At 49.7% G+C, this 229,636-nt stretch overlaps 7 protein-coding genes and 1 pseudogene across 12 annotated transcripts; 3 read left to right on the top strand and 5 right to left on the bottom strand.

Moving 5' to 3' along the window:
- Positions 1–4,787: 4,787 nt before the first annotated feature.
- On the bottom strand, positions 4,788–4,975 carry TMA7B (translation machinery associated 7 homolog B). Its single transcript, XM_063074619.1, is given in 2 exon segments — positions 4,788–4,879; positions 4,882–4,975. Coding segments are annotated over 2 exon segments (186 nt in total).
- Positions 4,976–28,888: 23,913 nt separating this feature from the next.
- LOC134361304 (ribosomal protein eL22-like 1) lies at positions 28,889–29,334 on the bottom strand (annotated as a pseudogene).
- Positions 29,335–38,525: 9,191 nt separating this feature from the next.
- Positions 38,526–58,417, top strand: L3MBTL2 (L3MBTL histone methyl-lysine binding protein 2). Its single transcript, XM_063075605.1, has 17 exons — positions 38,526–38,611; positions 40,966–41,206; positions 42,699–42,832; positions 44,898–45,021; positions 46,021–46,100; positions 47,710–47,827; positions 48,273–48,407; positions 48,935–49,023; positions 52,531–52,762; positions 53,229–53,305; positions 53,432–53,536; positions 54,271–54,418; positions 54,981–55,063; positions 55,418–55,652; positions 56,128–56,193; positions 57,187–57,300; positions 57,830–58,417. The coding sequence occupies exons 1-17, from the start codon at positions 38,588–38,590 to the stop codon at positions 57,940–57,942; spliced, it is 2,118 nt and encodes a 705-aa protein (XP_062931675.1). The 5' UTR covers positions 38,526–38,587; the 3' UTR covers positions 57,943–58,417.
- Positions 57,247–70,091, bottom strand: CHADL (chondroadherin like). The gene is made up of 6 exons (XM_063075604.1): positions 70,084–70,091; positions 68,176–68,353; positions 64,926–66,638; positions 64,259–64,425; positions 63,421–63,619; positions 57,247–57,374 (listed from the first exon to the last, which is right to left on the bottom strand). The coding sequence occupies exons 1-6, from the start codon at positions 70,089–70,091 to the stop codon at positions 57,348–57,350; spliced, it is 2,292 nt and encodes a 763-aa protein (XP_062931674.1). The 3' UTR covers positions 57,247–57,347.
- A 5,313-nt stretch (positions 70,092–75,404) lies between these two features.
- RANGAP1 (Ran GTPase activating protein 1) lies at positions 75,405–104,178 on the bottom strand. 2 transcript variants are annotated; one of them, XM_063074749.1, is made up of 16 exons: positions 103,925–104,177; positions 101,298–101,447; positions 96,642–96,769; positions 93,158–93,217; positions 90,674–90,853; positions 87,629–87,763; positions 85,170–85,328; positions 83,650–83,763; positions 83,122–83,221; positions 82,955–83,039; positions 81,918–82,089; positions 80,792–80,911; positions 79,513–79,615; positions 78,205–78,293; positions 77,805–77,926; positions 75,405–76,429 (listed from the first exon to the last, which is right to left on the bottom strand). In XM_063074749.1, the coding sequence occupies exons 2-16, from the start codon at positions 101,407–101,409 to the stop codon at positions 76,360–76,362; spliced, it is 1,749 nt and encodes a 582-aa protein (XP_062930819.1). In that variant the 5' UTR covers positions 101,410–101,447; positions 103,925–104,177; the 3' UTR covers positions 75,405–76,359. The 2 variants fall into 2 exon arrangements, with proteins under 2 accessions (XP_062930819.1, XP_062930820.1); XM_063074750.1 differs by lacking the exon at positions 77,805–77,926 and having other exon boundaries at positions 103,925–104,178.
- An 8,883-nt stretch (positions 104,179–113,061) lies between these two features.
- Positions 113,062–164,358, top strand: ZC3H7B (zinc finger CCCH-type containing 7B). Its single transcript, XM_063075307.1, has 23 exons — positions 113,062–113,305; positions 133,462–133,520; positions 135,524–135,557; positions 135,692–135,889; positions 136,767–136,925; positions 139,485–139,565; positions 140,389–140,445; positions 144,978–145,020; positions 145,645–145,838; positions 146,156–146,477; positions 147,439–147,497; positions 148,244–148,343; positions 148,802–148,963; positions 150,675–150,880; positions 152,522–152,622; positions 153,659–153,840; positions 156,137–156,222; positions 159,625–159,758; positions 159,923–160,028; positions 160,132–160,240; positions 160,530–160,663; positions 160,808–160,971; positions 161,379–164,358. The coding sequence occupies exons 2-23, from the start codon at positions 133,468–133,470 to the stop codon at positions 161,623–161,625; spliced, it is 2,931 nt and encodes a 976-aa protein (XP_062931377.1). The 5' UTR covers positions 113,062–113,305; positions 133,462–133,467; the 3' UTR covers positions 161,626–164,358.
- A 3,368-nt stretch (positions 164,359–167,726) lies between these two features.
- Positions 167,727–192,055, top strand: TEF (TEF transcription factor, PAR bZIP family member). 4 transcript variants are annotated; one of them, XM_063075347.1, is made up of 4 exons: positions 167,727–167,855; positions 181,707–182,024; positions 186,882–187,102; positions 188,440–192,055. In XM_063075347.1, exons 1-4 carry the CDS (start codon positions 167,753–167,755, stop codon positions 188,653–188,655), a joined length of 858 nt encoding a protein of 285 aa, XP_062931417.1. In that variant the 5' UTR covers positions 167,727–167,752; the 3' UTR covers positions 188,656–192,055. The 4 variants fall into 4 exon arrangements, with proteins under 4 accessions (XP_062931417.1, XP_062931419.1, XP_062931418.1 ...); XM_063075349.1 differs by lacking the exon at positions 167,727–167,855 and adding an exon at positions 177,669–177,744; XM_063075348.1 differs by lacking the exon at positions 167,727–167,855 and adding an exon at positions 177,767–177,831.
- A 21,720-nt stretch (positions 192,056–213,775) lies between these two features.
- TOB2 (transducer of ERBB2, 2) lies at positions 213,776–224,967 on the bottom strand. 2 transcript variants are annotated; one of them, XM_063075066.1, is made up of 2 exons: positions 223,823–224,967; positions 213,776–217,780 (listed from the first exon to the last, which is right to left on the bottom strand). In XM_063075066.1, exon 2 carries the CDS (start codon positions 217,682–217,684, stop codon positions 216,647–216,649), a length of 1,038 nt encoding a protein of 345 aa, XP_062931136.1. In that variant the 5' UTR covers positions 217,685–217,780; positions 223,823–224,967; the 3' UTR covers positions 213,776–216,646. The 2 variants fall into 2 exon arrangements, with proteins under 2 accessions (XP_062931136.1, XP_062931135.1); XM_063075065.1 differs by having other exon boundaries at positions 223,827–224,967.
- Between the last annotated feature and the right edge of the window lie 4,669 nt (positions 224,968–229,636).

Below are 229,636 nucleotides of genomic sequence, written 5' to 3'. Positions count from 1 at the left end.
TACAAAGTTAGGAAAATTAAACTACAGGTAGAGATTGTGCCTGGCACTGAGCATGCACTCAGCGAGTGTTTATTAACTTACTGTTATTTTGCTATGGGGATGGGTGGGAATCATTTAAAAATGGAAGAATTCTAACGTAGATGACAACTCTTCTACTTGGGATCAGACCTAATATGTCAGATGGTTGGCTTTCTATCTTACAAGTCCAAGCTACCTTTGGAAAGGTCACCCCAAGCGTAAGCTGAGCACTACTCCTCAACATATTTTGTTTGTTTTTTGGTAGCTGGCTGCTGGGGAGATCCGAACCACTGACCCTGGTGTTACAAGGCGGCACTCTAACCCTGGGCTAACCAGTCAGCCCTCAGCAACATATTTTGCAGTAGGTGTGTTCATACCAGCATCACCACAAACACAATGCAGTAATGCACTGCACTACGACCTTACAACAGCTATGATGTCACAAAGCGATAGGAAGTTTTCAGCTCCATTATAATCTAATGGGACCACTCATAATGTCATATATGTGGACTGTCACTGACCAAAACGATGTTGTGTAGCACATGACTGTACTTAGCTTATTGAATCCTCAGTAACAGCCGCACCTAACGAATGAAAAAAATAGGCTCAGGTGAAATAACTTTCTCATGATCACACAGCCAGCAAAAGGTTTACCAGGAAGTCCAAAGCCCTTCCTCAATATCTTTTAACTCCCTTACTGTAGAGAAGTCCTGGTGATGACTGCAAACTAATACATAGGACAGAGGCCCTGTTTCAAGCAAATTCAAAATACAGACCAAAAACAAAGTGGGGGGTGAGGGTGGCAAACAACTAAGGAACCATAAAAATAAGTTCCCCAGTCTTCTCATTTTACAGCCAAGGAAACTAAACAGTTCTCCAGGCAGATCATTTCCTGCAGTGTTGTTATATTCATGATGAGGTCACTATTCAAAGAGGACATGAGAGAGGGCTGAGGGGCCAGCCCATGGCTTACTTGAGGTTGTGGTGCTGATAACACCAAGTCAAGGGTTAAGATCCCCTTAACCAGTCATCTTTTAAAAAAATAAAGACACGAAAGTACCGGAAAGTACCGGCCAGTTAGCTGAGTTGGTTAGAGCATGGTATAACACTAAGGTCAAGCGTTTGGGTCCCTGTGCAGGCAAGCCACAAAAAAAAAAAAAAAAAAAAAAAAGATATACGCCAGCATCAAAACAAAATTTAACAAAAGTGTGCAAAAGACGTGTACATGGAAAGCTACAATACATTGTTGGAAGAAATTAAAGACCTAAATACGGGAGGGAGAGGGTGGAGAGGAACAGATAAAGGGGTATGAAAATCAACTACAATTTATATTGAGAAGTAAAATTTTAAAAATAAGAAAAAAAAAAAAGCATGAATAAAATAAGTCATAAAGACCTAAGTAAATGGAAAGACATTCTTATTCATGGATTAGAAAACCTAACATTGTTACCACAGCAATACTCCTAAACTGACCTAGAGATTCAATGCAATCCCTATCAAACTATCTGCTGGCTTTTTTTTTTTCTTTTTTTTTTTCTTTTTTTAGTAAAAATTGATAGGCTGGCCCTAAAATGTATATGGAAATGTGAAGGTACCAGAATAGCCAAAACAATCTTTAAAAAGAACAAATTTGGAGCACTCACACTTCCCAATTTCAAAACTTACTATGAAGCTACAGTAATCAATACTGTATGGTACTGGCATATGGACAGACATTTAGATCAATGGAATAGAATTGACAGTCCAGAAATAAACCTATTTATTTATGGTCAATTGATTGCTGGTAAGTTTGCCAAGACAACTCAATTTTTAAATGGGCAAAGGATTTGAGTAGACATTCCTCCAAAGAAGATATACAAATAGCTAATTAGCATATGAAAAAATGCTCAAGATCATTAGTCATTAGGGAACTGCAAGTCAAAACTACAATGAGATACCACTTAACACCCACTAGGATGGTTATAATAACAAAGACAATTGTGTTTCCTAGGATGTGGAGAAATTGGAACCCTCATACACTGCTGGTGGTTATGTAAAATAGAAAAGAGTGTAGCAGCTCCTCTAAAAAGTTTGAGTTACCATATGATCCAACAATTCCACTCCTCAATATAGTCAAGAGAATTGAAAACGTGTTCACACAAAAATTTGTACCTGAATGTTCACAGCAGCATTGTTCATAATAATTGAAAGTTTAAGCAACTCAAATGTCCATCAACTGATGAGTGGAAATTCATACAACAGAATAATATTCTTATTCTTTGAACTTTGAGCAAAATTAAAGATGCCAGACACAAAAGGCCATATTTTATGATTTTACCTATATGAAATGTTCAGAATCAGCACATCCAGAGACAGAAAGTAGGTTAGTGGTTGCCAGGGATTGGATGAAGGCGAAGATGAGGAGTGACTTCTTATAGGAAATGAGATTTCTTTTTGGGGTGATGAAAATGTAGAAGTAGACAGCCATGATGGTTGCACAACTCTGTGAATATACTAAAAACAACTGAACAGTATGCTTTAAAGAGTGACTTTTACGGTATGCCCTTTATATCCTGTACCAAATGAAAGCGAAAAAGGAGGACACAGACCAGCTGTCCAGCCAGCCAGGGTAGTGCTAAATTTAAGATTCCCTGTACTGGCCAGCCACCAGAAAGAAAGAGAAAGAAAGAAAGTTATCTCACAGGAGCTGCTGAGGGTCTAGGGATGTTTGGCCTGCAGATGGGAAACCTGGGAAGTCAAAACAGATGGGTCTGAAGGACCATCAAGAAGAGGAAGGAAGACTTGTTCTTAATTGTAGGCTTCAGTGAAATTTCTCCCAGGATAAGTAAAGTTGGCTTGGGATGTAGTGAGTTTCTACTGAGAGTGGAAGAAACTCACAGACTTCTAAGATCACCTTCAATCTTTTTTCTTTTTTTTTTTTAAAGATGACCGGTAAGGGGATCCCAACCCTTGGCTTGGTGTTACCAGCACTGCACTCTCCCGGGTGAGCCACGGGCTGGCCCCTTTGCTGGGGTTTTGATCAGAATTGTGTTAAACCTGTACATGAGGGCCGGCCTGTGGCTCGCTTGGGAGAGCGTGGTGCTGACAACACCAAGTCAAGGGTTAAGATCCCCTTACCGGTCATCTTTAAAAAACAACAGCAACAAAAACCTGTACATGGATTTGGACAAAACTGACATCTTTACAATGTTGCATCTTCCAGTCTCTTAACACAGAATCTCTCTTCATTTATTCAGATCTACTTTGATTTCTTTCATCAGTGTTTTGTGTTTTCAGCTACAAGTCCTGTACGTGTTTTGTCACATTTAAACATAAGATTTTCTTTCTTTCCTTCCTCTTTTTCTTTCTTCCTCTATTTCTCCCTTTCTCTCTCTCTTTCTTTTTAGCAATTGTAGATGTTTTTTAATTTTGGTTTTGGGGTCTTTTTAAGGTTGATTTCAGTCTCATTGATAGCATATAGAAATACAACTGATTTTTTTGTATGTTTATTCTGTATCCTGTAGCCTTACTGAACTCACTTATTAGTTCTAGGAGGAGTATTATTGTTGCTGATTCCATGGTATTTTCTATATAGACCATCGTGTCATCTGCTAAAAGAAGTAAGTTTTATTTCTTCCTTTCAGATCTGTATTACTTCTATTTCTTTCTCTTGCCTTGTGCTGATGAGAACCGCCATTACCATGTTGACTGGCAGGGGTGAGGGTCAACATCCTTGCCTTGTTCCTGAAATTATAGGAAAAGCATTCAGTATTTTACCATTAAGTATGATGTTAGCTGTAAGATTTTTGATGTTCTTCATAAAGTTGAAAGTTCCCTCCTCCTGAGAGTTTTTTTTTTAAATCATAAATGCTTTTTCTATATCATTTAATATGATCATATAATTTCTTCTTTCACCTATTCATTTGGAGGACATTACATTGATTTTCAAATATTGAGACAGTCTCGAATCTCTGGAATAATTTCCATTTGGTCATGGTTATATAATTCTTCTTATATTTTTCTGAATCCTATTTTCTAATATTTTAAGAGTTTTTGAATCTATATTCATGAAGGATATTGATCTATAATTTCCTTCTTTCCTTTGTTTTTTCATACTGTCTTTGGTTTTGGTATCAGGGTAATACTGACCTTATAGAATGAGCTGGGCAATGTTCCTCCTGTTGTGCAGAATTGGTGTTAATTCTTCTTTAAACATTTGGCACAGGAAGTTCTTGAACACAGGGAGCAATTTCCAATGAACCCGTCTGGACCTAGAGATTTCTTTGTCAGATTTTAAATTATGAAATCAATTTCCTTAATACTTATAGAGCTATTCAAATTATCTATTTTATATTTGGTGAGGTGAGGTAGTTTGTTCTTTTTGAGGAATTGGTTCATTTAACATAAGTTGTCAAATCTGTGTGTATAGGGCTGTCTGTAACGTGAATCCTTACTATCTTTTTGACGTCTGTAGGGTCTGTAGTGACAGTCCCTATTTCATTCCTATTTCTTTCCTGATATTTGTAATTTACGTATTCTTTTTTATTTGTCAATCTGGCTACAAGTTTGTAAGTTTTATTCATTTTTTCAAGAACCAGGTTTTTCTTTCATCAAGTTTTTTTTTGACTGCTTTCTTTCTTTTTTACGAAAGTTTATTCTTAAATGTACAACAGGCTCCGTGACAACGTTTCATTCTAGCTATAGGTGGCAAAAGATGTTATGGCAGGGAATCTAGATGTTTAAACAGGAATGGAATCAAGGGTCACCATTGCCTCAGCACAAGGAACAGCTTACTTTTTGCCAGGTTTCTTAATTCCGCCCATGGCCAGGGGGCCCTTCCCCGCGGCCTTTGCTTTCAGTTTCAGTTTCTTCTGATCCTCTGTTTCGGCTTGAAAGCCTTACCTTCCTCATCCGTCTCCTTGGCCTGCGTCTTGGGCTGTTTCAGGGCCTTCTTCTCGCCACCTTTGCAGCCGGACATGGCACCTGCCAACCCTTCCCACCCTCTATTGTTTTTCTGTTTTCAATTTCACTGGTTTCTGTTCTTATCTGTATTATTCCCTCCCTTGTATTTGCTTTGGGTTTATTCTGATCTGGTTCTAGTTTCTTGAGGTGGGAACTTCGATTACGAGACTTCTTTTCCATTGTAAACATTTAATGCTATAAATCTCCCTCTCCGCTCTGCTTCAGCTGCATCCTACAAATTTTGACATGTTGTATGTATTTATTTCATTTACATTCAGTTCAATGTATTTTTTTTTTTATTTCCCTTGAGACTTTATCTTTCACCCATGGATCATCTGGAAGTATGTTTTTAATTTCCAAGTGTTTGGATATTTTCCTGGTATCTTCTTGTGATTGATTTCTAGTTTGATTCCATTGTGGTCAAGGAACTCTATGATTTTAATTATTTTAAGTTTGAAAATACTCTATAATTTCAATTATTTTAAATTTGTAAAGATTAGTTTTATGGCCCAAGATACAGCCTATCTTGGTATGTGTTCCATGGACACTTAAAAAAGAATGTAGTTTGGACAAAAATGAAGAAATCTGAATAAAGTATGGACTCTGGTTAAAAAAAAAAAAGTGTATTCTGTTGTCGTTGGGTAAACTGTTCTGTAAGGTATATGATGTCCAATAGATCCCATTGGGTGACAGTGTTATTGAGTTCTATATTCTTGCTGATGTTATATCTAGTTGTTCTATCAATTGTTGAGAAAAGGATATTAAAGTGTTCAACTATAATCGTGCAGATGTCTACTTCTACTTTCAGGTCTGTCAGTTTTTGCTTTGCATGTTTTTGCAGCTCTGTTGTTTGGTGCATATACAGTTAGGATTCTATGTCTTCTTGGTGGATTGACCCTTTTATCATTATATGATATCCCTCTCTGTCTCTGGTAATTTTCTTTGTTCTACAGTCTACTTTACTAATATTAATATAGCTACTCCTGCTTTTTTTAATGTTCCCATGTATATCTTTTTCTGTCATTTTACTTTCAATCTACAATTAATATATTCTCATACACTGCTGCAGGCATGTAAAATGCCAAACTTCAGGAAACAGTTTGGCAGTTTTTTATAAAGTTAAAACATACCCTACCATATGATTCCTCCCTCCTGTTCACTCCCCACATCCACTGTAAGGCCTGTCTATTCTACCTCCTAAGTTTCTCATGAAATTGTCCCTTTCCATCCATCCCTACTGGCCGGGGTCAGGCCTTCAGAGACTCTGTTTCCTACTCTATTTCAGTAGCTTCCAAAGTAGCCTTGGTCTCTCCCTCCAGTGCATACTCCCAACCCCAGGCAGTCTACATTGTCATTCTCTGGAATACAGCTTACCTATAGGTCACATTCCAAACTCCCTAGCATGGCCTTCAAGGATAGTCACAGTCCAGCCTTGCTTCCTTCTCCACCAGCCCCTCTGTCCTTCAATACCATCTTGCAATATTTCCAACCCACAGAAGCTCACACTATTTCTCATTAAAACATGTTGTGGATGTGTTTTCACTTCCCTGGGCTCATGATATTCCCTTTTTCTGGAATGCCCTTGACTACTATTGCCTGTTGAACAACTCCCACTAATCCTACAAGACCCAGCTCTGTATTCCGGCTCCATGAGCATTCCCTGGCCTTCCCTCAGCACTCCTAGAGCAGTCCCCATCTACACATAGCACAGCATGTGTGCAGACAGCACAATGTATTAGCACTTTCTACATTTACTGTGTCTCTCACTGGACTGTGACTCCTAGAGAGTCTCATTCATCTCTGTCTCTCCACAGCCTAGAGTACACAGCATGGTGCTCGGCACAGAGTAGGGCTCAATAAATGGAGAAATAAACAGATGAATGAATTAATGAATGAATGACTAAATAAATTAAGGAAGGAAAAAGGAAGCTCTTGGGTCCCGTGCCCATATACACATATTCACACCCATCATCAATTCATTCCTTATGACTATTCCTGTGATTTTTTTTCCTGTTGTATTTTATAAACTGAAAATTCTTGTGCGAGCCATCTCGAAGGGTTAACCTGGACAAGCAGTTGTCATGGAAACAGGAGACTGTTGCACAAACAGCTCTAGAGAACCTCTCATGCTCTTTATTTTTTTTTTATTTTTATTATTATTATTTTTTTAAAGATGACTGGTAAGGGGATCTTAACCCTTGACTTGGTGTTGTTAGCACCACACTCAGCCAGTGAGCGAACCGGCCATCCGTATATGGGATCCGAACCCGGGCCCTTGGTGTTATCAGCACCGCACTCTCCCGAGTGAGCCACGGGCCGGCCCTGGTAAGGGGATCTTAACCCTTGACTTGGTGTTGTTAGCACCACGCTCTCCCAAGTGAGCCACGGGCCGGCCCTCTCTGATGCTCTTTAGATTAACTCTGTTTCTTCTTCCTTCCCTGGTTAGTAGGAGTGCAGAGAATCTCCATGGGCAGCCAAAGGGATTCAGAACTTTGGGCCTGAATTTTCCCTTGCAACTGCTGGATTCCAGGAAAAATCCTAAGTTGGAAGGAGCAACAAGGGGAGAGGAGTAGGTGCAAGGAGAAGTCTGCATCACTTCCTTCTCAGAGGAGTAAAGCAAGGCCCAACTCAAGGTTCAGTCTCCACACAATGCCGGCTTCTACCCCGCCATTCAGAACATGTTCTAGTTCCTTCTCTGCCTTCCTCATGCTTCAGCAAGGCTAGAAGGAAGATTTCAACTCATACAGGCCCCTCCAATCTGCTATGACCTTATTGTGCGTTGATTCATAATGACATGGATCAACTTATCTCAACTAGACAAACCTCCTGGCCAGAGGCTGCACCTTCTCCAGCCTCCCTCTCCCGCCTCCATCACCACCAAGCCCAGCAACTGTTTGCTGAACTTGACACTAGGCACTGTGCTTGATGCACATCATCCCATTTAACTCTCTAGATAGGACTTTCTGTGACAGAGGAAGTGTTCTCGGTCTGCACAATCCAGTATGTAGACACTGACTGCATGTGGCTGATGGGCACCTGCAAGGTGGCTGAGGAACTGAATTTTTGTTTAATTCTAATTAGTTTAAACTTAAATAGTCAAATGGAGCTAGTGGTTACAGCACAGCTCTAGCTCTCCCCAAAGGAAGGTTGGTGATTCTCACTTTACATGTGAGTAAACTGGGGCGCTTGTGAGGTCTCCATATGTTGGTATACAGGGAAAACATGAAGGCTCTCCCAACTGCTCAGGGGGAAAAATGGAAAAAGGGGAAATTGAATGTCTCTAAAGGGTTAGCTCAAAGATAGAAAGTTACCACAAAGAAACTGAGCAGTTCCCAAGTCTATACTGACATTCACCCAACTGATGTTGTTAACACATGGGAAGGTCCAGTCAACAGTGGCAACCAGAAAAAGCACGGTTGGAGACACCCAGACCGCTCCAACAGAAAAGACAGTGCCGGCTCAGCACACATGCCCCAGCCCCAGCAGACAGTCAGCCAGGACATGCCAGTGAGTGAGTGGGCTCTCAGAGCTTAATGACGCTAACTGGCCAACCAATCCCATTGCCAGGACCCCTGGATCTCCCATCGTGGTGCAGTGATAATCTGGCATTGCATGTGGCCTGCCTCCTGGGAGGGTGTGTGACTGTCATCTCTCTCTCCATGTGAACTTGTGAACTGGCATGTTTTCCATCAGCTTCTGCACCCCTGTTGATGGTCTGCAGCCCTGAGGACAGGAAGTGCTCTCTCAGTGCTAATTGGGACTTCTGAGCCTTGAAGGTGGAATTCCAGGCCAAGGACTACAGCTGGCCTGCTAAGTGATGCATGTCCCCTGGTGGGAATCCCAGACTTTTTCCAGCTTTTCTGCAAGTCCTCTTTCCAGTTCAAACTGCAACCATGCATGGTGCTTAGCACAGGGCCAGGGCACACAGGAAATAGTCACTCAATGGTGGCTCAAGGCCCTCCTCTGCCAGAAAGCTGCCCTGATCACCAGCCCACAAAGACTCCTTTCCTTCCAACTTGCAGGGCACTGGCCTACCAGCTCATTTGGGCTCCTGATTATATGCTGTCTCTCCTTCATGTGGCACCACCTTCCTGATCACCCAGCACCCCACATCCATGCTGGCCAGGCTCTGGGCCTATGTCCAGCCCACTCATGCCACCTTCATGCTTGTGCACTCTAGCCAACTCAGCCCCACTCCTGACCATCGTGTGACAAGCTCCTAATGATCCTGCAGCTCTCACCTCCTCCAAGACCTCCAACTCAGGGTAAAGGAGCCACCTCGCTGCTCTCTAGCATGAGGCCATGTTTAATGCTCTCCAGAACCCTTGGCAATAACTGGTATTTTTCCTGTGTATTTACCATTTGTTTCAATTCTGTTGACAGAACTTACACCCTGGTTCCACCAACCATGCAAGGCCTGCTAGGTTCTTTGCATGCCCCACCACCACCACCAAAAAAAAGCGTAAAACCAAAATAGACTGCATCCAAACATAACAAGGATTACAAAACAGAAAAATAAAAATGGGGGCTGGCCCACTCGGGAGAGTGGCTCACTTGGGAGAGTGTGGTGCTGATAACACCAAGGCCCCGGGTTCGGATCCCATATAGGGATGGCCGGTTAGCTCACTGGGTGAGCGTGGTGCTGACAACACCAAGTCAAGGGTTAAGATCCCCTTACCGGTCATCTTTAAAAAAAAAAAGAAAAAAGAAAAAAAAGAAAAAGAAAAATGGACTGCCTTAACAAATCCTAAAAGGAAGCCACCACAAGATCAAAGTGATCCAACAGTAACTTAACCACCCACGAACACATAACTCAACCCATCAAGAGTCACTACAGGGCTGGCCCGTGGCTCACTTAGGAGAGCGTGGTGCTGACAACACCAAGTCAAGGGTTGAGATCCCCTTACCGGTCATCTTTTAATAAAAAAATAATAATAAAATAACTATGATATATATATTTTTTAAATTAATATCCGAACCCGTGGCCTTGGTGTTATCGGCACCGCACTCTACCGAGTGAGCCACGGGCCAGCCTTAACTATGATATTTTTTGAAGTACCATTTACAATATCTTAAGAAGAAGAAAGAAGAGGGGGAGGAGGAGGAAGAGGAGGAATATTTAGGTATAAATCTAACAAAACCTATGCAGGATCTTTATGCTGCCAAGTACAAAATGCTAATTAAGTAACCAAAGAAAGACTAAATAAATGTCAAGAAATCCCATATTCATGGATTCATCAGTGTCAATGAACTTTTTTTTTTTCAAAAAGACGACGGGCAAGGGGATCTTAACCCTTGACTTGGTGTTGTCAGCTCCACGCTCTCCCAAGTGAGCCACAGGCTGGCCCTACAGTGTCAATGAACTTAATGGCACAGAATTGTATAGATTAAAATGGTTAAAGTGGTAAATTTTATGTTATATATAGTTTACAACAATTTTTTTAATATAAGAAAAAACAAAATACGAACATTTTCAGACAAGCAAACATTGGAATAATTTGTATTCAGCAGACACTTACTCCAAGAAATGCTAAAGGAAATTCTTCAGGTTGGAAGGAAAGATAAAAATTCAGATCTATAGAAAAGAAATAAGCACACTGAAAATGGCAGAAGTGTGGGTAGATATAAAATACTATTGCTATTAATTTTTTAAAAGTCAATTGACTGTTTAAAGTAAAAATAAGCTGGTGGGTTAGCTCAGTTGGTTAAGAGCATGGTGCTGATAAAGTAAAAATAATAATATTTTGTAAAGTGCATGACATTTGTAGAAACAAAATAAGTGACAATAGCACAAAAGACAGTAGGTATGTAAATAGACAATAGTGTTGCAAGGTTTTTCATTAAATGTGAATTAGCTATGATAAGGATCCATACTATAATCCCTAAAGTAACCATTTAAAAAATGATCCAAAGAAATGGCTAAACAAACAGCCAGTGAGAGAAAAAGAATGAAATACTTAAAAAATACTCTATTAACCCAAACAATTTAAGAAAGAAGGAATAAAAGACCAAATAACAGAGGTGACAGACAACAAAAAGCAACACAGGAGACATAAAACCAATCATATTTTTAAAAAATAAAATAAAAAATAGGGCCGGCCCATGGCTCACTTGGGAAAGTGCGGTGCTGATAACACCAAGGCCACGGGTTCGGACCCTATATAGGGATGGCCGGTTCACTCACTGGGAGAGTGTGGTGTTGACAACACCAAGTCAAGGGTTAAGATCCCCTTACTGGTCATCTTTTAAAAAAATAATAAAAATAAAATAAAATAAAAAATTAAAAAACTATATCAATAATTACATTAAATGTAAATGGAATAAGCATTCCAATTAAAAGGTAAAGAAAAACATTTACCCACAGATGTGTACAATTAAGTTTCTTTTTTTTTTGTCTTTTTCGTGACCGGCACTCAGCCAGTGAGCGCACCAGCCATTCCTATACAGGATCCGAACCCACGGCGGGAGCGTTGCTGTGCTCCCAGCGCCGCACTCTCCCTAGTGCACCACGGGCTTGGCCCTACAATTAAGTTTCAATAAAAAAAATTTGAATCCAATAATCTAACTAAGTATAAAGGAGGAAACAGTGAAGAGTGGATATTAAGTACAAAACAGACAATAAAGAAACTCAAGAATGCCAAAAATTTTATTTCATTAATAGTCAAAAGATTAATTGATAAGAAAAGATTAACTGATAAACCTCTTGATTAATTAAGGAGAAAAAACAAAAATTACCAACATCAAGGAATGAAAGAGAGGACATTTCTACAGAAACTACAGGATAACAAGATAAAATTTTGAATAGCTTTATGTCAATACACTTAACAACTTAGATGAAATGGACAAATTTCTTCAAAAACACAATTTATCAAAACACAAAAATACATAAAATATATGAACAGTCCCCTACCTATAAAAAAGTTAAATTCAAAATTAACAACCTTCCCACTAGAATACCCTAGACCCAGATGGCTTTATTAGTAAATTATATCAAATACTTAAGGAAAATATAACACTAGGGCTGGCCCGTGGATCACTCAGGAGAGTGTGGTGCTGATAACACCAAGGTCACAGGTTCGGATCCTATATAGGGATGGCCGGTTAGCTCACTGGCTGAGCGTGGTGCTAACAACACCAAGCCAAGGGTTGAGATCCCCTTACTGGTCATCTTAAAAAAAAAAAAAAAAAAGGAAAATATAACACTAATCTTATACAAACTCCTTCACAGAAAGTAAAGAAGGCAATACTTCCCAGCTTGTTTTATGAAGCCAGCATAACTGTTCCCAAAACCTGACACTGCATAAAAAGAAAATTGTAGATCAATATCATTCATGAACACAGGCACAAAAAATTAGCAAATTGCAAAATATTATTGAGTTGTAGTAAAATAAAATATTAGCAAATTGAATCCAACAATATAAAAAAATGATAATTATATATGTATTGAGTTTACACCAGTAATACAAGTTAACTTAACATTCAAAAATCAATCAGTGTAATCCACCACATTAATGTAATAAAGGAAAAAAATAAGATACCATTCTTGATAGATGCAGAAAAAGGGTTCGGATCCCCAAACCAGCCAGTGTAAAAAAAAAAAAAGGAAAAGGAAAGAAAACAAAGAAGGACTGGCCAGTTTGCTCAGTTGGTTAGAGTGCAGTGTTGATAACCAAAGCCAAAGGTTCAGATCCCTGTACCAGCCAGCTTGCCAAAAATAAAAAGAAAAGAAAATAGATGCATAAAAAAATTTGACAAAATTCAAGATAAAAATCCTCAGTATGAAAAAATATATAAGTAAATAAAAATAAAAAAAGCAAACAAAATCCTCAGCATGGGAACACCAAGGTCGGGGGTTCAGATCCCCATACCTGCCAGCCACAAAAAAAAAAAAAAAAAAAATCCTCAGCAAATTAGGGAAGGGAATTACCTCAAACTAATAAAGGGCATCTATGAAAAACATACAGGTGACAACATCATATTTATTAATGAAACTGTGAGTGTTTTCCCCCTTAGACTGAGAACATTGCAAGGATGTCTGCTTCAAACACTTCTATTAAACATTGTGCTGATGGTTCCAGCCAGTATAATGTACAAAAAAGAAATAAAAGGCATAAGGATTGGATATAGGGTAGTAAAAATGTCTTTATTTGCAGATTACATGATTGCCTAAGTAGAAAATTCTAAGGAATCTACAAATAAGCTACTAGAATAAGTGAATTTAGCAAAGTCACAGGATACGAGGTCAATATTCAAGACAGTGTAGTACTGGTATGAAGTTAAACAAATCAATGGAGTAGAAGAGAGAGGTCAAAATAGACTCACATATATACAATCCATTGATTTTCAACAAAAGCACCAAAAGAATTCAATGGGGAAAGGACACTCTTTTCTTTTTTTTTCTATTGGGACCCGAACCCGTGGCCTTGGTGTTATCAGCACCACACTCTCCTGAGTGAGCTACAGGCTGGCCCAAAAGGAACACTCTTTTCAATATATAGTGTTCGAACAACTGGATATCTACATGATAAAGAATTCACTTTGATACCTACCTTATACCAAATATAAAAATTATTTTGAGGTGCTGGCCAGTTAGCTCAGTTGGTTAGAGTGTGGCGCTGGTAACACCAAGGTCCAGGGTTCAATCCCTGTACCAGCCACCAAAAAAAAAAAAAAAAAAAAAAAACCCACAAAATTATTTTGAGATGGACCATACATCAAAGTGTAAAATCTAAAACCATATTGGTTCTTAGGGGCTGACCAGTTAGTCAGCATGTTTACAGTGTGGTACTGATAACACCATGGTTAAGGGTTGGGATCTCTGTACCGGCCAGCCTCCAAAAAATAAATTAAAAAATTTTTTAAATTAAAATTTCTTAGAACACAAAAAGCACTAACCATAGGAGAGAAATAAACTGGACTTCATCAAAGTTAAAATTTTCTGTTCAACAAAAAAAAATTACTTTTTTTATTTTTTGGGCAGTTGACCAGTATGGGGATCCAAACCTGTGACCTTGGAGTTACAAGGCTGTGCTCTAACCAAATGAGCTAATCAGCCAACCCCTCGTCAAAAAATAAAATAAAATAAAAAGACAAGTCTCATACTGGGAGAAAATATTCACAATACATATATATGACAAAGGACTTGTATTCAGATTATACATGTATTTTTAAAAACTCCTACAACTCAATAATTAAAAAGACAACAACTCGGTTTATAAAAATGGGCAAAAGACTGCGACACTTCACAAAAGAAGGTATATAACCGGCCGATGAGTACATAGACAGATACTCAACTTTATTAGTAATTGTGGAAATGCAAATTAAAACCACTATGAGATTTCACTACATGCCTATTAGAATGGCCAAAATTTAAAAGACTGACAAGACTGAGAACTACAAAAGTAATTCTCATAAACCACTGTGGCAGTTTCTTTAAAAGTAAAAATACACTTACCATACCACTCAGAAATCCCACTTGTAGGTATTCTCCAAGAGAAATAAAAACCTATGTCCACACAAAGACCTGCATGTGAATGTTGGTGGCTTTATTCACAATTGCCAAACAATGGAAACAACCCAAATGCCCAGCAACTGGTAGATGAATAAACGATTGTTACGTATCCGAACAATGCATTATTTTATATACTTAGCAATCAAAAGGAACAAATTACTGATCAACACAACATGGACGAATGTCAAAGGCATTATGCGAAGCGAAAGAAGTCACAGGCAAAAGACTAAACACTGCGTGGATTTCTAGAAAAGACAATGATATAGTGACAGAAGGGAGATCAGTTGTTGCCAGGGAGAAAAGGCTAGGGAAGGGCAAGGGGCACAAAGGAGCTTTTTGGGGTGATAGAAGTGGTTCTCGTATTGATTACACAACTGTATACATCTGTCAAAACTCATCAAATTGTAGACTTAAAATTGACAAGTTTTACTGTCTATAAATTACATCCCAATAAAGTTTATTTTAAAAATGCCTCGATGAGACACCAGTTTGCACCCCCTAGAAAATCTAAAATGAAGAGGCTGACAATACCAAATGTTAACAAGAATATAAAACAATTGAAACTCTCATATAATGCTGGTAGAACATAAAATAGTAAAACCATCTTGGAAAAGGCTTGGCCATTTCTTATAAAATTAATCACATACTTTCCCTATGACCTAGCAACTCTAATTCTCTATTTTCTCTTTTTGGCGCAGCTGGCCGGTGTGGGGATCCAGATCACTGACTTTGGTGTTACAAGGCTTCACTCTAACCAGCCGAGCTAACCAGCCAGCCCTGCAACTCTACTTCTGCCATCTATTTAAGAAAATAAAAATATTTGTCCATAAAAAGAATGTCCACAGTAGTTTTATTCGTAGTAGCCAAAAACTGGAAACAACTCAAATGTCCATCAAAAGGTGGATAAACAAATTGATACAATGGAACAGTACACAGCGATAAAAGTGAATAAACTATGGATACACGCAGTGGCGTGGCTAAATCTGATAAGCATTATGCTGTGCGAGAGAAAACTCAAAGTGTACATACTTCATGATTCTATTTATATTAAATTTTAAAACAGGCAGAACTAAGTTATAGAAATCTTTATAATGGTGGAGGGTGGAATACAAATATGACATAATTATGCCTTGATTTTTTAAAAAGTATATTGAAACAGGATTAAGTCAGTATTTAAAATACACACCATCAGATCCAGTACACTTGCAAAAAGAGGGGAGTGTACAGATTTGACTTTTAGCTCTTTAGCCATGGAAGGAAAGAATGGAAAACAGTCAGTCACACAATTGTTTCCAAAAGTATCCAAAAGACTTTTTTTTTTAAAATCAGGTGGTAACTATTTTCACAACAATTTCTGGAACTGAGATAAGACAGAAATTCCCACACTGAGCCGCTCTTTGAGGTGGTGGACAAGACTCACCACAGGACCCTTGGTTTACGCACACAGTTTCACTTGGCTGTTGTTTAGAAGGCCTCGTGATGTAATGGCAAAGAAAAGTTTCAGTTCTAGCAATTCTAAGAGGTCATGACACAGCCCTCTGACGGTCCAGATCACTCTAAGATTTTTGTTTTTTTTTTAAATATGACCAGTAAGGGGATCTTAACCCTTGACTTGGTGTTATCAGCACCACGCTCTCCCAAGTGAGCCACGGGTTGGCCTTTCTAAGAAAATCTTTTATATCCAGAGACAATCTCAAGCCAGAGCTATCACCTCCACACAGAGCTATCACCTCCACACAGAGCTATCACCTCCACACAGAGCTCTTCCAGTCCCTAAAGCTACATATTCCAAGGCTCTGTCACAGTATCCTTTTTATTTTCTTCACAGCACTTACCTCTAGTTGGTGTTATTTGCTTACATGTTTACTGTCTAATTGTACTGACTAGAATAGTTGCTCAATGTGGGTAATGACTTTAACTTGTCTTTTTCGTCAAAGTATGCCTAACACAAACTGGGTGCTCGATAAATACTTTTTTTTTTTTTTATACCATTTATTCTTTCTTTCTTTATTGTTTTTTTTTTTTTCAGGGTTTTATTTGTTTTAAACCTTTTTTTATTTTTTTTATTTTTATTTTTTTATTTTTTATTTTTTCTTAATTTTATTTTGTCGATATACAATGTGGTTGATTATTGTGGCCCATTACCGAAACCTCCCTCCCTCCTCCCTCTCCCCCCTCCCTCCCAACAATGTCCTTTCTGTTTGCTTGTCGTATCAACTTCAAGGAATTATAGTTGTTATGTCTCCCCCCCCCCCCGTTTTTGTGTGTGTGTGTGTGTGTGTGAATTTATTTATTTATTATTAGCTCCCACCAATAAGTGAGAACGTGTGGTATTTCTCTTTCTGTGCCTGACTTGTTTCACTTAATATAATTCTCTCAAGGTCCATCCATGTTGTTGCAAATGGCAGTATTTCATTCGTTTTTATAGCTGAGTAGTATTCCATTGTGTAGATATACCACATTTTCCGTATCCACTCATCCAATGATGGACATTTGGGCTGGTTCCAACTCTTGGCTATTGTAAAGAGTGCTGCGATGAACATTGGGGAACAGGTATACCTTTGACTTGATGATTTCCATTCCTCTGGGTATATTCCCAGCAGTGGGATAGCTGGGTCATATGGCAGATCTATCTACAATTGTTTGAGGAACCTCCATACCATTTTCCATAGAGGCTGCACCATTTTGCAGTCCCACCAGCAATGTATGAGAGTTCCTTTTTCTCCGCAACATTGCCAGCATTTATCGTTCAGAGTCTTTTGGATTTTAGCCATCCTAACTGGGGTTAGATGGTATCTCATTGTAGTTTTGATTTGCATTTCCCGGATGCTGAGTGATGTTGAGCATTTTTTCATATGTCTGTTGGCCATTTGTATATCTTCCTTAGAGAAATGCCTACTTAGCTCTTTTGCCCATTTTTTAATTGGGTTGCTTGTTTTCTTCTTCTAAAGTTGTTTGAGTTCCTTATATATTCTGGATATTAATCCTTTGTCAGATGTATATTTTGCAAATATTTTCTCCCACTCTGTTGGTTGTCTTTTAACTCTGTTAATTGTTTCTTTTGCTGTGCAGAAGCTCTTTAGTTTGATATAATCCCATTTGTTTATTTTTCCTTTGGTTGCCCGTGCTTTTAGGGTCGTATTCATGAAGTCTGTGTCCAGTCCTATTTCCTGAAGTGTCTCTCCTATGTTTTCTTTAAGAAGTTTTATTGTTTCAGGGTGTATATTTAATTCTTTAATCCATTTTGAGTTGATTTTAGTATATGGTGAGAGGGATGGGTCTAGTTTCATTCTCCTGCATATTGATATCCAGTTCTCCCAGCACCATTTGCTAAAGAGGCAGTCTCTTCCCCAGTGTATAGGCTTGGTGCCTTTGTCAAAGATCAGATAGCTGTAGGTGTGTGGGTTGATTTCTGGATTCTCTATCCTATTCCATTGATCAGTGTGTCTGTTTTTATGCCAGTACCATACTGTTTTGGTTATTATAGCTTTGTAGTATAGTTTAAAGTCAGGTAGTGTTATGCCTCCAGCTTTATTTTTTTTGCTCAGCGTTGCTTTGGGTATGCATGGTCTTTTGTTATTCCATATAAATGTCTGGATAGTTCTTTCCATTTCTGAGAAAAATGTCTTGGGAATTTTGATGGGGATTGCATTAAATTTGTATATCACTTTGGGTAGTATGGACATTTTTACTATGTTGATTCTTCCAATCGAAGAGCATGGGATATCTTTCCATCTTCTCGTATCCTCTCTAATTTCTCTCAGCAGTGGTTTGTAGTTCTCATTATAGAGATTTTTCACATTCTTGGTTAATTCAATTCCTAAGTATTTTATTTTTTTGGTGGCTATTGTAAATGGGCAGGCTTTCTTGATTTCTCTTTCTGCATGTTCACTATTGGAGAATAGAAATGCTACTGATTTTTGTGTGTTGATTTTGTATCCTGCTAACTGTGCTGAAGTCATTTATCACCTCCAAGAGTTTTTTTGTAGAGGCTTTAGGCTGTTCGATATATAGGATCATGTCATCTGCAAACAGGGACAGTTTGACTTCATCTTTTCCAATCTGGATGCCCTTTATTTCCTTCCCTTCTTTGATTGCTCTGGCTAGTACTTCCAACACTATGTTGAATAGGAGTGGTGAGAGTGGGCATCCTTGTCTAGTTCCTGTTCTTAAAGGAAAAGCTTTCAGCTTTTCCCCATTCAGGATGATATTGGGAGTGGGTTTATCATATATGGCTTTAATTATGTTGAGATACATTCCGTCTATACCTAACTTATAGAGGGTCTTTGTCATGAATGAGTGTTGAATTTTATCAAATGCTTTCTCAGCATCTATAATCATATGGTCCTTGTGTTTGATTTTATTAATATGGTGTATCACATTTATTGATTTGCATATGTTGAACCAACCTTGCATCCCTGGGATGAATCCCACTTGATTGTGGTGAATAATTTTACATATGTGTTGCTGTATTCTGTTTGCTAGTATTTTAGTGAGGATTTTTGCATCTATATTCATCAAGGATATCGGCCTGTAGTTTTCTTTTTTGGTTATATCTTTACCTGGTTTGGGTATCAGGATGATGTTTGCTTCATAGAAAGAGTTCGGGAGACTTGCGTTTGTTTCATTCTTTTGGAATAGTTTGTAAAGAATCGGTGTCAATTCCTCTTTGAATGTTTGGTAAAATTCTGCTGTGAATCCATCTGGTCCTGGGCTTTTCTTTGTTGGGAGCTTTCTGATAACAGCTTCAATCTCCTTTATTGTTATTGGTCTGTTCAGATTTTCTACATCTTCATGGCTCAGTTTTGGGAGCTTGTGTGTGTCCAGAAATTTATCCATTTCCTCCAGATTTTCAAACTTGTTGGCGTATAGTTGTTTATAGTAGTCTCGAATGATTCCTTGTATTTCAGATACATCAGTTGTAATATCGCCTTTTTCATTTCTAATTTTTGTTATTTGAATCTTCTCTCTTCTTTTTTTTGTTAGCCATGCTAACGGTTTGTCAATTTTATTTATCTTTTCAATAAACTAACTTTTTGATTCACTGATCTTTTGTATTGCTTTTTGGGTTTCAATTTCATTAAGTTCTGCTCTGATCTTAATGATTTCTTTCCATCTGCTAACTTTAGGTTTGGATTGTTCTTGTTTTTCTAGATCTTTAAGGTGATGTGTTAGGTTGTTCACTTGCCATCTTTCCATTCTTCTGAGGTGAGCATTTAATGCAATAAATTTCCCCCTTAATACTGCTTTTGCAATATCCCACAGGTTTTGGTATGATGTATCATTATTTTCATTAGTTTCAATAAATTTTTTGATTTCCTGCTTGATTTCTTCTTGGACCCATATGTCATTAAGTAGACTGCTGTTTAATTTCCATGTGTTTGTATAGTTTCCAGAATTTCATTTGTTATTGATTTCTAGTTTTAATCCATTATGGTCTGAGGAAATACATGGTATAATTCCAATTTTTTTGAATTTGTTGAGACTTGATTTATGACCTAATATGTGATCTATCCTGGAGAATGATCCATGTGCTGACAAGAAGAATGAATATTCTGAGGTTGTTGGATGGAATGTTCTGTAGATATCTGCCAAGTCCAATTGGTCTAGAGTATTGTTTAGATCTTGTGTTTCTCTGCTGATTCTTTGCCTAGATGATCTGTCCAATATTGACAGTGGGGTGTTCAGGTCCCCTGCTATTATGGTATTAGTGTCTATTTCCTTCTTTAGGTCTAATAGAGTTTGTGTTATAAATCTGGCTGCTCCAACGTTGGGTGCGTACATATTTATGATTGTTATGTCTTCTTGATGGATCAGTCCTTTTATCATTATGTAGTGTCCCTCATTGTCTCTTTTTATGGTTTTTAGTTTAAAGTCTACTTTGTCAGATATAAGAATAGCTACTCCAGCTCGTTTTTCTTTTCTGTTTGCATGGTAAATCTTTTTCCATCCTCTCACTCTTAGTCTATGTGAGTCTTTATGGGTGAGGTGGGTCTCTTGTAAGCAGCATATAGTTGGGTCCTCCTTTTTAATCCAGTCAGCCAGTCTGTGTCTTTTGATTGGGGAATTTAAGCCTTTTACATTAAGAGTTGTTATTGAATAGTGTTGATTTATTCATAGCATTTTGTTGATTGTTGTTTGGTTGTCTTAGGTGTCTTTTGTTCCTTGCTTTCTGATTTACTGTTTGTTTTCTGTGTTTGTTGGTTCCTTAGGTTGTAGATAGCCTTTTTGTTTGTTTGTTTTCTCTTCATGAATGCCATTTTTATTATACTAGTGGGTTTAGATTTTTCTTGGCTTTTTCAGGAACCAAACCCAGTACTCCCTTGAGGATTTCTTGTAAGGGTGGTCGTGTGGTGGTGAACTCCCGCAGTTTTTGTTTGTCTGAGAAATATACTATTTGCACTTCATTTCGGAAGGATAGCCTTGCAGGGTAGAGTATTCTTGGCTGACAATCTCTGTCTTTTAGTATTTTGAATATATCATCCAATTCCTTTCTAGCTTTTAGGGTTTGTGATGAAAAGTCTGATGTTAGCCTGATTGGGGCTCCGTTATAGGTGATTTGATGCTTCTCTCTTGCAGCTTTTAAGATTCTCTCTTTGAGTTTGAGTTTTGCCAATTTGACTATAACATGTCTTGGAAAAGACCTTTTTGGGTTGAATACGTTTGGAGATCGTTGAGCTTCCTGGATCTGAAGATCTGTGATTTTTCCTATACCTGGGAAGTTTTCTGCCACTATTTTGTTGAATATGTTTTCAATGCAATCTCCTTTTTCTTCCCTTTCTGGAATACCCATGACTCGGATATTTGAGCGCTTAAGGTTGTCTGATATCTCTCTCAGATTTTCTTCAATGCCTTTGATTCTTTTTTCTTTTTTTTTGTCTGCTTGTGTTATTTCAAACAGCCCATCTTCAAGTTCAGAGGTTCTCTCTTCAACTTCCTCAAGCCTGTTGGTTAAGCTCTCCGTTGTGTTTTTTATTTTGCTGAATAACTTCTTCAGTTCGGCAAGTTCTGCTACACTTTTTTTCAAGGCATTGATTTCCTTGTACATTTCCTCTTTCAGGTCCTGTATACTTTTCCTCATTTCATCATGAGGTCTAGGTGAGTTTTCTGGTATCTCATTCAGTTTCCTTAGAATTATCACTCGAAATTCCTTGTCAGTCATTTCAAGGGCTTCTTGTTCTATAGGATCTAGAGCTTGAGATTTATTATCTTTTGGTGGTGTACTTTCTTGATTTTTCATATTTCTGGTATCTTTTCTTTGATGTTTATTCATTGTGGCAGGGGGTTTCACAGTCCACAGGTTTGACACTATTGACTGACTAAGATGTTGCTGTGGTTGCCAATTTGGTATCGCTACCTCAGTGACTCCCTGTTCCCTGCGATCTGTTCCGAGCTGCTGAGATGCACCAAGGCACCGCAGAGTGTGTGGTCTCTGCAGAGCTTCCCCTTCCCCTGCAGGATGTCTCCCCGCTCTGTGTGCACTGGGCTGGGCTGGGAATGAAGCTGAGTGGTGGCAGTGAAGCCTACCTGTTGGATCACGCAGTCGCAGCCCCGCAGGGCGTGTGGTCTCTGTGGAGCTTCTGCCTCTCCCACTGGACATCTCCCTGTCTCGGTGGCGGGTTGATTCGCTTCCAGCTCCAGGGATGGGTGGGTGGGGGCGGGGGTCAGAAGCTGTGGTCACTGCTGCAGCCTGGGGTGACACACACAGGCTCAGGCCTCCATGTTTCCACGTCTGTGGCTGCGACTGGGACGCAGGCTGCGGGCGCACCAGCGGGTCGCGCGTGCGGGTTGGGGGAAGATTCCCTGTTCTCGGCAGGGTAAAGACACCCTTTCGAAGCCGTTCCTTTGCGTCGATTCTGCTACAGCTGCATCTGGCGCAGGCCTCAGGCTGCTTCTACTCGTGGCAGAAAAGCAGCAGGCAGCTCTCCTCTTCCGCCATCTTGACCTGATCAGGCGCCGAAGCTTTCTCCCACAGACCGCAAGCCCTCTGCTTCCCACCACCTCTGCTCGGGAGCTCCGGGGCTGCAGCAACTCCAAAACTCTAGTTAGGCCCCAAAGTCTCAGGTCCGGACTCGGTGGCACAGCAGAAACTTCCACTCACTCCTGTTTTAAACCTTTTTAATGCTGAAACTTGTAAACACCAACCAAAAGAAAGCTGATATGTAGTTTCAGAGGTTGGAAGTCCAAAGTCTAGGGAACACAGATGGTGAAGGTCTTGGTGGTGGCAACAGCGATGGCAGGTGTCACACTGGTGCTCTTAACAACCCCAGCGGCTGTGAAGGTAGATGGGATCTCTGCTTGGATCCACGCCTCGCACGTAAAACCTGCGCCGCCAGAGGACAAAGGACCGGGAGACGCCGCCTGGAGAGTCCAGAGTTCCAAGGAACACCCCTTAAGACTGAAAATTGTTTGGACACCCTAAATGTTGTAAGATGAAAACTCTCTTGCTCCTCTTATGCCTAACAATTCTCTTCCAGGGCCCAAGAGCTAGCAGCCCACATATCCCCAGAAATTTCACTTGGTATGTTGTAAATGGGGTGGGAGATACAATCTGGAGTCAATCCAAGGTCATTCTTTCTCAAGCAGCGGCCCTTGATAAATACTTTTAAAAAATGAATGAATATTGCCTCTCCACAAGGCAGTCCTTTAATTCTAACAACCAATTGATGGCAACCACATCCTTCCAATTGTTCTGGCCAAACAACACAGCATTAAAGTCCTTGAGTGGTGCTTTGTTATGGCAGCCCTAGCAAACTAATACACTGTGTTTCCCTTAAGATTTTAAAATACCCTCAACACCCCTGTGAGTTCCTTGCCATGCTTAAGAGCGTCTCAGCCCAGATTTGGGGAACCAGAAACCTAGGGTGTTCTCTAGCTAATATCTATTCCATGAGGCTGGCCCTACTCAAACCAGTAATGGATATAAATGGACATACTCTAAGGATATGTCAGCTGGCAAATTTTTCTTGTTTTTTGAGGGTGTGTGTGTGCATGTGTGTGTGTGCGTGTGTGTGTGTGTGTGTACGTGTGCGTGCGTGTGCGTGTGTGTTGCCTCCTCTCCTGCAGGTTTGAAGCAGAGGCCAGGAAGCCAGCAAATTTTCATTCAGAATAACTAGACATTACTGCCCTTGTAACACCCAATTCTTTGCTTTAGCCTAATAAGAAAAGCTGATATCAAATAAGTTAGAAGAGTTGCCCTAGGCCAATGATTCGGGAACTGTTGGGAGGTAGTGGTCTAGGAGAAAGCCACTCATGAGCTGGACAAGGATGTAGCAGTGGGGATACAGAAGGTGAACATATTTGGGATATATTTTGTGGTGAGAAGTACTTCAGATTCAAAACTTTTTTTTTTTTTTTTTTTTGTCCTTTTCGTGACCGGCACTCAGCCAGTGAGTGCACCGGCCAGTCCTATATAGGATCCGAACCCGCAGCGGGAGCGTCATAGCGCTCCCAGCGCCGCACTCTACCCAGTGCGCCACGGGCTCGGCCCCAGATTCAAAACTTACTGACAATTCAGATTCCCATACAAGCCAGCCACCAGGAAAAAAAAAAAAAAAAAAAGACAGATTTGCAAGTGGGAGAGAGTGAAATCAAGGCTAATTCCTAGGTTTTTGTTTATAATTTAGTTATATTTCTCTTGTGACTATATTTTTTCATTCCACAATTTTTATTGAGAGTCTGCTGAGTGCCATGCTATGTTCAAAGTACCTGATCACAGAGGTGGGAAAGATGGGTCTCTGCTTTCACTTGATTAAGAGAGTGGATGCTGAGGATGGACTGCCTGGGTTCAAATCTCAGCTCTGCCACTTATTAGCTGTGTGACCCTGGGCGAGTTACTTAACCTACCTAAGACTCAGTCTCCTCATCTGTAAAATGGGCATAGTAAAAATATCCACCTCCTAGAGTTGTTATAAGGATTAAATAAGTAAATATATTAAAGCACTTAGAATAGTGCCTAACAAGAGTAAGAATTCAGTAAGTTATAGCTATTACAATTTGAGGAGCTACTGGAGGGAGGCAGAAAATACACAAACACTAAACATTAGGTTGTGATAAGTACAATGAATAAAATTAAAAAGTGACTTGACAGAGAGCTTCATGAACTACTAGATGCTTAGAAAAGGCCTTTTTGAGGAGATGACATTTAAACTAAGACCTAAATAGCAAGGAGCCAGACATGAGAACATCTAGAAAAGAATCTTCTAGAGAGAAACAACAAATGCAAACTCCCCAAGGCAAGAACAAACTTAGCACATTCCAGGGACAGAAAGAAGGGCAATAGGCTGGAATTCAATGACAGAGGGACAGGATGATGCAAAATGAAGTTGTCAGGGCAAGCAGTTGACAGATCACGTAGGTTCTTACAGGTCAGGGTAAGGAATCAGATTTTCTTTTAAGTGCAATGAGGAGCTAGGAGAGCACTTTAAGAGGAGGATGGCATGAGTTGACTTAAATTTGAATAGATCAGTCAGGCTGTTATGTGAAGAATAGGTTTTGGGGTAGTAAGAGAGGAAGCAGGGAAACTAGGAAGCTACTGTAGGATTGCAGGCAAGAAATGACAGCGACTTTGTCTGGGGTAGTAGGGGACAGACAGATCTGGGATGTGTCTAAGACAGAATCAACAAGGCTTACATTTATATGCAAGTTCTGCTGTACAAAGAATTGCATATTCTGCCTAGTAATCGTCACAGCACAAACATAGATGTAGTGCACCAGGCTTTAGACTTGGACAGACATGGATTTGAATTCTGGCTTGATCACTTCGTCACCATGTGTAGTGGATTGAATTATGTCCCCCCAAAACTCACTGAGGCTTGAATTGTCTCCCAAGTTTTATGTATTAGAAACTTAGCCCCCACTGAAACTGTAAAGAGGCGGGAAATCCTATTATGGTAATTGAAAGGTGGAGCCCTGAAGAGATGATTGGATTGTAGGACCATGCAATAGTGAATGGATTAAAAATGGTGGCCAGGGGCATGGTTCTGAGGACTTTAAAATAAGAGGAGAGTCTGTCTTTCTCTCTCTGTCTGCTCTCTCTGCTTCCACCATCTTGCAATGTGAGACCCCTGGGTCACTGTCACCACCACCAGATGGACTTTGGACTTCTCAACCTCAGAAACTGTAAGCAATAAATTTCATTTTCTTTATAAATCACCCAGTTTCAAGTATTTTGTTGTAAGCAACAAAAACGGATTAATACACCATATGACCTTATACAAATTATCTTTACAGCTTACTCAGCTGTAAAATGAGGATAACAATACTTAGCTCAAAGGGCAGTTGTGAAGAAAAAAAAGGTGGGGGGCAGTTGTGAAAGTTAAATAATATGTGAAAAGCACTTGACACAGAATCTGGCCACTCTGTAAGAGCTCAGTGCATGTTAGCTGCTATCATTCTGACAAGTCACTGGACATTTCCACATTCATTCCAATGGACTAACTGCAATAGTTCTCTTCCTAGCCTCCCTGCCTCCAGTTCCCACCTGCTCTGATCTGTCCTCTACTCTGCTGTAGGACTTTACCTACAACTTTTCTGAAGTAATTTTAAATTTTACAAAAATAATCTGGCTTTCCAGTTTCATAAAGCAATCATGGCACTCCCGTTTCATAAACACTGCAATGGCTCCAATGCCTAAAGATTAAAACCCAGATGTCCTAAAATATCACGCAAGGCCCTTCATACTCAGGAGCCTACCAGCCCACTTATCCAGCCCCTTCCCACTTCCTAGCCATGCTAAATTATGTTCAGTGCCCTGAATAAACTATTGTTCCATTCTGCCATGCTTTTGCTGAAGTTGTTTCCTCTGCCTGAAGTATTCTTTCCCCTGGTGTACATAGTGAACATTTACTCTCCTGTCAAGACACCCTCTGGACCACCCGAGCAGTGTTTTTCCTTTCTGTTATATACACTATCCATAATTCCAGTAACGCAAGTATCTGGTTAGCGTCTGTCATCTCCGTCTGTGAACTCCCTGGGGGCAGGCACTGTGATCATAGATGTATGCTGCCCAAACCCCTGCAGAGTAGACAGCCACTCAGGAAACATTTGATAAGTGAATGGAGGACAAGGCAGAAGCAGGAGACTTTATGAATACACCTCTTCAGGGGAGTATCTGTAGTTTCCTAGTCAGTGGTCTCATAGAGGTTTTGCCCTGTGATGGTTAGAAGAAAGGGCTTTGGAATCAGAAGAAATGCACTGGAACACGGGCTCCACAACATACTCCCTGTGTGACCCTGAACATGTTACTTAACCTAAGACTCAGTTTTTCCATCTGTAAAATAGGAATGATAATAAACTTACAGGATCATTGCAAGGATCAAAAGAGATAATTTATGTAAAGTATTCAGCTAAGTGCCTGGCACACATCAAGTGCTCAATGACTGGAGCTTTTAAAAAGTGCAAAAAATATAGCAGATCGTTAATAGTTGTTATAGGGTAGGAGTGGGGGATACATTTTGAGGGAGTTTAAATTTTTACATATTGTTTGAAAATCAGAAAAATAAAGATATATTAAAATGAATGATAAAAATTAAAAACAGATCCAAGGTCTTCTAATTCATATCCTATTTGTTACATGCTCCCAAAACCTGGATAGGAGGATCAAATTTATGAATAAGCATGGACCTTGGCAGGTGCAGGGATTGAACCAGAAGAAGGAAACGGTTTCTCAGGATTCCTTTGCCCTGGACTGTCTAAATCACCAAGTAAGGAGACAGGTATCCAGCACGATAGCTCTGTTCAGTAATGAACACTATACAGATAAGAGCTTCTTTCTAACCAGCAGTCACACACTGAAATGCTTTCAGCGGCCAGAGGTGAGTATGAACACATCCATGTTGTAAAAGTGAGGGCGGGCAAACCAAAGAGGCCATATGCCCTGTAAAGGAAGCACAGCTGTCCACGTCACCAATGCTTCCCATCATGTCGGCACATCCTGAGACGTCTGGGTTTTAATCTGCAGGCAGTGGAACCATTGCAGTGTTTATGAAAGGGCAGCGCCATGATTGCTTCATGAAGCTGGAACCCAGAAAACTCTTGCAAAATGTAAACATTACTTCAAAAAGGTTTATAACCACTGTCCTGGCCAAACAAAATACTTTTGCAGGCTGAACTCAGCATACAAGTCTTCATTTTAGGCCACTTTTTAAAAGGATTTCTTAGGAAATTGAGAATGGGACAATCCATAAAAGTGAATACCTCCAACAAGGTAATAGGCCTTAATGTTTGTCTCTGTGTGCACAATGATTTAACCCCATCTGTCCTCATATCTTCCCTAGTCAATAATAAGGCTGATCCTCTTTTTGCAGCGTAAGTGAAACTGTACTCAGCATGCTTTGGTGCAAACAGAAGAGAGTAATTTCTGCTTACTCTTCATAACTCAGCTCAGGTGGTACCTTCTCTGGTGATGTTTCCCCTGATCCTTTATCCTAACACTCACCATGCACTATAGTACTAACAAACTCTTACTAAGCACATGCTCTCTGTCAGCCCCTGTTTTAAGTGTTTTACCTGTAAAAACCCATCTAATCCTCACAACATACCTATGAGGTAGGTACTACTACCATCCCCATCTTACATAAGATTAAGCGACCTGCCAGAGATCACACAGTTAAGACAGAGCAGGGCCAGAACTTAGCACTGTTTGTCTCCTGCACTAGGTGGGGAGCTCCTTAAAGACTAGCTTTTTTTTTTTTTTTTTTTCTAAAAGATGACCAGTAAGGGGATCTTAACCCTTGACTTGGTGTTGTCAGCACCACACTCAGCCAGTGAGCGAACCGGCCATCCCTATATGGGATCCGAACCCGTGGCCTTGGTGTTATCAGCACCACACTCTCCCGAGTGAGCCACGGGCCGGCCCAAGGACTAGCTTCTTGTCTTAAGCATTTTTTTTTTTTTTTTTTTAAAGATGACCGGTGGGCCGGCCCGTGGCTCACTCAGGAGAGTGCGGTGCTGATAACACCAAGGCCACGGGTTCGGATCCCACGTAGGGATGGCTGGTTTGCTCACTTGGGAGAGCGTGGTGCTGACAACACCAAGCCAAGGGTTAAGATCCCCTTACTGGTCATCTTATTTAAAAAATAAAATAAAATAAAATAAAATAAGATTTCAATCACCCCAAAAAGATCCCTCCTGCTCTTATTTAAAATAAATAAATTAACACAGCAGAGTTGCGCAGCGGAAGCGTGCTGGGCCCATAAAATAAATAAATTAATTAAATTAAATAAGATTTCAATCACCCCAAAAAGATCCCTCCTGCCCCAGGCAACAACTGATCTGCTTCCTGTCTCTACAAATGTACCCTTCCACTAAAGGCAGAAACAAAAAAAAATGACCTGATCAGTTATATTTTTAAGAAGTCACTCAGAGTTGTGGAGGTCATTTGGAGGGGGGTTAAGACTGAAGAATGCCTCTGTCACATTGAGGAAAACCTCGATGCTCAGATTTAAGTATCTGAAGGCCTTTCAATTAATCACCTTTCTTACTTGCCATCATGAGGCAATGAGCTAATTTTCTGATCCATCTTCATCTTGACTAATCTGGAAATAACAAAGTTCATAAGTCTTCTCATCAGATGCAACAACACGAAGCCAATCACGAAGACTGTTCTTCAGGTATTTCTTGGTAAGGTATTTTAAATATCCTTTAGAGAACTGTATGTCAAAAACAACTGTGTTTTTTATTCTTGAAGTGTTCAATGTGAACAACACTCCCGAGATTTCCAGTTTTTCCATTGACTTTAACCTTCTCCCTTAAAAACTGTTCAAAATGTCCAGAATCAAAAATTCCATCTTCTACTGGATGAGGTGATCCAAATTAAACTTCCAGGTTGACTTCTTAGGCTTCTTGTCTTTCTGCGGCACCATCTTGAAAGCCGGCCATGCGATCAGAGAGCTAGCTAATTTTTTTTAATGCTTGTTAATTGATTGCAAGGTGATCAGCTGAAATAAGCAAAAGGCATGGTGGGTCATCATGAGGATTAAAAAAAATTCAAGGCTGGCTGGCTAGATCACTTGGTTAGAACGCAGTGGTGATACCACCAAGGTCAAGGGTTCACATCCCTACATTGGCCAGCCACCAAAAAAAATTCAAGAGCACCAGACACAAGTAGATGTTTATTAAATATTTTTTGACTCCAAACCTGGATCAACAATGGGAAAACAGTGTGGTGTAATGGAAAGCCTGAGTTTTTTTGGCACCTACAGAACTGGTTTCCTTAACTCTCCTGACCTTTAGTCTCATTTCTTTTTTTGTCTTTTTTTCTTTTCTTTTTTTTTTTTTGTCTTTTTCGTGACCGGCACTCAGCCAGTGAGTGCACCGGCCATGGGATCCGAACCCACGGCGGGAGGGTCGCCGCGCTCCCAGCGCCGCACTCTCCCGAGTGCGCCACGGGCTCGGCCCTCATTTCTAAAAAGGGTAAGACCTCCTCCTGTCTTTTAAGTTTGTTGTGAGGATAAACAAGGCCATAGGATAAGTGAAAACACAGCCCAGCACCTCACACACATCACAGACATTAAGATAACAGTTTGAGGCCCCCCTGTGGCTCACTTGAGAGAGTGCGGTGCTGATAACACCAAGGCCACGGGTTCGGATCCTATAGGGATGGCTGGTTCGCTCACTGGCTGAGCGTGGTGCTGACAACACCAAGTCAAGGGTTAAGATCCCCTTACAAACAGCATCTCTTGGTGTATGTCAGTGTTTGTGGTTGTCAGACTGCCACCTGTGTAGACCTCTCTGCATGTATTAAGAAATTCATTCCTCAAAAATGGGCATTTGATAAGCACCTGCCCATGAACTTTATACATCCAGAAACGATGCCACCAACTTAACTGCCATTACTCTATAAATAAGCAATTTGGTTCTTTTAACTGATACATCAAAATCCCTACTTACTTTTCTCATGTTCCTTCCAATAATTTGCTAGAAGGAGACCTGTCAATAGGAAGGACAAAAACAAATATTATTTATCACCAATACCCTCAAAATAATTCACTTAGAAAATCCAAAACACTCAGTTGGAATTTTCAAAATTCAATCAACCCCATCCAAACTACCTCCCAGTTTTGACTCTGCCTAAAGGACTCCTCACAGTTGGTCCAGCCCAAACCATTAGGAAACATTTAAAAAAATAAGCACTAAAACTGCTGTCCCATGGTGATGCGGGTTGCTGGGATATAGTTGTTGGTAGTTGGGAGGGGCAAGCAGATCAAGCAAAGTACTGTGTCTTAAACCAGGAACTCAGATGATGAAATCACAGGGTGTTTGAATTTGGGAGCTTTATGCTCATCCAAGGCAGTTTGGTATCCTGAAACCAAACATTTGATTCATTCGATAGTAAGGTTCTGTCACTTCTTCCTGCCTCCTAATCTTTTATTTTTATCTATCTATCTATCTATCTATCTATCTATCTATTTATTTATCTATTTATCTATTTATTTGGTAGCTGGCCGGTAGGGGGATCCGAACCCTTGACCTTGGTATGACCAACACCGCGCTCCAACCGAGTAACCGGCCAGTCCTCCCTGATCTAATAATCCTGTCTAGGGCACCATTTCTTCACCTGTAAAAGGGGCAAACAAAAACACTTATTTGGTGAGTTATTTATGAGGAATTACCTACGACACCGTAATGGAAAGTGCTCTCTACATTGCAAAGCACTCCTTACATATTAGTTATTAGTTTTCCTAGGTCCAGCCATTTTTACGGAGGAGGGAATGGTGGCCTCTAAATATCAAACGTCTTCCCAAGGTCTTACCAGCTAATGAGGGCAAAGCGCGCTCAGTCATCTCCACCCATCGAAGTCTGCCCCATTTTCAAAGACTGGTTCAAGATTTTTTCCTCAGCCTGGCGCAGTGGGCCAAGGGCGAAACATCCCAGGTTCGTCTCCCAGCTCTGCCTGGTAATTATTACACACTCCTGGGACAGATGCTTGTCCCCTGTGTGCCTGGGACAGAGGCTGTGTCCCCTGTGTGCCTGGGACAGAGGCTGTGTCCCCTGTGTGCCTGGGACAGATGCTTGTCCCCTGTGTGCCTGGGACAGAGGCTGTGTCCCCTGTGTGCCTGGGACAGAGGCTGTGTCCCCTGTGTGCCTGGGACAGATGCTTGTCCCCTGTGTGCCTGGGACAGAGGCTGTGTCCCCTGTGTGCCTGGGACAGAGGCTGTGTCCCCTGTGTGGGGGATGAGGGGGTGGTATCCGCCCCTGGCGGCTTCGGTGCTTAACAACGGCAGTTACCCTCCGTCAGCCCGGTCCCCTGTCACTCCCTTGCCTGTTTTCTCCCGCACTGTGGTTGCAAGCCCGGCCATGATACCCCGAAGGCTCGCTCCGTGCCGGGCGCTGTGCTCATCGCTCTGGCCGGGCGCAGCCCCCTCACCTCAGTGTGACTGAGACCACGGAGCGTCTCGCCTTCTCCCAGTCCCCACCGTGGGGCGCAAGCCCGGGGCAGGAGTCCCACCTCCGGCTGTCCCAGCTCAGAAGTCGTCTGGGGTGTCGGCCTCCAGCGCCTCCCTCCTCCACGGCCGTCACTGACCCCGCACACTGGACCCCGGCTGCCCAGTGGTCCGGACCAGCCCGCGCCGCGATCCTGCCCGCTCCGGCCGGGCGCGCACCCGCGGCAGCCTTCCAGCGGGGCCGCGCGCCGGGGGCGGGACGCGGGGGCGGGCGGGGCGGGGCGGCCGGCGGTTGACACTCGGAACCCGCGCGCGCGCGCCGGCCACGTGACCGCAGGCCCCGCCCTCACCCGGAGGCGGGCGGGGATGGGGCGGGGCGACCACCTCAGCTCGGCCTTCCTCCCACGTGCTCCTGAGGGAGCTCCAGGGCGAGGCGCTTCCCGCTACCATCCCATTCAGCGGGGAAGGCGACCTGAGCCCTGCCTAGACACGCGTGGCAAGCCAGGCGCCGCAGCCGTTAGCACCGTGCCTAGCCGCGTGTCGGTGCCGGCTAGCGTCGGTCTCCTTTCCTTCAGAACGGCAGCGACGTGGGGGCAGGAACTGTACAGTCCTCGCCTTCGCTGTTGTACCCACAGTGCCCGGAGCGCAGTGGGGAGCGGTCAGTAATTTAAAGGAATTACTGTTATTGTTTTTTGGCGACTGGAGGGTGCTGAGATTCGAACCCTTGTGAATGAATAAGTCTTACCTTGGCTCTTCCCTTAAAAGCTCTGTAACCTCAACTTGGGTCACCCCGCTCTCTCCTCAAGGATCTAATAAAAATAATGGGGGGAAGGCGAGACGGAAGTGTGTGATGCAGGAAAGAGCAGCCAGCCTGCAGATCACTGATAAGCGGAGTTCGTCAATTTAACTTACATTTTTAAAAAGATTGCTAGGTAGAGAGTTAACAGGATAGGGTAAGAGGGGAGCACAGCGGGGGGCTACAGTGTGATCCACAAATGGGATGATGGTAGTCTGGATTTAAGTGGTGGCAGCAGGGATAGAAAGAAGTGAAAACATTTAAGGTAGATTTGGGAGAATTAAAGGGATTTACTGATGAATCGTTAGGGATGGAGAAGGAGAAATCTAGAGGAAGTTCCTGCGTGGTTGGTAGTGCTATGTACTAAAACAGGAAAAACTACCAGAGAAATAGGTTTAGGGTAAGAGTAAAGAGTTCTGTTTGGGATTTATGATGCAATGTCAAATTGTTACCTAGGCAAATGGATACATGAGTCTGGAGCTCAGAGGACAAACATACAAGCTGCAGGTGTGAATTTGGGGCATATAAATGGTATTTACAGCACTAAGAATGAAAGGCATCACTTAAGGTGAGAAATAAAGAGAAAAAACGAGGACCCAGGACAGTCCCAGAGGATGCCAATACTTAGAGTTCAAGTGGAAGAGGAAAGGCCTGCAAAGGAGGGAGGACTGGCCAGAGACGTAGGAGGAAAACCAAGGGGAACCCAAGAAAGGACAATATTTCAGGAAAGATGGAGTCGTCTAGTTGTATCAAATGCTGCTGAGAAGAGAGGTGTGGCCTGACGTCACAGAAGCTGTTCGAACTTGACCAAAGCAGTTTGGATGGAGCAGATGGAGGCGCAAGAAGAAGCAGTAGTGGAGGTAGTATGTGTAGACACATTTTTCAAGAGGTTCTAGTGGTGAAATAGCACAGTGGCAGGAGATAGAGGAGGTGAGTTCCAGGGAGTTATCTGTATAGTACAAAGACAGAAGAGCGTGTTTGTGTTGCTATTGGGAATGACCCAGGGTGAGAGGGTGAGAGGTCAATGATCCCAGAGAGAGGGACCTTGTCCCACAGAGGGAAGGCTCTGAAAAGAGAGGAAGAAAGGTCACACTGTTCCACGGTTGCCACTGTTGCTTAGCAACCTGTGTTTAATAAGATGTTTCAACTGAATTCCTAACTAATGGCCATTTCAACTTATGGTGACAGTTCCTGCTACTGGGTTCCCGCTCTGCTTCTGTTCCTCCCCCAAAGTCTGGTACTTTCCAAGTATGAAACTAGAAAGCTCGGGTTTACACTTTCTTGTGCTGTTGATGATATATGCATTGAGATGTGAAAAATAATACATCACAGTGAAGATGGATTTTAGGGACTCTCACTCAGTCTTAAAGGAATGATGCCAAAAATTGCACAATTTACTGACGCCAGCGCCATGGAGGAGTATGTTCAGGAGACTTGCCCGTTGTGGATGATTGCCCCTGCTGGAATTCAGAACCGGTTGAAAGGTAGTGTCAACACTGGGAGGATCCGAACCCCCCAGATTGTAGGTATCTTCATGGTATGAGGGGGCCTGTTCTCTGCCATTGACTACAGCCTGGTGTAGCTGTAGGGCAAGGAAGATCCCTGGAACTCCGTCACCAGCGAGGCACTGACCAGGGCTTTGCTGGCTGCCCGCAGTGGCCCATTGGCCATGGTGGGCTTGGCAACGATGGGGGGCATCCCACTGGCCCTCACAGAGGGTGTCGGCATCCTTCTGACTCGCTACACCGCCCAGCAGTTTTGCAATGCTCCCCGTTTCCTACAGGACCCCAGCCAGCTGCCCCCTAAGGAGCGTACCCTGGCCCCAGGCTATCCCAGCTATCAACAGTACCACTGAGTAAGTGACTGCCTAATACTGCCACCATGGGAGTTTCTCCTCAGTTCCCTCCACAGTGATCTACCTCCAAGGGAGGGCTGGCTCCCAGTTAGCCCTGGGACCCTATAGAAAACCCCTCTACTCTTCTCCCTTGTCCCAGGGCGGGGGTGGAGCATCCTAGCTGCCCTGATAGATGGGTCACCTTTTCCTCAGAGCACCCCAGGCCTGTACTCACACATAACAAGCTCTCACCCCAGCTCCTTCATGTAGGAGCACTCTGATGAGTATTTAAAGACAGTTTAAAGATGAAAAAAATTTTTTGCAGGATTTGTATCTCCATTTCAGGGCTCTCTGAGCTCCACTACCTTCTGTTCCTCTTCTCTGCTGTCTCACAGGCATCTCAGACAAAGCAAAACTCTTAATTCCCTCCATTCAGCTACCCAAACTCATTCTTCCTACAGGTTGTAATGTTATAGAACGTGGCGTCACCATCTACCCATCTGAAATTTACCTGAGTCAATTTGAATTCCTCTCTCTTCCAAACCCACAACGTACAGTATTAATACTTACTGCCTCCAACATAATTCTCCAATCCTGCTTTTCTGCATGTGCTCGACCTTTGTTTGTCTTTTTTTTTTTTTTTTTTTTTGGCAGCTGGCCAGCACAGGCATCCAAACTCCTGAGCACCACGTTCTACCGAGTGAGCTAACCAGTGAACCCTGCCACCAAGGTGGTCTCAGCCACCATATCCTTCACCTGTATCATTACAAAAATCTTTTAGCTGGTATCCCTGCTTCTTCTCTTGACCCACCTCCAATCCATTCTCCACACAGCAACCAGAATTGATTCAATTCACTCCCCTGCTTAAAACCTTCAAAGGCTTCCTATTTACATTCTCCTGCTGATTGGAGCTGTTTTCCACCTCACTCCCTAAATCCTGGGTCTCTGCCTGGAATGCCCTTCCCCCAACTACCCCCTTCCCTTAAATGGCTCCTTCGCTTCCTGCAAGTCAAGGTATTCATCCTGCATAGCAGGCCCTTCTTCCCTCCATATCCCATCCAGGAGCTCCCTTCCCCATTCTCCATCACAACATCCTGCCAAATTCCTTCTGAGTTGGAACTAGCTGTTTGTTGATCAAGTTTTCACTGTCTCCCTATAGTAGGCAGTAAGCTTCTCAAGGACAGAGATGTTCACCAATGTCTCCCCAGAGTCTAGCACAGTGCCTGGCACACAGTAGGCACTAAGTAAATATTTGATGAATAAGGTTGTCTTTATTAGCAGATTGTCTTTATGTGAAATTCATGATTGTGCTTTTTAAATATTAATAAAAGATTGTATTAGCCTTTTTGCATTGCTTACAACAAAATACCTGAAACTGGATGATTTATGAAGAAAACAACATTTATTGCTTACAGTTTCTTTTTTTTTTTTTTTTTTTTGTGACCGGCACTCAGCCAGTGAGTGCACCGGTCATTCCTATATAGGATCCGAACCCGCGGCGGGAGCGTTGCTGCGCTCCCAGCGCCGCACTCTCCCGAGTGCGCCACGGGCTCGGCCCCTTACAGTTTCTGAGGCTGGGAAGTCCAAAGTCCATCTGGTGGTGGCAACAGTGACCCAGGGGTTTCACCTTGCAATATGGTGGAAGCAGGAAGAGCAGAGAGAACGAGAGACAGATGCTTCTCTCTTTTTTTAAAGCCCTCAGAACCATGCCCCTGACCACCATTTTTAATCATTCACTACTGCATGGTCCTACAATCCAATCGCCTCTTCAAGGTTCCACCTATCAATTACCATAATAGGATTTCCCACCCTCTTAACAGTCACAGTGGGGGCTAAGTTTCTAATACAAAAAACTTGGGAACACAGTTCAAGTTTCAGTGAGTTTGGGGGGACATAATTCAATCCACTACAAAGATTAAGCAACTCATAAAGGTTCTTCTTGGCTGGTTGCTGTCATCCTACTGTCTAATAGGATGGTGATAACTACCACCACCTGTGCCCACTACTGCACATTTATTAATTCTCATAACAATCCAATGATGTAGTCCTGTTATTCCTATTCTATGGATTAAAACCTAGACTCCATCTGCTTATCATATTTGATTTTGAATCTTGAGTTGTTTATTGCACGCTGAAACCATTTAATTTTTCAAATTGAATGAGATTAACTTAATGCAAATTGTTTGATGAGGAAGGCGATGCCCAGAGAAGGAATGCCTGAGCCTCCTTGTGGAGGAACTGTGCCTGGAACCCTATTGGTGGAGACAAAACAGTAAAACAAAAACTGAAGAGTTCACAATGGTCAGAATAGCAAGTGACCCAGTTCAGTGCTCTGCCTTCAAGAAGTAGCCTGTTGTACTTCTTGAAGTCTTATTATCTAGCTATTTGGTCATTGAAAACCTACTCTATGCTAGGCTCTGTTCTTGGCTCTGGAAATACAGTAGATATCAAGATGGACTAAGACCCTGCCATCATGGAACTTACATTCTAGTGGTAGGAGATAGACAATAAACAAGGAAGCAAATAAACAAGATAATTTCAAAAAGAAATAAGTACAATGAAGGATGAAAAATGGGTGAAGGGATACAGAGTGAAGGGAGATATTTTGGATAAAAAGCCCCCTGAGGAAGTGACTTTGATCTGAAAGCTGAAAAATGAAAACCCAGCCATAAGAAGAGCCATGGAAAGACTGGCTCAGGAAGTGCAAAGGCCCTGAGGCCAACTCAAGCTTGGAATTCAAGAAACAGAAAGAAAGGGAGAGTGAATGGATAGAGCGAAAGATGAAGACGACAGTACAAGAGGAGGTTGGAGAGAAAGCTGGAGTCAATCAGGGTCTTGTGGAGTGTATGGATTTTACTCTCAGTGCAAAGGGAAGCCATTAGGGGTTTAAGCAAGAGAATGACCATGATCTAGTTTATAATCTTAAAAGATCACTTGTGTGAAATTAAAGAAGGTGAAGATTCAAACAAGGAGACAAGGTGAAGGGCTGTTGCAATGGACAAGTGGCTTGTATAAGGGTGGTGGAGGGATACAGGATATATTTTGGAGGTTGAACCAACACTGACAGCATGGATATGGGGGTTTACAGTAGAAGGGGTTGTAGGAAAGAAAGAAATCAAGGAAGATTTAGACATCTGTGTGGCGGACCTCAAATTTCGGAATATATTATACATATATTCAGCCTCTACTTATTACATTTAGATTCTCAATTAATTGGAACACAGCATAGCATAGGGAAAGAATTTAGACTAAATCTTAAATTCCAATCCTGTGTGATCTTGGAAAGCGTCTAAACCTGAAGAGCCACCGTTTTCTCATCCGAACGGGAATTGAGTGTCCACGGATTTGAGAAGATATCTGTAAAGCTTCACAAAAGCGCCTAGAACACGGGGATGAGGCGGAGAGCCTCATATTCGAGGTTTTATTCACGAGATAGTGATGGAGGGGGGGTGTGCGGTAGGATCTTGAGCGTGCGGGACACTTACAGCGTCGGGCATGAGAGTATTCCAGTTTCTGCCTGAATTGGAAACGAGTCCCTCCGCATTCGGCACAAGGGTATCTTAAACTTCTTTCTTTCTTTCTTTTTTTTTTTTTTTTTTTTTGGCGGCTGGCTGGTTCGGGGATCCGGTGTCATAACACCGCACTCTAAGCAACTGAGGTAACCAGCCTGCTCTGCACCTTAAATTTCTAACCCGGGAGAGTGCGAGGTTATTCCCGGAGCCCGTAACAGTACCTGACCACCAGAGGTGTTCCATAACCGTTTAATGAAGAAGAGGTTCGCGGTGAGGGGAAAAGGTCATAACAATGAGAATAGTCAGCACGAGGCGCGGAAGGGTCAGCGCTCCGGGATTACCGCGTCGCTGTGGCAACGCTCACGCCACGCGCACCCGGGGAAGAACTACAAGTCCCACAACCGCCCGCGACTTTCCCGCCCCTCAGTGGGGATGGGAACGCGGGGGGGCGCGGAACCGGCTTTTCCTCTTTCCCGCAAAGTGATTGGCCCGCGGCTGAGGAAGGCGGCCAATGAGTGCTCTCGGAGCGAGCGGCGAGGCCAACATGGCTTCCCGCACCTTGTGACGGTCGAAGAAACTGAGCTAGGTCTCATGGAGAAGCCTCGGGGCGTTGAGGTGAGAGGGAGAGGACTGGGACAGGGAACCCCGGGAGGCTTTTCGCGACGCCTTGAGGGTGGAGGGTAGAAAGATGGATAAACTGAGGTAGTTAAGCTGAACCAGGACCAGAGGCGATTGGCGTCACTTTTTGCTCCCATCCTGCGGGGGCCCGCGTCCCATGAGTTCAGGGGACAGTGTCCCCGGCTGGGTTCAGGACCAGCGAGCTCCTGAACCTTTTTTGTCTTCCTTGTCTCGTGGTCGTGTTCGTTAGGAGTTGCGAGGCCTGTCACATCCAGGTGGGAGGTGAAGGGAGATTAAAGCTTAGTGGACGTTGTTCCGTGCCTGGAGTGTTCGCACGCATTGTCTCCCGCACACTCACAGCAATTCTGTGCTGTTGTTTCCTCTGTGTGGTTAAAATAGCTGAGGTTCAGAGAGGTGGTGCGACTCCCCAGGAAGTTCACTCAGCTAGAAAATGAAGTCTGTCAGCCTCCAAAACCTCCAAAAGCAGTGGGAAAAGCACTGCTGCAACCTGTAGTCCACCCACCCGTTCATCATCTGGCTTCTGGGCACCTTATATTCGAATCTGGTTTCCTTCCTAACCTATATGCATGTGCAGTTGCAAATATAAAGTAGAATAGCTCAAAAAATCTGCAGAGGTAAAGGAGAATTATAAAATAGGGAATCAAAATAATAGCTCGGGAGACAGATTTGGGAGAGTCTTGCCTCCTGTCTCCTTGCCTGTCGATCTCCTCACAATAAAGACTTTTTTTTTTTTTTTTTTTTTTTTTTTTAAAGACGACCGGTAAGGGGATCTTAACCCTTGGCTTGGTGTTCTCAGCACCACGCTCTCCCAAGTGAACCAACCGGCCATCCGTATATGGGATCCGAACCTGTGGCCTTGGTGTTATCAGCACCACACTCTCCTGAGTGAGCCACGGGCCCGCCCCAAGACTTATCTTAAAAAAGAGTAATTGCTCGCACTTTTAGAGCTGTTACCAACTGCTGGAAATAGAACCGGGCTTTTTACATATCTTAGTCTTCATAACAGTCTTCTAAAGAAGGCTTGTTATTTTCCGTTGTACTGATGAAAAAACTGAAGGCAGCGAGGTTAAATATCTTGCACAAAATCACGGTGTTAATAACCGGTAGAGCCAGGATTCAAAGCCAAGGTATGTCTGATTTGAGAAGCTGGTTTTTGGGGTTTTTTTGTTTTTTGTTTTTGACAACTGGCGGACACAGGGATCTGAACTCAGGACCTTGGTGTTATCAGCCCCACACTCTAACCAAGTGAGCTAACCAGCCAGCCCTTGAGAGCCCATTTTAACCAATAATAATTGCCAACATTTATTGAGCATTTACTATGTGCAAGTCACTTTTCTCAATGCTTTACCTGTATTATCTCTTAAGAGTACTTCTCCCCCAAATCTTATGAAATAATTGGTATTGTCCTCACTTTATAGATGTGGAAATTGAGTCACTGAGAGATTGATTCGCTGCAGGTCCTACAGCTAGTAAGCACTAGAGATGGTATTTGAGCCCTGGCCCAGAGCCCAAACTCTTCACCTTGCTTCACACCATTTCTGCCACACGCTAGGTGGATTCATGTATAAATCTCTCATTTATATTTCACATTCTGTGAGCCAAATATTTTTCTTATTTTATAGATGAGAAAATCGAGGCCCACAGAGGTTAAATGACTTGCCCAAGGACCCACAGCTAGTTGGGATCAGAGCTGAATCCAAAGCTGTGGATATAGCACTATGTGTGGCATACCACTATGCCATCACTATCTGTGTGTCATCCGCCTCTTAAATCCTCCTTGGGGCAGTCTGGGTCATAAATTAACTTTTCTTTGACCTAAATTGTTTTTGTTTTAGCAGCTGGCCACCAACCTGTGACCTTCATGTTATAAGGCTGTGCTTTAACCAGTTGAGTAACTGGCCAGCCCCTTTTTACTTTTTTTTTTTTTTTTTTTTTTTGTGGTTGGTGGATACAGTAAATTGTTTTCGAGTTGAGATTATTTTGGTGTACATATGCTGAGTGGGGAAGAATGAGGTTAGAAAGTTTTAGTGAGGATATTTTCACATTGTTGTATTCTATTTGAACCATGTTAAAATATTATCATTTATAAATCCACAGAGGAGCCTGGTGAATTCCTAACACATATTTTCTGTCTTGTTGTCTGTTGGGTTGTGGTGGAGAAATGTTGTGTATATCGGAATAATGATCCTGGTGCTTACAAAAAGGATATTTAGAAGGTTTCCAAAAGGGTTAACAAAGAACTGGAAAGGGGGCTGGTCTGCAGCTTCTCTCACCATACACTAAAGCCAATCACGAGTCCTTCTGCCTGGTTTGTGTCATCCTTCCACTAGGAGACTCCATCTTCAGAACCAATGGAGGAAGAAGAGGAAGATGACGACTTGGAGCTGTTTGGTGGCTATGATAGTTTCCGAAGTTATAACAGCAGCGTGGGCAGTGAGAGCAGCTCCTATCTGGAGGAGTCAAGTGAAGCAGAAAATGAGGATCGGGAAGCAGGGGAGCTGCCCACCTCCCCCCTGCATTTGCTCAGCCCTGGGACTCCCCGCTCCTTGGATGGCAGTGGTTCTGAGCCAGGTGCCTTCACAGTGGCCCCTGAAGATGGAGAGGAAAGTCAGGGGGTTATGGATGAAGAGGGTCACGGATACAGGCCATGTGGGCAGAGCCATCTAGATGTAAAAGGCTGTTTGTATGATGTCTGAGGACCTGTAAAAGAGACAGAAGCACCCACAGGTCATTTCCAAGACTGCCCAGAAGTAGCTACAAGAGTCATTTACTCTTCTGCAGTCTGACTTCAAATTGTGATTTCATTCATTATCTTACACAACTAATGTTTATTCAGCACATATTAGGTGCCAGTCAGTAACATGATGCTGCTTTTACCTTTGTATGAGTAGGCTATAGATTTCTAAGCCTGGCTGTTGAGAAAATAGGAAACCTAAAGAGCTGTAGTTACTGTCCCAGATGGGACAAGAAATAGCTTGTGGGTTGGAAGTTGGGAGTGATAGGAGAATACAGGAGTAACCTTGGGATGAGAGGATTGGGGTGGGGTGGGCAGATAAGAACTCCCAAGGTTCATCTGAAAGCCAGTTAGCGTCAGAGATGTGATGGTTGGACAGCTGCTGGACCCCTGTGTCAGGGCCTCCAGTGGGTGGGCTGCCTTGAAAAGAGGCAGGCTAGACGGTCTGTGATGACACTCCTGTTCCCTGGTACCTAAGCTCTTTAGAAGAGTAATCTAATGTTCTCTGCCAGTTGAATCTTACTTCCTTTCCCATAGTCTTGTCTTCTCTTCTCTCTCCCTGTCTTTTATCCTTCTGCCTTCTATCTTTTTCCAGCCCTTCTCTTAAAATCTTAGAACTGGAAGGAACCATTAGAGAACATCTAGTCCAGGGGTTCTCTACTCTAGCTGCACGTTAGAATCACCTAGGGAGCTTTTAGCAAACTACAGATGCCAGTGTCCCACCACAGACCAATCCATTAGAATCTCAGTCTGGGGCATTTTTAAAAGCTCCCCAGGTGTTTCCGATGTGAAGCCAGGGTTGAAACACTCATCTAGTTCAGTCTAATAGAGCATAGAGGTTAAGTGACTTTGGCACTTTTCTCCCTATAAATTGTCTCACTTTCCTCTCTCCTAAACTTTCTTTTTTTTTTTTTTTTTTTTTGTGACCGGCACTCAGCCAGTGAGTGCACCGGTCAGTCCTATATAGGATCCGAACCCGCGGCGGGAGCGTCGCCGCGCTCCCAGCGCAGCACTCTACCAAGTGCGCCACGGGCTCAGCCCCTCTCTCCTAAACTTTCTAACACTCATCTGTTCACCCAGCTGTCCTTATGAATTTTCTTTATTCGGCTGCTGACACATATAGCCAAGGGAGGCCAAGCAGCAGAGCTTAGGCGAGGTATATTCAGATGTATACACCAGTACCTCCTCCTCCTCCCCTTATTCCATCAGCCCTAGTGGGGGTTGAGGCTCACTTAGTTAATGCAGTGCCCCAGGTTTTGAAGGGCCCAAATCATTGTTTGATTTGAGTTGACCATATTGGGTGAGTCATGTACTCAGTTTTCTTTCCAGCTGTTTGTGAGATGTGTGGTATCGTGGGCACAAGGGAAGCCTTCTTCTCCAAGACCAAGAGGTTCTGCAGCGTCTCCTGTTCCAGGAGCTACTCCTCCAACTCCAAGAAAGCCAGTATCTTGGCTAGATTACAGGTGAGAGGCAGCCACCATGTGGGTGCTTAGACAGAAGTCACTAGCTGACGGAAGGCATGGGCCAAGAGGGCTTGGTAAGCTCCTTGTGGTGGCCATCTGAGGTTGTAAATTTCCTGCTATTTAACATGCTCTCAAACTAAGGAGCGCAGAGGAATCTACTTACGGAGCTCGTTAAATTACAGATTCTTGGAGGCACCCTCCATTCCCCACTCTCCTCCCCCAGAATCTGGTGTATTCTGTAAGTTTTAAATCAGAATCTTGAGGAGTCTGACACCCTTGGTCTTTACACCACACTTTTATAAATGCTTTGAAAGAAAGCTGGGAAATAGGCAGGAGGTTCATGGGTCATGGTGGCTTTAGGAAGTCAGTGCCTTGTCTCTGACTCCATGTCATAAGCAGCCCCTAGAAAGTCTTGCCAATCTCTAATGATTGACATTTATAGAATTTTTAGAGATAGGATTCTTAGATATGTGTTAATGAATCCACGCATTTATTAATAAACGTGCTGAGGGAGGTACAATGACTTACCTAGCGTGGCTTTGTAGGAAGAGAGCAGCAGAACTGAGGAAGCTGGAACCAAATCTCAGGTGCCTGGCCTTGTGTTGTTTCCTAGTAACTATAGACAACATCCCCAACACTGGTTCTCAAACTTGACTTTAGCACATTGGGATCACCTGGAAAGTTATACTGATGCTTGGGTCCTGTTCCCAAAGATTCTTTTTTGTTTTGTTTTGTTTAAAGATGACCGGTAAGGGGATCTTAACCCTTGACTTGGTGTTGTCAGCACCATGCTCTCCCAAGTGAGCTAACCGGCCATTGCTATATAGGGATTCGAACCCATGGCCTTGGTGTTATCAGCACCACATTCTTCCAAGTGAGCCACGGGCTGGCCCTCCAAAGATTCTGATTTAACTGGGATGGAGTGTGGCTTGGATGTAGGGAGTTTAAAGAGCTCCCCAAGCGACTCAAATGTGCAGCTGAACTTGAGAACCATTGCTGTAAAGTTTATTAGAAGTTGCTGGGTGCCTGATCTTTTTGCTTAGGGCTTCACACACCTTATCGCCTTTGTGAGGCAGTTACCATTGTTTCTCTTATTGTGGATTTTAGTCAAGGCATAGAAAGATCCTTCTCCTCAAGGAGCTAATAATAATAATACTGATAACAGGGGCCGGCCCGTGGCTCACTCGGGAGAGTGCGGTGCTGATAACACCAAGGCCCCGGGTTCGGATCCCATATACGGATGGCCGGTTTGCTCACTGGCTGAGCGTGGTGCTGACAACACCAAGTCGAGGGTTAAGATCCCCTTACCGGTCATCTTTAAAAAAATAAATAAATAAAAAATAATAATAATAATAATACTGATAACAGCTATGTCTTGAGGGTACTTGCTAAGTGCTTGGCTGCTTAGACCAACAATGACCCTAAAATGGATTTTTAAAAAATTCCTATTTTAAAGACTCAAATTTTAGTAACTTACTCAAAGGTATACACTTAAAAATTATAGAACCAGGATTTGACCCTAGGTCTGTCTGGGATTTAAATCCACATTTCTGTTTCACTGATCTCTTTATTAAATTCCTGGCCTTTCTGATCAGTGCTTAAGTTTCAAGATTCAGAACCAATCAGCGGCTTTTCCCTTTGGGGGAGGACCCCCTCTGAGCACCTGATGAAAGTCATGGACCCTCTTTCCAGAACATTCACGTTATATACAAAATGTTGTCTCCCTGTTTAGAGTTTCTGGCCCCCACCGAAACCCATTCTCTACTATAGATCTGTAGGAGAACTGGAGGAATGAGATGACAGAATTGAACCTCTTAGGTAGAGGTTGGTTCCTGGAAGAAGTGAAGGCTTAAAAGATAGGACAGGCACCCCTCCCTGCTCTGCACTCCACTGTCCCCTCCCACCCCCACAACCACCCTCCGAGCTAAGCATCATTATTATCATCATTCTGTTTTACAAACAAAGAAATCAAAGCCCAAAAAAGGTAACTGGGCCAAACTTGGCAGTCTAAATCCAGAGCTTTGTTCTTAGGCATTAGCCTACACACATTCTCTCTTCCCTCCAGGGAAAACCACCTACCAAGAAAGCCAAAGTCCTGCACAAGGCAGCCTGGTCTGCCAAAATTGGGGCCTTCCTCCACTCCCAAGGGACAGGACAGCTGGCAGATGGGACACCAACAGGGCAAGATGGTAAGATGGCAGAGTATCAGTACTCAGGAAGCAGCGGGGGTGAGGAGCCGGGACTGGGGGGCCTTCCTTGGAGTGATGACTGAAAAAGAAGGCCAGCTAGAAAGTGCCCTGACCCAAGCTTCCGGGGGGATTGCATCTTCACCTGTTGGATGTTGTGGAAATTACCCAGAAAATTCCTTCAATCACCCTTAAATTACCAGAACATTTACCCTTGATAATTCAAAAGCCAATAATTAGCTTCTTTTGTTTCCCTTTGCTTTTATCCCTATGGCTTCTGTTTCACTAGGGCAGTGGGGGCCCAGGTCTGGTTTGAAGGGAGGTGTGGAGGGGTGGTGAAATAAGGAAAGGAATGTTCTCTTTCTGTGTGTAGCAATTTCTTTTTTTTTTTTTTTTTGTCGTTTTTTCGTGACCGGCACTCAGCCAGTGAGTGCACCGGTCAGTCCTATATAGGATCCGAACCCGCGGCGGGAGTGTCGCCGCGCTCCCAGCGCAGCACCCTACCAAGTGCGCCACGGGCTCGGCCCGTGTGTAGCAATTTCTGAACAAATTAAATGTAGACATGAAGCAGCTCCACTGTAGTTTGCGTGTCTCATTGAAATTGACAAGCTCCACGGCCTGGAGGGCTGGAGGGCTTAGGTGCGTGCACCTCCTCCCACCTCCTGTTTAGATTGAGTGTGGCCAGTGAGGGATAAGGGGAGGTCTGCAGAATTTAAGCCCTGGATATTTAAATTTCCCTCTCTCTGGGAGAAGGGTGAGAAATTTTCCTTTGAATGTTCCTCTACTGAGAGTCTTGCAGCCTTTAAATTTGGTCCTCACCCATCCTGATGGCCACTGATGGGGCAGGTATGGGAGTGTGTAAGGGCAGAGCTGTTAGGTGCTTCCTGGGGGTGGAGGAGGGGGACCTACTTCTGCAGGCACTGTGAGGTCCTCAGCATCCCACTTCCTGGAGTGGCTGCTGCTTAGGCTCCCAGTCTTGACCCTCTCCTTTCTACTCTGCAGCTCTGGTCTTAGGCTTCGACTGGGGGAAGTTCCTGAAGGATCACAGTTACAAGGCTGCTCCAGTCAGCTGTTTTAAACACGTGAGTGCCCTGATGATGAGGAAGGGTGAGCCAGGGAGGTGTGGAGCTGCTTGCTTTGGTGCTCCCCACCTGCTTCACAAGGGCTGGTCCAGGCTGGATAGTGGCACTGGGGAGAGAATAGCGGTGAGGTCTGGGTGGGAGAAGCGCAGCTCTGCCACTTGCTCTGTTTTACCTTTATGTCCACTTCTTTTCAAAAAGATCTTCCCATGAACACTTATTGAAGGCTTCTAGCACAGTGCTTGATTGCACCCCCTCTTTGAGGTTCCTACTTTGCTCATTTACATTAACGGAACTTTGTGCTAGTTGATGTCGAAATGTCTTTCCAACTCTCAAATGCTCTCTCCTTTCACCCTCATTCGTAGTGTTTTGCCATTGAAAGCATGGTGCTTCTGTACTGGCCTGGGCCCCTTGGTCCCCAAGAGGCAGATGTATATATCTCTTGGAGCCCACTTCTGCAAAAGGCTCCCTGACGCCTATCATTGAGAAACCAGAAGGGCGGGTCTCTGGAGAGCTGGGCTTGAGTGTGAGAACTTAATATTGAGCAGCTGTAGCCAGCGGTATCCTGCAAATCAGGAGGGAAGCCTGTAGCAGCGCTCCTGTTTGGTCTTTTGAACCAATTTCCTAAACCCAGAGAAACCCAGGAGGAGGCCTCTTTAGTCTTGAAGGAGTCTTCTAACTCACTTCCTAGCCTCCTTTCTGAACTGCTACTGAGCTCTGAACAATGACAAGTTGGTATTAGACTTGGCTAACTCCTTTCCTCTCTGAATTGCTAATGAAGGTGATCATCCTTCCTAGTGGGGGAATCCTCTTTTGTCCAGAATTTTCTAGAAGTCCCAGCATTTTCATTCCAGGGGAAGTACTTGCATGTAACACATGTGACTCAGTGTGCTCTGTAAGAAGCCTGCCCCTGTGTGCCTGGGCTAGCATGACTGTTTCCAGGTTCTGTGAGGAACCAATCTCTGATCAGGGAGATGGAATGGGGTACCCAACCAGCTTAAGCCAGGCCTGAGAATGAAAAAAGATGACTTTCCCCAAAAGAGAATCAAGTTACCATTGGCAGCAAAGTGAGGATTAGGTATTGGGAAGGCAACCAAAAGCAGCCCAGTGGAGGGGCGGGGGCACAGAATTTAATAGAAGGATGTGTAGGGCTAGTTGGTGGGTAGACAGCTCTGTGTAAAGGACAGGGTTATAATACTTACTACCTGGGTTTGAGTGACGATTGAAGGAGCTAATATTTATGCCAAGAACAATGCCCGGCTTGGGAAAGTGTTACTGTTGCATGGGCTGGCACAGCCACAAAAGGATTGAGACTCAACAAGGTGTAACATGCCCAAAGTGACACAGTTAGGAGCTGGTCCTTCAAAGATTAGAACCCTGGTCTTTCTGACTCTGGGTCTCTAAATCACTGCCCTGCCCAACATCACCCCAACTTCCTGGCTCAGCTCTTTGAGGACAGCAGACATGTCCTGTTCATCTCTTCATCCCTAGTACCAGGACTGGCTTTCTGCACACAGTGGGTGATGTGAAAAGCTGAGATGCAGAAGAAGGACTCGATGATTCAGTCCATGAGGCAGCTCATTCCCCCTCGAATGTTCTCATCACCACACAGGTCCCCCTCTATGACCAGTGGGAGGATGTGATGAAGGGCATGAAGGTGGAGGTGCTCAACAGTGATGCCGTGCTCCCCAGCCGGGTGTACTGGATCGCCTCTGTCATCCAGGCAGCAGGTGAGTGTTCCTGTGGCAGGGGCAGGGATTTGTCTAGAGTGACACCTTTAGATGGGTGGGCAGTGTTGTAGGTAGAAATTGACTTCATAAAACAAACAAACAAAAATATACCCAATGAAGTTTCTGCCCCCATTGGGATTCTCCTACCTTAGAGGGGACTAAGGAGCTTGGCAAGTTTGGAAATTCTAATTTTTTAAGTTTACTCCAGGGATGATCAGGCTACAGAAAATTAATTCTCAGCACCAAGTCAAAATGCTTTCCAAATAAGTGGCCTGAATTTATTTTGGCTGACTATTGTGGACAACAGGGATCCTCTTTGCCTGGATGGTGTTCTTAGAATAGGCAGCAGGAACTCTGGCTTAGGCTAGAGAAGAGAGAGGACTTAAGAATATACCTTTCCCCATCTCATCCTTCCCCTTCTTGCCCCCTTTTTTTTTCCTTTCAGGGTATCGGGTGCTGCTCCGGTATGAAGGCTTTGAAAATGACGCCAGCCATGACTTCTGGTGCAACCTGGGAACTGTGGATGTCCACCCCATTGGCTGGTGTGCCATCAACAGCAAGATCCTGGTGCCCCCTCGGAGTGAGTTAATGAGAATGTTCCTTGTCCTGGTTCCTGTAGGGCCCTTGGAAGAGGAGGAGTTCTCCAAGTCGTGTTAGGTAGAGGGGGGCCCTCTGTATCATGTTAGGTAGAGGGGGGCCCTCTGTATCATGTTAGGTAGAGGGGGGCTCTCTGTGTCGTGTTAGGTGCGGGGGGCCCTCTGTGTTCATGTCGTGTTAGGTAAGGGGAGGCCCTCTGTCTTGTTGGGTGGAGGGAGATCCCTCTGTCTTGTGTTAGGTGGGAGGGGGGGCTTCTGTCTTGTGTTAGGCAGAGGGGAGCCCTCTTTCTTATGTTAGAACCGAACCCACTTGCCCCCTTGCTTCCTGCACCCCCCCGTCCCAGAGTCCCTGGAGCAGATCCAAGTTGCCGAGCCTCATTTTATGAGATGAGGTTATTGCTGGCCTGAAGAAGTGAAAATAAATGTTCAATCCCCTCTGCTGATCTCTGTGTCAGCCCTTGAGCCCCTGCTGTCAGTCTGTGTAACCAGGATTCTGCTGGTGTCTCTGCAGCCATCCACGCCAAGTTCACTGACTGGAAGGGCTACCTCATGAAGCGGTTGGTGGGTTCCAGGACACTTCCTGTGGATTTCCATATCAAGGTCTGGCAGTGAGCCCTTTGGGTTTCCTAACTGATCACCCTCCCTCCCCTCTCCTGTTTTTATCCACATTTCATGCTACTCAATAGAGTATTTTTTCTAAGACTCCCTTGCTGACGCTCTTCAGCACCTCCACATTTCTCAAGGATGTTGTCATCAAACTTTGCTGTGGGGCAGTTGCCATCTGCTTTCTAGCGTAACGTCAGTTGCCTCCCCACCCAGATTCTGATCTAGCCACATCGATCACATTGCTTTGTCTGCCTTTTGCTCTTCCAGATCCTTACCTTTGCTCATAGCATTTTTCAGGAGTGTTCACTCAATAGCTTTTATTAAGCACCTGTTGTATACAAGACACTGTGGGAATAAAGGCCCTGCCATCCAGGAATCTCTGGTCTAGCAGAGGAAATGAAAGTCATGCATGTGAATAGTTGTAAAATAGCCTTGGTTCTTATCCAGGGATGTGCCTCACAATCATCTATATGGCTTTTATTTTTAATTGTAAAAAGTTATTTAGTTCTTTAACTTAAAAAGTCATACATGCACATGGTAAAAAATCAAAGGGATCAAAAGGGTATACTGTGAGGACTGCCCTTCCCACCTCTCTGTGCCAGATCTCCCACTGTGGGGCTCTCATATGTAGGTGCTTATTCGAGGTCTCCTGAATCAGGTGCTCACAGTGGTGTCCCCGTGTCACCCTGGGTAAGTGTGCAGGGTGATGCAGTGCAGGTGCAGCCAGGACACATGGTTGAACTGACCATGTTGCCTCAGAGAAGGAGCAGGTATCAAGGAAAGCCTCATGGAGAAAATGGCTTTTGAATTTCACCTGGATGGGTAGGGAATGGGTAGTGTGGAAGCCGACAGTGGAAAATAAACATGGAGTAGAAATCAGGCCATCTCACCCGAGGCACTATATGCCAGGTGAAAAGTTTGCATGTCATGGGCCTCTGCTAGTGAAGAGTTGGCCTTCAGCAATGAGCAGTTCAGAGCACCCGAAAGAAGCATTCCTGGCTTTTTTCCCCAAAGTAAAAATGGTTTTTCCCTTATTTGAACTACTGGGTACTACTTTTTTTTTTTTTTTTTTTAATTTTATTATGTCGATAGATATACATTGTGGCTGATTATTGTTGCCCATCACCAAAACCTCCCTCCCTCTTCCCACCCCCCCCAACAATGTCCCCTCTGTTTGCTTGTCGTATCAACTTCAAGTAATTGTGGTCGTTATATCTTCTTCCCCCACCCCCCCGGTTTTTTTGTGTGTGTGTGTGTGCGTGTGTGTGAATTATATATTAATTTTTAGCTCCCACCAATAAGTGAGAACATGTGGTATTTTTCTTTCTGTGCATGACTTGTTTCACTTAATATAATTCTCTCAAGGTCCATCCATGTTGTTGCAAATGGCAGTATTTCATTCGTTTTTATAGCTGAGTAGTATTCCATTGTGTAGATGTACCACATTTTCCGTATCCACTCATCTGATGACTACTGGGTACTACTTATTTGCTATTTACCTCTCTGCGTTGTTAATTTTCTTTCATATTCTCCACATTCTCTCTCTAACAAAACTAAGCTTTTTCTCCTGTATTTCCCATAATGCCTTGCACAGTTGACAGATTTGGTCACTAGAGGTGATCCTTCACTTTCTCAGGTGGCCCTTGCTTTAGGATGAGGCATATCATGGTGGATGATGCAGACCACTGGGGTTATCAAGGTGGTCTCTTTTTTTTGCTTAAAGTAAAAGGAGCATGATTCTGGGGAGAGGGGCAGGCTCCCTGTGAGCAACTCAGCAAGCACACACCAACTGATATATACCCAATCCTGCAGTGCATGCTGGAGGGGATGCACATGCCAACTGTTACATACCCAGTCCTCCAGTGCATGCTGGAAGGGATGCACGAGTGCGATGAGACAGCCCCAGCGCCTGGCTGGGGAAAGAAGATGACACAGGCAGGGAATGGGAAGGCACCGTGAGACCAGTTGTGGGTACAAGAGTTGCAGACAGGCTTGCTAGGGAGCTGGTCCTTGGGAGGTCACTGTCTCGAGGAGAAGGGGCTTAAAGCACTGCTTGCTTTGACGTGGAGACCACAGCTTAGATGGGACAGCCTTTTCCCTTGGAAAGCACTCAGAGTCACTGACTTGCCAAGCCCCCTCTGAAGATTGGGGGTGGGGAGGATAGAAAGGGATGGGTTTGTGGAAAAAGCTCTCATCCAGATATGGCCCATTGATGACAGCAGTATAGTCAGCACTCAGTAAAATGTTTTGAATGAACAAATGACCCATTGGCAAAGGTCAGGTATATGTGTGTATATGTTTATTCATTCATTCACTCAAGGAAAAACATGAATTGGGCACTAATTCTGTGCCTAGTTTTGTGCTCAGAGCTGAGAATGTAGGAATGAATCAATCCTACTTTCTGCTTTTCCACTGTGTTGTCCCAAACACATGAGGGTAGTAATGTGTTGTTGGGTGTGGGCTGCACTGTGCTGGCTATAGAGGAAGGGAATATGTTGGGGAAAATGAGGGAGGCCCAGCCCAGGCCTCACCCTGTGCTATCAGCATCAGGATGTATTCCAGCCCTTGAGCTGTTAGGTGAAGGAGCTGTATGGTTTAGGACTACTGTGTCAGCTTTTCCTGATGGCTGCTCTGTGCCCTCTGAGATGCTCCCTCTCCTGGTGTACTTGGAAATAGCACTGCTCTGTCTTAGTCTGTCACCACCACACCTAGGTTAGGACTGGTTCTCCCTGAGCCAGCAGTGCCCTGCAGCTGGAAAAGCCTTATACCATACCTGTTCCCTACCCCAGGCAGGACAGCGGCGAAGTCACAGTGAACAAAATGAACTTCCTACTCCCTCACTCATGCCCTACCACCGTGGCTCTCTGTAGAACAGCTCATAGGCATCTTGGTCATTGTCCCTTGTTGGGTCAGAGGGGGTGTGAATTGCTGCTGAGGTGCCATGAGAGCATTTCAGAGCCACAACCAATTAGGGTCAGTGGGAATTGGACACAGGACACATGGAGACATGAGGAAACTCAGTTCTCTGGCCCTGAGTCTTGTATGTGCCAGAGGGCTGGGAGGTAGAGGGAAGAGTAGGGTGCCAGGGGATCTGTGCAGAGCCTATAAAGAGCATAGACTGGACACTAGGTTCAAGGCCCAGCTCTGGCACTAGTGAGTCTATGTGACTCTGGGCAAGTTGCTTGACCTCTCTGGGTCTGTTGAGTTTACTTGGTTTGAAATTCGTGTTGTAAATCCTACCATCTTGACTTACTGGCACTTTGGTGGTGAGAAGTGGTGCACCCCCTTGGGAGCTGTGTGCCTTCCCTCAATGTTCTAGGGGATCAGGGCCAAGGTGATCCTGGCAGGACCAGAGGGCTCATCTCCTGCCTCCTGACTTAGTGTGGGGGGATTCCACTACGCCTTCCCTGTCCTCTGCTTACTTTGAAGAGACAGAGCAGGGAGGCGGGTGGGAGGATCCTTCCCATGGCCACAGAGGCCTGCGTTCTGATGTCATTGCAGATGGTGGAGAGCATGAAGTACCCCTTTCGGCAGGGTATGCGACTGGAGGTGGTGGACAAGTCCCAAGTGTCACGGACGCGCATGGCTGTTGTGGACACGGTAATCGGGGGTCGCCTACGGCTCCTCTACGAGGATGGCGACAGTGACGATGACTTCTGGTGCCATATGTGGAGCCCCCTGATCCACCCAGTGGGTTGGTCACGGCGTGTTGGCCATGGCATCAAGATGTCAGGTTAGCAGAGCCCCAGGCCAGAGTGACCCCAGGCTCTGCTTCCCCAGGGGTTGGGTTGGGAGCACCTTGTCTATATCCCACAATAGTGTAGGGAGGTAGAGACTATCATCTCTAGCCTGCAGGGGATGGTACTGAGGTCCAGATAGGTTGAGTGACTTGACCAAGTCAATTGGCTCAACTTAGAAGTGATAAAATCAAGATTTGAACCCACATGCTACCGACCCCGGTCCTCTCCCATGTCGTGCAGGGAGAGTCTGGGTTTTAAGGGCTGAAAGTACCTACAGAGAGCTCTTGACACTTTCTGGGCTAGACCCATCTATCTGCTAGTCTGGGGTGGGGGCTGCTGAGATACAGCTGGAGCATATGCTCAGCAGTCCCCACATTGCTGGGGGAGGCGTGGAGATAGCCCTGTTAGCTGCCTTCACTTCCCTTCTTTTCCTCACTGCCTCTACCATCTTCTCAAAAGAGAGGCGAAGCGACATGGCCCATCACCCCACCTTCCGGAAAATCTACTGTGATGCCGTTCCTTACCTTTTCAAGAAGGTGAGGACCCTGGCTCTCCCCTTTCTCTCTCCATTTCCTTCCCAGGCCTATAGCAAATGAAGCCTGCTTCCCCAACCCTTCCTCTGGGCCTGCCCCAAGATTCCCCAACTGCCCCGTTCCTTTAAGGTACGAGCTGTCTACACAGAAGGCGGTTGGTTTGAGGAGGGGATGAAGCTGGAAGCCATTGACCCCCTGAATCTGGGCAACATCTGCGTGGCAACCATCTGCAAGGTGAGCTAGGGCTGGCCCCTCAGCCTCCAGCATGGTTTTCTGAGGGGAGCAATGTGGCTCAGAGCTCTGCTTTCTATCATCAGGGGCTCTTGGGTCCGAGGGGATATCCATCACACCTTCCCAACACTGGCTGCTCCTGGAGTACCTGACTTGTGTCTGTAGGGGCCTTTCCTGCTCCTTGCTCAGAATCTGCTTTCATGTCAGGGTCCAAGGCACATCTGTCAGGTGCTTACTGAACACCTGAGCTTGGTCCTGTGTCAGGTGTGGTCCCTGTCCTGTCATCTCACTGGAGCCCTTCCTGCATCTACTTTCTATGCTGTCCTTGCCAAGCCACAGCAGTCTCACTTTGCTCCAAACCTCTTCCCTTACTGCCACAGCCTGAGGCACAAACCACCACCCCTCTGCCTTCCTGGAGGACACTGCTGATTTGTCTATTCAGCAAATCTCCGCGGCAGGCCATGTGCTCACCTCTGAAAACACGGTGGCAATAAGCACACATAGTCCCTATTGGCACAGTTTGCCTGCTGTCTAGTGGGGAAGAGAAATAATCTCACCAGTATGCATTATGGGAGTGCTAAGTGCCCTGGAGAGGAAGCTCAGCATGTTCTCTGGGAAGGCCGAGCTCTAGATCTAGCTGGATCTGTCTGATGTCCACATCATAGCCACCTTACCCTGGGGTGGGGCTGCCATTCACAATAAGTGCTAAGATGTTCTCTGCTCCACCCCTCCACTAGGTTCTCCTGGACGGCTACCTGATGATCTGTGTGGATGGGGGGCCCTCCACAGATGGCTCAGACTGGTTCTGTTACCACGCCTCCTCCCATGCCATCTTCCCAGCCACCTTCTGCCAAAAGAATGACATTGAGCTCACACCACCAAAAGGTAAGACTAGAGAGGCCACTGTATACTGATCTTGCAGTTGAAAGGGGAAGATTCCTGGTCAAGTTAGACCCCTGGGGCATAGAGTTTCAGGGTATATGGGAGAGGTGACACACCCATCCAGGGCCACCACTAGCCCTTATGCTGCCTGAGTTGACTCGGCCCTATGGCCATTGTGTGGTTGGTGAATGGAGCTCCCACTTTTCCCTTTGGCAGTGAACAACCTGTACAACAGGACTGTGGTCTTAGAGAGGACACCAACCCAGGGAGGAGGAGAGAAGGCTGCTAGGGAGACTCCAGTCTGGGTTCTTTTTTTTTTGTCTTTTTCGTGACCGGCTGCACCGCGCTCAGCCAGTGAGCACACCGGCCATCCCTAAATAGGATCCGAACCCGCGGCGGGAGCGCTACTGCGCTCCCAGCGCTGCACTCTCCCGAGTGCACCACGGGGTCGGCCCTCCAGTCTGGGTTCTGACTGAGCTGCACTGCCCTTTGGCAGAGTTTTCCTTTTCCCCTAACCCACATTCTGTTTCCTCACCCTCCACATCTAAACTTTCTGCTTCTCCAGGGTACGAGACACAGACTTTCAACTGGGAGACATACTTGGAGAAGACTAAGTCAAAAGCAGCTCCGTCAAGACTCTTTAACATGGTGAGGAGACCGAGGACAGAGCAGGGGGCCTGTAGCAGCCTCAGGACTGGCCCTGCCCACTGCTGTCAATGGTGGCAATTCCAACCCCTTCTTTGAAGTCTCTACTGCTGAGATCAGCGAGCCACTTCCAGGGAAGAAGTTACAGACTATGCCATAGGCATAGGCACTCTGCTGAACCTCAGTTTAGCCAGTCCCTTTTCTATAGAGGGGTTTGTGCTTAGGGAAGAGGTGCAGTAGGATTATTGTCTAGAGGACCCTTGCCCAGCAGGCATTCCAGCACCCCAGGGCCCCGGGTGAGCCTGCCAGGGCAGGGAAATGGCTGGCTTGACAACTGCCTTCTTCCAATCCCCCCAGGACTGTCCCAACCATGGCTTCAGGGTGGGCATGAAGCTGGAGGCCGTGGACCTGATGGAGCCCCGGCTCATCTGTGTGGCCACGGTGAAACGGGTGGTGCATCGGCTCCTCAGTATACACTTTGATGGCTGGGACAGCGAGTATGACCAGTGGGTGGACTGCGAGTCCCCAGACATCTACCCTGTTGGCTGGTGTGAGCTCACCGGCTACCAGCTCCAGCCACCCGTGGCCGCAGGTCTGGGCTCTCGCAGCCCTGAGGGGCTCTTGACTTTCCTGTTTCTTCTTTTTTTCCTTCCTGCCAACCATTCCCCTCCCCTATGCCTACCTCAGTTCTTTGCATAAGACCAAGAAGTCTCATGGACCACTCTAAGAGTGAGCCCTGTCTCCCACCCCCTGCTCCTGACTTCTCTGTCTCCCTCTCCCTCTGGCCTGCGGAGCTCCTTCCTTCATCTTGCCCACTCTGTCATATGCTTGTGCCCTTGTACACCCAGGTAAACTACCCAGGTCCCTCTGAGCAGCCCTGGTGACAAGGGTGGGAAGAAGACACACCTAGTCTACAGCCCCTCCCCCCATCCTGTTATTGCGCAACTTTGGCTTCCCTTCTTGGGGTGTCCTGTATGAGGATGGGCAGGGGTCTGGGGATGCGCCTCTGCTCTGTGTCCTCCCAGAACTCTCTTCTCATTTCTTTTGCCCTTGTCTTTCAACAACAGAACCGGCCACACCTCTGAAGGCCAAAGAGGCCACAAAGAAGAAAAAGAAACAGTTTGGGAAGAAAAGTAAGTGATGCTCCAAAGGAGCCAGGCTGGCATGGGGCCTAGGAGCAGCGGGGCCTGTGTCCCTGGGAGCAGAGGTGGAGTCAGTCCCAGGCACTGGTTCCCCAGGTGCTGTCCCACTTACATGGCTTTCTTCATGGTCCTTCCCCATCTACCCTTCCTTGCCCTTTGGCCCCATGGGCCTTTCACCCTGTATCTTTGGGGACCCAGCACATAAATAGAGAGTGTTCAGTCTCTGGCAATGGTCAGGATGCTGAGGAAAAGAGACATGAAATTGTATTGGGCGGGGTGTGGCAGGAATCCCATCCCTCTGCCCCATGGTCAGAAAACGGCCTGGCCTCCTGGGCAGTCCACAGCTGCTAGGTTCTAAAGTAAAAGGCCCAGGAAGAAGTCAAAGCTGTCTTTCCAAGGCTGTCATTCTTCCCTTGCGATCTCTTTGAGGGTGGGCACAAAGGCAGGCTGCTGAGTGGCCAGACCCTACCTAGCAGTTAGGGTCTGTCAGTATTGGTTCCCTAGGCTGGGCCCCACTTGAGGGGCAGAGAGGGGAGGCAAAGCCGCCCTTCAGAGCTGCAGGCCTGTCAGGGGAGGTGGGTTCTGTGACATGGCACCACACAGAGAAGATGTCCTGAAACAGGACAAGGCCCCTGGCAGGATTAAGCTTGTGGGAGGAGGCTCCGTGCCATTCAAAACAGTAGGGCCAGGAATGTCGCATGTTACAGGGGAACAGGTCAGAGATGGAGAAAGGAAACCAAAAACCACAATTGCTCTGAGGCTTGGCTCTTGAGGGAGGTGCTGTTACTAATCCCCTGTTGGAGAGGGTCTCTCTGACCTCAGGGCACACAGCCAGAGAGGACTGCTATCAGCTGGAGACCAGGCCTTCTGTCCCCATACCGTCACTTTCCCCTCTACCACGCTAACCACTGGATGGGATCCAGTCCTTTAGGCCTCTCAGTGATAGAACCCTAATGCTGGGTTTGATTCCATTTTTATTCAAAGGAAAAAGAATCCCACTGACCAAGATCCGGCCCCTCAGACAGGGGTCCAAGAAGCCCCTGCTGGAACACGACCCGCAGGCTGCAGGGAAGATCTCGGAGCCCGTTCCTGATGAGAGTAAGAGCCACCCGGCAGGGTCGAGGCACAATCGGCCTGCTCCGAGCTCAGAGGCGGCCTCTCTCCTTCCCCACCTGGGCACAGAAGAGTAGAGTCAAGTTTGAAGGGAATTTTCTGGGCACCAAGTAGTCCTTGAACCACTGGGCCCACAGAGCTTTCCAAACATCTGCCTCCCAACTGAATGGAACTGTCCCCTCCAGCCACGCGCCTTGCCCCTCTTCCTCCTCATCATCTCTGTTCCCATTTCACGTGTGTACAGAGTGGGTGGTCGATGGGCAGATGCCAGTGTCCTGGCACAGCCTGCCTGGCTGGGGTGTGCCTGGGGCCCTGAGCCTCCCCTGCTGCCCTCCTCCTCCCACCCCTTTCCCCACCTCTGAGGGTGAGCAGGAGGGCGGAGGTGCTCCCTGCTTCCCTGCTACATCTATAGGAAGCCAGGTCCCTTTACCAGATCCCAAGCCCCATCCTTCCCGGAGTCGCCCCTCACTCACTCTGCTTTCCCTGCCCACCTTCCTGCCTTCCCACCCTCTAGTCATTGCTGTGCGCGTGAAGGAAGAACATCTAGACATGGCCTCGCTTGACAAGGGTCCAAGTCCAGAGCTGCCTGTTCCCATTGAGAACATCAAGCAGGAGACAGACGACTGAGCCTTCCCACTGCTGCCAGCCTGGTCCCTAGCTGGAAGCCAGCCCAGGCTGTGGAGCGGAGGGGAGGCCCCCAGGCTTCTCTGTTGCCACCATCCCTCCCCCTACTTTAGTTTGGAGACTGAGCCTTTTTGATAAATTATGCCTGGTGCTGTGAAGGCTGGGCTCTGAAGGACGAGTCTAGGGTTTTCTTTGACCCGCCTTGTGCCTCTGCTCCCCTTTGGCAAGGCATTATGTGACTGGGGCTGCCTGTGGCCCCCAAACTTGTCTGTGAACAGCCTCCTCTCCAACCTGAGTTTCCGGAGGTGGAACCCTGGCTTCTGGGCTGTCTGCTCTTGCTTACCTCCCTCCACACCCCTCAAGTGCCAGGGGTGAGCGCTGCCCCAGTTACACTGGAAGACAAGACAATTAGTAGAGAGAGAGAGAGAGAGAGAGAGAGAGAGAGAGAGAGAGAGAGAGAGTGTGTGTGTGTGTGTGTGTGTGTGTGTGTGTGTGTGTGTGTGTGTGTGTGTGTGTGTGTGTGTGTGTGTGTGTGTGTGTGTGTGTGTGTGTGTGTGTGTGTGTGTGTGTGTGTGTGTGTGTGTGTGTGTGTGTGTGTGTGTGTGTGTGTGTGTGTGTATGCGCGCGCGCGCGCGCGCATGTGCACCCCAAGTGAGTCATGTTAATAAAGTTCTGGAGCAGCTCTCTGAGCAGTATAATGTCCCCTGGTTGACAGCAAGTGGTATGAGGGGAGCAGCCTCTACCTAAAAATCTAATCAAGTAGAATGCCTCTCTTGCCTCTTGAGTTGGTGCTCTGCTCCTCCTAGCACTCTAGGGACTTTGGGGACCCAGCTTTTACAGGCAGCTGAAAAGCGGGGATCAGGATGTGGGTTTTGGTGACTTGTGAGGTGGCCTTGACCTGTTTTCTCTTTTGGCATAACCACTGACTCTCATTTCCTAACAGGAACAGTGACGGGAGGCTTGCAGGGGCCTCTGCCCCTGGGACAGACTTGGTGTGGGGGGCTTATGGCAGCAGGATGGGATAGTGAGCCCCGCCCGTGTGATGGAGGCCCCACCACTGAGCCTCACCTGCTCTGGACCTAGCTTGGGTGGGACCTGTCATTTTCATTCCCCTCTCCCTGTTAATCAGGGTCAGGAATGGCCTTGCCAGAGAGTCATGAGGCCGTGCACCAGGCGTGCTGGCTGAGGTGGCCCTGGGGAGGCTCTTTCACCCTTTCTCCCACTGGCTTGCCTGAAGGAGGGAAGAAGGGAGGGGTAATCTACACTTCCTGGCTGCTTTTCCTCGCTGTCCAAATCCTTAAGTCCTTATTTTCTCTCCCCACTCCTCTCGAACTATATTCTAGAAGTTCACCTAGTGCTTGCCCATATTTCACCTGCTTTTCTTTTTCCCATTCTCCCTTGAAACTCCCCTTTTTCTGATGAGTCCTGTCTCCTCAGTGGCTCCTCTTCCTGGAACCCAAAGTGGAGGCTACTGCCATCCTCAGCCCTCTTTTCACCTCCGTTTTTGGATAGAGGCGGTGTGGTGCTGAGTAGGTCCCTATATCTTTCCTGCAAGGCTGCAGCTATGCTGGACATCCAGCTGCCTTCCAGGCCTGCTGTTGCCCCTCAAGCCCTTGTGTGGGTGGCCTGTGCACTGGTCTGGCAGGCTGTCCATCTCTTCTGCTTGCTGAGATGTGCTGACTGGGTTTGCTCAGGATCCAGGTTATTTGGGTTCATCCTTGAGATGGGGATGCAGGTTTCCAGTCATCATGGGACTGGGGCCTGGGCCTGGGCATTTCTCGGCAGGTTCAGAGAGAACTTGATGCTGTCTCTTGCTAGAGGCACTAGGCAGCCCCACACCGTGCAGAGATCAGGACCAGAGAGTGGCCTGTTGGGGCAGCCTGATTTCCTCAATAAGTTAATAGGTTTGGGGCCGAGCCCGTGGCGCACTCGGGAGAGTGCGGCGCAGGGAGCGCAGCGTCGCTCCCGCCGCGGGTTCGGATCCTATATAGGAATGGCCGGTGCACTCACTGGCTGAGTACCAGTCACGAAAAAGACAAAAAAAAAAAAAAAAAAGTTAATAGGTTTGGGAATAGGACCAGAGGAGTGAGGCAGGTCTCAGATCAGAGGGGCAATGCCTTCTCCCCCTGCCATCACACACACCATCTCCAAGACGGGCAGTGATAGGCCAGTGGTATCTGCCCCTAAAGGAGGACATCAGGAGGAAGACAGCCCAGGTGTGCACTGTGGCTCTGCTACCTGCTCATGGAGTCCAGCTAATAATTCATCATCTCAGATGCCTTTTCAGTTAAGAGATCCAATTCTGACTGAAGAGCTTCTGGGAAAATTAGGCTTGTATGCCATTTTGGCATTTAGTTCCTCCCTGAATGAAGAAGCCATACCTAGAGGTGCCTTGAGTAGAGACCCTGCGATGAGGATGGCAGAACCAGAGGATGTGCTTGGCTGCCATTCCAGCCCTGGACTAGCCTCCCCAGCTTAACTTGTATGAGACAATTAAATCCCTTGTTTACTGAAGTCCAATGTGTAAGATTTGTTTCTTGCAGAGTGTATTCTGATATACCACCACAGTACCACTTCTGTAGACCAAATGAGAACTTCAAGAGTATGCAAAGCAATCAAGAATAAACACCACCTGTCATCTCTTGAGCATCTCCATCTCCATAACCACCACCTAGCATACTGTCCCTGTTTATGCTTCTGCCTTTCCCTTTCCCCAAGACTGAGTTCCACAAAGGCAGAGCCTGTGTCTTGTCTGTCCCTAGTGCCCGCTCAGGCCCGGTCTCGATGAGTGGGTGGAAATGGAAGTGTGGACATGACTTGTGTTGCTGGTGCCTAAAGATAAATTTGATTTGTCACAGATGGAAATGTTGACCTCTTGGGAATTTTTACTCAAGGTGCAGTGAGCCTTGTGACTCAGGCTACCTTTGGATAGAACTAAAGGTCTTGGAGTCTCACAGCAGTATGACCCCTGACTGGGACACATTGTCCTAAACCCCTCTTCACTCCCTGCGTCCCCTGCCTGAGGACCTGCAGGGGATCCTGGTACAACTGAGACCAAATCCAAACACAAGATTACCCAGTCTACAACCTCTGTCTGAGGGAAAGCAGAGGCAAGGGAACTACCATTTATAACAAGAGCCTCATACACCAAGCACTAGATTAGATACACATTTAAATAGCTTATTTTATCTTCACAGTAATCCTGTGAGAAAAAGGAAGCCTCAAGAAAGTTTACTAAGTTGGTTGCTTAAATTTACAACTGTTGAATGACAACAGTGGGATTCCAGTACTTGGTCATTCATTTCACTCAACATTATTAAGCCTCTCCCATGTGCCAGGCACCAAGCTAGATGTTGGGGCCTCAAGGGAAACTGAGGCAGATGTGGTCCAGCCTTGTGCCTTCAGCAGGGGGTACACCCCCAGCCTGGAACACTCTGCCAGGGCTCAGAGTCCTGTATGGTCCCCAAGATAAGGGCCCTTAGCCTCCAATTCTTTTGTATTCCTGGGAGGAAACCACCACTGTAACCCAGAATTCCAGGCTGGCACTGGGTGGAATATCTCCATATCAGAAAGGGTGGCTGGATCAAATGGTCTGAGAGGTCCTGATTCCTGCCTGAGAGGTCCTGATTCCTGCCACAGCCACCATACTGTACAGGGTGGGAGTAGGCAGGGGTGTCTTCCCCTTCTAACTAAAGACCTGACTTGGAGGTGGGCTCATCAAAACTTCCACTCTTGAGCCAAGTTCAGTGTCAATGCCAGCCTCCCCAGGGAGGGAGAGGCAGGGAGAAGGCACACTGATGCTGCTGAAAGTCAGTGCCATGTGAGTGTTAGCTGAGGTTAATACCGTTATCATTAGTGGTAGTTCCAAGTCTGGCTTCTAAGGTGAAACTGGTTCACCTTTATTACTTTTTTTATTTTTATTTTTTAAAAGATGACTGATAAGGGGATCTTAACCCTTGACTTGGTGTTGTCAGCACCACACTCTTCCAAGTGAGCTAACTGGCCATCCCTATATAGGGATCCAAACCTGTGGCCTTGATGTTATCAGCACCGCACTCTCCCAAGTGAGCCACGGGCCGGCCCTTAGCTTCGGGTCTTTTAGGGGTTCCTTCCTCACTTCCAGCCTACCTCCACAAGAAACACTGTTATGGGTTGAATTGTTTTCCCCAAAAAAAGATTGGAGTCCTATTCCCCCAGTACCTCAAAGTATGACCTTATTTAGAGACGGGGTTGTAGGGCTGGCCCGTGGCTCACTTGGGACAGTGTGGTGCTGAAAACACCAAGGCCACGGGTTCGGATTCTATATAGGGATGGCTGGTTCACTCACTGGCTTAGCGTGGTGCTGACAACACCAAGTCAAGGGTGAGATCCCTTTACCGGTCATCTTTATAAAATAAAAAATAAAAATAAATAAAAAATAAAAAAGATCCCCTTACCAGTCATCTTTTTGTTAAAAAAAAGAAAAGGAAATTTGGGCACAGATTATAGAGGGAAGATGATGTGCAGAAACACAGACACCATGTGAAGATGGAGGCAGAGACTGGGATTATGCTGCCACAAGCCAAGGAATGTCAGGGGTTACCAGAAGCAGGAAGAGGCAGTGTTTCCAAGGAAGCATGGCACTGCCGACACCTTGTCTTCCAACTTCTGGACTACAGATTGTCAGTGATAACTTTCTGTTGTTCTAAGCCACCCAGCGTGTGGCACTTTGTTTTGGCAGCCCTTGGGAACTAAAACAAACACCACCTAATGGGCACCCCCAGGCACCCAAACTATTCAAACTACAGGTCCAGAGGGAGGCAGCGCCCTCCCCACACCTTCCAAGCACCCACTTTCTCTATTCTCATTTTCCCTCTAAGGACCAGCCTCTTCCCTTCAGACCACCCCCATGGCTTTCAGAACCCCCCACAAGTGGCAGTTCCCACGTGGAGGGCACCCATATCCAGCTCACCCTTCTCTGATGTGCTGCGAGATTATGCTATAACTGAGGGTTCAAGCTGGGGCTGGATATGTCAGGATAGTGAACGTAATGTCAAATGGCGTCCAACCCGTGGCTGACAGGTGGTGGGAGGCGGAGCCAACAACACACCCTCTCCTCCATTCTCCCATCCCTGGGATGAACGAGGCCCTGGAGGGTGGGGTGGGAAGTGGTTGAATCAACCGTGATCCAGCAAATGCAGTAATGGCAGGTTGATTTTATGGACACATCAGAACAGGTGTGCTGTGGCTTACAGGAAAGGCCACTGTCCCACAGGATGAAATAGCCCATAGTCCTTTCCTTACAACCCTACCCACCCCCAGGCCCAGCCCAGAGGTGGAGGTGAAGGGGGCAATGGACATTGTTGAACAGACGCAACAGGGTCATTGCCAGCTCTGGAACCACATGAATCAGGACCAAGAGAAGTCGGGCCCCTGCTACACTGGGGGCTTCAGAACTTGACCCACCCACCGAGGCCTGGGCCCACCCACCCCACGGCCAACCTGGTCTGCTCCCTGCTGTCTTCCCTTGATGGGCGTTCTTCTACCTCCGGGCCTGTAGGCTGGTGTCCGCTTGGCCTTCCTGGCAGCCCAACCTGGGCAGGCTTCAAAGACAGCAACCGCAGCCTTCACCCTCTGGCCACGGGCACTGGGAGGGGCAGCGCAGGTGGCCCCCACCCGCAAGTTCAGCCCAGTGAGCCACCTGAGAAGAAAAGAGAGCTTGGGGAGCCCACTGTGCTGGGTCTTGGCTGAGAGCTTTCCTGAGGAGATGGAAGAGGGTGTCAGGAACTCGGGGGCAGTGGAGCCCAGTGGGTCAGGCTCTGCTGAGAATCCTGGCTCAGCGTTCACCAGTTACGTGGCCTCAGATCCATTCTCTGCAAAGAGGGGACAGTAAAAGCAATAGTAACAGTTTTAGACACTGTTCAAATCAATTTAATTGTTACAACAACCATGCTGAGGTAGATACTATTACTATCATCCCCCTTTTACAGATGGGCACAGAAAGGCAATGTGGCTTGCCCAAAGTTAGGTGGTAAAATCACAGAGCCAGGATTGCAGCCTAGGTCTGACTCCGGGCTTCCGTAGCTATCTTACATAATTATGTAACATGCCCACACATATTTACTAAGTCCCAGCCCACCGGGTGGGGCGGATATAGCTCCTACTTTAAGGATAAGGGAATCAAGGCTCAGAGAGAAGTCCACCCCAAACCCCCAGGAAGTGTAGCTGACCCTGGAAGGGGCTCATTCATGCCTGGCTCTGGTAGGACCCCTGGGGAGATGGCAAGGCTTGACTGGCAGCAGCTGGTCTCTGGCTGGGGGTCCCGGTGGGGGGTGTCTACCTGTGCAGTGGTAGCAACTGGCAGTCACAGTGAAAGGGATTGCCACTGAGGTCGATGAGCTCAAGCCGGTTGAGATCAGACAAGGCAGGCAGGACCCGCAGATGGTTCTTTTGCAGGTACAGGCTCTGGAGCTCGGGCCCCAGGCCTGAGAAGGCCCCAGGAGAAATCTGCAAGGGGGTGACAAGTCCTGGTATGAGGAAGTCTGGGAGAGTCCCATCCTCCCCCAGCAGAGGGGAAGTTGGAGAGCCCAAATTGGCCCAGGTAGGAAGAGCAGTGCTGGGGCGGAAACCCAGGTTGGTCTGATATCAAAGCAGTTGCCCTGTCCAAGTCACCCAGATGCCCAGTTCATGGCTCTTTCTGCTATGTCCAAACTCCACGCCCCATAATGGCAAAGCCTCTTGGGGGCTCTCAATGTGTACAAACAGTGGGTAACCCCACGGTCCCAAATTCCTCCCTCCTCCATGCCCCAACAGAGCCTGGCCTGGATCCTGTCTGGCCTGTCACCCACACTTGAGCTCCCTAGGGCAGGGGGCAAGCTGTGTGTCTGATTTATCTCAGGGTCCCCATGCTTAGCCTAGAACCTGGCACGGAGGGGGGTGGCAAATGTTTGTTGAGTGAATGCACGTTGTGTGTGCCTTGTACACACCACTAGACATCCCATGCCCACCTGCTCCAGGCCACTGCTGTTCAGGAAGAGGTGCTGCAGCGACCTGCCCATAGGCCGGAAGGCCCCATCTCGCAGGGTCCTGAGTGGGTTTCCGGAGAGCTGCAGCTCCAGGAGGGCAGGCAGTCCCTCCAAGGCCCCAGTGGGCACGTCTTGCAGCTGGTTCCTGTCAAGGTGCAGCTTCTCCAGCTCTTGAGCTGGACCCAGCGCCCCCGGGGACATTTGGGTGATGCGGTTTCCACTCAGATAGAGCCAGCGCAAGGTCGGCACCCCCGCCAGGTCCCCAGGTGCCAGGCGGTCCACAGCATTGTCCTGCAGGTGCAGGGAGAAGAGGCTGGGCAGGGCGCGCAGGGCGGCCCCTGGCACCTGCAGGAAGCGGTTGCGCTCCAGGTACAGGTAGCCCAGGCGGGGGGCCCCTTCGAGGGCAGCAGCGCTGAGGCCCGAGAGCTGGTTGTCAGAGAGGTAGAGGTAGACGAGGTGGCCCAGCCCCGCCAAGGCGCCCGCCTTCAGCTCGGCGATGCCGCAGTGCTGCAGGTGCAGCGACACCACGCGGCCCAGGCCGGGAAAGGCGGCTCGGGGCACCGAGGGGAAGTGGTTCCGCCTCAGGTCCAGGAGCCGGGTGTCGTTGGGGAAGCCGCGGGGCACCGCCCGCAGGCCGCGGCCCTCGCAGCTGCTGTGCCGGCTCTCGGAGGCGCAGGCGCAGGCGCGAGGGCAGGGCGCGGCCGCCCCGTCCTCCTCCGCGGGGGCGCGCGGCGGGGCGCGGGCCCGGGCCGCAGCCCGCTCCTCTCGCTCTTCCTCCGGCCCGTCCCCGTCCCCGTGCCCGTCCCCGGGGCAGCGCAGGTCCGAGGGCCGCAGGGCGTCCAGGGCCTCGCCCCGCAGGCGCCGCGGCCCCCGGCACTCGCCGTCCGTGCGCACGCGCGCCCGCACCAGCCACTCGAGCAGGGGCCGCGCCTGGCAGCCGCACCACAGCGGGTTCCCCTGCAGCCGCAGCCGGCGCAGCTGGCCCGGGCCCTGCAGCGGGGGCAGGCCGTGCAGCTGGTTCCCGCGGAGGTCGAGGGTGTGCAGGCGCGGGCAGCGGGCGAAGGCCCTGGGACCCAAGGCCTGCAGGGCCCCGTGGTCCAGCGCCAGCTCCCGCAGGCCAGGCAGCGCCAGCCCGTCCTCCTCGCCCGCGTAGGTCAGCGGGTTGTGGCCCAGCTCGAGGCGCGCCAGGCCGCGGGCCTGCGACAGGGCCGGCCCGGGCAGGGCCTGGAGCTCGTTGTGGTGCAGGCTGAGGCGGCGAAGGGCGGGCAGGCCCGCCAGGGCCTCGGGGGCCAGCACGCTGAGCGCGTTGTGTGCCAGCTGCAGCCAGCGGGCGCGCAGCAGCCCCTGGAAGGCCATGGCGGGCAGGTAGACCAGGGCGTTGTGGGCCAGGTTCAGCGTGGCCAGAGCGCCCAGGGCCCCGAACGTCCCCGGCCGCAGCTCCTCCAGCCTGTTCCCCTCCAGCTCCAGCCGCCGCAGCGAGCCCAGCCCGTCGAGCGCCTCCTGGGGCAGCGCGCTCAGGCGGTTGGAGGCCAGGTTGAGGAGCAGCAGGCGGCCCAGGCCGCGGAACGCGCCCTCGGCCACCAGCTCCACCTGGCAGTGCCGCAGGTCCAGATGTGTGAGATGAGGCAGGTCCTGGAAGGCAGCTGCAGGGATCACCTGCAGCATGTTGCCCTGGAGGTCCAGCCGCTGGGTCAGCTGGGGGCAGGGAGGGGAAGGGAGGCTGAGCGCACAGGGCCGTGGCCTCTGCATGTGCTGCTCCCTCACTTAAGACGCTCTTCTGTCCCCTCACCTGTCCATTTCTCTTCATCCTGCTCCCTGACACCTCCTCCAGGAAGCTTTCCTCCCAGCCACCTGGGCAACCCCTCTGTGGCATCTTTCGTACTGTACTGTCACTGCCTGTTTACTTTACCCCACTAACTCATGACTTCACAGGGCAGAGCCCGTGTCGTATCCTACCACATCCCCACATCTCTGCCGCAGGGTCTGTAAAGAATTCAATGCAGCCATATGCTGCATCCACAATGGACCCCATATACGAGGGTATTTCAAAAAGTTCATGGAAAAATAGACAGGGCTGGACTGTTGGCTCAGTTGGTTAGATCCCAGTGTCGATAACACCGAGGTCAAGGGTTTGGATCCTGTCACTAGCCAACCACCAAAAGGAAAAAAAAGATAATACAAATTTTTCCATGAACTTTTATTTTTCTTTTTTTGGTGGCTGGCCAGTGTGGAGATCTGAACACTTGACCTTGGTGGTACAATCCATGATCGTTTTCAAGTACTTTCCTCCGATGGGTGGTCCTGCAAGAGTATAACATGGAGCTGAAAAACTCCTATCACCTAGTGAAGTCGTAGCCATCATAATGTCGTAGTGCAATTACTTTTTTTTTTTTTTATAAATTTAGTGTAGCCTAAGCATACAGTGTTTATAAAGTCTATGGTGTGTGCAGTAATGTCCCAAGCCCTCGTTCACTCACCGCTCACTCACTGACTCACCCAGAGCAACTTCCAGTCCTGCAAGCTCCATTCATGTTAAGTGCCCTATACAGATGTACCATTTTTAAAATCTTTTTTTTTTTTTTTTTAAAAGATGACCAGTAAGAGGATCTTAACCCTTGACTTGGTGTTGTCAGCACCACGCTCTCACAAGTGAGCCACGGTCCGGCCCTCCATTTTTTATCTTTTATACTGTATTTTACCGTACCATTTCTGTTTATCAGCGCCACACTCTAACCAACTGAGCTAAATGGCCAGCCCGTCATCTCTATGTTTAGATACACAAATGCTTACCATTGTGTTACAATTGCCTATAGTATTCGGTACAGCAACATGCTGTACAGGTTGGTGGCCTAGGAGCATAGGCTATACCATAGTGTGTAGTCAGCTAGACCAGCTAGGTTTGTGTAGGTAAACTCCATGATGTTCCCACAATGATAAAATTGCCTACAATGTATTTCTCAGAACATACCCCATTGTTAGCTGGCACATGACTGTATTTATAGATCACCTACTTATTCCAGTCACACAGTAAGGATTTTAAGTAGATTATCTTCCTGTTATTGGTTATTATTATTCCCATTTTATAGATGTGAAGACAGGCTCTGAGAGAAGTACCCTCCTAGGGTCTCCTGCCCCTGCTGGGGCAGATCTATTGATCTCCAACCAGGCTCCACCCACTGCTGCTCCCACCCTGCCCCACTGCCACCCTTGCCCATGCTCCTGCCCTGCTGACCTCGGGGATGGCGTTCGGCACCTCGGTGAGATTCTGGTGCCGGCAGGCAACATGCCGCCTGGAGTTGTCACAAATGCAGGTCTGTGGGCAGCGTTGGGCAGCCACATACCAAGCTGGGCCCAGTGGCAGCAGCAGAAGCAGCAGGAGCCCCAAAGAGGCATGGGTGGAACTCTGGGGCCTGGTAGAGGGAGGGATAGTTGGTTGTCCACAGGGGCAGGGGCCTTACACTGTCCCTCACCGGGCCCCAGCCAGTGTAGCTCCTGTCCCCAGAGCTCCTCGGAGCCTTCCTCCTTTGGGCCCAGGAAAGTGCTATTGCCCTCGCCCCAAACCCCCACCCCTGTGCAGTGAGGGAACTACAGTTAGTCCTGCTTTACACTGTAGGAAACCAAGGCTCAGAAAGGTGACCCGATGATTCTCTTTGATTGTCTGTCTAGTGGCTCAGTGAGGACTTGCTGAATTCGTCAATGACTCTGGAGTTCAGAGCATGTACCCAGGCTGTGGTGAGGCGCTGGTCCAGGGAGAGGAGGAGGAGCAGCCTGTTCTCCAACGGATACAGTGCCATCTCCCTGGTGACAGGAAGCACAGTGGCACCCACCTTGAGAGGACAGCCTGGCAGTGGGAGGGAAGGACCCAGGCCTGGACCGAATTATGAGCAAGACTGGCAGGTTCAGGTGTTGGGGGTCTGAGGTCCCTGAGTGAGCCTTAATGGCTGGTCAGAGCCACACTGGCATGGTGAGCAGGTGGCTCGGGCGGCTTCTTTCTTCTGTATTTATTTCCCTTTTGTCCGCCCTTCACCTTAGTACAACCCAGCTGGCCTGGACTGGGATGGAGGGATGTGAGGCTATGGGTTTTGGGCTGTGCTTTGGGCCAGGTGTATCACTCACTTGTCCACCTGTCCATCACCCATCCATCCACCTATCTACCCATCCACTCATTCATCCATCTGTCCATCCATCCACACACCCACCCATACATCCTTCCTTCCATTCATCCATCCTTCCATCCATCCATCCATCCATCTATCCACCTATCCATCCCTCAGTCAGACCCTTCCACCTCACAATAACAGCCACTGCCCACCTCTTCTTAGGGACAGCTGCTGCCACTGTGGCTCTCCTGGCCTCCCCTATGCTCCATTCACCAGCCAGCAACCAAAAGGAACTTTCCAAATCACAGATGGGACCATGACACCCCCGGCTGTAAATTCTCCAGCACCTCCCCTCTGCCTTTGGTGGAAAGTCCTGACTCCTGATTTCTCAACCAGAATCTGCTCAGATTCTTCAGTGTCACCCTCGGCTCCCCTGCTGTGAGCACACCTGGAACAGCTTTGTGTCACCAGGAAGGCCCAGAGCTCCCTCCTTGCTGCCTACGTCACCTAACTCAACCCGTTCTCAGCTGGTGTCACACACAGCCTCTGAGCAGCCTTTCTTGACCCCTGGGCTGGCCCCCTTCCTGCTCACTGGGTTGTCACTGTCTGTTTTCAGGTCTCCTTTGGATCCCAGCATCCAGCCCCTGCTTTGGAGCTCTTGGTGAAGGTTGTGGCTCAGGGCAGGCCAGGGAGGGGACCCATGAGGACAGATCCCTGAAGCATCCAGGGCTCAGAAGGTGCTGCTGAGCTCTCAGACAAGCCCCTAGAGGACTAATCAATGGGAGCAGCCATGTTCCCATACACCCTATGGAGACCCTTGGAGAATCTGAGGCCCAGAAGTTCCCAGAGCCCCCGTCTGCCAGTCTCTGAGAGGCCCAGGAGGTTCCCAGAGCCCCCGTCTGCCAGTCTCTGAGAGGCCCAGGAGGTTCCCAGAGCCCCCATCTGCCAGTCTCTGAGAGGCCCAGAGAGTAGCAGGGCCTTGCCTGGGGCCACTCAGCTGCTCTAAGCCCCCCTTGCACCTTCAAGGCCCAAAGACTCACCCCTCCATGCTGCCTCAAACCACCAGTCCAGCCTGGAGGCACAGTAGAAGGGAAAGGCCGGCGACGTGACAGTCCCCGCCTGGACGCTGGTGAGAGCCCCCCTCCTTGGCCCGCAGGCCTGGCAACCAGGACAGGGCTGAATGGGAGGCATTGTCCGCAGCCCGGCAGAGCTGGGCTACCCCAGGCTGAGGTGAAGGAGGGGTGGGGAGTGGGAGCAGTGGCTAGAGTTACAGGGGACGCGGCCCAGGCCAGAGTCCTTGGTGGCCAACGGGGTGGGTCAGCAGCCCTGGGCTCCCTCCTGGCTCTGTGGGACTGTGGCGGGGCTGCCCCTCACTGAGCCTCAGTTTTCTCGTGTCTGAAAAACACATATTAGAAATGAGCTCATAGAAGGGTGTTTAAGGTAGGCAGCTGGCACATAGTAGGTGCTCAAGCACACTTAGCCCTTTCCTTTTTGCTTGTGCTTTATACATTTACAAGCATTGTTTAATGCTGTATATATAGTATTCTGCAAATTTTTCTCACTCAACATCAGATTAGGAGTTACCCAAGTTGATTCCTTTCCATTTTGACCGTTGTTTAGTATTCCATTATATAAATGTACCACATTTACTTAGCCATAAATCTTAGACATTTCAGTTGCATCCAGTTTTTTACTATTACAAACAATATTGCAAGGAATATCCAAATACATGTCTTCTCAGGCATTAAAAAATGAAATAGTACATCCAAATTATAGCAAACATGTGTATCCTACAATTTCTCACATCTGCGTTTCTGATGGAATTGCATCTTTTATTATTCATTTCGTTTAGCTTTTTTTTTTTTTTAACCACACTATTTCTGGTTAAAAAAACCCAAAAACGTCTGCACATGCTTTATTTCACTCAGCAAATTCTCTGTCAATGGAACTGCAATGCGTACTCTTGTGTGTCTGGCTTTTTTCACTCAATAGTATATGACATTCATCCATGTTTTGATTCAGTTTTAATTTGCTCATTTTCATTTTTATATAGCATGCATGCCAGCATCCCAGTCTATAAATGTACCACAACAGTGACATGGGGCAGAGGAGGGAGAACGGTCTGTGCCAGATGCAGGCAATAAGGTAGGGAATTGAAATACAATGGAACCGACGTAGAGTTGGTCTGCTTTTTTCTTTTTTAACCATCTTGAGCTGGCAAGTCTAATGTCAATGCTAAAATGTTCCTTCCTGCTTGGGCAGACCTCTTCCACTCCCACCATCTTGGTTCCTCACTGTGCCACAATTTACCAGTTCCACTGCTGATGGACATTTGGGTTGTTTCCAGTGTGGGGCTATCATGAAAAGTGCTGCTTACCATGTTTGTACATGTCTTTTGATGAACATATGTAGCCATTTCTGTTGTGACATATCTAGGAGTGCACTTGCTAGTCTGAGGGTATGCTTATTTTCAGTTCAATGGATACTGCCAAACAGTTTCTTAACATGGGTGTACCAATGTACACACTCGCCAGCAGCATATGACGGTTCCAGTTGCTTCACATCTTCACCATTGCTTGGTATTATCTGTCTTTTGTATTTTAGCCATTCTAGCGAGGGTATAATGGGATCACATTGTGCTTTTCATGTGTGGTTCTCCGAAAACTAATGAAATTAAGCACCTTTTCACATGCTTTTTTTGTAGAGTGCCCATATGAGCCTTTTGCTTATTTTTCCTGTGTTTTATTTTGTATTTTTTGGTGGCTGCCTGGTATGGGGGAACCGAACCCTTGATCTTGGTGTTATCAGCACCATGCTCTCCCAAGTGAGCAAAACAGCTAGTCTATTTTTGCTTATTTTTCTATTGAGTTGTTGGAGTTTTTTTATTAATTTGTAGAAACTCTGTATATTCTGGATAGTAACCACACACACACACACACACACACACACGCATCAGTTATTTTCTCCCTCTCTGTGACTTGCCTTTTTATTCCCTTAATGATGTGGGGTTTTTTTGGTTTGGGGGGTTTTTTTCAAAGATGACTGGTGAGGGGATCTTAACCCTTGACTTGGTGTTGTCAGCACCACGCTCTCCCAAGTGAACTAACCAGCCATCCCTATACAGGATCCGAACCTGTGGCCTTGTTATCAGCACCACACTCTCCCAAATGAACCACGGGCAGGCCCTTAATGTTTTATTTATTTATTTATTTTTTAAAGATGACCGGTAAGGGGATCTTAACCCTTGACTTGGTGTTGTCAGCACCACACTCTCCCAGTGAGCAAACCGGCCATCCCTATATAGGATCCGAACCCGTGGCCTTGGTGTTATCAGCACTGCACTCTCCCAATAAATTTCTCCTGAAAAACAGAAACTTGCTCTCATTGCTGCATGTTATCCACTGTATGAATATACCACAATGATGGCAAACAGAGGAGGTTAACATAGTCATCTTTTCCTTACTCCCAAGGCCTAAAAGTTCTATAATTTTGTCCTTTACATTTATGACTTTTAATTGTGGTAAAATATATTCAACATAAAACTTACTATTTTAACCATTTTTAAGTGTTCAATTCAGTGACATGAAGTACATTCACAATGCTGTGCAACCATGACCACTACCCATTTCCAGCAATTTTTCATCATCCCAGAAACTCTGTACTCATTGGTTATTCCCCATTCTATCTTCCCCCAGCCCCTAGTAACCTCGGTTTTGTCTGTATGAATTTGCCTATTCTAGATACCTCTTCTAAGTGTCATTATATAGCATTTGTCCTTTTTTTTTTTTTTTTTTTTTTTTTTTTTGTCCTTTTTCGTGACCGGCACTCAGCCAGTGAGTGCACCAGCCAGTCCTATATAGGATCCGAACCCGCGGCGGGAGCGTTGCAGCGCTCCCAGCGCCGCACTCTACCAAGTGCGCCACGGGCTCGGCCCCTAGCATTTGTCCTTTTGTGTCTGGATTATTTCACTTATAATGTTTTCAAGGTTCATCCATGTTGAACCATATCTCATAAAAAGAATTTCCTTTCTTTTTATGGCTGAGTAAATATTCCATTGTGTGTGTGGGTACTATGTTGTTTAATCCACTCATCTGTGGATGTACACTGGGGTTGTTCCCACCTTTTGGCTATTGTTCTGTTGTGAATAATGCTGCTGTGCACATTAGTGTACAAGTATCTATTTGAGTCTCTGCTTTCAGTTCTTTGGGGTATATGCCTAGAAGCGGAATTGCTAGAACAAGTGGTAATTCTATGATTATTAGTTCTAAGTTTTGGTTGTTTTTTTTTTTTGTTGTTGTTTTTGGCAGCTGGCTGATACAGGGATGAAACCCTGGACCTTGGTGTTACCAGCACCACACCCAACCAACCGAGCTAACTGGCCAGCCCAATCACGATTTTTTCAATCCTCTGTTCATGTTAATGTGGTTTATTACATTTATTTTCATATGTTGAACCATCCTTGCATCCCAGGGATAATTTCTACTTGTTCGTGGTGTATGTATGATCCTTTTAATGTGCTGTTGGATAAATGTGCTCTTTTAAGTGATGTTGTTTAGTTTGCTTTTTATTGGCACTGGCCGGTACAGCGATCAAACCCTGGTGTTATCAGCACCGCACTCTTAACCAGCTGAGCTAACTAGCCAGCCCTAGTTCGTTTTTGAACCAATACAGTAGTAGTTAAATTTCCTTCACTCAACATGACTGATTCATCATGTTATGCATGGAGTTGCAGTCAATGCATTTTTACTGTTGTACATTTCGTTGTGTGGCTTTACATTTTATTATCCAGTTTCCTGATGTTGGCCTGATGCAAGTGTTTTCTAGGTTCTTGCTATCACAAACAGTGCTGCTAGGAGCACCCTTGACCTTACTTCCTGGGGGTTTTCTAGTCTAAGCTTAAGAATGGGATTGCTACTGTAGCCTCCTGAGTCTGTGGGTTGAAGTCCCTTTGGTGGAGCCTTTCATATGTAGGACCCAGAACCATGGTCCTGAGGAACCTGGAGCATGTGTAATCTTAGGGTTGGTTGTAGTTCACAAGGAGTATTTGGAGCCTCAGGGAGTTGTGTAAGCATTTGAGTCTGGGGAAAATTCCAAAGGCTATGGCTCCTCAGCAAGCAGCAAAGTTAAAGGCCCAGGCCCTTCTCTCCACCTGGAGTTGGGTAGGAACCATGACCTCTTGATCTAGCCCAAAGGACTGAGGTGGGGCCAGGCCAGTTATAAGCCTCCATTTCTGGGACCAGCAGGATTCTCCTCCTTGTGAGGGTTCAGGGAGCACTGATGGCCTGTGGGTGAGGTTAAATGAGACCTTTGGTTCTCTTCTCAGTCTGGGCTGAAGTTTGTACATGCATTACACAGGCAGGAACAAAGGCCAGCCCCATGCGGCCTGGTGGGAACAGCCAGGCCAGAGAATCTTGGACAGGTCCCTCCTCAGCCCAGTGTCCCCACCCATCAAATACTGCCCTGGAAAAGTCCTATGGGAACCTCGAGACTCAGTTCTTATATCCCTAACTCAAAGGTTTTCCTCACCTCACTGCCCACCATCCCTACACTGGACCACAATCAGTGGTCCCCAACCAGACTGGGAGCTCCCCAAAGACAGTGCCTGTGGCCCTGGTACGCAGAACAGGGTCTGGCAAGGGTGGCAGATTGGAGTTGGCCAAACCTGCACCCACCTCCTATCACCTCACATGGAGGGGAAGGGAACCAGGCCTGGTACTTCCTCTGCCTCCTGGCCAAGAAAAATGTCACCTACGTGGTCCATACCCGATAAGGGAACGCTGCCCCATAAGAAACACCGGAGGACCCCAAGGGAGGTAGCCTCCACCGCAGGTCTTGTAGCCAGACATCCCATAGTGATTTCCCAGCCAGGCCCAACTTTATGAAGTGAGTTTGCCAGCCAGCCTAGGGGCTCCTGACTGTGCAGCCAGCAGGGCCTGTGATGAGATATGGACAGTGTCTTGCCCAACTATGTCCATAAATGAAGGAGCAACACAGGACCCAGAGGAGCAGCAGCACTAAGGTGGGGTCATGGGGGTGTGGCCAGGCAGGTGAATCAGGCCTTAACTCAGGACCTCCACTGCCCAGAGAAAGGGATGCCTCCACCTTACCCCCACCTCCAGGAGTCGCTGCCCATCCGCACCACCCACCCAGCTGGCACGCCCACAGCAGAGGAAGCATCTGGGCCCCAAGTGGGAGAGGCTTGCCCAGAGGACAACTCAAGGCTGGCGCCGGGCTCTTCTGCAGGCCTTATTGCCCTCATAGACTATGGCCTGTGTGCCATGCTGAGGAAGGACTCCATGTACCATGGCTCCTAGAATGTCACACTTCAGGCAAAAGATGTTTCTCAGTCTCTGCTGCTGCAACACAACTTTATTTGTGAAGCTCTGGGCACAGCCCAGACACACATACAGCAAAAAGGGGAAAGCATGAGACTGTTAAGAGAGGTCACAGGGCACCTACCTGCCAGTCCAGTCCCCACCCCTCCCCTGCCCCAGGAGGTCCTTTAAGAGCAGCCCCAAGATGGACATCCAGCATCGGGGGCCCTCCCCCTCCCTCCCCAGGCAGGAGATAGGGCCTGCCAAGGTGCCCCTCCAGCCTGGCCCCAAGGTCACAGGCAATCTCCTCAGCAGCGAGGGGAGAGCCGGCGCAGACCCAGGCAACTCCTGCTTCTGGACGATATGGTACCTTCTCACTGGCTTCTTCTCCTGTCCACATGGCATGGGTCCCAAACAGGGGCTTGCTTGCCCTCTGCTGACAACCCCACAGCCCCACCCACAGACACGGATGACAGTCACTGCAGGACCAGTGCTTGGTGACAGGAAGCAGAAGCAGCTGCCAAGTGAGCAGCCCCAGGCAGGGCAGGAAACAGCCCAACTGCACAGAGGGAAGGGATGGCACATGGACAGCAGCTCCCCAGACTCTGGTACCGCCCAAGGGGGGGTGGGGCAGGAATGCAAAGGGGGTAGGGACAGCCACCAGGGCCTGGGGCCTGAGACACAGATCATCAGAGCCCCCTCAGATGGCGGTGAATTTAATGGAAGAGCAGCTTGCAGCCCTTTAGCCTGGGGACCAGCTCCCCACACCAGATCAGGGCCAGTCCAGCAGGGAGACATTAAAAACCCAAATCCCGACAGGAAGCACACCTGCACACGCACCACGACACATGTACTCAGGGGACTGACGCGACACGAGACAAAGGCCCCTCCCTGCCTCTGGTGAGTCCTGTCCAAGGGGAGGGCACAGCTGCAGCTCAGTTCATCCGAGTGCCTCCCAAGCTACAGGTCCAGGCGAGGGAAAGGGAGAGGCTGGCTTTGAGTCTAGACCTTGTACAGCGTTTGCAGCAGATTGTGGCGGGCAAAGGAGCAGGACTCCAGGGCGCCGTTGGGCCTGCAGGGAAAGAAAAGTCAGCGAGTGGGGTGGATACCTCTGGGCGCTGGAGCTCAGGCTTCAGTGGGGCCTGCTTCCCAACTGGTGGGGGCCTTTTTGTGCCAGACCCAGTTTTTCTAATTTTCACAATGACACTGCAAAGGAGATATTAGTCCCCTGCTTTCTGCACATCAGGAGTGGGGATAGGGTGTACATGAGGCCAGAGAGGCAGGCGATGCACCCACAGCCACACAGCCCTGTGGTGGCCAGAATGCAGGCCTCCCCAGCCAGAGACCTAGGCCTCTGCTCTCTACCAGACTGACCCTCAGGGCACTTCCAGCAGGCACAGAGCCAGGGAGCCCTCAGCGGCCACCAGTGGACATATAACACTAGGCCACCAGAATCCCACCTGGGGCACAAGTAAAGGGCTGGCCACTGTTACCCTCAAGATCATGAATCTTACTGTAGAAAAAGAACCTAAGGCAAGACTCTTGGTGGCTGGGAAGCGTGTGGTACAGCCAGGACCAGCACCAAGGGCACCTGTGATCAGCTGCCCATGGACAGGCCAGGATGCAGTCGAGGCTTGGGATCCGAAGGAAAGGAGGGCCATGCGTGTCATTACAGTCACTCAGTAATCTCAGAGGACGCAGGGGGTAGACTGAGGCCTGTGCTGGGGGCTGGCCAACCATCTGGGAGACAGCCTGAACTGACCAGCAAGGGCAAGGGCCTCTTCTCAGGTCTCCCCATGTAGGCCAAGGGCAATGCCGGGGATGACGGGAATGCAGAGGGAACCATTCCACCAGGGGCTGGGGTACTCCAAGCAGCGTGAGCCAAGCACGGGGGCTGAGGCAGTGTCACCTGCTATGGGAACAGTCTGGGGAGCAAGCACCGTGCTGGGGGTTGAGAGGGGCGAGGCTGTAGCCAGCCACGAGACCCACCATCAGGCTGTGGATATGACCTGGACTCTGGCAGAGGAGCAGGGCAGTCAGACCTGCTTTTTGCAAAGGCCAGTCCAGCTGCTGCACAAGGGGTGGTCTGGGTGTGGAGTACATGGTGGCAGGGAGGTGGGTAGACGGGGGTGAGAGGGTAAGGCCTAAGAAGGCATTGCTGTGCAGATGGACCCTCAAGGAGCTGGGATGGACAAGGCTGCTGTGGCACTGGCAGGTGCTCCTCCGCCTCCCCACGACGCTTCCCCACACACTCCAAGCGTCCCTGGCCCCTAAGGTGCTGGATTCACTGGAAGCTGTATTCTTCCTCTCACAAGCCTGAGCGGAGCCAACAAGGTTGGCTGAGCGTGGACTCCTGGGAACAGGTGCCTCTTTACCAGGCCAGGGAAGCCTCAGCCAATCAGGGCCTGACAGGGCAGGCACTAGTGAAATGACAAGGCCACACTCACTTGGTCACAAACGCCAGCAGCAGGGGTGCAAGGGCCTTGGGGAAATAGTCCTGCTGCACCATGTGGTTCAGCGCCATCAGGGGGCCGTATAGATTGGCAATGGCCTTGATCTTGTCTTCGCTCTGCACACAGCAAAAGGCAGGGTGAGCTTCAAGGTCACCTGGGAACTCCTGGTCTCCACCCCCCGGCCTCTGCTGACAGTGCCCCACCACTGAGTCCAGCTGACATTCTATCAGGAAGACTGAGGCTGTTTAAGCAGAGCCATGCCTCAGCAACACAGAAGTGGTGACAGGAGTGGGACTCGAGGTATGGTGTGGGCTGGCGGGTGTGACCAGAACAGCCTCTGCTGTACATTCCCTGCCTTCTTCCCTCCCAGGCCTGCCGTTCCTTTGGGCCTCACCTTGAGCAGACCCATGTGGACGAGGAGCCTGGTGAGGAAGGCACTGGAGTTGAAGGATGATGAGCTGAAGGCCTTCTTCATCAAGGCATCTGCAGGGGTGGAAGCAGCAGTGGGCAGGGAGCCAGTTGTGGCAGAGGGCTGGGATGGGCCAAAGGGCACCCCAAGCAGCGCCCCCCCCCACAGGCATACCCTGCCTCCCTGCACTTATCAAGAGATGAACATGGGGAGGGATGACAGAGTCACAGGTACCAGACTGCAGGGCTAGTTAGCATGGGGGCCAGGGCTGAATCTACCAGCCGTGACACCTTGGCCCTTCCCTATCCTGGCTTCATGTGTAAAATGGGTGTGGGGACAACACCCACCATGCCCTCCTGACACAGTGGTAGAGATTTAGGGAGGCAGACCACCATTGTGGGAGGTCTCAGATATTTTAGCAAGGCAAGGGGACCTGCAGGGACTGTGCTAGGCTGTTCTGAAACAGAATTCAGGCAGCTTGTTCCCACAAACGCTCATGGGGTGGGCTCTCAGGGAGCAGAGCCAAGATTCCCACGTGGCCCTCACCTCCTTCCCAGCCTCGCTTCCCACTGAACCACCCGCCCCAACAGCGCCCACAGCGTGCCAATCCACACGCGTTTCTACTCCCTTCTCTCCTTTTCCATGAATATGCCCCTCCTCTGCAGGGCCCTTCTTCTCCTCTCTGCCTAGCCAATTCTGCTGCACACTGAGAGGCTCAGTCACACAAATGGTGACGAGGTGGGAAGTGACAGGTGCTGGAATGGAGGAAACTGAAAGAACAGGGTGGAGAGAAGGTTGTGACAGGGCTTGAGGGAGTTGGACCAGAGTTCCCAGGAAGCCCTGTGAATGATACAGGGAAGCAAGTGTCCCCTGTGCAGAGGACCTCCAAGTGGAAGGGACCACATGTGCAAAGGCTCCAAAGAAGGGACAAAGGTTCAGCTCTTACCACCCCCCTCCCTGACAGGACTGCATCTACCGGGCCTTGTGGAGGTGACTATCTGGCCTTCCTAGATAGAGGGGTCACCTGCACTGCACACCACCTGGCCTGAGTTCTAACTGTATATGGCTATATGGCTTTGAGACAGGCTTCAGTTTCCCAGGTGCAAAATACAAACAGGCATTTGGCTTGTTCCATGGCAGGACCACGCCAAGAACCTGAGAAGGATAGGCCACAGTGGCTGAGGAGCAGTTCCTACAATAGCGCTGGAGCAGAGGAATCATAATAACCATAAATAAATGTCATCTGTGGCCATGAGCTTCAAAGGGGAATGAGCCGCCAGCCCTCCTCGTTACCTACTGCATCCTGCACTGCTGTCCTTACTGTGGCTTCGTCCTTGAACACAGACGACACCTTCAGGAAGGCAGAGACCACCTTCTCCGGGTCAGACGTGTCAGTCTGAGGACACAGAGACAATGGCTGGTCACCAGGGGCCAGACCCCCAGGGCCTGGCACACAGAGATGTGCCTGGGCTCTGCTGTGGGCTAGAAGAGGCCTTGGCAATATGCGGGCCCCTGGTGAGCAAGGCCAGGGCCTGTTTCCCCCCGTGCTGTCCCCTGAGTCTGGCTTGGGCATGGCAGGTGTGCAGCATGTAGAGTGAATGAATACATGAATGAATATGCGTTAAAACTCATTATCCCTGAGACCCTGCTCTTATAATCTAACCTAAATAATTCAGGATGGAGATGGTATTCATGTGCAAGGAAACTTACCTCAACTTCACCAACAACAGAAAAAAGTGGAAAAAATGTAAATATCCAAATATCCAGAAACACTCATTGGAATAAAGGGCATGAAAAGAGTTTTAGTGACATAGGAAAATGATGAATGGTGTTCAGTGAAAATGGTAGGACACCAAATGCTTTATATCATATAATCTATCATGTTAAAAAAAAAAGAATATGGACAAAACTAAAAGGAAATCACAGGGAAGATGGAGGTGGCTGGGGCAGTGTTTAGAGAAAAAAATGGAAATCAGCCAAAATGTCAAGCCAACTCTGAGTGTGCTCTCTGAGGCTCAATCTTCTCATCTATAAAGTAAGAGAAACAGGGTCCACACTTCGTGTTTCCAAGAGAGTTAAATAAAATCATGCCAGGCAGCAAATAGGTGCTCAATAATCATCTCTGAATGAACCAACCAACCAACCAACTAACCAGCCAGCCAGCCAGCCAGCGAGGCTGGAGCAAGGGCAGCCTCCCTGCAATAAGCCTGTGACCTCCAAAGGGGCTGGGGAGTTGTTCTAGAAGCAGCTGGGCCTACAGAACATGCACAGAGAAGCCTGGGTGTGGGTGTGCATGTGCGAGAGAGTCTTAAGGAAATTCTCTAACTCCAGCCTTCGTAGGATGTGGCTGGCTGCCCTTCCTGTAGTGGGGCACCGGACATCTGTGACCCTTGGAGGTTGACAGATACATGCTCATTTCCATGTGTTTGCAGTTAAAAACAACAACAGTGGCAGGCCACGCTCCCTGTCCCCAGCGACAGTGTCCCTCCCAAGCCCCTGAGCTCTGCCTGTTCCTCTGCTCTGGCAGCCTCAGAGGCTACAGCAAGCACAGGTTTGGAGGTGCTAGCGTTACCTGCTGGGCTATCAGCACAGAACTCTTGGGCCCGAGGCGCAGCAGCTTCTCTGGAGAGGGGAAGGCCAGGAAGGTAGAGATGTCAGCAGGAGGTGGGGAGGACAGCACGGGAGCTGGCTCCTGAGAACAGCAGCACAGGTGGCTCTGTATGCACAATTCCTAACCCCATACTCCTCGCCCTGCTGGGACCCTTCCCACACCCAGAATAACCACCCCCAACTCCAGCCAGTCAAGACTCAAAGTCCAGAATTTTCCTCCCACTCAGTGGCAGTTCCCCAAAGGGTGGGGCCCCATAGACGCTGGCACCAGCTGGCTTCCAGTCCAGGAGCCTTTGGGATGGGGGACAAGCTACCACCCTAGGACTCCAAAAGCCTGGTATGGCCAAGTGGATCCTGACCATGACATGCAATGCCCTAGACACGAGGCATGTGGGGGCTAGAGCAGACCCCACAGAACTAGAGTCCAGCTGGGGTAAGCACAGCCAGTGAGCACAGAGGCGCCTAGAGAAAACTCAGAACTGGGAAGTGCCCAGCCATGGGTTCAACTGCTTCCACACACCAGACAAGCGGCCCGATTCAACACGAGTATGGGGAGTCCTTGTCCAACCCAAACATCTCCAGGAGCTTTATTTGGGAATCTGAGAGGGAATCTGAATAAATGAACTGGGGGCACGGCAGCCTCCTGGCCAGGCACGGGACACCAAGTGCACAAGCTGGGTCATGGCTCCAGCCACCATCTCAGGAATGAGGGGGCTGGCTGCCCCCACGGGTCACCAAGATAATCCACTGGTGGGTGGGGAAAAAAATAGAATTTCTATTTATGCTTATTTTTTACGCTGTTCTTTTAGAAATATTTATGTATGTCTTATAATACACATAATGCTGCAGCATTATGTATGTTATAATCATTTTATGATTTGTAAAGGAATAAACATATCTATACTGTGGTAAATAAAAAATACAGAGAAATACTACTACACTGGGATAGTTTTCTTTTTTTACTCAGGAGGGTACAATCAAAAACGTTTGCAGCTACTGTGCTTAAAGACACTCCTGTTGTGAAGACGTCTCAGGATTTCACATTCAGGAGACCAGGGCCCCGATCCTGCAAACCACAAGGAACTCACCCCCTTGTTAGGGTCCAGAATCTTCCTCGAAGGCGTGGGTGGCTCCTCCCCCTGCCTGTGCTGCTGCGGGTCCTCTTCCTCCTCCTCCTCCTCCTCTTCTTCCTCCTCCTCCTCCTCTTCCTCTTCTCCTTCCTCCTCCTCCTCTTCCTCGTCATCCTCACCCTCATCATCACTGCAGAGAAGAGCTGGCTAAAGCAGACCCTCCCTACCCAGTGGCCCATGCTGGCTCAGAGGCCTGGACCAGAGACCCCAGCTAGGCGGGAAGGGAGCACCTCCTCCTGGGGCAGGGGCCTGTGGATCACCAGAGAGCACGTCCTTCAGTTTCCAACACCCAGGGAAGCCCATGCTGTGGACACAGAAGAATCAGGTCTTGTCCCTGTCTCAAAGAAGCCCCTGGTCCCACGGGGAGACAGAGTGAAGGGAGAAGACGATGGCAGCTGGGGCCCAGAGCCTGGCAAGGATAGGTCCAGGCTGAGATACCGGGGCAGGGCCAGTCACACCGTGCTGACCACAGGAAGCTACGGGTGTGGGAGGAGGGCGAGGTGGGCTGTCCCTGTCCTGGGAGGAAGACTGTTCATCTCCCCTGGACTGTGGGCCTCTGAGGTTCAGCCCCCCATCCCCAGCAGCAGTGCAGGGCCTGACACTGAGGAGACAGAACTGAGTGTCTGGTATATGAATGAAGTCAACTCAGAAATCCGAGGGGCAGAGGGAGCCGGGTGCTGACAGCACCGACACTCATACAAAAGGTTTATTCCCATGAGTCAGAAACGTTGAATGTCTTTTTTTTGTGTGTGTGGCTGGCCAGTACGGGGATCCGAACCTGTGACTTTGGTGTTATAAGGCTGTGCTCTAACCAACTGAGCTAACTGGCCAACCCCTGAAACCTTAATTGTCTTGTCCTCGTATCCCTAATGTCTAGTGCAGAGCCTGGCACATAATAGGAACTCAACCAACACTTGTTAAATGAATAAAGTAGGAACAAATGAAGGAATGGCTTGATCCCTGACCTCCTGGGCCACACACCTGGAGTTCCCTACCTGAGGGACGCCAGCACCTTGGCCATGTTGAAGCCATCCAGCACCTCCTGAAGCTGCTCACAGCCTTCTTCTCCCAGGGCGTTGCCTGCTCATGGGGGAGGGAAGGGAGGTCAGGAGGGGCACCAGGTCCAGTCCAGCAGGTCTGGGCCGAGGCTATCCCACCCTACCATTGAGGTCCAGCTTCTCCAGCTCAGTCTTGTCTGCCATGGCCTCAGCAACAGCCAGGGCAGCATCTCTCTTGATTTCACAGAATGACAAGTTCAGCTCCTAAAAACAAGAGGAAGGAGTGGAGGCAGGTGGAAACTTGGGGCAGGAGACCAGGTCCTACTCTCAAGCCTGTTTCCCCACGTGAGGGTAAGGCAGACTCTGTCCTCCAGATTGGGCAAAGGGGGTGGGAAGAATAACATCAACAATAGAAACCATACCACGTACCCACCGATGTGCCCAGTACTAAGTATGTTTACTTCAATGTACATCACTCCTTTCCTCCCATTTTATAAATGAAGCTCTGAGAGATCAGAAGACTTACACAAAATCACAGGGGCAAGAAGTGGAGCAGCTGGGATATGGACCCAGGTCCACCTGCCTTCAGACCACAACCCTCTGCCCCCCAACGCCACCAAGCACGGGCAGTAACCCTGAGTGTGGGGAAGCCTGGAGCCCAGAGGGAAGATGGCAGGTGGCCAGGCTGGCACCTTCAGCTTGGGCAGGCCCCCGCAGACAGCATCTGCAATGGCAATGGCACCCTTGGAGCGCACCAGGCAGTCTCCAAAATTGATCACCTCCACCTGCCGCAAGGTCTTCAGGGTCTGCAAGGAGGAAGCAAGGGTCCAGAGTGAGAGTGCAGGCCTCTGCAAGCCCGTGTCAAATACCACACACCGCCCTCTTCTGTATCCTGGTCTGGGCTGTCTGTATCTAATCTGCTCTCTTGTCACCTCCCTGGCCTCCAAGCACCTGGCTAACCCCCTTCCACCATATTCCGCATGTTACAGCCAGAACTCTTCCTGAAGCACAAATCTAATTACATCACACCACTGCTTAAAACCCTCCATGGCTCCCTATTACTTATTGGAGAAACTCTCAAGGAGTTAGCAAGGCTACAGGGTCTTGCCTCCCTCTCATCTCTTTCATCCCTCAAACACACCTTGAACCCTGGTCATTTTACACCAGGACCAATCAAGCAAGGCTCCTTCTGGAGTCTCTGAGCCTTCCACATGCTGTTGATGCTTCTGCTAAAACAGCCCTTCTCATTTTTGTTTTGGGCAGCTGGCCGGTACAGGGATCATACCCTGGATCTTGGTGATAACAGCACCACACCCTAACCAACTGAGCTAATTGGCCAGCCCAGAAATACTCTCTCTTTGCCCACACAAAGTTCCCTGACCTGTACAACTTAACCAAAATGGGACTTCTTCCAGGAAGCCTGCCCTAAGTCTGATGAACCTATACTATGTGCTCCCCAGCAGTTGTACACATCTCTACACCTATAGCAGACCTAGCATTTTCTGGGTCCATGGAGCTCTCCCCACCCAGAGGCCCCAGCATCCAGGCAGCCACTGCGTTCAGATGCCTGTACTATCACTGATCAGGGGCTTCCTTCCCTCCTTGAATTACAGTCTACTAGAAGGCAGGGTCTTTGACTCAACCCTACGTGCCTGCACTTGGTACAAAGCGAGGCACTAAACAGCTGTTGAATCAATCAGCGAGGAAAACAGACGGGGCTGGAGCAGCCTTCTCCCATGCAGCCTGAGAACGGAACCAGCGCCAATAGCAGGGGGTTGCACAGGGGCAGCTCAGCATGAAGGTAGCACAAACACTCAGAGCTGCCCAAGAAAGGCATAGGCTGCCTTATGACATGTGAGCCTGTCTGGATGCATTCAAATGAGCTGGACCAGGGCTGGCCCGTGGCTCACTTGGGAGAGTGCAGTGCTGATAACACCAAAGCCACGGGTTTGGATCCCTATATAGGGATGGCCGGTTAGCTTACTTCAGAGAGCATGGTGCTGACAACACCAAGTCAAGGGTTAAGATCCTCTTACCAGTCATCTTTTAAAAAAGAAATTAATTAATTATTTTTTTAAAAAATGAGCTGGACCCATGCGGCACACACCAGGTGGGCAGAGCAGCCACCTGCCAGTGAACTGCCAGTTCACTGCAAAGGCAGCGCCAGACCCTGTCTCCCAGGGCCCTGACCTGGCCCTGCCACACGCCTTACCTCAGCCATGGCTACAGCACCCCTTTCAGTGAAGGTATTGTCATTCAGGTTGATGACCCGCAACAGGGGGTTGATAGCAAAAGCCTGGGCCAGGGCAGTGACGCCAGGGTGATTGATCCCATTCTGTGGCATGTGGACCTCTTCCAGAGTCCCAATGATCTGTGTGAGCAGGAGGGAAAGAGTGGAGAGATGGGCTCCCGAGTGCCACTGACATCCAGGAGGCAGGAGAGCAGCAGCACACATCAGGCATGGGGAGGGGCAGCCATCAGCATTGGGCAAGGGGCTTGTCTGTGGGTTTTTGGGCACGGATCTCAAAGCACACTTTTGAGCATGGCTGCACCTGATCCTCTCCACAACCGCATGAGGGAGACCTACGTGGGATTAGGATCCCCACCAGAAAGAGAAGACTAGGGATCAGAGAGGCTAAGTGACTTGCCCACGGTCACACAGCTGTGAAGTAGGAGGCCTAGAACTAGAACATAGATTTCTTAGTCTGGTGTCTGCACTGTGGGGACCCGGATTCTGGCAGTCAGGCATGGTCCTTCTCTGGATAATGCAGTTCCACCTGACCTTTCCTTCCTGGGGCCCTCCTACACTATCGGCACAATATAACCAGCATTCTACATGCCATGTCCTTTTTGGGGGATGAGGAGGTTCTACCCTGATGCACCTGGCCTTTTTCATCCTGGCCTTTGACATCTCACTCTTTCTGCCTGGAAACACTGTCTCCGTATTTGTTGGCATTTTCCTGACAGGGTAACTCATACGCTCTTAACATTCTACAGCTCTCGTTTTGGACACTCCCCCAAAAGGCTTCCTGGATTCCCCAGCCAGGGTTCAGTGCTCTTCCTCTGTGCAGCAGAGCACCCGGTTCTATCATGGCATTCTTTATCATGGAGTTCAAAGCCTAGATTCTTGTCTGCACCGCATCAGCCCCTGAGCTCTTGAGGAGAGTCCCACGTCCCAGTCTCCACTGCTACGAGGGATTGAGGATAGGCCTGGCCAAACTGTGCTGAGGCACCTTTAGCTGTCCCTGGGCACTCAGAGTCATAAATATAGGAAGACCAACTGAGGCGCATTACAGGCCAGGGCTTCTTAACAATTTCTGTGCCATGGGCCCTTCGGGCAGTCTGGTGAAGCCTCTGGATCCCCTCCTGAGAAAAATGTTTTTAAATTTTAAAATAAATTATACAGAATTACAAATGAAATCAATTCAATTGGAAGTTATCAAAACATTTAGGGGAAAAAAACCCAAATGTATGCTATAGTAATATATGTATTTTTTATAAACACCCTGAATAACAAGATCTAGGGGCAGGTCTGTGATCACTGTAACTTTGACAAAGTGTGCAGCAGACATCTCTACATGTCTGAAGCAAGTATAATCTGATATAAAACACCCAATTTCTAGTGGTGAGAAAGTCACAGGAATTTTTAATGCTGCTGAGCTTTATTGTCTACATTCACAATTTAAGGTCATACAATATTTTAGCTATTTTAGGGATAACAATGATGCAATATTCCCCCCATCTATGTTCATTGACTCCCTGAATTCTATCCAGACTGGGGGGACCCCGGGTTAAGACCCCATTCTCACCATACCAGAGAACAACTTACAAAGGTTCAGTATGACCACAGCATACCCCCAGTTCCCAGTGCTCCAAGGACAGCAGCGAGTCCCCCTCCAACTCCAGAGGAGGCGGCAAGGGCTCCCCTGCAGCCAGGGGTCCAAGGAGACACAGGTAGATATCTACAATATCCATGCCCCACTGAGGTGGGTGAGGAGCCTTTCAAGGTAGCTTCAGCAAAGAGGCCACTCTCAGAGGCAGGACTGGAGGGGATGTTACTTTGGCCTGGGTATGGTTAATGCTGCTAGAATGTTTGCCAAAGAAAACATTTAAATTAAGAGAAGAGGGGGACAGACCCCAAAGTTCCCAGTCCTGAGGTGTGGCCCTCTCCTGCAGCTCACCATCAGGGACTCAGCAGTGTCCAGAGGGGATGGGGAGAGGATGAAAGTGGGGACAAGTTCTCCTGAGAGCACTTCATCTGTCACCTGGGCCTCTTGGCTGCTCCTGCCTGTCTCCCTATTGCAAGGGCAGTCTGATATGTTCCTTCCCCGTGCCCCCTACGCTGGGGAGCATGCCAGGCTACAGTCAGCACACACACTTCTTGCACCAGCACTTCTGAGCCTGGCAGATGGCATGCCCTGATCAGAGCAGCCTGCCCTGCCTGAAGCTTTGCAGGGAGCTGCTGCCAACTCACCTGAGGCGGTAAATCACACACCTTTCCAGGCACGCACGATGGGAGTTCTGGCCCACCTAAGGGTGAGCTAACAGGCTCAGAGAGTGGAAGCCACTTGCCCCAGGGCCCTCAGCACTGGGATTCATATCCAAGACTGTAGACCTGCTAGGCCTGGCCCACCCAGTGCCTGGTGGGGCAGGATGGACAGAACCACTCACCCCAAAAGCTTCTGCCAAGGCAGTGGCTCCGTCATTCTCTAGACGGTTTCTCCCAGCCACAAAGACCTTCAGGGCTAGCGGCTTGCCTTGGGCACTGGATTTCCGGTGACACTCAGTCAGAGCCGCTGCCAGGATCTGTGGGGAAAGGTAAGGGGTACTGGCTGTGGGCAAGAGGCCCTTCTCCCAGCAGGGCAGCCAGTTCCTCTGAACAGCTATTCGACATCCCATGCCACCCACAAGGGGACACAGAACTGCTAAAAGCACCATGGTCACAACACATATGTGTACCCAACTTTACAGTTTACAAAGGGCTTTTACATCTGCTACTTTGTGTGTCACAGGCTGTGGAGTTTAGTTTCACTTTCAAGAAAGGGAGACCAAGGCCTACAGAGAAAAGGGAGAGATCAACACTGAGTGGACGATCTTTAAGCCAGGTCCAGGGGAGGGACTTCCCACTTAGCTCACTTGACTGTCACAAGCCCTCTGCTAGGTGCGATCACCAAGATTACCATTTTCCAGCTAAAGAAGCTCGGGTTCAGAGAGGGACAGAAACCTTCCCATGGTGACTAAGCAAGTGATAGACTTGAGCAGAGCCCAAATCTTCCAGCTTCTCTTCCATGCTCCACAACACCCATGGGAGCTGGCTGGTGAGACCAGGGCCCAGCTGCCCCTGTCTGATACTGACTGTGCCCAGGCCAGCCAGGCACAGGTGGGCTCCACCTGCAGGGGATAAAAACCTAAAACCCAGCTTGCCCTGTTCTCAGTATGGTGCCAGGGGGTAGCTTCTATATCCTGTTACACCAACAGGCAATGCATTTCAAAACACTGATTGGTTGGTGGGAATCAGAGCCCATGGTAAACACAACATAAAAGATTCACAAGTGCTTGTAGGAGAGAAATAACACTTACAGAGCACCTACTAGGTCCTGAGCACTCTCAGCAAGCAAGGTATTTTCACATGTTCTTGTTTCAACCTCAAAACTAGCCTGGGGTGGGCCGGCCCGTGGCTCACTCGGTAGAGTGCGGTGCTGATAACACCAAGGCCCCGGGTTCGGATCCCATATACGGATGGCCGGTTCGCTCACTGGCTGAGTGTGGTGCTGACAACACCAAGTCAAGGGTTAAGATCCCCTTACCGGTCATCTTTAAAAAAAAAAAAAACAAAAAAAAACAAAAAAAAAACTAGCCTGGGAGACATGTGGTACTGGCCTTACTTTACAAACGAGGAAGCTGAGGCTCAGGGAGGTAAATGACTTGGCTAAGGTCACAGAACAAACACTCAGCAGAGCAGCAAATGGCAGGCAGGTTGGCCTGACTCCTGTCTTAAGACTACACAGCTGTTCTGGAGGAATGTAAGGGCCACCCACCTGCCTGACTCCATGGTGGTAATGGTAGGTTGTGTGTAGGCTCAGTGCAGAGGCACTGAGCTGCTGCTGCAGACCAGCCTCTGAGGAATCTTCTCAGAGGTGGCAACCAACTGTGTTAGCTCACCCCCATTCTCCCTGATTCCCCTCTGGGGTCACCATGGTGAAGGCCTTAGCTCCTGCAGGAGTCCAACTTGGAGACACATTCTGGGTGGAGACTTCCCAAGCACAGGACCACATGCACATTCCCCGCCAAATCCTCTGGGCCCCTCCTATTCCCATGGGGTGTGGCACACTCTTACTACCTGGAGAGACAGATTCCAAAGGACCTGCAGGCCTTGGTTAGATACCCAGACCTTGGCATCTGCAGCTCCGAGGAGGGGAGGTTGGCAAGGCCAGGACCCGGAGGCCTTATCCAATCAGGGGTGAGGGAGGCAACAGAGCTACAAGTCAAATTCCAGGGTGAGCTGGTCTGTCAGGGAGGTCCCTGGCCTGGGGTTCAAACTCTCTGCTTCCCCGAGTCATCCCGCCCACTGAGCCTTATTTTCCTGGCACTGCCATGTGGTAGAAGTAACAAGATGGAAGGAAAACCAGAGCACTTTACAACAGTGTCTCCAGCTCTCCCAGCACATCCCACTCACTCCAGGTCAGGCTGCACCTGTTTTCTGTGCTGCTGTGAACACTTTCATGATATCTTAACACATGGACAGCTTATTGCCCAATTAGACCAAGTGGAAGGCTGGCTGAGACAGGCACAGCATGCCCCTGCTCTCCCTCCCAGGGGCAGAGGGCGACAGGGACCCTGAAGGTGGGAGCACGCTGGCTGCTCAGCCTGGGCAGCACAAGCCTCACACGGCTCCTCTTACTGCTCAGAATGGAACCTCGTGGGTGACGGCTCCAGTTCCACAGCCGTCCCTCACTAGCTATGTGATCCACTCAACCTCCACCTCTAAGCCCAAGTTTACTCATGTGGAAACATGGGGTAGTAGCTCCACCCACCTTTCAGTGTGGGTGGGAAATCAAGGTAACACATATAATACATCTTCAAAAAGATGTCCCCAATCGCTATTAGTTCCTTGTGTCCCAGCCCTTTTCTCCCCTCAGTCAAAATGTGTGTGTGGCGGCAGGGAGCAGACTAGTACTCAGCATCTCTCAGCTGTGGGTCTAGAGGAGCCAGGAAGAACCTAGAAGAGAACAGTGAGGGCTGGCCCCCCAACCCCCAGTGCAGGCTCTGGGCAGCACCCCAGGAAAGGCCCTGTCCAGGAATCAAGGGGAGCTGGGTCCACATCACCCCCAGGGACACATTTGTCTTTCCGGTTCCCATCCTCCATGTGCCCCAGGCCTCGCCCTGGCTCTGCCAGCTGGTCTGAGGGTGCGGTGAGTGCAGGAATGCCCTAAGCCCTGTGTTCTGCAGAGTAGCAGGTCAGAGCGGGCATGCAGCAGCACTGCCACTGCGTTGCCAAGCCAACGCCACCACTGGGATGGTTGCTTGGCAACCCCACCCTCACCAACTCTTCTCCCCACTGGCCATAGGCTGCTGCCTTTGAGGCCCTTCTCCTTTGAAGAGAAAAATGACAGGCCAATGATCCCAAGATGGCAATGAGTGAGGGCAGGAGCACAGACTCCAGACAGACGTGGATGCAGCAGGGACTACTGGGGTGGGGGGGCGCGCCATACTCACCTTGCCACCACCGATGCCCATGCCACAGTTGTTGAGCTTGAGCTCATGCAGGGTGAAGCAGGCTGAGCTCTTGAGCAGGACCTCGAAGCCTTGCACACCATCAGGCCCAAACGCATTGTCACTTAGGTCCAGCTCCACCAGCTGGGCCCCAGCTGTGATGAGTCCCTCCCCTAGTGAAATCTGGGCACAGAGGGAATTCAAGTTAGTTTCACAGACACCTACCAGGTGCTGCTTCTGTGCCAGGCCCAGTCCCACCTTCATCTGGCATCCAGGCTAGAGGGGAACCGGCACAGACACAGACCTTTTCAGTACAGAGTTTTCCTTATTATACACCCAAGACTGTAAACCCTGCAGAGGGAGTGGGACCTGTGGGGGGGGGGGGGCAGGTCTGAGAAGGCTCCCTCTAGGAGGTGACATCTGAGCTCAGTATGGATGAGAATTGGCCAGTTGACATAAGAAGATTCCAGGCAGCAGTAAAAACATGAGCAGAGAGAGCTGAGCACCAAGCAGCATGCTGTGCGCATGGGGGCAAGCAGTCAGCAGACCCCAGAAGAGACGAGGCACAGGCTGTGGCTGGAAGGGAAGTGAGGGGTCAAATCAGGCAGGAGCCTTGAACACCGGGCCAGGAACTGTGAACGTGAGCCTGACAGCAACAGGCTCAGGAGGTGGCTGAGGGATACGTTAGAAACATGCCTGAGCCCGAGGAGAGCAGACTGCTGGGCTGAGGGAGGCTGGAGGCTGAGTGTCCACCTGGGAGTGCGAGGCAGCAGTGCAGGCAACAGAGGAGAGGGAGGAGAGGACCCTGCAGAAGCCAGGGGCTCCCTGGAGGTGCAGGAGGCAGGGGGAGGCACCAAAAAATGCCTCCAGGGTTTCTGGTGGTGACTGGGCAGATGGAAGTGGCCCTCTCCAAGCCATGGCCCCAGACTAGATTTGGCAGGAGGATACTGAGCTCTCCTGGGACACCTACAGCCCCCAGGAGAAATGGTCAGAGGAAAGGAGGCTCTGCCAGAGGGTGGGGGCAGAAATGGGGCTGGCAGGTGGCTGTGTGGCAGGAGTGCTGGAAGGAAGACATCCTGCCTCCGCCCAGGCCACCAACCCAGTAGCTGAGGCAGTTTCTACTGTCTTTCCACCCCTCAATAAACAAAAGGCAGGACATTCTCTGGCTGCCCTGTGGTAGAAGGCCTGGCACCTGGTGATCTGGCCCAAATGACCCCTAGACCCAAGCAGCCACAGCTGCTCAAACATCCTGCATCCACTCCCCTCTCCTGGCATTTCATCCCATTCTCAACCCTAAATTCTCTTGTCCCCCTCTTAGGTCTCATTCTCATCACTGGGGATCTGGAGATAAGAATATCACCTCAAAGCTTGAGGGAATTAAATGCTAAGTGTAGGTAGAACAACTCGGACAGTGACAGTCCCATAGCAAGTATGCAACAAGAAAGTTTTCCTCAGTCTTTTCTAACCTGAAATCCTTTAACTTACAATCACCCAGATGAATGTATTTGCCCTATACTCTGAGTCCTAGCCCCGCCCAGCCTTGATCGCCCTTTGAGGCTGAGCACTGACTCCGCCAGCTCTCTGAGGGCCTCCTCAACACAGCACACAGGGAGCCTCCTTCTGGGACCCTGACAGCATCTGTCACTCGGGATGACACTGAAGTGTTTGCTGGCTTGAGGCTCTTTAGAAGTCAGGTTGGTACATGGGCATCTCTGGAGTGCTAGTCAGATCAATGAATACCTAAGTAGGAGTCCCCAGTGTGACCAGGTGAGGGACTCAGTAACATCGATGAGCACACTAATCACTGACTAGAAACTGCCCCCCCGAGGGCCTGATGTGTGCCAGGCCCTGTGCCAGGAGGATACACAGAGAGACAGGGCACTGCCAGCCTGCCCCCTTCCCTTGAGGTGCAGGCAAGCCCAGTTCTGTTCTGTGTGACACCCCTGTCCCCATCCATGCACGCTGCACATGTACACACGTACACTCTCAGAGACTGGGAGCCTGATCAAAGCCAGTTCAAGCCCCAGGAATGAGGAAATGGGAAAAAAAGGCAGAGAGAAGCCACCCAGGATAAGAACCAAAGCAAAAAGAGTGGGGGAGGTGGCAGACGAAGATGGGGTGGCCTCGTGGGCTGTGTCAGAGGGAGCAGGACCACAGGGTGCAGGGAGGTGGTGCCAGGAAAGAAAGGATAATCGTGTAGGAGTGAAGTCCACAGGGTGGGCCAAAGCTCAGGACGAACCCCGGGAATTCCTGGTCTCTACTTCCTTCATCTGAGTCCTCCACCTCTGGCTCCTCCCACTTTGATCACCTGTGACTTCACAAGCTCCTCCTGTCAGGACACAGAGCACATGCTGGGCTTGCCTGGCTTCCCTCTCAGCACCTGTGGGGCTTATCTTAGTCTCCAGAAAGTGCCCACTGTGAGAAAAGGTCCTGGGAACAGCCAAAGGGGTCCCTGTGACTGGGGAAGGGAGGAGCTCGCCCACTTACCAGGGCTGGTGGGATCTCAGACCGCAGCCTCCCCGTAAACATGTCACTCCAGTGGCATCGCTGTGGCAGGAGGAAGAACAGAAGAATTAGCTGGAGACCCTCCAAGGCAGCCTGAAGTGGACTTGAACTACCCAAGCATTGTAAGACTTCTTAATGAGGGCTTTGTCAGCAAAAGCTAAACCAGTTCTGGTAGAAGCTGGTGGGACCTGAAGGCCTTTCCTCATGTCAAGTTCCCCCAAGGGCCACGGGGGGCTCAGCAGAAGAGTCAGAAAAATCCCTGACCTGCCCGATCCTCTGGCTGGACATGTGACATGATTCTGAGAGATGAAGGAACACAAAAGTAAACAATATGGGATTCAGCATCAAGGAAGTTACTCTTTCCAAGTGTCTTTTCAACCCCTCTGACCACCTCCAGAAGACGGGCCCCGTTTGGGGCTGGTGGGTCTTGCCCACCTCTCCACTTCTTGCCCATCTATACCTTTTTAAACAAAGGGAGAGCAGGCCTTAGGCTCAGAGCTGTTAGGTGGCAACAGTGTCAAATCAGAATTCAATAACACTAATTTATTTCTTTTATTGTAATGAACACTGGCTTTCCATTTATAGAAATGACATCTGCTTTGAAATTACTTAAAAGGGGCCGGCCCGTGGCTCACTTGGGAGAGTGCAGTGCTGATAACACCAAGGCCGCGGGTTTGGATCCTATATAGGGATGGCCGGTTAGCTCACTTGGGAGAGCATGGTGCCGACAACACCAAGTCAAGGGTTAAGATCCCCTTACAGGTCGTCTTTAAAAAAAAAAGAAATTACTTAAAAGTTAAATAATTTAAAGAAAGTATTAGGCAAATGTCACATAGGTGGTGGCCACATAACTTGGATGTATGTCACACTGGCCAGCAGAATTTGGTCTCTATGCACACGGCTCTATCCCCCAATACTGGTTGCTGTGTCCACTCCCAAAATAAAACCCTGGCAACCTCAGCTTTCTCTGGGCAAAACCCAGGACTGATGGGATACAGGGAAAACCACTTTCCCCCAGACAGCCAGTCCTTAAAATGTATGAACTAAATCCAACCTTATGTACTAGGGAAGTTGATATTTGTAGAAAAATTATCACATTCTTCAATAAACCAAATCACTAGCACACCTGGGACCTCAGCTGGATGCTCCATATGGGTTCTACTCAGTGAGTTACACCTGCACACAAGTCTTTAGGGCCAGGAATATGCACCACAGCCTGAGCACGTTGGTCTCTTACAGCAGACACTGGCATCTCACCCTGAAGTTCCCCAAACCATGCTGATGAGCTAAAGGGTCAGCATGAAACTCCATGGCACAAGGCCAGGGTCCCAATCCTGACTTAGCTGACCCCAGGCTGTCACTCCCCGTCTGGTCCCTGGTACTCTATCTCTGTACTCTAGCCTTCATAATTTCCAAGTGAACTGCAGAAGACTTAAGAGCTTGGGCTGACATCTGGGCTCTATCCCAGCCCACTCCTCGTTGTGTGGCCCTGGGCTCACCAATCAAGACCTCACTTGTGTGCAACAACATGGATGGACCTTGAGAGAATTATATTAAGTGAAACAAGTCAGGCACAGAAAGAGAAATACCACATGTTCTCACTTATTGGTGGGAGCTAAAAATATATAAATTCACACACACACACACACAAAAACCGGGGGGGGGGGGGAGAAGATATAACAACCACAATTATTTGAAGTTGATACGACAAGCAAACAGAAAGGACATTGTTGGGGGGGAGGGGGGAGGGAGAAGGGAGGGAGGTTTTGGTGATGGGGAGCAATAATCAGCTACAATGTATATCGACAAAATAAAATTTAAAAAAAAAAATAAAAATAAAAATAAAATTTAAAAAAGAAATAAAAAATAAAAGTAAAAAAAAAAAAAAAAAAAAAGACCTCACTTGTGCACTGTTGCGGCAGGGGAGGTAACATCTTATCTTGCATCAGCACCAGGCCCAGAACACTGTGGGCCATCAAGGGCAGCTCCCACCCTGCACCACCCTGGGTTTCTTCCTGCAGGGGCAGGCCTGAGATGGTGGGGTGGGGAGATGCACTCAAGGCGCTGGATCTGCACGGGGTGCCAAAATGAACATGGCACTCCCACAGGCCAGGCTCTCTCACAACAACCTCTGAGGGAAGAGGAAGAGCTCCATTCATAAAAGAGCCCAGCCTCAGAGCAGAGTTCAGTGCAAGGCCATATGACACAAATAAGGTGTTGGCACTGGGCCTTGAACCCAGGCCCTGGATGCCAAAGCTCAGCTCCTGCCACATCCTGCAGGCTCACAGCTCCTCCATTCCTGCTCTGCACAGGTTACAGAGAGGGCTGAGTTCTTTTGTTGGAAAACAGCCCAGCTTATGCTCAGGGAAAGTCCAAGCCCTGGGCAGGAGAAACAATCATTGCCTTGGTATAACCTGACCACGATCTCCCTGTGGAAACAAACATCAAGGGCCACTCTGTAAACTAGCTTGCAGGCCCTTCCAGGGCAAATCCACTTTGTTTCCTGTCATGGCCCCTGGACCTGTATTCCCTCCCTTCAGAAAGTATAGTGGGGGCCAGCCCGTGGCTCACTCAGGAGAGTGCGGGGTGACAGGTGGCTAGCTAGGCCACATACCTGGTCTATGACCCCGGGCTATTTAATCAGCCCCTCTGTGCCTCAGTTCCCTTGACCTATAAGATGGAGACTCAACCTAGTCTCTTAGCTGGTTGCTGTGAGGTCGAATGACATAATACACACAAGCTTTGCCCCATACACATTAAGAGACGCATAGGTCTCCCTAGCTCACAACTCTTCAGACTTTAACATGCTAACACACACTGGGATTCTGGGGGAGGGGAACATACAGTGACATCCCTCTGACATTCTGATCACATGACACCCTCACTTTTCTTACAGGGCATATTGAAAGACCAGTGTTCAGTGGAACCCACTTTGGCAACGCCGGAACAGAAGAATCTGAACTGGTCTTTGTGTTGGCCAAGAAGGGGTCCCACTTGGATCTAACCTCCAAGAAAGAACTTGCCTCAGCTGTTAGGAGTAGTTAGCTGCACCTTCCCAATCCACCAGCATCTGAGCTGAAGCCTGGCCATCTCTGTCCAACACAAGACTCCTTTAAGGGGGAATCTTTGCTCTGGAGCTCTCAGCTTGGTGGATGTGTCAAAGTCTCCTGATGGCTACTTCTGCAGCCTTCCCTCCTCACAGGTGTCACATCTGCCTCATGAACTGTAGGCTCCCCACTTTATCTTTCACAGGTGTTACCCCAATAAACCCCTGCACTAATAACACAATCTCAGTGTCTGCTTACTACAGGGAGAGGGGCCCTGGCCAGTGCCATGTGCTTCGGAGAGGCCAGGAGAAGCTGTTCAGGTGAAAGTTCATAAAGCAGGGGCCCAGGAGAGTCTAGATATAGGGAGGGGTTGTGGCGATGTGAGCCAAAACTGGGCCTGCTCACCCTGCAGATCTCACCTTCAACTCCGACTTCTTCTCTAAGGCCTTGGCGATGACCCTGGCTGCTTCCACACCCACCGTGTTGCCCTCCAGGCGCAGAGCCTCCAAGTCGTCAAAGTCTTCGATCTCTTTAATCACATCTTTAGCTGCCCAGGACCAAAGAATAGAACCTTAAGCTTTTGGAGTCATGAACAGCTGAGGCAGAAGAGAGCTTAGCTTAGCACCCACCTTGTCACTCACACTCCAACAGTTATGGTGCACCTACACCATGGCAGGGTTCTGGCTTACAAAGGAGAATCAGACAGGCTCAGCCTAGCAGGGGACACAGCTACACAGACAATTCCTCTGTACTGAGTGTTAAAACAAGGCATGTATAAAAGCTGAGAGCCAAGGGAAAAGAGCAACTGGCTGCTTGGAGCAATGACAACTTTGCCAAGTGCGTGGTGTATGCGCAGCCTCCAAGGAGGCAAGCGCGCTATGCCAGGCAGGGAAACAGCACCCAAATCAGAGGACCAGCAGGCACAATGGCACAAAGGCCTTCAATGTTAAATGACTCACGTGGGATATTTGAGCATTACTGTACTATTTTATTATGATGAAAAATTCCAAACCACCTAAACGTCCATCAAGAGAGGATTGCGTGGTATAATATACAATTTGTTATGTATGTTATTTATATAACATATATATTATATACATATTAGTTACACTAAAGTCATTATGAATGGTGACACAGGTGTTTTTTTGAAAATACTCATGTTATAGTGATAAGTGAAAAATGATGTCCAACAGTGTTTAGCCTGATCACACTGTAAAAATGTTATATGCACCCACACACACACACACGCACACACACAGTCTCTCATATACCACCACACACACACATAAAACACATAAAACAAGGTCCAGAAGCATAGAAACCAAATGTTAAAAAGTGTTAAAGGTGGATTATGGGTGATTCTTCATTTTTTCACCATCTGCAGTAAAATGTTCTCATATCAGGTTATAAAGCAGCTTTTATTTTTAAAAAAAATTTATGGCAGCTAGCCAGTAAGTGGAACTGAACCTTTGACCTTGGTGTTATAAGGCCACACTCTAACTAACTTAGCTAACCCATCAGCCCTAAAACAGCCTTTAAAGGATCTAGAATAGAATCCTAATTATTTAAAAACAAAACAAACAAAAAACCCCCACTCAGCTATGTTCAGAAGAAAAGAAAAAAAACACTATTACACTAGAAAGAAAATGCACCAAAATTAACAGTAGTTATTATATCCTTGGGCTATGTGATAATGAATATCCCCCCTTCTTTGAGTGTTTCTGTATTCTGTAATGAACATATACTAATTTTTTAATCTGAACAAAAACACACAAGTTACATGAAAGAAAACAAAATCCAGTCTGGCTGGCAAAAGATGGAGTGGGTGACATGATAGGAAAGAGATGGAGATGTGTGTGGGAAATAAAGTTTGAACTTGACCTTACGGTTTATGAAGATCACAGAAGGGTCTTGAGAAAGGTGTGATTTGCAACCTGTAAGGGGCTCCCTAAGAAGCTGTCCAAGCGGTGTGTGGGGGGGGTGTCTCTGTATACATCTCCCTCTCCCTCCCCGTCTCCTCCACTGCAGCATCCCTTCCTAGGAACCCTTGCCTAACCTCCCCAAGCAGGTCAGATCTCCACTCCACAGGCTTCTCAGCCCCTGGATCTCTCAAGTGTAGTCTGCTACAATTTTATACCTGTTTAAATGATAACTTGATTATTATATGGCGACTCTATTAACACTACCTTCCTCACTGGGTCATGAGCTCTGTAAGGAAAGGGACTCCCTCTGCCTTGGCTCACTGCTACGTCCCCCAGAGATGAGCACATAACACAAATATGTGTGTTTTACACACATGAACTTATACATCCCCCAACACATCTAATAAGATAGTTACTATTACATCTATTTTACAATTGGGTAAATTAAGACACAGAGATAAGTAAATGTATACCAAGGTCACACATCTAGAAAGTGGTGACTGGCATTCATTTGCCATTCCTCATTTCATGACAAGGAAGGCTAGACAGGTAGTAGCCTCCTATTATCTAGAAGGGGAAGCTGAGATTTCAAGGAATGAAGCAACTCTGCTCAGGAGTTATAGGAAAATGGCAGAGCCAGGTTTCAGACTGATTTTCCAAAAATGAACCTATGTGCTTCTCTCTGAACTCTTGCTTCTGTGCAGACCACAGATATGATGCAGCCCCCAGCAGAGAAGGCCCTTAACCCTTCCACCTCCACTTTCCTGGGTGACTACTCTGGGGCTGCATCTCCAAGGCCCCAGTGGACCAGGCCTCCTCTGCAGGTCGTACCCAGGGCAAGGGCTGGGATGCCCCTTCTACATCCAGAGACTGGCCAAGTCAACGAGGAGAAATAATGGCTGCTCAAGAGAATGTTTGTTTACACAGTTCTTAAAAACAAGGTGACAGAGATGCCAGGACCCCAAGGAAAGACTCGACTTATGTTGTATAAGTGATGTAATTACACAGACACATAAGCACTGTGTTGTCCACAAGTTCAGCCTTGTGGAGAGTCACAAGCAGAAAACTTGTGAAGGAAATGCACCAAAATGGAAAGAGCAGGGTCAGGAGGGGACAGGGGTCACAGGTACGCTTGTCTCTCTCCTTGGTTTTCAATCCAAATGGAGTTAAGCGTAATTGGAAAACACTACTCCTAATATAACAGGTCAGGGATGGGTCCCAATCATCCCTGAATAACCAATTGTCATGAAGCTGTCTGAGAGGACCTTCTCTTTGCAGCCTCTACCACCTCACAGAGTTGGGGATGCTTACTGCTCTGCCACGGAAAGCAGAAAGGCCTTTCTTTGGTCCTTAAATGACTTACTGAGGAGAGAAAAGAGCCTTGTTCTTACTACCAGTTCTGTGGCCTCTTCACACACCGGCTCACTCCCAGCTCTATCTTGGGCCCATGATTAGGCCTCCAGGCTCCTCAGCACAGCCTGCGAGGGCTTCTGCCCTGATCTCTGTATGAGATTCTGATTTCCTTTTTCCCAAGCCTACCCTATGTGTCTCAGCTCCTGTGACTAACTCACATGGTTCTCCTTGCCTGTGGTGTCCTTTTTTCTTAAAGACATCTTCCAAGAACAGTTCAAATACCACCTCATCCATGGAGACTTCCTGGGCCCTCCTAAGCTAAAAGTGATCCCTCTCCCCGCCTTACTTCCCACAGCCCTTGTTCACGTCCCTTATGTTCTCACTCTGTCTCCTGTTAGTTAATCTGGGTACCTCATTCCTACTCCAGGTTAGAAGCTCCTTAGAGCTGAGCTTGTAAGGCTGGGCATCCCTGGTGACCTACACAATGGGAGACACCATGTCCAGCCTATGCTGGTGAAGTGGACAAGTTACCTGCATGGATTTTAGAGTCAGACAAACTTGAATTCTAATCCCAGCTCCACTATTTATAGCTATGCCCTTAGGCAAGTCAAATCACCTCCCTGAGCTTCAGTTTCCCTATCTGCAAAATGGGGATAAAACCTATCTCAAGGGATTTTGTGAAAATAAATTGAGATACCATTTAAATACTCTGTTAAAATTCTGGCTCTGCTATTTACCAGCTGTATGACTTTAGGCATTACTTAAGTCTCCTAAATCCTTTTCCTTTATTTATAATATGGTAATATTTCTACCTATCTCCCACAGGGATGATGCAAGAATCAAAAGAGATAAAAGCACAGGGAGAAACGCTGGAAATTTTAAGGCCCTAGAGATATTAGGAATGTGCATCACACAATGCTCCCAGGAAACCAAGGGCTCACTCAGTCTCTGACCCGGGGGAGGTGAGCAAGACTGCCTGCACACCATGACAACAAGGAAAGTCTACACCAGTCTCTCTGGTTGGGCCAGAACCCCAAGAGGCCTTGACGGGTACTGATGTAGGTGCCTCTGCTTCCTGACACCAGGAGATTTAGAGTTGGCCTGCATTCTGATTCCTAGTTCTCTGCAGTTCAGTGCCTGTACACACACAGAAGCATCCATCCGTCTCCCAGGGGTATCTTGCTGCATGGACCAGAACCTCCCTAGAGGGCCCAGAGCATTGTTTTATTTATTTGGGGGGGGACTGGGGGGGGGGCAGCTGGCTGGTATGGGGAACTGAACTGTTGACCTTCGTGTAATAAGGCCATGCTCTAACCAACTGAGCTAACCAGACAGCCCCCAGAGTGTTTTTTGTTTTTTTCCCTGAGTGTTGCTGAATGCAGCTCCACAAGGGCCTCAGTTCTGGAGAAGGCAGCAGACATCCCCAGGCCCAACCGGGATCACGGGGGTGAAGATGGAAGGGGGATGAGCACCAGATATGAAATCAGAAGTCGGGGGTGTGTCTTAGAATTGCCACTAACCATGGCTTCTGATGAGGAACCATCCCCTCTTTCTGAGTGATGAAGTACCCAAAGGGCTGCCCACAACAAACAGGCAGACCAGCAGGGAGGCCTGTGTGTGCTATTGGGCAGGTCATCTTGGAGACTCAATGTTAGAATGGGCTCAATGACACTTACTTCACAGAGTTGCTAAGACAAGTAATGGAGACAACATAGCTAAAAGAGCCTGACAACTAGTACGAGTAAGTGTTCACTCACTTTCTCCTCTTCCTCCCCTTGGCCAACCCATGTAGGAACTCACCATCTTCTGCAGTGTTCAGTTTGAGGCTCTTGCCCTTGAAACTTAGTTGTCCCCCAGCCACCTGGGTTTTGGCTAGTGTCTCTGCTAGCTTGGCAATGTCTTCAGAGGCCATGGTGGCCACGTTGGTGGGCTCCTCCGGAGATCTATAAACTGAGGAGACCAAAGATGCATTAAGAAGGGGAGGAATCTCCTGGGGCCTCTGGTTGGGGTCTTGGGGGGACAGGTAGGACATTAGCTGTCTCTGATGCCTGAACCCACCCTCCCCTGCTACGGAGACCCCAAAAGCTAAACTGCTGAGAGAAAATGACAACAGCATTAGAGAAGGAACAGTTCTAGAAAGGTAGAGGAGGTAACAGAAAGCAGGAAATTAATGTTTTAGCCTCTGAAGAGTTACCATCTTAATATATGTTCTCCTTTGCCTAGCTGGGACACCCAGCAAAGCCATGTGAGTAGCCCATTTCCTGGGCCCCCAGTGAATAGTGGTCAAGTCCCAGACCAGTAGCTGCAAGGAGTCTGTCCCAAGCACACACCTGCCTGATCATCTTGGCTGCTCACTGTTTGAGGGTCCCATTCCTCAAACAGGACATAGATGGCTATAGGGTCCAGGTCATCCATCCCAAGGAATGCCTCACCGCCCATGCTGGCATGACTCTGGGGCTGGGGCACAGGGGTCAGCCCACGGAACTTCTGGTTTCAGCCCTGGCCAGGAGACTGGACAGGCCGTGGTGGCCCCTCAGGGGTACCTAGGAGACCAAATGTCTCTACATCACAACAGCCACCATCACAATAGGCCAGGGATAGAGTTGCCAGGAAAAGGAGCTTCCAGCCTGGAGCTCATCAGACTGACAGAATGGAAAGCTTCACTTCCCCAGAGAGGAAATGGCAGGTAATCAGGGGTGACCAAGGAAGAGTGATATGGGGAACAAAACTAGCAAGTACTATCCAGAGGCTTCCTCCCCCAAACTCCTCATCTTCAGATACAGTTGTGATAGCACATTCCCCACCCATCCCCAGGCCTCCTCTGGGCTCAAACAGCCAGCTTCCGATCCCCTTCTCATTATCACCCTCATTTGTCTATGTCTGTTCATCTTCATCAATTATTCTTCTGGGTAAGGCATCCACTCATTCATTCAACAAAACATTTACTGAGTACTACTATTACTATGTGCTGGACATTATTCCAGGTACCAGGAGTACAGCAGTAAATGAAACAAAAATCCTGCCATCCTGAAGCATGTGTTTTAAACAAGGCATTTAGTATGTTAGACTGGGAAAAGGGTAAGGAGTTTTGGGGGGAGTTGCCATATATATATATTTGGGGCGGGGCAGCTGGCCAGTCAAGGGATTTGAACCCTTGACCTTGGGGGAGTTGCAATTTAAAGTAAAATGATTAAAGAAGGTAACCTTAGTAGAGAACAAAGATCTGAAGGATATCAAGGATTGGGCCGCGCAGACATCTGGGGGAGGAGTACTCCTGCACAGGGAATAGCAAACGCGAAAGCTCTTGTTGCGGACAGGGGGCTGGAGGAACTGCAAGGAAGTCAGTGGGGCTGGAGCACAGAGAGCAAGGGGGAAAGTCGGCAAGAGATGAGAAGAGAGTTAACAAGGGAGCCAGGTCACAAAGGCCATTTTAAGAACTGTGGTTCCCCTCTGAGTGACAAAGAAAGCCTCTGGAGAGTTTCCACCAGGGGAGAGACTGATCCCACCTGTGTTTTGACAGGATCGCTCTATCGGCCGCACAGAAGGTGCTGAAAGGATGATGGGAAAAAACTGAATAAAAATTAACCTGAAACCCCACTACCTCATAGAGTTCTGGGATGGGACAATTGGAAGATTGAAAGGTGGTAGCCGTAGTAGGGAGTGTCTCCAGATGGAATAGGGACACAGAACTTCTCAGCTTGAAGGGGCCCATTTCTCAGTACAGGAGAGGGGACACACACACACACACACACACACACACACACACACACACACACGCACGCACGCACACACACACACGCACGCACGCACGCACGCACACACATCCCCCCACACCTCATCCACCTTAAAAACTAAGAAGCCGAAGTACAGAGAGAAAGACTGATTGTCCAAGGTCAGCAGAGGGTCAGCGGCAATGCAAAGACCACCGTCCTCTCCCCTCTCGGCAGCAGCGTCGGAGCCTTGCTTCGGTGCACATCCCCGCTCCCACAGGCGTCAGCAGTGACTCACGCCGACTCCGGGAGCAGCGGCGCCAGCCCGGGCACCCCGCGGGCGTGGGCCTACCGGGAGGCGGCGGCGGGGCAGCGACGCGCGAACGCAGGCCGTAAATGACAGGAGCCCTGGCCGACTCGCGCCGCCTCCCCTTGACACCGATGCTCCCATGACACACCGCTGTTGGCAGCTGCAGGATGGGCGGCTCGGGAGAGTCAGACGCCCTCTCTGAGCCTCAGTCTCCCCACCTGTGAAAGCAGCCAGCGCCGCCCAGCAGCCCCACTCCCACCGCCACCCGCTCCGCGCTCGGCTGTCGAAGGCGAGGTGGCGAAGGCCGAAGGGGCACGCGCAGCTTCCTCGCCCAGTTCCAGGGCCACACCGCGTCCCCCACCCATCCCAGGCAGGTGACGGAGAAAGAAAAGGGACCCCGATCCTACCGTAAACAGGCGGCGCAGCCACGTGAGGCGACCCGAGCGCGCGCGCCTCCGCTCGGCGGGGCGGAGGCTGATTTAGGGTCCGGTCAAGTCGGGGTCGCCGCCAGCGGGTCCTGCGGTCCCGGTGCCCAACCCACTTGTCTGTCGCGAGGCTCTTCGTCACTCACGTCCCTCACACCACCTGCTCTCCGCACAGCTGCGGATGATGGCGGAGGAGGAGGATTTTGAAAGCCGGCAGTTTCTTTCCTCCGATTTGATTTGTTCGAGGCCCAGGCCGGCGTCACCTCGGCCCGCGCGCGCGGCCTGTCGGGTATGGGAGTCCCGTCGTGCTGCGCGGGCCGCAGCGGGGCGCGCGCGCGAACTACAAGTCCCATGATGCACCGCGCCAGGGCGCCCGCGCCGTCCGCCGCCTGGCCCTCCCTTTTCGAAGGCCTCGGGCTCTTTCTCGTGGAGACCGAAGGGTTGTGTTCGGCGGAGAGAGCCCGGAGAGACTACAGTTCCCTTAAGGTTTTGCGGCCGGGAGGCTCGGCCCTTCCCGAAAGGTTCAAGTTCACGTAACTTCATTGACAAAGTCTGGTATTGCCAGAGGCTCGCTGCAGGGTCTCTTCAGTACGAAGTATTCGTAAGTGTCCATGTCCTGAAAGAAAAGACTCCCCCCCCCCCTTTTTTTTGTCATGAAGTTGAAAGAATATTTGAAGGCTTCCGCATATAAAGCCACGAATTATTTGATAATTAAAAAGGGAAACTAGTAACCCCATAGTGGGGAAACTCTGTGGACACCACCTTAATCCAGTGATCCACGTTAACATCGGCAGGACAGACTGACATCCGTCGCACACCTACTGATGCGATGCACTGAGAAGGCCACGGCATCACCTTCCAGTCAACAGTGTGTGTATTAATCTACTCACGAGGAAACACCAGAGAAACCCAAGCTGAGGGACATGCTGCGGAAAAACCGGCCTGTACCCTAACAAAAACGTCTTGAAAGGCAAAAGCTGAGGAACTGTTGTCAAATAAAGACTAAAAAGACATGACAACTGAATGCAATGCGTGGTCCGGGATCGGAGCCTGGGTGGGTGGGGATTACTAGCAAGGACAATATTAAGACAATTAGCAAAGTTTGGCTGTATTAGATAATAGTAGCGTGTGTGGTGGTGGCGTTTTGGCGGCTGGCCGGTAAGGGGATCCGAACCCTGACCTCGGTGTTATAAGGCTGCTCTCTAACTGAGCTAACCGGACAGCCCTAGTATTGTATTAATGTTATGTGTATTGCTTTGATTGTGGTACTGGGTTATGTAAGTGTCTTAGGGTAAAATTTGTATTTCGTCTTTGTCCCCGTTTCCTGGCATGCAACTCCTAAAATCCTTAAAATTTTCAAAGTGGTGAGTGCCTTTTTGTGTGCTAATGACTTCACTGATGCTTGGCAGCCCCTTGGTAGCTTCAGGATGGGGGCCAGTCCCCAGAAAGACCAAGGCAGGGTTAGACGGTTGGAACTTTCACACACTCTCTTACCTCGGGGGAGGGGAGGAGGCTGAGTGTTAAACTGATCACCAATGGCTAATGACTTAAAGATCATACCTACCTAATAAAGTCTACGTAAAAACCCAAGAACAGGGTTCAGTGAGCTTCCAGATAGCTGAACATGTGAAGGTTCCTGGAGGGAAGCATGCTTCCTGGGGAGGGCATGCAAGCTCTGAGCCCCTTCCCCCATAACCTTGCTTATGCATGTCCACACTGGTATCCTTTGTATTATCCTTTATAAGAAACCAGTAAATATAAATATGTGTTTCCCTGAGTTCTGTGAGCAGCTCTAGCAAACCAAAGGAGTTGGTCTGGGAATCCCAGTTTATAGCCAGTCGGTCAGAAGCACCAGTAAAACAACCTGGGGCTTGTAATGGAAATAGGGAGCAGTCTTGTGGGACTGAGCCCTCAATCTACTGGATCTGGTGCTATCTCCAGAAAACCCACACACATCTGGGGTCACAGAGTATTATGTGTTGATTGTTGAGTGAGACAATAGCAAAAGCACTTTGGTTTTTCCTCTACATCCTTAGAGTAAAAGATTGCCCTTGTTCCTAGGGAAAAATGCTGAAATAATTAGGGGCATGATGTCTGCAACTAATTTTCAAATGACTTTTAAAAATGTGTGTATACATAGAGAGAACATGCAGAAATGTGGCAAATAAGTGGATCTGGGTGAAGAATACATGGCAGTTCTTTGAACATTTCTTCAAGTTTTCTGCAGGTTTTAATTTTTTTAAGTACAAAAATACAATTAGGTTTTCTTTTTTTAACAAAGAACTTTTTTTTTTTTTTTTTTTAAAGATGACCAGTAAGGGGATCTTAACCCTTGGCTTGGTGTTGCCAGCACCACGCTCTCCCAAGTGAGCGAACCGGCCGTCCCTATATAGGGATCTGAACCCGTGGCCTTGGTGTTATCAGCACCACACTCTCCCAAGAGGTCGGCCCTAACAAAGAACTTTTAAATCATAAAATAAGGTGTTTGTTATAAAGACTTCAATCATTACAGAATCAGATAAAGAGAAAAGTAAACATCTCCCTAAACTCTAGCATCAAAAGAAAATCGCGGGCCGGCCCGTGGCTCACTCGGGAGAGTGCGGTGCTGATAACACCAAGGCCCCGGGTTCGGATCCCATATACGGATGGCCGGTTCGCTCACTGGGTGAGCGTGGTGCTGACCACACCAAGTCAAGGGTTAAAATCCCCTTACCGGTCATCTTTTAAAAAAAAAAAAAAAAAAAAAAATCGCCATCAACATATGGGGCCTTCTTTTCCAGAATTACCTCTCACAACTCGGCCACCACATGCTTTTGCTTTACCTGCAATTCGGAGTTAAACTGTGCCAGACCCTTTTACACACAGCTAATTTAATCTTTACAACCACAAAGCGGGCATCATTACCATCCTTCTGAGAGCACAGACATGAGAAAACTGAAGCTCCAGACCAAATGTCACTTCCCTGGTTCACACACTACTGAGATATGGGTCCTCTTTCCACTCTCCTTCCTGTTGTCTGCCTGTAAGGCCCAAATCAAATGCCACATCATCCAGGAGGCTTTCTACATCACTCAAGCCAGAATCAGTCTCACCCTCCTGCAGGTGTCCACAGCAAGCTGCAAGTCCCCATGGCAGTTGGCCTGCAGCTCTGAGGCTTTTTCACACTCAGAGTTAATAGTATTCTTGGCAGCTTCTTCCTCAGCCGGGGAGGGTCTTCTTGGCAGGAACTGTATCCATCCTGGCAGTATCTCCTCTGGGCCTGGTGGGTCATAGTTGCCTCAGGTTTCCTCATTTAAACCAGACTCTAGTCAGGGTCACCGGATGTTTGCTTAAAATGAATCATCATCTGAGAAGGCTGAGATACTCCCAATTAGGTCTGATGCTATGCCTGTGCTGCTTCCAGCGAGGACTGATCAAATCAGGCTGGATTTTCCTCGCAATGATCCCCAGGCTCCCTTTCCCAGTTTTATTTTCTGAGACTTTCCTGGGTCCTCAGATAGAGACCTCCAAAGAAAAGAGGAGGGTGGGCGGCAGAACATATTAGATGATCTTCCCCTTCCTCATTCAGCTGATGGATCATGGGATTTTCAGAACTGGAAGGGAATTCTTAGATAGCAGAAATTCAATGACCCTTGAGGGCCAAGGCAGTAACAGAAGTAACGGGGCCTGGTGGGGCTTGTGGAACATTGGAGAGAGTACATGTTCTCCTGAAGGTGTTCACCTTCACAGCTGAAAATCACAAACCCAGCCTGACAGCACGTCCTAGTGATGTAGATTCTACCTCAAACCCCTTTACAGATGGGGAGAAAAGGAGACAGGAGTTTGCTCAAGGGTGCACACTGAGTCAGAAAAGTCCAGAATCAGGGCCGGCCTGTGGCTCACTTGGTAGACTGTGGTGCTGACAACACCAAGTCACGGGTTAAGATCCTGGTCATGTTTTAAAAAAAAGAAAAAGAAAAGTCCAGAATCATCTCCGCAACATGCTTGGCATCCTCTCTCTCTCTCTCTTTCCTGACCTTTCTCAGGAAAGGGTTACCACGTGAGAGCTAGTCTGCCTGGCCCAAGAAGTGGAGTCATAGCTTTTGACAGATGAATAGAACCATCCTAGGCCACCCCCTCCTCATTTCAACAGATGAAGACCTAAGGCTTTCAGAGGTCAATTAACCTGCCTAAATTACACGGTGATTTAGACAAGAGACAGCAGAAGCCAAGTGTCTAGGGTCCTTTTCAACACACACAAAACAAGTCACTTTGTGAGTGTGAGGTGACTGTGAGGGGAATAAGGAGAGGGGTAGTATTTCAGACCTTTCTCTGTTGTGCAGCATTATTTCTTTTAAAGAATGTTTTGAAGAGAAAAGCAGGCTGCCTCTGATTAGTCTGGTTTACTTAACTGAGTGTTTTATTTTATTTTATTTTATTTTATTTTATTTTTTTTTTTTTTTAAAAGATGACCGGTAAGGGGATCTTAACCCTTGACTTGGTGTTGTCAGCACCACGCTCAGCCAGTGAGCTAACCGGCCATCCGTATATGGGATCCGAACCCGGGGCCTTGGTGTTATCAGCACCGCACTCTCCCGAGTGAGCCACGGGCCGGCCCTTAACTGAGTGTTTTAAATTCCATTCTGATGCCTGAAAGCAAACTTAATTGCCAATTGTAAATGGAATAAATAATAGTATTTATGCTGGTTTCCTAAAAAATACCAAGACTGCTGACTTGCCATTTAGTCAGATCAAAAACAAATGTTTGAAGTATGCCAGACATGTGAGGAATGTGAAAAGAAATTCCAAGATCCAACCAACTGGCTGCTGGCCTGGGGTCCCTGGAGAGAGATGGGTCTGCTCACCCACAGGCAGGAGAGAGTCCCCTAGGGTCACCTCCACTGGTGGGAGGGGGTGGCTGCAGCCATGTGAAGAACACTCAAACCAAATCTGCCCCTGCCTTCAAGCCCAGGGCTCCCCATTAGAACACATTATTTTTTTTAACCTCAGTGAATAACCATAATTAAAATAATGCATTCACTCCACAAATAGTTATCAAACATCTATGTTCCAGCAGGCACCATTCCAGCTCCTGAGAATCCAGTGATGAATGAGATAGAAAGAGATCGTGTCCGCAGAGGAGTTTAAATTCTGCTCTAAATAATGTTTATGGAGGGTTTCCTGATACCAAATGCTTTTTAGCACCCTGTACCTGCCAGCTGCAAAAAAACAAAAAACAAACAAAAAATGCTTTTTAGCAGATTATCTTCTCTTTTAATAATTCTTTTGTTCCAATATGCAAAAACTTTATTTTTTTTTTTAATGAAAACTGACAGGAATTTTTAAAAATTAGTATAAATGCAAAAGAACATAAAGAAGAAAGTTTAAGGGCCGGCCCGTGGCTCACTTGGGAGAGTGCGGTGCTGATAACACCAAGGCCACAGGTTCGGATTCCTGTATAGGGATGGCCGGTTGGCTCACTTGTGAGAGCGTGGTGCTGACAACACCAAGTCAAGGGTTAAGTTCCCCTTACCGGTCATCTTTAAAAAAAAAAAAGAAGAAGAAAGTTTAAAATTACCTGTTTCTTTTTTTTAACAAAAATGTCATGTGGATTGATGAATGGATGGATGAATATGTGATAAAGCATATACAGGAAACTGTTAACAATGGTAGAATAATCCAGGGCACGTGGTTGTTCACTGTGTAATTTTTTCACCTTTCTGTGTGTTTGAACATTTTTATAATACCATGTTGGGGACAAAAGTGACCAAGTTTTATCGCCTGCATTTCATCTATTGTATTATAGTTGTGTGGTGGCTAGCTTATCTCACCTTCAAGGCTCCTGGATCCTCCCTCTCTCTTTTTCATGTCACCCTCACCTTTGAGAATCTGAATTCTATGGACTGGGCCCCAGAGAATGTATTTTAAATTAACACTCTCACTTATATCAATGCTTTGCATGTAATAAGTCACTTAATCCTCATAGCGACCGGGTACAAGTATCAGTCAGGATCCTCCAGAGAAACAGAATCTCCAGCGACCTACTCACATAATAAGCTCTTGGGGGTAACTAGAGACAGATCCAGATTTAAGATCCATGTCATGGTGCAGTGATCATGCCTTATGGGTGGACAAGCTTGGGACTAAATACAGTCTGCCTCTTTCTTAGCTGTGTGATGTTGACCAAGTCACTTAACAGCTTTGTGTCTGTTTTTCACCTGAAAATGTGTAAAAACAATCTCTACCTCACAGAGTTTTTGAGAGGGTAAGAGAACCAACATATGTAAAGTGTTTGGCTCATAGTAAACGAGAAGTGGTGGCTGTTACTATTTCAGCTTTAATATGGGGACATACAGCACTGCTGACAACTTCAGGGCTTCCCAGAAAACAACCTACTGGTGCCAGCTTCCTGGCCCTCCAAAAGCACCCCCACCTCTAGTTGGAGTTTTATAATAAAGGCCCCTTTACCATCTCAGGCTCCCCAAACAGTTTAACTCGTTGATGCCACAATGAAGACATGGGGGGCTGGTATCCGGCTGAACCCCCCTTGAAAGATGGACCGTCCTCTTTTAAGGATATGTTATTTCACCAGCAGTCTGGGATGGTGGAATCACCAGACCGTTTACCAGCTAGTTCATCTGAGGCAAGATGCAGTCATTCAACTGGCTTCAGCATCCTCATCCATAAAACGGGAATGATAACAACCCTGGTGCCTGATGTGATGCGTTGTCAAGAGTGTTTCACTGTAAGTTGTACACGGGGTGTGGGAACCAACATTGATTGAGCCCTCACTGTGGGCTGGACACTGTACTACATGCTTCACAGGCATTGTTTCATTGTAATCCTTGAAACAAACTTTATGTTGACTTGGTGTTCTTACCCTTACTTTGCAGATGAAGAAACTGATGCTGTGAAATTGCCCAGGGTCACACAGACAGCAAGTGGCAGAGCTGGGGACCTTGGTCTTCCTAATGCCACCTCAGCGACATCCCTACCACACCACCCAGCCTCCTGAAATCGCCAGGCTCAGTGTGACACTGCCTTGAGCCCATGATCTTGAGTCTATCCCAGGCGATGCAGGGGTTGATTTACTACTAAACATCTATGAGAGTGGAAAAATCATTTAAAGGCTAGGGGAAAAAATGGAATTCAAAGATAATATGAATTTGGGCCGAGCCCGTGGCACACTTGGTAGAGTGCTGCGCTGGCAGCGCGGCGACGCTCCCGCTGCGGGTTCGGATCCTATATAGGACTGACCGGTGCACTCACTGGCTGAGTGCTGGTCACGAAAAAATGACTAAAAAATAAAAATAAAATAAAATTAAATTAAATTAAAAACTTCTATAAAAAAAAAAAAAAAAAAAAAAAAAAAAAGATAATATGAATTTTTCCATGAAGTTTTTGAAGACCTTCTGGAGCACTAGACTCCGCTTTTGTTTCTAGATGTAAATGTTCATCCACTTCATGCCAGAGGCTGTCTTTTTGTTAATTTAAGAGTAGTGAGAAGTGAGAAGGCACCCACAGAAGGAAGAGTTCAAGAACTCCTGAAGGGGTAGATGCGTTTCATTCTCCTTTCAAGTCTTTAAACACAGCCTGAGGTTCTCGTCCCTCTTAGCGCTTACTACCTTACTACAGTGTATTTAAATGTTTTAAATTTGTCTCACTGCTGTATCTCCAGTTCTAAGATTGTATCCGGCACAAGAAGAGATAACAATTGTTCTTTTTCTTTTCTTTTTTTTTTTGGCAGCTGGCCAGTGCAGGGATCCGAACCCTTGCCCTTGCATCATAACACTGCCCTCTAACCAACTGAGCTAACTGGCCAGCCTCGAGGAGACAACATTTGTAAAGATAAAGTCTGCCGGGCTCACAGCTGATCCACAATAAATGTGTGTTTGTGTGTAAAGTGAAGAGGAAGAAAGGGAGAAATTTGGGAGAACTCTCATGGAAATGTGGGAGTCCTCCAGAATCCATGTGGCAAGTAGTGGTATGGTGGGATGAACGTTGTTTGGAATCAGAAGCTCTGGGTTCAAATCCAGAAATGCCATGGATGCTTACAGCTGGCCTGTCTGGTTAATTTCCCCTTACATAGCAGATCTTCTAAGCAGCCTCAAATCCCTTCTGGAAAGAGCCCTGACAAAAACTCTATCCTTAGAGGGCCGGCCAGTGGCTGACTTGGGAGAGTGTGGTGCTGACAACACCAAGGCCACGGGTTTGGATCCGATATAGGGATGGCTGGTCAGCTCACTTGGGAGAGTGTGGTGCTGACAACACCAAGTCAAGGGTTAAGATCCCCTTACCGGTCATCTCAAAAAAAAAAAAAAAAAAAAAAATTATCCTCGACTGAACTTTATTTAGGCTCCCCTGAACTTTTCAACTAGACCTCGACGTTTGGACTTGCCTATTCACTTCTACATTGTCCAGTTTTAGCAAGAATCCTGCTAAGTTGGTTTATCTAGAATCCCGCATAGTCCATATCTGATCATCATCAACATCTAATCAGGTTCCTCCTCATCCACCCCAACATCCCCAAGTGATGAATCTCGTTAGGTAGGTTAGGACAGAATCCCCCTTACCTCTGAAAATAATTTAGTAATTTTCTACCCACGGACACCCGCCTCCCCTACTCCTGGGTTATGAATTCCTGGTTGCCCATGATGAATGCCAAGTCGAACCCAATCTCTCTCTCCCCACGGCCCCACTGCGATGGTTCCTACATTTACCTTCATGCCCCCGCCCCAAAGTCTGCCTGACCGTCTTCAACAAGTGTCATTGAATATTTTTTTCTTTAAAATCCCATGCATAAGACCCCCGACCAAGTTAGACCCTGATTCCTTACAGAGCTTTCGGTCCTCATCTGCGAAAGGCGCACGCAGCAAGGGTTTGGGGGAGCCTTCCCTGGAAGCACCTGTACCCAGATGGGTTTGACCAGCATCAGCCCAGAAAGGCAGAGAAAACCCCTTCATAGGAAGGGAGGACACTTTGAAAGAAACTGAAGGTGGATTCCAGGCATGAGCTGCCCACGGGGAAGGGGCCTTCCCCGACGCCCCCACCCCCGCTCCCAGGTGCGCCGCCCACCCCGGGCGCGGCCAGGCGAGGGGAGCCGCGCGCTCTAGGACCGAGGAGGAAGAGCTGCGGGCGACGGAGCCTCCAGCGGGTGCAGCCGCGCGCGGCTGGCCGAGGGCGCTGGAGATGAAAGTCAAGCGCTCCGGAGCCGCATGGACGGAGCTGCCGGGGCGGCGGCGCCGGGAGCAGGATGCGGCCGCCCGTAATTAAATAGCATTTACTCTTATTATTACTAATAATAATAACGTAATCATACCTCTAGTCATAGCATACCATTTATCGGGCTCGGCGCAGGCCCGCGGGGAGCGCAGCCCGGCCGAGGTGAGTGCTTGGCGCGGCCGAGCCCGGCGGGGCAGAGGCCGGGCCGGGGAGGAGGCGCACGCCGGGCCATCGGGACGGGGGGTCTTGCCAAAAGAGGGAGCCCCAAGTCCCCATTTCCTCCTTTTGGGGGATGCCGGTCCCCGAGCTCGGCCCCAAAGTTTCAAAGTTCTTGCGCGGCGGGGACACCTGCCGCCGCGGGGACTCGGCCGCCCCTGCAGCCCCCTGGGGGCGTCTTGGAATCTGCTCCTGGGGGGCCCTCTCCTGGGGTCCGGAGCTCTGGGCGTGCGCGGACACCTTGCTGCCCCGCGGGGGGTCTAGGGGGCTGCAGGGGCGCAGCCCGCAGCGCCCCCCTTCCTTTTGTGTTCGCCTTGGCCCCGCAGCGCCCGGAGTTGGAGGGGCCGCGGCGAGGACCGGGGACCACGGCCGCCCGACGGGCCGCCTCTGCCGGCTGCGGCGGCCACGCGAGCCCGGGGATCCGGGGCCTGCAGCCGGGCCGGGGGGAGGGGGCGGCAGGAAAGGGGGGCGCGGTCTGGGCCGGCGGGGCAGGGGGGTGTTTCCGGTCGCGGGCTCGTCACCGGGCTCAGAGGCCTGCAGGCGGCGGGGGGCGGCGGGGGTCCTGTCGCCGGCTGGGAGCTCCCTCGGACTGCGGGGCGCGGGCTCCGGCGCCTGGGCTGGGGCCACCCCGACGGGGCTGGGGGGCCTGGAGTCCTCCTCCTGCCCTCAGCGGGCCTAGGGGCTCCTTCCGGGGCCTGCTCCCTCCTCCGTTCCCCCCTTTCCCCTTGAACTGTGTTTGGTTCGAGTGTTTATAAGGTGCCTTGTTTTGGGGTCTTTGCACAGAGAGAGACAAAGCCGTTTTCCCAGGAAAAAAAATTATGTAGAAACAGTTCACTTTGATAGGACCTCATGGCTGTGGTGGCGACATGGCATGAGTGGAGAAGACTAGCGGGGGGACCCCAGTGGGAGTCTCGAGTCTGGGGGCTGGAGTGGGGGGCTGGGGCCACAGCAGCGCCGTCGGGGACTTCGTTTCTCGGGTTGCGAGACAAGACTTGGGCTCCTAAGCACAAGACTTTACATCTCAACTTCTTGCGTTTTCCTCGGCGCCTGCGGTTCATCCAGTCTGATGAAAATAGCAGAATGCAGATCCTTGAATCTTCACACAAATGCGATAATTATAGTACATTGAGCAACTGTGTTGGGCACGAAATTCTAGAGGAATCTTTAGTCCTACTACCAAGACTCCCCCCACACATTCAGCCATACCTTCTGCGTCTTCTTTCCCCACTTTCACCTCCCATGGAAGTTGGATTCTTGAGAGAAATGATGTCTGGCCAAAATCCACTGCAAGCAGGCTTGAGATTTGGGGGTGCGGTAAGCTGGGAAGGAGAAACCTGTGTCTAGTTGGGCAGAGATCTGAGGATGGGAAAGAAACTTTGTGGTCCCTGAGCTGGGATGGGGTTGGTGTTCCATGAATACTGCGAGCTCTAAGCTGTTGGCTTTTTATTTAGACCGGGCAGGTAAGAATTTGGGGTTTGTTGGATTATTTAGGAGCTAAGAAGCTCAGTGAGATTTATGTGTAGGCAAGTTGAGGCATCAGTAGCTCTGGGTTTGAGAACCTGAAAATATTCTCTTAAATAGCACTTTTTGTTTTATAGCAAGAGGGCTTTCACATATGTTGGCTCATCTGTCCACAGTAACAATGTCAGGTAGACAGTTTTCAATCCTCATTTTCCAGATGAGAAACCCAAGGCTTAGAGAGTTGATTGAGTGTCTTGCTGGAAAGTCACAGTGCAGAGCTAGGATTCCTACTCAGTTTTCTTTCTCTCTCTCTCTCTTTTTTAAAATTATTTTTTAAATTTTTATTTCCCCACTCATTTTTCTGATTCCAAATCTTCACTCTGTCCCAGAGTCCTGGGCTCCCTCAGCAAGTTACTTTTCAAGTGCCTCTTGTGAGATTCTGTGAGTCAGGTTTGGGATTGAGTTTGTCACTTATAGTCTGGCTACAAAGAGCAAGTTGACTCTAGTGAGCCAATAAGAGTAAAAGAAAATGCTCAATTCTGGGGTTAATGCAGTGGGAGTGGAGAGAGGGGAGATGGCTCAGGGTAATGTGGAAAAGTTAGGGAAGGATTCCTCGGGGTGGGGGGGAAGAGGAAGGGAATTCCTGGGTTAGCCACAATTGCTTTTGTGCTGTGAGGTTGACTTACATTCTGATTCTTACAGTAGTTCCATGAGTGGTGGGCATTACTATCTCCATTTCACAGATAAAGAAATTGAGGAACACAGGATTTGTGTGGCTGGCCCAAGGTTATCCCACTGGATTTGAACCCAGGCATTCATGACTCTTGAGTGTGCTGCTGCCCGCTGCAGCCACCTTCATCTCCAATATGTAAGACAAGAACAGGTACGAGGATGGTCTAAATTGGCAAATGCAACTGGGGTAGGGGCTGAAGCTAAAAGGTCAGCAGGCTCCCCAAGGCCAGGGGTTCTACTGAACTGGCTCTGTGTCCCAGGGCCCTGTGGGGCTGGCCCAGCAAAAGTACTCTCAGTAGGTTTCTGGAAACATGACTGGAAAAGGCAGAACAGCAGTGGAAGGAGGACTGGCCCCTGAGTGTGGAGATCTGAGTAAGTTCAGTTCTTTGGTGCCTGCTGTGTGTTCGGCTTGCCACCCCGGTGGAGCTTGGAGCTTGGGGACGAGGCAGATATGGTTGATTAACCTGAGCTTCCCAAGGACAGAACTGGGTCTGATTCACCCTCTGGGCCATTGGCTCCAGTAGAGGTGCCAGGAGGACACATTCAGCCATTGTGTTGTCAAATTAAATCATGCCCTAGTGTAGAGGAGGAAGGTTTATTTTGCCCAGGGGTGGGCAAAGTAAGAAGTACCATTTGAACATTTGAGAGATGGGTTGAGAAAGGCCAGAGAAAGGGCATTCTTTTTTTTTTTTTTTTTTTTTTTAAAGATGACCGGTAAGGGGATCTTAACCCTTGACTTGGTGTTGTCAGCACCACGCTCAGCCAGTGAGCGAACCGGCCATCCGTATATGGGATCCGAACCCGAGGCCTTGGTGTTATCAGCACCGCACTCTCCCGAGTGAGCCACGGGCCGGCCCTAGAAAGGGCATTCTAAGCAGAAGCACTGAGACAGACGAAGGCAGGGACATTTATTTATTTATTTATTTATTTTTTATTTATTTTAAAATTTTTTTTAAAAGATGACCAGTAAGGGGATCCTAACCCTTGACTTGGTGTTGTCAGCACCACGCTCAGTGAGCGAACCGGCCATCCCTATATGGGATCCGAACCCGTGGCCTTGGTGTTATCAGCACCACACTCTCCCGAGTGAGCCACGGGCCAGCCCAAGGCAGGGACATTTAAAGAAGGAACAGGTCACTTGGTATAACCTCGATATAGGAGGAAGATATGAGTTTGGGTTCAAGTCAGGCTCTGCTACCGTAGTCCCTTCGGTTCTCTGGGCCTCTGAAAACAAGCCCTGAGATTTGGTGATGTTTGATAGTAACCTGTGTTTGAGGATCAGGACAAGAAACTCAGACAAAAGGAGCTAGAAGAGTTTTACATTTTTTATTAATTAATTTTTTTGTACATTTTTTATTAATTTTAAGACACTGATCCAGCAATTCCCCAGTGGTCAGGCCCTGTTGTGAGTGCTTTTTTCTAGATTAGTTTATTTAATCCTTGTAACAGCCCCCCTATAGGTAGGCACTATAATTATCCCCATTTTTCAGAGGAAGAAACTAGGGCACAGAGAGGTTAAGTGACATTGCATAAGTGGCAGAGTTGCAAAGTGGACCTGGCAGTCCGTCTCTTGAGTGAGCCTCGTGTAGGACTAGGAAGGGAGAGGGGAAAGGAGGCTGGTGGGGACCACGGTGGTAGACCCGAGTGTCATCAGAGGCAGAGGTGTCCTCTGAGGAAAGCCGGCTGGAACTGGAGCTGGAGGTTTGACCTGGGCTGACAAAGTGACTACTAGATGTCAGCTCCCAGGATCCTCCACAGAAGCCGGCTCCTTTCATCACATTTAACGGCCTATTGGAAACGGCTCGTTTTCCTTTCTCTGTCAGCACCAGCTACAGACTCCCTCCTGCCTTATTTATTTCTTCTAGCGAGTTGGTTTCTTTGCAGCGTCCTGATAGCTTCTGCAGGTGTGTGAGCGCTGCTTGCCCATCGGGCCGTGGAAGCTGTCTGCTTTCAGAACCCATCTTCCTGACTTCCGAACTGTCTAGTCAACTTTGGTTTAGCAGTTCCTGAACCCCGTGTCAGAGGCTGCAACACGACCTTAATGAGAATGGTGATAATCACGACAGCAGCCATTATATATTTAATGCTACTGTGTGCCCGCACTATGCTTGGCACTTTCTGTGCCTTCTCATTGAATCCGCTCAACAAGTGTTTGAGGCAGGAACAATTATAAGCAGCCCTATTTTGCAGACTGATGCTCAGAGAGATGAAGTCATACATGCAAGGTCGCACAGCTGTGGTAGAACAGGGTGTCAGATGGAGCCAGGCCTACTGGACTCCAGATTCTGAGGTCTCAGCTGCCTTGCAGGACTGATTCCTTCAGGTTACTTCCAGTTTCCACGAAGCTCCTATCTGTGGAAATTGTAGCTGTCACTAACATTTGTATCATGCTTGTGCTCATAGTTCCCCATTAGTTGTCATGACAGTCCTTCAAGGTAAGAGGTATCCCTGCTTTTCAGAAGAAAATTGAGGCATCACCCACTCTCTAACGCTTCCTACACTGTCCACAGATACGTGGAAAGGGAACAAGGTATCAGAGTCCCTGAGACCAAGAGCCATGTCTTCTGGTTGGTTCGTGTTTCCAAAGCGCTGGGATCAGCCAACAAGTATTCATTGAGCACCTCCTGGAGGGCTGCAGGGAGGGTTGAGGCTGTGACCCTTCTGGTGTTTTCAGAGGTCACCCTGGTTCATCTGTGCTCTTGCTCCCAGGACTTGTCATGCACTGTACCTCTACAGGCGGAGGATCTTCCTTGATCCAGGCCTGGACAACTGCAGTAGCCTCTTAACTAATCTGGCATCCCCTCTTGTCATCCATCCTCCATGCAGCAGCCAAAGGGATCTTCCTGAGATTTAAATGAGATCCTGTCATTCTGCTGAAAACCCTCCAGTGGTTTCCCGACACACACACAGCACAGCCCTGGCCTGTGTGTAGCTCTCCGTCTGGCCTCTTCCTGTTTGCTTGCCCTTACTCCAGCGCTGCAGTCCTGCTGCCTTCTGTGTTTTCCTTGAACATTCTCAGCTTGTTCCTACCTCAGCTCCATTGCCCTTGCTGTGCCCTCTGCTGGGTGCACCGTTACCCTACCTCCCATCTTCTTCCATGGCTGGCTTCTTGTCTCTTTTAAATGCCACTTCCTCTTAAGGGCCTTCGCTAAACTCCCAGTCCACCCCACATCACTCTGCCACGTTTCCTGTTTTACTTTCTTTGTAACTCTTATCTCTGTCTTTGCTTGTCTTGTGCCTCTAACACTGACCTGTTTATTTGTCTTCCCACCCCTGACTACAAGTTGCACAAGGACAGGGACTTTATTAACCTTGTTACCCAAGCACTTGGCAGAGCACCCTGCACACAAACGTGTCCATGGTTATTTGCTGAATAATTGAATAAAAGCAGCAGGTTGTCCACCGAACAGCCCTTGCCAAAAATGAGTGGCTTAGACAGAAACTGCAAAGAAATCAACGTTGACCAACTGAAAACGTATAGGATAATTTTGGCAGTTGTGGGTGCTTTCCACAACACCCAATTCAGCAGAAACATGACTTTCTGACCTCCTCTGGGTGAGGCACACTACGTAAATCTGCAAAATAGTCTTGCCAGGTGGTTATCATCAACCCCATCTTGTAAGTGACAAAACTGAGGCTCAAAGAGGTGCCCTGGAACCTACCATGGGACAGTGCTGGGATTTGAACCCAGAGCTCATTGCACTACCCCAGCCTGTTGCCTTGTCACCATCAGGCATCAAAGCAAACTGAGCAGCCCATGAAGCTCTCTCAATACCCTAGGGTGCAACCATGAGGATTTCTGAGCTCAACTGCGTGAAAGAAAGGACTCCACAATGTTGGGAAGTCACTCTGGGTGACTTTTTTTTTTTAATACTTGCCTGTAATTTTGAAGGGTTTCACAATGAGCTTCTTTCACTTTTCTATTTAAAAAAAAAAAAAAAAAAGGAGAGTTATTTTTTGAACATCTCAGTCTAGCACCACACCCAGTGGGTCTTGATCAGGACGCAGGAGCCCGGGCCCCTGGAGACAGGGATGTGGGTTTAAACTGTTCCTGTGCAGTTTGGCCCAGGTTGGTGGGAGGGTGAGACAAGATTATGAAAGTAAAAGCCCTTTCTAACCAGGCCACTGCAGGAGGCGGGTGGGGGGTAAAGGTCATGCTTTGCTGCAGACTCTTAGTTTGGTTTATGGGGCTGGGGAGGAGGAGTGGGGAAGGCCTGGGGGAAGTTTCCTGAACTTTGGTTTCTGTTCAAGGTGGCCAGTTGAAAAGAAAATAAGTGGCAGGTCGCTGAGGCTTGCGGGTGTTCCATTTCACACTAGCTCCTTGCAGGCTTTCTCCTTGGCAGCAGTGTGGCAAGTCACCAATCCCCTCCAAGCCTCACTTTTCTGTAGACAGTGAAATAATAAACACCTACCTTTGAGATTATTGTGAGGGTGAATAACACGGTTCCTTAGACTAGAGCTTCTAAACCTTCTCAGAGACGTCATGGACCCTTTTCAGAGGGTACTGGTTTTTTTTTTTTTTTTTTTAAAGATGACCAGTAAGGGGATCTTAACCCTTGACTTGGTGTTGTCAGCACCACGCTCAGCCAGTGAGCAAACCGGCCATCCCTATATGGGATCCGAACCGGGGCCTTGGTGTTATCAGCACTGCACTCTCCCGAGTGAGCCATGGGCCGGCCCAGAGGGTACTGTTTTTAAATGCATAAAGTAAGATACACAGGATTACAAAGGAAACCAGTTCTCTCCCTTTTTTTTTTGGTAGTGGGCCAGTATGGGGATTGAACCCTGGACCTCGGTGTTCTCAGCACCACCCTGTACCCAACTGAGCTAACCAGCCAACCCTGAAACCAAGTTTCTTAAACTACAGCTGTGCTGCTTTATCAATTCACTAAAAACCAAGATTTAAGGGCCGGCCTGTGGCTCACTTGGGAGAGTGCGGTGCTGGTAACACCGAGGCCACAGGTTCGGATCCCTACATAGGGATGGCTGGTTAGCTCACTTGGGAGCGTGTGGTGCTGACAACACCAAATCAAGGGTTAAGATCCCCTTACTGGTCATCATTAAAGAAAAAAAAACCAAACCAGATCTAGCACTGAATCTGCTGTAACATAATTTTGAAGTTGTGATGAGCATGAACTTTTCATTATGTCTGCAGTAACTGAAACATGGTAAGAAGAGATTGTAGTGGTGACAAGGTCGCAGGCAGGTCTCGGACACTGCTGCAGTGTATTGCCTATGTTGGAGATTGGAGGGAATGCTAGCTATCAGGGCGGGGTTAGTGCAAAGCAAGTTGTAAATGTTTTCCCACCCAAGTTCACAGGCCTCTGACTTCTCTTTATTTAGAATCCCTGCTTTAGAAGGTAGTTGACATGCTGCAGGTGATCTCCAAAAATGAGGCATGACCCCTCCCTGACCTCCTTGGAGCAGAGGGTCCTTGGGGTGAGCAGACATGCCACATAAGGACTGTAGGGAAGGGATAAATGCAGACCTGGAAAGCTGGCTAGTGGGGTCAAGGACAGCAAAATTAAACCTTTCGTGGTCTCTCTGAGTAAGCCATCGAGGGCCCAGTGAGTCAGAAGTGCCAGGCGTCTTTGAAGAGGCCGCAGCCTTGGGTGGTGTTCACGTGATATGCAGTGCGTCTTCAGGCTGGACTGACTGCTGCTCTTTAATTAACCCTGGGAAAAGTGAGTGCAAGGTGGGCAGCCCTGGCTGGAGGCAGCCTGGTGGGAGGGGGAGGAGCACTGTTGTGTTGGGATGTGAGAGAGTGAGCTCCAGAGCTAACTGCCAGGGTTCAAATCCCAGTTCCATCACTTACTATGTAACCCTGCCAGTTATTTCACCGAAACCTGTGCCTCAGTTTCCTCATCTGTGAAATGGGGCTATAATAGTTTTGTCCTTTCTTATGGGATGTTGTGAAGATTAAGAATTATATTTAAAGCCCTTAAAGCAATATCTGGTGGGAGGAAGTACATAGTAAGTGATGACTGATGTCAACATCTCTACTGTTATTCTAAGATTCATGAGCTCCACACACTTCGAATAGGGTTCACTTCTCTCTCTGGGCTGCTCAGATATAAATCAGATGCAGCTTCTCCCTTCAAAGAGCTCATAGTTGAGGGAAAGATGGGGACATAAGCACATCATTTCAATTAGCTGGGTTTAGTACAATGGTCGTGGTGAGCTTGGGGCGCTGTGCTCAAGTGGGTGTCAGGGAAGGAAGGCTTCCTGGTAGAGAAGCCACCTTGACTGAACTTTAAAGAAGCAGTGGGCATTAGACAGGGTGGGAAGCAGTCAGTGTGGAGGATGTCCTGCACAGAGTGGGAAGTCAGATAGTTCATTGTTGCCAGAATGTGACATTCCGGGCTGGCCACGGGGCAGATGAGAGGGCAGGCGTGCCCCTCGGTGCTGCATGCATCAGGATGAGGAGCTTGGACTTTGTCCCCCCAGTAGGTTGTCATGGAAAGTTGTTTGTTTTTAACTTTTTATTCATAAGAAGTTGCAAAAATAGTACGTAGTGTTCCATTCACCCAGCTTCTCCTAGGGGTGACATATAGTTGTACATTATCAAATCTAGAAAATTGGCAGTGGTACATTACTAGACTACAGAGCTTATTCAGTTTTCACCTTTTCTTAAAACCTGCATTCGTGTGTATGTGTGTGTGTGTGTTCACGTGCACACTTAGAAGGGTTTTGAGCAAGGGAGTGACCTTTGCCTATGTGTTAGATATCCCTGAATTCCGAATGGGAACAGGTTGGAGGGGGCTCCTTGAAAGCTGTTGGTAAGAAGTGGTGAGGGCCTGAGAGATAGCTGAGGTTGTAAGAAGGGTGGGAGGGGCTGCAGGGTGGAGAAATAGTTAGGAGGTAAAGCTGGGAGAATTGGGGATTGACTGAGAATAGGGTGATGCTCAGAGCTATGAAGAGAGTCAGGGAATAATGGAGGAGGAGCAGGAGTAGGAGAGAAGATGCTGAGCACAGTTTGGAATGTGTTCAGTTGGAAGAACACCCATCCCAGCTGGGGTGGGCACCAGGGCGGACTTTCTGGACACAGAAGTGTCTGAGCTGGGCCTTAAAGGATAAGCATAAGTTGGCTAGGTGTGTATGGGAGAGGGCATTCCAGATAGAAGGTCCAGGATTAGGGAAGGCACGGAGGTCATAGGCAACCTGGGTGCTGGACATCCGGGCACCACTACACGGAAGGTAAGAGATATGAGAATGAAATACTGGGGAGGGGGTGAACCTGGTGGGAATAGATTTGTGAGTCATTGACATGACTCATGAGATCATGAAATGCAAGAGCTCATCTGGGGAGAGCGTGTAGAGTGACGAGAGTGGGAGCATTGTCCCTTAAGTGGAGGCTCATAGTATTCGTCTTGAGGCCTGGGCAGAGGAGGAAGAACCCCTCACAGAGACGGAGCAGGAACAGTCAGAGAGGCTTGAGGAAGGCCCAAGAGTGCAGCCTCACAGGAGCCAGGAAGTGGCAGATGCAGCCAAGAGTCCAGGAAGAGGCGAGTAAAAACTGTCCCTGCACTGGAATCAGCAACTAGGAGACCCTTGGGTTGGGGAGGGTCCTTGGCAAGCACCATGAAGTGGGGTGATAGAGTAGGAGTGGGGTTGTTGTGAGTTGGGGACTTGAGTGGGAGGTTTGAGGATGTGGAGACAGTGTAGACAACTCTTTCATGAAATGTGGCCAAGAAAGGGAGGAGAGATTGTGTATTTGCCAGAAGGGGATTTAGGATCAGGGGAGGGAATTATTTTAGGGATGGGGAAGATTTGAGCATTATGACAGATTGAAGGGTCCTGGAGCTGTGTCTCATTGCTTAACGGGAGACAATAACAGTGATGGTGGGGCCGGCCCGTGGCTCATTTGGGAGAGTGCGGTGCTTATAACACCAAGGCCACGGGTTCGGATCCCTATATAGGGATGGCCAATTAGCTCACTTGGGAGAGCGTGGTGCTGACACCACCAAGTCAAGGGTTAAGATCTCCTTACCGGTCATCTTTAAAAAGTAAAAATAAAAAAAAATAACGGTGATGGTGATATGCATGGGCTCTGGGGCCAGGCTGCCAGGGTTTGAATCCCAGCTCCACCATGTACCAGCTCTGTGACCTTGGGCTGGTCACTTACCTTCTCTGCTTCTGATTCTTCCTCTGCAAAATGGGGAAAACAATGGTATTTATCTCACAGGGTTGTTGTAGAGCTTTAAGGAAGTTATTATGTGTAAAGCAATCGTGACAACCCCTAATACATGGTGACCACTCAGTAATTGTTAATATTATCTGATTATTCATTTCTCTTTTTTTTTTTTTTTTAAAGATGACCGGTAAGGGGATCTTAACCCTTGACTTGGTGTTGTGAGCACCACGTTCAGCCAGTGAGCGAACCAGCCATCCGTATATGGGATCCGAACCCGAGGCCTTGGTGTTCTCAGCACCGTACTCTCCCGAGTGAGCCACGGGCCGGCCCTTATTCATTTCTCTTGATGTCAGTTTTTCTCATTTATTTATTCAATATTCACCCACTCTTATCTATAAAATGGTTAGGTTGGATGAGTTATTTATTCATTCATTCATTTATTTTACCACCATTTATTGAGCACTTGCTCTATGCCAAGCATAGAGCCAGGCACTGAGATTTTGAAGAGGCTGGAACAGTCCCTCCCTGGTCTGATGAAAATATGAGTCTCTAAAATTCTGTCATCTTCAAACCCTTCCCCAAAGTGGAAAAAACTAGTGTGTTTCCTTCGTGGTTCTCAGGTCAACGGTTTGCTCTGTTTCTCAGGAAGAACAGCTTTTTTGACATTTTGGCAGACCCAGAGCATGGATTTAAAATCAGGCACTCAGCCTACGGGTTCCCACTCGACCCCTGCCCTACTGACCTTAAGTCAGTCATTTCATTTTGTATCTCAAATTAAAATAGTAGTACTTGCTCTGTGCAAAAAATCCAAACCATGCTGAGGAAATCAGAAAGGAAAGTGTTCTGTGCCTCGTTGGCCCTTGGCAGATCCTTGTCCCCAGAGAGAACCAGTTAAATTGGAGAATATTCTTTCAAGCTCTTTGTTTATATATAAACAGATGTTGCACACAGATGTGATCATACAACACAGAGTATTCTGAAGACTGCTTTTTTTATTCCTCAACCACACATGGAGTCATCTCTACGAAAATACACATAGATTCATCAGTTGCATTGTGTTCCATGGGTATGGGTGTACTATAATTTAATTAATTAATTAAGTTCATCCTTTACTGGTGGATGTTAAGGTGGCTTCTAGTTTTCCACTCACTCCTAAAAGATAATAATCCCTATGCCAATATGATTGAGTACTTGTACAAGGGTTTTTGTAGGTTAAATTCTTGGAAGTGAAATTTCTGGGTCAAAGGTGAAGGACATTTTATCATTTGTAAGGCTTTGTTTGCAAGTAACAGATTCCTACCTCAGAATGATAGCTCACAGGAATGCGTATCTCAGAATTGTTATCTCACATGAAAAATGAGGCAAGGCAGTTAATTTTGGGGGTCAGACTTGTCATTAAACACCTTCGGTCTTTCTGCCTTTTTGCTCTGCCATCCCCAGTATGTTCATCTTATTACACCTGGCACACAGTGGCAGAAAAAGGGATTCTTTTATCCATACCATTTTAAGTGTGAAAAAACCGTTCCCAGAAGCCCCTTCCCTTACTTCCCTTCCTTTCTCATTGGCCAGGATGATGTCACATGCCCTTGCCTAAGCCAATCACTGGCAAGGAAAAAGGACTTTTAGGATTGGCTTAGCCCAGTAAAGGTTCACCTGAGTTCCTGGGAAAGGATTAATATTGAGGCTGTGCCAGGAAGGAAGAAGGGAAGCCGGCTGCTGGGTAGACAGACACCAGGGCCTGCCTTGCTCGTTTTGGTAGATGTTGCTAAATAGGTTCACAAAGATGCTTCCGGTGCACATGCTCAGTGTATGTGCAGCGTTCAGGAGTGCCCATTTCTCCACCGTCGTCAGCCAGGGTTTCTTCTCACCTTGGTCTCATGGGTGAAAAGTGGCATCTTGTTCTAACGTGTGGTTCTTTTATTAGTGCACTTGAGTATCTTTTCTTAGTGATTTATATTTCTTGTGAATTTCCTGTTTATGTTCTTTGCCCATCTTTCAAAGTAATAATAACGATCATAAAATAATAATAGTTAATATTAATTAAATTCTTATCATGTGTCAGACATCTCATTTAACCTTCACAACAGTCCTATAGAGTAGATATTATTATTCTTGTTTTAGACATGAGGGAAGTGAAACACCGAGAAATTGAGCAACTTGTATGAAGTTATTATGGAAGGGATGTTGGATTTGAACCCAGGTACACACCTGGGTATGCAGTGGTACTGTGCTGACTCATTGAGGGAATTGTTTCCTGTTGGATCCTTAATTCCTGTATTTTTAGGAAGAGCTCATTTGAGTCAGGTCCGGTATGGAATTCCTAAGTTATAAGAACCTGGAGTTGGGGGTGAGGGGACTGCTTGGCCTGGCAGCGAGATCCTGGGTCTGTCTGGGCCTCAGCTTCTTCCTTGGACTTTTTTCTTTCAAAAGAAATGAAGCTGGTCTGAAGGTTTGTTTGGCGCACATGCTCCTTGCTCTTCTGCCACGTGCCCTCTCTGAGTCATACCCAATACACCCTCAAGAAGCTCACCTCCTTCTTCAGCTGAGAACAAATGACCTTTCAACCACTGTATTAGTCTGCTTGGGCTGCCATAAAAAAAAATACCATAGACTGGGCACTTTAAACAACAGAAATTTATTTTCTCACAGTTCTGGAGGCTGGAAGTTCTAGACCAAGTTTCATTTTCTGGTAAGGGCTCTCTTCCTGGCTACAAACCTCACTGTGTTCTCACATAGCCTTCCTCAGTGCATACATAAGGGGAGAGAGAGAGAAAAAGCAAGTTCTCTGGTGTGTTTTTAAGGACACTAATCCTATTGAATCAGGGCCCTACCCTATGACCTCATTTAACCTTAATTACCTCCTTATAGGCCCTGTCTCTAAATACAGTCAATAGGGATTAGAGCTTCAGCATATGAATTTTGGGAGGACACAAATATTCAGTCTACAGTATTCCACCCCAGCCCCACAAAGGTCATGTCCTTATTGCATACGAAATACATTCATTCCATCCCAACAGCCCCAGGAGTCTTAACTCATTCCAGCATCAACTCTAAAATCCAAAGTCTTATCTGAATGTCACCTTAATCAGATATGGGTGAGACTCAAGAAACAGTTCATCCTAAGGCAAAATCCCCTCTCTAGCTGTAAACCTGTGAAACAAGACAAGTTACATACTTCCAAAATACAATGGTGGGACAGGCGTGGAATAGACATTCCCATTCCAAAAGCAAGAAATCAAAGAAGGGAGACGTAATGGGTCCCAAGCAAGTCCAAAACCTAGCAGTGAAAGTTCTATTAGATTTTAAGGCTTGAGAATAATCTTAGGGCCAGCCCATGGCTCACTCGGGAGAGTGTGGTGCTGGTAACACCAAGGCCACGGGTTCAGATTCTTATATAGGGATGGCCGGTTAGCTCACTTGGGAGAGCGTGGTGCTGACAACACCAAGTCAAGGGTAAAGATCCCCTTTCCGGTCATCTTAAAAAAAAAGAGAGAGAATAATCCTGTTTGGCTTGATGTTCCTCCTTCTGGGCCCACTGGGGTAGCAGTGTCACCCCTACAACTCTATGGGGTAGCCCTGCCCCCAAGGCTCTACTGGGCGATCCTGTTTCCAAGGCTCTGGGTGGTAGTCTGGCCTGTTGAAATGGAGGTGGTAGCCCAGTCCTGATTGTCTCTGAATGACTTTTGGGGTTATTCTTCCCTTTTCTTGAAGGATAAAGCATGTCCACAGCCAAATAGCTATATGGCCCTGTCCTGTAGAATCTCAGAGGTCCAACAGCCCTCGTTCATTTTGCCTTACTTTCTCTTTCCCCTTTAGTTCAAACTGGCAGTGTCTCTGCTGGTATAATACCATCTCTATTCCTGGCTTCTGCTAAAATGGTTGGTTAGATTCCTGGTTCACACCCACACTAATCTCCTTATTAAATGGTTGTTCAGCCACACCCTTAGTGTTCCCTTCAGAGTACACTTTCTCATTTTTTTTGCAATATGGATAGGCTGAGAATTTTCCAGGTTTTCAAGTTCTGTTTTCCTTTTTATGTAAGAATTCCTTCTTCAGTGCTATCTCTCCTCTCAAATTTTATTAAAAGCAGTAAGGAGGACCCATGCTGCACCTTCAATACTTTGCCTGGAAATATCCTCTGTTAGATATTCAATTTTGTTGCTTACAAGTTTTACCATCCACAAAACACTAGGATGCAATCAGCCAAGTTCTTTGCCATGTTATAACAAGGATTGCCTTTCTTCCAGTTTCCAACCACATGTTACTTGTTTCCATCTGAAACTTCACCGGAATCACCTTTAACAACCATATTTGTACCAACAGCCCCTTCACAGCAATGTAAGCTTTTTCTAGCATGTACCTCAAAATGTCTTCAGCCTCTACCCATCACCTAATTCCAAAGCCACTTCTACATTTTTAGGCTTTTTTTTAATAATAGCACCCTATTTCTTGGTACCAAAATCTGTATTAGTCTTTCAAAGCTGCTATAACAAAATGCCAGATCAGAGCTCCATTCTTATGACCTAATTTAATGTTAATTACCAGCATATATGCCCCATCTCCAAATATAGGGGTTAGGGCTCCAACATATGAATTTGAGGGGTGGAAAGATACAGACATTCAGTCCATAACCATTAAGACTTTCCTGGAAGAGGGTTATTGAGGAGGGGGAAGGTGAGGTCTTGGGGCCCTTGCTCTCCTGGCACATTGTTTATCAGGTTGCCTGATGCCTATCTCCCCAGTTCTTTTGAACCCAGGTTCCAGGCTCACTGTGTGGCCTTAAACAATTTTCTTAGCCTCTTGGAGTACTATTTGCCAGCCTGATGGGATTGTAGTGAGATTTAAATAATTCTCAGCTATTTAATGAGAACTTATTTTCATGTAGGGCAAAGCCAGATATACGGCTGCCCTTTTGTTCAGAACCTCATGTGGCCCCTTGCCCTACTTACAAAACCTCTGTGTACGGTCTTCCCTGCTAATCTCTCTGACCTTCTCATTTTCCATTCTCCCTACTGCCCACTTCACCCCATCCACACTAGCCTCCTTGCTCTTCTCCAAATACACCAATTAGGTGCCTACCTTAGGACTTTGTACTCACTGTTCCCTCTGCCTGGAACACTTTTCCCCAACACACCCTACAGATCTCTATTCAGATTTCAAAGAGACCCTCCCTGACTACCCTATATATTTATAACACCCTGTCACTGTGTCTCATTTTTTTCTTCCTTGTGTGTATCCTTTTTGTATTACATTATATATTTGATTTGTTTTGTGCCTCTTCCACTAGAACATAGGCTCAAAAGAGAAACTTTGTCAGCTTTGTTAATTACTAAATCCCCAGCAGGCCTAGAACATGTAGAGTATTTCTTAAGTGCTTACTTCCTGAATGAATGAATGGGTGGGTGGATGCCTCTAGTGAAGTTCCTGTTTCCTCATATTGTAACTATGTCCCCATAGTTTTGTTTCCCTACTAGATGGTGAGTGCTTTGGGGGCAGGGATTTTGTACCCAGATCAGGGCTGAAAGTGCTCACTTGTGTTTAACAAATGAGTCTGTTGAGAGGAGGAATGTGGTTTCCCCCAGCTTACAGAGGGTTACTGTCTTTGTGGCCTATGTGGTTTTTTTTCTGCCAGGCCATGTGCTTTATACCTTCCCTGCCCCTCTCTCCCAGCCACAAGAGTGCCTCAGATCGCCCCAAGGGCTGCATGGTGTGGCTCTGCATCTGGCTTTGCCTGACCATGCCCAGACACAAAAAGCAAACTACCGGGCACCTGCTAAGTGCAAGGACCTGGGATAGAGGAGCAGAAAAGGTATAAAACACACAGCCTGGAAGGAAAGAAACCACATAGGCCACAGGACAGTAACCCTCTGTGAGCTGGGAGAAAATGGGGAAACCATATTCACCCCCACAACTCACTCAACTCAGTTCATTGTCTATCTACCCCTGTGCCCCACAGCACAGTGCCTAGCACTAAGTAGGAAAATCATAAATGTTGAACTGAATAAAATTCTCCCATTCTGGGTCTGTCTTTGCCCTTGACACAGAGGAGACTAAATCACCCGTGTGGTTGGGGGAGTCAGAAAATCTTCTGGAAGGAGGGGACCTGGAAGGTGGGTGTGGCAGTTTCCTTCCTCTAGAGCTCCCATCCTCTCCTTGTTACCTGGGCTCTGCCCCTCCAGGCCCCACTTCTACATCCTGGGTCCCAGTCAGACTTGAGCCTCTGACTTGCCGTTACTTAGTATCACTGTGACTTTTAGCAGTTGTCATACTCTCATGGGGGAGGGTGTCTGTGGGCCCCAGGCCTAAGGGCACGTGTGCCTCCCTGGGCACCCCATGTTTCCTCACGGCAGACGTCACGCACTGTGCGATCCTTCTTTAAAGCACTGTCAGGGCCCAGGGAGTCTTCTCAATCCAGCCCCTCCTTTGGGACAGCCCCTGGCAGCCTCAACAAGCCTGGCATTGTTCTAGGTAAGATGAAATCTATTTGGCAGCCCTGGTCTGGGGCCTTTACACTCAACAGAATAACTCTCTAGTGGTCCATATATAGACCCTGGGGACAGGAAATTGGAAGAAGCATGATATTTTTGTACAGGAGCCTCCCCAATATCATACTACAGAGGCATCTGCCTTTTTGGGGGGGTGAGCAGTCACAGAAACACAGGGTCAGGTGACAGCAATTTTGCTGAGTGGTTCTGTCTCTCCTGTGCCTCTGAGGACGGACAGCAGCAGTGTCTTTTCTGACCTGAAGTCAGTTGTTCGGGGTGTCCCCTCTTGCTGACTGTGGACCAGGTGACCTCTCTGAGCCTCACTTTCCTCACCTTTGAAATGTGGGTGAAGCCCAGCCCAGCCCCCAGGGTCATCAGTTGGATGGGATGAAATGTGGGAGATGACAGTGATTTCATAAACCATCACCTGTAGTCCTCCAGGAGGCCTCTCCTCCCTGACACCAAGAAACCAACCCCTATTTACCCTCCAAAGCCCAGTTCCAATGTTGCCCTCTTTAAGGAGCTTCCCCTCTGTGCCTCTTCCCAGCCTCTGTTTACTACAGAAGTCTGGTTTGGGCTTGAGCTGTTGGGATATCTGTGTGTGTCTCTGACTAGGTTGTGAGGCCGGGCTGGGGGGCAGGAACCCCAGCTTTCTCATCTGTATGTAGCAAATTGAATGTCCAGCATAGGAATTCTGATGTACTTACTTTTTTTTTTTTTAAAGATGACTGGTAAGGGGATCTTAACCCTTGACTGGGTGTTGTCAGCACCACACTCAGCCAGTGAGCGAACCGGCCATCCCTATATAGGATCCGAACCTGTGGCCTTGGTGTTATCAGCACCACACTCTCCCGAGTGAGCCACAGGCTGGCCCCTGATGTACTTACTAATAGCCACCACTTCTTAAGGGTCCACTATGGACCAAGCCCTGGAATGAGGACTTCCTATGTGTTAATCCTGCCAACAGGCACTGTTTCTCTTCCTCGTTTTACAAAAAAGGAAACTGCAGCCCAGGGAGGTAGAGTAACCTGCTTAGGGTCACACAGCCAGTCAGTCAAGGAGGTCAGAGAGGTGGATAAATGGCCGGGCTGCGTGAGGAGCATTCATACCTCCTGGAGCAGGAAATGTTTATCGCTTGGCATCAGATTCAGACTTTTTGGGAATTACTGCTCGGGTGGTTGTGGTCAATGATTGTAACTGTTAAGTCCGCTCAGACTTCAGGGCTGGAAGACTGACATGGAAACATTTCTCTCTGACTGCGGTGGTTTTCTGAGAGAACCATGGGCTGAGCAGGGCTTTGAGAGGGTAATAGGGCCATTGCTCCCTCATGGTGGAAGCCAGTATAGACGTGGGGGGAATTTTGATCAGTCAAAGGTAAAGAGAGTCATCAGAGGCTCTAGATGGGGAAGGACAGGGTCTGGTCTGTGGATGTGAAAGACCCCCATGCTGTCCTTGGGGGGCAGGGAGGAGGCTGGCCCAGTCTGGGGATAGGTGACATGGCCAGGCAGTGGAGAAAGTGGAGGCTGGCTTGTGACCCAGGTCAAAATAGCGGGGCTTGGTGACCATCGGCCGTGGCCGTGCCCTGTGGTTCCGGTGGTCAGGCTCGCAGGGGGCTTCTCCCCTCCTGCATCTTCCCTGACTGGTGCTAGGCCACACTGTGCAGTACCTGGTGTGCCCTGTCTCCCCTGCTGGATTAGCAGCTCTTCCAGGGCAAGGGCTGGGTCTGACCCATCATGGCTCCCCAGGCTCCTGGTAAACATCAGATGAATGAGTGCACTTGGGAATGATCCCAGTTGAAGGAATCAGGAGAGACTTGGTGGATGAGGCAGGCTTTGAAGCATGGATTGAATTTCACTCACAGGACGGGGAGGAGCTTGGCTGCCTAGGTGGAAGGACCCACAAGAACAAAGGCCAGGAGGCAGGAAAACCACCGGTGGCCTGTTGTGGCTGGGGGACTGGAGTGGTGCATGAGGATGAAGAGGGGCTTGTTTCAGACAGGAAAGGCGAGGATGGAGAGACAAGCTGAGAGGCTTGCTTGCCAAGGGCCAGCAGCCCAGGGCCATCACTGCAGGCCTCCTGCACAAGGACAGGATCGTAGTGGTTGTGTCTGTCCCAGGAAACACTGGCAGAGCAAGAGGGAGGAGCAGAGTTGGATGACATGTTTTGCCACAGTTGTTGACTGTTGTCTGTGCCAGGTGCTCTGCACATATTGTCTCCTGAGCCCTCATGACAGCCAGTGTGCAGCAGCTGCCATTAGCCCATTTTCCCCCTCAGGAGATGGAGACCCAAAGTCACATAGAAAGTGTGAACGCTGGGATTCACACCCAGGTCTCAGTCCACAGCCCTGACCTCGAGGGCAAGCATGTGATGTGGGCATGTGTCAATGCCTCATAAATACAAAGACTGGATTATCTGCCAGCCTGAAAGCTCCCTGAGGGCAGCCCAGCATGGACCTCTTGTGGTCTGAACGGTGAGGACTGTCCAATGGCTGGTGGGCTGTGGAGGGAGGGAGGAAGCTGTGGCTGGGATGGCCCCCAGGTCCAGAGGCCTTCCTTGGGCCAGGCTTCACATCCTGGCTGGGCACAGATGAGATGTATGCACTGTGGCCATCTGTTGCCTGGCATCCTCCCTGAGCAGCCATCACCAGAGATTACCAACGATGCACAGGTGGGGTGAAAGGAGGCATGTCCTGGGTTCAAATCCTGCCTCAGCCACATGCCAGCTCATGACTTGGGCTCCCCAAGCTTCAGTGTCCTCCTTAGTAAAATGAGGATCAAATGACACCCACCTTACAACACTGTTGAAAAGAGTCAACAAGATCCTTATGCGATGCATGTGGCCAGGTGCGTGGTGCTCTATTGTCACTGTAATCATTGGCCATCATTTTGCATTTTCTGTGTCACTTCTTCCTGGCAGCAGCACAGATTACTGAGTTTGATGGTAAAACAATGTTTTTCCCTTGAACTTGAGAGTGTCCCATACAGTATTATAGCCCAAGCCATGTGTGGGAAAGGGCAGGTGGCCTCCTTGTGGCTCCTTGCCCATTGAAGGCACCACCCACACAAACTCGGAGTCCAGTGGGATGTGGCCATGGAGGCAGTGGTGTGGTCTGAGTCAGATGGTCTGCGTAGACCCTGACACAAGTCATTGTCCTCAGGGGCCCCTCCCCACCTGTGAAAGGGGGTGAGAGTAGGCGTGAAAGAGCACCCACCTACATGGCCACACAGCGGGGTGAGGGGACAGAGACCCGGGCCCTGTGGACTGACAGATGGACTTGCTTTCTCCCCCAGAGACTGATGGAGAGGCAGAAACGGAAGGCGGACATCGAGAAGGGGCTGCAGTTCATTCAGTAAGCATGTGGCTGGGCAGGCCAGGCAGGGGTGGGTCCTTCCAAAGCCACACAGTCCCCAGTTCTCCCTTTTCTTTCTCCCTAAGTCTTTGCTGTTCAGGCCCTGTGTGCATTGGGGTGTGGGAAGGTGGGATGGGCTAGGAGGGGGCTGGCATGGCAGGGGCCTCGAACTCCACCAGCATGCATGCCCCCTGACACTGGTTACCCTTCAGTCTTGTGCAGTACATCATTCTACCCTTACCCTCTACATTTGCACATACACTCCCATTAATTCTCTTCTAACAAATCAATAGTCCTCACTTACTGAGCGCTTATTATCTCTCAGGCTCCATGCAGGGTCTTTTACATCCAGCATCTTTTTAATCTTTACAACAGCCTAGTAAAATAGGTGGCCTTATTTCTGCTCAGAGAGGCTCAGAGAGATTAAGAAACTTGCTTAAGGTCACACAGCTATTGAGTGACAGTATTTTAACCCAGGTCTGCCTGAATCCAAACCCCAGGTTTCTTTCTATTATATGCCTCCCAGCACCCACATGCCATGTTTGTGTTTTCATTTTTTTCTTTACACACAAAATTATTATTGTTGTTGTTGTTTTGCACAGCTGGCCAGTACAGGGATCCGAACCCGTGACCTTGGTGTTATAAGGCTGCATTCTAACCAACTAAGTTAAACAGCCAGCCTCAGGCAAAATATTTTTACTAACCTTTTTCTTTTATCTCTCCTAAATAGATCCTCAGAGGCACACGATGATTATGATGTACAGGCTTCATGGCCCCACTCTTGCTCCTTGCCTCTGATGCTGACCTGCTGTGTGACCTTGGGCAGGTCTCTGCCCCACTCTGAGTGCCTGTTTTCCCCTCCATGAAATGAGGGATCAGGAGACAAACCACAGCTTCCTTTCAAACTCAGCCATTTAGGCTGACAGGTGTGCCTCGGTTCTCCTGGGCTGATGCTTTCTCCCATACCGAGCTGACCTTACTTAGCCACCGGAGACGAGAAGGAGCCCAGAACCCACCTAATTTGTTGAGTCTGGCGGGCAGGGCTGACAGGCTGTGAGCGTACCTGACATTGGCTGGGGCGTGTGTGTTTTGTGGGAGTGGACAGGAGAAGAGCAGACACTCCCGAGCTAGGGAGGCCTGAGGGGGACCCCTGGTGCCTCCTGTGGGCTGCAATCACAGATTTGGCTGGGTGAGGGTGAGGTCATTCCCAAGGCCCAGTTTAGGCGTTCATTTCTTGACAGTGCTCCTGCCATTTCCTGCCACTCCTGTCCCCACCACTCCTGCTACAGGAGCCCCTATGCTGGCCCCTCTCCTGGAGTTGAGCTGCAGCTAGACCTTCATCGGCCCTGCCTTGGCAGAGTCTGATTTGCCTCTTTTTGCCCTTTTCCAGCCCTGGGGCCTCCTAGGCCCAACCTTGGCTTCTCCACCCACCCCCTCATGTAACTTAGAAAGGATTTGGAATGCCTGCCCTCCTTGTGGGGGGACTGATTTCTTAGGCAGAGGATGGTTGCCGGGAGCTAGGTCTGGAGCTGGAGTTGGTCTGCTCTTTTTAAAAAAAAAAAAATCATGACCAGTAAGGGGATCTTAACTCTTGGCTTGGTGTTGTCAGCACCATGCTCACCGAGTGAGCTAACCGGCCATCCCTCTGTGGGATCCAAACCCATGGCCTTGGTGTTATCAGCACCACACTTTCCCGAATGAGCCATGGGCCGGCCCCCTTGGTCTGCTCTTTCTCAGCATCTGCACCTGGGAAAGCCTGGCTGTCAGGCCCTGAGGAGAATGCAAGGCCTTCCGTCAGAAACAGGAGGCCGGCTTGGCGATAATTTAGGGAGTAAACTGCTGTCCACTCACCCCAATCCACAAGATGACATCTGAGGTCTGAGTTGGGGGAGCCTACTCATGGCATGACCTCTGGCCAGCAGCTCTGGCTCCTGGGGTCTCTGTAAGGCTGGGACCCCTGGGCTCAGCCAGACCTTGTTTGTTTCCCTCTCTTTTCCTTCTAGGTCAACACTACCCCTAAAGCAAGAAGAATATGAAGTGAGTGTCAGCGTCTGGGCTGGGTGAAGGTGAAGGGCGGGGGTCTCCAGGAGAGAGGGTCATGGGGGCTGGTGCCAGGGAGGGGGCTGGATGAAGAAGACCCCTGAGTTCCCTATACACCTTGCCCTCGACAGGCCTTTCTGCTCAAGCTGGTGCAGAATCTGTTTGCTGAAGGCAATGATTTGTTCCGGGAGAAGGACTATAAGCAGGCCCTTGTGCAGTACATGGAGGGGCTGAATGTGGCTGACTACGCTGCCTCCGACCAGGTGGCCCTGCCCCGGGAGCTGCTGTGCAAGCTGCATGTCAACAGGGCTGCCTGCTACTTCACCATGGTGAGCCCCACACCCTCCCTTCCTCTCATCCACCTCTGCCCTGGTCCCCATGTCCCCCTGGATGCCCAGCCAAAGCCGGCCTGTACCCTGGTAAGCCTGTAGGATCAGGGCTGGCCTCCTCCTCCTCCTCCTATCTGAATCGCACAACCTATTCTGTGGCTCTCAATCCTAGCTGCACTGCAGGCTCACCTGGAGAGCTCATAAAAGTACTGATGCATAATGAAAAGTGTTAACAGAAACCACACTGATGTCCTAGCCCCTTCCCAGGTAAATTAAGTTATACCCTGGGAATCTGGGAGTCTGACTTCTCCTGCTCCTCTCTCCTGGCCTCCCCCCTCCTCAACCTCCTCACTGTATCTCTCCAGACTTCCAGTCTCTTCCTCCTCCTCCTCCTCTCCCCTGTCCTGCTTGCCCAGACGCAGTCATTTATCAGATCCTGTGGGAGGCTCTGCTGTAAGCTCTCCAGAGGATCCAGCAACACCTCTGCAGTCCAGGGTGGACTCTTCTGGATAAGTGAGTCTCCAGATGCCTGAGAGGTTAACCTTCATGCTGTTCTGTACACAGAGCTGCCTTCACGGTTCCGCCTCTTCTCAGAGGTGTCATTGTTACTGTCAGCTCATGATGTTCTGCACTGGAGGCAGCTGTGGAAGTAGACATGCTCATTGCTATAGCACCTGCAGCCCTGATCGGAGTCTGAACAGCAGAGCACTTCCTGCCTTCCCTCCTGGACCTCTCGAGCCCATCCCCGACCCCAGCCTCCAGCTCCTCCAGCTCTGCAGGCAACAGAGGCTGCTGTTCAGTCCTAGGTGGGCCAGGAGGCCTGGGCGAGAGAGGGTAACAGGCGCTGAGCAGTGGGCCGCTGGCTTCTCTCTCACAGGGACTGTACGAGAAAGCGCTAGAGGACAGCGAGAAGGCGCTGGGGCTGGACAGTGAGAACATCCGGGCGCTGTTCCGCAAGGCACGCGCCCTCAACGAGCTGGGACGCCACAAGGAGGCCTATGAGTGCAGCAGCCACTGCTCCCTTGCCCTACCCCACGTGAGTGTGCTCTGCATCCTCGCAGGCTGCCTCCTCGTCCAGGCTGCACACCCTCTGTGCCGCCTCGCTTGGGCCAAGCCACCACACCTTTCTGAGCCTCAGTTTCCCTCTCTGTGGCAGACACTGACATGCACACTAGTGAACATCTCTCAGCTCTGACTGTGCCAGGCACTGCTAAAAATGCCTTGTGTGGATTAATTTACTCAACGCTTGCAACAACCCTAGGAGGTAGATACTGTCATTATCCACATTCTATTTTTTGTTTTGGTTTGGTTTTTTTGGCAGCTGGCCGGTACAGGGTGAACCCTGGATCATGATGTTATCAGCACCACACTCTAACCAATTGAGCTAACTGGCCAGTCTGAATTATCCCCACTTTAAAGATGAGGAGACTGGAAGCATGGAGATAAAGAAACTTACTCAAGATCACAACAGCTAGGGTGTGGCAGAGCTAAGATCTGAACCCAGGAAGTGTTCAGATCTGAATCCAGAATCAGTGCTCTTAACCTCTACCATCTGAGTACAGGGTTGCCATGAGGATTAAAAGGGGTGCCACCTGTGCTGGGGTCCTGATGTTGGGGCTGTCACTGGATGGGGAAGAGACAATAGGAAATGACTAAAGACAGCCTGTGAGGCAGCCCTGGCCTGGTCACAGGTGGACACATGTCTTCCCTCCCCATTTATTTATCCACTTAACAAGTATTTACTAAATGCCCACACAGTGCCCAGATCTGTGCCTTCAGGGACCCACGGCCCACTGGAGACAAATGGAAATAGCTCTGGGGTCTAGACCTGGCTCCACCCCTGACCCCCAGCATGATCTTGGGCAAAAAGCACATCCTATCTCTGCACATTTGCTCCACATCTATAAAATGCCCTTTCTGATTTATCCCCAAAATGATGGCATAAAAGGTCTTGGAGAAGGGTAAATGCCCAAGAAGGGCAGAGAGGACAGGAGTGGTCAGGAAGCCTCCCTGGAGGAGGTGGGCTTGAGTAGAGCAGGAAGAGGCAAGAAGGATTTGTGGGGACAGAGCGGAGGGCAGGCAGTGTGCACAGTGGTCAAGGATGTTGGTGCTGGGGAGCTGGCCTGTGTTTGGGTTCTAATTTTGGGTTTGCTATGTGACCTTGGCCATGGTTTAGCCTCCGTGAACCTGGTTTGCAACCCTGTAAAATGGAGGTGATAATATAACCATGAATCCCAGGGCTGTGCTGAGGATAGAATCAGAAAACCGTACAAGGCAGTTAGCACTATGGCTAGACACAGCAACGTTCAGAACACATTAGCTGTTATTACACTTGTTGCTTATTTTTCTTGCTTCCCTAATTCAGTTTAGTTCACAATTAAGAGCCTTTCTTCAACCAGCCACCAAAAAAAAGAACCTTTCTTTACGACAGTGGTCCCCTGATGTCCACAGCAGGTCCATATCCAGGTCCCTCTGGGTGCTCCTGAGGAGGGCAGGGCAGCTTTGGTCCCCACCACAGGTCAGGAAGCCAGTACCCAGTGAGGGCTAGTAAACTACCCAAGTGGAGTGCCCAGGTTAAGGCCTCCTTACTGTGCATTAGGGAATCCCCCTTTTTCCAGTCCTTGTTGGGCAAATACTGACTGAGCCCCTGCTCCATGTGGGCACTGGGGACCAGAGGTGACTCAGACCCAGACCCCAGCCTCCAGGAGCTCATCAGGAAGTATGAGATGGACAAATGCCCAGGATGTTATGGCAGCCCCCTTGCCCCATTGTGGCCCAGACCAGTTTTAGTCACCCATTTCTTTGTCTGCTGACTATCTTCCCTTTCAGACTGGAATCCCCCCGAGGCCTGGGCCCCCACCATCAGCCCTGTTCACTGTGGGATCCCTGGCCCTTTGCTCGTGCCGGGCACATGGTGCAGGCTCAGTAATACAGTGTTGGCAGGGACAGGAGGGATGGGTACTTCACACGCCCTTGCTCCTTTGGGCCTCATAACAACCCTGTGCATGATCCACACATCCTCACTTGCCAAGAGTCCCAAGACATTGTTTGGTGGTAGAAGTGAGTTGTAGAACAGTAGGTATAATATGATCCCACTTATGTACAAAAAAGAAAGAGAAAATCCCTACCAGACAATCCTCAGGATTCTTTATAGGTCTGTGCATGTATTCCTAGAAAAGATCTGTAAGGAAACATGTGAGACCTGCAAGTGTGGTTCCTTCTGGGGAGGAGCCTCAGGTGAGGCTGGGGAGGATCCAGGGAGCACTGGCTCTCTCTGCAGCATTTCAGCCTTCTAGAGTGACACCATTACTTGATGAATTTTATAAATAAAAAGATAATACTAAAATAAGAACAAAATTATTTCTGTGCCCTCCCACAAATATGAGAAAAAACAAAAGCATTGGTCCATGGTCCCAGCCCCACCACTTGCTAGCTGTGTGACTTGGGAAAGCCAAAACCTTGTGGGGCCTCATTTTCTTGTCTGTCACTTAGGGTAAGTGTGGCTCCCTCTAGCAAGGCTGCACAGGTGTCCAGGAGCACAGTTTTGTGAACCCAAGCTGACTAACCCCCACCCCCTGTGTCTTGCCTTCTCCAGGATGAAATTGTCACTCAGCTGGGTCAGGAGCTGGCTCAGAAGCTCGGGCTGCGAGTTCGGAAGGCATATAAGAGGCCCCAGGTAAGTGGGCTCTGAGCCCTGGGGTGGGTAGGGTGGAGCTGAGGAGGTGTGAAGGGAGGGGGAGGGTGCATGCAGGTGGCCAGGGCCAGGTTAGGACAGAGAAAAGTGACAGCAGGTGACCTTCCTCTCTGTTGGCTGAAAGCCCTGGAATGACTACCAAAATCTTTTAGAAAAGGAAAGAACAGTGAACGCTTCTAGCTCACCTTAGATACCAGCTGTTAAAACTCACCCCCCCCCATGCCCTGGCCAACGTAACTCCCCTGGGGATGGCCTGAGTTGACACCGGCGTCCTTCAGCCTTATGTTCTCAAATAATCCCATACAGTGTTTATTTGAAATGTCAGAATCTTTTTGTCTAGTTCAGATCCACATGTATTCATTTGGTACCACCATGTGCCAGGAAGCTGCATGTGGGAAAGCAGATGGCTCTAGAGTCTCTGCTATGACCTTGAGCAAGTTAGTTCATCTCTCTATACCTTGGTTTCCTTATCTGGAAGATGGGGGTACTTATGCCCACCTCCGAGGGCTCATGAGAGGATTAAAATGAGAAAGTGTTTGCAATGGCACTGAGCATAGTGCCTGGCACACAGTAAGAGTGTGTACGTGGAGGTCCTCTGACCAGGTTGAAGTTGGAGGAAGAAAACACTTGAATCTGACCCAGAGACACAGGGACGGTGATTTCTGGCAGGCCTGGGGGCAGGGAACTTTGGAGGGCACCGCAGACCCTAGTCACCTGTGGGGGCCTTCTGCTACCCTGGCTGATGGGATCCTGAGCATCGTTCTGGAATTTTCATCTCTTCCCACCTCTCTCCAATCTCCGGCAGGAATTGGAAACCTTTTCTCTGCTCAGTAATGGCACTGCAGCTGGCGTGGCAGATCAGGTAGGATGGGGGCTGGGACCCCAAGCCCCCTCCCTACCCCCAGTACCACCTATCTTGGTTCATCCATCATGAGAACTTCGTGTTCACTCTCTGGGATATAAATGACCTCAGGCAGCGGGTCTGGGGCATTAGACTGAAGGGTTGGCTTACGCTGTCCTTGTCCCCATTGCTGTGAGCCAGGCACATGCCCTGGAAAGAGGGGGATGACTGACAACCTGAGCCTGGGTCCAACTTGTGAGAGACACACAACACACCTCCCCAGGAGGTGCCTCCTGTGACCACAGGGGCAGAGCATGGGGATGGGCTTGGCTGCTGTTGGTGGAAGTGGTCATCGCAAGGAACTGTCAGGGGTGCACACCAGGCCAGGACAAGGTCTGGGTGGTCTGGTCCCAGTTGCCTGTCATTCTGCGTCGTTACCCCCACATTCCAGCTGCCATTGACTGCCTTCTGACTGGCCTTTCTGCAGGCTCAGGCCTCTGGGCCTCGAATGTCTTCCTTCCTTCCACCCTGCCTTTCTCTGTCTCTTCCCTTTTTAAGGCCCAGCTCAAGCTCATCCGGTCACTGAGACCCTTCCTGCTACCCCATGGACCAGGGCCTCTGCTGGGGAGATACACAGAGGAGGGGAGGGAGAGCTCAGACTTTGGACTCTGACAGATAAGGGCCTGACTGGACCCTGCTCTGGCTGTGGCCTTGGGCAGCTCCTTCATCTCTGAACCTCAGCTTCCAAATCCGTGAAATGGGGATGTTTTCTCCCTCATCAGGGCAAGGGAGGGAAGCATTTTATAACCCGAGAACTATGGGCCCCAGTGGGAAACAATGGGCATTAGCTGCTGATAGCTGCAGCATTATCTCGGTGTAGGACTCCCACCCACAGGGCCAAGACCTGTGCAACCCAGTCAGGCCTGGCTCATCCTGGGGAAGTAGCAGGGCCTAGCACATGCCACACACACACACAGGAACTGCTCAGGTGGACTTTGAGGCTTTTTGGAAAGTGAGCATTGATAGAGCCCAGTGTCCTGCTGTCTGGTTGTACACAAGGGGAAACTGAGGCACAAAGTGGGAGGGGACTTGGCCAATGCCACATGGCAAGGTGGCAGCAGGCTTCCTTTCACCCAGAGCTTTACGATGTTTTCATTCATTCGCTCAACAAGGGGTCCCACAGAACCTGTTCTTGGCCCTGAGCCTGAGTTAGCTGTGTCCTTGGTCTTGGGCCTTCCCAGCCTGCAAGGGAGGCAGATGGGGCTCTGCCTTTATAGCACTCATGGTTTGCAACAGAGATAATCAGGCCTGGCATGTACTAGGTGCTCAAAACAAAGTACTAACCAAATGAATGAATGAATGAATGAATGAACAGTCTCAATTTCACAACAGCTCCTTGAGGGAGGTACTATTTATTCCCTTATTACAAAGGAGAAGTCAAGGTACAGGGAAGTTAGGTGGCTTGTCTAAGTTCACCCAGTGTGTGCCAGGCTCTGAGACTGGGATTGGGTATGTGGTGAACAAAACCAACCTGGTCCTTGGCCTAAAATAACTCACAGTCCAGGGCAGATAGACATTAACCTGGTCATTTCTGGGTACAAACCGTGATGAGAGCTGTGAAGGCAGCGTGTGGGGAGCCATGGGCCATTGGCTGAAGGTTAGGCAGGGGCAAGGTGTGCAGGTGAAACAGCATTCCACACAGAGGGGAAGGTACGTGCAAAGGTCCTGAGGCTGTGAGGAACCAAGAGCAGCGGAGGTGGGGTGGGCTGGAACGTAGATAGAAGGCAGGCCACTTGGTCCTTGGCACAGAGTTGGGTCTTCATCACGAGAGCATTGGGAGGCATTGAAGGAGGACAGAATTGATTCTATTCATTAGTTCACGAGATTTTTCTGAGTGCTTCTGTGTGACTGTCATCAATCTGGACACTAGATGCAGCAGCATGTGAACTGCTCATAACAGCAAGTAGAGCTGGGGCTGGGCAGGCATAGCAGATGCTCAGAAGTCATTCACTGAATGACGGAATGACTGTAGCCAAAGGGCCACAGCAGATACGGACAAAATTCATGGTTCTTCCTGGGTCAAGCCCACGATGCCCTGCTCAACCCGCAGCTGGTGGACCACAGATGGTGCCATGCCTGGCACGGCCAGGCTGTTCACTCATCCCTGCAACCTTGCTAGGCCCCTTACCCCCACTTTCACAGAGGTCAGGGCTGGTCATGATTATAGAGGTCAGTGAAAAGCCCAAGCAGAGTGGGCTCCAAAACGGAGAGGACCAGGTCAGACTCTGCCTCGGTGCCTCCCTGTGCCCAGCATGGTACTGCATGTGCCCGCACGCACACACACTCATGCACAGAGTTGCCTAAGAACACGTGAGGGCAGGGTGGTGTCCAGCCAGAGCCCCTGGCCTTCTATAAGTTGTGGTAGACGTGTGAGCACTGACTGCTGGGGTCCCTGTGGGATTCTCCAACATGGAATCTACTCGGCCCATTAGTCATTCCCTGGGTGTGCCTAGAAGTGGGGATGGCCCCAGCTATGCCCACAGGGAGCTTTTTATTACCCAGGAGACAGGGAGAGGCACAGTGTCTGTGCGAGAGCTAGCTCTTGGCAGCATGGGGAGCAAGACACAAGGAGGGCTGTGAGTTCTGGGAATGCAGAGCCCAAGGCAGCCTTGGTCGAGAGGGCTTCATGGAACCAGCAGAATAGGACTCAGACAGGTGGAGAGTAGGGAATGGCACTCACGGCCAGGGGAACAGTGTGAGCAAATCTGAAGGGAGAGAAATACCCCAGACTGAGAGCATGGGGTTCAGAAGAGCCTGGGCTCTGCAACTGGACGTGTTTTGGTCCAAATCCTGAGCATGCCCCTTATCTGAGCTGGCCACTCCACCTCTCAGAGCCTCAGCTTCCTTACTTTTAAAAGGGTGCTAGTGCCTGCCATTTCATGGTGGTTGTAGGATTACAACGGATCATTTGTGAAAGCTCCCTGCGCAGTGCCTGCTCCATAAACCTTTGCTGCTAAATGAACGTTACTAGCAGGAAGTCCATCCAAAAGGGCAGGATGAGGTGAGCCTAGAAAGGCTGGGCGAGGTGGTGGCAGGAGGGCTAAGAAGGTGACTTCGTCCTGCAAGGCCTGGGGAGCCACGGGCAGCACCTACCAGGGAGAATCTCAGATGTTCATCTGGTACCTCTTTTTTTCCCCTCAAATGTTTTACATACGTACTGTGAGAATAGGAGCTCTCTGAGCCAGTTTATGCAACTATCTGTGATGGGCAGACACACCCTGGGAGACTGAAGTATACATATTTGCTGTGTGCTCTGTGCATAGGTTCGGGGGTGTGGGAAGGAGGCACTTGGTGGGGGTGGGTCTGGGGGTCAGGGGACAGGGTCAGGACAGATTCCCGGCTCAAACAGCCCTGTTCTGACCTGTGAATGGCAACTTTCCGGGCCAACATCTCCTGTGTCTTGGAACGACATCTTGCAAGGCACCCAGACCAAGGGCTAAATGCGACAGCAGGTGTGATGTGCTGTCACGGGCCTGGCAGGAGGCAAGGCCCTGGATGAATCTTGTTGCTGTTCCTGCTACTGCTGACCCTGGGAGAGGATGGCTAGTGGTGAGGGTCCGGTCCTCCTCCTGCCTCTTCAGGAGCACAGAAGAGGCAGGAGCCACTCGGGGCTCACCGGGGAAGCAGGACTTCAGCTGGATCGTGAGGAACTCTGAGAAGAACGGGCGGATGTTCAGGGTCGAGGAATGCAATGGAGGTGGAGGCGAGGCAGGGGAGTCCGTCAAGGGTAAAGCGTGGGCTGGTGAATTAAACATGCCGCTCACCCAGGCCAACCTCCTGACAGCTCGGACTTAAAAATAAATGTTATGCATCTAATAAACACTTGTAAAGCACTCTCCTATGTACCAGGCACTATTCTAAGCTCTTTACAAATGTCAAGTCATTTCATCCTTATAACAATTTCAGGAGGCGGGTGACTGTGTATTCATCTTACAAATAGGGAAACAGTTCCAGAGAGGATGAGGGACTTGGCAGCCCACAGAGCAAGTTCAGGCCCAGCTTTCCCTCCAGTGGAAGGTCCACAGCTGGGTGGCAGTGGGATCTGACTGGGCAGATTCCCCTCTTCTCTGCTTCCTAGAGGGCCTGGGGCATAGTGATGGGGGAGAGGACACTAGTGATTCAGGGAGTAGGCACTTATCTCTTTGAGTTGCAAGGAGGGCTTGGTAAAACCCTTGCCACCCTCCCCAGGTGTAGACCCTACCGTATGACAGATGGGAAAACCAAGGTGCGGAGGTTATGTCCTTTCCCGTAGGCTAGTTCTCCCATGAGGGGGAGCTGGAGGCCCGTTTGTCCCCACAGCTCCTCCTGGGTGCCATGGCGGGGTGAGAAGCCAGCATGTGTTGGGGTTTTAATATCCCTTGGTGCTCTCAGTGCTGCCCCGTGCCAGGTCATCAGCATCATCACATGGAGAGGGGCTGGGAACCCTGAGTGCCAGCCACAGGGGCCTGCCCAGCCCAAGTCTGTCTGACCCACCATGTCCTTCCTTTCCACAGGGCACTTCCAACGGATTGGGGTCCATAGATGACATCGAAACAGGTAGTGTCCCTGATGTCAGGGATGGGGTGGAGATGGGACCCAGGGAGGGCTCAACCCCTCACCGCCAAGCTCCCTGGGAGTTCAGGCAAGTCAAGCCTCTCCCACCCCAGCCCTGCAGACAGGGGCCCCTAGGGGCTCCCTGCCCTGGGGACTCCGCATGAGAGAAAATAGTGGGTTGAGAACAGCAGACTCCCCCTCAGGGAGGGGAGAGCATCCCTCCAGTGGGGTGGCGCTGGTCCTATGTCCTTCACTCCAGGCCACCCCCTCCCCTTCAGGAGCCCTTCTCTTCCTCACCGGTTTCCAGGAAGGGTGGTGCTGTAAGTGTCCCTTGGAGGGGACTTTGCTTGCCCCATAGGAAGGGGCAATGCTGGTGGGTGTTCAGGCCCTGGGCCAGGGCCATCGGGAGATACTGTAGGACTGCAGGGCCCACTCCAGCCTCAGGCCGCCTTCCTTGACTGTTATGGAGCTTCTCCCAAGGAGGGAAGGCCTGATGGGGCAGGCAGGGATCCTGGCAGGAGCTGGGAAAGAAGGGAAGGTGTTGGGTGAGCACCCCAGGGCCCTGGGACACCTTCACTCACAGCACACAGTGCCCCCTTCAGCTACTGAGCCCACCCCCATCCGCAGACTGCTATGTGGACCCGCGAGGCTCCCCGGCCCTCCTCCCCTCCACCCCCATGATGCCCCTGTTCCCTCACGTTCTGGACCTGCTGGCCCCCCTGGACAGCAGCAGCAGGGTCCTCCCCGGCACCGAGAGCCTGGATGATTTTTCAGACGGGGATGTCTTTGGGCCAGAGCTGGACACCCTCCTGGACTCTCTGGTGAGCCCAGCCGCTGCCCTCTGCTCCCCTGAACCCCTCTCCCACAAGGAACCCAATTGTCCCATGAGGGGTGGAGGGAAGGCCCTGTCCCCATGTCACAGCTGGGGAAACTGAGGCCTCAGGAGAGACTTCTTGTGATAGAAACGAAGTTGCAGAATGTACACCCAGAGGGACTGTAAAGAGCCCTGAGTCCACCTCATGGGGCAGGTTGAGGCCGGGCCGCAGAAAGGGGTAGGCTTGCTTGCTTCCCAGAGTGTCCAGTTCTGCCCAGGCATTCTCCTCTCTGACCCCTTCCTCTGTCCCCCCCCACCCCACAGTCTCTGGTGCAGGGGGGCCTGCCCGGCAGCGGCATGCCTAGTGAGTTGCCCCAGCTGATACCCGTGTTCCCCGGTGGGACTCCGCTGCTGCCACCTGTGGTGGGTGGCTCCATCCCTGTCTCCAGTCCACTGCCCCCTGCCTCCTTCGGCCTTGTCATGGACCCCTCCAAGAAGCTGGCTGCCTCCGTGCTGGAGGCCCTCGACCCCCCAGGCCCCACCCTGGACCCCCTAGACCTGCTGCCGTACTCAGAGACCCGGCTGGATGCCCTCGACAGCTTCGGGTCGACCCGAGGCTCCCTGGACAAGCCTGACTCCTTCATGGGTGAGACCTGGTGGCATATTCACCCCTACCCCTCTACAGTTTGCAAAGCACTGTCACATCTCTAGTCTCTGGAGAATGGAGTTGGGATGACCACTCTGTATTGCCAAAGCCCAGGCACTTTCATCCCTTAGTGGTCCAGGGCCACATCTATGTGTGGCTGTGTCTCTGCAGAACTCAGCATGGTGTAGGCCTCAGGCCTGAGGGGTGGGTGTCCTGTTCAGGATCAAACAGAGCAGAGCCGGGCCAGATCAGACTGCAGTCACCCAGTCTGGTGCTCTCTGCCCAGCCTCCCAGGACCCTGGGTCACCAGTCTGGTAGGATCCCACGGGGATAATCCTGAGGCTGGGGCAGGGTACAAGGCCATGGGCTCCTTCTGCACCACCCTGAGCTGGGTTCCAGGAACCCAGAGAGGAAGCAGACCTGTCTGCACTCTGGTGGGACTGGCTTGGGCAGTTAGATATAGCCCAAGGCACCTATGACTGAGAGGGTTTCATTCTGCCCTGGAGCTAAGGGGGAGACTTCCTGGAGGAGCTGACGCCTGGGCGGGGTCTTGGAGGAGAAGTTGCTCTGCCAGGCAGAGGGAGCAGAGGCCCAGGCCTGGATGGCGTGGGGGCTGGCTGATGACCAAGGCAGCTGGCTGAGGGGAAAGTTGGTGGGGGTGTTGGTCTCAGAGGACCTGTGAGCCAAGCTAAGGAGCTTGGGCTTTCTCCTAAGGGGCAGCAGGGAGCCTCGAAAGGTTTAAGCAAGGGATGGATCTGCTTGGTTGGGAGGCCTTTTTACCCCAGGGTAGTGGCTGTGGGGTAAAGAGGACGGGACAGAGTCAGGGGATCAGCTTGAACAGGAGAGGTCATGTGGCCTGAAGAGATCCTCTGACTTAGAAATACATAAGAGAAAGCCCTAGGAAGGTCCCTCACACCCTCAGGGCCAGGGGAAGTGACTCCTCTGCCTTCTCCCTGCCCAGAGGAGAGCAACTCCCAGGACCACCGTCCCCCAAGCGGCACACAGAAACCAGCCCCCTCGGTGAGTAACTTGGGTGGGGCTCCATGAGCAGGCCCCTCATTCCCTCCTGGAGGTGGGGACAAAGTGATGTGGGCTCCAGGGGAGAGGGGGTGAACTCTGCATGGAGTAAGGCACTGCATCCCCCCAGAAGGGGCACCCTCAGAGTGGGCGGGCCAGAAAGGGTCTCTTCCTAGCCCTTCCTCATTGAGCCACATGCTGGGAGAGCAGGAAGAGGGCACCACCGTCCTTGTCAGTGAGGAGAGGGGCTAAGTGACTTCCCCAGAGTTAGTAACGTCCCTGGGCTCCGCACTCAGCCAGATTCTGAGTTTAAAGGAGCACTTGACCAGGAGGTAGGCAGCCTGTATTCTGACCTCAGCCTGGACACTAGCTGTGTGTCCCTGGGGAAGTCGCCTAACCTCTCTGAGTCTTGCTTCCTCCCTATCTGCTGATGGCTAGTGGGCATGGGCAAGGGCATGTGCATAGGCTTTTATTCAAGGAAAGTTTCCAGGCCAAGATCATTATCATTCACACACCCCCACTAGCCTAGGGCTTCCCTAGGCTGATCTGGTCTGATGTTCTGGGCTCTTGGACCACATTATAAGGAGTTCCCCAACTGGGAAGGGAGAGGAAGGGAGAGTCCTGGGCTACACTTCTGCTGTCGGATACAATAAGGGGGTGTCATAGAGCACCCCCACCTCTAGTACCCAGGCTGGCCCCTGTGGTCCAGCCATCATCCAGGGCCTAAGATGGCTGATCTCCTGTCACAGCCAGAGCCCTCCATGCCCAACACTGCCCTGCTCATCAAGAACCCCTTGGCTGCCACCCACGAGTTCAAGCAGGCCTGCCAGCTCTGCTACCCCAAGACAGGTAACGTCACACCTGAGCACCCCACCCCCTGCCCCAGATATACTGGCATCCCAGAATGAAAGAATCCAAGTGTTTTAATCAGAGATAAGTGCAGGAAAACAGAAGCCCCTCTAGGGCAGGAAAGTCAAGGGCAGACACTCGCTGGGGCTCACTGCCAGGCACTGTCTTCATAAATCTTACTAGAGAAACCCTGAAATGGGCATTAGAGAGTCAGGGTGGTGGTAGAAAGGGGGTGGGTGCCAAGAATGGGCTCCTTGGAGGGGGTGTCCCCCCAACACGGCCCACTGTCTCCAAGGAGCACATAGCAGGGAAGGGTAAGATGGGAGCTGGCGGGAGGCCCAGGTGAGGGCAGGTAGGTGTGCAGGTGGGGGGATGACCCCCACCCACTGCTTGGGCCTGCTAGCTGTCACCCTTAAGTTCTGCTTCTGGAATCACCGTGCCTGTCCACCTTCCCCTAGGACCCAGGGCTGGCGACTACACCTATCGTGAGGGCCTTGAGCACAAGTGCAAGCGGGACATCCTACTTGGCCGGCTCCGGAGCTCAGAGGACCAGACCTGGAAGCGGATCCGGCCCCGGCCCACCAAGACCAGCTTCGTGGGCTCCTACTACCTGTGCAAAGGTGGGTGAGCTGCAGCAGGGTGGGCAACACAGCCAGGGCCTCGCTTCTTCTGCCCAGCTGCTGCTCTCTCCTCATCGCAGGTAGACAGGGCAGGTGTGGTCCTCACAGCCACGCGAGCAGAGGAAGCTGAGGCTCAGGCTTCTGGGGCCCACAGAGAACAAGTCTGCATCAGAAGGAGCATCTCCTATCCTGACTGGCTCCACAGGCAGGCAGAGAACATTCAGGATGCTCCACTGGAGCTGGAGCCCCCCTGGTGGCCTGTGCTCAGACAGTCTGTGGAGAGCTGGTTTCCATGGCCGCTGCAGGGTCTCAGGGGGCTGTTGGGAGCACGTGGAGAGACACGTGTAAAGCATTCAGGACTGGCACATAGTAAGGCCAATCACTTTTAGCTCCTTTTGATTATTCTCTTGTTGTCATTGTCCTCACTTGTGGCTCCTGTGAGTTTGGTCGTATCTAATGGACATTTATTGTGTACCTTATTTGCTTTCTTCTATTTCCCAACCAAGCACCTTGGTCCAGTCTGTGTGGCAGTACGTGACAGTCACGAGGTGGGTGAGCGCTTTGTAGCGCAGCCCTTTCGTCATCCTCCCAACACTGGACAAGGAAACTGAGGCTCTGAGAGTCTGCCACAGGCTCTGCCTCCATCTCCCAACCCAGCTCATGGCAATAGCCCACCGGGCCTTCTGGACCAGCTTGTTGTTCTCCCAGCAGCCGGGCTGGACTGAGAACATGTCACTCCTGGGCTCAAAGGCCTCCATCAGCCACTGCCCATGGCCAGTGGGATGAAGCCCAAATTCTACAAGGAGGCCTGCGCTGCCCACGGCCGCTGCCTCACCCTCTGCCCTGACCATTCCCCACACACTAGGGCCTCCCCGACTCCATCGTACATGCTGCGCCCTTTGAGCCGAGTCGTGCTCTGCTCTTCCTTCAAGCATCACCCAGATAGATCTTGGGGAGTCTTTCCTGCAGTGCTCCCCTGCACCCATTCCTGCACCTATTCCTCCCCCTGCCTGCTCCTCCGGGACTGTGACCCATTTGTCATTGTGTGCCTTGAGCCTGGCAGAGGGATGGGACAAGGCAGACTGAGAGTGGGAGGAAGGGAAAGAAAAACAGGTCCCACCCCTGGGAAATGGCAGGTCTCCACATTCTGAACCTGCTTCCCTTTCTCCAAACTCCCTGGTCCCCTGAAAGTTTATCTGTTATCTAACTTAATCCCCACCACAACCTAGTGTCCTCCATTTATGGAAGACGACCCTGGCTCAAGGAGTAACGAGGAATCCCAGCCCAAGTCTGACTCCAAAGCCCATTAAATATTCAGTATTATTTGCTCTTTTATATGCTCTTAACTATGCAGTAGTATTTTCCTGGTGAATTCTAATTTTTTAAAATCCTTCATATTCATTTAGAGGCTGATATACTTCTACAAAGCCCTTTTCAGAACTTTCAGCTTGCTTAATGCACGGAAGGCAGCCCTGTGGGACAGGTGGGCAGGAGCTCCTAGTGGGCTCTGCGGGTGCGGAGCACAGTGGGGGCCTGGAGATTGGGAAAGGCTGCCCAGCTCTGCTGCTCTGCTCCTGCCAAGTCCTCGTCTGGAGGGAAGCAGCCGCCACCTCGCCAGTGTCAGGGCAGAGGAGCTGCAGCGGGAGTTGCAGGGGCGCTGCGGGCTGCTGTCCCCACCTGGCAGAACGTGTGTCCTGTTGCCTCTTTGCAGACATGATTAACAAGCAGGACTGTAAGTACGGGGATAACTGCACCTTCGCCTACCATCAGGAGGAGATCGACGTGTGGACCGAGGAGCGGAAGGGCACCCTCAACCGCGACCTGCTCTTTGACCCGCTGGGGGGTGTACAGCGCGGCAGTCTCACCATCGCCAAGCTCCTCAGGGAGCACCAGGGCATCTTCACTTTCCTCTGTGAGGTACCCGCCTGCCTATCACCCCACAGTCCATGGCACTGACGGGGGGCTCCCTGGCCATCACAGAAGGGCCATCCTGGCACCTGGGCATTTGGGGGGCCTGACCTTAGAATCAGTAGGTCCTTGTACTGCCAGAAAGTTAGGCCTGTAGGACCCTGTGTTGCTAGAGCCCAGATCCCATCAGCCCCCTCATTTTGCAGGAATAGAAACTGAGGCCAGAAAGAAAAATCATGGCTGGCCAGTTAGCTCAGTTGGTTAGAGCGTGGTACTGATAACACCAAGGTCCAGGGTTCAAGCCCCGTACCCCCAGCTGCCAAAAAAAAAAAAAGAGAAATCATAACCCCACACCTGCTCTTTCCAATAGCCAGTCACATGCCAGGCCTGTGGCCAGGTGCTTTAGATACTCACACCCTCCTCACATTGGCGCTGGCAGGCAGATATTGTCCTCATTTTGTAGCTGGCAAAGCTGAGGTGCAGGGAGGTGAGGAGCTTCCTAAGTCTCCATGGCTAGTATAGTGTAGAGTTGGCTTCAAACAGTCTGTGCATAGGCCGGCCCATGGCTCACTCGGTAGAGTGCGGTGCTGATAACACCAAGGCCACGGGTTCGGATCCTATATAGGGATGGCCAGTTTGCTCACTGGCTGAGCGTGGTGCTGACAACACCAAGCCAAGGGTTGAGATCCCCTTACCGGTCATCTTTTTTTAAAAAAAAAAAAAAAAAAAACCCAGTCTGTGCAGGCAGTCCATCCCCACAGCCCATGCCCACCTCCCAGGCCGTCTGAGATGCAGGCAGACCGAGGGGCTTGTACAGGGTTGTGCCTGAGTCTCGTGTTGGGAGTGTAGCATGGTTGGTACTGCTCAGCATTCAGAACAAGGTGTCCTGGGCCTTGCTTTCCACACCTCCCTTCTCACACCTTCCTGCCCAGGGCCTGCTGTGCTTCCCTGCCTATGTCCTGGCTTTGCCCTCCCCCACGGTGCTTGCAGGCTCAGCTCTGATCCCAGCAGCTCCCTTCCCAGAGCTGCCACAGGAGACCCTGCTCAGCCTCCGGAGTGAACACAGCCTCTGACTCACCACCCAGTTGTAGCATATTGAAGGCAGGGGCAGTGTCATGTCCGTCTCCATGGAGCAAGAGCTCCGCGTCAAGGTTGCTGGCGGGGTTTGGTGCAGCTCAGTTTATCCTGATCCGCTGCATAGCCAGCCCTTCCCCTGACTCTTAGAGCAGGCAGAGAATCACAGCTCATAACCGGGCAGCAGCATGGAGTTTACAAAGCACCTGCAATTCCTTTTTATCTCTTTTTGACCTTTGCAGTGAACCTGTGGGACAAAGCAGGTGTGGTTATCCCCAGTTTGCAGTTGAGGAAACTGAGGCTCAGAGACATGGAGTAGCCCCCAGCCCCAGACATTTAGAGTAGGGATCAGAGAAAGGGAGGAGGGAGAGGAAGGGAGCTAAGGCCCAGGTCATCAGTGGGCTAGAGCCAAAGAGACAGGGGCCACAGACCCTGGGATTCCCTCCCTAAGTCCCCTGACCCAGGGCGGGGCTTGCAGGGACCCAGCTGTCCTTCCCCAGATGGTCATGTGGGGTCCCAGCCCACCCCTTCCCAGGGTGGCCATGCAGGGTCCAAGCCCACCCCCTCCCTGGGCAGATCTGCTTTGACAGTAAGCCCCGGATCATCAGCAAAGGCACCAAGGACTCCCCATCTGTTTGCTCCAACCTGGCTGCCAAGCACAGCTTCTATAACAACAAGTAAGTGGGACCCGTACCCCAGCCTGGGGATTAGGGGCTGGGGCTAGGGTGGGTGGAGAGTCCCCTGGGGGCATCTCAGAGGGCCAGTGAAAAGCTGAGGCCAAGGGTGGACCTAGGATGTCCAGGCAAGGGGCAGAATTTGACTCAGATCCAGCCTCCACATAGAAAGGACGCAGCCACATTTGTTGAGCATCTACTGTATTCCAAGCATTGTCTGAGTTATTCTAATGATCTCAGCAGTCCTCTGAAGGAGGAGTTACTGTCCCCGTTGTACAGAAGAGAAAGCTGAGGCTTGGCAGTAGCTCACTCAGGAGGCACGGGGAGGGGTGCTGTCTCTGATTTCTGCCCGGCGTCCTCCACTGTCAGGAGGGCAGTGTCACAGTGAGTTGGAGGCGCTGGTTCAGGTCTGGTACCACCTTTGCTCCTTCTTGCTCTCCTTGGCTCTGCCCAGTGTGGATGATGGAGCCCAGGCCCTGGAGTCAGATAGACCTGAGCCAATTCTTGGCCTGGCCAATGGCCTATTTCTTGTCCTCCAGCTGCTCCAACCTTGTGAAGTTGATGCTGATCTGATCTGCTAAGGTTGCAGTGAGGGTAGCTAAGATTCCTGGCTCAGAGGGGGTGCTCGCTTATTGTTCCTCTGGGTGCAGGATCAGTTCTGGAGCATCAAGCCGGAAAACTGAGGAAAGTGCCCCTTGTCCCACCCACAGGTTCTCCCTTCCCTGGCCTCGCAGCAGGTGGGGTCTGGTGCCCTCTGCTTGCTGGCAGCTCCATCTTTGAGCTGGTCTTGATTGAATCTTGAGGGGAGGGGCACCAGCAAAGCAGAGCCTTGAGCTGGGGCTAAAGCTCAGGATTGCAGGAGTGCAGGACTCCAATCTCTTACCATTGCATCCATGGTCTGGAATCAATAGGGCAGGAGTGCCCAGAGAGAAGCCCCTCCCCTCAGGCTTGCCTGGCACTGGAAGAGTGGGCCTACTGGGTGGGTGGAGGGTCGTGGGGGCTGCAGACCGCATTGTGCCCCTCTCTGCCTGCCCACCAGATGCCTGGTGCACATCGTCCGCTCCACCTCCCTCAAGTACTCCAAGATCCGCCAGTTCCAGGAGCACTTCCAGTTTGACGTATGCCGCCACGAGGTGCGCTACGGCTGCCTGCGGGAGGACAGCTGCCACTTTGCCCACAGCTTCATCGAGCTCAAGGTCTGGCTACTGCAGCAGTACTCAGGTGAGGGGCAGGGCAGGGCTGGGCGAAGGGGAGGTGCAGGACTGGCTGGGGGTGGAGGGGACTTCAGGAGAGCTCAGATGAGGGTGGTTGTGGGGTCAGGGGGTGGCCCTGGAGGAGCTGGTCCCTCCCAGATGTCAGAGAAGACAACGCCCTGCTCTCAGGGAGCTTCCAGACTCAGGAGATCCTGGGTGTCTCCCTATCCGGGCGCTGCTGGGGAGCACTCATGGAGATGGGCAAGGAGTTGGAGCTGGGCTTCAGAGCCAGGCAGAACTAGATACCTGCTCCAGCTCCTCTACTTGCTACCCTGGGGGTCGTCAGCAAGTAACCTCTCTGAGCCTCCACCTGTTCATCTGGGAAATGGAGATCCTTATCTCCACCTCACAGAGCTGTTGAGGAGATGCTCACTCATTCTTTCACTCACCCGCTCCTCTAACGGGGCTCCACTGAGCACCTTCTCTGTACCAGGGGATTCAGCCATGATCTGGGCGAGGCCTTGACTCACAGAGAACTTACCTTTATAAGCGGGCGCAAGACAGATAATATCCCATAGGTAAATAAGTCCTGTGTTCCATCTGATCTAGGATGCACATTTCCCCCACTGCCTATCATAATTTAATTAGCAGCATTTTGTGATGGGGGGACATAAAAATATGGAACATCTAACAATTGATGTCTTCTTAGAGTTAACAAAATACAGATGTACATCAGTGCTGTGAGGAAAGTAACACAGAGCAGTAGGATCGGGAGGGACCCAGGGTGGGGAGTATTGTAAGACGGTTGGGAAGGCCTCTTTCAGGAGGTGGCGTTTGAGCAGCAAACGGTGGGGCGTGCATTCCAGGCAGAGGGAACAGCAAGGCTGGAGGCCCTGAGGCAGGAGCAAGTTCCATACAGCAAGACTGTCCATGGGGGCAGAACAGCTTAGTGAATGGGGGAGGGGAAGGATGAGACCCCCCTGAGAGGTCAGTAGGGGCCTGAGTGCGCAGTCTCTAAGCCTTAAATAGAGAGTTGGGATTATTCTAAATTTGGCGTTCAGGGATTATTCTAAATATGATGTTCAGGGATTGTCCTAAATATGATGTGCAATGTCTGGAAGGTTTCAAGTGGGTAGAGTTGTATGATCTGATCAATATTTTTCAAAAGTCGCTCCGGCTGCTGGGTGGAGGATAGAGGGGTGAGGGCAGAAGCCAGGGGACCAGGGAGCATGTGGCTTAGGCCAGGTGGTGGCGGTGGAGGTGGGAGAAGTGGTCAGGTTCTGGGTATATTTTGATGGTAGAATCAACAAGATTTGCTGATGGACCAGATATGGGGTATGAGACAAAGGATGGTGTCAAGGTCAACTCCAAGGTCAGAGTAACTGGAAGAATTGGGTTGCCATGTGTTGAGAAAGGGGAGGCTATAATAGCAGGAGCAGGTTTGGGAGGTAACGTCAGTCTCAATGGAACGTGGGGAGTCTGAACTGCCTGTTGAACCTCAAGTGGGGATATTGAGCAGGCAGCTGGATGTGGGAGTCTGGAAGTTCATGGGAGAGGTCTGGGCTCTGGACACATATTTGGGGATCGTCAGGAAGAAACTGGATGTCACGTGCAGGGCCCGGCCCAGAGTAAACACCATGGTGAGTGGCTGCCATAGACAGCATCCACCGGACAGTGGAAAGCAAAATCGGTGGTGGAAAAGGCACTCGCAAGAGGGGAGGGAGTTGGCAGGCTTCATGGAGGAGTCACTGAGCTGGGCCTCCAAGGGAAGGCTCAGTGTCAACAGTCTGAGGCTGGTGGGAACCAGATTGGGAGGGTCCGGGCCCCCAGGCTGGGGTATTTGCCCTCTGGGGACTGGCAGTGAAAAGCCGTGGCACCTCGGTGAGCTGGTGAGCCAGGCCAGGGCAGGCACAGAGCCCTGAGAATGAGAGGGTAGAGGCTGCCAAGCAGGGGTCAGGCTGAGGCCCTGCCGAGAGAGGTGGGGGTCAGGGAAAGGTGCTGAGCAGCTGGCCCAAGACACAAGGACACTGACATGGTACAGAGCCAACCTCTCTCTTGCACTTTCCCATTCTTGGTTGCATTTTATTCTCTCAGTCTCTATGAGAGCTCAGAGCAGGCCCTCATTCTCATTTTGTAGATTAACAAAAAGGCCCAGAGAGGATACGTGGTAACCCCTGGCCCCATGTCCTACTGAGACAGGGCCTAACTGGGGAACGGGGCTTCTCTGCCTGGGCCCCAGGGAGCACTGGCGCCCTGCAGATTTCCTGCCTGTCTTCTTGCTGAACCCCCTCAGGGATGCTTGTGTCTGCCCCCACCCTCTCCAGGCATGACCCACGAAGACATCGTTCAGGAATCCAAGAAATACTGGCAGCAGATGGAAGCCCACGCAGGGAAGGCCGGCAGCAGCTTGGTAAGGCCCCAGGGATAGCATTGGGGGTGAGGGTGGGCCCCACTAGGGCTGTCCCCATCCCTTTGCTTTGACATGATTTCCTATGTGTCAGAAAGTTGTGAGAATAGTGTGAAGAATTCATGTACACCCTCTTCTGGATTCCCCAGATGTTAACGTTTGACCATGTTCCACACCCACTTTGTGTGTGTGTGCGTGTGCATGTGCGTGTGTGTGTGCCTGTATACATACACACATATACATTTATGTACATAAAAATACACACACTTTTTTTCTGTTTTTCTGAGCCATTTGAGAATAAGTTGCAGATGTGAAGCCTCATGAACCCAAAACACTTCAGTATATGATAAAAATAAGGACACTCTTACATAACCACGCTATAATTAGCAACATTATAGAATTAACACTGATAATACCATTATTTGGATTTCTTGAATTGTCCCCAAATCCTGGGGAGCACACCTCGTTCAGTTGTTGTCTCCCTTTTGCTTCCTTTAATCGAAAACAGTCCCTTAGTCTTTGTCTTCTGTGGCATTGACATTTTTGAAGACCGGTTGTTTTGTAAAGAGTCCATCCATATGGGATTGTGTGATGTTTCCTCATTCCACAGAGATGATGTCATGTTCACCTTGGCACATCATCTCAATTTGTCCCTTCACTGGTGATAATTTGATTAAACTTTGATGACCTTTTTTTTTTTTTTTGGTGGCTGGCTGATAAGGGGAGCTGAACCCATAACCTTGGTGTTACCGACACTGTGCTCTCTCAAGTGAGCTAACTGGCCAGCCCCAAACTTTGATGACTCGATTAAAGGTCACTCTACTGTAAAGGTTTCCCCTCTGTAAAGTTATTTTTCCCCTTGGTAATTACTAAATGTCTTCTGGGGAGACACTTTGGAGGCCATATAAATATCCTGGTACTGCTCAAACTGTCACCCACTGATTGTGTCATCTCCCATCCCTCCGATGCTTACCATGGTCCTCAGTGCCTGAGCTGTGGTATTGTGCCACTTGCAGATGGGTAAACTGAGACTCGGAGCATGCTAGAGACTTGTGCAGGGTGCACAGAGTGGGACAAATCCAGAGCTTGCTGAGCTTCCATCCCACCTGCACCATTCCTAGCACTATGTCACCCTCAGTTTCCTCATCTGTAAAATGGGGATGTGACCCTGCCCGTGCGTGTCTCAGGGTAGGCATGAGGCTACTGTGCAGTGGGCCCTGCGCCACTCCCAATGCTCATACCTGCCCCAGGCAGTGGGATCATTGCAACCCTAGAAGACAGTGGGGCAGTGAGTCAGAGGGGTGGTCTTAGGACCCTGGAGCAGTGAGTGTGAGGTGAGGCCTCCATGTATCCTCCCGTAGGTGGGATGACCCTTTCACCCATGCTAGACTGACCTTGGGGAACGCCCAGCCTCATGGACCCCTCATGCCTGGGTGTGGCAGGCAGCCAGGGAGCAGGGCAGGCTGGCTGGCAGGGCTACCCACCCCGGGCCCTTCCCTTTCTCCCTAGGCGCCTTGCTCCTGGTTCACTTCTCTTTCTCTCCCCTATCCCTGATCCCTCCTCTTCTCCGTTCCTTTCCTGTGCAGTCCTCTTTTCCCCTCCCACTCTGGTTTCTTCTTTCTCCTGCTCAGGAGCCAGTCAGGGAAGCAGTGAAGGGCTCAGATGGGACTTGCAGCGTCGCCTTCTAAAGAGAGAGCACTGAGTCCTCACCCCCTCCTGTTCCTTGGAACCCTCCTTCAATCCTGTCCAGTGGTGCTGCCAGATCACCCAGGGATGGGCATGGTCCTAGCCGCCTGAGAGCACCATGAGGGCTTCATCCCCTCCCACTGCCAGGGGCCCCACCCAGCCCACCCAGTATGTGGCCTGGCTCAGGAACAGGGCTTCCACCCCAGGCCTGACCCTGGCCAGGCAAGAGGCTTCTTGCTCACTTGCCATCAGAGGGTGGGGCTGGTAGAGGCCAGAGAGGGGCTGCCAATGCAGAAGTTGCTCAGGCCCAGTGCCCATGGCTTATCTGTGCCATCCCACAAAGAAGCACAAGTGCCCACCTCACACCAGGCCCCTGTCCTCGCATCACTTGCCCGGATCTGGGATGGTAACCTCTCCGAGCCTCTGTTTCTGCTCAAATATGACTGATCCCACCCACCTCCGAGGGCTGTGGCAGGGAGCTGGTGAGATTGTGCAGTTGTGAGAATTGAGGGGATGCCCAGAAATCAACTGCCATGTGGATAAGCTTCCTGCCCACCTGGCACAGGCCATGTCCCAGTTATGAAAGTGTGACTTTACCTTGTTCCCAGGATGATGTACGCGTTTTCCTGGGCCAAGTCAGAGGTCAGTCAGCAGTCAGGACAGAGCTCCTTCCTGCTCTGGGGTAGGCCCTAGTCTGGACAGTGCTGGGGACACAGGGGAAAAGGCCACAGCTCCTGTCCTGGGGGAGCTCCCATTGCAGGAGACATGCACCTGCCAGCCTGGAGGATCGAGGGCTGCCTCAAGGACTGACCTCACACTCAAGGTTCCCAGGAGGATTGTAGCTAATGGAAGGGGAAGGGAGCAACGGGTGTGTTCACAGAACAAGAGATTGGCCAATGTAGCTGGGCTGAGGGGCTTTGAGGTAGCAGGAGACAAGGCTGGGCAGGTATTTTTCCCACCTCTTGCCCCCTACCCTGTCCCAGGGGTACAAAAGAGCAGGCCCTTCTGCTTGCACAAAGGCTGGGGCAGAGGACAGGGAAGGAACATGGTAGGTGGGGCCTTAGAAACTAGGTGGACACTGCCCTGGAGGGAGGGGCCAGAGTCCAAGGCTGCCCAGATCTGTCCATCTGCCCAAGGCAGACTCCTCCCTACCTACCCCTGCTCTCTACAGGCCCAGCACTCGTGCCTGGAAGGGTCCATCCACAGGCAGTAGTTCAGGATTATGGGAGCTCATAGAATGGGCAGCTGCAACAGGAGAGCTCCAGGGAAGACTTTCTGCAGGAGGTGGTACTTGAGCTGAGTCTTGAAAGACAGTTTCTAAAACATGCTGGATGAAGAGTGAAGGAAGGACATTCCAGGCAGAAGGAACAGCATGTGCAAAGGCAGGGAGGGGTGAGATTGCGTGCCTTGCCTTAGGAAATGCAGCAGTGCCACAGAGTGGGCCTCCAAGGGAGTAAGCTGAGGTGGGGACCAGCCAGAGGTGGGAAGAGAACTTGGTCAGCAGTCAGGAGCAACATTTCAGGCCTGGCTCCCACGCTAAGAAGCCATGGGGCCTGCAGTTGGGTGGTCACTGCCTGCCAGTAGAATGAGGGGATAGACCAGGCCATTCCAAGGCTCTGGGAAGTCCCAGCACTCCCGAAGGCTGCCTGTGTGACAGACCCCAGGGCCTCGGGCCTGGTGTCTGTGGCTTCACCAACCTCTCTCCCTATCCCCCCACAGGGTGCCCCTCGGACACATGGGCCCAGCACCTTTGATCTGCAGATGAAGTTTGTGTGTGGCCAGTGCTGGAGGAACGGGCAGGTGGTAGAGCCTGACAAGGACCTCAAGTACTGCAGTGCCAAGGCCCGGCACTGGTGAGCCAGGCACCAGGCAGGGGCTCAGGCAGGGTGGGGGCCCACCTGGATACTATGGGCGAGGAGGCCAAGACTCAGAGAGGCCTGGGCTCTCTGCAGAGGTCACAAAGCCCTGGGGCTCTGCCCTGATCTCTCCCCATCCAGCTCCCCTCTCTGTCCTGCAGCTGGACCAAGGAGCGGCGGGTCCTTCTGGTAATGTCCAAGGCCAAGAGGAAATGGGTGTCAGTGAGGCCACTGCCATCCATTCGCAACTTCCCACAGCAATACGATGTGAGTGCCAGGGGGACAGGGACAGGGGAGCCATGGGGCCCGCAGCCGAGGCAGTGGTGCAGGCCAGCAGGACTCAGCCAGCTCCCCCATGCCCACTCCACAGCTCTGCATCCACGCGCAGAACGGCCGCAAGTGCCAGTACGTGGGGAACTGCTCCTTCGCACATAGCCCTGAGGAGAGGGACATGTGGACATTCATGAAGGAGAACAAGAGTGAGTTGGCAGACTGGGCAGGGTGGGGCCCCACCTGGCATCTCCCCATTGCTGGACACTCCAGCTCATCAGCAGGCACAAGAGAGCCTCCCTTTGCTGTCTGGGCCCTCCTGCAGCGGCACCAGACCATGCGCTCACTGGGTCTTGTGTGGTTACCCAGGCCTCAAGACCATGCAGCCCACCAGCGGGGCCTGGGAGGCCCATGGCTTCCAAGTTAAGCAAGGGTCATGGGGCAGAATGAGTGGAGAAGCCCCCTCACCAGGCACTCTGTCCCCTGTCCCCTGCCCAGTCCTGGACATGCAGCAGACCTATGACATGTGGCTGAAAAAACACAACCCAGGGAAGCCCGGGGAAGGGACCCCAATCAGTTCTCGGGAAGGGGAGAAGCAGATCCAGATGCCCACGGACTATGCCGACATCATGGTAACGCCCCCTGCCCACTCTGTGCTTGGGCCTGGTTCAAGCCTAACCCGGGAGGGGCCAGCTGGCTCGAGCTCAGCCTCCCTGAAGGGGGTGGTCGGGGCAGGGGTGTGGGGGAGTGGGCACCCACAGTGGCTGTGCCCCTAGATGGGCTACCACTGCTGGCTCTGTGGCAAGAACAGCAACAGCAAGAAGCAGTGGCAGCAGCACATCCAGTCCGAGAAGCACAAGGAGAAGGTCTTCACGTCTGACAGCGACGCCAGTGGCTGGGCCTACCGCTTCCCCATGGGCGAATTCCGGCTCTGTGACAGGTGCTGCTGGGGAGGGCAGGCCCGTGGGGCAGGCACGGCAGGGCCTGGCAGGGCCTGGCAGGATGTGGGGGGCCTGAGGAGACGGAGGCCATGGCCAGCTGTGGCTCCTCCTGGCTTGGAGATGATGTGTGGGGAGTGGTGTGACTTGGGTGTGTGTATGGCCATGGGGGACAGGTGGTGGGGGTGGGGGCAGGACTGGAGATGTAGGCTTAGACCTGCCCAGATTCCTGCTTTGCAGCCCTGGGTCAGATCCCAGAGAGGGCTAGAGGGACATCCAGGTTTTCTCTGAGCTGGGACCGAAGCTGCCTGGGAAGAGGCTTGTTAGGGGGGAGGTCAAGTGACCATCCCAAGGTCCTTGAGGTAGGAAGGGCACAGAGCTTGCACAGTGAGCCTCCTGCTGCCCACAGGTTCCAGAAGGGCAAGGCCTGTCCGGACGGGGACAAATGTCGCTGCGCCCATGGCCAGGAGGAGCTCAACGAGTGGCTGGACCGGCGCGAGGTGCTGAAGCAGAAGTTGGCCAAGGCCCGCAAGGACATGCTTCTGTGCCCACGGGACGATGACTTTGGCAAATACAACTTCCTGCTGCAAGAGGACAGGGACACTGCTGGTGCCTCCTCAGAAGCCCCTGCTGCTGCCGCCACCACAGGGGAGTAGGGCCATGGGCAAAGTCATGGGGTCAGGGAGTGGGGATGGGGACAGAGGGCCTGATAGAAGGACCAGGGCAGGCCACTGGGGGTGGGGGACCACCCTCATCAGGCAGCCCCTGCCCCCTGGTGCCCCATCCATCCTCTCCACCCCCACCACCCCAGGTGTGCATACCCAGGTGCACTTGCTGCAGCCCTAAGCAGTCCCAGGGTCCTTGTCCTGCTGAAAGCTGGGCAGACCCTCCTCCTCCCCCACCCCACAGCTCTCCTGGTTGGGGAGGGAAGGGCCTGGCTGACCCCTCCAGCTTCAGCCTACAGCTTTAACTTCTGTTTGCTCCTACAGGGGGCCCAAAGCTCAGGGCTGGGGAGCCTGGGGTCCCCACTTGAATCTGCAGCAGGAGGGTCCTTCTCCTTGCCCCACCCTCACCCTATCCCCCTCCCTGGGGGCAGATCAGGACACAACAGAGGGCAGGAGGCCCTGAAAAGCTTTAAAATGCAGCCCCAGCATGGAGCTGGGAACACTGTACTGGTCACTTATCCTCTGGGGCCTCAGTTTCCCCTCTGGTTGGAAGAGTGGGAGGGACTGGGCTGGACGACCTCTGGAGCCTGGCTAAGGAGTCTAGGTTCTCTCTGATGCCACCACCCCATCCCCTCTCCCTGTGGGCCAGTGAATGTAGAGTGTAGATCCTCAGAGCCTTCAGAGATGAAGGCTCAAACCCCCACCCCCACCCCCTGCCCCCCGCCGCCCGTTGTGCAGATAGGAAAACAAACCTGGGAGGAAGGAGTGATCTGCCCCAGCGTCTCCAGCACACAACACGGGGCACAGCTGGGATGACAACAGTGGTCAGAAGACTCAGGGCCAGTTGTTGGCTGGAGCCTCCAGGCTCCTTGGTGGGGGTACAACAGCCTCTGAATCAGTGTGCAGCTGGGGAAGGGAGGCTGGGGGAGGGCTGCAATATCAGCACCACATGGAGGGACAGTCCCCTCCCGAGGATGGTTGTAGGCAGGGAGTGTGGCAGCAGAGGTTACTTCCCCATGCTCAAGGAGAGGCAGCAAAGGGCAGGGCATCACGAGCTCAGGTTCTGCATGAGGCACAGGGGGTGGAAGATGGGGGTCCGAGGGATATGGAGAAAAGAGAGGCTTGATCCTAGGCACGATGGCCCACTCCAGGATGGGACACGTCCTCTTTCCTGGGGACTCAACACGGTCCTGTCCCCTAGACTCAGATGTGCAGTTATGACCGCCTGTCCCAGCCCCTCCCCGATTCCCAGCCCTGCCAGCTGCCTGGGACCCCAGCTGACCCCCAGCTTCTGCCCCCACCCACCAAGGCCTCTTGCATCCCTCTCGTTGATGTGTGTGTGTGCACCCTCTCCTCTCTATCTCACCCTCATGGGCAGACCCAGCCTCCCCTAGTTCCCCAGACATTCCAGAATGCCCCACGTAATTGGCACAAGGAGTGGGGCACCCCCGGAAGGAACCAGGGACCAAGGCTGTGGGGGGTGGGACGGAGAGAATGGAATGCCCCGTACCTCTCCTCAAGCAAGGATTGATAGTGCGTGATGACATAATGACAGACACCCAGGCTGTAGAGTCTGTTCCTCTTGCCACCACTGCTCAACTGTTTCCCGATAATCTAATTGTGGCATGCACCCTTTCCTCCCTGCCCCCACCCCCCACCCCCAGCAGGCCAGCACTGCAGAGTTCGGGTGCTGGTGGCGTGGCTGGAGGGGAGGAGAGACCACACACAGGGTGGGGGCCACGGCCGTGAATGTCGATGACACTTGTTTTCCCTGATCCATGGTGTTGCAGTCTGTTGTCACCAGCCTTGTTTTTAGTGTGTATATATGTCGCCCCCGTGATGCATATATACACAGGTATTAAATATATCACTCTATATAATATTATATATGTGTGTGGTATCCAAGGAATCATTTCTAATGAGGGCTAAAGATAAAGAATTTGGCCAGAAAATGCAGCCATCCTTGCATGATTAGGAGGATTTCAGGGGGGTCACCAGACTATGCAAGGAGACAGGGACTGGAGGCATGGTTCGGAGGTGATTTGGGCAGCGGGGGCTGCAGTGGCCCCCGCCTGGGCCTAGCTGTGCTTGATAGTTTCCCAGATCACTCCAGTCCAGTGGAGAGACGGCAGCAAGGAGTGCTCAGGGAGAGAAATGATTTGTGTTTGTCTCCTTCCCAAAGGAATAGGGTTAGAGTCCAGAGTTTTCATCTTCAGCCTGTTATATGTCCAGGGACCCTTGGGATCTGGGCTCCTTGGCCTGGCCAGAGCTGGATCCTCCACAGAGTAGAGAAGAGAGAGTGGGAGGCAGGGAGTGGGGGGGGATGGGGGTGCAAGAAAACACTTAATGCTGAGGATAACTATTTCAGATGTGACCACTCTAGGGCCCCTGGCCAGGAGGCTCAGTGAGTTGAATCCAGGGTCTGTGCCCACCCCTAGCAGGCAGGGACAAGACAGTATGGTGAATGTGGGGGTGGGGGTGGGGTGGAGAGGGATGCTGCATTTCTCAGCTGGGCAGTAATCAATTTAATGGTCCTTTTAAAATGTCTGTGTATTAAAAATTTAAGAATACCACACTTTAATATTAAATATTCATAAGGTCTAGTATCTTGATAATAATGTAGATGTTTTAATAACAATTTTTGTCCTTCTTAAAATAAAATGAAAGAAACTTGCTTCTTTTAGCCTTTGTTCTAGAAAATAAATATGTGCACTTTGACCTCTGTCCCCAAGGTGTCGCTCCTGTTCCTCCTCACCTGGCACTTGTGCGCAGGTGCCTAGACTGCTTATGGTGGGAGAGTTTCCTTGTCCAGGCTGGAGAGCCAGGGAAGGTTTCCTGGAAGAGATGACATGAACTGAGGCTTCGAAAAGATTCTTTTGTCTTGTGTCATTGTAATCATTGTGCACTTGCTGTTCTGCATCTTTTTTTCTCTTAATTCTATTTGACATATGCGGCTCCATGCACAAATGTAACCTGGATATTTACAGTCATTGCCAGGCTGGCTTCAGCAGCTCCCAGTTATTGAACACAGATCGTTTCTGGTCTTTGGCCCTGTGAGTAGTGGCCACAGTGAGCACCCAAAACAGTGCACCAACTGCCTCCACTCTGGGGAAGCTGCTTCCGAGGAGAGGCCTGGGGCAAGTGGTGTGACTGTCAGGGACCTGCAGACGGGAGAGGGGGGTGGCTCAGCACCTCTAGAGAAGGCCCTTGGGGGTTCTGCCAAAAACTGCATCCACGTATCCCTCCACCAGGGGAGCCCTTTGTAGCCTTCCAGGGAAATACCCCAGGCCCTCAGGGCAGCCTGAGCCACTGGACCTGCTTGATTGATAGTAAGTTTGTGTCAACCTCTTCTGGCATCTTCATTTCGGGACTGGAAGCTAAATATGCACTGCTGGCCAGGGAGAGGGCAAGACACAGTGGAAGTTCTTGATGAAGTCCTCCCTCGGTCTGGGCCTGCCCTCTGATCAAGGAATTAGATGTTCTTATGGAGGCTTTTCTACTCTGACTCCAGACTCTTGTCTGGGATCACAACTTCCCTGTGAAGAGACATAGGTGTCAGCACATAAAGGACGTAAAACCTTGTTCTCAGTAAATTGGGGACAAACACAATCAGTGAAAACCCCAGTGTAGGCAACAGGGATAGGTTCAGTGGCATCAATGAGGTCACCAGTGGATCTCAGATCATCTTTAGTGGGCATCAGACCTCTAGCCAGGAAACCTAAGAAGTGCATACGATCCCAGCAGCTGCCATGTGGCCCCCTCCAAACGTCTCCAGGTATGTGCATGGCCTTCCCTTCTCTCTACCTCTGCCCTCCCCAGTTGCCTGGGCCAGTGACCTGTGTATGTAGTCCCTGTCTGACCATAGGTGTTGCTGCCAGCCAGACACTCTGAATGCAGAAAGAGGGGTGCCAACATGGACTTCCAGTAGCAGGATAGGGAGTTGCCTGGTTAGGTATGTTATTTAACTGAATTCCTCACAGGGTCTAGCCTGGAGCCAGGTATGTGGTAAGCACTCATTGATGGTTTGAGAACATTTGTACATTAAAAGGAGTCTGCAGAGAGCTCACAGGAATAAATCTCCAAGAATGAAATGTCATCCAGCAAGTGGCTACTTTTGAAGCACACAGGGTACTTCCTATTGCCTCTGATATGCTCTGTGGGCACGTACCCGCCCCACCTTTGTGCTAAGCCAATCTTGCACTCAAGAGGAATGGGCCAAGGAAAGGTTAATGCACCAAGGAATGGTTAATGCACCAGCCTAGCCTGAGTCAGTCCCTGCTTGCAAATCACAAGTCAACCCCCTCCCTCACCCCCAGGGTCACAGAGGCAAAGAGCACTGGCCAGAGCTTTGGTTGGGAGCAGTGCAGTAAGGCAGCCTTCCCTGTATAGTTACAAGATACTCTCAACTGGTCAACACAAATAACTCTTTGGAAAAATGTAATTAAGACGTTTATATATGTGCCTACTTTTGCAAAAAGAAACACTGGAAGGAAAGATAAATGAACTAAATTTGTTTTGAGGAAGGGGAAGGAGGATGAGGGACAGGGATAGTAATGACATTTCTAAAGTATACCTTATCAAGGTTTTGAGCTTTGAGCCATGTACTACTTTATGTATTAAAAAAATAAAATTATAAGCTGTTCTTCCATAGGCCGTTAAGCAAAATGGAATAGGTTGATGGAAAGTAAAACATCAATTTCTAAAAAAAAAAAAATTAAAATTAATTTTTAATTAATTTGGGAGAGGAATACAATTTGGGGAGGGTTATTAGGGAGGAAAGGAAGGTAATTAGAGGATAAGCTGGGGGTCGTTAGGAAGGGGAAAAGCCAGAAAGGCTTCCTGGAGTATTTTTGATTCTATATAAAACGGAATTTTGGAAAGCAGCAAAGAACTACATGGAAATCAGCTGCAGTGCCAAAAACCAAATGCTTATTGCATCTGACCTGGAGCTTCAGAGCTGAAAGGAATCTTAGAGGTCACTGCATTCAATAGTTTTGGAACTGAGACCCAGAATCGCTGCCCAACTTATTCACAATCTACATCAATGTGTGGCAGAATCGAGAACCTGACAATCCCCAAACAAGTCAAGTTTGGCTTCGCTCTGATGTTGGTCTTAGGAAAATGGCAACATACAGAACCCTGGCTTCACTCATACATTCAAGTGGCCTAGGGACCACAGAGGTCATATAGTGTCCCAGTGAGAGGGTATGGGAGGAGACTACAGCAAACAGCCAATTGCCACTAAAGTCCCTATAACAACGGGCTGAGCAGAGATTCTTCATCCAGGACAAGCCTAAGCCAGTTTGCAGAGCTGCCCCTTCAGTGGTGCCTGCCCTGCCTGCCCTCCCAGCACTTGTCCACTAGGCACCTACCTCTTCCCTCTCCCAAAAAACCTTAGGCGGCAGGTTTTGTCACTTCCCTTTGAGGAACAGGCTCCAGGCTCTGGAGATGGTATAAAGTCCCAATTATGCATGCCACATGTACACTCATGTGCCTTGCAGGGCACATGTGCATGGCATATACACATCAGCATCAAAACATGCCACACCCCCTCCGGGCTCACAGCTCACAGGTGAATGAATGCATGATGTCCACTGATGTCCCTGTACATGCTGAGCTGCCTGGGATGCTGGTCTTGCCAATCATCCTCTCTTCCTGGGACCTCAAGGGCGGTTTCCGTGCATGCCCTGCTCTCCATTGTGCCTGGGCCTCCAGGGCACCTCCCGCTGTGTGCCGTTACATGCTCAATGTGGGTGTGGAGCTGTGCTCACTGTTCTCACCTGGCAGCCCTGGTTATGGCTCTCAGCCTGGGAGAGAACTTCCCTTTGCAAAGTTAGATAACAGGCTGGGTTCTCTGTCAGAGGATTGGCGCAGAGGCTCCACGTGCTGCAGCTGGCACAGGGCCAGGCCCGCCCTGCCAAGCAGTGGGAAGGGAAGGCCTGGCTGCAGCCAGAGCTGGCTGGTGGCCGAGCTGGGGGTGGACGGATGGGTTGGGCCGGTGCTGCCCATTGGCTGCCTCAGGCTCCCACCCTGCCTGCCTCCCTAGCCTGCTGCTCCCGGGCCAGCCCCCTCCCCAGCTGCTTCTAAACTCCCAGGAGCAAGCACCTCCTGCTGGGCCATGTCTAGCTGCGACCGGTTCGGAGTAGCCCCTGCCATGGACATGCCTGAGGTCCTCAAATCCCTGCTGGAGCACTCTCTGCCTTGGCCAGAGAAGAAGACAGGTAGGAGAACAGGTGGTCTGCGTTGGCTGGCTACCCAAGTGCCTAAGGGGTTGGGGCAGCCACAGGCACAGTAGCTGGATGGGCATTTCCAGAATAGGGAAGGTCCCCAGCAGGGGTCCACCCTTGGTCCCCTCCTGGGAAAGAGGAAGGGCTGCAGTGCAGAGAGGGACTCAGGAGGTATGGGGGTGCAGACTCTGGGTCTGCCCCCTAGGCTTGCTAGCTTGGGAAGCCATGGCCAGTGTGCAGCCACTGACAGGTGCTGTGCTCACGTGGGACAAGGACAGGACCAGAGGGCCCTGTTGAAAAATCCAGCTGGATGTTGATTGTTCCTTAAGCTCCCTCCCTCTGCATGTTAGGGGTGGGCAGAGGAATGGCAGAGACTGTAGATTTGGGCAGCAGGAGCCCGAGTCAGGAGAGGAGGCTTTCCTTGCTGCGCCTGCTGCGGCTCTCGCTCGCTGGAGGGCTGAACTCATGGATGGGATGGGAGCTGTTATGTAACAGGACCACAAGGCTCAGAGCCCCACGTTCCTAGGATACCACAGGCAAACACGGGCAGGCGAGGGAGCAGGCTGAGGGGGCGTGAACCGAGGGGCAGATCCGGCAGCCAGCACCAGGTGTCTCCCAAGTCCTGCCTGGGAAACCTAAGGCCACAATTAGTGCTAGGGAGTATTGGGGGCCACCTGCTCAGGGTGCTCCCTCCTGATAAATATTTCTCCAAATCTCTTCTGTCCCAAGATGTCAGGGGCTCACCCCTAGGTCCTCATTGCTCAAACTCCTCATTGACTTTAGAGGGCCCAGTTGGTCTCTGCTGCCTGAGACTGACTTAGGAGCCTGGGGTGTCCCCTCGAGGGACCTTTCTCAGGCCTCTCCCTCATCCTGCTGTGCTGGCACCTGACATATCTCATCATCAGGTGGGCCTGGTTGTCCCCACAGAATTCCTTCCACAGGACTCTCATAGAGCAATCCCAAACTTTGGAGCCAGGGGACGGACACCATAGCCACTGGCCTCCCCTCAGCATCTGGAGCCGGGTGTGGGCTTGTTTCTGTCAAGTCAAGAAAGGAGGGGCTGCAGGCTCTGCTCCTCGAAAGACACTGACCCAGGGAGGAGAGTGGCTCCCAGAGCTCAGGGAAGGGTCTCCCATGGGCTCTCTCTTAGAGAGAAGTCCCTTAGCCTGCACCTGTGGTTTCTTTGTTTTATTTTATTTTTTCCTTTCTTTTTTTTAAAAGATGACTGGTAAGGGGATCTTAACCCTTGACTTGGTGTTGTCAGCATCATGTTCTCCCAAGTGAGCTAACCGGCCATCCCTATATAGGGATGCAAACCCATGGCCTTGGTGTTATCAGCACCACACTCTCCCAAGTGAGCCACGGGCCGGCCCCTGCACCTGTGGTTTCAAATGCTAAGATAGTACAGGCCACCCTCTGAAGTGGGCTCACAGAAAGAGCTCCTACTCCCTCCTGGCTCCCAGGACACCAGCTGCTCCCAAAAGCCCACCTCCTCAGGAAAGCCCTCTGCAACTCAGCCTGATGGCTGAGCCCCCAGATGGAGTCCGTGCCCACAAACATGCCACAGCTGACTTTTGTTCCATCTCTGAACGGCCCATGTGGGTGGGCAAAACTGAAAGGCTTTCCAAAAGCTAGAGGTGGGGCCGGCCCGTGGCTCACTCGGGAGAGTGTGGTGCTGGTAACGCCAAGGCCCCGGGTTCGGATCCCATATAGGGATGGCCGGTTGCTCACTGGGTGAGCGTGGTGCTGACAACACCAAGTCAAGGGCTAAGATCCCCTTACTGGTCATCTTTAAAAAAAACAAAAAACAAAAGCTAGAGGTGGACGGTTCCCTTCTTGGTCCAGGGACCCAGGGAAGGCAGCGCAGCTCCCTTCTGGCCCCACCCAGGTGTCCCAAGATGCCCCTCCATGCACAAGGAGCCCTGGGCTGCCAGCAGCACTGCAGGGCCAGATCCCAACTAGGCAGGGAAGGGTCTCGGGGGCGACTCAGGGTACTGCACCTTGGATGAGGATAACAAGGTCTTAGAAGTGTGGCAGCAGCTGCCAGTCGCTGGCTCCCAGCTGGTGTGCAGAGACTTGCAACAAGATCGGCAAAGACAAGGCCCAGCACTTACGGGACTTGCCCAAGGTTTCAGGCAGAGCTTTGCCAAGAGCTGGCAAGCTCTGGCTGAGGATTAGTTAGTCCAGTACGGCTGAGTAGGTCTGAGGGGTGTGGGCCAGAGTTTCAGGTCACCTTCTATCACTTTGCGAGGAGTCTCACTGAGGGTCAGGAGGGTGAGATCCCCACAGGACTGACAGATGCCTGTGGCCAATCGGGTAGGTAAAATGAAGGGAAGAGGGTTGACGGCCAAAGGGGTCACAAAGACCTCATTCACACTACCGCCCCCACCATGCAATCACTACTTTCCAGAGCTTCCAGAATCTCCAAATTATTTATAAAACAAAAATATCTGCCTGAAAAGCAATATACCTTGGTGAAAAGAGAGTACACCTACCATATAGATAGATCTAGAATTTTAAGGAGTCGTATAGCACGTACTTAAAAAGTTCTTGTTGAAGCAGCTTCTCTGCCCATTTCCAAACACTCTGGCTTCTGACCTCAATGGGAGGAAAACATCAGAGGCTAGTTGCCCCCAGAAAACAGGAGTGTCCCTCAGGATTGCTTCTCCTGTTTTGGTGGATTTTCTTGGGCTCCCTGTCTGGTGTGAAAAGGGCCGGGTTTCTTCTTTCTCCCCAAATTCCCTTCTTTCTCCAGCCCAATGACCATGTGACACTGAAGTCACAGGCAGAGCGTATCTTGGCGTCAGTGGGAGGGAATTTCAGAAGAAAGCCATGAAGGGTGTGAGAAATTCCAAGTGTGCTCTCACGAGACTCTGCTCTCCCTCCAGCCTCTCACTCCACTTTCTAGCTCAAAGATATTCGAGGCCCAAATCTGGGGCCCCTCTCCCTCTTGCTGCCCCTGAGCCTCCCACCCCAGCCTGTGCAGACCTCTGCCTCTTTCCTGTCCCTGGATAAGCAGACTGTATGTAGCACAGATGACCAGACCTGAGTCAATCTGGACCAGCAGTTCAACCAACTTCCCTAAGGGCAGAGAAATCCATGTCCAGCAAAAAGATGGGTCTGTACCTGAAGCCTTGATTCAGTTTCCCTTCTATGTCTATGGGCCCTGATACTGAAAGGCTACTCTTCCTATCTCTGCTCCTGCCCTTTCTCCCAAGGATCCTCTTCCAAGGACTGTTTCTGTTCCAGACCGCTTACTCCATCTCTTGCTTCTCTCTTCTCCAGCTTGTGGAAAGACCGGGCATCTGTAAACCACTGTTAGCTCTCCACCCCCATCCTTCCCTCTCCACATGGGGCCTTGGCTATGCTCCAAGGCAATCCTCTCCCCATCTTTCTGCCACCGTTAGTCACTCAGGCCTCCTTTCCAGGGAGCTATGAAGCTTGAAAACACACTTGAAGGTTGAACGAATCACTTGCTTTGAGCTGGGCAGAGAGGGATCCTGCCTGGGGCACTACTTAAACCAGAATCACTCCTGGGCAAGGCAGCGTGGCTCAGGGAAGACAACAAGAGGGCTTACAATCAGACAGGACTTGAACGTGCTTCTGCTGCCCACTGGACAGTTATCTTTGACCTGCCTCTCTCTCTTTCCATCTCTAATCTGTAAAACAGGGAAAAAGAACACCTGTGTCATGGGCTCATTGCCAGGATTAAACGAGTCATCCCACATGAAGCTGTTTGAAAACTGTGAAGTGCTGTGCTGTTTTCTCTGTGATAGGCAAACAGCAGCTCGGCCTGGCATTACGCTCCTTCTATCTACATCACATTTGCAATCTGAGCCTCATTCCTCTCTTTCCACCTTCCTCTCCACCTTTCTCTAAAGAACTGAATGTTACAAGTTTGTGTGTGCACACACAGGGCTGTCTCCTTGGAAACGCATGCTGAGGCTCCTAGGGGCATGGTGCCATGGCCCTGCACCAAATGGGACGGGCTAGCTGTATGACAACAGGCAGGATCTCAGTGGGACTTGCTGTGACAGAGGCAGGGGTGCAGGAGGAGGGGGCCTTGGAGTCGTTCTCTTGGTGGGCTGAGGTAAATGGGCTGAGAAGGTGGACTCGGTGCAGCCTGGGCTGTCCTGGGCTTGGCTTTAGTAGAGGTCCAAGTGTTTGCCTCCACTCACAGCCTAGGAGAAGCAGAGCAAAACTGAGAAATCTTGGAGTTTGCTGTTGGGGAGGAGGGACGGAGAGGAGGAGGGGAAAGGGGAGGGAGCCTTCTGTGTGCTGGTTGGGTAAGTTCATTTAATCCTCACTACAACCTTCTAAATGGTGTATTTTCCCCATTCTTCTGGTGAGAAAATGAACTCAAGGCCAGCCCGTGGCTCACTCGGTAGAGTGCAGTGCTGATAACACCAAGGCCACGGGTTCGGATCCTATATAGGGATGGCTGGTTTGCTCACTGGCTGAGAGTGGTGCTGACAACACCAAGCCAAGGGTTGAGATCCCCTTACCGGTCATCTTCTTTAAAAAAAAGAAAGAAAATGAACTCAGAGCCAGTATGCCAGCTGGCCTCTTTTCCTCCCTCCTACCTTATGGGCCCAGAGCCACCTTCTCTACCTGTCCCCCCCTCACCAATCAGAAATGCGAGAAACTCATTCTCACCAGGTACCAGACACTGACCGCAGTGTCAAGGAGTGCCCCTTCCAGATGGCTTTGCATTGTTGGGCTTGACCCAAAGCTAGGTTGCAAAGGAATGGCTCCTGATTTTAACAGCCACTACCTTTTTTGGGGTGAGGGTGAGGGGTTGGCCAGTAGGGGGATCAGAACCCCTGACCTGGGTGTTACAAGGCTGTGCTCTAACGAACTGAGCTAACCAGCCAGCCCTAGTCACTGCCTCTTGAGCGTGTGCCAGGGATAGTGCTACATCACTATCTGTGCAATGGCTTTGCAAGAGAGGTTTGATTACCCACTCTACAGATGAGGAGACAAATGCTCAGAGATGGGAAGCCCACACAGCTGTTGAGGGAGTCAAATCTAGTTCCTCCCGCTTCCAGGCCCGGGACTATCCACAGGACTCCCTGATCTCTGAAACCATGTCTCGGGGCAGTACCTCTTGGTCATCCAATCATCTGCTTATTGAGCATTTGCTACACCATGGCTCGGGGTGAATGAGACAAACAATGTACTTGCTCACCTGGCATCTGCATTCCAGTGGGGAGACAGAAAATCAGCAATGGTGGGTGAGGGGGTCAGGGCCAGCTTTTCCAAGGGAATCACATTTGAGCTGAAGCCCGGAGGGTAAGGAATAGATAGCTACAGCACGAACTTTCAGGCACCTGCAAAGGCCCTTTCCTGGGGCCGGAAAGACTTAAATGTGTCTGAGGAATAAAAGGCCACTGTGGCTGCAGAAGGCGAGCAAGGAAGGAGAGAGAAGTGTGAGATGAGGTTGGAGAGACTTACAAAGGTGAGTCTGCAGGGTTCTGAAGGTCATAAAGAAGAGTGAAGTTGTCACCTCCCTGTCTATAAGGTCCTGGCCACCCTTTCCCCCCTCCCCCCGCTATTCCTGGGGAAGTGGCAGATCGGAAAGAATGAGGTATCTCCAGAACACAAGATAGAATTATAGTAAGAGTTAAATTGAGCACTTACTATGTGCCAGGTGCTGCCCTCAGCACCATGCCTGAATTAACTCCTTTACTTCTGACCCCTCGGCACAAAGAGGATAAGTAACTTGCCTGAGGTCACACAGAAAGCAATCTAAGCAGGAATCAGATGGAGGTGGTCCAGCTCCAGAGCCCACACCCCACCACTGTAACACAAATACAGCTTCGACTGAAGAAACCATGGATATCAGGTGGTGGCTGCTGGGACAATGCAGAGGCTGGAGAAAAGGGCTTCTCTGGCAATGGCACTGCTGGGGCAGCTTTCCATCGGTAATCTGAACCCTGGGAATGGGCAAAATGCAAGCCAAACAGGAAAACAGTACTCTGGAGAGTACTGAAGAAATGGGCAAGAATTAGTAAAGAGCCTCCACCCACCACTTCTTTGCTGGAACACACCGAGACCAATGTACAAACCACAGAGCCTAGATCTATGCAGCCACAGGTATGTGGGCTAGAAAGGAGAGTTGTTGGCAAAGCTAGTGCTGGGGAACTTGACATATTTGTTTGTTATTCCAGGTTCAATTGCGAATCAAACACAACTGTTATTTAATGTTAATAATGCTCCAAATGTACATGACTTGGCTTTGAAAGGTTTTGCTGAACCCTCCTACCAGCACCAACAACAAAGCAAGCCAACAAATACTTACTGAGTTGCTACCCTGAACAAAGCATCATGCTCTCCTGCATTTGGTATTGGCAGAGGACACAGATAATTGGGCTTTGTTAGAGATCAATGGAAGCCTTATCATCGTCCCACTCTTCCATATCCGAGGTTCATGTCCCACCTTTCAGTAAATCAGAAGACAGAGTGGGATTGTCCTACTAGATGCTGAATATATGGCCAAAGAAAGCATTATGGGGTATCTGGTCAAAACTCCCATGATGGAGTTTTAGCTTCAACTCTAAACTTCAAGTTTAAATAATAATCATCCAATCTGGCAAAACGGCTTAATGAAAAGCACTTGCTCTGCATATGCGCAATTGAATGAAGCTTTTACCTTGGGTTGGTTAGTAGGTTTCTGGAATAGTAAAGAGTAGCATTTAAAGCCAATCCAGCTCTGGAAAATGGACATTTCAAATCCAGCTTTGGCTGGATTAAACTCTGTAACCCACTCTCAGGCCCACTGCCTTGTCCTTACACCCGTATTCATTCTACTTCTGACCCAACACAACCCGAATGGCAGGGGAAGGGTGGGTACCCAGTCCATGCCATGCACTGTTCTAGGCAGGCACTTGACGTTGCTTATCACAGATAATCCTCATAACCACCCTGTGACGTAGATAGGTCCATCTCTGCTTCCAAGAGGAAAATAACTGAGGCTTAGACAGAAGCAGCCATTTGCCCAAGGCCACATGGCTGGTCAGCAGCTAAGGGGAGATTCTCCACAGGCCTGCCTTCCAAGCCCACAAAGTCACCACTACTCCAGGCCCCACACTTCCCTCAAAAGCTGCTGCACTGAAAACCTATTACTAAAGAATACTAAGGTGCTACTTCCTACCTTTAAAGTCTTAACCACCTAATAACATGTTTTTCTTATGGGGTTAATGTCTTTGTAGGACTCACAAACACTATGGAAATTAGATAATTCTCACAACATTTTTTCCTCCACTAAGAGAAGAGCGGGTCGCACCATTATTCCCACTTTACTGAGAGGAGACAGAAGTGGAGAGAGGCTGTTTCTCGGGACAGTTGGAGAATGAAAAAGAGAACATTAATGGCTCGCCACCTCCAGAATGGTGCTGTCAAATGCTGCAAGTGGGCAATGTAACTAACTTCATAGCTTGCAATTAAGCACAAGAGAGAACATGTTTATAATGCTCCTGCAGTATTTGTGACACACCATTTACCCTATGGTTATCCAGGGGGGAAACCATCTCTGGGGAGTGTCAGTACATGAAAAGAATCAAGACTTTTTGAAGCCCAAACCCGCTAGTCTCAGTTCCACCAGTGTCACTTGCCTATTAGGTTAGTTGCTCCGAGCTGGGTGATGACTGGAGTAGGTTTTAACCATTTTGGGTAATTATAACTAAAAAAACAGAAAAAAGAAAATCTAAGTCTTTACTGTCTTTTACTACAGCCCACTTTTGTCATAAACAAATGTTTTAACCTTCCACTGTTATCATTAATCCTCTTCTAACACCGTGAGAACTGTATTTTTTCCCTCAATAATGTCATATTAGCCACAAAATACACATTTAACTCTAATCCAATAAGATTTACCATGGTCATACTAGCTGTTTTTTTTTTTTTTTTTTTTTTTTTTTTTTTATCACACTGTGCTCTAACCAACTGATAACCTGCCAGTCCCCTGTGTTTTGTTTTGTTTTTTAAAGCTTCCTGTCTTTTTAAATCAATTTCCTTGGAATGCCCTTTGAAATTTGTTTCTAAAAACGTCTAGGTCAGTTTCTCCTAAAGATATCTTAGTTTAGCCAAATACAGAGCTCCAACTAACAATTCTACAAAACGTTAAGATTTTCTGTGCCCAACTTACTATTTCCACTAAATTGAGAGTGATATAGACACTGTCTAATGAGAGTGATATAGGCACTAGCCTCTAGGATAACAGACACACGAACCAGTGGATTCGATACCATCACAGTTTTAGTAAAATTATGAAAACCACCATTTGTTGCAGGTTTGCAATCGTGCACTTGCACACATTGGCTTCCAGGAGCCCCACAGGTAATTCCATTTGACATGTAAAGAAAAGGAGGCCTGGAGAGGTGAGGCAATGGGCTGGAGGCATCAGATTCAGAAAGTAAGGGAAGTCTACTTAGTGTAGCAGCAATATCTTGAATTTTGTGGGGTTTTGGTCGGCTGGCTGGTGCTGGAACCCGAACCCTTGACCTTGCCCTTGCCCTAACCCCAACCCTGTGCTCTAACCAACTGAGCTAAAGGGCCTGCCTAGAACTTGAATTCTGGAGTCAGACTCACTCCATCACCCTGTTCCTACCACCACCCGAAGTCCTTCAAATTTTTGCTTTCCAGGCCTGCTTTTTTTTTTTTTTTTTTTTTTTTTTAAAGATGACCAGTAAGGGGATCTCAACCCTTGGCTTGGTGTTGTCAACACCACGCTCAGCTAGTGAGCCAACCGGCCATTCCTATATAGGATCCGAACCCGTGGCCTTGGTGTTATCAGCACTGCACTCTCCCGAGGCCTGCTTAGCTACCCAACTTCTTTTTCTTCAACTCCTAGCAAAATTCTGATTGCATCAACCGGACAACTTTCAACTAGCTAGGTGATGTGGTCAGGCACCTGCCCCTGAACCAAGGACTGCCATCCTACAACCCCCCCCCCCCCCGCCCCTCCTACTCTGAGGCCGGAAGCCATTGGAGGGATACAGGATAAATAAGCAAAGTCCCTGCCCTCGGGGAGTTTAAGCCAGGAGAGTCTAGTATTGTTTGGGTTTGAAGCAGAATATGATTTATAGTACGAAGAGGTACAAAGTTCAGAGGCTTCCGATGACATCTTTACATTTGTGTACCCCTTCACCTTTTAATATTTTTACAGGTTTCCCAAGCAGTATTTATATTTTGAGAAAGAAGGTGGTTTCCCACAAAATGTGGGATTGGCACCTCGTGTAAAAGACTTGTGTTTTGTTTTTTTGTAGGAAAAGAAAGGGAAAGTCCTAGAAATGAACAGAATTTCAGAGCTGTAGGGGACTGCAGAGATTTTCTAGCCCAACCTCTTAATTTTATGGCCAAGGAAACAAGCTCAAGCGAAGCACCGGACTCTCCCAAGGTCACAAGCTAGTAAGTGGGAGGACGGAAGCGTGTACCCAGCTCTGCCTCAAGGCTGGGCCTGAAGAACGCTCCCTCCACGTTAGTGTTTATCTGGCCGCCACGCCCGCACCACAAAGCCGGGATCAGTGGGCAACCTGACACCCCTTCCAGCAGCGGCCAAGCCCGCCCAGGCTACCCCTACGGCTCTGCCCTCAGCCAACCTCTGGGTCGCGTGAGAGGAGGCGTGTGGCCCCCATTCGACGACCCTGGGCAGAGTCCTCCGAACAAAAAGGCCCACCCCACCCCCCGCCGCCACCCCGCACGTGCGGCGCCTCGTGCACCGCTCCGGGCCCCGCCCCCATTGGCTGTCGCCGCGCCCGCCCCACGTGACTAGACTCGGCTGCCGCTCCACGTGACCCACGGGCGGCCGTCCCTGCAGCCCGAGCCCTCGGCTATCGGGCTCCCACGGCCGCCCATCCGCGCCCAGCCCCGCCTTCCTTCTGTGGTGCGTCCGGAAGGTTGCGAGATTGGGACGAGAGGAAAAGGAAAGAGGCTACGGGGATTTGGGAGCACGGCAGGGGTCACGAAGAGGGTAGGGAAGGGAAAACAACCGGTAGAGAGGAAGGGGCTGCCTCCGAAAAGGCCTTACGACATGGGCTCAGCAGGCGCCAATCAGGGGGCCCAGGGGCGGACGGGGCGGGGACTCCTCACCCGGCCCCGCACGTGTCTCGCTCACCCCGGCCGCCTAGCCAATCACGGCCCGGGGAGCTGCGCCTGCCCCCTGACAGGGTGGGCCAATCCGAAGCCGCGATCCCAGGAAGCTGGCCTGGCCGCATGAATAATGAATACCCCAGAGCCGGTCCGCGGGCGGGGCGGGGATGGAGGGAGGCGGGCGTGCCGCCGGGCGCCTGCGCAGTAGCTGCCCGTGTCGGCAGCTGCGGCGGGTCGCACGGCTCCGGCCCACCTCGGGGGGCGGGCGGGGGAGGGGAGGCGCGCGAGCAGAGCGCGGGGCACGATGTCCGACGCGGGCGGCGGAAAGAAGCCGCCTGTGGAGCCGCAGGCGGGGCCGGGGCCGGGGCGCGCAGCTGGGGAAAGGGTCCTGCCGGGCTCCTTCCCTCTGGTCCTGAGGAAGCTGATGGAGAACCCCCCGCGCGAGGCGCGCCTTGGTGAGGGGGGTGGTCTGCGCGCGCCTGGGGGCGGGGCTCTGCAGGGGCGGGGTCTTGTGAGGGCGGGGCTGGGAGGTCGGAGGTCAGGGTGAAGCGGTCCAGCGGAGGGGGACGGGGTCTGGGGATAACGAGGGCTCTGCAGGCCTAGGCGAGGGGCTTGGGGAGAGGAGGTTAGGGGATGAGCTGAGAGAGGAGTCAGGAGAGGGAGGATGGGAAGGTGGGAGAGAGGAGGAGATTCGTGGAGGGGTTCCTGAGGAGGCTGATGGGGGTCAGGGGCAGCCACTTAAGTGACGCTCCAGGGCATCTGCCCTGGGGCCGCCTGGTGCGGAGTCACTCGGGATGCTTGTTTAAAATGCCGGTTCCTGGGCCCCACCCGGTCTGCGGCTCCTGGGACAGGAGTCTGCATTTTAAAGAGCACCTCCCCGCACCCCGCCCCCATGGTTGCAAAGTCCACCGAAGTTTGAGAAACAGTGGTCTACGGTAGCGGGTTGTCTTGGTATGTGGCCTTTCCCCCGCCTCGGGCGAGGACCTGTCTTCCTGCCTGGGTGTGAGTATCCCCAGCTGCTAGGTCCACGCTGGAGATTTTCTGGAAATGTGACTTAGGGCCTGCTGCTGAAGGGGGAGGGGTGCGGGGTGAGACAGGGATGGGATGAGGATCAGGATGAGGCCACTGAGGCCCTTCTCCTGGGTGTTTGGGCTGACCCTAGACTTTGGGGCCACATTGACAGGACTGCGCTTTATCTTATTGCCTAAGCCACAAAGGTCCCTAGAGCATGTGTGGAAAGTAGGTTTGGCCTTGTTTTTTGGCCTGGGAGATGAGGTTCATAAAACAGCAGGAATGCCACCTATGGTGGGGTTTTAGATGCACTGAAGTATGCTTTCAGTCTGACATGTTTGAATTTCCAAGAGCCATCAGTGTAATTTCAGGGAGTTTGGAAGGGATAGGCCTTCTGTAAATTATCTGTCCTGAAGAATTAATTTTCCTTTAAAAAATGCCATTTCTCTTCCTTTCCTGGGTGTGTTCTGAGGCTCCCATCCCTATGGCTGTCACTGTTGGGTTATAAATAGCTTTAGCACATCAGGTGAGGCCAGGCTCTCTCCTCCCGCTTCACCCCATATGCACAGACCCGTTTGTTTATAAGGCAGTGCTTTGTTCCAATTCTGGGATTGAGACAAGCTGCAGAGACAGGTGTACACATCTGGCAGGTTCTTGTTTATCAGTTAATAACTATCCATAATAATAACTCTACCTTACATTTGCAGAGTGCTCACAAAACATTTTGACATAATCTTATTTTATGTAGGTTTACATAACAGTCCTATAGGATATTATCCCTACTTTCCAGATGAGAAAAGTTGAGGGTTGGAGAGGTGAGGATGCTTCCTCAAGGTCACATAGCTAGGCCTTATGACTCTGTCTGGTGCTTTCAACTATATTACTACACTGGCAACCACTGGTGTCAATCCCTGTGACCTGAGTGTTGGACCTAGTCTCTTACAATTTAAAACACCACCTTACAAAAACGCTGATATAAAATATCCTTAATTGCTTAGGCCAGGCAAAACCTGGAACTTATTGTTGCTTGTCCTTCAGTATGTCTGTTTCTCTATCTCCTTCCTTCTCCTGCTCCCAAATGACCCCACCCAACATGGGTCACAGTCATTTCTGAACAGAATGTGGGGTCAGGATCTCAGAGGAACAGAGCAGGGAGGCCATCTGGCCCACCCAGCTCACCAAGGCTTGGCTTTCTTATTTCCCAATTGGTTTTAAGCCAAGTCTGGTAGAGAAGGCAGTTGCAATAATTCAAGTTAATTTGTATTAACAGCCACGACCAAGTTCTGTTTGTCAAAACCTCCACTTTCTTAACTCACTGGGTGTGTCCATTTTTGTTGGACCAATAGGCTGCTTTTTGGCTGTGTCTAGGAGTCCATGCATGACTGGTTTATATCTAACATAATCATATTTGATTTCTCCTTTTTACTTCTAACTCCAGAGTTCAAAGTTGTCTCCCTCAATTTTGAAAACCCATTATGAACTTGTCATGATTTTATCTCCCACTTCCCTGATTTGCCTCCCTGTCACTTTGATTTCCTTCCAACCTTGTCACATTTCTCTTTAGTCTTTTTATTCTTAATTGCCCTCTCTTGGATATCCATGTGCATAACTTTTTAACTGAGACAATTAGTTGGGATCTAGTCCCCACTAGTTGATTAGTTTTGCTTTGAATAGGAACAGTCTGTCTTCTTCAGCTCCATTCCTGTCCTTCCTCCCAGAAAACCTACCTTCAGTCTTTTTTACTTATTCAGGGATAAAGTTCTCTTGAAATGGTTGCTCTGAAAAAGGTCCTGAGAAGACAAGCTCTAGGCCCTCTCTAATAAACCTAAAACAAATCTGTTTACAAATCCAATATTCTTGGGCCGAGCCCGTGGCGCACTCGGGAGAGTGCAGCACTGGGAGCGCGGCGACGCTCCCGCCGCGGGTTCGGATCCTATATGGGAATGGCCAGTGCACTCACTGGCTGAGTGCCGGTCACGAAAAAGACAAAAAAAAAAAAAACAAATCCAATATTCTTCATTCAGTATATGCATTTTCTCATGGCCCACTGTCTGCCTACTCCCTTGTTTGCCCCTGAGATCTAAAAATGAATCAGATACAGTCTTTGCCCTTACTGAGCTCACAGTAATAATGAATGCCTACCATGTGCTGAGAACTCTGTAAGACACTTTCAGATGTTATCTGTAATCTTCACCAAAGAGGCAGCTTTATCCTTATTTACAGTGGAAGACACTGAGGCTCAGAGAAGTTAAGTAATGTGGATAGGGTCATCGCACAGCAAGTGGGTGGCACAGCTGGGATTCAGCCCTGGTCTGGGTTGCTATGGAGAAACATAATTGGAAGGAACAGGACAGGAGAACACGAAAGTTCTTGGCCTAAAGATCTCAGCCCATTCCATGCTGAGATATCAGGAAGGGTCAGAAACTCCACTTCCTTCCTTGTAGCCTCTCAACTGCAGATGCTAATCCCACAGCCCATTCTGAATTAACCCTGGGACCGTATCAGGCCTCAGAGCGTGTGGTGAGCATTCTGGGAAGGCCAGGCATGGATGAGGGTATGATGCCATCTCTAAAGGAGATCAGCCGGGCCTGCTTCGAGCATCAGGTTATAACTGGAAAACAGAAATGCGTGGGATGGAATCAGGACTCTGAGAAAGATGGATCAGCCCTTTGGGGCTCACTGCCCACTTCCTGGGATTGAGTTACCCTCGTGTGTGGTGTCTCATCACAGATTTTGTGTCTGCAGATAAGGAAAAGGGGAAGGAAAAGTTGGAGGAGGATGAGGCAGCAGCAGCCAGCACCATGGCCGTCTCAGCCTCCCTCATGCCGCCCATCTGGGACAAGACCATCCCATACGACGGCGAGTCTTTCCACCTGGAGTACATGGACCTGGACGAGTTCCTGCTGGAGAATGGCATCCCTGCCAGTCCCACCCACCTGGCCCAGAACCTGCTGCTGCATGTGGCCGAGCTAGAAGGGAAGGAGTCTGCCAGCTCTTCCACAGCATCCCCACCATCCTCCTCCACTGCTGTCTTTCAGCCCTCTGAAACTGTGTCCAGCACAGGTTGGTGGCAGGCCTTTGGGCAGGGCCGCCTGTCCCATCCAAGGAAGTCCACTTCCCACTGAGGGCTGCTTGTGTCCACACACCCAGTGACCCCCTTCTCTGAAGGGAGGTCCTGGTGGGGGTGCAGTAGGCAGAAATCCTCTGCTCCCCACCCTTCAGCACAGTCTCCGGGGCTGGAGATAAAAATAGTAGTCACATCAGTGGCAGTTGGAGCTTTTCTGTTGGTTGATGTGCTGCAAATGTCAGGACAGTGGAGAGAGCCCTTCCAGTCTGAAGCTTTGCAGGATAGGAATCTCATTCTGCATTGCCTCCATGCTGCTCTTTTTCCCCACATGCCCTTTGCCACAGATTACTGGGAAGGTCAGGCACTAATAATAATAATACAAGCTAACACTTAGCACTTACTCTGTGCCAGGCATTAACACGTAATCCTCACAAGAACCTTATGAGATTAGTACTATTATCCCTGTGAAGAAACTGAGGCAGAGAGAAGTTAAGTAACTTGCCCAAGGTCACACAGCCGGTAGGTAGTGAAGGCAGCACTTGAACCCAGGATGTCCAACTCCATAGCCAGGTACTGCTTAGGCACTGGCACAAAGAAGGCATTCCCATTGCCTGGCCAGGAGAGTTGTCTTCAGGGTCTGTCCTTCATCCTCTTGTTTTTCTGTTTTACCTCTGGGGGTGGGTGGGTTGGCTGGTTGGTTTTGTTTTCACGCCCCTGGACACAAACCCACCAGAGGAGACCTGGCTCCTGTTTCAGGGATTTCTGCAAAGTTTTCTGGAGGCTCAGAGGCATTCAGGCTGATGTCTCCTGGGAGCTAATATCACCCAGGGAACCTATACCCAGGAAATTCGCATTCTCTGGTTTTTTAAAGCTTTTTATTATGGAAAAAATTTTAAACAAAATGCAAAAGTGAGAGACTACTATTTATTATGATGAACCTCCATGTTCTATCACCCTGCTTCAATAATCCTTAACTCATAATTATTTTAAATCAAATTCTAGATATTATATCATTTCATCCATTACAATATATCTAAAATATAAGGATTCTTTAAAAAAAAAATACAATAAAAATGCCAATTTGACATCTAAAATTGACAATAAATCCATCAACATTCAATGAGATAACGAGATAATTAAGACCTACATAGTGCATTTGGTTGATATTTCTCTTAAATTTCTTGTAATCTGTAGGCTCCCCTCCTTCTTTGCAATTTATTTGTTAATGAAACCAAATCATTTGTCCTGTAGAGTTTTTCACGTGCTAGATTTTGCTGGCTGTGTCCCTGTAGTGCCATTTAGTATGTTCCTCTGCCCCTCATTTTTTTTTCCTGTAAACTGTTTAGATCTAGAGGCTTTAAATGATTCCAGTGGAATTCTCCTTTGAAGGCAGCTCATTTTTGTGCTGGTCAAGTTGTCCTAAAAGGCTGGTTCCATGTGTGGGTAGGGGGCAGAGCTAGAAATGATCTCCTCCTTGTACCTTAGACCACTTAGATGGCATCCGCTTTTGATTTGTCCGTTTGGCAGCTGGCTGATACAGGGATTGAACCCTAGACCTCACTGTTGCCAGCACCATGCTCAAACCAACTGAGCTAACTGATGAGCCCTGATTTTGTTTTTAAATTAACCTTTCTAATGAAGTATGGCATATGCAAGTGCACACATGATAAGTGTACAGCTTGATAAATCTTCACAAAGTAAACCTATCCATTTAATTAGCACCCAAATCAGGACATGGAACATTATTGGTATCCCTGAAGTACCTTGAGACCCTGCTCAGTCATACTCCCCAAAGGTAATCATTATTCTTATTTCTGTCACCAAAGATTAGTTTTGCTTGTAGTTGAACTTTCTATAAATGGAATTGTATACTATGTCCTCTTTGTCTTTAACTACTATAAATTAGTTACATCTATACTCTTCTTACATTTATAGCTTTCTGTAGCTAGCTTTATAGTACACATATAAGTTATGTAGGCATCAGAACTCCTTTACACTAACAAAATAGTTTTATAGAACATACTTACGGAATATTCTTTTGACAGAAAATTCACACTACAGATGAAGTAAGATTTATATTGAAGAATTGTACGCATGCTAGAAATGAAAGTAGAATTCCTCTTAATTTTCAGTTCCTTCTGTAAAAAAGATATAAGTAGCATGTAGTCTTTGTATCTGGCTTCTTTCACTCAACTTTATGTTTGTGAAAATCATCCATGTTGTCGCATGTAGCAATAGTTGTTAATTTTCATTGTTGGATAGTGTTCCATTGTATGAACATACCACAGTTTATTCATTCTGTAGTTGAAGGACATTTGGGTGTTTCTAGTTTTGGTTATGAATAGTGCTGCCATGAGCACTTGTGTGCATGTCTTTTGGTAAATATATGTATGCATTTCTCATAGACATTTTAGGAGTAGAATGACTGGGTAGTCGGACATGCATATGTTCAGCTTTTGTAGATACTGCCAAATGGTGTACAAAGTAGTCATCTATAACTCTCACCAGCAGAGTAATAGAGTTCTAGTTGTCAGCCTTTTATTTTAAAGTTGACATTTTTTGTAATGATGGACCTCAGGAATAATGTTTTAGGGCTGGCCCGTGGCTCACTTGGGAGAGTGTGGTGCTGATAACACCAAGGAGACGAGTTTGGATCCCTATATCCGGATGGCCAGTTTGCTCACGTGGGAGAGCGGGGTGCTGACAACACCAAGTCAAGGGTTAAGATGCCCTTACCGGTCATCTTTAAAAAAAAAAAAAAAAAAAGAAAGAAAGAATGTTTTAGGCAAATTACCAACAGACCTATTACATTTCCCTCTTGCGCCAGCAGAGCCTTTCTTTTTTTTTTAAAGATGACCGGTAAGGGGATCCTAACCCCTGACTTGGTGTTGTCAGCACCACACTCTCCCATGAGAGCTAACCGGCCAACCTTATATAGGGATCTGAACCCATGGCCTTGGTGCCATCGGCACCACACTCTCCCAAGTGAGCCACAGGCCGGCCCCAGCAGAGCCATTTCAAGGTCTTATATTCAGTTGCTAGAATTTGTTCACAGAGCTATCCACTGAGAAGCGGGGGATTCCTCAAAATCATTGCCCCAACCCTTTTTTTTTTATGTGCTCTTTGCAAATTGTCCTCTTTTGTTTCCTTTTGTCCTGCCCCTGAGACTTAAACACAACTTGGCATTTGGTTGCCGCTGATGGGCACCCAGACAGGGTGTCACTTTGAACAGCATTTTCATGTGGTGGGTACCTTGGCTCTTTGTCTTGCAGGTATGGGGTTTGGCATGCCCCTATATTCCTACATTTGCCACATTGGTCCCTGGTCATTCACTCCTCTGACACTCAGACCTCTTTGTAATTAGCCTCTTCTAATAGGATGTGATCCGGTTAAAACCTAAGTCTGATCATGTCACTCCTCTACTCAGAACCCTCTGATGGCTTCCCATCTCAGGGTAAAAGTCAAAATCAGCAGCACTATTGACATCTAGACCAGATGATTTTTTTATTGTGGTGGGAAGAGAGACTGACTTGTGCATTATAGGATATTTAGCAGTATCCCTGGCTTCTACCAACTAGATGCCAGTAGTACCCCCTCTGGTTCTGACATGGCCAAATTCCTCTGCAGGGCAGAATCATCCCCTGTTGAAAACCACTGCTTTGTTGGGGTTAAAGTCCTAACATTTTCTGTTCCGGACCTGTCCTGTTACTCTCCCCTCTTATTCATTCACTCCAACCACACTGGCCTGCTTGCTGTTCCTTGAATATACCAGCCAAGCACCTACCTCAGGACCTTTGCACTGATGTTCACTCTTTCTGAAATGTTTTTCTCCCAAATATCCACATATCTAACATTTTTATAGATTTTTTATTTATCTTGTATAATGTCAGCCTTCCCCACTAGAGTGACATTCCATGAAAGCAGAGATTTTTACCTTTTGTTATATTGTTTTATCTTTGCCAGGACAGTATGTGGCATATAGCAGGTATTCAATCAATATCTGTTGACTGAATAATTATTTTGTGTGCTTCTATTAGTAGCATTGAACGAATAGGCCAGAGGTACAGTTTTTTTTTTAAATACAACTCTTATCTTTAATAACACAATTTTTGAATTATCAAAGTGGCTTTAATACAATGTCCACTATAAAGTGGCAGCCAGGTGGGGCAGGGAAGAACAAGGAATCAGAGTCAGCCAGACCAAGATTCAAATTTTAGTTCATTGGATCCCCTTACTGGTCAATTACCCAAAAAAACCTAAAAAACAAATTTTAGTTCAGTCACTAATCATCTGTGTGACTTTGGGAAAACCATTTCATTTCTCTGAGCCATAGTTTCCTCATCTGTAAAATAGAATTAACCACCTACCTTCCTTTCGGAGTTGTGATAAGACTATGAGTATAATGACGGACATGTCTCAGGGACTTAAAAGTGGAATCTATTTCAATTACTTATTCTGTGTCCCTAACTTATTATCTCATTATCGTTCATAGAGAGATTCAGCTGTTTCTCATTACCTGAGAACTTGAAACCACAGGAGGTTGAGTATGATGAATTCACGTTTTGCTTAACGTTTCTGGGGGGAAAAAACAATCCAAAAATCCTGTCTTTTTCCAGGTCCTCAGTTTCCTTTTGAGTATTCTGTTCCTAAAGGGAAGAATTCTTTCCATGTTTGTGTTGTTGAATTGAACCATGTGTGCCAGTCTGGCTTAGGGGCTGGTGCTGTTGTAGTTTTCTTCCTCCTATGTTGTGGTAATTTGTGCAACCTTGATATTCAAGCAAGTGTCTAGCTGTGTAATATGGGTCCTTTCTGTCCAGTGGGCTTCTTCAGGACCACCTGCCTCTGTCTTTCAGAATCCTCCCTGGAAAAGGAGCGGGAGACTCCCAGTCCAATCGACCCCAACTGTGTGGAGGTGGATGTGAACTTCAATCCTGACCCTGCCGATCTGGTCCTCTCCAGTGTGCCAGGTGGGGAGCTCTTCAACCCTCGGAAGCACAAGTTTGCAGAGGAAGACCTGAAGCCCCAGCCCATGATCAAAAAAGCTAAGAAGGTCTTTGTCCCTGATGAGCAAAAGGTAACCTTGAATCCTTTATAAGTAAAGGCGTAACGTTGGTTCAAGAACCTAGGGGCTATGCTTCCTCAAGTTTAATTTTACCTGGAGAACCCTCCCTCCTTTTGGACACCATTTAGAAAGACATGAGTTAAGTGTATAGAACCACATCCTGCAGCAGTCTGGTAGAAATATAGGGAGTAAGGTAGCGTTTGGCCAGTGTGATTCCCTGTAGTTTCTCCCTTCTTACCAGGCCATCAGCTGTGTCGATGTTCCTGCTCCCCTGGCTTTAGCCCAGCCATTGAGCAGGAGCTCGCTAGGCTATAAGAACTGGAGTTGAAACAAGTTCTTGCTTTGAAGGACAAAAGGGAGCTTGTATGTTGCCATCCCCAGGGATGAGCAAGCAGCTTTCAAGCTGATGGTTCTGTAGAAATGTGCGAAGAGGGAATTTTGCAGTTTTTCCATCCTCTCTTATTAAAAACTTACAGGAAAGACTTCTTCCAGCCTTTGGAGTCAGGCAGACCTGAATTCAAACCCCACTTTACAAAAAAAAAAAAAAAAAAGGCCAGTTAAGCTCAGTTGGTTAGAACACCGCCTTGTAACACAAAGGTCAAAGGTTCAGATCCCCATACTGGCCAGCTACCAAAACAAAAAACCCCACTTTACCACCTACAGCCTAGCTATGCCTCAGGTTACTCATCTGAAAATGGGAATAACTGTACCTTCCTCTCAGAGAGATTTGCGAGACTTTAGTTATGATGATGATGATGATAATGGTAAACATTTATATGGTGCTTACTGTAGCCCAGGCACTGTTATAAGCACTTTGTTGAGATTAACTCATTTAATCTTCAGGCTACTCTGTGAGGTAGTTATTCTTATTATCCCCCATTGCGGAGATAAGGGACCTGAGACATTGAGAGGTTAAGGGAGTTGCATAGTTCCACTGCTGGTTATCTCTACTGATTGATTGATTGGCACATTGTAATTTACCACAGCCAGTAATCTTGCAGAGCCAAGATTCGAACTCAGGGGACAGGAGCTTAACCACAACCAAAATGCTTAAAAAGTGAGGCAAGGGTATAAAGAATGCTTTATGCTCTAGCAGCACATCGTGGTAGATGGAGTCTCGTTCCCTCTACCATGTAACCTACCAAAGGACTTTTCTTCTCATCCACTCCCCTGAGGAAAGGTCATTGCTTCTCCACGTGTCTTGGCACATGCGGCTCCTTCCCCAAGTCCCAGCATTAGTTCTAGCTGCACAAGATGAATTATGAGGGGAATACAAATGGTGGGTGGAGAAAATACTGGGTTCCCTTGTGGGGAAAGATGAGAGACCCACAGAGGGTACTTCCCCGCAGGATGAAAAATACTGGACAAGACGCAAGAAGAACAATGTGGCAGCTAAACGGTCACGGGATGCCCGGCGTCTGAAGGAGAACCAGATCACCATCCGGGCAGCCTTCCTGGAGAAGGAGAACACAGCCCTGCGGACGGAGGTGGCCGAGCTACGCAAGGAGGTGGGCAAGTGCAAGACCATTGTGTCCAAGTATGAGACCAAGTACGGGCCCTTGTAACCTGCGCCCCCACCGATGCGGGGCGCTGCCTGCACCTCAGACCTCTGCCTGGAGGCTCCCTGAAACCCCACACATGCGTGGAGACTTATGACTCGTCATGGGCACATGGCGGCGCACCTGCTCCAGGAGCGTTCACGTCTCAGTCTCAGCTTCGTTATAACTCATCCAGCGCACATGGCGACTTTCCCTCACTGGCGGGGAATGCAAGAGAATCTATGTAGAGGGAGAACCAGCCTTAGTTTCTATTCTTGGATTTCCTGGTTGAATCGAAGGGGACCTCTGGAGTACAAATCTCTCTTTTCACAGGGCGCTCAGGCTTCCCTGACTCTCCCTCAGTCTTCAGCCTGGGCTGCCGAGGGCTGTCTCTGCAGAATTAATTGTGATTGTTGTCACCCTTATGTCTTCTCAGGTAGCAGGGCACATTTCTACTTGGGGTTGTGTCATGCACCTCACCCTCCCCAGAAAGTCTTCAAGAGAACATCCGTTCCCGTCTTCCTTGGGGGTAGAAGGACTCACCAGCTCCTCCGTTAGTGTCCGCATAGGTGGCAGGCCACAAGAGTGGTATCCCTGCACAGCTTGGGTCTGCGCCGTGCAGCAGAAGTGCACCCAACTGTTCTTAGCTCTCTTACCCGTTTCCTCTCGTGGCTGTGAAGCCTGAGGTCTGGAAGCCAGGAAGGAGGCCCTGGCAGTCAGCTTTCTCTGCCTCTATTACTGTGGAGAAGAGACTCCCAGGGCGGCTCATCTCTGTGCCCTAACTGCCAGTACAGAGGGAGGCCTTTTCCTCACCTCCTCTCCAGGCCACTGGTGGAGGCCACCTGAATCTCATATTTGTCCCACTAGACTGGGATTCTGGGCCTGCTCGTTTTTTTCACCCAATAACCAATCTGAGATCTTGGAATTTAAAAGGAAACCCCCCCCTTATCTAGGAAGCTTTAAATTCCTGGATCCCAGGATACAGCTTCCACATGGTGTTTAGAAAACTGGCTTCCACAGCCCCCTTACACTGTGGTCATGAGAGCTGGGGTAAGTCTCTTGAGAGGCTCCCATTTTTTTTTCCTTGTTCTGCTCGCCAGTGTGGCCCAGGCCAGGGTCCACTCTCACTGTAGGCAGAAGAGGGCTTTCCAATTCTTGCTTTAGGATCCTTCCTGAGTGAGCTGCCAAGAAGGTGTCAGCAGGACAGGGTACCTGGTCAAGGGTTTGTGAGTTCACAGCGCAACTCTTATGGGACGGCAGGCTCTTGGGACTTTTACACAGGCCTACAGTCCCCTCAATCTTGGTCCCAGGAGACGGGGGCCACCCCTATGAGCTTGGCCGTGGTATGGATGGATTCTCACAGCTGTGGCTTCCTCTGCCTCACAGCTGCTCCTTTCTCTTATGTCTGGCTGGACTCATTCTTTTGCTGTGCCCAGAAGATTAACTGAGGAAATGCATGGACTCCTCTGCTCATTTGGGTCAGTTGGGACACCCTTGAGATGGGTGTTTATTTGCTCAGGGTGGGCAGCCTGTGGTGACGAGACAGATGACAGGTGCGCTTTGTCATACTTGACACTGGCTTTATTTAAAGTGGTGGCTCAGAGACCCGGGCCCCAATCTCTAAAGACTTTTCATAACAGATGTTAGGACCTGGGAAAGCATCCACTGGCCATGGACTTGCACCCCAGGGGAATGCCACGGCCCTCCAGGAACCTGCACACCCACCTCTCTGGGGACTTGACAAGGGTCCCTGAGGCAGAGGGAGGTCACCCCCTCCCTTCAGGCCCCTGACTTTTACTTTGTGGTTCTATGAAAACAATGTATACACTTTTCACTCTATTGTAACAACATAGGGCAGGAGCATCCAGCATGTCAGTGTCCTGCCCTGGGCAGCTTGCCCACCCGGGCACTCTCCCTCTGGTCTGGCTACTCACCGAGAGGGTAGTTCTCATTTTGTTATTGGTGGAAGAGCATCGCACTTAAAAGCTCTTCATTTTCTTTGGCCAGAAAGTGTATGGTTTGTGTTTTTTCAGTTTTATTTTTTTAAAGGATGGACTCTTAATTTCTGGATGATGTCCATGTTCCGACCCCAGTGGGTGAGATGGTGGCTTGGTGTCTCTCCTCTTTGTTCCACCTTCTGCCTGTTCGGTGCCCTCCCCTTCTTTGCCCAAGGCAGTGTGTGTCTGGTTCCTTCCCAAAGTGCTTACTTGGAAATAATGCATCTGCTGGACTCTTTTAAAAGAGCCCCTTTGAGTCAGGAGCCTGCAGGGACAGGAAGGAGGATGTCTGTAGAGGTTGACATTTTGGGGAAAAGTGCTCAGGTGAGATTGTCTCCTCCCTTGGCCTAAGAATCAGGTTCTTATGGAAGTGGAAGGTTGGTGCCTGCTCGGTTTCTGTCATGGGAGTCTCCTTGACTTCCTCCTAGGCCTTCTCCATCGTGGAGCCAACAGCTGAAGACTGTTTCTTGTGCTCAAATCTTTGACATCTAAAAAGCACCAGAGGCTAGAGAAGCTGACTTAAACTTGGCCTATGGGTTCACAAGGGGCCAGGAAGTGTCATTCACTACCTAAGCATCAGCTTCAAGGCAGCCTCACTGTAACTGCAGAACAGACAGATCATAAATGAGCGAGAACATTGTAAGAATATACATATAATAAATGTATATCTAGATAGAAATATATATGTTTAGAGAGAGAGCGTTTTCAAGGTAGCCAGCAGTCTTATGGAGGATCTGGGGTCACTCTTACCCTTAGCTGAAGGGTGTGGTTTGCCCATCTGGCTCCTGAGGTTAGGGAAGGCACTTAGCAGTGAACCTTAACTCTGAGTACACATCACCCTGCTGAAAGGGGCTGCTGTGGCCCTGGGCAGGTGGCTCCTGCAATCCTCCTGCCTGAGGCAGGGCAGCAGGCACGGAGCCTGTGGAGGAAGGCCCCTTTGTGCTGGGCAGCTCTCCACCCAAGGGCCCTGGGAGCTATGCTCCCTGTAACACAAAGGGCCCCTGGTTTTCATGGTAAAGCCCCACCCCAGAGCTCCTTTAACATCTGTTAATTAAGTGCAATAAATTTTTCTAGAAAATGGCAAAGATGACTTCCAGGTGGATATTGCTATCTTGTGTTGGGGATGCCAGAACACCACTTGGTTTTATTTTTCTAAGTGCATGTGATGTGATAGAGTGTGTGGGGCTCTGTGTCCTCCCCTGGGAGCTGGCATTCCAGCGGGCCCCTCTCTCCTTTACCTTTGTTGGCAGAAGGAGGCAAGGAAAAAATTGCTTCTTCCCAGCTGGAGAGGGCAGAAGCAGACCGTAGCCCATTGGCCTTATGTGCGTGTGTGCGTGCGAGTGTGTCACTGCTGGTGGGCCGGAGTGATGTGGTGGGGAGGGAAGCCGGGAATGTATCCTTTTCAAACAAAATTAAATATTTTGAGACGAGCATTTTGGGACTGTCTTTTCTGTCCTTCCTCCCTTCCTGTGTTTCCGCTCTCTGCTTGTTGTCCTAGGAGCCTGAGAATCAAGCCAGAAAACCATATCTCATTAGACTCCATCCCACACATTGCCTTATTCACCAACCTGATGTCCTTGGCCAAGTTACCTAATCTCTCAGTTTAGTCATCTGTCAGAAGTCATTTCTGCCCTGCTTATGTTGAGGAAGGACAGATATCAGACCAAAAGCAGTTTGAACAGTTAAAAGTACTGTACAACTAGTAGAAAGGGAACTGTTTGTGAAAAGTGTTCCCAAACAGGGAATACTTAATGACAACTATGAAAAAAAAAAAAAAAGGAAGAAAATAGAAAGGATAGAAAAATTGGGTTCAGGTGGTGGGATTCTGGGGGCTTTCCTTTTTTCCTTTTGCCACATTTTCTGTCTGTGGCCATGAGACTTTCACAGTTAAAAGATAAGTTTATACACAAGGGTGCAGCCTCTTGCAGGGCGCCAGCACTATCATTGCCGATTCACTCAGCATTGGTGTCCCCGTGTCCCCTGCTCAGCTGGCCTGAGTTCCCCAGGAGCTCTCATCCAGGGGGAAATGGGGTGCACCACTCTTGGCAGTTCTTGCTGCAGATCCCTCTTTCTGCTGCTTCACCCTTCCCTTGACCCCTTCACTCCTCCTTCCTTGGTGTGGAGCTGGTGGTACCTGTTTCCTCAGCAAGGCCTGGAGCTGCCTGTGGTTTGAGGGACCAGCAACCATTTGTAATTTTGTTTCTAAGAGGTAAAAATACATTTGAAGTTTGGAGACAAGGGCTGGTGAGGTGGACTCTTTCAAATGGCCATTTTTCAAATTAAATATTGAGGCCCAGAAAGGCAAGGTGATGTGCCCCAAATCACAGCAGTAGAGTTAAAATTCAAACCCAGAGTGGGGGATGGGGTGACAAGTTACCAGAACGGTAACTGGCAGTTGGGCTGTTCTCTGCCCTGAGATCAGGGCAATGTCACTCAGCCTTTGAACCAACTACACCCTTGGGTCTGCTCACCTCCTGACAGCTTGCAGCACCCTCCACTCTCAGCCTCTGAGTTCCTTCTCACCCTCACTCCAGCTCCCACTATCATGAACACCTACTCTCCATCCCAGGCCTGAGCAGGGTGCTTGAGCCACTGTCTTATTTAAACTTCACATGGGAGATACTATCCCATTGCACAGATGGGAAAACCAAAGTATAGAGAAACTTCATTCAAATATTTATTAAATGTCTATTTCATGTCAGCCCTGCCTCCTGCTCTCAGTCTGCTAGGAAAGACAAACATTAGACGGACAAAAATAGAGAATGGCAGATGGTGGTGAGTGGTGTGACTGAGAAGACTGGGGAGCTGGGAAAGAGACTGATTATGTTGCAGGGGTCAGGGAAGACTTCTCTGTGGGTGGCACGTAAGCTAAGAGCAGGAGGGTGTATAGATGTCACTTGTCCTCAACATTCACATGCAAATTTGGCACAGAGCCGAGAGTCCTACGGGTCACTTCTGACACTGATCAGTTCCCCCTGCAGACACAGCCTGTCCAGCTGGCCAAAGGGAGGAGACACAAAGCAGTTATGAGAGGATCCAGGATGACTGGAACTCTGACACCCCTGTCCTCTTTTCCCTGAGGTTGGGGATAGGACGCCAAGGAGCCAGCTGAGACGGATATAACTGAAAGCAAAACCTTTGGCCCCAGGAGTCAAACCTTTAGGCAAAGTCCTTGCCCACCCTCAAGTCCATCCCTGTGGTCTGTCTGATCGTAGCCCTGGACACAGTTGATTGGTCAGGGGGTAAGCATGTGACCCAACTGGGCCTACGAAGTCCTTCCCTGAGGTCTGTTGCTCTCCAGTGATTTAATCCACTGCATTTTCTACTCTGCGTACAAATGCTCTCACTCAAAGCAGAGATTTATGCAGCCATGGGAAGCACAGGGGCCGTGGGTTTAAGATATATGTCAAAGCCGTGAACTCTCTGCCAAGTGTGTGGCAGGTAGGAATACCAGCTTTGGTGTTAGTCCTGAGTTCACAACCTGCTTCCATCACCAATTTGGGTTATGATCTTGGACAAAAGTTACTTCCTCTCTCTAGGATTCCATTTTTTCATCTGTAGGATGGGACATCAGCCTCCTGAGGCTGTTAGGAGGATCACATAAGGCACCTGGCACAGGATGGATCCTCGGCACATGGCAACTGCCACTATGGCAATGAAGTAGACAGTACTGACCTACACTGAAGTAATCACAGCCAGTCCTAGCAGCTGTCAGCCACCAGGGAGGGGTGTCCACTGGATGGTGTGGGTTGCAGCCAGCGTCAGACCAGCTGTGTGGCCTTGGGCTAGTTACCCCACTGCCCTGAGCTACTTCCCTCTCTGTACAATGAGATGTTCTACACAGATAGCATGTGAGTGTCTGACGCAATGCAGCTCATTAACTCCCTTCTCCCTCACTGCCCCAGCTCCCTGGAGGACAAGTTTCCAAAGCTGGACATGTGTCCCCTTCCTGACTGCACCCCACTACCACATAGCTCTTCATAAACCTCCCTTCGGCAGTGCTAGGCCAGCCCAGCTGGCAGCTCCTGATGTCAGCAGCTAATCTGGGAAAGCTGCCAGCCAGAGATAGGGGTGAGCAGCAAAGAAAACCATAAACAGTTCAAAGTGGGTGCCCCAGCTCCCAGCCAGCTCCCTGAACTCTCATCAGCTTCTCCCTTCAGCAAATCCTCCCACCCATGCAGGCTGATGCCTGGACCCTCTAGGATTAAGTAAGGGAGCAGGAGCCTTTCATTTTAAGCTGTTGCTCAGTGAGCAGGGACTGGGGCAGCACGGGGAGCCACTGCTTAGTCCTCCCCCAGCTTTCTTCAAACTGGGTGGGGCATCTGCTCGTCTGGACTCCAGCCTGACTCCAAGGGGTCCAGACTGGGGAGGTTGGGGCGGGAGGCAGAAGGGTCGACGGGGCCTTGATCCACAGCCTCCAGCTGGTTCTCTCAGAGCACGAAACTGGGTACGTTGTTCCTCACTGTCCTCATGTCATCCCAGCCCCACAGCACCGTAAGATGGGCACCTGCTTTACAGAGGAAGAAATCAAGGCTCAGGGAGGTCCTAGGTGACTTGCCCAAGGTCTTACAGCTACTATGTATCAGAGCAGCTGAGAGTCAAACCCAGACCTGGTGGCTCCCAAGCCTTGGCTCTTTTTGTCATCTCAGTCATCTCTTGGCTGAGGTGCCAGTACTTCCTGGGCTGTCCACGCTGGAAGGATACCCCCACACTCCACCTTCCTTGGGCCAACAGAGGTCAGCCAGCCAAAGCAGCCAGAACTAAAGTCAGGTCTGACAACCTCCCATGGGCTGCCTGGGCCACCCTGGCCAGCAGCAACAAGGCCCAGGCCCAGGGGTCAGAGGTGGAGAGGAAAAGACTGATGTTTGTCCTACATGCTGGGTTGGGACCTTCATGATGACCCCATTTGGCAGATGGGGAAGTGACTTCCCTGATGGCACACTGCTTCTCCACCCCCCTCCCAAACTCATCCTTCATCTGGCCCACCCAGCTCGGCCCCACAACCTCAAGTCCTGGGTTCTACCCTCCCCGAGATCCATCTCTCTCTCCCTGCCTCATGGCGTGTCTTCTCCTCCTGGGTGCCAGGGTCAGAGGCTTTGGACAACAAGGACTTGGAAGTTATCATATTAAGGCCTTCCCTGAATGGATGAGAAACAGAACCTGAGGGGGAAAAGAGCTACCCATGGTCACACAGCAAAATGGGACTCAGGCTGAGAGGTCCTGCATCTCCATGGCCCCACCTCCCTAGAATCATGCCCAAGCTGGGTGGCCCTTCACTCAGAGAGGGCATTGGCTCCTCCTACTCCCACCCCAGGCATGGGCTGTTCACAGAAAACTGGGCTCATATGGAACCAGAAATCACTTGTGGTGTGACCTCACACAAGTCACATCCCTCTCTGAGCCTCCTCTTCCTCATCAGTGCCATGGGGATCAGGATCCCAGTCCTATCCACTTGTTCTGGTTATTGTGAGGGTCATATAAGATGCTGGATAGAAGCCCCTTGTAAACTGCAATGGATGGAGCATGGGGCAGTATCCTTACCCAACACATCTGGGACCCAGCATGTGATGACAGATGCCTCACCCCACCCTTCCCTCCGCATCACACACAAATCACCTTTCCCACAGACTTGCCAGTGCCTGCAATTTAACCATGAGAAAAGGGGGCCAGAGGGTAGAGAAGGGGGTAGGTAGAGACAGGAGATGGGGTAGAAGGCAGCAGGGGTAGAAGGCAGCAGAGTCAGGCCACTCAAGGCTGAAGAATATGGCTGTGTCTGAGTTCAGAAGCGCTTTGACCCATGTCTGTGGCCCCTTGACCCCAGGGCGCTGTGTCTGAGAAACTGCTGGACTGAGCTCAAACTGCCCAGAAATCCTTCCCTGGAACCCTGCAGATGCCCCAGGTATGAGCCTCAGGGGTGTGACCAGAGCAGATGAAAGCACCCAAACCTGAGGCTGGAGTCCTGAGCCGGGACTTGCCAGCACCCAGTCTACCACTGATTTGCTGGATTCCTCCTTGCTGTAGGCCTCAGTTTCCCCATCTGACCAGGAGGACTGGAAGCGTGGATCTCAATACTGATGTTCAGATTTGGTAATACTCCAGGACTCTTCCCATACTTGAGCCAGTCCAGCCTCTCCTTTCCTCTCTTCTCTGCCTCACAAACTCCTAGTCATCCTTTCAGGCCCCAGTCAGATGTCACCTCCACCAGGAAGGCTTCACCAATGCTCTGGGGGACAAGCTGCCCCTCCTGCATGATCCCATTCCTTCTGCAGGCCCCCAGCTGGGCCCAGTCTTTCCCTCACGCTACGGAGTTAAAACATGTGCCGTGCTTAGAGCACTGCCTGGCTCAGAGCAAACAGCATACATGTCAGCTGTCACTCTCATCCCCATCCCTGTTTTGTAGATGAGGAAACTGAGGCTCAGAAAGCAGCAGGGACTTGTCCTCATACCTCAGGCTGTCAGTGTTGGAATCAGCATTTGGATTCAGGCAGCCCAATGCCAGGGCCTTCCCTCTCAGCCATTTGCTGTTCTGCCTTCCCTCCCATTACAAGGGAGCAAGTGTCCCTGTGTCCCTGACCCTGCTAAACCCAACCTCTCCCATTGGCACCCATCCCATCCCCACTCACCTGCAGAAGGACATTGCTCCTCTTTCCTTCTGTGTCCTTGCTCCCTCCCTCTCCTCTACATAATTCCATCATCCCACAAACATGCTGTAAAATCTCCCATCCTAAGAAATTAAAATTCGAAACATCCTGGGCCCCCATGGCCCTCCAGCTGCCACCATTCCTCCATTCCTCTTCCTCCACTGAAACCCCTGGGCTGAAACTACCCTCTCAAGGTCACTGATGACGCTGGTGTTGCCGGATCAGAATGGGTGATGCTCACGTTCATCTTTCTCCACTTCCAGCAGCGCTGGACTCAGCCTCTCACTCCCTTCTTGAAACTCTTCACTGGGCTCCAGATCCTCCTCCCTCCGGGGCTGCTTCTGCTCATTCTCCTTTGCTGGTTCCTCCTCATCTCCCCAAACTCTAAGTGTCAGAGGTCCCCAACTCCAGCCTGGTGCCCTGCTCCATCAGCACTCGTTCCTGGGTGACTTGTCCAGCCTCAAGGCCTGGAGTCCCATCTGCACCCTAACAATTGCCAGTGTGTGTCTCCAGCCTAAACCTCTCCCCTGGGCCCCAGATCGGGACATCTGCCTGCCTACCGGCACCTCCACCTGATGTCTCCCAGGCATTTTGATTTTATCCTGTCCAAAGGCAGGATCCCGGTCTCCCCTAAAACCTGCTCCTCCCAGTCTTCCCTTCAAAGTAAAGGGCCCAACCGTTCATCAGGTGCTCATCCCAAAGCCTCGGGTCATTCTTGACCCTCTGCTTTATCTCACCGCCTCAACCAATCCTTCACAGATCTGTCAGTTCTAGAATCCAGCCACTTCTTACTATCCCCACTGCCACGCTCTGGCGTCCAAGCCGCCACCATTTCCTGCCTGAATTGTGGCAGCCTCCTCATACATCCTCTGTGACCATCCCACGCTCTGTCCTCCTCTCAGCAGCCTGTAAACCACCCGTTATATCCCACGGCTCCCATCACAGTCAAATCTGAACTCCTCACCACAGCCTAACAGCCTCTGTGAGACCTGCCCCACCCACCTGAGCGCCTTCCTCCCTCCCTCTCTGCCCCTGCCACCCCGACTCTAGCTCTCTGGTGACATGCCACTCCTTTCCATCTCTGAGCCAGTGCACGTGCTGTTCCACCTGCCTGGTGTGTTCTCCCCACATCTTCTTGGCCTACTCCATTCTCAGGGCCTGGCTGCTCATGAACCCACCCAGGGAAGGATGACAGAACCAGGGCCACGTGTGACAGGGGGACATGTCACCACCAGGTGGCACTGCAGCCAAGGCCTGGGCCGTGACCTGAGATGCAGCATCCACATTTGTCCTCTCAACAAATCCTCTAGGGCCTTCCGTGCCAGGCAGTGCTGTGGGGCACCAGCTGACTCGGCCTCCGCCCTCCCTGCCCTCCAATGGCCACAGGCAAATGTGGTCCGGGGAAACCACAGAAGCCTGGGAGGCGGGAGGGCTGGCTGCCTCTTTAGGCTCTTTCTGGGGAGGGAGTGGCTGTGTGCGGCACCAGAGGGTGGGCTAGGGAACCCGGAGCTCAGCCACAGCAAGGTGTGTGGAATGAGGGGTACGCGGGAGGCTGAATTTGTATCCCACCTCCCCTAGTCCTCTGTGTGGGCCTGCTATATCAGAATGAGGTCAAGGGGCTTTTTTGCACCCCCCGGTGGTGGGTAGTGTGTGGGTTTGGGGAAGAGGCAGGTGGACAGGAAACCAGGGGCCCCTGGGGCCTCAGCATCCTGTGTCATCAAATGGAGCAAGGTCTCTGGGGCCTCTCCTGCCCCGAGACCTGTAACCTGAAGTGCCCCTACGTCTGTGTTCGAGTGTGTGTGTGATTGTGTGTCTGTGAGTGTCCCTGGGCCTATGTGTGTGTTCAACCATGTCTATCAGGGTTTGACAGAGCGTGTGTGCGTGTGTGCGCATGTGTCAGTGTCCACACACAGGGGCCTTCTCAACTTGGCAGAGGAGGACTGGGGATCCTAGGGCACCAGGGGCTTTCATATCCATGCCAGGAGGGGCCCACAAGGCCCAGACCACCTGTTCAATCAACAGCTGGGGCAGTGCTCTGTGAGGGCACCAGGACACCCCACTTCTGTTCAGCCTCCTACCCATTGTGAGGCAAGGCCCTGCTGGCTGGATCTTCCTTCTCTGTCTCTTCTCATGGAGGACCCAGGGCTTCCTGGTTTGTGTGATATTTGCATACATTTGCATTCAGACCCCACCCCCATCTTCTACCCTAAGGGGCACAGCTTATTGTCACTCCTGTCAGCCTAGTCAAGGAGGCTGTGGACTTCCTTAGGGTGAGGGGGGCCCAGTCCCCAGGCTCCCCACTTCCCCATGCAGAGATTCAGCCTGGCTCTTTCCTTCTCAAGCGATGTAATTATTGAGCACTTACTGTGTGCCAGATTCCTGTTCATTTCATCCTCACAATAGTCCTTTAAGGTATCTTTATGCCCATTTTACAGAGAAGAAAACTGAGTTTCAGAGAGATTAAATGACTTGGCCGAGATCATAGTAAGTGGGATTTGAACCCAGCTCTGGCAGCTGCTGACGAGTGTGGGCACAGGGAGGGGGCCCAGGCTCCTTTTTTCTTGGCTGCTGTCTGCCTGGTAGCAAACCCATTTGCCCGCCCAGCTCTTGCTCTTTTGGCTCAAGGGTCACAATGTCTCCTAGGAAGATGAGGGCAGTGGTGGTAGTAGTGAAAGATGAAAGAGGTGCTGAGGTTTTTGGGGATCCTGGGCTGATGCTGGGCTCTCTCCACACCTCCTACCTCCTAGACCCCCCAGGTGTTTTTTCCTGCAATTCTCTCTCACAAACCAGTCAAACCAGCTGTGCCCCCACTCCTGATGGTCCTGCCCAGACACTAAAGAGGCCATCTTCCAGTCCCAGCTTCAAGGCCACTTTCTTCCTGGAGGCCCTCCCAGATTCACTATCAGAGGTGGCCTCTCCCTCATCTCCCCATACATCTCTGGACTTCTGAGCCACTTGGGGGCAGGGGCCACGTCCAGTTCCTGGGACCCACAGCGGGGCTGTCAGGGTAAAGATTCAGAGAGTGCTTGTGAAAGTGTAATAATAATGATACTAAAATCTGCCATTGGTTGAGTGCTCAGCAAGTGTCAAGACTTGTACTAACTGCTTTTCAGGCATTTTCTTGAGCAGTCTTTCCCACAACCCTCCCTGTGAGTTACATTCTATTATTAACCCCATTTTACAGATGGAAAACTGAGGCACAGAGAGGTGAAATGACTTGCCCATGGTCACACAGCTAAGAAATACCACAGGCAGGATTCAAAGTGAGATCTATTTGGACCCAGAGTCTGTGCTCTTATCCTCTGTGTTGGACTGAACTGTCAAGAAATGGAGATTCTAAGGATTTATCCTCCCTGGACGCTGCAGGCTGCAGGGATGTCTGAGACAGACCAACAACTCTGGGCGGGGCTGGGCAAGGTAGGTCAGTCTCACCTGTCATAGGGCTGGAGGACAGACACACCCTGTATTCCAGCCATTGCATAAGTCACTCCTCCCTTTGAGCCTCAGTTTCCCCATTTGCTAAAAGAGGATTCTGGCCCTTGCCCAGCCTCCAAGGGCAGCTGTAAGGATAGAAGATTCAAAGCTGCCATTTTCAATTTTTTTTTGCTGTAGAACCTTGTTTTTAGCCACAATCTTATCCAGAAGGCCAACATATAAAACAGATAAAAGGGGTGTTTCACCAGCATAAATTTCTAAGCTCCAGGTGGTGACAGGTCCTTAGTCTAAAGCCACTTGAGAGTTAAGTGTATGACACCCTGCCTGGGGTGTTGGTGAGGGCTGTGGCATTGAGAGCTACCCTAGCACCCAGTCTGCTTCTCAGTTTGTCTTAGCTGAACGCATCAAGAAACACTTGAAGGCTGAAGACAAAAAGGTGTTTTAAAAAAAAACGAATTCAGGGGCTGGCCGGTTGGCTCAGTTGGTTAGAGCACAGCCTTATAACTCCAAGGTCACAGCTTTGGATCCCTGTACCAGCCAGCTGCCAAAAAAAATGAATTCAAATCTAGCTTTGGTGACAGCTCTAAGGCCCACCTAGGGGTTCCAGGTGTCTAAAGAGCTCACTGGCCTGGCTGTGGGACCCTGGGCAAGCCCCTTCCCTCTCTGGGCTCCCCTTTGGAGGCACAAGGAAGCTGAAGTCTACCTCCAGGGGCCCATATGTTTACCTCAGCAGGTCTGGATTCAGTGACCAGAGACACCTGGCCAATGGCCTGGCCCACCTGTGGCCTGATGGGTGCAGGTCAGGCAACAGAGTGTCCGTGGAGGACCTTTAAGGGAATGGCCTGGGGGCTCAGGACAGGTGGGGTGAGGCGAACTAGGATGGGTGCGGAGTAGGGAGTTGGCCAAGGCCCTAGAGTTTAAAAATAAATCCTATCAGCTACAGCCATGGCTCCCAGGGCCTGGTGACATCACTGGGGCACAGGATGTCCCTGGCAGGGACTGGGAGTGGCAGAGGGGACATGTCAGTGGGGAGGGCAGCGGGGGTTCTGATCTGCCCTTTCTGTGCTTGGGAGCTGTTTGTGTATGGAGAGCGCCAGCCTGGGTTGTCCTGGGGCAGAGGGGCGGCCAGGGTCTCTCCTCCCCCAACACTTGGGCACATTCCATTTTGCATCTGAGAAAACTGAGGCCCAGGCAGGCTGTGACTTGCCTAAGGCCCCACTTTGAGAGATTTGACAGCTCCAGGACTCAAGCCACCAGCTCTGGCTCTCAGGTGGCAATTCTTGGAGCTTGGTGAGCGTGATTGGGAGAAGGACGATCCACGGAGAAGATGCACTTGGACCAGGGTGGGGAGGTGCCAAATAAGCAAATGTCTAGCATTGTGCTTGACAGGGGTGGCTCAGAACAAACGAGCTCCGGGCCGAGCCCGTGGCGCACTTGGTAGAGTGCTGCGCTGGGAGCGCGACGACGCTCCCGCCGCGGGTTCGGATCCTATATAGGACTGACCGGTGCACTCACTGGCTGAGTGCCGGTCACGAAAAAACGACAAAAAAAAAAAAAAGAACAAACGAGCTCCTCTCCGCTCTGACCCTGAAGAGGGACTGGGCAGGGATTAGCACTGGGATTAGATGAGGAAACTGAGACCCAGGGGGACAAGGTGGCCTGCTCCACATAGCAAGCACATCATGCCCAGCTGGGATAGGGTCTGGTCTCTCCTGGTAGTCCCTAGCTTAGTTTAGCTGTTGATAGGGAGAGCCAGGGTGGGGTAAAGAGGGGTTGCCATGGGGATACAGGGAAGGGGTGGGAGGGAGCCCTGTGCCTCTGCTTTTCTGGCCTCCCCTCCCCGCTCCTCCTCACCCCCCCTCCACACGGCATGCGCCCCTGCTGCTCTCAGGACGGAGTCCAGCCTCCTTGCTCGGCCAAGGCTGTCCCTGCACGTCCAGCCTCATCCTTCACCAAACACACTGTAAGCCTCAGCCTCGTCAACGTGCTCACTGCTCCCTAAAGCGATTGCTATTTCAGGCCCCTGAGCGGCTGCACAAGCTGTTCCCGCTGCCTGGAAAGCTCCCCCCGAATCTTCCTCCTGGGAACTCCTATTTATCCTTCAAAATTCAGCGCTGGGGCTGGCGGGTTAGAAGGTGGGGCGGTAACATCAAGGTCGACGGTTCAGGTCACCGTACCTGCCAGCTGCCAAAAACAAGTGATAATGCTTCTAACAAAAATTCAGCTCTGAAAAAAAAAAAAAAAAAAAAAAAAAAAAATCAGCTCTGAGCCGTCGCTGCTCCGTCAGGCCACGATGATGACCGTGATTGTTACGAGTTTGCTGCCCACCCCTCTTCCTGTACCCACAACTTTTTAAGGGCAAGAACTGTATTTTATTCATATGTCCATGCCCAGTGCCCGGATAAAGGAACAAAGATGGGTCCTGATTCTGTCCCTTCCTCGCCAGGGACTTTGTCCAAATCGCATCCCCCTGTGAGCCCACTGTGCAGGGCTGCTGGAGAAGAACGGGGTCTACTGTGCCCCTCAGTAGGCACGACAGGGCTTTACAGGTGGAGGTTGCCCTCTGCGGCCGTGATGGGAACAGTAACGGTGGGATGCGGGCCGGGGATGACCTCGGCTGGCAGCTGCCTTCCGTCCCCTCCCCAGGGTGAGGCTGCGAGCGCCGGGCAGGCCCAGCCGGCCGACGGCCTCCTTCCCTGGCGCACGAGCCGTGTGTGCAACGGGGCTGCCTCTCCCCAGAGCTGTCTGCCGGGGAGACAGACGCGGATATAAATAACCCCGAGGAGGCCGCAGGAAGCCAGCGCCCCAGGAGTGGCAGGAACCGCGGGCGGCGGCGGCGAGGAGCGCCCGGGGCCTCCAGGGGAGCGCCCGGCCGGGGCAGGGCGGGAGGTGTGGGGACGCCCCGGCCCGCCACCGGGCAAAGGCTTGGAGGCCGCCAGGCTGGAAGGGAGGCCCGGGGCGCCGGTGAGGGCGGGTCCCCCTCCGCAGCTGCTCTCCGCGCCCGTCCGACCTTGAGGAGTTGGCACGGCCCCCAAGCCTTGGTCTCCCCGGCTGTTCTCCCTGCCCCCCAACGCGGGCGGGCTCGGCGGCCGGCACGGCGGGCGCGGAGGGGGCCGCTCGGTGTCACGCGGCCGGAACAGCCGGGCCGTTCACAGGAGGGGGCGCCCCCCTGCTCCCCTCCCCCGCCCCGCCCCCGCGCTGACGCGGCCGCCCCGCCCCGCCCGTTACGTAACCCCGCCCCCTCCCCGGCGCCTCGCGGGGCCCTGTGCGGAGAGGCCCGAGCCCTCTTCGCCTCTGGAGTGGCCTCGCCTGGCGCTGTCCCCTCTCTTTCCGCATAGCGCCCAACTGAAACTGAGGCCCCCTCCAGCGGGGTGCACCCCGGGGTGTGCCTGTGGGTGTGGGGGTGATCGCCCTCTCTAGGATCCTGGGGTCTGCAGCGGAACCCAGCCCCGCCTGGGGCCACGGCTTCTTCCTCCGTTCTGGATTTTAGGGGCTCTGCAGGTGCCCTGCACAGGAAGCCTTCCGTAGCCGCTCCTCTTACCCCGTTGTGCCCGGACCAACCTGTATCTTAAATTCTAAAGTCAGGCAGTGATGCCCAGTGGTGTCTGGTTTCTCGGCCTACCTCTGGTTGACCTTGGGCAGACTGCCTCTCGGAGCCTCAGTGTCGCCACCTAGAAAGTGGCTTCTTCTAGTGTTGTAGGGAAAAACACACATGTCAGCATCTGGTGAGTACTTAGCAAGGTAACTGTGAACTCTTCTCTTCCACCCCCCACCCCCTCCCAGGGACCTGGCACAGTGCACCACCTGGGCCAGCCCTGAGCTGGTAGGCGGCACTCCGTGGGGCCAGTCAGCTCCCTGCGGACCTTGGCCTTTGTCCTGGGAGCACATGGTTCAGGCCTGCTGCAGGCAGGGCTGGTGCAGCACGGGGGCCCTTCTCCCGTGCCTTCTACACAAGACACCTGGAAGCGCCTGGGGGACCCTTGCAGTCCCACCCACCACCTGCTTGAGCACCTACTAAGAGAAGGCTTTGGTGTGAGGGTGGTATTTGCCTGGGCCTTGTCTGAGCTGCTCACTGTGAGAGCACAGTCTCTTCATCTGCAAAGTGGGGATAAGCACACCTCCTCTTCTCCCCTCCTGCTCGGCCCCTACCAGCATGAGATGAAATACCACTATCTCTGTATTCACTTACTGACCTGGACTGTGAGCCCAGGGCTCTATGCTCATTTTACCTTCAAACAATATGAGGGGAGATTTGGTGTTCTCTTACAGTGAGAAAATCAGGAGGTGGAGTTACTTCTCCAGATAGGGTAACCAACCGTCCTGGTTTGCCAGAGACTGAGGGGTTTAGGACCTTCAGTGGGAAAACTGGGTGTCACCCTACCTCCAAGCCACACATCTTTCAAGTGACAGTGTGTTCAAACTCTGCCCTCAGTAAATATTTGCCAATTGAATGAATGCAAATGAATGAATACATCCTGCCCACTCCCCTCATGCCCCCCACCCCTGGCCCTTCCAGATACCTTGGCTCATGTGCCTGGATCTGAGTTTTGACTCTGCCAGGAGTATCCTGTGGGAGGCCAGGTGTCTGAGTTTAACTGCTAGGTCCCAAGAAGCCTCTTGGCCCCTATTTGGTTCAGCCTCAGCCTTTGGGAACCCCCTGGATTCCACCAGACAGGCCCCCTCATATCAGCTGTGTGGCTTAGGCTTGTCACTTTGCTTTCTGCAGCTCAGTTTCCTCACCTATAAAATGAGGGTGATAGGGCCGGCCCGTGGCTCACTTGGGAGAGTGTGGTGCTGATAACACAAAGGCCACGGGGTTTTGATACCTATATAGGGATGGCCAGTTAGCTCACTTGGGAGAGTGTGGTGCTGACAACACCAAGTCAAGGGTTAAGATCCCCTTACCGGTCATCTTTTTTAAAAAATAAATAAAATAAAATGAGGGTGATAAGACCTGTCTGCCAGGCTGCTGCCAGGATTGGGACAATGCTCTTGGCACACAGAAAGTCCTTAATAAGTAAATGTTGTTATTGTTGTTTGTTAACAGCAAACTGTACTCCCTTAAGCACTTTCTTCTTTTTTATTATTTTTTTTGGCAGCTGACCGGTAAGGGGATCCAAACCTTTGACCTTGGTGTTCTCAGCACCACACTCTCCCAATTGAGCTCACTATCCAGCCCACGCACTTTCTTCTTGAGGGTCACTATCCTAAATGCTTTCCATGTATTCATACCCACCAGAGAAGTAGATGCCATTTTCAGGTTAAGATTTGTGTTTCAGGGCCAAGCCCGTGGCGCACTCGGGAGAGTGCGGCGCTGGGAGCGCAGCGACGCCAGCGACGCTCCCGCTGCGGGTTCGGATCCTATATAGGAATGGCTGGTGCACTCACTGGCTGAGTGCCGGTCACGAAAAAGAAAAAAAAAAAAAAAAAAAAAAAAGATTTGTGTTTCAGAGAGGTTTGTGTCCTACCCAAGTTCACATAGCCAGTATGGGGCTGGGCCAGCATCTGTGGGGTTCTGCACTCTTGTAGCTTAAATGATGGCCGTTGTTGGTGATATGAGGAAACAGAGGCATGAGGTAGGGAGGGTTTACCACAGGGTGCCAGGGCCTCCTGTCTTCAGAGAGCTGGCCCTTGCCCAAGGTGGCAGGACAGGTTGTAAGAACAAGCCCTCTGCTCAGGCTGAGCTGCCCCCCACCGGGTCGGCCGGCTGCCTGTACCCTCTGCCAGCCACTGTTCCCTGTCGGCCAGCCAAGCCATGGAGCAGTCCAGGACATTGTGTCCAGAGAGAGGGCCAAGCAGGCACCCCCCCACCCGTGGCACTGATCTTCTGCCCTGCCCCTCTGGGCCTGGGGCCAACCTGGCCTGTCCGGGGCCCTGGCATGAGCAGGAGGCCAGAGCTGCCCTCACAGGGGCCAGAACAGTGCTTCAGTTCCTCCTGCGCCCTCACTTGCTCCAACATATGCCCTCTTCCTGGAAGACAGCCCCAGGTCCCCAAGGGACAGGCTGCCCAGGGTGCCTCTCAGGACAAGCCATCTGGGCTCCTGAGATGCCTGTTTTTCTGCCCTTGGCATTTTTGCTACGCATGTCCCCAAATGCCAGCTGAGCCAAGGTGAGAGGCCCCATTGGACAGAGAACCAACTTTGCGGGGGGCCCTATGACCACATAAGCTGGAAACAGCCTTGTCTCCCCACTTTACAGGTAACAAAGCTGAGCTGTAGAGAGATGGCAGGGTCTATGAAAGCCACACAGCCATGAGCTGAGACACCTCGGCGCAGAGCAAGAAGAGGGCTAAGGGGCAGGGATGGCAGGCAGCTTCACGGGGAGGGGGGCATGCAAGAGACTAGAGGGGCTCCTCTGGCCTCCTGTGTATATTCTGGGTCTCAGTTTAACAGCCACCTACTCAGAGAAGCCTTCCCTGACCGCCCCCTTGTAGAGGAGAACTCTCCCCACTCAATATTCTCTGTCATGTCACCCTGTTTTGTTTCCCTGAGGACAGATCTTTACATGGATTTTCTTGTTTCTTTATCATTTTTATTGTTTATATTGCCCACTAGAATTCATCCTGGCAAGGGAAGAGACTGCATCTCCAGTGCCGAGAACAGCATCTAGCATATAATAGGGGGTAAATAAATATTTGTTGAATAATTGAGTGTTGGTTCAGCCTTTCAGTCCTTCGGAGCACCTCTGGGCTTTTTATTATTATTATTATTATTAACAGCTTTATGGAAGAATAATTGACATACAATATGCTATACATACTTAAAAATTATAATTTGATTAATTTTGACATATACCCGCAAAACCATCACCACAATCAAGTTTATGAATACATCCATGACCCCCAAAAGTTTCCTCATTCCCCTTTTTAATCCCTCCTGCTTGCCCTCTCCCTCTCCTGTCTCCAGATAACACTAATCTGCTTTCTGTCATTATAGATTAGTTTGCATTTTCTATAATTTCAATACAGATACTCCTCAATTTACGATGGGGTTACATTCTGATAAATCCATCCTAAATCAAAAATATTGTAAGTTGAAAATACAAGGCTGGCCAGTTGGCTAAGTTGAAAGATTGTATGTGGAATCATCGCAAATCCAAATACTCCTCAACTTACTATGGGGTTACGTCCAGATAAACCCACTGTAAAGATGAAAAATCATACATCAGGGCCGGCCCCGTGGCTCAGTTGGGAGAGTGCGGCGCTGGTAGCGCTGAGGCCGCGGGTTCGGATCCTATATAGGGATGGCTGGTGCGCTCACTGGCTGAGCGTGGTGCGGACAACACTGTGCCGAGGGTTGCGATCCCCTTACCGATCAAAAAAAAAAAATCATACATTGAACCATAATAAATCAGGGACCATCTGTAAATGGGATCAATCAAACTGTATTCTTTTATGGTCTTGCTTTTTCACCTAGCTTCGTTATTTTGAGGTTCATTGATGTTGCTGCATGTATCAGTAGTTATATCTTCTTATTGCTGAGTAGTATTCTGTGGTATAGATGTACCAGAGTTTGTTCAACCATTCACCCACTGAAGGACATTTGGGTGTTTCCTTCAGTTGTGGGCTATTACAAGTAAAGCTGCTATGAACATTTGTGTACAAGTCTTTGTTTTTTTTTTAAAAAAGATGACCGGTAAGGGGATCTTAACCCTTGACTTGGTGTTGTCAGCACCACGCTCAGCCAGTGAGCTAACCGGCCATCCCTATATGGGATCCAAACCCGTGGCCTTGGTGTTATCAGCACCACACTCTCCCGAGTGAGCCACGGGCCGGCCCCTGTGTACAAGTCTTTGTATGGACATATATTTCCTTTTCTTATGGGGAAATAGGAAAGGAATGGCTCGATCACAGAGGAAGGGCACATTTAACTTTTTTAAAAGCCTCCAAACTATTTTCCAAAGTGGTTGTACCATTTTACATGTCCACCAGCAGTGTACAAAAATTACTAATTCCTCCACGTTTTTGTTAATATTTGGGATGTTCAGTCTTTCATTTTAGCTGTTTTAATAGGTGTGTTCATTGTGGTTTTATTCACATTTCCATAATGATGAATGAGGTTGAGCATCTTTTGATGTGCTTATTTGCCACCTGTGTATCCTCTTTGTGAAGTGTCTATCTAAATCTTTTGCTCATTTTTTATTTTTGTATTGGTTTGTTTGTTTTCTCTTAATTGAGTTTTTTGTTTGTTTGTAGCTGGCCAGTATAGGGATTGAAGTATGGACCTGTAAATCAGTTTTGAAAGTTTTTAAAAATATATTCTGGAGACAAGCCCCTTAGAAGCTATTTATATGATTTGCAAATATTTTCTCTCAGTCTATGGCTTGTCTTTTTATTTTCTCAACACTGTCTTTTAAAAAGAAAAATAAAGGCAGCTTTATTAGGAAGACTAAAATGATTGTATATTAAGTTGAACAGCTAAGCCGTACAAGAAAAGACTTGAAAATTCCCTTTCTGATGACCTCCAAGAGACTTGGATTCCATTTATATGCACCTTGTTCTTTCCTCGGACCTTCAACTTCAGCCTGGAGTTAAGCTTACGTTAACAGTGTCTTTCTGGGCCGAGCCCGTGGCGCACTTGGTAGAGTGCGGCGCTAGGAGCGCTGCGACGCTCCCGCTGCAGGTTCGGATCCTATATAGGAATGGCCGGTGCACTCACTGGCTGAGTGCCGGTCACGAAAAAGACAAAAAAAAAAAAACAAAAACAGTGTCTTTCTAAGAGAAGTTCTTGATTTTGATAAAGTCCAATTTGTCAGTTTCTTCTTTTATGGATCTTGCTGTTGGAGTTGTATTTAGAAACCTTTGCCTAACTCAAGGTCACAAAGATTTTTCTCCTCTGTTTTCCCTTAGAGGTTTTATAGTTTTCATTTATAGTTTACATTTTCCTCCTCTGTATATCTCTGTGGCTTCTTAGAAGCCATCTGCACTGGCCATGCGCATGGCTTCACCCCTTACTCCTCTGTCCCTGGGTCTTGTTCCTCTTCTTGTTCCCCACTGACCCCCAGGGGTTCTCTCAATGCCAAGTCCAGGTGTCAGCTCTCCGTGCAGCACTTGATATAAGTGCTCTTCCTTCAAAGTCTTCACCCACCAGCTTCTGTCAACCCTCTAAAAAGCCTTCCAGGGCTGGGTAGGAGCCTCCTCTGGACACACAGGAGCTTGCAGCTCCCTGTGCTTCCTTCTGCCTGTGGCCTGATTGGGGTGCTGAAGTTATTATGACCTGGGCTGGTCTTCTGCCCAACTCCTCCACCACTAGGAGGCCCCCCGCACCCCCACCCAAGGGCAGGGCTTGGGTCTGTTCCTCCAGCAGGGTTCATGCTCAGGGCCTGGCATAAAGGAGGGGCTCTGGGAAGGTTTGTCCATTGAATGTGTGAGAGAAAGAACTCTCACTGCCTCTGCCACTAGCTACAAATGAGGCAAACGGGGGGTTAAGAAACTGGCACATTTAAGATAAAATCCCAACTCCTCATCCAGCCTGTGATGTGGCCCAGAAGACCTCTCTGGCCTCATCCTGTGCTCCTGCCTCTTGCTTACTGCAGGCCTTTTTATTCCCTGAGCACATCATGCTGTTCCTACCCTTCCCCCTTTGAAGTGTCTGGTCCTTCTGCTGCTCTCTCTGTTAAGCGTATGTCATGGTCTCTTGTAATTCAGATCACAGGTTGAGAGCTGCCTCAGCTGGCCTTCCTTGTCTCAATCACCCAATCTGAAGCGATCACTGGTCACTAGCTCCTGTCACTGGCTGCAATAATCTTAATGGCATATCCTTACCACCTGCCATTTTCTTGTTTATTTGTTTGTGGTTAATAGATCATCACTTCAGGAGAGCAGGGAATTTTGTTTGCTATTCTCCCTTATTTTCCTTATGCCTAGAACAGTGTCCAGCATTTATGGGGGCTCCATGTTGAATGCTGAATATTGAATCAGGGCAGAGATAGAAAAAGAACCTGGATATCTGGGCCTCTGGGCCGGGCCTCTTCTCCTGTCCGGACTTCTCTGGCCCTGCACAGCCCAACACTAGTTTGATTAGGTTCTTGTGTCTGGAGGGGGTCCCCACTGGTAGCATGTGGTCCTGCCCAGGGCTCACTCAGCCCCTCATTCTTTTCTCCCCTCCCTGGGAAAGGTGCCATAGCACTGGGTTGTCCTCAGTCCCTCACCAGGGCTTGGGAGTCACTGAGGCAGAAAGAGGCTCTAGCACAGAGAACAGCCCGACTGGCCTAGCTGGACAGGGGCCTAGCTCCACTGTCCCTCGTTATACAAATAGGACAGATGTCAAGAGGCGTTCAAGGTTACACAGTGAATTGGCAGCTTCAAGGACCTAGAACCCACTTCTCTTGCTGGCAGTGGAATTCCCCACCTTAAAAACCAGAGGATCGGCAGACTCATTTTGCCCAGGGGCTTGGAGATTTCCTGGCCACTCCCAGCCTGTCCGTAGGCCCTGCCCAGGCAGGATTTGACCCAAGCTGGCCAGGCACAAGGAAAGGAGAAACATGCCTTTCTACCCATGGACTCACTCATGGGGGGTGGCAGTAATGGGGACCAGCCAGTGGCATCTCCTTGGCCTAGGAGTGCTGACTCAGGCAGGCAGTGACTAAGGGACCAGGGTTCTCCCACTGCCGTGACTCATCCCCACCACCTCTCCAGGGAGGAAATCCTAGGAGGTTTCAGGCACACATGGAGGACCCCATCCCATCCCAAGGCCAAAGGCTGGGCCCCTGGAGAGGAGGAGGAGTTCGGCATACGTCACAGGATACTGTCTTGCTGAGTGACAAGCAGCCTCCCACCTGGGCAGAGAGAGGACAGAGCAGGGGCAGCCCAGTCTCTGCTCTGAGAACTGTTTCCTTTTCCACCCAAGCCTGGCCCTGCTGCTAGCGGGCTTGGGTTTTGGCCTGTTTGCTGATGTGAGGAAGCATACTGGACTAGGTTGGCTCTTGGCATTCGAGGAGGGACAATAACAGCCATGATGATGAAAATGATACTTGCTGTTCACTGGATTCTTTACTCCAGGCCAGCCACTGTGCTCTCATTTTCCACCCATCATTTCATTTAATTTTCACAAGTAGGTGCAATTATTATCCCCACTTTAGAGGCATGGGAACTGAAGCGCCAGAGTAGGTAGAGTGGTTTGCTTGAGGTCACCCAGCTAGGGAGCAACAGGGGTGGGATTGGAACCTGTGCTTACAAGGGAACAGAGTCCAGACTCTTAACTGACCTGACAGGCCCCCTCCTGATGGGGTTTTCTGGGAAGGGAGGGGCCTTGTTTTTCTCCTTCCTGGCTAACTTGTACTTTCTTCACCTCCTCCAGGAAGCCTTCTCGGATCTCTGGGCTCCCAGGTCCCCTGTGCATACTTATCCTGAAACTGCTTTCCCACCTGGATGCTTGTGGAGGGTTTGTCAAGTGAATAAATGAATCTTTTTTGGAGAAACTCTCTGAGTCTACCAGAATATTCTTTCTTCCCCTGTTGCAGGGCAGGGCCCCAGGCAGCACTTTCCCCTCCGGCTTGTCCACTCCACCTCTTAGAGCCAGTGAGCGTTTGGGGAATAAATAGAGGCACAAATACATGAATGAAACATTTCTGTGCCTATGCCATGGAGAATTTGGGGTTTGTTCAAATCTGTAGTGTCCATACCTTTAGCTGGAGGGCCAGGCCAGGAAGATGAGTCTCAGCCCCTGAGCTGGGCCTCACCCAGGACCTTCAGCTCTGAATGCATGACAGGGAGCAGGAGCAGATGACTGTGGGCACCTCCTGTGTCAGGACCTATGTTTATATTAATATAAATAAGGCCATGGTTTGGTGGGCAGCCTGTACACAGGGCCACAGGGACAGGCTACGCATCTCCCTGTCAGGACATAGGAAAGTAAGACCCCTGGAAGTGACCTTGTATCTGGCAGGCCAGGGTCTGGTCATCCTGGACCAAGGGCCTACCTCTGCTCAACAGGCTCTGGGGAGGGGAAGTGGCCCTTGGAGGGAGCCAGATGTCAGGGATCCTGGGACCTTGTCCAGGAGCTGGATGTTTGTCCCAAGAGCTTCTAAGCCCAGTTCACATTCTTGGGTGGGGAAGGCTGTGTTGGCCCCATTCTGCTGATGCCATAGAGGAGAGTCTTGCCCTCTGCCCCACCCTGGTGGTTGCAAGGCTGCCTACCTACCCCAATCACTCTTTCATAGCAGTTATCACAAAATATTTGCAAGGTATCTTCTGGAAAGGGAGGCATGATTTGTTCTCCACTGGACAAGGGCCTGACATTGTGCTCAATATCATTTGAATGAATAAGTGAAAAAATCAGACATGACTTAAAATCTCAGCTTCACCACTTAACTAGTTTTGTGAATTTAGGCAGATAATCTAACTTGGAGCCCCTTTCTCAACCATAAAATGGAGACAATCCCTCTATCACCGCCAGTTGCTGTGATGGTGAAATAGGGGCTCCTTCAGCTTCTAGGCCTTCCCAGGCTCCGATGTGAAGATGGGAAGCTCCAGACAAGGCGCATGAGGAATGCTGCTTCCCAGGGCTGGCCCGTGGCTCACTTGGGAGAGTGCAGTGCTGATAACACCAAGGCCATGGGTTCGGATCCCTGTATAGGGATGGCCGGTTCACTCACTGGCTGAGCGTGGTGCTGACAACACCAAGTCAGGGGTTGAGATCCCCTTACTGGTCATCCTTTGGGGAAAAAAAAAAAAAGGAATGCTGCTTCCCTCCTGGAAGGGCAGCATTAATGGGCACTGGCTCTGGGAAGGGGAACAGGCAGGCGGTTCCTAAAAATGCCATGAAGGGGCGCCCTGTTCACAAGGCTCTGCTTCCACTCCTAGCTCCTCCTCCTACTAGCCAAGGGAACCAGGCAGTTTCTAACCTCACGGAAACTGTTTCCAATGTGGAAAATAACCCGTGGTAGTGGGCACACTAAGGTGTCCTGTGTTGATGGGATAGGTGGTCAAAAAGGGGCACCAGGACAATTCGGCCCATCCAGGTGTCACTGTGAAGACGACCAACTGTTTCTTGAAGCCTAAAAGGGCTGGGCCATTCCCATTCTCTCCATCCCAAAGGGATCCCAGAATCAAAACAAACCAGGAGCAAGCAGAAGGCTATTTATATATCATGCTTTTAATACAAACTTAAAAAAATCTGGAACAATATAAACTGTACAGATTTGATCAATCTTTTTGTTTTGTTTTTAAACTAAATCTCTAAACACACCAATGTCCCATTCCAAAATATTGCACAACATTCTGAATACAAAACGCTTGATTGTATTCTTCCTTCACTAAAAAAAAAAAAAAAAAAAAAGGTTCATTACCCTGCTCCCCTGGCTCCTCTCCATGTTTGTCTCAAAGCCCCCTTCCCATCCCTACAGAGAAAACAAGACAATCTATAGCTCACCGCATTGAGGAAAAAAGACATCATTCCGGACTAAGAGTTTACATTCTTTACAAGATAATCCACCTTTCGGCCTGTTCCTGGGAAAGAGGGATAGAGAGAGGATGGGGAAAAGGGGAGAAAAGGTTTTATTCTCCTCTTTTTTTATTTTAAAGTTTGTTTTTCCTGAAAAAATATCTGTTTCTCTCCTCTTTTTAAGAAAAAATCTTGAAAAGAAAAAAATTACAGTTTTTACGTTAGAAATATACATATATTATATATACCTCTTACATTTTACAAATGTAGCAAATTATTCAATACAAACGGACACCAAAAAATGTAAAAAATGAAAAAAAAAGTTTTCCTATGAAACCAGGTAATTTAGTGCAGATTTTTGTTGTTTTCTTAAAAAAAATAAAATTGAAGCAAAAATGCCTAGATTTGAGACAAGACAGACTAAACTGGGCCCAAGAGCCCAGAGATGGAGTCGTGTTCCTGATGTTTTCTTTGTATTTCAACAGATACAGAGGGGTTGGTCTTCCCCCTCCCTACACATGGTGAGAAACAAGCCGACCTGGGCGTGGGTGGGTACCTGTGTGCGTGTGTGGGGAGGGGCTGGAAGGAGGGATAAGGCAGCATCCAACCATTCCCAGAGAGACGCTATCTGCTTGGACCTGTCACCTGTGTGGGAACGAGGACTGGGAAAAGGGTAGCCCAGACTGAGCTGGCCCCTGAGAAGCCTAGGGGGACAGATGGTGGTGGGCCAAGAAAAGCCAGGGCATTGCCCTGCTGGGGGAGGTAGAGCTGGTGCCCATTACAGGGAGGAGGCTGGCAGTGTCAGTCTGGGCCAGACCCACTGCCACAGCAGTTGCCCACTTGGGGTCCCTGGGGAGAACGGGGTGTGGTGAGGGGCTTTGGTGCTTCCTGGTAATGGGGTCCTGATGCCAAGTGCCCCGCTTGCCAAAGCATTATGTCATGGAAGCTGGCCCCCTAGGATTGGGAGAAACAACCTCTCTCTGGTAGAGGAAGGGGAGCGAGTGCTCTTACACAATCCAAATACATGGCCAGGAGGGCCAAGTGCCTGTCCAGCCTGGCTTGCCCAAGAGACCACTCCTCGCAGCATCAAGGTCCAGTGGGGTTGGGTCAGGGCAATGAAAGGGGATGGCAAGAGGTACCGAGAAGCTCTCAATCAGACAGGGGCACAAATGTACTAAAATAACATCTACAACCAAAAGACCAAAAAGTCTCAATTCAAGGCTCAGGACTGCCTACTACAGGCACTGACTCCAAACTCCCATCCTGCCTCCCTGCCCCCGCCCCTCACCCACCCAAGGTTGCTTGGGTGAGCAGCTCCCACTCTGGGCTAAGGTCACATGACAGGAGGGTCAAAGTTCAGGGACCTCTTTTAGGCATCAGAGGCTTGAGTATTCCCTCGGCCCTTAAGAGCTAACTTTCTTTTTTTTTTGGTCAAAAACAAAAGTGCAGATCCCTCTGTAGTCTAGAAACCAGTTCTTCATGCAGTGCTTTCCCCTGGGAGGGTCTTAGGCTCAGCTGCAGTGTCACCCCGCCACGTGCACTACCCTACAAAAGGACTAACAACCTGCCCCTGGCCCATTCCCCAACCTCATACGTAAATAAGCATTTGATGCAACCCCGAATCACATCCAGAGGGGAAGGGATCCACATGGCTTGGAATCCTTTAAAACAGGACAGCAAACCAGGCATGCACACAAATGTGCACATGCACACACCCACACCCTACCTCCCTATCCACCTCAGGCCCAGGGAGGAAGGGGCTGCATGAGAGAAAGAGGCCACATGTGTCAATGGCTGGGTCTCCAGGGCCATGACGGTCATCTGGGGCAGGAGGGGATGGTTGAGTGGGGCCACAGGACAGAGATGAAAGGAATTCAACTAGACAAAGTGCTAACCTCCCTGTAGTCACAGACATCAGCTCTAGGGGGAGGGTGTCAAGTGACCAGCTGGCAGCTCCCTGCAGCCCAGCCTAAAAGGGAGTGGGGGCTGGGATCAGACCTATTTGGGTGGCAGGGTCTGAGAAAGCCTGCTGAAGTTGGATGGCTTTGAGTGAGAGGATAGCTGGGTGACAGAGGCAGTGAGATGGGGCCAGCCTCTCCATATTCTGGGGAGGGTCAGGTCCCAGCTGTAGTTCTTCCTTCCCTGTGAGCTTGGACACACCAATCTTAAACCAGGTGTGTGAAAGAGGGACGGAGGGAGCAGGGAGCAGCAATTCACATCTGGACCATTCTTAGCACAGGAAGCCACTAATTAAAGATGTTATATAGAAAACATGTAAAAAAAAAAAAAAAAAAGGAAAAAAAAGAAAAAAAAGAAATATAAAACCCAAACCAACAAAATAAATCAGAGGCAGGCAGGGAAACAGTAGGGGGATTGAGTTAAACACAATTTGGTGCTTCTGGAGCCCCCTCCCACTCCATGCCTGGGCTGGATCTTTTTTCTAGAAATGAGAGAAGATTGAAAATCTTTTTGTACATTTTTCTTTTCCTCTTTTTTTGGCCTTTCCTTTCCTTTCTCTTTTCTGTGGTCTTGGGTGCTCCTGGCCCTGAGGGCGGGTGGATGGTCAGTTGGCCAGCACAACGGGCTGAAACGGCTGGTTGGGATACTGCATGGTGTTCAGGTTGTAGCTGAGGCCTTCCACAAAGGGTGTCTTCTCCAAGAAGAGGCTGTTGGTGCCACCTCCAAATACCTGGGCCATGTCGAAGCTGTTGCTGTTGCAGGTGCCAGCCCCACTGCTCCCAAAGGGGGCTGGGGTGCCACTGCCCTGGCCATCGGCCCCATCAAAAAAGAGGGTGGGTGAGCCACCGCCGTTGTACACGAACTCCTTGGCATTAGGTGAGAGCTGGGATTGGGGGGCCGGGCTGGCTGTGATGAAGTTCAGTGAATGCATAGACAGAGAGAGGCTCTTGTGCTTCAGCAAGTTGTTGGTGGGTGAGCGGGCCACGTGAGGCTGCTGTTGTGGTGGCTGCTGGCCACTTGCCCCGCCGCTGGCCACACCCCCACCACTTGCTGCCCCACCACCCTTCTTCATCTTAGTGGAGCCAAATTTAGTGGCAGCGAAGGAGGCAGTGGTGAAGGTGATGGGCTGGGCAGAGCGGGGGATAAAGGTGGGGCTGGGCGACTGGCCAAAGGATGGTGATGGGGAGTTGGACAGGGAGCTGTCCTGGCTGCCGATGGGCACAAACACCTGAGCATCAGGGTTGAAACTGCTCTTGATCTCTTTGTCCAGTTCTGGGGCACCACAGCCCTCACTGTCATCCAGGTACAGCACCTTCACAGCCCCCTTCTCACCAATCTGATAGGATACCTCAAAAGGGTCAATCCAGACGCTCAGCTCCTCAGGCACATTGGCCCGCACATCCTCCACTGCCAGGCCACTCCGCTTGGCGGCCAGCTCCACGACCGGGTCCACCATCTCCCCAATGTGGACACAGCGGAAGCCAGAGCCCTTCAGTGGCTTGTCAGGGTACCAGTGGCCTTCGTATTTCTTTTTCAAAAGCCGCTCTAGCTCTTCCCCAAACAGGTCTGCCCGGCGCCGGGGCAGCTTGTTGTACAAATAGGAGATGATGAAGTTCAGGGCCACTTTGATCTCCAGCTGCATGGTCCTTTCCTAGACAGAGAATCAGCACAGGGCAGGCACACAGGCCAGGGCAGTGGCAGGAGATATAAGGTGTGCAGGCTTGGGATCCAGATGGCTCTGGGAAATGAGAAATAAGGAGAGGGACACCATGAAGAGATATGCAGAGAAAGCTGGTGGTGACAGCCAGGGACAGACAGAAAGGCATCTGGATCACATGGACCCAGGGGCCCGTTTCTGCTCCACGAGTGGCTGGCCTGACTGTGTGACTGTGGGCATGTCACTTTTTCCTGAGTCTCAGTTTCCACATCAGTAACATGAGGCTATTATGAAGTTAGTTCAGAATATAAACCACCCTGCACTGTATCTGGCAATTAGTATGCCTTTGATAAAGTTAGCTATTATTTTAAAGTAATTCTAAAGGAATAAGGTGCTGTGATTTCCACCATTTTGAGAATTCAGGTCACTGTATACATGACACACACACAAAAATCAAGTCCCTAATTCAATCAGAGGAGGGCAGGCTCTTGCTGTCTCTGCAATGACTTGGTGAAGTTGTGCCCCCAAACTGTCACAGGCCAAGATGTAAGTTTAAAATCTTTAGTTGTCCTCCTTAAATGGAAAGGGATACGGGTCACTGAACAGGAAGGAGGACTGCCAACCTTTCACTGGGGGCATGGACTCCAGTCACATTCATCTATCCTCCTAGGCTACATGGGTATACATGCTTTCTGGCTCAGTCTGGGTTTGCAGAACTGATTTAAGAACTCCACAGTATAGGCCGAGCCTGTGGCGCACTTGGGAGAGTGCTGCGCTGGGAGCGTGGCGACGCTCCTGCCGCGGGTTCGGATCCTATATGGGAATGGCCGGTGAACTCACTGGCTGAGTGCCGGTCACGAAAAAGACAAAAAAAAAAAAAAAAAAAAAAAAAAAGAACTCCACAGTATGACCAACACTTGTATTTCCATCCAGAGAGCCTCCAAGAATGGAGACAAGAGCAAGATCCCCAGAAAAAAGTCAAGACCTGTCACACCAGAGATGTGTGCCAACAAGGGAACACTAATGGGAGCTGCCCTAGGGAAGCAGAGCCCTGCAGGCCAGAGCAGCACTGGGTGGCCTTAGGGAATCTCTGTAATTTCTGGCGAGGGTATAATTGACGAGGGTGGTAGAGGGAAGAAATTTTCCATCACTCTGCGGCCTCCAGCTGGGGACCCATCATCACTTGGTCTCTCAGGGACTGCCTGACCACCTGTCCTCGGCACCGGATCAGATTTATCAAGTGTTTAGAGATCCCTGGAGAGGAGGCAGCCCAAGATAAACACTCAGATTGTTATTTTGGGATTCTCTCACAGCCAGATCCCCCTGAGGTCAAAAAGGTTTATTCCTTAGGTCTGGGCCAGCCTCATGTCTCAGGAAGATGATCTGTGAGGTCCCGAGAGCCAGTGATCCTACCTAATCTCACTTTGTCCAAATGGGCAGCTCCTGAGCTCATGTTTGGAGGGAAGCTGAACTGAAAAAGGCCATCTCTGAGGGGAGGCAGGGCCAGAACATGTTCCAGCCAGATCTCTGGGCAAGGCTGTGCTGCTGGGCTCAGCAGAAAGACAAGACTGATCCATGATCCATCAAGGGCATCTTCTTTCCTGTGAAAGACTCAGGGCTGGATTTTGATTAAAATCCCTTCCAGGTCCAGCATGAAGTGTCCAGATGCTCATTCTAGGCTTGGGGATCTTGAGTCTGAACATCTGCTCCAATACATTTCTCTGTAATTCTCAGGCCTAGGCCCATTGCTCCTAGGGGTATTTTTAGGACTGAATCTTCAGAAAAAGATTTCTGGAGAGAATGTGCTAGAGAAGATGCACTGGGTCAGTATGGAGCAGCACACGAGAGAGGCTAGATCTAGTACAACACTCACTTCAGGTCTGAGGAACCAAAGGGTCACATGGTGAGTCAGCAGAGGTGTCGGGATTTCACCCCTCTCCGAGCCCTCCACAAGAATGCTCAGGATTCAGGAAACCTGGTCTCCCCCTTATCTCAGCCTCTAACACAGACTTATTTATCTCCAAGTTTCTCCAAATGTCCATTTGTGATCAACAAAGATTAATTCCCAGGGTCCTTTTAGGTTTAAAGGAAAGTAAGAATAATGGTAAAAAGAATAAGGGACCTTCATATTATAAGGATTGGGTTCATGACCAGATGCCAAGTTAGACACCAGGACCACAGGCCTCCTCTTAAGAATGGAGTTTTGAAAGGGCCACAGGGGGCCACTAGAAGTATCCAACATGGAGGGGACTAAAAACTTGTGAAGAAAGTTGCCAGTGGTTCACAAGAATAGGCCTGGAGTTAAAGATAGTGTTTCCAAAGAGTTTTTAAAAGAGTAAAACAGACTCAAAGTTAACATAAGACACTTATCCCAAGGCAACACATGGCCTCTTAATATGTACCTCTTGGTATTCCGCCCAGACCAAAGGGCTTCTACACCTTTCTGAGCCTCCTCAAACTTTGTTCCATAATTACCTTCCAAGTTAACCACTCTTGAATAGTTCAGCCCCAAAATGGGAGCATTTTCAATGCAGGCCAAAGTCATTGGGAAATAAGCCTCCCACCCCAAAATACAATAGAACCACTGTCATCAGCCCTGCCTAGCTAACCATATTCTGCAGCATAAGCAACTAAACCCGCATACCAATTTATACTTCAGTGACGTTGCCACACAAATAAGGAAGCATATAATGCCACCTTTGCCTCTTTAATTGGAGAACAGGCCAGGCCAGATGGCTGTGGGGTGGAACCTTACAAAAAATGCCAGGATAACCAGAATGAGATTTTCTGCTCTATCAGCTCAGGCTCTAATTTTGACTTCAAGAAGCTTATGGAACACAGGATTAAAGCACTGGTGCTGTCTTGTCTTTAGCTAAAGATAGGTGGTGTTACCATTAAGATGAGTTTGCTCATTTTTAAGAAAGCTATGGATAAACTCTAGAACTTATACATAAAATATTTACAGAAGCGTGATAAAATTAGAAAGCTTAGGGGGACTGGATAGTTAGCTCAGTTGGTTAGAACACAGCCTTGTAACACCAAGATCAAGGGTTCAGGTCCCCAGACCAGACAGACCGCCCCTGCCCCAAAAGATTAGGAAGCTTAGAAATAACTACCCTTCAATAAAAGGAAGAAACAGGGCCGAGCCCGCGGCGCACTGGGGAGAGTGCGGCACTGGGAGTGCAGCAGCGCTCCCGCCGCGGGTTCGGATCCTATATAAGGATGGCCGGTGCGCTTGTGGTGCGGCCGGTCACAAAAAGACAGGGAAAAATAAATAAATAAATAAAAATAAAAATAAAAATAAAATAAAAGGAACAAACAGATTGGTTAAGCAACCGCAGAGGTCTCTTAAGAGCTTTTCCGACCCTGACTCAAGCACAAAAGGCCAGATAAGCAGCAAAAAGAAGAAAAAAGGCTAAGTGGTGAACAATAGCAAAATTTCCTTTTGTCAATATATTAAAAAGTTGCAAATGTGAGAGTAAATTGTTTTCAATTTCACTAAGAATCTTATCCTTTTTCCCTAGTTTACTCACACCAGCAAAGTCAAACCTGAATTCAGATCCCTTGCTTAAGGGAAAGACAAAGATGGGGAAGAAAGGAGGTGTGAAGCTGGAAGGAGGCCTCAGTCAATGCAGATTCCAGAGAAAGCCTCTGACAAAAACGTGAAGGAACGTTTTTAACAAGAAAAAAAAGTTTTGCTTTAAAGAGGGGAATGAGGGATAATGGTGAAGGAATCTATCGGGCCCCAAACCTACAGAAATATCCAGATACCTCAAAGTCTTAACATCCAAATCGTCCTACAATCAAACACTACCAGGTTCAAATAAATAAGTGTGGAAAAGGGGGCATGGGGTCCTCAATCTTATCAAGGCCAGTAGGTGCCGAGCTCAGGCCGCTCCTCTGGGACAGAGATGGGCAACCTGCCCCACCCGCCGGGCGGCGTGGGCTGAATGGCTTCCAGGACTTGTGCCGACAGACCGCACCACCCCGCCCAGCTCCACACCATCTCCGCCAAACACAGACTGGACAACGATGGGTCTGACTACAAGACACCTTCCGACTAAGAGTGTCCTTTCTTAGGCATTCTAGGCTCCTCAGAAGCCAGGAAGGCTCGACTCAACCCCCACCAGGCGGGCAGGCCGGAGGCGGGGGCGCGCTGTGCACTCTGGGAATTGTAGCCCTCAAGACACCTCAGGCTCAGGTTGGAGCAAGTGACCTACTTTCTCTGCACACTACACTTCCCTGCGTACCTTGCGAAGGCTCAACTACGCATGCCCGGCAAACGGAGCTCGCCGAGGGTCGGAGAACAGATGAAAAGTTTCCAACGCACATGCGCGCTACGGCGGAGAGGCGCCCCCCCCATCGCCTAATACATTTGATATAAATTCTTCCCATAAGGCCTCCTCCCCGTATTGTAGCACCCACCATGTCCGTGTCTAGGCTTTACGAGAGGCAGAACTTTCCCCCCTCTTTCCCTTCACCTCCTCCCATGACTGCTGAATTAGGGATCTGCCTCTAATGAGTTTTTTTCTGGGTGAAGGGAGTGGGCTGGGATAGATAAGGTCACGTTCCCCCCTCCCTCCCCAACACTGCCCCTTTATCTGAATTCCATGGGTTGGGCGGTCTGTCTGGGGTTGCTGTAGGGACGGTGGACTCAAAGAGAAACGAGCTTTTTTCACTTAATGCCCAGCGGGCTCGGCTCCAGCACCCTCACAGCCAGGAAAGGAAAGGAAGGAATTAAATCCAGTACTACCATCTTCTTGGCCAAAGAAATTCCCAGTTAAGCTGTGGGGAGGCGCCGGGCCGACAATCAGAAGGCCTGACGCCTACAGGGACCAAACCTCAACCCACTTCTAATCCAAGTCTGAGAAATCAGACCCGGGCAAGGGAAATGGGAAAAGGTTCCCGGGCAGGAAAGGAAAGACTATACATTTGACACCTGAACAACATCTTTTAATACTTAAAATTCTGTGTGAGTCTCCTCCCAGTGCAAGGGGTACTGTACGACCAGACTTACCAGGTCCTCGTCAAAGCTCCCCTACAGGGTGTTAAACCTCCCTAATCCTTACTCCCACACAAGCTTCTTTCCCCCCATGCTTAAGAGAGGGATAGGGGCAGGCGCCCAAGAAAGCAATAGGGGTGTTTTTCTGCTGGGAAATCGGATATGAAGAACCCACTCCCAGGGTAGGGTGGGTAGGAAAGAGAAAAAGACAGGTTAGATGCTGAGCAGGCACTTGAGACATCGTCCGCGGGTCCCCAAGTTGAAGCCCGCTGTATGGGGCTCTGGTTCCTCCTGCGGGAGGGAGAGGGCCTGCCGGCTTCGGCTTCTCCTCCTCTCTCTGCTCCCTCCTTCCCCTCCCCAGATTCCTGCTCAAGGGCACAGTCCATCCTCTGGACAGAAGGGGAAGGCGTTTAGGAGTACGGGCTTCTCCCCCAGGCACCTCACTGAGAACAACCAGAATCCACTCACTGGTATTGCTCTACGGGTCCTCCCCCGCTTCTCTCGTTTTCCCTTAAAACACTGAAGAGAGTAAAGAGCTCAAGCCGAAATGTGAATTCTGGCTCAAGTGGCTCAAGGACAGTCTCCACTGACCGGTCTCATCATCAAAAAGGGGGTATTCAACCTCCATCCCTCATGTTCCACAGGGTCAGAAATAAACTCTAGTGATAATTACCACCCCTCACACGGGAAAAGAATCAGAAAAGCAAGGCCTGGTTCCCCTTCCTTTCTCTGATTTATTTAACGGTGGTGAGAGTTCTGTTCTTTGGGGAACAAGGAAAATCTAGCGAGTATCTGGGATCTGAAGAACTGAGGGAGGCGGGGGGAGGGAGGAAATGCACCCCACCTACAGGAGGGGGCCACACTGGAACTGGGAGAGGAAGAGACAGTACCCCAGGATCGGAGCCAGCGTGAGGGGCAGAGAAGCACAGGGAAAAAAGCTGGGGGGTTTCCTGGGGGAAGGCAGAAGGGAAACGAAAATGCTGGCCAGACGGGGGAAAGGGGGCGACAGCAACGTGGAGCGTCCAGCAAAGCGCAGAGCGGGAGTGGCGCGGGGAGAGGAGAGGCGGGAGGGCCGGCTGGGCCTCAGAGCGAGTCCCCCCGCCCGCAGGCCCGTCACGCACTCACTCAGGTCTCCGCGGCGGCGGGGCCGTCTGCGGGTCGCGGGGCGGCTTCTCCCTCCAGGCTGGTCCTGGGCGCGGGGCGGAGGTCACTCTCCCTTCCTTCCCGGGCGCCGCCGGACCGGGGGCCGCTGTGTCCTTTCCTTTGTTGAGGGTTGGGGTGAAAGGGGGGGTTATGGGCTATGAGTCTCGATAATAATTCTCTCAGCTTTTTGGAGGTTGGGCTCGGCGGCGCGGGGACAGAGGGCGGGCCGGCCGGCGGCGACGGCGCGGGGATGGCGGACCGGATGGTGGCTCGTATTGTGGGGCGGACGACGGCCCGGGCTGTGGCCGGCGGACAGTCCTACCCTTCTGGCCCCCCCGTCGTCCGAGCCACTCGCTTCTATCCGCCGACGACCCGCACCTTCCCGCGGCCCGGCCCGAAGTGAGCAAAGTCAATGAAAAGTTTCACCCTTAGCAACCCTGCGCACGGATCCAGCTTCCCCACCCCTGCGTGATGCGTCCCTCCGCCCTGCAGGGGCGGGGCCGGGCGCCCGGCCGGGACTACTTCCCAGCCAGCCCTGCGACTTAACCCCCTCGTGCCGCGCCGCCCCGCGCCTGTGACCCCCCGCACGGCTTCGCTTTCCGCCTGTCCGTTCCTTCTCCTCCCGTCACAGCACCCCACCGTAGTTCGTTTCTTCTTGTTCCAAACCACTCTCTGAACTCATGCTCTTCCTGTAAGGTGTCTCCCGGGTAAACAGGGAGCTCATGGAGTGCAAGGAGACCTGGCCTGGGACTGGGCTGCTCTCGGGCCAGGCATACAGTGCGTGCTCACTTGAGCTGTGCTGGATGGACCAATGTGGTGGGGACGGGGTCGACATGCCAGGCCCTCCGGGTGCTCTCCCCGCCGAGTCCAGCCCTGCACCTAGCCCAGGCCGACGCTTCAGCGTTTGCCTGGACTGTTCCCCGAGGCCGTAGCTCAGTTGCGGTCTCTTCGCGAGTGGCGGAGCTGAGGAACGACGTGAGCTCTGGAAACGTTTCGGACCTGAGCTCGGGGTGGCCTGAGTCTCCCGAGCGCCTCGTGCCTCGTCGGGCGCCGCGTAAGGTGGAAGGGAGGGTAAAGGGGAAGCGGGCCTGGGGCACGCCGTGCCGGAGGGAGAGGCCGCCGGCGAGTAAAGTGAGCCGAGCGCCACAGTTAACCCTCCACTCGCCGCCTTCGCGCAGGCGCGCGAGCGCAGTACGGCCTGCCCCGCGTGGGCGCGGCCCCCCGTGAGGACGTGTGTCTGCTTCCCCCGGCTGGCGACCCCCGTGTGGGGAACGAGAGCTACTCTCCTCTACTAACTGCCCGCGCAAGGGGCGCCGGGCTCGCACCGCCGGTGGTCCCGCGGACGGCGGAGCAAGGCGCGTCAGCCCCGCGCGCTCGGGCCCCCTGCTCCGCTCCGCACAGGCGATCCATTGTCTCTGTGACCGCGCGGGCCGGAGTAAAGGGCTGTGCCTGGTGAGGTCACAGGCATGCTGGACTGCCAGCCAGGGAGGCTCGGGGCCGGGGGGGGGGGGCTTGTGCGTAAAGCCTTCTCCCTTGTTCCCCCTTAGACCACCCATTCCTCAGCCCCGCTCCGCCTTTATTCTCACTCCAGATGGTTGCGGCCCAGTGGCAGCTGCCTAGCCCACGTAGGGTGGCGAGATCCGAAAGTTTCCAGCTACGAACAGTTCGCTTTTTTCCTTGATCACTTTTTTAGGCAAGGGCAGAGAGCAACGGTAGGGTGGGGGTTCAAATACGCTTTCCTTGACGGCAGCAGGGAAACGCCGGTCTGGAGGGCAAACTCCACGGGGACAGGGAGACGGGAAGGAGCCGCAGCCGGAGCCCGAGCCCCCACCCGCACCCCGCGAACACTCTGGCCCGGGGGCGCCTCCTGGGACTACTTGCCTTGTGCGTCAGCGACTGGCAGAGCGTCACACACGCGCCCCCACCGCCTGGGCCCGCTCCACCCTCCCCTTCTTTCTCCTTCCCCACCTCTCCTCTTCCCTGGGGGTGCTCCGCCCACGCCGCCAGACTGCCGACCCACGTGGTTCCAGAACGCTGAAAGCTAAAAATATAGCAGGCATGTTAGCAACAGCTTTCCCATTGGTCGGGGAGCGGAGAGAGGCGGCGTCTGATTGGGTTTTGGATCCAGATGCTTGGACTGGGCCCTTGGGAGTGTGCATTTGCGCAATGAGGTATCGCAAGGGATGCTGGTATTTGTAGTCATTAATTAGAGGCAACCATGGAAATAGGTGGGTTTACATCCCAGTTCTGTCACCTGCTGTGTGATCTTGACTTTATGTAACCAATCTCTCGGTTTCCTTGTCTATTCAATGGAGATGGTGTGGGAATTAAATATGATACTTTATGTAAAGTCTCGCTCAAATAGTCGCAATTTTTCGTTTGAAGACAACCATGCGGAGGGGGGTAGATAACCATTTGGCCCAAATTGCATCCTACATATCCTGTGCTCAGTTGGGTGTGCATTCCTTAATGGGAAACCTTCCAAGACAGAATGATGAGAAAGGTGAGGGTGAGCTGAGACGAGTTGTCCTAGGGCATCCCAGAAAGGCGGGATGGAATATATATAAGCAGATAAAGGGTAGATGTCTCCTACCATTCCCTGCAGGCTGAAGGTGGGCGGACTGAATCCCTAGGAGGAAGGCATTGAGTTTCTGCGCGTTCGTGCTTTTATTCAAATCTCCCCTGCAGTGCTGGAAACACACCAGCCCTAAGCAGCGCCACTAAAACAAAACCGAGAAATCCAGCTTCCTTGACAAATGGGAGCTCTGGCTAAAGGGTTAGCATACACATAGAAAACGATAAAAATAGAAGGAAGAAAAGGTAATCACCCTCTTAACTGCTGATGTCTCCATTTTTTATGTGGTGAGGAGGCAGGTTTTTCTCTCCCCAACGTGTGATTTCATCTTGCCAGGGCTTAATTGTGATCTGAATTCCTACTCAGACATTCCAGATTGCCCTCCCATTTTGAATAATCATATGTTGACAGGCACACACCATGCTTTAAAAATGGTGAGCTTCAGAAGCAAGCATGTGTGGAGGGAAGAGGGTGGGGGCAACTTCTAGAGTAAGCAAGTTATGCCAGATGTTCTGGTGCCTTGACAAGTCAGGCTGGTCATAACTGGCCCCAATTAACTCTCAGAGATGAGTCACTGTCTCATACACACATGCCAGGGTGAGAAATGTTGTATTGTCTCTTTGAAGTTACCCAGAAATTAGTTTCTCAATTTGATTATTCAGATCCACTGCTCTAGCTGGGCGGGAGCAAAGACAGCCACAACAGAAACTGGCTTTGGAGAAGAGTGATTGGCTGCTGAGGGCAAATGATTTGCTATTTATTCTTCAAAACTGTGAACTCTAGTAAACAAGGTAAGTGAACAAACCTGTCTTTTGCTAAGGCACTAAAACTCAGCATTCAAAGAAAGTAACATTTTAGCCTTGGTGTTGGGAAGAGGCCACTTGAGGATAGAGTTGATAAGGAGCTGAGTAACTGGGAAAAGATGGAAATTAATTGGAGTCCTTTTGTTAGGGCAGGAAAATTCCAATCAAGGCAAAGAATCTTTCACCTTTATATCCTAGCCTTCAGACTATTAAAACACTACAGAGCTGGCTGGTTGATTCAGTTGGTGAGAGCACAGTGTTATAACACCAAGGTCAGGGGTTTGGATCCCAGTAGAGGTAAGCCGCCAAAAAAAAAAAAAGAAAAAAGAAAAAAAAGTTAAAGATTTGAATAGAGTGATATAGTCTCTAAAATTTAGTCAGTTTCATTTCCTGGGAGGTTAATTTTAATTTAGAAGCTGCTAATTGGCAGGCCAAGGTCTATATCTGGTGGATATATTTTCTTGGCATATACTGACATGCTAAGTTTTAAAAAGTGAGTTGCCAAAGGACTGACAAGTTATCTCAGCTGGTTAGAGAACAGCCTTATAACCTCAAGGTCATGGGTTCAGTTCACAGTACCAGCTAGCCACTGTAAAGTGAATTGCCAATACTTAACAATTGGGATGTTGCACAAAAATAACTTAAATTGCTACTTGTCCTTATTGAAAATATCTAGCAATACTGGGAATTCAACTGGCAGCAGTTGTCTGGAGTTGAATAGCAGCTGTCTCCTTTAGACAGGGCCTGGGCACTCTGGTCCTCCAAGGTCTCCACCACTCCCTATCATCTCCCAGACACTGAGGCTGAGGGTCACATAATGTTACCATCATGCTTGGGCTATTATTCTTACACCCCTCCCTTTTCGATCAATTATATTACTTACCAACACTCCTGAGATTGTGACCCCTTTTTTTTTGGTTAAATGTAACAAATAATTGTTTGAGTGGTTGTCTGTTGTGTGCTTTGCAGTAAGAGAGGCAAAAGGAGCTCAGCGATCTTATTTATGATCTAGTTCATTGTTTTTAAACTTTGGGTTATCATGACTTAGTGGGGTTATAAAATCACCTGATTTAATGGATTTCTGCCAGAAACGTTAGAATGGAATAAAATGAAAATATTGGAGGGGCCGACCCTTGGCTCGCTCAGGAGATTGTAGTGCTGATAACACCAAGGCCACGGGTTCGGATCCTATATAGGGATGGCCAGTTCGCTCACTGGGTGAGCGTGGTGCTGACAACACCAACTCAAGGGTTAAGATGCCCTTACCAGTCATCTTTATTAAAAAAAAAAAAAAATTGGAGTGCGATACACACAGTAAATACCGTTTCATGAAGCTTTTGTTTCTGTTGTATGTGTGTACTAGACACAAAAATAATGCAAATGAGAGAAATTGTTGTGGGGTATGATGCATCTGGCAGCATTCATGAGACATCAGGAGCCTGGAAGGGAGAGGTACCCAACTGGTCAGTTAACGTGAAGGTGGAAGGGCATTTCAAACAAAGGAATCAGACAGCCAAAGAGAAGATGGAGAGTGTTCAAAGAACATTCCTTCAACTGCCTAATGGAGTGAGGACCACAGAGAAAGTTTGGTGAGGATATCCTTGGGGGTAAATAAGAGGGAACCATTTAGAGGATCTTCAATGCCAGGACTTAAATTTATCTATGAAGTAAGGGCCAATTGTAAAAGAACTACCATTTATGTAAAGACTTCCCAGTTAGGGTCAGGTCCTTAAGACTCAAATTTAATCTTCACCGCCTGAAGAGGTAGGCATTATTATCCGGAAACATAGAGAGGATAAATGATTTGCTGAAGGTCAGTGTAGAGCAGAATTCAAGTACAGGTCTGATTACAAAGCCCACACATTTCTCATTACAACTTTTTGGGGTTTTTTTGGCAGCTGGCTGGTATGGAAGCCTTGACCTTGGTGTTACAAGTTGGCGCTCTAACCAACTGAGCTAACTGGCCAGTCACAACCTTTTTTGGAACAAAGGCACATGTAACAAGAGCAATGTTTAAAGGAGATTAAATTGCCACATGTATACAGTGTACTTGAAACAGGAACACCCATCCTTTTTAGAACCTAGAATTAAATACATACCAAACAGTGAATACTTAATAAAAACAATAACAGAAATAATAGTAATAATACTCATAAATCCAAGAAAGGGAATGGCTTTTTTCTTTTTGGCAGATGGATGGTAAGGGGATCCAAACCCATGACCTTGGTATTATAAAGCTGTGCTCTAACCGACTGAGCTAACCAGCCAGCCTGCAAAAGAATGGCTTTCTCAGGCTGACCATGATGAGTTTGATTATTTCAACTAGATCTTTGTAGGTAGTGCTTACTTCAGCAATGGAGACAAACACCAGTAATTTTTAAGACTGTTCTGATTTTTTGTGGCCATACACAGTT

This window comes from Cynocephalus volans, chromosome 12, assembly GCF_027409185.1.
Source record: "Cynocephalus volans isolate mCynVol1 chromosome 12, mCynVol1.pri, whole genome shotgun sequence".
Classification (NCBI taxonomy): Eukaryota; Metazoa; Chordata; class Mammalia; order Dermoptera; family Cynocephalidae; genus Cynocephalus; species Cynocephalus volans.
Note: the sequence above shows the minus strand (reverse complement) of the source record. Positions and strands in the feature narration are given on the sequence as shown.

Excerpts from the sequence above, each read along its gene's own strand:
- L3MBTL2 (XM_063075605.1), top strand. The coding sequence starts at position 38,588 with ATGGAGAAGCCTCGGGGCGTTGAG. Across the intron at positions 54,419-54,980 it reads TGAGCTCACACCACCAAAAG|GGTACGAGACACAGACTTTC; the intron begins GTAAGACTAGAG and ends CTGCTTCTCCAG. Across the intron at positions 55,653-56,127 it reads CCAGCCACCCGTGGCCGCAG|AACCGGCCACACCTCTGAAG; the intron begins GTCTGGGCTCTC and ends TTTCAACAACAG.
- ZC3H7B (XM_063075307.1), top strand. The coding sequence starts at position 133,468 with ATGGAGAGGCAGAAACGGAAGGCGGACATCGAGAAGGGGCTGCAGTTC. Across the intron at positions 135,890-136,766 it reads CTGCCTGCTACTTCACCATG|GGACTGTACGAGAAAGCGCT; the intron begins GTGAGCCCCACA and ends TCTCTCTCACAG. Across the intron at positions 139,566-140,388 it reads AGGCATATAAGAGGCCCCAG|GAATTGGAAACCTTTTCTCT; the intron begins GTAAGTGGGCTC and ends AATCTCCGGCAG.
- TEF (XM_063075346.1), top strand. The coding sequence starts at position 178,255 with ATGTCCGACGCGGGCGGCGGAAAGAAGCCGCCTGTGGAGCCGCAGGCG. Across the intron at positions 182,025-186,881 it reads TGAAACTGTGTCCAGCACAG|AATCCTCCCTGGAAAAGGAG; the intron begins GTTGGTGGCAGG and ends TCTGTCTTTCAG. Across the intron at positions 187,103-188,439 it reads TTGTCCCTGATGAGCAAAAG|GATGAAAAATACTGGACAAG; the intron begins GTAACCTTGAAT and ends ACTTCCCCGCAG.
- CHADL (XM_063075604.1), bottom strand. Across the intron at positions 63,620-64,258 it reads CAGTTGCTACCACTGCACAG|GTGGCTCACTGGGCTGAACT; the intron begins GTAGACACCCCC and ends TTTTCTTCTCAG. Across the intron at positions 57,375-63,420 it reads GACAGCAGGGAGCAGACCAG|GTGGGGAAGGAGAGAGGCCG; the intron begins GTTGGCCGTGGG and ends TTCTGTGCCCAG.
- TOB2 (XM_063075066.1), bottom strand. The coding sequence starts at position 217,684 with ATGCAGCTGGAGATCAAAGTGGCCCTGAACTTCATCATCTCCTATTTG.
- RANGAP1 (XM_063074749.1), bottom strand. The coding sequence starts at position 101,409 with ATGGCCTCTGAAGACATTGCCAAGCTAGCAGAGACACTAGCCAAAACC. Across the intron at positions 83,222-83,649 it reads GGGGCCTGCCCAAGCTGAAG|GAGCTGAACTTGTCATTCTG; the intron begins GTGCCAGCCTGG and ends TCTTGTTTTTAG. Across the intron at positions 79,616-80,791 it reads CTGTGCTGATAGCCCAGCAG|ACTGACACGTCTGACCCGGA; the intron begins GTAACGCTAGCA and ends CTGTGTCCTCAG.